At 47.2% G+C, this 288,358-nt stretch overlaps 4 protein-coding genes across 9 annotated transcripts; 2 read left to right on the plus strand and 2 right to left on the minus strand.

The window, feature by feature from the left end:
- The first annotated feature begins 19,786 nt into the window (after positions 1 to 19,786).
- Positions 19,787 to 29,989, plus strand: ERFL (ETS repressor factor like). The gene is made up of 5 exons (XM_029577559.1): positions 19,787 to 19,860; positions 24,273 to 24,507; positions 25,619 to 25,802; positions 28,031 to 28,163; positions 29,268 to 29,989. The coding sequence occupies exons 1-5, from the start codon at positions 19,797 to 19,799 to the stop codon at positions 29,804 to 29,806; spliced, it is 1,155 nt and encodes a 384-aa protein (XP_029433419.1). The 5' UTR covers positions 19,787 to 19,796; the 3' UTR covers positions 29,807 to 29,989.
- Positions 29,990 to 44,263: 14,274 nt separating this feature from the next.
- ARHGEF1 (Rho guanine nucleotide exchange factor 1) lies at positions 44,264 to 197,198 on the minus strand. Of its 6 annotated transcripts, none has more exons than XM_029577481.1 (33): positions 197,050 to 197,198; positions 121,518 to 121,617; positions 121,223 to 121,315; positions 120,512 to 120,625; positions 110,583 to 110,681; positions 86,570 to 86,612; positions 86,137 to 86,242; positions 84,430 to 84,570; positions 81,743 to 81,772; positions 80,982 to 81,084; positions 80,751 to 80,850; positions 79,545 to 79,580; positions 78,580 to 78,735; positions 78,379 to 78,490; positions 63,965 to 63,976; positions 62,931 to 63,116; positions 62,103 to 62,287; positions 61,865 to 62,008; positions 61,702 to 61,781; positions 61,097 to 61,222; positions 58,250 to 58,364; positions 57,846 to 57,946; positions 57,479 to 57,556; positions 56,996 to 57,071; positions 56,632 to 56,799; positions 56,251 to 56,338; positions 55,801 to 55,911; positions 55,415 to 55,482; positions 54,558 to 54,743; positions 47,068 to 47,304; positions 46,517 to 46,665; positions 46,347 to 46,427; positions 44,264 to 46,079 (listed from the first exon to the last, which is right to left on the minus strand). In XM_029577481.1, exons 2-32 carry the CDS (start codon positions 121,542 to 121,544, stop codon positions 46,353 to 46,355), a joined length of 3,345 nt encoding a protein of 1,114 aa, XP_029433341.1. In that variant the 5' UTR covers positions 121,545 to 121,617; positions 197,050 to 197,198; the 3' UTR covers positions 44,264 to 46,079; positions 46,347 to 46,352. The 6 variants fall into 6 exon arrangements, with proteins under 6 accessions (XP_029433341.1, XP_029433340.1, XP_029433345.1 ...); XM_029577480.1 differs by lacking the exon at positions 197,050 to 197,198 and adding an exon at positions 190,703 to 190,823; XM_029577485.1 differs by lacking the exons at positions 79,545 to 79,580; positions 197,050 to 197,198 and adding an exon at positions 190,703 to 190,823.
- A 55,884-nt stretch (positions 197,199 to 253,082) lies between these two features.
- CD79A (CD79a molecule) lies at positions 253,083 to 264,562 on the plus strand. The gene is made up of 5 exons (XM_029577246.1): positions 253,083 to 253,256; positions 255,722 to 256,051; positions 258,246 to 258,364; positions 259,030 to 259,098; positions 259,664 to 264,562. The coding sequence occupies exons 1-5, from the start codon at positions 253,190 to 253,192 to the stop codon at positions 259,775 to 259,777; spliced, it is 699 nt and encodes a 232-aa protein (XP_029433106.1). The 5' UTR covers positions 253,083 to 253,189; the 3' UTR covers positions 259,778 to 264,562.
- Positions 264,563 to 266,715: 2,153 nt separating this feature from the next.
- On the minus strand, positions 266,716 to 277,417 carry LOC115076263 (fish-egg lectin-like). Its single transcript, XM_029577518.1, has 4 exons — positions 277,345 to 277,417; positions 272,570 to 272,797; positions 272,027 to 272,366; positions 266,716 to 267,168 (listed from the first exon to the last, which is right to left on the minus strand). The coding sequence occupies exons 1-4, from the start codon at positions 277,412 to 277,414 to the stop codon at positions 267,021 to 267,023; spliced, it is 786 nt and encodes a 261-aa protein (XP_029433378.1). The 5' UTR covers positions 277,415 to 277,417; the 3' UTR covers positions 266,716 to 267,020.
- Positions 277,418 to 288,358: the final 10,941 nt, after the last annotated feature.

Below are 288,358 nucleotides of genomic sequence, written 5' to 3' on the forward strand. Positions count from 1 at the left end.
ATAAACGCTCCTGTGGATCTTGTAACGTGTCCCATCCTAAGGCCTGACCAAGTCTGTGAGCATCTGAAAGATGTTTGCATGCTGCTAATAGTTACATGTGCACAAGAGTAGGAAGCAGACAGGCGTGCACATCCAGTGTGGAAAGCATGAAAACCAGAGGCTTTGTGAATAGTTTGGGAAAAATATTCAATTCATATCTTTTGTTTTTTGACTCAGAATTCATGCTCTGGAGGATAGACTTTACTATAAAATATTATGACAAAAGAGTATGAGAGAAGATGAAAAATCGCATACTGTCCAAGAAAGAGCAAATTTAGTTTTCCAATATCTTTGGTAACAATAAAGCTGATATATATATATATATATAGAGAGAGAGAGAGAGTTATATCTCTATTTATATTTATATAGCTAAAGATATATAAACACACACACATAAGAACATAAGAAGATCCATGCTGGGCCAAACTAATGGTCCATCGAGCCCAGCATCCTGTCTCTGACAGTGCCCAATTTGAGTCACTTGGAAGAAGTACTAATGGGGAGATCAATTCACTGTTGTTCACTCCCAGCTCATGGCAGTGAGAGGTGGTGTTCTCCAAGCCTATCTGGCTAATAATTGTTAATGGACTTGTCCTCTAAAAACTTGTTGAAAGCTTTTTTAAACCCAGTTATACTACTGGCCTTGACTACATTCTCCCTCAACATAATCCACAGCTTAATTGTGCATTGACTGAAAAAAATACTTTGTTAATTTTTTTTAAATCTATTACCAGTAAGTTTCAATGGATATGTCCTAGTCTTAATATTATTTGAAAAGGTAAATAGCTGTTCTCTGTTTAGACATATGTGTATGTTTTATGAGCTATGAGTGAGTGTCACACAAGCTCTGAAGTTTCAAGTCACTGAATCAATTGTTGGCAATGAATGAAATAAACATTTGTCTGTGTTCTTGCTGTGAAAACATGGGTCACTAGAGTCAGAATCCAGAAATGATTTTCTCCAAGGCATAGAAAGGCTTAGATATTTCAGTTTGGGTATAGAGAGGATATACTCATTTTCTCTGGCGATTTAGAAAGATGGTATGTATTTTCTTTAAGGATATAGAAAGAATTTTACATTTTTTTCTGAGGGTTGTAAAAAGAATGTTTTTTCTTTGAGGTACAGGAAGGATGTAAATATTTTCTCCAGTATATAAAAGGGATGTATGTGTTTCCTCTGGTGATATAGAAGTTGTATATTTACTTTGGGTGTATAGAAGGATGTATGTATTTTCTCTAGAGGCATAGGAGAGATGTATGTATTTTATTTGGGAATATAAAAAAAACTTGAGTATTTACATTGGATGCTTGATAAGGTTGTGTGTCTTTTCTTCGGGGTATAGAAGAGGCTGTATATTTTTTTTTGGGGGGGGTATTCAGTAAGAATGTAGGTATTTTCTCTGGGGGTATAGAAGAGGTTATATATTTTCTTTTGTTGTGAGGTAAGGATGTAGGTATTTTCTCTGGGGATATAGAAGAGGCTGTATATTTTCTTTGGGGGTATAGAAGAGGTTATATATTTTCTTTGGGTGTGCAGTAAGGATGTAGGTATTTTCTCTGGGGATATAAAAGGGATACATATTTTCTCTTGGAGGATATAAAGAATTTATATATTTTTTGGGGGGGTGGAATGGATTTAAGTATTTTAAAAATATAATCTTCGTTTGAAAAATGCTTTCTTCATTGCTATTGAGTAAGAAGGGTTTATTTTGAAGTTGTGCATAAAGCACATCAGGAAACAAAGATATGAGGATCCTCTAGGGATGAGCATAAGAATGCAAAAATTGCCATACTGGCTCATCAAGTCCAGTATTCTGTTTCGAACAGTGATCAATCCAGGTCACACTTACCTGACAGGATCCCAAACAGTAGATATATCCCATGCAGCCAAGACCCAGGGATAAGTAGTGGCTTTTCCCAAGTCCATCTGGTTAATAACAGTTTATGGACTTCTCCAAGAACTTGTCCAAACCTTTTTTAACCACTTACACAAATAGCTTTCATCATATTCTCCAGAGAGAATTTCAGAGCTTAATTGTGCTTTGAGAGAAAAATAATTTGTCCCTTATTTGTTTTAAATGTGCTACTTGCTAATTCATGGAGTAACCCTTAATTTTTATATTATTTGAAAGAGCAAATAACTGATTCACATTTACCCATTCTATTCCACTCATGATTTTATAGACCTCTATCATATTCCCCCTCAGCCATCTCTTCTCCAAGCTGAACAGCCCTAACCTCTTCAGCCTTTCCTCATAAGGAAGCCATTCGATCTTCTTTATCATTTTGGTCACCCTTCTCTGTATCTCTTTCAGTCAGCTATATCTTTTTTGAGGGACATAAAAAATCCCACGTGATTAGGGGTGTGGGAAACCACTGGGGATTATGGGTTTAAGTTATCTGTAGATGTAAGGTACATGAGGATCCCCTAGGAACGAAGGATATGAGGAACTCCTGGTGATGAGGGATTTGAGAAATCCTCAAGAAGAATATAAGGAACCCCAGAGATGAGTGGTATGAGGAACCTCTGGGAATGATGGGTGTAAGAAATCCCTAGGGATAAGGAGCAAAAGGAACCCCCTGTAGATGTAGGTGTGAGGATCTACTGAGGATGAGGGGTATGAAAAGCCCCATGGGTTGAGAAGCATGGGATTCCTCTGGAGAATGGGTGGTGTGAGGTCCCTGAGAATGAAGAGACAAGAGGAACCTCAGAGATAAGGAATGTAAGGAATCCCTGGGAATGAGATACAGCAGGGCATGGATTATCTAAAAATAAAAAGCTTGTGCCATCCTGCAGGACATGGGTGGTTTCTTAACACAAACTTTAATCTTGTACTTTTCTCTCTGGTGGCAAATCACTCACCTGGAATTGGTTCAGACATGATTTTGGAGCCGAGGTGTGGAGTAAGGGTTCTCTCTCTTTCTAGCAGAAGATACTCTCCATCCATAAAACAATTTCATTTCCACATGCCCTATCATTATTACTGTTACAGCATTTGCACCACAAACAGGATTATGGGGAGGAGAGGAGCAGAGGGTTAGGGATAACAGAAATAGAACACACAGTTTAGGGAAGAATACACCCATAGAAGAGCAAGTGTGGATGGCAGAAAATTATCACAAATGGTTTTCAATGAAGGAATGCAAAGTAAGATATTGACAGATAAGATACATGAGAGAGAGAGAGAAAGAAAGAGAGAGACTAGACAGACAAATATAGATAGATAGATAGATAGATAGATTGATTGATTGATTGATTGATTATTTAATCACCCTCCTCACCCAGTTCCAGTGCAGTGACAGACTGCAGCACCATTGGCAATGCTAGACTTTCATCACTCCCAGGACTCTGTTAGGTGTGGGATTTCCAGCTCTTTGCTGTAAACTAAAGCTATAAAGAAATACTTTAAGCCTTGTCAAAAGGGATACTGACTCTGGCATGACTGTCCCTTGTTTCTAGCTCATGAAAAGGAAAAAGAATGAAATCATAGCAAAACAGGACTGGATGGGACTTCAATAGGTCATCTACAATCACCCAGTGATAAAGTTGGAAGGAACCTAAAACAGTCATCTAGAATCATGAAAATATAGGGCTGGAAGGGAACAGGAGAAATCATCTAGGATCATTTAAGGACAGATCTGAAAGGGTTCTCAAGAGTCCTCTAGAATCTAGAACTGATAAAATCTTCAAGAGGTGATCCAGAATCGTGGAATTACAGAACAATATGGCTGGAGGAGACTTCAAGAGGTCATTTAGAATCCCAGAGCTGGAAAAGACCTGAAGAGGTCATCTAGAATAGTCCACTCCTGTGTCTCCATCATTATCACAGTCCTAGTAAAAAAAATTATCTTTATGCATATAGTTCCTTTTCCCGATTCTGGTTACCCAGGACCGACTTAGTTTGCCCCCCGACCTGGAGCTATGTGGCCAAGAGACTGAATGATCCTGTTAATATCCAGTGGATACAGAATGAAGCACAGCCCTCTTTAAAGTGCAGCTTATTAACATCTGAACACCCCATTAATGCAGAAAAGAGAAATATCTCCCTTCCCTTAATTTCCTTTTCAAATGGAAAACTAATCATATAGAGTGGAAAAAAATTAGCTTTTGAATAATGGCTGTGTGTGCCTCTGCCCTGTGACTCCTCGCATGTGGTTGCTCAGTGTATTGGTTAAATATCAGGGATTTCTGTTTGTTTTGACATGCTCGGTTACTGCAGAGTGAGAATGCCACGCAAAGCTCAGGATGTGTTGTTTTGGGGGGGGTTTTTTGTACCTGTTGTGCAATGTATTTTGAGATATTACGCTGATAGCAGGTTGTTCTTTTGTCTGACCTGAGTAGCTCAGTCAGAGAGATCAGAAGAAGGCGGGAAGAGAAAAGAAGAGGACAAAGTGCTGCAGAAGAAAGAAGAGCTGGAGGGAGAGGAACAAGGAAAACGGCAGAAGCAGAGGAACAGAGCGCGATAGAAAAGGAAGAGGTAGAACCAGAACGAGAAACAGAAAAGGGGGAAGAAACAGGGAGGGCAGGATAAAAGGGAAGAGGCACAGTGGGGAGAAGTAGTGAAGGAGAGGAAGGGTTAGAGAGAGTTGGGGAAGAGCCGTTGGCTTGTACAGAAGCGAGCGGAGAGAAAATCAATACCTAGGATAGGAGCTGGCTGCGAAGGATTGCTTCTTGTCAAAATAATTTATTGCTCTCATCCCACCTGATCGATGCTTTGAATTAGCAGAGCTCCCCTGCTTTAATATTTACCGCCGCGCAGGGCTTCCAATCTAAATTTTAATTGATTTCGACACAGCCGAGGTGGGAGAGACAGGGCTGGTGTGAAGGGGGAGCTGGCCAGGCAGGGGCTGCAGGCCCAGGAAGAGCGAGAGCAAAAGGCAAGAAAGAGGCCCGGGAAGCCGGCAAAAAGGAACCAGCAAAGCCCTGCCCAGGCCTCCCTCTCTCCTGCCCGCACAGGCGCAGGCACCGCAGAGCAGAGGCAGGAAGAGCAGGCAAGGAGAGCTGCGCCCGCCTCGGAGGTGCTGAGGAGGCAAGAGTTTACCAACCAAGAGCTAAAGCAGATGAAAGGGGAGACGGACAGGAATATTCCGAGAGGTAAAAACGGAGAGACTGACAGAGATGGGAACCGTGGCTTTTTAGCTGAGACTGTAAATAAATACATCTAGTAAAAAAAAAAAAAAAACCCCAACCTGGTGAGGTGCTAGTTGCTTTATTTTGATGTTTTTAACCGGCAGTGGAGAGACAGAGAGAGGGGTGGAAAAACAGACAGAGAATGGGAGACTAGCGAGAACTCTTCCTACATACAAATTAAAGCAAAGCAACGCACCTTGAAAACATCAGAGCAATTAGTTAAGGCAAAACAACAAAAACCCCTCTTAATCGGAAATCTTCGAGCACACAACGAAAAAGACCATTGCAAAGACAGGCCCGGATCAAGAGAAAAGGCTACAAGTGTTTGTAGATGGTGATTAAAAAAAAAAAAAAAACCCAACCAGAAAAACCTTTCACAAGCTAATACTAAGATATTTTGTTTTGCTAGCAAACGGTTCTCACTCTCTGGGCTCTGCCTGTACTGAAGGCCCCAGTCTTGACCTTACCGTTTGTGTTTTCAGACCTATCCGTTCCATAGAAACATATAGAAATGTCGGCAGAAGAAGACCAAACGGCCCATCAAGTCTGCCCAGCAAGCTAGGCACTTTATCCATTTTTTCCCCTTTTTTCCCTCTCCCACCTGTTACTATTGGCTTCCAGTACCCTCCAGCCCTAATTCCCCTCCACTCCACCACCAATTTAGAGAGCAGCTCCGTATCTGCATCCAAGTGACATCTAGCTGGGGATAGCAACCGCTGTAACAAGCAGGCCACCCCCTTGCCCCATACTCTTACCCACCCCTGTTTTTATTTTTTTGTTTGTTTTATTTATTTATTTATTTATTTATTTTTGAGATAGCAGCCCTCTATCCTTCCGCTCCTTGAAGGTGGAACACTAACTACTGGCCACTGGCATCCCGCTCCGTGAATGCCTCTGTGGCTACTGCCGCTCCGTGCAGTGTTTGAATGCCTCTGTGGCTACTGCCGCTCCATGCAGTGTTTTGCTGCCTCCACTTTATTCACGCCCTCTAGACTTGATGGATCCACAGTGTTTATCCCACACCCCTTTGAAGTCGTTCACAGTTTTAGACTTCACCACTTCCTCCAGAAGGGCATTCCAGGCATCCACCACCCTTTCCGTGAAGAAATACTTCCTGACATTGGTTCTTAGTCTTCCTCCCTGGAGCCTCAGCTCGTGACCTCTTATTGTATAACAGGTATGTCAGGGTGCAGTGAAGGCCAAGCAGTCTCCTTTCCCACATTCACTTCATAGTGCTTGTGATTAGGTAGAAGCTGTCGGCAGGGCCCCTCAGAATCGGCGTTTGAAGGGAAAGCTGTTTGAAAAGTTCTGCCGTGGAAAATCTTTCACCAAGCATGAAAGATCACTTTGTAGCCAATATCTGTAGACAATATCTGAAAACAAAGTAACCCGTATACACTCAAAACAGAATAAGGAGGCATTCTGGAGACTGTGACATCACAAGCTAAATTATCTCATTTGCATAAAGGTGGGACCAGTAAACAGCAGCATAGTAGTTTTCACAGTTTATAAAATAACAAAGCAGCTAGCCAATAGCAGTAGAGCAGTATTCATAAGAAATGATATCACAAGCTTTGCTGGCCAATAACAGCACTGACATACAACTACACACAAATATAACAGAAAACCCCAACCTTTAGACCAATTCTTTAATAAACTGTTAAGGGAATGTTATTTATATTCTGTTACATTTTGTTCTGAGAACTGTAAGCCCTACTCTGGAACCGAGGCCCATAAGTGCAAAGAAGGGCTGCATATAAAACTTTTAAAATAAATGACTTGCAAGGACCATCAGCTGCAAGTGATGTCACAAAGGCACCAGGGTTTGATGACATTCGTCACAAAGATGTTGCTGACATCACAAAGGCTCTCTGCCAGGTGCATTCAAAGCCAAACGAGCCAGCTAGGCTGATGCCTTAGTGGCAGTGTTGTGCACTGTACTGTGGAGGATCTGAGACTGATGTGCAGGCCAGGAGTCTGCTTTCCATTTGGCTGGAGCTGGGGGTACTTTGAAGACATCATTCACAGTTCCTGGGAGAAGGCAGGTTGGGAAGAGTCTTGGCCATCACTCAGTAATGACACCCAGTGACCAGACTCAGACTCCACTTTACTGCATTCTGGCGGGAACTGCAGGACCATTGTTGCAATGGTTGTGTTCATTGAGAGGTGAAGGGATATAAAATAGGAGAAGAAACCCTGGGCAGTTGAGAATAAAGGATTATAGTGCCATAGCCCAAAAAGAAGTCAATAATGATTTATTTGAAACCCAGAGGAACAAGAGAAAATTGCAGATACCTACCATCAACACTGTCCCCCCCCACCACCACCACCACTGTCTCCCCCACCCCATTTCAAAAAAGAGCTCTCAGTATTAATGTGCACATCCAGAAGCGGGACCTGGGTTAGATTCTGCCCCCCCCCCCCCCAGCTGATTGGGGATGTGGATACTGCAGATGTGGAGTTCATAACATCTGAGGGAGAGAGAGTCCCAACCATCATACAATAGCAACACCTAGTGGCAAGACTCAGTGTGTATCTGTAGTATATTCTGGAAGATATTGCAATTGGTGGTCCTTGACCAAGATCTGTTGGTACAATAGCTGTGCTAGAGGGGCATTTATGAATCTGGGGCAATTCCCAGAATGGTGCAAATGAAGGTTCATGCCACAGCACCAAGTAGATGTCTATTCTGTTTGCCCTGGATGCCCAAAAGAGCAGAAAGAGAAAACCGGCCTGAAATAGCCACAGCTAATTTGACATCTTTAATTAATACAATATATAATCTTAAACTAGCAAAAGGGCCCATGAAAAATTATGTGAAAAAATTATATGTGTGCATAGTCACTCCCCCAGTCCCCAGAAAAAGCCCCTTTCCGTGCTGCAGAAAGTGGGAATTACCATTATGCAGTGCACATGCTCTGTCTAGGGTAAATGTACATCCAGTGTTACCCACCCAGAGGCCATGCAATTCTCAGAAACCCATTTTATACAGGTAAACACATACATACCCGCATGAAATGCGATCAAAACTCTGTCCTTAACATCTCCCATCAGAAAATCATTTTCATTTTATTTTGTGTTTAATTGACATTTTAAGGATATTTTATGGTGGGATACTGAACATAGACCCTAAGGAAATTAAATCAATTGTTAAATCTCTATTAAAAAAAGGCAGCACAAACATGTTTGGGTTTTTTTTAGGGAGTGTGACACACACCATGACCAACACACAAACATAGCAAATTATTTAGAGAGATAATACAAAAACTTGGATATTTAAGAATACATCTATACAGGTTTGCCCTGGAATCTGCCAACCTGCAGAAGGGACACTGAAATTTCGTGCTTCCCATCCCCACCAAGAAGTTTCTTATCTCAGGCTTTTTCTGCCACCCTTGAGCCCTGACTGCAGAGGCTCAGCCCCTCAGTGTGCCATCCTCTCCTGCCTTTCCCTTCAGTCCTTTTGATTGGGAAGGGTCCTGTGAAATTTCTCTGGTGAGGGTAGATTGCAAGAGAGCCAGCTACCTCAACAAGTTTTTGCAGGTACACCCCCCCCCCCCCCCGCTGCTTCCGAGCACTTCCTCAGGCTCTGACTCTTTACCTCAGCAATGGTCCTGCTTTTGAATTACTTTTTCTTTTCCCTTCCTGATATTAGCTGAAGCCACTTGAAAATTCACAGAAGCAAACTACAAAGTGAAAAGCCCCAAGTGGTGAGTGTGTGTGTGTACACAGAGAGAGAGGGACCCAGGCAGATGGTTAGGGCATGCAGCTTTCCTGATCTCAGCCTTGCCCCTTTTGCTCTCTGGTTTCTTTTGATATTAGAGAGCCCCAGAGCCTGACATAAACAAGGAAATGCAAACTCTACTTTTTCCTGGTTTCTGTGGCAAAATCTTTGAAATCTTCAACACCTGTTCAGATGCAACTTAATCGGGAACAAATCTAGAAGACTTTGGGGGTAATCTTCAAAGATGTATAAAGAGGGTTGTGTGCATAAAATCAACATACACATGCATAAGTAGGCTTTGTACCAGTAAGGACATTTTCAGAAGGGCACGGGTATGCATATATTGTTGCTTCCATGCAGAAAAGAGCATTTCAAGGGCTTTCCATAGTGGGGTTTCAAAGTATCCGCTCATTTATGTATTTTATAAATGGAGCATGTGCATACATCAAACATCTGCTCATCTGTTAATCACATTGCAGATATAAAATCTGACTTCTCTTTTGTCTGCAGTTTTTGGGTGGGGGGTCTGGAGCAAGTTGTGGAGGGTGTGTGTGAACGGGTGAATGTCTGGGTGATCTGGAGAAGGTCTTGGTGAACTGGTGCTTGGAAGTACACATACAAGTAAGTATTTTGATAAATAAGATATAAGCATACATCAGCCAATTTTATAAAATACTTTGCACATAAACTGAGGGTTATTACAAGGCATGTTACACTAATTTAATGCATAAAATATATATGCATACTTTTATAAAATAAACATTTAAATTATGTGGATCCCTGCATTAAAAAATGTGCATGGACTAAGATGTGTACTTTGGGGTGGTGATAATGGGGTATGTTATAAAAATCCAGGCATAACTTTAGGCACACCTATATATGCATGTATGCAATGAGTTATGTACACTATTTATTTTATTTAATAATTTAAAAATGTTTATATACCGCTTTTACAATATAAAAATTAATCAAAATGGTTTACATACAAAACATACATAATAACAACATAAAAACAGCAAAAACATACAAAAAAAATTGAAAATTACCTACATTATGTATTACCTTGGCAACACATGTACAAATTGTCATGCCAATAAAGTTATCTGAATCTGAGAAGAGAGAAATATAGGCACAAATACTTTTAAAGTCATATATAGAGAGAGATATCCAGGGACACATAAAGCCATGTGTGTGTGTGTGTGTGTGCACACACACATATATATACTATATATATATTATTTTTTTTTAATACATTTATAGACATTTGTTTCAAGTTTTTATTGTATGAATCCCTGGCATTTATCAGTGTTTATTATAATGAACAAAAAATGAGGGAACTTTAGTGAAAAAAAGTTTTTTTTTTCCCACTGATTTTCTTCCATTTTTGGTTCATTATAGTAAACACTGATAAATTCCTGGGAAAAAATAAAAACTAAAAATGAAGGTTCATATATATAATACACACACACATATATATACAAACTTGCTTATGTGGTGGCTGTTAGGACCAGTGTTCTGCACATGCATGCATGTGCCAGCTGATATCCTCCAGGGGCCATGTGGGCTGAAAGAAGGCTCAGGCATTGGCCTCCAGCCCACATGGTTAAAAGATGGTGGAAAATTGGTGCAGCAGATCAGCGCCACCCATGTGGGCTAGCAGATGCAGCAAATGACTGCAATGGGTAGATCAGCCTGTGAGGGTGAAAGGATAGAGATGGCACCAGCACTAGGATGAGGGGCATGGGAGCATACTGATACTCATCCCCTCACCAATGTTTTGTGGGTGTCTGCCAGTATATATATATATATATATATATATACATTTTTAAACAATCACTCAATAGAAACGGATCATTTTTTAATTCTACTTATCCTGAGCCACAATGTAATAACAAGAAAGTTTGTAGAAACAAAATTAGGATTATTAGAAATAAAAGAGGAAGTAAAAAGAACTGAAAAGCTCAGATTCAGAGAAAATATGATTTATGTCAGAAATGAAATATTACAAGAACAAACTCCCTGATAGTTGATTTCTCAGTTGCCTCCTAAAGAAAGAAAATCATATCACAGAAATGGGCAGGTGTATCTGCTCCACCCAGAAGAAGCAGGGGAAAAACAGTGGGCTCTTTCGTTTTTGTTTTGGGGTTTTGTTTTGTTTTTACATTTCTGCCTTTAGATTAAATAAAGAGGAGGAGTTAGCACAGCAATAGCAAATACTTTAGAAGTTATAAGAAGTAAGGGGGAGAAAGGAAGAAGGGAGGAGATACAGAGGAGTTAGAGTCAAACAAGAGAAACATATGAAGAAACAGAAAATGAAAGAGGAGCAGAATGTATAATAGAGAAAGAGAGAAATAAAAAAACGGGGCAAGAAAGATAACCGGGAACAGGGAAAGAGAAAATGAGAAAGCTGGAAACCAGAGAGCGTGAAGGAAACGATGAATAACAGAATATGGAAAGGAGACAGTACAGGTACAGGATACGGATGTGGGAACGTGGAGTGACAGGCTATGGAAGAGAGAGACAGCCCGTGGGAAGAACTAGAGAGTGTCAGAACGATAGAAAAGAGAGACTCGGGGAAGAGAGAGGGGGAGTGACAAGACTGGAAGGGGGGGGGGGGGAGAAACTGGAAAGGAGTGCGAGAGAGTGACAGAGCGTGTGGAGGAGAAAGGCTGAGTGACGGAGCGGTGGAAAGGAGAGAGGGTTAAGCATGGGGTAATGCTGAAAGTATCCTGACAGGACTGAACAAATTGTGTGTAGACTGAGGAGCTGAAAGTTCAATTAGTGAACACACTGAGTAAGTCGTCGGTGTAAGTGACCTTACAAGTTTAATTAACGGTCTATCGTTATGAATGATGCGAATCAAACTTCCGTCACTTTGATAAATTAACAAATTATCAAAGGGCTTCTGATCTCCAAGCCTGTGTCCAGAAATGCACTTCTGTTTCCTTTCTCCTCGCTATATTACTTCTTACATTTATCCCTCCGGATTGCCTTTTTTTCCTTAAAGAGGGCACGCGTTGGCTGCAGATTATATTTGAAAATGTAAACAATGATGCGATGAAAGGCTTAAAACTTCAAGTCGATCCGAAGATGAGACTTTCCGAGACTCTTCCTGGTTAGAAATGACCTGGGAATCTGACAGCAAATCTGCACCTCCTCCGTGAAACCCCTGTGAAATAACACCTGGCAGCCCCTCATTCAACACACCTTGGAGACTACAATAAAGCAGTCACTTTCGGGTTTTTTAATCTTTCATCTTCTTTACTCATTCAGTTTCTCCTCTCCCTTCTCTTTCTCGCTCTACACGCCTTCCTCTTTTCCTAGCCTTTCTCTCATTGTCTTCCATTTTATCTTTTCTTCCTTTTTTTTGGATCCTTTTTCGTTCCTTCCCCTCCCCCATGTCCCTTTCTTCTTCCCTGATATAACAGTATCATTCGGTTCTCAGACCTTGGGATAGGGATGACTGGATTCCTTGGGAAGCGGCTGTAAATAGTGCAGTTCCTTCCTCTGATTTAGTAACCTTTTAGAGAAAGTGGTCCTGTCCTTATTCTCCACCGGATAAGGGAGGTTGCCATTCAGTGATAGGCAGTGTCTGTTTATAGAAATTACTCAGAATCACAGAGAGTTTCCGTGTAAAACATTGGAGAGAAAACCTTTCTGCCTTGTCAGAAGTCTGTATTGACACTATAGAGACCAGGCTGATCTCCTTCACGAGGAAATGAGACACACCCGTTTAAGGAAGGTTAGCATATATTTACCTAATTGGGACTCGGGTTTCACCGTCTAAGACTTCCAAAAGGTTGCCTTCGGAAAGTTATAGCCCCACAGAGGTCTTGCCCTTTAATAGCATTTTTTTACAGTCTTATCCTATTAGGATGTGGGATGTGATGAAATTAAGGACTCCTGAGAGGCTACAGGTTACAAGACGATTTCGTCTGGTGTTGTTCGATGGCCTTTAATTGCGGAATAAAGATGTTGTGCTGTTAAGGACAGTAACGCTCTGGAAGGAAGGGGCCGAGAGCAGGTGGAAGGTATCCCACAAACATAACACACTTCTGGCAGAAGTTTCAGACCCTAGGACTTATCCCAGTTAGGGTCCAAAACAATAGGAAGAAAATGAATTAGATTAAAAAGCTTTCCACTTTATTTAGAGAAGCTATTTTACGCTTGATCTATTTCCTGTGCTTTGATAATTCGGACTCTTTGTTGGCTGTAAAAAAAAAACTTTTAGTATTTTACAGTCAGAGATCCTCACGCTGGAGGTAACAACATTAAATACTATTGGAATCTTTTTCTAATCAAGTTCCTATGACGTCAAGTCAGGGCTCCGTGACATCACAGGAGTTTAAAAAGAAACTTTCTTACCAAGGCAAGAATGAATACAAATGTAACTGAATCCTATACTTGCTTCAAACCAACCAATTTTTTTTTTTATTTAAAAAGGAGTGAATAAGAGGGGAAAAGAAGTGTATGTGTGTATATGGGGTCAGGAAGGGAGAAAAAGAGGAGTTTCATAGGAATCACGTAATTTCTTATTCGTGTTTGCCACAGTCCCCTGGCAATGCACTAGAAACTCCGCTAGCACAATGGGGATAATATCATCATCAGGGTTCAAAAATGTATGAAACCTTTTATGAAAATATAAAAATATGATATTTTGGGCGTATGAGATGCAGTGTATAGTAGGAATATGCTATACATGTGATATCACTGCTATTCTGCGAATTAAAACAGATCTATTAGGAATAAAACTGTTTGCTATTCAGATTCTAAAGAGGGAGAAAGGGTGTGGGGACTGAGGGCGTGCAGGGGTGTAATATTGATGCAATTTTTGGAGGAAGCTCTCTGTCTTTGCTCCCTGCAGCGTTCTCCTCTTGGCTGCCCTCTCGTCCTTTGATGTGCTCGGGGGCCCTGCGAGTGTCCTTGCTATAATCTTCTGCATATTACAGAAGCCTAATTAAAAATCGATAGCACGGGCCCGATGGGTATTTGCAAAGTGTTTGTGGATGTTAATAAAATTCCCAGCTCGATGCAAGCTGATCCTGCCTGGAGCCGCGGGACAGCAAAACCTCCTGTCTACAGAGAGCTGAACAATGCAGGGACGGCACAGCCTCCTGCCTAGAGAGAGCTAAGCAATGCAGAAGTCCAATTTCCTGAGCCGTACAGGGCTGGCACAGCCTCTTGTATATAGAACAGCATGCATTTTATTCTTTATAATATTTTTTTCAGAAAACTTTTCATTCATTTGAGAAGCTTATGTGAGCTTTTTTTGGTTGAGATTAACTTTGAAAAGCTTATGCTTTTGCTTAACCCTAAATGACAACATAACTTCTCCAGTAGTTCTTCAGTAAATCACAAACATTTCGTTTAGGAGATTTTTTTTCCACAGCATGCCAAATAGCAATGAGGCCATAATGAGCTGAAAAAAAAAAGTGATACAACTTACGTCCTGTGGATTTGGCGTCATATAATGGTTATAGCAAGGGTCACTATAATGATAGCTCAGGACTGTTGTTACAGATGTTTTCCTTGTACAGAAGGAAATTGGTTAAAGCTAGAGAGGAGGCACAGGTCCCGTTCTCTCTACCCAGCCCCAGTTATAAGCCAAGGTAAGGGTCTGGGAAGGGACTGACGTTACGACACGCAGCTTAGAGTGTGAGATTTCACTCACAAAGGACTGTGCCTCTCAGCAGATGCACACTTGGCAATGTGCATTCCAGTGCATGTGTACAGATAAACTGGTAGGCAAATAGATATATCCAAGTATTAAGTAAGTATACATATTGAAAGCATAGTGTAACAGAATATAATTGCACACTATATACAGAGAGAGAGAGAGAGGTGTCAGCAATATATTATCAAGTATCAGACTCTAACACCAAAATCATTGTATCCTGAAGACTCGGCATGTCCAGAAAATACTTCGCTGTTAGCCAGTGCCACATTTACTGATGATGACACGTATACAACGAAGAGAGTTTATAATCTCAGTACCTCACTGCGCTATGGGGAGAGCTCTACCTGTTTTTGTAAGGTGGGTTGCTGATGGGTGAAAGCTGCGGTTTCACCCATCAGCACAGGTACGACTTCAGACCACTAGCAAGTTCTTTCCCGCAGAGTGCAAGGCCCAGCTGTAATTAGCCAAGAAAGTGGACTCATGTCTGCAGAACGAGGAAAGCTTTCTAACAGCTCCCAGCCATCCTCAGCAGACGTGCGATTAGTGTAAAACATGGATTCCCCAGGGCCTATTGGATGCCGCTGCCCCACCCGCCACCCCTTTCTGTGTTCAAGCTAAAACGCAATTCCTCAGTTTAACGCAGTTTATAGGTCCCTTGCACAAGGCAGCTGGCACTAGCTAGTATGGGAAAGATCCATGCCACTAACCTCAGAAGCCCAGATTGTTCATCACTAGATCTCCATTTTTTTAAAATCAATTGTAATTCTGGTTTGGAAGATTATATAAGAGGGAATCTGAGAAATTAGTGGTTCACGCCGTTCCTAGACCAGGAAAGGTGGCTCTCTCCCGCTCTAGGAACATTAACTCTTCCTATACCTTTCTCTATCTATCTATCTATCTATCTATCTATCTATCTATCTATCTATCTATTCTCCCGTCCATCTCTGTCTCTTCCTAGGATCTTTCTATAAGGTTCCGTTTTTTTTTTTTGGGGGGGGGGGGGGGGGGGTTAGAGTTCTTTGTATGTTTCACTTTTTGAATGTCTCTCATTTTCTCTCTTAAGTCTGGCTGTGTTTGTTTCCCCTCTCTCTCTCTCTCTCTCTCTCTCGCTCCTTCATTGTCTTTCCCTATCGGATCCGCTCCCTTTATAGGAGCCTTGTCCTCTATCACTTCTACATAGCGAATGTTGAGGAAAGAAGGCTTATCTGTAGTTAAGAGTCTGGAACTGTCTGTGTGGATAGACATCTTTTTATCGGTACTTCTTTTCTAATGACCGAGCGGTTTATAGGTATTTCTTTTCAGCAAAGGAGAAGAAAAAAATAAATAAATCAGCATCCAGTATAACTTGGCAAATAGATTTCACAACTTTTTCAAATTCTCCTTAGACTAAAACGATCAGTCCAAGAGCACAGGGCTAACAAACTCATTACTGAGATTTGTAACTGGGGGAATAAACGTCGATTTGTTCGGTGTCATCCTTTATAATATTTCATTTCTCACTATCTGTTCCTCGCTGCATTTTGGATAAAATGAGAATCTTTCTAGGACATGATTCCTGATTTCAAGAAGGATTTGTTTTCAGGGGGAGGGGAGGGTGCGTGCTATAAAAGGGTGATTGGTGGTTGGGGAAAATGGGGGGGGGGGGGGGATGTGCTAGATATATATTACATAATGCAAAACCAAATATTTATTTTGAACTTGTAATGTTGAGAATGAATGACAATTTTCTACAAAATTCTGCACGGAGAAAGATGAAAATATGGAATTCATGCCCGTGTCATATCTTTGTATATGATTCTGTGTGCGTAAAAAATAGATTCCTAACTAGGACGATAGCTATTATGCTATATATATATATATATATATATATATATATATATATATATATATATATATATATATATATATATATATATATATATATATATATATATAGTTGAAACGTATTTCTCCTGAACTTTAGTCCCTCTCTCTCTAGACTATGTTATCATTTCTATTCTGACCGCTTTCTACTCCCCGGTATCAGGCATGTTAAATATTTGTCCTGGCATTTAATGTGGTCCCCCTCCCTGCTCCTCCTGCCTGTCTCTCTCTTCCTGAGTTGTTAGAATCAGGTATTTGAGGTCTGATCTCAGATTTCAGATCAAAGCTCTTTCTCTGGCTATTAGTTGAAGTTTGCTATTGATCCCCCATCGACTGAGCCAAGTTTGCCCTAACATGATCAGGGGGGCTGAGCTGAGAACCCCGGGGCTGCTTCTGCTCTGTAAGGCTCTTCAACCTGCCTTTTTTTGCCGGAGGATATAAAACAATGAGGTTACAAAAAGAAAAAAAATCTTCCTTTCAACTCTTCCCAAACGGTGCCGCCAGATATCCAAATCGATAATTAATGACAATGAATAATTTAAAAGATCGATTTTAGTTGCAACATATCCTTTTAGATTAAAAAAAATCTACAAACAGTATACCCCCCTTCCTTTAACGAAAGCTTCTCTAAACCCTTGCATTGGAGAGTGATGGAATTAACACGGAAAATCAGAGCTGGTGGCGAGTCGAGCTCCTGTCTTCTCATGCATGGATTTGGGAACATTTTTGTTTTGTTTGACTGGGGGTGGATACTATGAGGTAAGGGGGTGCTATGTGATTATTTTTATTTTTCAGGGGGTTGGATGAGATGCAAACTGTCCCACTTAAGAGCATGTAAAATGAAAAAGCTGAGATGGGGAAGGAGGAGAGGAGAAGGAGAGAGGAGGGAGGCTGAGAGGAGGTATGAAAAAAAATAAAAGAAAGAAAAAGTCCCTTAGCTACTTGTTATAACGTTTCTCCAGGAGATTGAGGGAAGTTGAAAGCCTTAGTAACCCAAATCAAAACTAACAAGGAAATGATTCCTGCTTCTCATCTGGGTCCTAGATCCTAGGGGCCCGCAGGGGAGATCGGGGGCTTCCTCTTTGATTTGTAAAAAATGCATTATCTCCGAAATCAAACGGAAAATTACTGTAAAGGAGAAGGAGAGAGGGAACCTGCTAACAACCCTCAGCAAAGCGGAGGAGGCGGGGGCGGCTGAGGGGGAGAGAGGTAGCTGCAGGGAAGAGGAGAGCGGAGCTGTCCGAGGTGCTGAAATCTTTCAAAGCCGGGAGACCATTGCTGGGAACCGAGCCAGAGTTGGCCTCGCCGCCCAAGACTCGGAATTAAGGGCTGGTGTCTTAGCCAGGTGAAGGGGCAAGCCAGGGTTACAGGAGGTGATCTGTCACTCTGGGGCTCCTTGGGAAGAAAGTAGTAACCAGAAAAGGTAAGGCAACTTGTCAAAGCTATCTGCCTTCGCCGAGGGTTACATGCAGTCCCCAGAGGAAGAGTTATGCCAGTTTTGCTTAATGCTCCTACTTTATTTTTACAATGTAAACTCCCTTCTGTCTGGTGCCTATTCTCTGATCTTCCAAGCTCCCCTGATTTCCATTCGGCTCCTTTTCAGTCCTTCCTTCTGCATGGATTTTATTCTCCCTTCTCAGTGTATATGTTAACCTCATCATCTTTTTCTTCTCATCTACCTGACTCTCACTCTCTCCCCTTTTCTCTCTCCCTCTCTCTCTCTCACTGGGTCTGAATTGGAGTTGAGAGGAGGATTTTAAAAAAAAAACAAAACCCTCTCAGCACCAGTTAATGAAGATAAACGCACTGCCTGGCCTTCATGCTTTCTCAGGTCCCTGCTCACACTCCAGGAGAATTAGTAAAGACTTTTCCCCTTCTTTCTCTAACTCTTTCAGATCGACTTGAGAAAGAGAGCTAGGGAGAGGGGAAGAGGGGGAGAGGTAGCATGGAAAAGGGAGGGAGGTGTTTTTTTTTTCCTCCGAGTCTGGAAGGTGAATAAATGAATAAGTCATGAATCGCCCTGACTGAGTGTCATGCAAGAGGCGCGAAAAAGCTGTGGCCTAGGGCTTAGATGGTGCTGCTGCCCCATCTGCTGCTCGCCGGTAATTATTTGGGTTTTGGCTGCTCTCTGAAGGCCGGGTGCTGGAGGGAGGGATAGAAGGGAGGAGGGAAAGAAAGAGCGAGAGAGAAAAAAGGATGAGAAGAGACTGGAAAGGGAAAGAACAGGAAGAAGAGAAAGGATGGAAAACAGGACAATTAGAAAGAGAGACCATAAGGAGAGGGAGAGAGAGAGAAAGAATTAGAAAGGAACAATTACATAAGCAAGACAGAGGGAAAGGAACAGAAGGGACAGACGGAAAGAGAAAGTCGAAGAAAGGAAGAAAGGGAAAGGGAAAGAGTGGAATAAAAGAAGTGAAGAAAAAGACGGAGGGGAAAGAGGCAGGAAAGAAAGACGAGGAGGGCTGAAAGAGACAAGGAGAAGAAAAGGACAAAAAGAAAGTGGAAGGGAAAAAGCAAGACGGGGAAGAAGCAAGAGAGAGAAGGAAAAAAAGGAAAGAGCGCGTTGCATGGGAAAAGAAAAACTGAATAAAGAGGGCTGCAATCCGGCTATATGAGCAGCCGAAAGAGCCGAAGAGAGCCCCCCTCATCTCTCATGGGGAAAAGAAGGCAAGAATACGCGGTACTTCCATATATGCGCCTTTTAAAACGGAAACTAGTTATAATTAAAAAAAAAAAACCCAGCATGAAGGTGTTTGGCACGGCCATTTAGGATAATAACTTGCGTACCCGAATGTGAAAAAAAGTTCCTTTGCTTTGCTAGTTTGGAAGGGTAGCTGAACTCCGGCAAGTTATGCAAATTAGACGCCTTTAATGCACAACCATTAATATTAATTGCTCTCTATTAGCCCGATTGCTATTTGCTGTCAGCGTTTAATATTAAGCAAAGAAATTGTGTTGACAGAAAGAATTGGGTGTTTTTTTTTCACGTGTGGAAGCAACTTGTATAATTTATAACTTTCCCTTTAGCGAGCCAAGAAACTCCTCAGCAAGAGCTGGGACGCCCGAGCTTCTGGGTGCTTTTAATTTTGGAGGAACTGAGTCCGGGAGCTCCTACAGCACAGGAATGAATAGACTAAAACAGAACCTGGTTCTATCTCTGGGAAGGTGTTGCCTAAAAGATTACATTCTATATCTGAAATATACTTTAGAACTTGGATAAACTAAGTGCAATCATTATGTGTCCTGTTTATTTTTTCTTAACGTTTTCAAGACTTTTTTTTTTATTTTACCAACTTCATTCTCTTCCTTCCTCCCCCGCTCCTTCCTTCTTTTCTCTCCCTATAGGCTTGACCTCTAACCACAATGGATTGTAGCTGTGTCTCTGATTTACTCCTCACTCCCTCGATGCCAGCTCTTTGGACACCAGGTAATTTTAAATTCATTTCTTTTTCCAAGAAAATTCTTCTTTTTTTCCCCATTTGTTTTCTCTCCTTCACCTTCCCCCAGCACAACATCGGTTTGTGCTTTCTTTCATCAAACACTTAAACAGTGACAGACCCTGGGAAGGCAATTTCGTTTACTTTCCTTCTTGAATTTGTTAGGCGCATCCTCTAGTAAAACAACTCTTTCTTTTAAAAATATTTATTGTCCAAAATAATAATATGAAATATATTTCTAGCTCCTGGCCAATAGTATTGACTAGATAAATACAAATAATTTGATCCTGCAACATTTCAAATTGGTGTCTAGAAGTACTTTTCAAAATACACTAGTTATTTCAAAATGAGTGAAAATACTGATCTTATTTTGCTAAAGCTCACAAGTCATTACTAAAAAGTGAAAAGAGAAAAATCCACAACGTGGGTGAAGGTAGATAAAACTTACTTTTTTACTTAAAATTTCTTTTTCAAATAATCAGTAAACAAATAAAGAGATCTAAGAGTTTCATCCATGTTGTTATTCATTCTCGGTTGTTTGACTATGTTGTTGATTTTTTAAGTAGCTACATTTTTTTTTTTACCAAAAAGTAATAATAGTGTTTTTAATACAAAAGAACTACAGTGATAGAAAAGGGGAGGTTTAAAATGCTTTTAGTCAGAATAACTTTCTTCCTTCTGCTGACATGCAGAGGGTCCTTTCTTCTTTTCATTGAAAAATAAAAATATTTCATTTGAAAACAAATAAGCAAAAATGTTTACAATAAAGACAAACTGGTGAACAAGTACTAAGGAATCAGTCACTCTCTATCCTCCAAAAGATGTATTTATTTTAGAAAATGTAAAAAAACAAAATGTATTAAGGACAGCTGAATTCATTTGACTGCATATTTTGCTACTGTCTCTAGTTATTAAATTGTTCTGTTTTGTTGTTCACAACCTCTTTCATTATGACACCATAAAGTGATGCACTAAAAGACAGTGATGTGATAGAATACATCATTCCACGTGTTAATTAGTTTGTTTACATTTAACTTAATTACATTTTGTAAATTAAAAATGAACGTATGTGATCAACAATCTTTAAGACGATATCAAATTGCATTTGTCTCTGAGATTCAGCTTGATAGGCATTTTGGCAATTTTCACTTGAAATTATTTTCTCAGGATGCTTTCTCTTCCTGAAATCATTTGCCCCATCTAACTATTAAAGCAGAGTTCTTGCAACCTATAGCATGTTAAAGAAGAAAACTATCCTTAGCATTATTTTATTGTTCAACTTTTGACGTTAAAAAGTGACGTTAAGAAAAGAGAGAGAGTACGTGAGAAAGTGAAAACTATCAACAGATGTTTTTTTTTATGAATTAAAATGTGATTGTCCAAGTGGTGCGATATCTCTCCTCTCCTAACAAAATCAGACTAGAAATCAGCAAAGCATAACATCTGGATAGTTTGCTTTTTGGAAAACAGAGTCAAGTTTATATGCAAAACTTCTCTTTCATTTTTTTTAACTATCATCCGATACACCTCAATGTATCATAAAAAAGTTATTGCTACAAGTGGTAGCAGTAAGAAAACGGCTTGCACCACTAGTGAATCTGAAACAAGTTGGACTGTAATTGATGATGTCATAGATTGCATTTTAGCATTTACTTCTCAGATAGGTGTATTCAAAATATGACGTAATCATCTGCTTATTCTTATTGGGAATAGGGTGGGAGTAGCTAACTCTTAGGTGAGGGGTGTATATCTTCAAAATTAAATCTGATTTTACAGTAATAAGGGAGATCATTGTTCAGAAGTCTATAGAGAAAATACAGAATTTTCGTCTTTAAACTGAGCTCTGGGACCAGAAAGATTTCGAGGACGAACAAGATCAGAAAGAATTAAATAAACAGTTTCCCTCCTTCTCTGGCCTCAGTCAATGTCTGCTTCACACCTGTCATCAAAATATGAGATTGCAGGACTGCCCTCTCAGATACAGGATGAGAAGTGGGTGGACCGTTGGTTGGCCCTTAACTTTCTGAACACTATTGCTTCTCTTAGCACCAGCAATTAAACAAATAGCTGACAGTTAAACACAATGGTTAAGATTTTCCTTTCTCCCGATTTACTGTTCATCAATATATAAAATATTAGTGCTTGTAAATATTTTGCCAGCTCTTCCTGCAGAGCTTCTGCTACTTATTGTGGGTGGTGGGGCCACGCTGATCCTCAACAGAACTCCATGCAGGGGTCAGCCCATGCACCTAAAGCAGGCATAGAGCACCCACAGCTGAAAATTCAATTTAGCTAGGAATTCTGACTTTAGGCTTTAACCAATAAACACTCATTTAAAACAAAACAAAACACTTCATGTGCAAAAAAATAAAATAAAAGTGGATAAAAAGTGTGTGTGGGGGGGGAGAGCCCAAAGCCCACCCTTTAATACTTTCTCACCCCCCCCCCCCCCCCCTTGCCTGCCTTGGATTCTCCACTCTGTTTTGTGGCCTTTCTGTGCTGAAGACTCCTCAGCTGCATTAATGTATGTATTTGATTCAACTGGAAAAGGTACCCAGCTATAGTACCTGCACCCTGAGAACATAGATCAATACTGAATTTTTGTACCTTCAAAGAAGGGCTAATTAGCTAGAAAATAAACACCTAAATTTACAATTTATAAACAACTTAAATAGAAGGTCTAAATATAGCACTGAAGAGCAGATCTTCATCAGACCCCCATGCAGCCCTCACAAATAGGTGTAAATTATGACTACAGCATGGACAGCTGTAGAACATCTGGGTTAAAATAGCAGGAGAGAGAAAAGGAACAGAAGAACAAGGAAGGGAGGTGAAGTCCTGCCAAGTCCTACACCCCCCTCCCTTTGCCCCCTGTCCACACTGCACATCATCCCTTCTCTATAGCCTCCTTTCCAGCATCTCTCAGCTCTTCTTTCTCTCCTTCACTCCCTGCTCAGCACACCAGCATGAACCCCATCTCTTTGCACCCCCTCCCTTTTTCAGTTCTCTCTACCTCTGCCTGGAATTTTCTCTCTCTCCACCCTACCCTCACCTGCCCAGCTACCTTTCCACCTACCTGGCACCCTTCCTCTGAAATTCCCCCACCCACCCAGTTTCCTCTCTGTCTCCACCTTCAACATCTACCCAGCATCCATCCATCCTGTGCCTTAAAAGTGGGTAGATGGCACTTCCTTGGCTTTTGCCATCCTCAAAAACACTTTTGGTGCCCTAGGTAACCACTAAATTCACTTAATAGAATAACCAGCCCTGACTATAAGGTAGACAGGGACAAAAGTGCCAGCTTACCTTGCCCCTGCTATTTCTGCAGACTAGGGGGGGGGGGGGGGGTACCATGAGTGTCTACTGAAATATTCAATATACACATATAGTTCTGTCCCCGATCAAGTTATGCCTCTGGGAACCCTACATTTAGGAATTTTTTTGCCATTCAGTGGCAGAGCAATGTTCAAACAGGAGATCTAGAACTCTTTGAAAACTGATAGCAAAATTTCCAAAAGCATTATTTAAAATGAGTGCAGATTTCCAAAATGTGTGTGAGACACAGGGAGACTGTGTTTGTGTGTGAAATGAGATTTTGGTTTGTGTGTGTGTATGGGGTGGGGAGGCAGGACAGAGAGGCAAGAACTGTGGGTCATGTTTTCTGCCAGAGGGAGGGTGTATGTGTGTGTGTGTGTGTTTCTGTGTGTATGTTGGGTGAAACAGAGGATGTCTGTGGGTGGGTGTATCAGAAAGAAAGTGTGTGTATGTCATTGATGATTTCTGTCTGTGGGCCTCTTCAACTTATCTCTGAAACTATCTGGTGCTAGTCAATGTACATGTATAAGTTCCACCGCATTGGAAAAATGCATGTTTAGCTGGACCCAGATGTGAGAATGGACATTATCTTGTTGCATCCAATACAGTCAACATGCCCGCCTATTTCTGATGCCACAAAACTTACACATGCAATTTTCCTGGCAGCCCGAAAGTTCCATGCATGAGTTGAAAAAACGCCACAGATGGAAATCGGCATTGACATATGGCATTCTCTGACACTTCCTCTAAAGAACATCTAAAAATGTAAAGATGTAAAGCAGAAATGAAATGAAAGAGAAAAAAGGAAAGAAAGTGACAAAAGGCACAACCTACAAGGTTAAAAAGAGAAATAGAGAGCAACCGAAATATAGAGCGAATTCAAATGTATAAATAACCAGAAAGTGAGAAGCCAACGAAGGCAGAGGGTTAACGTACAGAGAATGTAACTTTACAACGTAGATATTAGCAGAATAGGTAGCAACGAGAGGGATGTGTGCCCTTGGGAGGGAGGTGTGTCCCGGGGAGATGTACTTTTACTTATAGCATTATGTATAGATATTAGTTGAGCTCTGTTCTGTCTCTCCAGGCTTCGCCTTCCCTGACTGGGCGTACAAGCCCGAGTCCAGCCCTGGCTCTCGGCAGATCCAGCTCTGGCACTTCATCCTGGAACTGCTGCAGAAGGAGGAGTACCAAAATGTCATAGCTTGGCAGGGAGACTATGGAGAGTTTGTCATCAAGGACCCCGACGAGGTGGCCCGGCTGTGGGGCATCCGGAAATGCAAACCCCACATGAACTATGACAAGCTGAGTCGGGCCCTCAGGTGAGACCCCCCTGCGGTCCCAGAGGGCCACAATCTAACTCACTGCCAGGATAGACCCGTACATCACAGAGGCAAGGCAGGTGTTGGCTATCTGCCCCATTCCCCTTCTCAGGTCCTGAAAAAATCCTCAGATAGCAGGAGAAACCAGCCCATAGCCACAAGCACTGCTGACTTGGCTGAGTGTGTTATGGATGTACCTATGCATGGGTGGGATCTCAATGATAGAAATATGTGTTATAATAAACGTGTTTTTGTGTGTGCTGTAATAAACAGGTTTCTCTGTGGCCTGATCCACCTGAGAGTACGTGAGCTAGCCGGGCCACACGAGCCCCTTCTTTCCATGTGTCCAGATGTTCTTCTGATGTGACAGTCGCGTGAGAAGGGGGGACCCGAGTGGTCTCAACAGCTCACGTATCAGGTCCTCTTCCATTCTGAAGGTGGCCCTGCAGAGAAGATACCAGAATAATGTGTGCGTTATAATGAACGAATGTGTATCGCAGGAGGTGGGTAGGCATGGACCAGATTTAGCAGGAGTGGAAAGAAAGCCACAGCTGGAAGTCAATCCGTGGAAGCTTTCCGCCTTCTAATTACCATCAATCTCTGGGCGCGCAGTTGTACGCGCCTACAAAGCCTGCGCGCATCGCTTTAGGCGAACATCTTTCCCAGTCCTTAGCTGCTGCATTCCGGTCAGATCTGGCTTTGCGTCTTTACTAATTTCCGCCCCCTTCCTCGTTTTTTGCTGCGAGTCCCACAGGTTAAGGAGCCGGTGATTAGAGTTAATCTCCGCGGGGTGGAGGGGGCCGGATGCCCAAGCACCCCCCCCCCCCCGGCTCCTCATTGGGCCTGCGACCGCAGCTTCAGGCTTGGGCTCGCTCGCCGGTGGGGGCTTAAGCCAGTCACACACACGTCAATCCTCTCTTAGCAAATCCGTTTTGACATTTAATTTCAAAAACCCAGCTCCCCTAAACACAGCAGCTTAATTTGTTTGCCCTAGTAAAACAGCAGGGGGCATTTCGGCAAACAAGGATGGATTTTTTTTTCCAGTTATCCTTCTCTCTGACTGTTTTATAAAAAAAAAAAACAACACAACAAAAACCTCTCTCTGTCTCAGGTATTACTACAACAAGCGGATCCTCCACAAGACGAAAGGCAAACGTTTCACCTACAAATTCAACTTCAGCAAAGTAGTGCTGGTGAATTACCCTCTCCTGGATGTCGCCAATTCGTCCTTCCTACTAGCCCAGAGCCCCTTCAGCGGAACTCACGCCCCCGAATGCGGACCCCTTACTCCCGAGGTAAGAAGAGAGCGCACGTATGAGCCCCCCCCCCCCCCCCCCCCCAGGGGGAGGCAGCCTGCCCTGCTTTGGTGGCCCTTGTCGTGCGTGCACTTGCCCTTCGAGGGATCGGATGGACTGGTGCGCGCATGCAATGGAGACAAACCCAGGACTGGGTCAATCCGTTCTGAACAAGAGTGAACACAGTCTCCCAAAGCTATCCTGGGAACCCCACATATATCTGCAATGAATATGCACACACAATTTGCATATACTACTGACCGGGTCTTACTGCCGCCATCCTGAAAGCTTAGATTGTCTCTACGGGTGCCCCAGGACGGGTTTGGGAAGCCTTGCCTTAGATCCTGGAAGGAGGCTGAAAAGATTTTCACGAAAGCTCTGCAGCTGGGAGAGCTGTTCCCCACCTCATCCCAGGACACGTGGCTGATTTCTTTATTGTAACGTCTGGGACCTGTTACTGAACTTTCGGAAATATCCTGGGCTCCCCCTCCCCCACCCCGATTTCATGTTTACAATTAAAACCCAAATGACAGCTTCTAAGCCCCTTTCTACAGTCGGGTCAGTTGATGTTTCAGTGGTGACATCAGGCACTGTTGGAGCTGCCTGGCTATTGCGCAGCCCTTCTGGCGTTCATTTTACATTAAGAAATGTCAGTGCCTGATCACTTGAACACTGGCAAGTCGGTGCTTGATTCTTGCTCCCAGCTTATCATATCTGTTAAGAGTTGCCAATAAAGTCTCCTATGACATCTTGTAGATGCTATCAAGGACGTCTCTTATGGTGCAGCATAGAAGTTAGTAGGCATTGCCAGTGATGGGTTTTATGCTTTTTAATAGGAAAAGTGCTTGCTTGGCTGAAAGCACAAACATCCTACTAAAATTATTTATGGCCCTTTTATCCTCATCAGAAGGCAATGTCAGGGGGGGGGGGGGGAGGGGAAGGAGGAATCATGACAAGAAGAGTATTTCGGTGGATAGGTGGGTGAGCTAGGAGTTTAGCATTTCACATGCCTTGGGAAAGATGTAGAAGTGGTGGGAAGGGTCATTCTGCCCTTCCCTAAGCGTCCCGCACCACTCTAGACTTGTAACGCTGGCCGCGGGAAGGATGCCACAATCTCCTGGAACAGAGGTGCCACAAAATAGAGAGAAGGCAGAGGAAGATATTTCACTTTAACTCGAAGCCAGTGATTAATGGAAGGAATTTGATTTGAAGTCAAGAAGTCAATAGTATCGAGCTGGAGTCTCCTTCCGGATTAAGCCGTGGAGTTAATCAGGTGGAGTTGGGAACAGATAGCAGTATGCTAAACTTTAAAAGTAGCAAACCATACAAGTGAGATCCAAGGTACTTCTAACCCCCGTCTGCTGTCGAAGGGGTTAGGGCACTCCAGTACTTAAAACTGCTGCTTAAACTCCAGCTTGTTCTCTTACGCACTGCAGAGTTACCTAGACCAGCAGTACTGTGCGTTTAAAGGCATCGTCTGCAGCCCCTATTCTCAAAGGCTCCAGCTCACTAGGGATAAGTGCTGCCAGGACTTATTTTGCATCCATTTCATCCAGGGTCTGGTAGTTCCAGACTCTCTAAGAAAATTGGGGCTATAAGTCATAGATGCAATGGGGATAATGGGGGCGGATTTAAGATTTTGGTACCCAAAGGCAGGCCTGGAAAGCAAGGTTAGGGAGGGGGAGTGACCTCCTGAAGAACAGAGAGTGGAGAGGATGAAGTAAGGGGCCAGCACACGATCCTGAAGCAAGCAGGAGCAGGCTCTTCTGCAGCCTGGCTATTTGATGCCTTCCTTTGGCACCTTAGGCAGTTGCTATGCTTAAATCCAGGGCCTGGACTTGTCACAGTGGCCCAGCCTGGCTTATGACCAGGAGAAGGTTGGGAACACAGATCCCTGAAATACTTTCTCCATTCCAACTGAGTTCATCTACTTCCTGCCATACAGCATTCATGTCAGCAGTAAGATCTCTGGGGAAGGGACCTCCCTTCTACCTGCAGCCATAGTAGCCTAGCTTATTCCTCCCGCCCCCGCCCCCCCCCACCATGGTATGGAGGCTGATATCCTCAAACAGGGATTCAAAACTGTAAGTCCAAAAATGATTATGGGAACATTTAAAATGTAAAGAGACATACTAGAGCCAACTGCTTTCCCTGCTTTTAGCGGAGGGTGGATTAACTTGCCTTGGTGAAGTAATGCTTCCTTTCTCTCACCCCACCCACAACGGCAGGCTCTGCAGACTCTGTTTTCTACACCTCGCTTGGGTGACCCTGGGAGCCGAAGCCCACTGTTTGAGCGTCAGGTTTCAAGTTCTGAGGCAGAGAAGCTGCGGATGGAGGCAGCCTTCCCTTTTCTGGGCTCAGGTGAGAGACAGCAAAAGCAGAAAGGTGTCAGATTTTCGTTTGGGTGGTTGCCCAGGGCTTGGAACAGGGAAGAGAGAGAGTCCATGCCTTTCGGTGGTCAGATGAGACACAGCTGTGCTTGCAGCCAGGCCCTGGGAGCCCTGGAGTTGCAGAGAGGGGGGTCGGAGAGGGTTTCAAAGACATGCAGACAGATGGAGTGCAGGGAAAGCACATGTACAGTTGCAGTCATGGTGGAGGCCAGAGGGGGACACATTTTGAAGCCCCCCCACCGAACACAGCAAAATTAATCTTTACACAGGCCCTGCCTAACTGCACCGAAACTACACATTAGAAACCTCAGTCATAATCCAAAGCCCAGAGATGCTCACCAAATACAGAACAAATGACCACAAATCAGAAACTGAACTGCAGTTCCAAAGAAGACTGATTCTGTCTCCACTGTAATTCTAGAGAAAGAGAATCAGAAACGCATTTCCTATACAAAACATAGCAGAGATGCGCGTTTCCCAAAACTGAGAGAGAAAATCAAACGCTGAGCAGGAAAGACTCTGTCTAATCTTGGGGGCAAGAGGAGAAACCTCAGCTATAGCAGCAAAAGATATGGTGTCCTGCCCCCAGGCCAGAAACCTAATCTGAGCAGAGCTAGCAGGGAATGGCACCTCAACCTGCCAATCGTCATTATTATTTTTCATCTATACCGTGTAATTCTTTTCTTGTACCAGGTTATGCATTAAGAGTACAATGTGGCAGGTTAACCAAATTTCTGGAACTTTAATAGCCATACTTAATCCTAGAAGTGGGGCAATTAGAGCCACCAGAATAGAAAGGGGGCAGTTGGGAGGCAGGCAGAAAAGGGGGAGGGGATCTCCTCTTCCCTATCCCCTTGTCACTTTGATGGATATTGAGGAACAAGTAGAGATAGGGACCTGTCCTAAAACTCCCTCCTGCTAGTGATGGATGCCACTAAAAATGCATTTTGAGTTTTTGCTGAACAGAACTAAACCAAGTGGCCAAGTTTTAATGCAAATAGAAGAGGCAATGAGGGCGAGGGGTCACCCTCTCCCAGTGTCTTCGCTAATGTTCGTCCTGCCTTCCTTCCTCCAGGTGTCTCCAGTTACTCCAAGCCGCCCGGCTTACTGGCTCCCTACGGCCGCAACCTGCCCTTCGCCGACTACCCGTGGAGCTTCAACCCGTACCTCTCGGGTGCCTTTCCGCTGGCTGGCTCCAAGCTCCCCGGCTCTCTGTATCCTCCACACTTCTATCCCAACCCACTGGCTCAGGCGCCTGCCCCCATCGCCGTCCTGCCTGCCGAGAACAGCCTGGAGCGATCGGCCGCCAGCACCCGCCTCTGCCTCCCCCCACCCCAGGGCGCCCTGCCCCTGCGCGGAGAGCTGCCGCTCACCAGCACACAAGAGAGAGAAGCGGCAGGCGGGAGGGCGCGGAGCCCTGGCACCGGCTGCAGGGAGGAGCCAGCAGCCTCCGACTCTGAGCTGGAGATCACCGACGTGAGCGAGTGCAGCTCGGAGAACGACTTCAGCCCGGACAGCGTGGAGGAGCGGCTGGGGCTCCCTCGGCCCACCGTACGCAAGTACAAGGCCCTGGCCGGCAAGCCCAAGGAGGCCAAGTCTGGCCCGCTGAGCTGAGCAGCCCTGGCCTACGGGCCACCTTCTGGAGAAAGCAACAATCCCGCTCCCTCCAAAGTCCTGCTCCAGATTTTCTTGTTTTGTTTTTGTTTTGTTTTGTTTTTTTGTGATTGTTTTGGAAGTCAAAACGATCAGCTTTAAAAACAAAGATTTTGAAGGCAGGAGTTTGTATTTTTGGAGGTTAACCGCAATCAAAGTGAAGCCCTGCCCTGAACGGTAAAGGGAGGGGCTGAAATACAAAGCTGGGTAAATATATGGAGATCTAGATATATATCTACAGATAGATTTATGAAGTTTAAAAAGAGCAAGGCCTGTTACAAAAGCAAGACAGAAATAAGCAGAGGAGTCATTTCATTTGATATGTATATATTTTTTTAATAGAAAACAAAGTTTACGCATATGGTCGAAGATTCACGCAAAAGCCCAAGTTTGGGGTTTCCAAAACTTTTCACAAACAATTCACAAAAGGAGCAAATCCCATAAAACAAGGGAGAAGTGAATCCCATCCTGGTGTCAGCCAACGATCCCTGGCTGATTGCACAACCCAATGTTGTGCTCTCAGAAATAGCAATGCCACACCAGTCCTCTGGCCAGGGGCGCCATGACTGGGTTAATGTCAGCACAGTCGGGCTCCCTGGCCTGCTGCAGAAAGGCAGCCTTGAGAGGAGAAACAGCAGCCTCTAGGGGCAAGAAAAGGAAATTCACCCTAGTCCCTGTCTCCCACAGGTGAAAAGGCCCCATAAAGATGATCCCTAAGCTGACACCCCAGTGTGATAAGGGACAAGTGGAGTTGCTCCTGTTTTTACCCCCATTGCACTTCTGAAACACATAATGGGGGTAAAACCTGACCTGGTGAGCCTATCCCTTAAGACATGGAGCTAGCTGGTCATCTTAGATGCAGTAACTGGTGATGAATCGCCAGGCCCTCTCGCCTACAGATAAAGAGTATCTAGTGAGGTAGGCTCCAGGTTCTGCCTCCTGCCATGATGCGCTCCAGTTTCTTATTAAGATGAGGCTTTTACCACCTTTACTACATGCAGCAGCATAAAAACATCTCAGAGTAGTCACAGATCACAAAGCTTCGAATGGCTCGCTGGGAAGCTATGATGCCATCACAGAAGACCATGAATGTCTGAAGATGTCATGGCAGGAAACCATCCCCAGCCACTACTTCAGAAGCCATTTTCTCTCTGCGGTAACTGTGTTCATAATTAATATTGATTTAGCTTCCACCTTTACATTTGTAGCTCAAGGTGCGTTATGGCGATGCTCTGAGCTGTGAGTCATAGAGCCATTTTTGAGGCATTACCTGCAGGAATAATTTTGACTCACCGACGTTTGTCATTTAAAGTTTGAGTGAGCAGCAACAGCATACAGGGAGGGAGGCAGTGACTTGGGGAAAACCAGATGGCTGCTTCTGCTTTCCAGTATCCTAAATGCTTTCCTTTTAAAGTTCAGAAATTGGTGCTGCAGGACCACAAATGTGCCCCCCTCACTGCCCTCTGCACAAAGAATTGGCATCGGCACCTACCCAAATGCATTTTCTGTCCCTCCCTGTTGCCGAGCACTCTCTGCCACTGCTACAGGTTGTCGTTGTCCCGTAAAATGTGATTTTTTTTTTCCTGTGTTAAAAATCTAATGTACTTGTGGATGAACAAAATTAGAAAACAAAATCTACTCTTAAGGTTTGATTTTTGTAAATACAGATATATAAAAAAAAAAATTTAAATTCTAAAGTAAGATGTTGAAATGTCTGAACCACTTGTAAAAAAGGAATTTCTGGTTGCGAGCAGCAACTTGACCAAAAGCAATAAAAGTCAACAAAATGTTCTGTTTCCTATAGCGAAGTAAGAGGAGTTATGTTTGTAAGGGTGAGGACAGGAAGCTTCTTCCACTGCAGATCTGATCAAGTCTCAATGGACCACAGCGGGGCTGGAAGGGGGACCTTAGGAGGTCAGCAAAGCACAGGCCGATGCAATAAGATGCAAGTAAAATATACGCCCTAACTGGGCACTCTTTTTTTTTCTTTGTCTTCCAGATCTTACCATGACCTCAAATAGTTGCATGTAACTACTTCCATTTAACAATGGACTCTCTACCTGGGTAACATCAAGCTAGGTTAAGAGAACATTGCACAAATCTCATCTTTGGGTGAGTTTCTTCACTTCGAAGGTCATCAAATCTTCACAAGAGTGCACTGTTCTGTTCGTACGTCACACTCTGAATGTCAAAGTGGCCCCTAACCCCTACACTAATACCTAAACCTCACCTCACGTAGCTAGGTAGGCCTCATATAGAGGTATAAATGCCTACCTAGCATGAGGGCCTTATAGCTAGGTGTTCTCTCTCTCCCCCCCTCCCCCCACTGGTTGTAGGTAGGAAATACAATTCTGGCACTTATCACACTTTGCGATAAACAGCCTATTATACCATAAAACACGCCCCTTTTCCTATCACATGCGATATGTAGTGCATTTTGATAAATCCAGGCCTTAAATTGTTAGCTGGAAATGTTTATCTTTTATTGCCTTCCCCTGCTTGGAAAGTATTTATTTTATTTATTTAAAATAAATATGTAAACCGACATTCATTTGCATATGACATCGGTTTACATATAACGGGGATTAGTACAACAAATTGGAATGTGAAAAATAAGTCACATTAAACAGGGAGGTGAAGGAACAAGATGGGAATGTAGTAGAAGAATAAAAGGTCCAACGGGAGAGTTGGATAGGTTAATAAGATAAAGAACAACGCGTAAAATAAAATGAGAATGGAATAACTATTTGCAAGCTTCTGTGTTGAGGCTCTAGTTCAGGGTGTAAACTAAGAGTGACTATAGATAAGTAGGGATTATCTTCATTTTCAAAGGCTCAGATGGCTGCCTAGAGGAGCCTGACCGTGTTGAAATTAACTATTTATGGACATTTAATATTTCGCTTTTTGCCAAAGTTGGACTCAAGGTGGATTACAATACATTTATATGAACAGAGGCATTAGAGCAGCTTACACTCAAATCAGAATTTGCGGTTAGCATAGCACTGGGATCCAACATAGGAAAACCCATTTATGAATACTTTCAAGAGGCAGGTGTGGCTTTGATGTCTACAACAGTCCCTCAGCGGGGGTTCGAGAACTTGGGCTGACGAGGGGGGTCTTAGGGGAAGACCAGACTGGAAAGCCGTGCCTCAGCTTTTTTCCTGAATGTGAGGTAGCGTGGCTTCAGGAGCAGGGTGAGTGGTACTTTGTTCCAAAGTTTTGGTCAAAGCTGAAAGCAGGACAATCGAGCTGCGGTCAGTGGTGGAGAGGAAATAAGAGCCATTTGTGAGTAGCAGAGGACCCTTTAGAGCATGTAAGGGGAGAAAAGCTGAGAGACTGTTAAACTGTGGAATTGTCTTCACCCAAGAGAAGGCCTAATGCATCAACCAATATTTTGGGCCCTAATTAACCACTTTAAAAAAAATGCAAATAGTAATAAACAAACTGGAAGGGTGTCCAAATTTTGGACATGCCATATTCACTTTCTAATAATTTTCAATCTGTTAAAATCACATACTAATTGTGCATTCAAAATTACAAAAAGATGTCATGTTTAACTTTCCCTAAATCATACATAAATAAGAAAGAGGTGCAAAATGCAATTTAGCAATAACAAAACATTTTTTGAAACTGTGATCAGAGCACTGATATCATGTGCACAGCTAATACCTTTGTCTCTTGCCCCAATGGGCTTAGGCAACTCAAAGATCAAACTATTTACGATAATCAGAACAATTTTTATATAATTTTTGTGCAAAAAAAAAAAGTGAAACAATTCTCCATAATAGTAACTCATACTTAACTTGCAGTGTTATAGCGAAGATTTTCTGCTTTCAAATAATGTAAATTTCAGCCGCTGCCGTAAACATTTAGAAATTCATTTTTTTAATGGACCCATGAATGTTTCACTTTTTTTTTTGGGACAAAAATTATATAAAAATCGATCTGGTAAATTATCTTAAATTGTGCGATCTCTGCGTTGCCTGAAGCCCATTGCAAGGCAAGAGTCAAGGAGATTAGTTTTGCATGTGATATGAGTGCTGCTCTACCAGATTCAAAACATTTTTGTTATTGCATTTTGTACCTCTTTCTTATTTATGTGATTTATACATAGAGGAGTCCTACTTGTATTTATATTTTTTGTAATGATACAAGTTTTTCAAGATCTTCACCAAAAGTAGTTTCCCTTTAAAGGGTAACTTGCTTAGACAAAATAACCATCGACCAGTTTTGCAGTTAGAGTAAGTGATGAGCTGCCACAGAGGAAGCCATACTTCTAACCAAAGTCTACTAAGGTCATGAAGCGCATCAGCAACATAAGCAATGCCAGCATCTAATCTTTTCACTTCCTTCAAAGAAGGAACCTCCAAAGAATTATCCACAGGCACTCATTGCACCCAATGCAAATATGCCCTGGACATAAAAATACTGCATACTGCAGCTTGAAGAGCAAAGGCAGATACCTCAAAGGATTGCTTAAGAATTCCTTCAATCTTCTTATCCAATGCATCCTTTAACTTAGCATTACCTTCCACCAGAATGGTAGTCTTCTTTATGGCCACTGAAACAAGCACATCTAGGATACTTTAATAGGTCCAATGGCAATGAGTACAGCTTTGGCTCTGCCAACACGCAACCCTGTCTTCGGTGACTCCTATTCGGCTGACACGTGGTCTGCGCAAACCCTCTAAAACAGGAACGTCTCATTCTGTAGTTGGCTGAAAAGGAGCATCCTTGATGCCCAATTCCGCCATGGCTTGAGCCAGAATCAAAGGGAGTTCTTCCCTTCTAAATAACCAGACTACTTTTGAATCACCCTTCTTACTGGGGGAATTTCACCCTTTTCCATTGGTTCCTTCTTCAGGATCACTCACCAGATCTTATCCTGACTCAGCCCCTGAAACCAACAAAATATTATCCAAATCCTCTTCTGGGTCTCTTCCACAAATCATGACCTAAAATATCCTTTTTTCCTTAATCTACATTAAGGCCAGACCTCGCCTTAAGAATACCTCCCTTTAAACAGAAGGCCTCATGCATCAGAAGATCAAACTCTGAGAAAAGGGCGTGTAGGAGGATAGAGACAAAGCATTATCCTTTTTACCCTGTGATTTTCCTCCATGAGGCAAATGAATAGTGCCTTCAACAGGAAAAAGATTTGGTGGCTCAGCAAAGAATCCCTCCCTGAGCCACTGCATCCTGGAACTGATAAAATGACTGCCACCACCATTTTTGAAGTGGCTAGAACCCCAAGGGATCTGGATTCAAGGAAATCTCCATCTGTCCATTGCCCTCCTTAACTATGTTCCCTGAAGTAAAAGTGTCTGCCGCAGTTGAAGGAGCCATGAAAGAACTTCCCTGCAAGCAACTGCGGCAGGCCCTTGAAACTTCAGAGCTCCCTCAGCAACATCCACATAGGCTGTAGCAAACGCTATGATAGTTGCGTGGTGGATCACTGCCACAGTATTGGTGCAGTGCTTTGGCACTGCAGTGGTGGCACGGTGCTTTAGCTCCTCCATGTCAGCGCAGTGTGGCAGCAGGAGTCTTTGGTCCCGATACCTTGGTGACATAGCCCAGGAAAACGGTCACTTTCTGCATTGTAACTTGGCGCTGATGACGAACTGAGGCTTTGTTTTTGGCTATGCCAAGTGCGTTCCATCACTGCCCTTATTATTCAAGCTGTAGGACTTATGGCACTTGGTGCCTTGTCTGGAGAGAGACTGGGTGCTTCTGTTTAAACTTCTTAGATTTTGATTTCAGCAACTTGTGTTTGAGCTTGAGGTCCCAATAGCAGTGGGCCTGAGAGGACATGCTACTATACGCTCTGCAGGACGCAGAGCTTGGTCTGAACATAAGAACATAAGAAAATGCCATACTGGGTCAGACCAAGGGTCCATCAAGCCCAGCATCCTGTTTCCAACAGTGGCCAATCCAGGCCATAAGAACCTGGCAAGTACCCAAAAATTAAGCCTATTGCATGTTACCATTGCTAATGGCAGTGGCTATTCTCTAAGTGAACTTAATAGCAGGTAATGGACTTCTCCTCTAAGAACTTATCCAATCCTTTTTTAAACACAGCCATACTAACTGCACTAACCACATCCTCTGATGCATGAGGTCTGGATCTAGGCATGTGAAGCATAAAGAATGCTGGTTCCAGCTTATCTTCTTGTTGCAGTGTTTGCAGAGCTTAAAAATGCCATAAACCTTTACATGAGTGACCTTCTTCCTGCGACATGATGATGGAACAAATGAAATTTGTGATGTGGTGACTCTTGGAGGGAGCGTGAGTGATTCAACTGTTCGCAATGGTGGACAGAAGACGACAGAGGAGGATTGGGTGGTGGTGTTGTTGCCAAGATACCTCACATGCTCTGGAAATGTCTAGAAGTTCTGAGCTGGAAGACCAGTGCCTGACTTGCATTAGCAGAGGAAGTCACCCAATCATGTGGTTGTTGTCCCACTTGTCCATGGAAAAGCCTATTTCCTACCAGAGAAAAACTCCAGGGAAAGGAGGAAAGGCAGGCAGGCAGGAAGGAAAGAGGGAACCAGCAACAATGAGCAAGCTAGTAAGGAGCCACTGCCCCCCTTCCCCCTCCACCTCTGTTCATTCCTATTCTACAAGAAGAGACAAAACCTCCTGGGAGCAATTTCCCTAAGATTTTCAGGCTGCAGGATTTAGCATGTCTGCCATCTGCTACAGTGCTGCAGGCTTCACTATGCCCTATGGGGGGTGACATCAGCAACTCAGATTCCTCTGTCTCCATCTGCTGGCAGTGCTAAACCCACTTGTCTGGTCTGGGGGAACAATAAGGAACCTGCAATCACTGAAGCTCCCTTAACAAAAGTGTGCAGAGCAGAACTAGGCATTTCCCCTAACCACTCACTGTAGTAGAAAAATATTAAAATTCTGGCATCATCTCACTGTAACAGCAACACATTAGCATACCTCCATAACACTGTATAATAATTCAAAACCTAAAAAAAAGTACTCAACCTAGAGCAAACCTGCCAATTCATAACATACTACTGTCCAACTCAAACAGTAAATAAATAGATAAATAACAATCTTACCCATGAAGAGGCAACATTGCAAATATTACTCCAGTCCCTAAAACACCAATACACCTCCTATTAGAAAAACAGAACAAATCTTGCTGCTATAGATCCCTACACAAAAACTACAATTAGCAGAATATAAGAAAATTGATTCTTACCTGATTATTTTCGTTACTGTAGTACTACGGATCAGTCCAGACCATAGGTTATGCCTCACTTCCAGCAGGTGCAGAGAAAAACTTGAAAGGCACCCTCACTTAACTGGTGTGCCTCCTGCATCCCTTCAATATATAGAGTATCAAAGCAGAATAATACTAGCAATGAATCAAGCAAGAACAGAACTGCAAGAACATATAAACATGTAACTTTCTTTCTTAGTATGCTGCAACAACATAACCTGAATATGCGCGCACGGACTATTGAAATACAGATCTTCATGTTAACCAACTCCTAATCCTTGGGCGGGTGTCTGGACTGATCCGTGGTACTACAGGAACGAAAATTATCAGGTAAGAACCAATTTTCTTTTCCCTGTACGTGCCCGTATCAGTCCAGACCATGGAATGTACCAAAGCTTTCCTAAACTATGTGGGACTGTGAGAGTCCCGCGCACAGTACACCACTGCCAAAATCCCCGGGAGCCTGAAAGCCCAACTAGTAGTGGTGAGCAAATGTGTGGAGAGTCTTCCAAGTAGCCACTCTGCAAATCTCCTGAGGCGATACAACTGGCATTCGGCCCACGAAGCTGCCTGACAGCGGATAGAATGGGCCTTCAGGCCCTCAGTAACAGTTCTGCCTTTGCAAAAATATGCAGAGGAAATGGCTTATCTCAACCATCTTGCAATCATAGTTTTAGACACTTTATGACCCCTTCCTGGGGTCACTCCTTAGGACAAATAAATGATCTGAGAGTCTGAAAGAGTTTGTGATTTCCAAGTAACGTAACAAGGATCGCCGAACATCTAACCGACGAAGCTCTCGTGCGTGTGGCACATCGTTTGACAAATTAGGAAAAGCCGGAAGCTCAACTGATTAACTTAAATGAAAAGAGGATACCACTTTAGGCAAAAAAGATGGAACAGTTCGAAGAGCCACCCCCGAATCAGAGATCTTCAAAAAAGGTTCCCTACAAGAGAGAGCCTGCAATTCAGAAATTCTGAGAGCTGAGCATATGGCCACCAAAAACACAGTCTTCAAGGTAAGATCCTTCAACGGCACCGTTTTAAGGGGTTCAAACAGCGGATCACACAATATGCAAAGAACCATACCGGACATACAGGGAGCTTCAAATGTCTTACTCCTCTGAGGAAACGCACCACATCTGGATGAGACACCACAGAGCTACCAACCAAAGTGCCTAGGGCCGCCACCTGTACCCAAGCCCTTGGCTAAACCATTTTTCAAAAAGACTAACATCTGAGCAATCGTAGCGTGTCGGGGAAGAATATCTCGCTCACGACATCTCAAAAACTCTCCACACTCTAATATACAAGAGCGAGCTAGATGTTTTTCTGGCTTGAAGCAGTGTAGTGATAACTTCGTCAGAGTATCCTTTCTTCCTTAATCTCCTCCTTTCAAAAGCCAGGCCGCTAGACAAAAGCAATCTGCCTGGTCGAAATATATAGGCCCCTGATGAAGAAGATGTGGGAGATGGCTGAGTCGCAGAGGCCCGTCCACAGCCAGATTGATTAAGTCCACGAACCACGAGCGTCGGGGCCATTCGGGAGCCACTAGGATCATCACCGTCCCTGGGTAGATTTCTATCCTGTGAACCACCTTGCCCACCAGAGGCCAAGGAGGAAACATGTAAAGGAGAACAGATGTTGGCCAGGGTAGTACTAGCACATCGACCCCCTCTGCACTGTGATCCCTTCTGCGACTGAGAAATAAGAGCCATTGCTCTGTCCGAGAGCTCCCACTTTCCTGGATCTATGCGCCTGCGACTTAGAAAGTCCGCTTGTATGTTATACTTCCCGGCGATGTGAGATGCCGGGAAGGACATGAGCAGCTCCGCCTCGTCGGCTACGGCTTGACTTCTGGTGACTCCTTGATGGTTGATGTAGGTCACCGTCGTTGCATTGTCGGATAAGACGTGAACCACCTGATGGCGTAACTGGGGAAGAAAGTGTTGCATGGCCAAGTGACCCGCTCTGGTCTCCAGGTGATTGATCGACCATCCGGACTCCTCTGGAGACCAGCTGCCCTGCACTGAAAGATACTGGCAAATAGCTCCCCAGTCTGAGAGACTGGCATCCGTGGTCACCACTATCCAGTTCGGGACTTCCAAATCCACCCCTCGCGACAGATTGTGTGGGCAAAGCCACCATTCAAGACTGGACCGGGCATGATCGGTGAGCGGCAGTGGTAACTGAAAATTCTCCGACTTGTGATCCCATTGGGAAAGTAACGCTCGTTGCAATGGTCTCATATGAGCAAAAGCCCAGGGAACCACCTCTAGGGTAGATGCCATCGAGCTGAGAACTTGAAGGTAGTCCCAGGTCTTGGGTAGTGAAAGAGCCAACAAACGATGAACTTGCCCCATCAGCTTGTGCATTCGGTCCGTCGGGAGAAAAACTTTCCCGACCGTAGTGTCGAACCAAGCTCCCAGAAACTCCAATGTTTGAGAAGGAATCAAGTTGCTCTTGGCCTGATTGATTACCCATCCGAGGGATTCCATGTTGTTTGGATGTTGTTTGGATCGCTTCCAAACAACATTCCCTCGACTTTGCCCTGATGAGCCGATCGTTCAAGTAGGGATGAATGAGAAGGCCTTGTCTCCGGAGAGATGCCGCCACAACCACCATGACCCTTGGTGAACTACGGGGGGTGGTCGCGAGACTGAACAGCAGAGTGCAAAATTGATAATGCATTCCCAGGACCATAAAGCGAAGGAACTTCTGCTGATCCTCGCGAATGGGAATGTGTAAATATGCCTCCATCAGATCCAAAGAGGCCAGAAATTCTCCCTTGTACTGCCGCGATTACGGAACACAGAGTTTCCATGCCAAAATGCGGCACCTTGAGAGACTTGTTTACCTTCTTGAGATCCAAGATTGGTCGGAAGGATCCCTCCTTCTTTGGAACCAAGTAATGGAGTACCTCCCTGTCCTCCAGTGTGTCAGGGAGGAACAGGTTTTACAGCACCGAGAGCTAGGAGGCGTTCAAGAGTCTGACAATCTGCCGTTTGACCTGGGAACCGCATGGGGATATTAAGTAGAAATCTTGGAGAGGCCGAGCAAATTCGAAAGCGTAGCCTCGTTCTATTATGCTTAGCACCCACTGATCCACGGTAATCCTGGCCCATGCCTCATAAAACCGGGATAGGCGACCCCCAACCCGAGGAACCGAGGGATGGGCCAACTCCACCTCATTGCGTAGCCTTGGAGGCAAGAGATGAGGAAGAACCATGCTCTTGGGAGGCTCTGTTGCCTCAAAAGGACGAGGACCACGCTTGGTTTCTGGCCACTGGTTGCCGCTGTCCGGGCGCTTGCGGCCTGCTCTGCCGAAACAGACTTTGCCCCCAAAAACGAGAGCGGGATGATGGAAATCCTCTGGAGAGCTTCGGTCTGTCCTCTGACAACTTGTGAGCTTTGTTCTCTCCCAGGGACTTTATCAACTGCTCCAAATCCTCACCAATAAAAAACCACCTTTAAATGGAATAGCCCCAAGCTGAGCCTTTGAGGAAACATCGGCGGACCAGTTTCAGAGCTACAAAAACTGCCTTGCCGACACTGCCGACATTGTGTGAGAGAAAGTGCGAAGCAGGTCATACAGTGCCACAGGATTACTGTGGATCTCAATCCTGCCAGGACTGGGTCCACAGAGTCCTGTGGCAGAGCATGTGGAGGGAGCTCCACCCCAAGCTCAGAAAGAACTGCAGAAATGAGAGGTTCTAATTCCTCTCTCTGGAACAGCCGGACCACTTTAGGATCATCACAATCCAAGGGGTTCTGCTTCCCCTGCTCATCTTCCGATCCTGCCACAGCCAGGGAGAAAGGAGAGGTCACTGTAGCTGTAGCCGCACTGCCCGGTACCTCCGGAATGGCTGCTCCTCCTGAAGCCAAGGAGCCTTTTAACTTCGCGACTTGTAGCGACGTGGGCACATCCGTGTGCTTAGCTACTTTGGGGGCCAGTCCCTGTGCAGATCTCACTGGCAAGACACCACCCTGAGGAGACCTGGAAGCCAGAAAGGCTTTATGCATAAGGAGGACAAAATCTAAAGAAAAGGAATCAGAATCATCATCATCATCCCCACCCCTGTAACATCAGGGTCCTCCTGATCAAAAGGATCATCAGGACTGGCAGGAACCAGTGACAGTGCAGGGGGAAGCTCCCCATCCCCCATAGCCCTTGCCTAAGCTGCAGCAAATGTGTTTAAGATGGCTGCTGTCCCTGCACTGAGGGGAAACTGGTCAGCCCGAGGGTCCTGCGGAGCCGATCGCTTTTGATCCCCCTGGGGCTTAGCTGATGGTGCAGACCCAGAAAGGGAGCTGCCTTCCCCTCCCAGAAGCCAGCGGCAGCAAATACCAGCCGAGAAAGCCGTGCAGATGATTCTCTACATGCCACACACAAAGATGGCCGCGGCATCGTGGAGGGGGGAAAAACAGCCCAAAACTCGTAAAAAATGCGGTAAAATTCATCAAAAATGCAGCGATTCGAATGGGAGGGGTCCTGGATTGCAGCCCACCAAAAAAGAAAAATTTTCAAAAAATTTCACTTTTTTTTTTTTAAACACTGAAGCTTGGCATGAGTAAGAGAGGGACCGGACCACCGGTAATCTCTTCCCCAGCTCATCTGCCTGGAGCCCCGCGGGGTTACCAACCCCAGCTCCTTTAACCTGCCACCAGAGGGGATGACCCCGCAGGATCTAATAAACCCCTGGGAGGATTGGGAAACACTCCCTGCTGCAGAAGACTTCTTCTTTGGTTCTATTTATTTATTTTTTTACTTGTTTGATTCAAAACTTTATATAGCTAGGTTCACTCAATTAGTTCAAGGGATAGCCTACGCCCCAGAAACAGGGCAAGACTGCAGGGTTTGCACCACCTGCATCTGCTGGAGACAGAGAAACACTGAAGGGATGCAGGAGGTACACCAGGTTAACTGAGGGTGCCTTTCAAGTTTTTCTCTGTCTCCACCTGCTGGAAGGGAGACATAACCCATGGTCTGGACTGATCCGGGTACGTACAGGAAACTTACCTTGGTCACACATGCAGAACAGATAGACCCTCACCATTACAGAATAAAGAGACCATAAATTACAAAGAAAAACGTGTAGACAAAAACTGAAATGGAAACTGCAATAAGCCAGATTCTGTATGCAGTGTAACAATGGAAAAAAAGAAACATCACCATTTCTTGTTAAACATAAATACAATCAAGAAATATAAATCAAACTACAGCAATAAAAAGAATGTCAAATCAGCTGATGAATAGAACATCTAATAATTAAAACCACATACAAAAATGTTCAAAAAATTACCAAATACCAATAAAATATTTCAAAAACATACATTTCAAATAATTAAAAGGAGGATAAAAAAAAATCCTCCCACTCTTCATACCTGGGAACTTTAGATTTCCAGTCATTCTGACATTCTTGTAGATTGGAGGGGGGCGCACAAACTTTAGCCTCTCTCTCTCATTCACTCTCTAACACCCAAGCAACAGACTCTCTCACTCACACACATGTCCATAGGTTATTTCTCACACGTTCACAGGTTCTCTCTCGCAGACTCACTCACAATCTCACTCTCATCTATATAGGCTCTTTCACATATACACATACAGGCAGGCTCTCTCTTACATACAAACACATAGGATAAGGCTCTCACACACAAACACACACAGGTTCTCTCACTTTCACACAAACACACATAAGCACACAGGCTCTATCACTCACACATACACAGGCTCTCTCTCACACACCTTCACAGGTTCTCTCATATACTCTTTCACACAGACTCACTCACACATAGGTAGCCTCTCATGCACATAGGCTTTCATAGACAGGTTCTCTCTCTCATACACACACACACACACACACACAGGCTGTCTCTCACGCACACAGGCACACTCTGGACTTCTCCCTCTTCCTCAGCTACACCCCACAGGCCTCTGTCGACCACTGTCTACAGGGAAATTCCAGACTCTTCTGCTCCCACAGTGACTTGGAGCACAGGCCCCATGTACCCCAGCTTCTGCTCATTTAGAATAATTTAAACATACAATTTGATCCAGGGTGCCTAAAGATTTGCAAACAACTGTATTTGTGTGTGTGTATGCACATGTGTGTGTGTCAAGAAAGGCTTAAGCACCCTCCTTGTCCTTATGAATTTCTGATAGAAAGCATGACTCCTCCCCACCAGAGGATAAATTACATCAGCAATAGAAGAGCCTGTGGCACTCATATCCAATTCCACTGGCCTTGAAAAACACAGAAATATCCAGCTGAAACCAAATCTAGTTCTGCCACCACTGGAAAGTCTTAAGGTCACTGGTCTTCCCTCTAAGTAGAAAACCTGCAGATTCACACATGAGGGAGGAGTGATGGCCTTCCCTAAACTTTGTTCTGAATTCTCCTAAATTCAGGGATGAGAGTGAACGGTGGGGGATTCCATCCTTCTCACCTATGGCTGTGATATAGGAGAATCCGTGATCACTCAAGAATATCACAAAGGAATGAAAGTGGGCCCCTCAGTGCCACACAATCAGAATGCCAAGCACATTAACTTCAAAATTGTTCAGCCAATTAGTGCTCTGGGAGCACCCAGATGCAAAAGGTATAGCCAATGGGTGCACTGCAGGTGCCAAGATCTAAAGGTTGCGGCTTTAGATCTTGCTTAGTGCATCGTGTGTCCAGAATTCTAAAATCCTGTGGGGGCCTAGCCAAGGTTTGCTTCCAGGAGAGACACCCAATGCTCTCAACAGAATTACCCCCGGCTTGCAAATGAAGCAACACCATGTCCCTGGAGGCAATGCCTCCTGCTTTTCTGTCAGCCCTAGTAGCATCTTTTTGTCTTGCGGCTTCTGAGCAGATCCTGAAGCAGCACGGGGACTTGGGGAGGCTACAGATTGCCATCGGCGGAGCACCATCATACTTTGCGAGCAATCAGAACTGCTACTGGCATCAGGAATACAGCAGAGACAGTTTATAACCTCCCCAGGAGGAAATGAGGAACAGGCACACACAGACTGGACAATGTGTGGAGCACCCCCTTTTAAAATGTGTTTGGTTTATTTTAAAATCCTGTTCCAGTACCTATCCTCATCCCAGCTGGATCTCTCTCAGCTTTCAATGCTTTTAACCCACCCCTTCCCCCCCCCCACAAAGCACAAATATATAGACATATATATATATTCAGGAATACATGTTTAAATAACCACCGTTATTTAAGGCAAAAAAAAGCAGTTACATTAATCTAATAAAAGGCAAAACAAATCCCCACAGAATCTTTAACCTGGTCTTTCAGACAAAACAGGCAAATATTAAATTACATTTCATTAAAACACTTGCTTTGTTGTCTTTTTAAAAAGAAATTGGTCCCAATGGTGTTCTGAATAAAATATGGAAACAGAAAGAGGAGCTTGGAGACCAGGCGCACAACAGACCTCTATTACAAATGCAAGCAACAGTCCTTGGGAGGGAGGCTGGGGAAGCACTTAAAAAACGCAACTACATATTTAAAATAAGCAGCAAAGGCCAGGCTTGGGGTTGGGTGTGCTGGCTTGGCAGTAGCAACGTGGAATGGAACATGCTGCTTTGAAAAGCGGTCCCTCGAACTGGTCAAGTTGTGTGAAAGCAGCACAGGCAAAGCCCTGGGGGGGGGGGGGTGTGCTTCAGAACCAGTGTCGGGTTTTTATCACCCTTAGCTGCTGCACGGTAAACCTGCCTGGGGAAGCACCTCAGCCCTCGCCACCCTTTCAAACTCAGCTGGGTATTTGATGCAACGAGGAGGGAGAGCCCAGTCTGCGCTCATGCCGCTGCTGTAAGTACAATAGGTGAAAGGATTATTAAACCGGTAAACCTAAGGTAGCTGGGAAGCCCGCGACGCTGCCCGCAGGGATCGGTTTTCATCCAGCACAGCAACACTGTACGAGAGGTGTATCGCCAGGCTTCTGGGGGGGGGGGGGGGAGGGGGGCTACGTCACAACAGTATCTGCACCAGCACGCCAGGGGGGCTCGGCTGGGAGGCGGGTTCTCTCTGGCAGATGGCCCCTTGCCCGGTTCAACAGCAGCAAGTAATACAGCTGGAGCTCCCAGCCAGCTGCAGTATCCTGTGCTAGGAGGGAGAGGGCCAGAGACTCAGTAGAGCAGGAGTGATCTCTGCATAGGCTATGCCCGCCCCCCCCCACCCCAGGGAGTTGTAGAAGGAAACATTTCTAAAAAAATAATTGATCCAAGACAGTATCTGCCTCCCAAGTCCCCAACCCCATCTGCCTCAGGCCCCTGGCCTGCTAAGTAACCAGCTGGTGACTTTCTTACTTTATACATCTTTGGAGAGTAAGACATAATCAATCTACTACATAATAATCCAGAGCATTTCCAAAACATGATTTTCCTTACACTCTTCTATACAGCTACAATTCCAAAAATATATATATATATATATATATATATAATATGCATATATAAAAACATCTCCAGGAAAACACACACCCATATATATATATATGTATATACGCATGTGTGTCTTACATAACAAATTGCCACAAACAGTATAAAAAAGAAAAAAAAAGGCAATAAGGCACTTTGGCAACACTTCTGTTATATACTGGTCCGATTCTGACTGCATGATGCTGGCTGGTGCGGGGCAGGCCGTGACTCCTGCTTTACTGTGAAAGGACCAGTGTCCTGATCCACACCTCCCAAAAGATGGGCGCTTGGACCCACATAAACGCCCACTCCTAGGAAGTGTAAGACACGTACTCCCCCCTTCAACAGTCCTGAGGTTATTTTGTCACTGATTCTACCTCTTATAATACTATAAACATTCTCTCTCTACAAGTACAGAGCCATATGTGTGTGTTATCTACACAAGTCCAGGGCCTGGCACAATGCAAAGTCTTCAGAAGCAGAAGCGGGTGAGTGTCAGGGTGCCACATGGCACCCTTGGAAGCGCCTCTGACATCCTGGTGCAAGGACCTGTAGCTCTTCTCCTCCAACCGGATGGACCTGCAGAGAGCAGAGGGTGTGAGGAAACATCTAAAAACTGCAAACTCATCTAGATCAGGAGCTCCTCACTATCCCTCACATTCTGCTGTACACCCTTCTGTTTGCATTCCCTCTTCAGCCAGTTCCTGGCCTGCTTTCCTTCCTCCCTCCTCTCATTCATATCCCCGGGTCCCCCTCGCATCCTGATCATTCTGGGTCTCCCTCCCACTTTAGCTAGTCCTCGGGTACGCCCTCAGGTTTCCTTTCTCCTCCTCCTCCCTCGCTCACCTGTGCTCATGTAAAACTGTGCTGTGATGAGGTGAAGCTTGCTACCACTTTCTGCAGGTGGCAGTACTCTTCTTCTATCACCTGCAAGAGAGACCAGAAACAAAGCTCCGGTGACCCGAGTACAGATTTTATGGAGGTGGAGAAAGCAGAAGAGACCCAACAGAGCTCACCTTCAGCTGTTTGATGCTGCGCTCCAGCAGGAGGATCTTCCTCCTCACCTCCTCAGACTGCTCCTGAGACAGCACTATAGGGGTGCTGAGCAACTCTGCACTCTCCTCAGGGTGCTCGCGAAGGCCCGCCTCATTCTCTTCCCTAGGGTCTGTGTGTGCAGAACAGAGGACCCCCCAGTGCCATTAAACTACTGCGAGATAAACCTCTGCTATTGCCACAGCGTACTACCTTGATTCCTGATAATGCCACGGAATCCCCTGGCAAATCCCAAGGTCTGCTAATCCCACAGAGGACTCATCCAATCCCCTGATAACATGATGCACCTAATCAAATCATTTGCTAATCTCACTTAACACTCATCCAATCCACTGCTAATGCCATGAGACAAACTTCTGTTGCAGTCAGACACATGCCCCATCTTCATTATGCAATCTTATAACCTCCTGTCTCATTATCTTTCATCCAAAGCCTGCCAGTCTCCTTATCTATGCCCAGCTGGGATCACTGCCAACCATCAGTGCCAGGGGTGGCTTGGGGTCATGTGACTCACTGTCTCTCTCTTCACTTGCTGCATCCTTCCAATTCTCCTCTGGTCCTCCCTCTCCATCTGGCCCATTTTCCACTTTCTCTGCGCCCTCTGCTCCCATCCAGGCATCCAACTCTGTGTGTGGCGGCTCCCTTGATTGTCTGTGCTCCGGGGATTCCTGCCAGCACCTCAGCAGCATCTCCTGCTCCTCGTCCACAGATAAGCGAATGTTCCGAACAAGCAACCTCTTCAGCACGGAAACTGGAAGAGAGCAGGGAAGAAGGAGACAGTGAGATAACACTGATGTTTTTATTCAGCACCACTTAGATAAGTTCGGACTTAATCCAACTAAATGGCAGTGATTGAATATCTGGCTGTGTTCAGTAGCCACTACTTAGTCAAAGAACTATCCAGCTAAATAGTTGGTAGGTCGGGAGCGTAATGGGGAGGAGCTACTTTTTTGGCTAACTCAGCCTGGTAAGTGGCAATCTTCATCCTCATCCGGCTAAGTTACCGGATAAATTAGCCCTGCTATTGAGCAGGTCTAAAGTTAACTGGATAAACAAATCCGGCTATTTAAAAGTTATTTGGTTACATTCAGAGTTGCAGCCATGCCACTGACTATCCCAGCTAAGTTAGCTGTAGGTGTTTATCTGGCTCACTTTCCTAGCCGGCAAACGTCTGAATATCTATCTCACTGCGCACAAACTTCAAACAGCCCCGAGAAACCCAAATCTCTGCCACTGCTGGAAAGCATCTTCCCTCCCTCGCCTATTGGCCTCAGTTCACTTGAGAAACTGTCTGCACACTCCAACATTACATACATGTGGGTGCCTGACAGGTTGGTTTGCTGGGTGTTATAAGTTTGAATCTTCCTCTCTCCCCCCGCTATAATCCAGATTACAGGGAGTGGTTGTCTTACAGACTTTCCCCAGATGGGACCGTGGGAGGAAAAGCAAAAGGTGTTGGTGCCAGTTTTTAAAAAGGCTCCAAGGGTGGTCCAAGAAGCTACAGACTAGTGAGCCTGGCATAAGTGCCAGACAAAATGGTAGAAGCAAATGTAAAAAAAAAAAAAAAATAAGAATTGCATGTCACATGGATGCATGCGACTTAATGGGGAACAGCTAGATTCAGAAAAGGGAAGTCTTGGTTTACCAATCTCCTGGAAATTTGGTGAAGGTGTACACAACTGTGCCAGATAGTGAGATAAGTCTGTACTTGTCCATGAACATTTTAAAATGTTTAAAAACTGCTCCCTCCCTCCCTCCCTTTTTTTTTTTTTTTTTAGGGGTTTTAAAGTGCCAGCGCAGTAGTGCTGGAGACTTAACTCCAGTTCTGACCCAGGAGCTAAATTTCTAGCACTAAAAGAGACGTCTGATGCAGTCTCTCTGCATCGGGGAGTGCTGCTTAATTACCTCACCTGCATGGGATTTCCACGTGAGGGTGCTAGGCAGTGCTCCCATTTAGGGATGCACATTTTCTGCGCACAAAACTTCTTGCTGCGTTGGCAGTACATCTTGTGCACAGATAAGGTGTGTTCAGCTGAGCTCGCCTTTCTGCATTGCCTGTTAACGCACAGTCAAGCTGTGGAATCTGTTTCTGGAAGATGTGATCAAGATTGAATAGCATTGTGAGGATTAAGAGAGGTTTAGACAAATTCCTGGAGGAAAAGTCCATAATACATTATCAGCCAGGTGGACTAAAGAAAGCTATCGCCATCCCTGGGTGTGAATCAGAAAACAGATAGGAAAATTGGTTCTTATCTGCTAATTTTGGTTCCTGTAGTACCACAGATCAGTCCAGACTCCTAGGTTTTGCCTCCCTTCCAGCAGATGGAGACAGAGAAAGTTTTGCTGCCACACTCACTCAGTGTGCCACCTGCAGACCCTCAGTATTGACCTGTACGTAAGCCAAAATACCACTGAAACTAAACACATCCCCACGAATGAGCAATAGGGAGTGGAACCCTATAATGGAAACAATCTTTTCCAACCTTAACAATGGAAGAAACCAAACAAAATCTATGCCATTGTTCAGTCCACTTACAATAAAAGATTGAGCGGACTCTCCAATTCTCCCCATATCAACTGGGCAGGACTCTAGTCTAGACTGATCTGTGGTACTACAGAAATGAAAACTAGCAGGTAAGAACCAATTTTCCTTTCCCTGTACATACCCGGATCAGCCCAGACTCCTGGGATGTACCCAAGTTTTCCTAAACAGGGTGGGACTGCAAGACTCCTGCTCGAAGCACACTTTCACCAAAGCCCATGATATCTGGAGCCTGGACATCAAACAATAATATCTGGCAAAAGTGTGCAGCGACTTCCAAGTAGCCGCTCTACAAATCTCATGGAGCAATACTTGACATTCAGCCCACGATGATGTTTGCAACTGAGTAGAGTGAGCCTTTAATCCCCTAGGAATAGGACGACCCTGACAGATGTACACCAAACCTATTGCTTCTTTCAACCATCATGCTATGGTGGACTTTGAAGTCTTATGTCCCTATTTTGCGCCAAACAGATGACCTGATAGACGAAAGCCATTAGTGACTGGGGTACCCGTAACAAGGCTCATTTCACATCCAAGAGCCGAAATTCCCTTGCGTGAAGGGCTGCCACGTTCAGATTTGGGAGGGCTGGAAGCTCTACCAATTGATTCAAGTGAAAAGGCGATAACACTTTTGGAAGAAAGGAAGAACCGTATGCAAAGAGACTCCAGAAGCCGTAATCCTCAGAAAAGGATCCCTACATGACAGAGCCTATAGCTCCAAACTTCTCCTAGCGGAACAAATTGCCACCAAAAAAAATAAGGATCTTACCTTAAAGAGTTGCCCTTCTAAGTGGCTCAAACAGAGCTGCATACATCCCCTGAAGGGCCAAATTAAGACTCGCGGGGGGGGGGGGGGGGGGGGGGGGAAGCCTTCCACACCGGACGCCTGCTTCATCCCCGGAAAACAAGCCACAGACATTCAACTCCTTGCTCTGTGCACCAAGTCTCAAAAACTCTCCACACCCTCCCATAGGCTAAGGATGTCGAAGTCTTCCTAGCTTGCAGCAAAGTGGAAATAACATCCTTGGGATACCGTTTCCACCTTAGATGCTTCTTCTCTAAAGCCAAGCCGCGAGACAGAAGCGAGCCGCCTGATCTGAAAATATGGGACCTTGGTGCAGAAGGTTCATATGATGAGCGAGACGCAGTGGCCTGGCCACTGCTAGAGTGACCAAATCCGCAACCCATGGCCAGAGGCCACTCTGGCACCACTAAACTTACCCCTCTCAGATAGAGCTCTATTTGCCGTAACACCTTGCCCACCAGTAGCCATGGTGGAAATACGTACAGGAGAACCTCCTGCAGCCAGAGGAGTACTAAGACATCGACTCCTTCCACTCCACATTCTCCTCTGCGACTGACGAAGCGTGGAGGCTTGGCATTCCTTTGAGTTGCCATCAAGTCCATGCGGGGGATTTCCCACTTGGCGACAGATAAGTCGCATTGCTTCCTCCAACAACTCCCACTCCCTGTGATCCAGCTGTCAATGACTGAGAAAATCTGCTTGTACATTGTCTATCCCGGCTATGTGAGAAGCCGCCAATAATGCCAGATGTTGCTCTGCCCAGCATATTAACTCCTGGGCCTCCTGAGCCACCGCCCGACTCTTGGTACCGCCCTGTCAGTTGATGTAAGCCACCATTGTCGCATTGTCCAACAACATTCTTACTGGCCATCCGCGTAAGAGGTAGAAAGGCATACATTGCGAACCACAATGCTCATCCCTAAGCGATTGATAGATCACGATGCCTCTTCCGCCGACCACTGGCCCTGTGCCAACCGAGTTTGGCACACAGCTCCCCAGCTGGAGAGACTAGCATCAGTTGTGACTATTATCCAATTTGGAACCTCCAAGCCTACACCCCGACTTCAGTGGTCTCGACCAAGCCACCATGAGAAACTGGATCTGGCCATCTCCGTAAGAGGCAGCAGTAGATGAAATTGCTCAGACAACAGAACCCACCAGGAAAGCAATGCCCTTTGCAGAGGTCTCGTTTAAGCAAATGCCCATGGAACCAATTCCAATTTGAAGCCATGGAGCCGAGAACCTGCAGGTAATCCCACACCTTAGGAAACACACTGTCCCAACAAACTGCGAACCTGCCTCTGCAGACTGCCAATGCACTCCCTGGTGAGAAACACTTTCCCAATCCTGGTGTCGAAATGTGACCCCAAGAACTAACACCTGAGAAGGGGTTAGCTGACTGACAGATTCATAACCCAACCCAGGGACCTTAACCGCTGCAGTACCAACACCACTGCTTGTGTGCAAAGAACCTGAGACTTTGCCCAAATAAGCCAATTATCCAGATATGGGTGAACTAGAATGCCCTCCTTTCTGAGAGCTGCCACCGTGGTGAAAGTTCTAAGAGCTGTTACCAACTCGAATGAAAGGGCACAAAATTGAAAATGTGTCTCAAGAATCATGAACCTCAGGAATCTGATGATCCAGTCGGATCGGTATATGCAAGAACACTGGTCAAATGTAGAGAGGCCAAAAAACTCATCTTTGTGCACCACTGCAATTACCGAGTGCGGTGTCTCCATCCAAAAAAAAAAAAAAGGAACTTTGAGAGCTGAAGTCATGTTTTTTTAGATCCAAAATCGGGCGGAAGGTCTCTTCCTTCTTTGGGACCACAAAAATAAATGGAATACCTCCCCATCCCCCATTCCTCTATGGGGATGGGGACAATGGCTCCCAGCATCTGTAAGCGGTTGATGGTTTCCTGAACCGTCTTTTGTTTACGGAGGCGCAGGGAGACACCATGAACAAGTCCTTTAGTGGGCAAGCAAGTTCTAAAGCATAATCTTGTCTTATCACACTTAGGACCCATTGCTCTGATGTGTCCTTGGCCCACTCCTCATAGAAAAGAGTCAACTGATCCCCTATGACCGGCACCGAGGAGTGGACCGGCCTCGATTCATTGGATGGACTTGGATCCAGATGCCCCCTGGCCAGAGCCATCTCTGTTCTGAAACCAGGCCTTTCAAGGCTGAAAGCTGAACTGCTGCCTCCTAGTGCCTTGTCTCTGGGCTCCTCCCGAAGCCCTATTCTGCCGAAACCGCCAATTTACCCTAAAGCGAGGCCATGTAGAAAATGACCCCTTTCCGCCCTTCGGCTTATCCTCTGGCATCCCTGTGCTCTTTATTCTCTCCCAGATGCTTTACAAGCTCCTCTAAGTGCTCTCCAAAAAGCAGTTTCCCCTTAAAAGATAACACCCCTAACTGAGACAGACCAAACGTCTGCCGACCAGTTCCTTAACCAAAGGAGCCGCCCGGCCAAGACCGCTGACATCATAGTCCTGGAGTACGTTCTGATGAGGTCGTGTAACGCATCTGCTCCATAGGCCACCACAGTTTCCAGCCGCTTGACCTCTTACGATGATATTGCTTTGTCAGTCTGCAGCTGCTGAACCCAGCACGAAGCATAAAACTGCTGCACAACTGCAGCATGAATGCCCAGAGCAGACACCTCAAATATCTTTTTCAGATGGACTTCTTTCCTGTCTTGCATATCTTTAAGCGCTGCAGAACCGGCCACTGGAATGGTTGTTTTCTTTGTAACCGAACAACACTGAAGCATCCACCTTTGGCAGTCTCAATAATTCAAGCGTATTCTCCGGTAATGGATATAACTTATCCATTGCTGTAGCAACTTTCAAACTGGTCTCTGGAGTCTCCCACTCTTCATAAATCAGTGAAGAAGTTAGTGATTCAAAAGGGAAGGCCTTCGCTGGACCTCTTAAGTCATCCATGACTGGGTCCACCTCTTCCTGATCAGATTCCTCTCACAGAACCTTAATTCCCAGCTCCTTAAGGAAACAGGGAGTCAGGAGGCACAATTCTTTCCTATGGAAAAATCAAACCACCTTAGGATCATCCCCTTCCACAATTTGGGCTTGACCTTGCCCCTCATCTGGATCCCATCTCTATGGAGAAGAATCGCCTCAGGAGGGTCCTCTACAGGAGGCTCCCCATCCTCAGAGTCCCCCGAGGTCTCATCCGCAGTATCCGAATGCGCAGCCTTACTCAGGACTCACCGAACCCTGGTCACACCACTGGCCCGTGAAACTTTGGACTTCTTGGTAGGCCGCAGACCCTCCTGCCTGGAAAAGTGGCATCCCATGGCCTTCCTGGCAAGATATGCCTTAAGCAGCAGCAGAACAAAGTCAGGATTTAAAGACTGCTGGATCCTGAAGTTCCTCCCCAAGAGGCTCCTGGGCCCCCTAGTCCTCACAGGACTTCGATCGGCCGGGGACAGTGGTGGATGGAGATCCCCCTCCCCTCATTCAGTTTCAGATGCAGCCGCAAATGAAGCCAAATGGCTGCAGTTCCCGCACTAACCAGGAAGGGGTGTGCTGCTGCGCTGGCATCACCAGCGATCCCCGCGACCTTAAGATGCCTCCCTGACTCCTTGTCAAGCGTTCCTGAGCTGCCCTCTCCCCCGGAGAGGCAGTGGGAACAAACGCCAGCTCGGGACAGGTGCATGCGTGCCTGGCCGCACGCAGTGCACCAGCATAGCCCCTGCCGGCTCGGTCGCATGCGCCCCGACAGCCACTCTGATGACGCCGAAGAAAAGACCCTGACCCAGTCCTGCACCTGCCTGCGATCTGCCCCTCCGTTCAAGGGACAGCACAAGAAGTAAAGGAGAGACCCTCTTTTTTTTTTTTTTTTAACTTTAAAACTTCAAAGACTAAGACGCTTCCCTGAAGCAGGCTCCAGACGTCTTCCTGGGGGTGAGGAAACTGGCTCCATCAGTTAACTACCCTCGGTGGTGAAAAGGACCGAGCCAAACAAAGATCCCCAACCCCCTGCTCATCCACCTCAGGATCAGAAGGGATGACCCCACCAGCACCTGCCAACCTTCAGGGGAAGGAACTCTTCTTCATTCCTTTTCCTTTTTTTTTTTAAAAACTAAATTTCAGACCGCAAGTTTTGCACCTCTACCATCTGCTGGAGACAGAGAAATACTGAGGGACTGCAGGTGGCACACCAGGTTATGTGGCAGTGTCAGCAAAAAACTGTCTCCATCTGCTGGAAGGGAGGCAAAACCCAGGAGTCTGGACTGATCTGGGTACGTACAGGGAACTATTTTATGGAAACTGCCAGGTTCTTGTGACCCAGATTGGCCACTGTCAGAGATGGGATGTTAAGCTCGATGAACCTTGGTCTGACCCAGCATGACATTTCTAAATTAAATTAAAAAAAAATAAAATAAAGGTTTGGACAAGTTTCTGGATGACAGAACCATCAGCAGTCAGATATGAGCAATGTGAAATGAATTTTCCTAGTAGGATCTTTTGGGTTCTTCCAAGAGACTTGGAATAGACATTGTTGGAGACAAAACGCTAGGCTTGATGGACCATTGGTGAGACCACGGCACATTTTATGCTCTAAAAAAAAAAAGATAGGAAAGCCCGCGCAGCTTAGAGTGACTTCTGTCCTTTCCTAGTTCTCACCTTCATCCAGGGCTGTCTTGGCCACCTGCATCTCTGCTGGTTCACTCAGCCGATACACATCAATGCTGTTTGCAAGCAGGAAGTCTGCTAGGTCCTGCGATCTGTCCTCCTTCCCCATCTTCTCATCCACCTGGGAACGCCTCTCCTCGAAGTGTCCGCTCTCCAGAGCTGTGTCCTTCTCTTTCTCTGTGAAAGAAGAGGAGAAAGAAAGGGGCAAATCAGTGGCTAAGAAATCGAGCATGCCATGGGTGGTAGAACTGGATTATTGAAAGGAACAGCAGTGTGCTGTAAGGGTTTTTTTATTCTATTCCTGCTGTACAGAATGGTGTGATCTAAATTATTTGTGAATAGGCATGGGACATTTCAGCTCCTATATGGAACCTTTGCACCTCCATAGCTTGTGAATGTGGAGAAATGCAAATGGCTGCCCCATTGTCTTTTCTCAGCCAAATCATTAACTAGACTAGCTGAGATCTGTCACATTCAATAGCTGACTGCACATAAGAAATCTCTAACCATACGCAAGAAGTTTGTGTGTGTGGGCAAGAAGTTTGTGTGTGTGGGGGGGGAGAGATGAGGAGATGAGCTACAGACTGGGCTATAAGGGGCATTCTTTGATATTAGGAATGTACATTCATTGCTCCATTCGTTTCAGCAGTCCGCGCATATCTCACGAATGGTAGCAGGCACCAGAAACGGATGGTGTGTGCGTTATGTATGCATCCGTTTCGGCACACCTACTATTCAGATATAGGAGTGAGATAGGACTGCGTCCTGTGGACTGTCTTTGCATGGTTTCCAGTCCATGAAAGGTGGTTGGGGGGGGGGGGGGGGGGGGGAGACCGATGATTACTTACCGTCTATTTGCAGTGTATCCTTCACAGAACCTCCATTCACCGAGGAAGTTAGCAGACTCTTCTGAAAACTGTCAGAAAAAGTAGCATAATTCCAGAAATTCAGATCTAGTTTAGAAAAAAAAATCAAACATTTGTACTACAGAAAAGGCAGAGATGAAATCTCCTGCTGTACACTACTGAGGCATGGCAAACATATAGGTGATCAGGTTTGTCTGTTTGTATAATACTAAGACAGCACACACTCAGGCACTGAGGTCTATCCATGTGTGTGCTCTGCTCAGGTATTGCCCAGGCACTCAGGTGGTGCGGTATGGTCTGCTGAGGCACTGCACACACAACGGTGCTAAGGTTCCCCCGCATATGCACATTCTGAGGGATGTACTTACTAGCCAGGGCTACGTTGGGTGGTGCTACTGGTAAACTCCCAGGGGCGTTTGCGATGGTGGGCCAGCGGCAGCTTTATGGATCCTGCAGTCTCACTGATGAGTGTGCACCAGCTGGAGGGAGAGAGAAGAGAGAGAAACAGCGGTATTCAATCCTGATAACTTGTCACAGGGAGAAAACAAACTCAAGATGGCAGGAGACATTTGGCAGAGACTCTAGCACTAGAGGGTGTGTAGTGAGTCACTGGTGTTATTTCATCATGAGGAAAGGTCAGCAATGGTATGAGGAGGCTCACTCGGTCTCCAGCTCTTCTTCTTTTGTATATTACTGTGTGTATTTGAGCTAGGTTTCCAAGTTCCCTTCATGAGTAATACCGAGTTTTCTCTTCCTCTGTCTTAATGTCTCCTTCTTCATTCCCCTCCTATCTCCCCATCTACACTATCACATCTTACATCTTTCTCTCCGACATGGACTGTGCCACCAGTTCATAAATCTGGGCTCTGTCCTCCCAGCTGAAGATCACATAGAAAGCTTTGTTATCTGCAATAGAGAAAGAAAGTTGGAAGATGGGAGTCAGAGGATATGGAGGAAGTCAAGCACCTCAGGTTCAGTAACCGATTCAATGGCACCAAATAGCCTTTCAATCCAGCTCTGCTGTCACCCATGAGTTCTGGTCTTACCTGTGACCATGTCCATCCCCTGACTTGTGGTTTCACCACGAGTGACCTGATTCCTATAAACTCCAGTCTCATCTGTGACACCCCCCCCCCCCCCCATATTCTCTCATCTTTGGTCTCACCTGTGAGCCCCCAGCTCATGACATCTGGCCTCACCTGTGGCAACCTCCCTGGTCATGGCGGACTTGAGTCGAATGATGGGACTCAACATCTGTTTGCCGTCTGGGGTGGGGGTTGTGGTTCGACTGTGGCATTTCAGCACCATTTTGTCATCCTGTCTTTGAAGAAGCACCAATATATCATCCAGAAGGAGTACGTGGACATCTGGAAACAAAGTGACAGAGAAGGGTAAGATACAATCTTGGACAAACCTGGGAAGGAAATGAATGCCTCCACCTCCCCCTTGAACAGAAAGAAGCACACACTCTTCTAACTGTCAAGCATATCTTTCATAAATAAGGTGGGGGTGCTGTCTGGGGAAGAACTCTTGGGATCTTAGTAGTATTACAAGAGTCCTTACCAACAGCTTTGTCCCTGGAAACTCTCCAAGTCAGCTGTCCCTCATGGACCATGTTCTTAGTGGTGATGTCCAGGTTCTGCAAAAAGAGGACAGTCCTGAGGCTGAAGAAAACATTGGCATACAGAGAGCTGAAATACAGGACAGTGAAACACTGCTACGTTCTCCACCAGGCAGAACCCTTCCACCCTCCCTGTAGTTTCCCCCACAGCTATCGTTCCTCCATTACTCCATTCAGTCCCCCCATAGCCAGGGCTCCTCCACCATGCACTAGAACTCCGACCTTAGCCAGTGCTCTTGCACTCACCCCTACAAGTCTCTCATCTTTGCTTCTCTGCCATTCCTTATAGGTCCCCCACCCTACCTATGGCTTTCTCCAGAGCTACTGCACTCTTGCACTATTCCCTGAAACTTCTTACAGTCAGCCCTCCTATGGCAGAAGTAACAGTGTAGTGGGGTTGTAGGAGCAGTACATGCTTATCTTGCCTTGAACTCGTTCACAAGGGGATCATTGCTCTGCCTGAGGTTCGACAGATCCAGGCGTCGCTGGTAATCCTTCAGTCTCTGCCGGGAAAAAAAAGTAACATGCAAGTGAAGGCAGCTGGAAGTGCACTGGAGGCAGCAACACTGAAAGGCCTTTCTGTGCATCATTCAACTCTTTACATTAGCAGCTGACTGCTATCCCCAGCAGATATCTTACTGTACAAGTTAATGTTGGCTATAGATCGAAGCTGATTGACATGAACTGCGGGGTCCCAGCAGTGTCTCCGGTTCTCACATAAATACAGTACAGCCGTGTGCTACATGGGGGCTGTTCAGACAGAACTGCACTCCCACCTGCTCCATTTCTTACCAGCAAGTTCTCGGTTTCCTTCACTTGCTGGTTAACATGATTGAGGATCTGCCGGCAGCACTCAGCAGCTTTCTGCACCTTGTGCTTCTCATCCACCTCTTCTGAAAATGGAAAAAAAGGGGAGGAATCATCATCAGATGCGGCATTTTCACCTCCTTCATCCACCAGACAAAACCCATGTGTTTAAAGGTGGGGAGAGGGAGAGGTTAGGAGGGTCCCAGCAAAGCAAAGGACTCTTACCAGTAAACCATAAAAATACAAAATTAAGCACTGAAATGACGGATCTAAGATTCATGTAACAATGTAGCAGGGCAAGTGTATAGGGAGGTACAGCGCTGTGCACGTCTAGGAGCACTTTAGAAAGGATACAGAGCGGTAGCAGTCTCAGCATGCCCCTCACTCACCAGTACACTTGGCAATGTTCTGCAGCAGCAAAGGGTACTTGGTCAGTCTCTGCATCTCAATGGGAATAATGTCCTTCAGCTGCAGCCGCCGGCACTGAGGCCTACTCTCTGCTTCCTGTAGAGGATGTATAAGGTCAAGGATCTGCACAAAGGAGCACCATTTCCCCCACCACCCAACACAGGCTGGGAGGCTTCACGTGTCGGCAGCATGGAGGATTCTCTTTACATCAGCACCCAGCACAGACTGGAAGAGTCCCTTCTACCATCACATACTGGTGGGGGAGCCCTTCCTCCATCGCAGACATGGTAACAGTCGGCAGAAGACTAAATGGTCCATCCAGTCTGCTCAGCAAGTTCCTTGTGGTAGGAACTGCCATTCTGTGCAGATCAACCCGAAACCCTCTTTCAAAGGTAGCAACTGTCTCTCCCTACAGGTTTCCCCAAGCTTTATGTTACGGGTAGTAACTGCCTCTCCCTGCAGGTTTCCCCAAGCTTTATGTTACAGGTAGTAACTGCCTCTCCCTGCAGGTTCCCCCAAGCTTTATGTTACGGGTAGTAACTGCCTCTCCCTACAGGTTTCCCCAAGCTTTATGTTATGGGTAGTAACTGCCTCTCCCTGCAGGGTAGTAACTGCCTCTCCCTGCAGGTTTCGCCAAGCTTTATGTTCAGGTAGTAACTGCCTCTCCCTACAGGTTTCCCCAAGCTTTCTGTTACGGGTAGTAACTGCCTCTCCCTGCAGGGTAGTAACTGCCTCTCCCTGCAGGTTTCCCCAAGCTTTATGTTACGGGTAGTAACTGCCTCTCCCTACAGGGTAGGAACTGCCTCTCCCTACAGGGTAGTAACTGCCTCTCCCTGCAGGTTTCCCCAAGCTTTATGTTACAGGTAGTAACTGCCTCTCCCTGCAGGTTCCCCCAAGCTTTATGTTACGGGTAGTAACTGCCTCTCCCTACAGGTTTCCCCAAGCTTTATGTTATGGGTAGTAACTGCCTCTCCCTGCAGGGTAGTAACTGCCTCTCCCTGCAGGTTTCGCCAAGCTTTATGTTCAGGTAGTAACTGCCTCTCCCTGCAGGTTCCCCCAAGCTTTATGTTACTGGTCGTAACTGCCTCTCCCTGCAGGGTAGTAACTGCCTCTCCCTGCAGGTTCCCCTAAGCTTTATGTTATGGGTAGTAACTGCTTCTCCCTACAGGTTCCCCCAAGCTTTATGTTACGGGTAGTAACTGCCTCTCCCTGCAGGTTTCCCCAAGCTTTATGTTACGGGTAGTAACTGTCTCTCCCTGCAGGTTCTCTCAAGCTTTATGTTACGGGTAGTAACTGCCTCTCCCTGCAGGTTTCCCCAAGCTTTATGTTACGGGTAGTAACTGCCTCTCCCTGCAGGGTAGTAACTGCCTCTCCCTGCAGGTTCCCCTAAGCTTTATGATACGGGTAGTAACTGCCTCTCCCTGCAGGGTAGTAACTGCCTCTCCCTGCAGGTTTCCCCAAGCTTTATGTTACAGGTAGTAACTGCCTCTCCCTGCAGGTTCCCCCAAGCTTTATGTTACAGGTAGTAACTGCCTCTCCCTGCAGGTTCCCCCAAGCTTTATGTTATGGGTAGTAACTGCCTCTCCCTGCAGGGTAGTAACTGCCTCTCCCTACAGGTTTCCCCAAGCTTTATGTTACGGGTAGTAACTGCCTCTCCCTGCAGGGTAGTAACTGCCTCTCCCTACAGGTTTCCCCAAGCTTTATGTTACGGGTAGTAACTGCCTCTCCCTGCAGGGTAGTAACTGCCTCTCCCTGCAGGTTTCCCCAAGCTTTATGTTACGGGTAGTAACTGCCTCTCCCTGCAGGTTCACCCAAGCTTTATGTTACGGGTAATAACTGTCTCTCCCTGCAGGGTAGTAACTGCCTCTCCCTGCAGGTTTCCCCAAGCTTTATGTTATGGGTAGTAACTGCCTCTCCCTACAGGGTAGCAACTGCCTCTCCCTACAGGGTAGTAACTGCCTCTTCCTGCAGGTTCCCCCAAGCTTTATTTTACGGGTAGTAACTGCCTCTCCCTGCAGGTTCCCCCAAGCTTTATTTTACGGGTAGTAACTGCCTCTCCCTGCAGGTTCCCCCAAGCTTTATGTTATGGGTAGTAACTGCCTCTCCCTGCAGGTTCCCCCAAGCTTTATGTTACGGGTAGTAACTGCCTCTCCCTGCAGGTTCCCCCAAGCTTTATGTTACGTGTAGTAACTGTCTCTCCCTGCAGGTTCCCCCAAGCTTTATGTTACGGGTAGTAACTGCCTCTCCCTGCAGGTTCCCCCAAGCTTTATGTTACGGGTAGTAACTGCCTCTCCCTGCAGGTTCCCCCAAGCTTTATGTTACGGGTAGTAACTGTCTCTCCCTGCAGGTTCCCCCAAGCTTTATGTTACGGGTAGTAACTGCCTCTCCCTGCAGGTTCCCCCAAGCTTTATGTTACGGGTAGTAACTGCCTCTCCCTGCAGGTTCCCCCAAGCTTTATGTTACGGGTAGTAACTGCCTCTTCCTGCAGGTTCCCTCAAGCTTTATGTTACGGGTAGTAACTGCCTCTCCCTGCAGGTTCCCTCAAGCTTTATGTTACGGGTAGTAACTGCCTCTCCCTGCAGGTTTCCCCAAGCTTTATTTTACGGGTAGTAACTGTCTCTCCCTGCAGGTTCTCTCAAGCTTTATGTTACGGGTAGTAACTGTCTCTCCCTGCAGGTTCCCCCAAGCTTTATGTTACGGGTAAAAATATTTACCATGAAAAATAAGCGACTGTGGAACCCATAACATAATTGCTGCTAGCAAGACATGGGGAGTGGAATGCCTGAGGCCTCTCCTTCCCTCAGCACAGATGGAGGGGCTCCTTTTACCTGAATGAACTGGTTAAAACGAGGGTCTTTCTTCTGCTTCCCTTTCAGCTGCTCCAGGGCAAACGACTGGCGGCTGCAGAATCGGGAGGAAATCTTCTGAAACCAGCCCCCCTCTGGGCCATCGAACTAAGAAGGGGCAGGGAAGAAATGAGTGAGATGGCAGGAGAAAGGGGCAGAAAGCAAGAGCTTAACAGGCAAAAGGCAAAAAAACTTTCCTGCAGCAGGCTTTTTTTTTTTAATTCTCCAAAGCTCTCTCTTGGCTGCCATAGAGCCCCTTTAAACCCCTGCTAAGCCCTAGCAGGGAAGAGCGGGCTCTCTGATGGGCCTGGAGAGGGCTTACAGTGCTGCCACCCATCTGCACCCCCTAGATGCTGTACGGCATGAGAAGCAGCTCAGTTAGGGGGAGGCACAGGGGTTCATGATCCTACAGCAGGCTACATTAGAAGGGATGTCCCCGCCAGAGAGGAAAACAGGTGACATGGAGCAACAAACCCAAGAGGTGGATGGAAATTATAAAAAGGCAAAGGGAGCACCACAGGATCAAAAAGAATCCCATGTCTGCATGAATTTGGCACTACAAGGATTTTGCCAGCTAACAAGCTTACCCTAGCCAGGAGGGCGTCCCCTATCTCCGTCACGCAGCCATTCTCCTGCCGTAGATTCTTCAGGCTCTCCAGGAACAGAGCTAAGAGAAAAACAAAGTGAGAGAGGATCCTGCAGCCCACGGAAATGAGGAGGGGGGTGGTGGTCATGGCAAGATCTCCTTACCGTGCACCTCAATCAGATCCTCCAGGCTGGGGAAGATATTGTGCAGCTCGGTATCCGGGATCCAGGTGTTGAGCATAGGCTGGTAGAAAACTTCCTGCAGCACCTTCAGCATGCGCACGTGAGCGTGCTCGGTGATAAACAGCTCTGCAGGGAGGGAGCGAGAGGCCAGTCAGGGGCTCTGCGTTCCCTTCCGCGCAAGGGAAAGCAGCAGGGCGGGGGGACCGGGGGTGCCTCCTACCGTTGATGACTTCCTGCCGCCTGACTTCGCTTTTCTTCAGTCTGAGGAGAGTCTCGGGGCCGGCGAGGTCGCGCCAGTTGGGCGGGTCCAGTTCCAGCTCCGAAACACGCGGCTCAGTCTCCTCAGACTGGGGAGGCAGAAAGGACTGTGGGGAGTCCCCTCCCCCACCCCCTCCTGGCTCGGGGCTGCAGAGAGAAGAAATTAAAAACAAAGGGCACTCTGAGCTCTAGGGTCACAGGGCAGCCACAGAGGAGGAGCACACCCAGGAAGGATCTCGATCTCTCTCTCTCACACAGTGACCTTCTGCAGCCCAGGGACAAGTCACAGAACAGCCCGGTGGCTCTCTTCTGAGTCACAGGATGCAAGAACGTAAGATCTGTCATACTGAGTTAGACCAAGGATCCATCAAACCCAGTTTCCTTTTCTCAACAGTGGCCAATCCAAGTCACAAGTATGTGGCAGGATCCCAAACAGCGGACAGATCCCATGCTGCTATCATACAGAAGGGCAAGGCTGACACCTGTTGGTCACTGTCGGCACTGCGCTGCGCCTTTGCAGACATGGGGATTCTGCCTAACTTCCACCCACCTCAAAACATTTTGGGAATTGTAGTTTCCACTGCCTTCAAAGGAAAAGCAACATCAGCCCAGGAATGCCTTGCAGCGGGAGTAAAACTGTAATGCTAAGGCTGGGTTCCAAAGCCTGCAGGTGACCCTAGGGTCAGAGGGCAGGCAATAGTCAATTCCTGAACACTCTCTTCCACCTCCAATCAGTACCTCCACCTCCCACCTTAAGCAATCTTCCCTCTCCCGCCTACCAGACACCTACGTCAAGCTCTGATGCTTCTGCTGCTGTGGCTGCAGTGGCTTCTCTCCCAGGTCGGTGGCTCTGGCCGCAGCATCCAGGTCCACGTCACTCCGGGACCGCGGCTGCTTGCCCTTGGCAGAGCCACGCTGCGATCGCTTCCGTTCATGCACGCGCAGGCTCTCGGAGCGCCCCAGCCGGCCCGTCAGCCTGCTCCCCACAAGGGGTCATCACACCAGAGAAAGGATGGCCGGCAGGAGGAAGAGGGAGGGAGGGAGGGCAGGGTTCGAAACGAAGTCATGCAATCAGAAACGGGATATGAGGGAGGGGGAGAGAGAAAGAGGAGATGAATGACAGACAGCATCAAGAGAAGAAACAGCTACAAACCACCCCCCCCTTCTCTCAGAAGAGGATACGAGGGAGAGAGAGAGGGGAGCATGCATGCAGTGTTAATCTATGCATTTTAGGACAGGTCTCCTTCAGCGTGGAGAGATCCGCTGAGCCACAGCACATGCAGCTGGCTACAGTTTCTAGTTTATTTGGGATTAGAATATTTGTTGCTCTATCAGTCCCAGAAAGAGAAAGGACACTTTGGAGGCTGTGATATATTTTATTGGACTACCAAAAAGAAATCAAAAGAGAAATGTCACAGGAGGTAACCGAAAGAAGAGCCCCAAAAGCTCCCATCGCAGCCTCCAAAATGGGCAATTTCTGCCTCTCTGCCACAGGGGGACCCGGAAGTCACCGCAAAATACTTTTTCACAGCTCCGGCTGAGCACTGGCTATATGCGCCTGCAGGAAAGGTATCTTCATGATACTCAAAATTAAACAGCGTGGAGTTTATGGCACGTGGCCGACAGTTCTAGGAGAAAGTCTTCCAGGGAGCCCCGAGATGCTCTGAGCCAGTAAGAGAGTACTTAGCTGTGGGAAGGTATGCGGGGGAGGCTTCTGTCCCCTCTCCTGTCCTCTTTACTTACAGTCTGCCTTGGCCTTTCCTTCCTTCCCCACTCCACACTCAAAGCATGCAAAGAGGAGTGGGGTGTGTGAGAGTCACCAACCTTTTTCTCCTTCTGGAAACAAAGCAGGAATCGGAAGTTAATGACTAGACAGGGAAGGGTTTCAAGCCATGACTAAAGACCGCTCGGGGCAATGCTTCAGAATCTGCTCCCACCCTTGGGGGGGGGGGCGCGGCACAAAGCGGGCCGAGAACGTCACGCTGGGGCAGGAGCGGCACACAGGAACTTCCTGCACTGGGTGGCACATGACTGCCACACCACGGCGCTGCCACCAGCAGTAAAGCGACAAAGCTTCACCCCAAAAATCAGAGCTTCACTCATCCGACGCCACCGGCGGTTAAACCTACACATAACCATCCCATCCCAGAGCCGTGGGATGCCCGTGTAGGTATGGCAGCATAGACATGTGGCAAAAAAGGCAAAAATCCAAGCAGCAAGGCAGCAACAATCCAGAAAGGGATGGTCCATTCTGAAACTAGATCTTCCATGGACATCCTGCGACAATGTGGAATCAACATATACAACACCAAAGACGCACGATAAAATACAGGTAGAGCACACCGGATAGCCACAGTGAAGGGATAAACAGGTACCAAGCAGGGCGATGTACAGAGGGCAGCACTGACTGGGAACCAGGAGACCAGGGCTCGAATCCTGCTTCTGCCACCAACACATCTTGTGATTTGCTCAGATATGCACTTAGAAAGGAAAATTGGTTCTTACCTGCTAATTTTCGTTCCTGTAGTACCACGGATCAGTTCAGACAGTGGGTTGAGCCTCCTGTCCAGCAGATGGAGACAGAGAGAAACTGAAAGGGTATCCTATATCAGGACAGAGCCCATCCTGTGTCCCTTCAGTATAAACGTTATCAAAGCAGAGAAATATAAAGATAACTAGCATAAGATCAAGCAAGCAACCATTTAACTGGTAATTTGAACAATTCAAACAATGCAAAGAACCACTCTTACATATAAATCTATCTGGTAGATACTTCCGGTGCCTTCAAATTCTGTTAAGAAGTCAATATATTGAAAAAAAGAAAACTTCGAGTAGATGACAGAAAAAGCAAACACAGCCAGAGCGGGAGTCTGGACTGATCCGTGGTACTACAGGAACGAAAATTAGCAGGTAAGAACCAATTTTCTTTTCCCTGTACGTACCCGGATCAGTCCAGACAGTGGAATGTACCAAAGCTTCCCTAAGTAGGGTGGGACAGAGATAGTCCCGCTCGAAGCACCTGTCTACCGAAGGAGCCAAACACTGGCGCCTGGACATCGAGGCGATAATGGTGACTTCCAAGTAGTTGCTCTGCATATTTCCTGTGGGGAAACCAACTGATTCTCCGCCCAAGAGGTGGCCTGTCAACGCAAAGAATGGGCCTTTAAGCCCTCTGGGACCATCCGGCCCTGACAGATATACGCCGACGAAATCGCCTCGTTAAGCCATTTAGCAATAGTAGTTTTAGATGCCTTATTCCCCTTATTGGGTCCGCTCCATAAGACAGATGATCAGAGACATGGAACTCGTTTGTGACCTGTAAATATTGCAACAGGACTCTCTTCACATCCAGGCGCTGAAGTTCTCCGCCCGGCGTGCTGGCAATGTCCTTTGAAGAAAAGGCCGGGAGCTCCACGGACTAGTTTGTGTGAAACGAGGACACAACCTTAGGTAAGAAGGATGGGACTGTTTTAAGGGAAACCCCTGAATCAGAGAAGCGAAGAAAAGGTTCCTGACAAGACAAGGCCTGTAGCTCAGACACTCTTCTGGCCGAGCAAATGGAGACAAGGAATACAGTCTTAAGCGTCAGATCCTTAAGAGTGGCACGCTGGAGAGGTTCGAATGGCGCCTTGCAGAGAACTCTTAAGAACCAAGTTAAGACTCCAAGAAGGACAAGTAGCCCGGACAGGCGGATTCAAATGCTTGGCCCCTTTGAGGAACCGAACAACATCTGGATGGGTCACCACCACGTAACCATCAACCTGCCCTAGGAAAGAACCGAGAGCCGAAACCTGCACCCATAGGGAATTGAAGGACAAATCTTTGGAGAGGCCATTCTGGAGAAAAGAGAGGACCTGGGGCACCGGAGCCTTGCGGGCCGGTACACTGGACTCAGCACACATATTCTCGAACACACTCCATACCTGGATATAAGCAAGACAGGTAGAAGTTTTACGTGCCCGTAATAGCGTGAATATCACTTGGTCCTTATAACACTTCTTCCTCAGTCGCCACCGCTCAAAAGCCAGGCCGCTAGACAAAAGCGAGCCGCCTGATAGAAAAATATGGGACCTTGACGAAGAAGGTTCATGAGGTGACCGAGACAAAGAGGGCCGTCAGACATGAGGTTCACCAAGTCCTCGAACCTCGGCCTCCATGGCCACTCTGGCACCACGAGAATGACCGGCCCTTTGTGGAGTTCTATCCGTCTGAGTATCTTTTCCACCAGAGGCCATGGCAGGAACACAGAGTAGAACGTCACTGGGCCAGGGTAGGACTAGGGCATCTATGCCCTCCGAGCAGTGCTCCCTTCTGTGACTGAAGAATCTGGGAGCCTTTGCATTTTCCAGGGTGGCCATCAGATCCAAATGGGGAGGTCCCCACCTGTGCACGACCAGATCCATCGCCTCTTCGGACAACTCCCACTCTCCAGGATCTAGATGTTGACGACTGAGGAAGTCAGCTTGAACATTCTCTTTTCCCACAATGTGGGAGGTCTCCAGCCGATCCAGGTAGCGCTCCGCCCAAGAGACGAGCTTGCTGGCCTCCAAGGCCACCAGACGACTCCTGGTGCCGCCCTGGCGATTGATGTAAGCTACTGTGGTGGCGTTGTCGGAGAGGATTCGTACCGCTTTGCGACGGATCAAGGGTAGGAAGGACTTGAGAGCCAGACGAACCGCTCAGGCCTCCAGATGATTGATGTGCCACTGGGATTGAACTGAGGACCATAGGCCCTGGGCAGACTGATTCTGACACACCGCTCCCCAGCCGGAGAGGCTGGCATCAGTCGTAACAATAACCCATTGGGGAGTTTGCAGGGGCATCCCTTTCAGGAGGTGAGCGAGTGAAAGCCACCACTGCATGCTGGTGATGGTAGAGTCAGAGAGTGGTAGAGGCGTCCGAAACTGCTCAGACACCAGCTTCCAACGGGACAGCAAGGCTTTCTGTAAAAGATGCATATGTGCAAAAGCCTAAGGCACCTGATTGATAGTGGAGGCCATGAAGCCCAGAACCTGAAGGTAATCCCATGCCGTGTGTACAGAGAGGGATAGGAAATTGTGCACTTGATCCATGAACTTGAGCGCCCGAGGGAGGTGAGGAAGGCCAAGACTGTCAACCGCTGACTTGCAGAGAGCCTCAGACTTGGCCCAGATGAGCCAGTCGTCCAGGTAAGGATGGACTAGGACACCATCCCAGCAGCTGCCACCACCACCATGACCTTGGTAAATGTGCACGGTACAGTGGCGAGACCGAACGGGAGCGCCCGGAGCTGGAAGTGTTGCCCCAGAATGTTGAACCGGAGATACTTCTGATGGTCATGGCGTATCGGAATGTGCGGGTAAGCCTCCGTTAAATCGAGAGAGGCTAGATATTCGCCAGAGCGCACCACTGCTATCACTGCCCTCAGGGTCTCCATTCGAAAATGGGGAAACTTGAGGGCCCGGTTGACTCTTTTGAGGTCCAGGATTGGACAGGAGGAGCCATCCTTTTTGGGAATGACGAAGTAGATGGAATACTGGCCGGATACCTGCTCCTCCAACGGGACCAGGACTATGGCTCCGAGCTCTTGCAGCCTGACAAGTCTGGCATACCGCTGGACGCTTTTGACTCCCGCAGGGAGAGATAAGGTATCGGTCCGGGAGGTCCGAGCAAAATCTAATGCATAGCCTTTTTTGATCACCTCGAGGACCCACTGATCAGACATAATTTTGACCCATTCCTCGTAAAACAGGGACAGACGTCCACCTAAGTTGGGAACAGAGGAATGGGCCGGCCTTATTTCACTGGGAGGAGGACTTTGCAGCCGAGTTTTGCAGGTTACCATCTCGGAAGGGAAGTTGGCCACAAAAGGAATGAGACCACGACTGGGATCTGGTGGAGTTACCCCTTTGGAAGAATCCCCACATTCTGTTATACCGGCGCTGACCTCTGAAACGAGAACGCAAAGGAAAAAAGGACTTAGACTGTTTCGGACAGTCCTCCAGCAGCTTATGAATCTTGTTCTCTCCCAGAGATTTAATAAGCTGTTCCAGGTCCTCACCAAAAACCAACTGCGACTTAGAAGAGGGATCTGACAACCAATTATGCAACCAAAGAAGACGTCTGGCCGAGACAGCTGAAATCATAGCCCTGGCCTGCACCCGGAGAAAATCGTAGATGGCATCAGCCCCATATGGCACAGCCGCCTCCAGCCGTTCTGCCTGCTCTGCCTCTGCAGAGCAATTGTTGAGCAATTGTTGAACCCACCTGAGACTTGCCCGCTGCATGAGACTGCTGCAGACTGTCGCCCGAACTCCTAAAGCCAAGACTTCAAAAATTTGCTTGAGATGCAGTTCCAGTTTGCGATCCTGAATATCTTTCAACGCCGTGGCCCCCATCACCGGGATGGTGGTGTGTTTGGTGACAGTGGAGACGGCAGCGCCCACCCTTGGGAACTTTAAGCATCTTTAGACATTGGTCAGGTAGGGGATAGAGTTTGTCCATTGCCCTACCCACTCTGAGACCCGCTTCGGGGGACTCCCATTCCCGGAGCAGTTGCATAAGCATGGGATGGAACAGGAACGTACGTGTAGGAGCCCTAAGTCCCGCCAGGACCAGGTTCACGTTGCCTGGAATAGAGGCACTGGTGGGTTCCTCAGGTGGGACCTCAATTCCCAGCTCGTCCAAGATAAAAGGAATGAGCGGATCCAGCTCTTCCCTCTGGAACAATGTTAGCACCCGTGGATCGTTGCCCTCGAGTGGCGGATTTGGGAGCAGTAAATCAGTGTCCGGATCAGGATCAGGAATGGGGGAAGGTTGGGGGAGGGGGGGGGGGTGTCGGAACGCCCGGCATGGTCCAGACCCTGATGGAACCTTGCAAATCTGGAGCAGTAGAAGGCTGTGGGATGGACACCCGAGGGATTTTCGCTGGAGAGGGGTCCAGAGAGGGATCATCCTCTTCCTCCAGATAAGATTTGTGCATTATAAGCACAAATTCAGTAGAAAAACGAGGCTTAGATTTCCCAGGTAAAGGGGGAAGGGGAATTAAGAGAGAAGGGTCAGAAACCTCCTCCGGGGATTTTACAGGACTTACATCCAGTGGTGAATTTGTAAAATCAGATTCCCCTCTGTCCTCTAGCCCCGAATCCACTGCTAAACCTGAACCCATGATGGCCACCGTTCCCGTAATTTTACATGAGGGAACCAGCCTTGCCACGCGCTTGGGAGCCTGATCACGGACCGCCGACCTCGCCGCCGCCGCAGAGGGACCCTCCCCACTGGGTAAGCATTCGGAGCACAGCACTTCGCGGGAGAGCCGCGAAGCAGGCTCCCCGCAGGCTAGGCAGCAAGTGGAACGCAGCATGATCAAAGGGGGAAAGTGCAGCGGAGAAAAGAATCAGCTGAGCTTGGCTGCAAAAGCGAGCAGGAGCAGGCGAGTGAACTCTGCTATGCTGCTTCCCCCTGTTCTCAGAATATAAGAAATTGCCATGCTGGGTCAGACCAAGGGACCATCAAGCCCAGCATCCTGTTTCCAACACAGGCCAAACCAGGCCACAAGAATCTGGCATTTACCCAAACACTAAGAAGATCCCATGCTACTGATGCGATTAATAGCAGTGGCTATTCCCTAAGTAAACTTGATTAATAGCAGTTAATGGACTTCTCCTCCAAGAACTTACCAAACCTTTTTTGAACCCAGCTACACTAACTGCACTAACCACATCCTCTGGCAACAAAAAGAAAATTATTACTTACCTGCTAATTTTCGTTCCTGTAGTACCATGGATCAATCCAGACCGTGGGTTATGTCCCCAATCCAGCAGATGGAGTCAGCACAAACTTTGAGGGGGCGTCACCCTATATACCACTACCCCCTCTGCAGGAGTTCAGTATCGAGTATATCAAAGCCCGAGTGGAAAAACAGAACCCCTTATTGGATCAAGTTTCCAAATAATCGGCACCAAACGCCGTGCAACTATAATAACGAACGCAAAAACTGCAAGTCCCTACCAACGGGTAGGAAACATTGAACGCAGCTATACAACCTGTAGGGAACTGCGAAAAACAGTAGAATCTGAAAGAGCCATGAAGGACAGGCTCAGAGAAGATCCAGACTCAGAGAGGAGCCGAGCAGGCTGAGAAAACCCATACGCGGTGGGCGTCTGGACTGATCCTTGGTACTACAGGAACGAAAATTAGCAGGTAAGTAATAATTTTCTTTTCCCTGTACGTACCTGGATCAGTCCAGACCGTGGGATGTACCCAAGCTTCCCTAAATCGGGTGGGGTCCTGCGAGGCCTGCTCGGAGAACCTGCTCGCCAAAATGCCCAGAGACTGGAGAGGCGAGATGTAGGTGATAGTGCCTCGAGAACGTATGTAACGATTTCCAGGTGGCTGCTCTACAGATTTCCTGAGAAGAAACTGAGCGAGCCTCCGCCCAGGAGGCCGCCTGAGAACGTGTAGAGTGAGCGACAATTCCGGGTGGGGGAGTCCGCCCCATCCCAATATAGGAAGCTGCAATGCCAGCCTTCAGCCATCTGGCAATGGTCGTCTTCGAGGCCTGGGCCCCCTTCTTAGGGCCGGACCAAAGCACGAAGAGATGGTCAGACGTCCGGAAATCATTCGTAGCCTCCAGATAGAGACGCAGAGTGCGCTTGACGTCCAAGAGACGGAGAGACTTCGGCTCAGACGAAGAGAAGGACGGCAGTTCCACCGTTTGATTCACGTGAAACGCAGACACCACCTTCGGGAGAAATGATGGAACGGTTCGGATGGAAACTCCAGAGTCAGAGAAACGTAGATAAGGCTCTCTACACGAAAGAGCCTGTAGTTCCGATATGCGGCGAGCGGAACAGATCGCCACCAGAAACACTGCCTTAAGGGTGAGATCCTTAAGCGTTGCACTCCGCAGGGGCTCGAACGGAGGTCCCGACAGGGAGCGAAGGACGAGGTTGAGATTCCAGGATGGACAAGGATCTCGCAACGGAGGCCGCAAGTGTTTAACACCCTTGAGAAAACGCACAATGTCCGGGTGCTGTAGCAGAGAGCCTCCATCGCGCAAGAGCGAGCCAAGGGCGGCCACCTGAACCCGCAGGGAATTATAGGCGAGCCCCTTGTCCACCCCCGCTTGTAGAAACTGCAGGATCTGAGGAACAGAAGCCGCAGTGGGTCCCGTGTTCTGGCTGGAACACCAGGACTCGAACACCTTCCAGACTCGAACGTAGGCTACCGACGTCGACGTCTTCCGTGAGCGCAACAGCGTTGACACTACCGCCTCCTGGTAGCCCCGTCGTCGGAGGCGGCGCCTTTCAAAAGCCATGCCGCAAGACAAAAAAGAGTTCTGCCTGATTGAAAAATACCGGACCCTGGTGCAAGAGGTGGGGAAGATGTCCCAGCCGGATGGGTCCGTCGATAACCAGCTGTAGCAGGTCTGCAAACCAGGGACGCCTGGGCCATTCTGGCGCGACGAAGATCACAGTCCCCGGATGAGCCTCTATTCGGCGGAGTATTCTGCCCACCAGCGGCCACGGCGGGAATGCGTAGAGAAGAAGGTGGGACGGCCACGGAAGCACCAGGGCATCGACTCCTTCCGCGCCTCGCTCCCTGCGGCGACTGAAGAAGCGGGGAGCCTTGGTGTTTCGAGCGGACGCCATCAGATCCAGGTGGGGGGGCCCCCACCGATGGACGAGCAGCTGCATCGCCTCGTCGGATAGGGCCCATTCTCCGGGATCCAGTAGTTGACGACTGAGGAAATCCGCCTGGACGTTGTCTACTCCTGCGATGTGCGAGGCCGCTAGGCGGACCAGATGTCGCTCTGCCCACTGCATTAACATCGCTGCTTCGAGCGCGACCTGCGAGTGCTGCCTTGGCGGTTGATATAGGCCACGGTGGTCACGTTGTCGGACAAGACGCTGACCTCCCGATTCCGAAGAAGGGGCAGGAAGTGTCGCAGAGCTAGTCTGACCGCTCTGGTCTCCAGGCGATTGATGGACCACTTCGACTCCTCCTCGGACCACGTCCCCTGCGTGGCGCTGCGGTCGCACACTGCTTCCCAGCCGACGAGACTGGCCTCGGTGGTGACCACCACCCAATCCGGCAGATCGAGGGACACGCCGCGAGCCAGACTCGCTGGATCCATCCACCAGCTCAGGCTGTTCCTGGCCAACTGCGGCAACGGGAGAATCACCTGGTAGTCCTGCGAGAGCGGTTTCCAACGAGAGAGGAGAGCCCTCTGTAGGGGCCGGAGGTGCGCAAACGCCCAAGGGACCATGTCGATGGTGGAGCCCATCACCCCCAGGAGCTGCAGGTAGTCCCAGGAGGTGGGTTCTGGTAACGCAGAGAACCGCCGTATGTGATCCCGCAAGGAGTGCGCTTTGTCCGTCCGTAGAAAAACCTTGCCCAGACGGGTGTCGAAGGTCGCCCCCAAAAAATCCAAACGCTGCGAGGGCACGAGGGAGCTCTTGGAGAAATTCACCACCCATCCCAGGGACTGCAGGAACTGTACCACCCGGGCTACCGCAGCCTGCCCGTGGTGGAAAGATTTCGCTCGAACGAGCCAATCGTCCAGATAAGGATGAACTAGGACGCCCTCCTTCTGCAGGGCAGCCGCCACCACCACCATGATCTTGGTGAAAGTGCGCGGAGCCGTCGCTAACCCGAATGGGAGGGCTATGAATTGAAAATGCTGGTCCAGAATCTTGAACCGGAGAAGGCGATGATGCTCCTGGCGGATGGGGATATGCAGGTAGGCCTCCGTCAGGTCCAAGGAGGCGAGGAACTCCCCCCGATGCACCGCCGCGATCACAGACCGCAGCGTTTCCATGCGGAACCGGACCACCCGGAGGGACTTGTTGACCTCCTTGAGGTCCAGGATGGGTCGGTAGGAGCCGTCCTTCTTTGGCACCACGAAGTAGATGGAATAATGGCCCGAGCCCACCTTTCCTAAGGGCACGGGCGCAATAGCGCCGATCTCCTGAAGCCTGTCGAGCGTCAGCTGCACCGCCCTGCGCTTGGGTCCCGATCCGCAGGGGGAGAAGATGAACCTTCCCTGCGGAGCGCGGACAAACTCCAATGCGTAGCCGTGTTCTATGGTGTCCAAGACCCACTGGTCTGTTGTAATTTGCGCCCACTCCTGGTAGAACCACGCCAGCCGGCCCCCAATCCTGGGGACGGCGGAGTGGGCGAGCCTGACATCATTGCGAGGACTTGGGAGCAGGGTGTCCCGCCCCGAGGGCAGGGCGCGCGGGCCGGCGCCCGCGAAAGGAGTGCGACCAGGGCTGAGACCTGGGAGCGGAGGATCTGGAGCCCGTCGGTCTGTAGTTCCTGTAGCGGCGTTGTGCTCTGGCTCTGGTCTGAGATGACGAAAACGCCCTAGAAGACCGATATCTGTCCTCTGGGAGCCGATGCACCACATTTTCCCCCAGGGACTTGATGATCTGATCCAAATCCTCCCCGAAGAGGAACTTACCCCTGAAAGGCAGGGAACCTAGACTCGACTTGGAGGACGTATCCGCCGCCCAATTGTGAAGCCACAGCAAACGCCGAGCCGCCACAACCGAAGCCATGGATCGTGCCAGCACCCTGAACAGGTCATACGAGGCATCCGCCCCGTACGCCACCGCCGCCTCCAGTCTATCCGCCTGGGCGGCCTCCTCAGGAGGCAGGACCTGGGACGTGAGAAGTTGTTGTACCCAGAGGAGGCTTGCCCGCTGGGCAAGGGAACTGCACATCGCTGCTCGCATCCCCAGCGCGGAGACCTCAAAGACCCTTTTAAGGAACACTTCCAACTTGCGATCCTGCGTGTCCCGCAGGGCCGCTCCTCCCGTCACTGGGATCGTCGTCCTCTTCATGACTGCCGACACTGCGGAGTCCACCTTTGGCACCTTTATGAGATCTAGGAAATCTTCAGGCAGAGGATACAGCTTTTCCATGGTACGTCCGACCTTCAGGGAAGCCTCCGGGGTGTCCCACTCCCTAGTGAGAAGCTGGAGGAAAGATTCGTGGATGGGAAAAGCCCGGGCCCTTGGACGAAGAGCCGCCAGGACCGGATCCCCCTTCTTCGACGAGGTGACAACCGCGGGCGCTACCGGCGCGGGCGGTTCCGGTGGAGGGTCCAGGTCCAACTCCTGAATAATCAGCGGGATCAGGTCATCCAGTTCGTCCCTCTGGAAGAGACGCAGCGTGCGCGGATCTTCTCCGTCCGGCGTGGAGTCCGCTAGGCCCAAGTCCGTAACATCCGGGTCGGGATCCGCTGATCCGGTCGCCGCTCCCACCGGTCCTGGGGGAGGCCGAACCCGAATGGGGGGGTTGGGGGCCCCCACTCCCGTCAAGACGGGGGGGGCCGGCGCAGACGTCGACGTGCGAGGTACCTTAGCCGGGGGAGGTTCCGCCGGCGTGTCCAGCCCCTGCAGATATGCTGTATGCATAAGCAGAATAAATTCTGGAGAAAAACCCGGTCGGCCCGAGGGGGCTCCGGACGGAGGAGAGGCCATGGTACACTGTCCCTGCAGGCCCGGCTCCGGTACCAGGGTCGGGGGCGAAACCGCAACCGCCTCCCTATCCTCCAGCGGTCCCTGAGTCCCCTCAGGGCGCTGGGTGTGTAAAATGGCCGCTGTTCCCGCCAGGAATGGGGGAGGGGCCGGCCCACGCTGCCCGGGCAAACTGGGAAAGAAGGCAAAATCGGTGAGGGACTGCGAGGTGCCCTCCCCCCCGGGGAGGCACCGAGCGCAGATACCCTCCCGAGAGATGCGTGACCCCGGCTCCCCGCAGGCCGAACAGCGAGAAGGCCGCGGCATCGAGATCACGTGGCAGCGAAGAACGGCAGCGAAAACCGCGGTAACTAATTACCTGAGCCTCGGGGGGGGGCCGCGAGTGAAGGAAAACGGCGCCGCGGGGGGGCCCTGTCGGCCTGCACTGCCCGCCGGGTGAGGATCCAAGTGCCGTGGGGGGGCCCTCCTGGCCACACGACCCGCCGAAAACGTCCTCCCTGCCTGCCACAGCAGCCCCTGAGGAGCTGCAAAATGGCCGCCGGCAAGCAAAAATCAGCGCGGAGAGGCCGGCTCCACCGGCATCCGCTCGGCACAGAAGGTGAGAGAGCTGCAAAAAGAAAGGCAACAGACCCAAAACCAAACTTACCCCGTTCAAGCAGCACAGGCAAGAGAGAGAGACAGAGGGTAAGGAAAAAGCAGCTCCCTAAAAATTGAAACTTTCTTTTTTTTTTAAATACCAAAACTTGATCCAAAGAAATACAAAAAGGCAGAGGCCAAAGTGAAAAACAAGTAAGAAAATCACAGGGAAACCTATAGCAATGGGAGAATCCCAGGATACCCTACTCGCATCTGCTGGAGTCAGAAGATACTGAACTCCTGCAGAGGGGGTAGTGGTATATAGGGTGACGCCCCCTCAAAGTTTGTGCTGACTCCATCTGCTGGATTGGGGACATAACCCACGGTCTGGACTGATCCAGGTACGTACAGGGAATTTCAGAGATTAATTGTGCTTAATTCCAGAGCAGAGAAGAAAAAAAACCAAAAAACTGTGCTTGTCTTTTGCCTCTTTTTTTTTTTTTTTTTTTTTTTTTATAATCGCATAGAAATTAAGACTTCCGAGGCATTAATCATCTCAAGGGTCAGAGCAGCCAAAAAAGGGGGAGTGACTAGACCACTAGTATCACCCCAGACAAGCAGGTCACCGGGGAAGAGAATCCTAGGCTCAATATTCAAGGGGCAAGCCCCCCTAGGACCCTATAAGAGCAAGGAGACAGAGCTGTCTCCCTTAGAAAACAATTTTGAATTCTTGCAAAGTGAAAATTATTATTATTTTTTTTTTATTTAAACAATTATAGAGGTAATACTTGCTTGATCCTGAAAGATAGGAAGAAAAAAAACCTTACAGAGAGGAACAAATTGAGACAGAAAGGGAGCCGCAGGTTCAACAAAGAGGTTAGGACTTTTCAGCTTGGAGAAGAGACGGCTGAGGGGGGATATGATAGAGGTGTTTAAAATCATGAGAGGTCTAGAACGAGTAGATGTCAATCGGTTATTTATGCTTTCGGATAATAGAAAGACTAGGGGGCACTCCATGAAGTTAGCATGTGGCACATTTAAAACTAATCTGAGAAAGTTTTTTTTCACTCAACATACAATTAAACTCTGGAATTTGTTGCCAGAGGATGTGGTTAGTGCAGTTAGTATAGCTGTGTTTAAAAAAGGATTGGGTAAGTTCTTGGAGAAGTCCATTACCTGCTGTTAATTGTTGACTTAGAAATTAGCCACTGCTATTACTAGCAACGGTAACATGGAATAGACTTAGTTTTTGGGTACTTGCCAGGTCCTTATGGCCTGGATTGGCCACTGTTGGAAACAGGATGCTGGGCTTGATGGACCCTTGGTCTGACCCAGTATGGCATGTTCTTATGTTCTTAACTGCCTGCATCTGCTGGAGACAGAAATACTGAAGGGACGCAGGGTAGGCTCTGTCCTGATATAGGATACCCTTTCAGTTTTTTTCTGTCTCCATCTGCTGGACAGGAGGCTCAACCCACTGTCTGGACTGATCCGGGTACGTGCAGGGAATGTAAGTTTTTTTTGGAGCGTGGATTCATACCTGTATGTAATCTACTAAGAACCACACTAGGAGAGAGCGCTATATACAAGAGCTGAGACAAACATACACGGCAGAACGATACACGCACGACCCGGCATGGAGATATGAACACTGAGGCCAATATTCACAAAGGATTTTTCTGGCTACATTTGGAACTTAGCCAGACAAATCTCCCCTCTGCCGCCTGGATAAGTCATTACCTGGCTAAAACTTATTTGGATTAAAAAAAAAAAAAAAGAGAGACAACCCAGGGGGCAGGGCTTAAACTTAGCTGGACAGGGGTGAATGTCTGTGCTCTCCGGCTCAGGTACTCTGCTGAAAAACTCCAACTTACTTCAGCCAAAGCACCCAACCACTCGCCCTCCCCCTCATGCCGCCCAAAAGAGGTTAAATGTCACGGGCCTATCGCCCCAGCCAGCCTTTCCCACCAACCCCCTCGAATTCTGAATTTAATCAATGGTCTCTGGGCCCCCTCCCAAACTCCCCTGCTCCGCTGCAGACTTAATGCACTCGTAGTGCTCCCGGAGGCATCCAGTGTGGGGTGGGAGGGGGCTGTTCAGGCAATATTGCCCAAGGTATGGTGGGGTGGGGGGAGATCGGGCCTGCAGGCCCCCAAACATTTCATTTTCTTTACTTTCAGTCTGCCAACACTTGACCATTAAAACACGTCCCGGGATAACTTTAAACCTAACCAGCTATATTCAAACACAGCTGCTTAGGTTTGAAAGTTATCCAGATAAAAACGTATTCGAGTATATTCAGCGGGATGCTTATTCTGCTGAATATCCCAGACAACGTCTCTGTTCGCCACTTTTCTGAATACTGGCCTCACTGCAGCACTGCAAGAGAAGAGAGAGTCTACTGCACCTCACGAGATACCAGCACTGCAGCACGCCTGCATTGCAAGAGATACCCAAATTGTGGTATCGCTACTGCATGACAAGGCACAGCTGCATGGCAGCACCGCAGGGCAAGGGAGACACACGCTGCGGCACCGCCATCACACAGAAGCAATAGAGATTTCAGCAATCAACAAGAAATCCTATGACAAGAACCACCAGTGCAAAGGATGCATCAGGTCCAAGGTAAAGGGACGGCTGCATCCCAGCTCCAGGGCAGTTCTTAAGATCTAGCTAGGGCCTCCTCTTCCTGCTGAATCCCAGGCACTGACCCAGAATCATCTGCGGGGAGTGTCCTGCACACAGATGGACGACAGCCAGGTCATACACAAACCAGGGCCCAGCTGGAGTGTTCTCTCCCCGGCACACTTGGCTGTAAGAGCATTTAGTCCTGGAGCCTTGCGGATTGCCTCCTGCCTCAGGTGAGGAGGGAAGGGTGGGAAACAAAGACATGAAGATGACGACAGGTGGAAGCAGACATCAGAAAGAAAAGCAACGAAAGCGCCAAGAGGGCAAGCAAACTCTGGCAAACGCACAGCCACAACCGTAAAGGAACCAGCAGACGGGGGAGGAGCCTCAAGGACTGACAAGAGCAGAAGCGAGCACAGCGCAAGCAGACTGTCAGTCTCGTAATCTTTCCATGCACACCCTTAGTCACCCCTAGCCCGCTCCACTGTCTCTCACCTCTCATTCCCCTCCTCATCACCCCTGCCTCCCCACCTCACCGACACCCAAGTTAGCCTCTTCGTATCTCACCTCTCGTTCTCTCCTCCATCTTCTGCCGGATTCTCCCCTGGTCCGGCCAGCTCCGCAGAAGCAGCCCCTCCCCCAGCTTCGGCAGCTTCCAGCGACGGTGCCCCCTCCGATCCTGCAGGGGTGATGTCAGACTGTAGCCACGTTCCTGGCTCAGCGCTCATCCTTCGTTAACTCCCCACCCCCGTTTCCTCTTTTACTGACCTGCGTCGACATCGGTGGTTTCGCTTGAAGGATGCACAGCGGCGGCCCCGGCCTCCGTCTCGCCTCCCTCATTGCCGGCTGCACTCTTCCTAAGCTCCCCCCGGTCTGGGGGCTTCACGGTGCTGCCCTTCCTTTCTGCAACCCCTAACTTTTCACCTGAAACACGTGCAGACAATTTATTCAGCCTCCCCCCTACTGTACAAGCCAGACATTAAATACGGTGGCCATGGACCCATGCAGCCTCTCTCCACCCCACCAAGAAAACAGGCTGATCTCCCCCTCCCAGCATACGTCCCCAGCCAGTAAACCTGTAATCCACCTCCAAGAATATTTAGAATTCAATTTCAGACCTGGTTTAATCTGGAACCCCCTCCTCAGTTCAACCCCAGCAAAACAAAAACAAAAAACAAAAAAAAAATTACATCCAAAATTGAAAGCAACATGATCTCAAGTCACAGAAGGGGCAAATTTGATCCAAGGAGTGTCAAAATTAAAGCATGAGAAAGCCCCTCCAACGTGCTGTGCTTTTGCTGTTAAGCTGCTTGGATTCTGGATATTATCCCCCCCCCACCCCACCCCCACCAACTCTGAAGCAGAGGCTTGGGGGAAACCCTGAGGAAGGGGCCTCGGCAGATGTCACCAATCAGCTTGTTAACAGCAAGACGCAGCTTCCGTGCCATGGACATGAGAATCACTAACGAAGAACAGATGGAGGGGGAAGGAGGAGCCGTGTGTTGGCAGGAGAGGGAGGGGAGGTGAGGAGAGAAGGACTGCACATTCATGTTGGAGGGGGGGAAAAAAAAAAGCAATGAGGTTAATTACTGATGTTAACAGAGAAGGAACCACCCTACCCCAGTCCCCCGTCCCCCCACCAGGAGTGATTCTGGTACATGCCATCATGCTTTCAGGTGAAGGAGTGGGAGAACAGATGTTTGATTTGAGGAGGGGGAAAGGGGAGGGAATACCTTCAGAGTCACCCTTTGATGGCTTGTAGTCATAATCTGTAAAATAAAGGGAGATAAACGAGGTAAAGATGGCATGAACTGTGAATGGGAGGAGAGCCAGAAAGATGGATTCCTCCAACCCTGAACAAGGCTCGATCAGGCCGATACAGTAAGGTCACGCCCAGCCACCTCTCCTGGGCGCGCGATACCGTATTTAAATGAGGGGTCACGCTAGAAAGGAGGCGCTAGGGACAGTAACGCGCCCCTAGCACCTCCTTGGCATCAGGCGCCCAGGAGAGGTGGCTATCAGTGGGTTTGGAAAACAGAAGCTCAATTTTACGAGTTTCTGTTTTCCTAACCTGACTCGCCGGCACATTTTTTTTAAATTTTTTTTTTTTTAAACCTTTTGGTTCCTCCAACTATATATCGCCAAGATATTAAGTCTGAGGATGTACAGAAAAGCAGTTTTTTTCTGCTTCTCTGTACACTTTTTCGGGCTGCTCAGATATTAACACCTGCTCTTGGGCAGGCGTTAATTTATGAGCGTGAAATATGCGGATCGGGTGCGCATTTTTTTGCTTTGTATCCTGGGAGAATAGCGAATATCCTCATCACAATGCATTTGCATGTGATGAGCTCTATTAGTTTTTGTTTTTTTTTGGGGGGGGGGGGGGGGTTGGACGCTCTGAACCCATCCAAAACGCAAATCCAACCCGGGTTAAACAGTGCGCTCAGCTGAGTGCCCTTTACTGTATTGGCTTGAAAGACAGCAAGAGTCATAACAGGGCAGGCAGGGCTAAATGGGGCCGTGGTTTAATGGCCTTCACAGAGAGGAAGGGGTGGTTTTTACGGAAATAGGACGGAGCGGGTCCCTCTCCCATTCGATCACCAGAGGTTTAAAGAATCTCCTTCACTGAAGTCGGCAGGTCACAAGGGCAGTGGCCAAATAAAAGGCAACTGCGCAAGTGCATCTGTGACATCACGGCAGATTGTCCAATGAAACAGCAGGAGATGACATTTCATGCGTCACCAGGTGCTGGGAAAGACATCTTATCCTGTAAGAGATGCGGTCCATGTGGTATGGCTGAGGGAACACATCTTATGCCATAATATACCTCTTTCTTAGCAACATTTAGCTTTTTATAAATCACAAAACGTCGAGATCTGGATAACTTTAGTGCAAGAATTGGAGACATGCATATCACTGGCATAACGGGTGTCACATACTGTGCAACTCCTGCCCGGTCCGATTCCAGCGGGTGGGGTCCAGGATACTGAATCCTTTCTTTGCTTTCAAGGGCTCATCCCCTTTTTTGTTCCCTGAAATCTGATTGGAGAAAAAAGAAAACAATGGAAAAAAAAGTCATATTAATAAATTGAGTAGAAAACCTAATTAAAATCTTGAGTGCCTCTGCAACCCCTTCCCCTGACACCATGCTGCAAGGCCATGGCTCTCACCTTTTTCCGGAAAAAAATGCCCTTGGACTTCTTGTTGTCAGCCACCTTGGTCTTCACCCCCAGGTGCTTCATATAAGTCACAATGGCAGTGAATATGGCGGAGCTGTGGCAGGAGAGAAAGGAAAAAAAAGCAAGTGGTGCTTAAACCATGCGCACAGTCCCGTTCTCTAAGATGCTGGAATCCCCAAAGCTCCCCACATCGGAGTCCCACTGACAGGGGCACTGCTGGGAGAAGGGTCCCACTACCAGGACACTGTTGCAAGGAAGCTCACCACATCAGTCTCAATGACAGGGGACACTGCAAGGAGAAAGCTAATAAAACTCTGACACTAATGCACAACCGTGATTCTTGTGCAATATACAATGGACATATGACATTATGCAGTGAACAATGCTCGCTGTCATTACCTTGGCCCAGCCAGAGACAGGCTGAAAGCTCCCTTGCTCTCACCAATAAGCTTTGCTCCTCCCTCCTCCTCTTCACCCAGCAGTCCAGCCTCCTCCAACCCTGCAGCATCCACCCCACCCACACCATCATGGCCACACCCCATGCCCTGCTGGCATGGGAAAATGGGATCTTTTTTTCCTCTGTCTTCTCCCCAACTCTGCCACATTAGATAGAATACACTCCCACTGCAGACACCATCACAGCAAGGTCATTCCTGGCTAGGGTTCCAGTCCACTCCAGAGGACACGGGAAGAGCAACGTCGAATCCCCTCCTCCACCCAGATGCAAACCACGACAGCTGCTAAGACTTTACCTTTTCTCCTCGTCCGTGGAAATAGTTGGGCTATAAGAGTGGGAGAGAGAGAGAGAGAGAGAGAGACATACACATGAGGTGTAATCTAGCCATTTACTATGAAACAAACGGCTGTATACCCATTTCCGGAAGGACAGAAACCCTGCAGTCACAGGAAGGATGATAAAGACAGCGCGAGAAAGAGAGAGAAGAGAGGGGAGAAAGATGAAAAGACAGGCAGAAAAAGAGAGCAGGTCAGAGGGAGAGACCGAGAGGAGGAATAAACATAGAAAAGCACTCAATTGGATGCAAGATGTGGAGGACAGGACGCACTGCAGCTTTAGGGAGAACGAAGATTCTCCAGGAAGTCGAGTCTGAGTGTGCTTACTCCTAGTGAAAGTGTGCAGTGAACCACAATGCCTTCACAAAGCACCAATTACCGCCCCACACAGGTTCTCAGGAGGAGGGAGTCTCTGAAAACCCAGCAGCATGGCGGGCGGCTGGCCTCTTCGCTCACTCACCGGCAGAACATGGTGCAGGCTGTCAGGGAGTTTGGCTGTCGCTCCTGAGATGTGCATATCTGTGAGGAGAGGCTGGGAGATCGTTTGCTGTTGCGGTCACAAGCTGAACAAAAGCTGGAGGCAGCAAGAGCCGGGACTTTTATACCCCCCCCCCCCCCCCCGCTACGGATGATGCAACTCAGTGAAAGAGCACTGGGGGGGGGGGGGGTGCTGGTGCCAGACACTAAGGGCGGACAGCTGCTAATGATTACAGTTCTGGGCAGAACCAGATGAAAGGCTAAAAGCTAGTGTTTGCAACTGTGCTTTTCTATGTGCTCCCTCTCCCCCCCCCCCCTGGTTTAATGACATTTTCTGTTGCCAGATGTTTTCCCACACAAAGAGCACAGCTGTTTCCTGGGCTTCCTCACTGGAAGGAAAGGGGGGAGGAGGTCCACCCTTCTCTGGGAGTCCCCGGCACTGCTGACATGGCAGAGGGGAGGAGGGAGCACACTGGGTACAGGGGCGGACAGGAGATTGCAGAGCCTGGGGCAGGCTGCGCTGCACTCACAGGCCCTCCCCTTCCTAGTGCCACATCTTTCACTGGCACTGCACTGACTCCCAGTGTGCAGCTGTCTGTGCAGATGTTTTGCAGGCATGGATACCCATTTTTCTTTGTTCTTCTGACCTCTCAAAATAAAGCAAGTCCACTCCAACAAAACAGTAACAAGCCCCACCCACTCCAGCAGAGACAGCTTCCTACCTGACCTACCCACTCCAACAGCGACTATTACCAGGATAACCATTCATAGCTGTGGTGATGCAGGGAAGACGGGAAGCAGGAGTTAGAGGTGGCTGTAAAAGAAACCCCTAAGAGGCACTCTGATCTCTTAGCTCGGCTCAGCACAAGGTACTCACCATCAATCCCCACCAGGGCAGCTCTCTTAGCCAGCATTTGGTCAGCTAAATGTGCTGCCTCCCCTTGCTCCCACAGCCTGGCGTATGCACTGCCTCCCTCATCTTTGCAACTTGGGGAATACACCAGACTCCCCTCGCCCCTGCAGCCTGGGGTACGCACCCGACTCCCTTTGTCTACAGCTTGGGGTTCGCACCCGACTCCCCTCGCCCCTGCAGCCTGGGATACGCACCAGACTCCCCTCATCTACAGCTTGGGGTATGCACCCGACTCCCCTCGCCCCTGCAGCCTGGGATACGCACCCGACTCCCCACGCCCCTGCAGCCTGGGGTACGCACCAGACTCCCCACGCCCCTGCAGCCTGGGGTACGCACCGACTCCCCACGCCCCTGCAGCCTGGGGTACGCACCCGACTCCCCACGCCCCTGCAGCCTGGGGTACGCACCGACTCCCCACGCCCCTGCAGCCTGGGGTACGCACCCGACTCCCCACGCCCCTGCAGCCTGGGGTACGCACCCGACTCCCCACGTCCCTGCAGCCTGGGGTACGCACCCGACTCCCCACGCCCCTGCAGCCTGGGGTACGCACCCGACTCCCCACGCCCCTGCAGCCTGGGGTACGCACCCGACTCCCCACGCCCCTGCAGCCTGGCGTACGCACCCGACTCCCCACGCCCCAGCAGCCTGGGGTACGCACCCGACTCCCCACGCCCCTGCAGCCTGGGGTACGCACCCGACTCCCCACGCCCCTGCAGCCTGGGGTACGCACCCGACTCCCCACGCCCCTGCAGCCTGGGGTACGCACCGACTCCCCACGCCCCTGCAGCCTGGCGTACGCACCCGACTCCCCACGCCCCTGCAGCCTGGCGTACGCACCCGACTCCCCACGCCCCTGCAGCCTGGCGTACGCACCCGACTCCCCACGCCCCAGCAGCCTGGGGTACGCACCCGACTCCCCACGCCCCAGCAGCCTGGGATACGCACACCACACCTCTGCAGCCTAGGATACCACCTGACTCCCCTCATCTACAGCCTGGGGGACGCACCCGACTCCCCACGGCCCTGCAGCCTGGGGGACGCACCCGACTCCCCACGGCCCTGCAGCCTGGGGGACGCACCCGACTCCCCACGGCCCTGCAGCCTGGGGGACGCACCCGACTCCCCACGGCCCTGCAGCCTGGGGGACGCACCCGACTCCCCACGCCCCTGCAGCCTGGGGTATGCACCACACTCCCCTCATCTACAGCTTGGGGTACGCACCCAACTCCCCTCACCCCTGCAGCCTGTGGTACTCACTGCATCTCATCTAGCCGGATCAGAAGCTGCTCTGCCAGCTGCTTCTCCTTGGCCTCCAGAATGCTCTTGTCATTCGTCCGATATGATTCCAGCTCCATCAGCTCGGTCTCCCCTGGGGTCATTCCCAGGATTCGTTTTGTCCTGAGAGAGAAGACAGCTATAGTACTGAAGCGTGCTGATCCCACAGCATCCAAAGACCCTCCACCAGGAAGCAAGCCCAGGATCTCCTCACACCTCCACCGAGGAGGAGCAGATCCAAGACAACCTCACACCTCCACCCTACTCAGTCAAAGAGAGCAGATCCAAGGACCACCCCCCCTCACACCTTCCACCCACACCAGAGGGAGGCAGTATAGCCCAAGAGCCCCTCAAACGTGCTCCATCTCTGCCATTTATTTTGTAGCCCATGCTCCCATCTTAAGCAGACGTTAATGGGTTCCATGCAAACTATCACTAGCTTCTGCCAGATCTCTGCCAGTTTTTTGTTTTTTCTAAACAAACATCACAGGGTCAATTTTCAAATCCTGGCTAGTGAAGTAATTTAGTCAGATAACACTTACTTGTAACTTAGCCAAGGATAATAAAGCAGCACAGCTATGCTGCTGAATATCCGCATATATATTGCAACTTATCTGGATAAGTTATATCTGCCTAAGTTTAGACTGCTAATGTGCAGGTCTAACATAAGAAATTGCCATGCTGGGTCAGACCAAGGGTCCATCAAGCCCAGCATCCTGTTTCCAACAGAGGCCAAACCAGGCCACAAGAACCTGGCAATTACCCAAACACTAAGAAGATCCCAAGCTACCGATGCAATTAATAGCAGTGGCTATTCCCTAAGTAAACTTGATTAATAGCAGTTAACGGATTTCTCCTCCAAGAACTTATCCAAACCTTTTTTGAACCCAGCTACACTAACTGCACTAACCACATCCTCTGGCAACAAATTCCAGAGCTTTATTGTGCGTTGAGTGAAAAAGAATTTTCTCCGATTAGTCTTAAATGTGTTACTTGCTAACTTCATGGAATGCCCCCTAGTCTTTCTATTATTCGAAAGTGTAAATAAATGATTCACATCTACGCGTTCAAGACCTCTCATGATCTTAAAGACCTCTATCATATCTCCCCTCAGCCGTCTCTTCCCCAAGCTGAACAGCCCTAACCTCTTCAGCCTTTCCTCATAGGGGAGCTGTTCCATCCCCTTTATCATTTTGGTTGCCCTTCTCTGTACCTTCTCCATCGCAACTATATCTTTTTTGAGATGTGGCGACCAGAATTGTACACAGTATTCAACTTAGATAGACAACTTATCCAACTACATCAATAATTGCTTCTTAGCTGAATAAGTTATCTGGCTAAGTAGCGTTGCCCCAATCCGTCCACAAAGTTGTCCGCCTAATACATAGCTGGATAAGTGACTTATCCGGCTATCAGCGGCCACTGAATGCGAGTGGATATTGAGCAGCTGCTAGATAGCCACATACAGCCTACTTATCAATCTGTCATTTGAATATCAGGTTCCATATATCCTTAGAATTTATGGGGAACTTACTTCTAACTATATAAAAATACAACAGGAGAGTGACAGGCATCCCCTAATACCCAGTGAGGGCAGCATCTCTCAGGGCATCTGTATAAGAGGAGCACATGGGGAGCAAGGGAGTGGCTCACACGTGCACTCTGGTCCCACGAATTCCTTTAATGTACCTAAAATCCTCCAGCTGCCGGGCAATCTCCTGGAACTGATGGCTCTGAATTGACAGGACGTACTTCTTCTGGGTTTCTTCAGGGATTAGTTCCGGCCTTGTACGATCTATAAAGGAACAGATCAGAACGTGCAAGTCGCTTATTAGACAGAGCTGAGAGCTTCCATCCAGTAGTCCTCTTCCCCACCCCCAGCCAGCAGCATGAGCTTCCACAGAGCAGTGCCCCTGGTCAGTAAGTGGCATGTGATCCTTGAAATGATGAGCAGATTAATTCCAGCTTTGGCCACAGGATGTCTCACCAGCTCACATGGCAGAGCTCTGCAGAGCAGCACTGTCACTCCATTTGCTTTGCACTGACTTTATTAGTTTTACATTCTCTAGGTTTCTGAGGGAACAGTTAATTTGACAATATTATGAAATGCATAACTCCTTACCTAGATCAAAGGAAACATTCTGTGGCACTGGTACTCGGAGAATCTAGGAGAAGAGAGAGAGAGAAATATGCAGAGTCAGAGGGGAGCTTTCCATGCGAGCACAGAAACAGGACCGTTTTTAGGCTGGTGCAAATGGTGTTACTGCACTGGGGCCCACAGCCGGAGGGGCTCTGCGGCAATCACACCACACCAACTTAGCCAGGCTTGCTGCATCTGGACAAACAATACAGAAGGCTCCTATACAGGACTGAGGGAAGGGGAAGAGAGTGTAGGTGTCAGGTCTGCTTGAGTCTGGGAGGAAAAGGGGAACAGAAGGACCAGGGCTAAAGTGTGGGGTCCTAAGGAGCAACAGCCTAGGGCAGGAGAGGAAGCATGCAGGGAAGAAAGCAGGACAGTGGGGGACTGCGAGCGCATTCCTCCCTGCCAGTCCCCGTGCTGCATTGCCATGGTCAGGATGTGACACTGTCCCAGCTGGCTCAGGAGACCTGGGAGAGCAGACAGGAGGCGGCAGAATGTGGAGGGAGAGAGGGAATACAAGGGGGTGAGAGGCACAGCAGAGGGCAGATGGTTGAGGAAGTGAGAAGAGCATCAAGGAGGAGTGAGGGAAAAAAAGGGGGAGACCAGGTATGAGGGCTGAGAAGAGTGAGGGTCAGAGAGGGAAATGGGGGTCAGAGGGGGAGAGGTGAAATCTGGGTGGGAATGGAAGGAAGGAAAAACATGAAATATGATGGAGGAAAGCGACAGAGATGAAGACAAAGCCGAATGGTGAAGAAAAATGATAGGGCGAGCAGAGTCGCAGAAGGAAACAAATAGACACAAGATGATAGAGAGCCTATATTCAGCTGCTGTATGGCTGTGTTATACATAACCGACTACATGGTACCACTCAGTGGCAAGGTCACACCACTGAATATAGCCAGCTAACTTTAAGACAGTCCTATGGCCCAACCAGAGTTAGATGGTTAACTTAGACAGCTAACTCTGATCCTCCCCAGAATGCATCCTCTCCACCCCTGGAATGCCCTTGTCTTATCTGGCTAGAATTTAGCTGGATAAGGGCCAAATATAGCCAGGTAAGCCATTTAGATGGATAACTATTACGTTATCCATCTAACTGGCTTTTGAATATGGACCTCAATATTTTTTTTTAATTTTAACATCCGTTATCTATCTTTAGAAAGCTTTATATTTCATATGGGGGCGTGCTTAGGTCAGGGAAGGAAAAGATGCAGAGATCAGACTTTCAAATCTAAGTACATTATTTTGAAAAGAAAAAAGTAGCCACAGAAAGTGGGTATACACGCTGCATGGACTTTCTTGGGGCAATTTTTAAAGGGAAAAGGTGCTCATAGCTTCCCTTTGAGAACTGGTGCAAAGTCTACAAGTAAAAGCACCTGTGAACTTTGCGGCTATGTGGCAGATATTAAAACTGCCCAATGTTATTTCATGGTGAAATGTAAGCTTACCTGTTCATTTCCTTTCCTTGAGTCCTGCCAGAACAGAACTGACTTGGAGGTTATGTCCATACACCAGCATTTGAAGGTGGAAAACTCTTTCTACCAATGTCATCTTCACTACACAGTATGGTGTAGCAGGAGAGGTTGTCAGTAGCCTCTTGCCCAAAACTTCCAATATGTAAGGACTACCTCCCTTCGAAAAAATGGAGAAATTACTTACCTGATAATTTCATTTTCCTTAGTGTAGACAGAAGAACTCAGGACCAGTGGGTTATTTGCTCTTCTGCTAGCAGATGGGAGACGGAGTCAGATTTCAAAGCTGACGTCACTCTAGATATACCCCTGCAGTAACCTCAGCTCTTCAGTATTCTCTTCGAAACGTCATTGTGGATATATCTTGCTTAATTAACTTGATTAAAACTTGATTGAACTGGTTCAACTGATTTCAAACTGGAGACCGCCAGTGCACTCAACCAATTAATGCCGACACCGGACAAACTGTGGGTGACTTGAACTAGGGGTAGGCAATGGCTTACCTGTATTTCCTTAGTCTCGAGGTTCGCTTTCCGAGGTTCTCCTTCTCTGGGGCAGCCGTGGGCGGGATGCTGAGGCCATCTGTCTACACTAAGGAAAACAAAATTATCAGATAAGTAATTTTTCCATTTCCTAGCGTGTAGCCAGATGGACTCAGGACTAGTGTGATGTACAAAAGCTACTCCTGGACAGGGCGTGAGGCTGCCCATTGCCCACTTAGAACTGCCCTTGCGAAGGCTGAATCTTCTCGAGGCTGAACATCCAGGCGGTAGAACCTGGAAAAGGTGTGTATGGAGGGCCATGTTGCCGCCCGACAGATCTCAGCGGGCGAGAGCAGCTTGGTTTCTGCCCAAGAAACTGCCTGTGCCCTCATAGAATGAGCCTTAACTTGTAGTGGTAAGGTTTTTCCTGCCTCTATGTAGGTTGTCTTGATTACATCTTTGATCCAGTGAGCTATGGTCACCCGCGAGGATGCTTCTCCTTGCTTCTTCCCACTGTGAAGAATGAACAAACAATCCGTTTTGCGCACCGGTTCCGATCTTTCCAGGTATCGCACCAGGAGTCTGCCGACATTTAGGTGGCGAAGAAGGCATGAGTCTTCCGAGTCTTTATGTTCATCCGGAGATGGCAGGGAAATGGCCTGGTTCAAATGAAAATCGGAGACCACTTTTGGTAGGAAGGAGGAGACAGTGCACAGTTGTATGGTTCCAGGAGTGAACCTAAGGAATGGTTCCCGATAGGATAGTGCCTGTAGCTCGGAGATGCGATGAGCTGAAGATATTGCCACCAGGAATACAGTCTTCAATGTTAAGAGGTGTAGTGACAGACCACGCGTTGGTCTGAAGGAAGCCCCTGCTAGGAAGTCTAATACTAGATTGAGATTCCATAGGGGCACTGGCCACTTCCTTTTCAGGAAGCGGGACAAATCCAGATGGGTTGACAGCCAGATACCGTCCACTTCGGCTCTGAAGCAGGACAGTGCAGCTACTTGGACCTTGAGGGAGTTGAGTGACAACCCCTTCTTCATACCGTCCTGTAGGAACTCCAGAATCATGGGAGATCTTGGCTGTCCACGGGAGTATCCCGCAGTCCTCGCACCAGGCTTCGAATACTCTCCAGATCCGTATGTATGACAGGGATGTGGAGAACTTGCACGCGCGGAGTAGGGTGTCAATCAAGGCCTTTGAGTAACCGCGCTTCTTCAGGCGAGTCCTCTCAAGGGCCAGACCATAAGAGAGAATCGAGAAGGACCTTCGTGAAGAATCGGACCCTGCCACAGAGGGTTCCCCGCAAGGCATCTTTGCATGTCCACGTACCATGGTCATCTTGGCCAATCTGGGGCCACTAGTAGAACTAGTCCCCTGTGATGTTCTATCTTGTGGATGACCTTGCCCAGTAGCGGCCATGGGGGGAAGGTGTACAGTAAGTCTTCCTCTGGCCAAGTCTGGACGAGAGCGTCGATCCCTTGGAAGTGTGGCTCTCATCTGCAGCTAAAGAACCTAGGGACTTGGGCACTGAGACGGGTGGCCAGTAGGTCCATGGCTGGGAGGTCCCAGTGTTTTACTATCAGTTGGAAGGCTGTGGTTGACAGCGTCCATTCCCCCGGATCCAGGCTCTCTCGGCTGAGATGTCTTTTTCTGTGATGTGGGAGGCCGAGATCCCTTGTAGGTTTATCTCCACCCATGCCATGAGAGGATCTATCTCCACAGACACCTGCTGGCTCTTGGTTCCCCCCTGGCGGTTGATGTAAGCCACCGCTGTAGCATTGTCAGACATTACGCGAATCACTTTGCCTCGGAGTCTGTGACTGAATCGCAGGCACGCTAGTCTGACTGCTCGAGCTTCCAGGCGGTTTATGTTCCATTCCGCCTCTTCCTTGTTCCATTGTCCCTGACCCGTCAGCTCCTGACAGTGGGCTCCCCACCCTCGCAGGCTCGCATCCATGGTGAGCAAGATCCAGTTCGGTGGGGATAGGCTTACTCCTCTGATTAGGTGGTCTTCCTGTAGCCATCACTGGAGCTGAGAATGTACTTCTGCTGGTAGTTGGAGGTGAATTGAGTAGTCCTGGGACAGTAGGTTCCATCATGACAGTAAGGAGCGCTGGAGCGGTCGCACGTGGGCCCTTGCCCATGGGATGACCTCCAGGGTTGATACCATGAGGCTGAGGACTTGAAGATAGATAACCAATACACGCCTCAAAGTATGGGACTATCGTCGTAATTGTTCGATCAGTTTCCTTCTCCTCAGAGGAGGAAGGAAGACTTTGTTCTGTTTGGTGTCGAAACGGGCCCCCAGGTACTCTAGAGATTGAGAGGGCTGCAGACTGCTCTTGCCCGTGTTTACGTCCCAACCAGTAGGCTCTTGACTCTGCCGGTCACCTACCGGCTCTCTTCCGAAGACTTTGTCCTGATCAACCAGTCGTCCAGGTAAGGATGTACCAAGATCCCTTCCTTCTTCAGTGTTGCCGCCACGACCACCATAATTTTGGAGAATGTTCTGGGGGCCGTTGCTAGGCCGAAAGGAAGCGCTCGGAACTGGTAATGGTGACCCAGTTTCACAAAGCATAGAAAATGCTGGTGATCCTGATGGACTGGAATGTGAAGGTAGGCTTCAGAGAGGTCCAGGGAGGTTAGAAACTCTGCTGGCTGTACTGCCATTATGATGAAGCGAAGAATCTCCATGTGGAAGTGTAGTATCCGCAGATGACTGTTGACGTTCTTGAGATCCAAGATAGGTCGGAATGATCCTTCCTTCTTGGGAATATAAAATAGATGGAATAGCACCCAAATAGCGACCCATATTTTGTTGGGGCGTGGGAACCGGAGTTATTGCCTTCAGACAGAGTAGTCTTGTCAGGGTAGCTTCCACTGCTAGTCTCTTGGTGTCAGAGTGGCAAGGTGACATCATAAATGTGTCTTGAGGGATGCTGCGGAATTCCAGAGAGTAACCTTCTCGAATGATGTTTAGCACTCATTTGTCCGACGTGATCTCGACCCATCTTTGGTAGAAAAGGGCAAGTCGACCCCCTATCTCCTCTTCCTGTGGATGGGTAGGCCCATTCTCACTGTGGAGCACGGCTGGAGCCTGTCCCCGGGCCTGCTCCTCTCTTGTCGGTTCCGAAAGGGCTGGGACCTTCCGGAGGGGCGAGGTGCCTGGATCTGCGAGTTCCTGAAAGGTCTAAAGCACTGTGAGCCTCTGCCCTTGGTTCTTCTGGGGGAGGAACGCTGAGATTTTTTACCCCTATCTTCCGGTAGCTGAGGCACTGGGGATTCGCCCCATTTGCTGGCTAACTTCTCCAATTCACTTCCGAACAAGAGAGATCCTTTAAAGGGCATTCTTGTGAGATTTGCTTTAGATGTCGTGTCAGCAGACCAATTCCGTAGCCATAGTTGTCTTCTGGCTGCCAGTACAGAGGTTATGCCTCTGGCTGAGGTACACACCAGGTTTGAGCTAGCGCCGCCAGGAAGGCTGCTGCAGGTTCCATCGTCTCACTGGTATACATTTTGGAGTTATTCGCCTCTCTTGAGAGGAGCAAGCAGGAATGTGCCACCAGTGCGCAGCAGGAAGTAATCTGCAGTGTCATTGCTGTTGCATCGAAGGCCTGCTTAAGGATGGATTCCAATCTTCTACCCTGAGTATCCTTCAATGCAGCCCTTCCCTCAACGGAAATCGTTGTTCGCTTTGAGACGGCACAGACCACAGCATCCACTTTCGGGAAACGCAGGCGTTCCTTGGTCGCTGGTTCTAGAGGGTATAGGGCTTCCAAGGCCCGACCCCCTTTGAAGCTGGTTTCCAGGGCATCCCACTCCAGGTCAATCAGTTCCTGGATGGCTTCCATCATTGGGAAGTAGCATGAGGCTTTACGAAGGGACACCAGGATGGGATTCTTCTTTGGTTCCGCCATAGGATCTGTGCCTGGAATACCCAGCATCTTCAGAGTGTGGGAAACAAGGGCTGGTAATTCGTCCTTGTGGAAGAAGCGAAGCATGGTTCGGTATGGTTCCATTCCTGGAGGAATTTCTCCTTCTTCCAGGGAGTCACCCTCATCATCTAAGGTGTCTGGGTCCCTGTCAGGGAAGTTTTTGGTTAGGCGAAGCATGTCTCAAAGCATCCGAGCAGGGCCGGGAGGATCTTGTGCTTCCGGCAGGGGTTGAGCCCAGGGTGCAGCCAGGGCTGATTGCGCCTGAACGAAGGCTTGCAGCCCTTGGAAAAATTCCAACCAGGAGAAGGTCCCTGGGTCCATGTTAATCCCAGGGGGAGTCTGAGTAGGGGCCCCAGAGGTGCCCTCCTGTGGAGAAGCCATCTCGGAGATGCATAGATCCGGGGAGCTATCGTCGGTAGTAGTTCTGGACCCATCCCCATCAGTAGGGGACCAGGCTTTGGTTCCCCCTGGGCTTCTTTGCAATGCTGACATAGGCAGAACTCCAGTTCAAGCTGCGCGGCTCTTATGTGGCAGGCTGTGCAAAGAGAGTGTCTTCTGGCCTTCTTGGGCACCGATGCCATTGTCTCTATGTGTATGCGTGCATGTAGTTGTAAGCGCGGCTGTGCATGTAGTTATGTGCATGGATGCGCTCAGTTGTGTGTGTCAAGTGCGCTCAGTTGTGCTCGCATCTGCATTGGACGGCGCAAGTTAGGCGCATCAACCGCCCGGCCTGCCCCGCGTGTACCGCCGGTCGAGAAGGGAAGATGGCGGCGACGACCTCTGCGCGTAGATGGTGCCCCCAAAGGTCTCCACGTGTGTGGACCCTTGCACCGGATCAGGGCCTAGCCCAACGAAGGCTGCTCAACCCGATCAGTGCTCCCTTTTTAACCTCGCCGGAAGAAGGAATCAGTACAGCAATCCAAGCTCTGGAGACCGGAGACCTGAATTTAAAGATTTTTTGCTTACCTGGTCTCGGCGCTTACCGATCATGTGCCGGATGGTCTCCAGCTGGGGGGGGGGAGAGGGAATTACTTTCACCGCCGCGCTCGGTTCTGCACCCACTGCCTTTCAGCCTCTGGGGGCTAAGTCCATGCCGGGAACCAGCTACCGGGCCAAGGCACACCTCTGAGGGATATCGGAGATCACACCTCAAAAATTCTCAACTGGGGGAGGGACCCTTAGGTATCACCGCAGGAGAGCGGGGCTCAATCTTCTTTAAGGTAATTTTGTCTTCTTGCTGTAATTTTCCTAACACTGTATAGTGTGTGGAATAGTGTCGGTATCTGCTAGGAGACAGAGAGATACTGAAGAGCTGAGGTTACTGCAGGGGTATATCTAGAGTGACCTTAGCTTTGAAATCTGACTCAGTCTCCCATATGCTAGCAGAAGAGTACATAACCCACTGGTCCTGAGTCCATCTGGCTACATGCTAGGAAACAGTGTTTTTTGATTTCCCAGAGATAACCAAAGGTCTTTCTGCTCTCTCCTCTTTGGGATTCCCTTTGCTTAACCAGTAGGGAGCCCTTGTGGTCCTTTTGGAGTCCATTATCTACAGATATACATATACTGATATCTCCTAAAAATTACTAAAGCAAAAATTCTTCATTTGGTACATCGCCCTGCCTTCCAGGTGGGTTCTAGACTTGTCTGACACGATTGAAGGAAAGGAAATTAAAAGGTATGCTTAAATTTCACCTTCCTTACTGCCCTAACAGACCAATCCAGATGTGTGGAATATATCCAAGCAGTGTTTATCCTGTGCAGAGAGAAGCCAGAGGCCTCAGGGATGCTAGCCCCAAAGACCTTGTCCTCCTTGGTCTGCAAGGTTTCACAGAGTACATTGAAGTCTCTACAGAAACTAGTCTGCACTTTGCATGGGACAGGCCAGCACTCTAGTGGAATGGGCCCTCAATCTTTCTGGCACCTGCCTACCTTTCCCAATGTATGCAGACATTATTGCATTTTTGATCCAACAAGTAATGGAAGCTTGGGTGACGCTTCTCCATTTCTATGACCACCAAACAGAACAAACAAGGTACCTGATCCCCAGAACGAATTTGTAACCTTTACGTAATGTAAGAATATCCTACAGACATCTATTAAGTATAAATCTCTCTTCCGTCCAATGCACTCTGATGGTCTGAGTGAGGTGAAATTCTGACACCACCTTAAGCAAAAAGAATAGCACTGGGTGACTTTCTCCTTTAAAAACACCAAATAGGGATCCCTGCATGATGGTGCTTGCAGTTTCAAAATTCTCCTAGCTGAATAGATGGCTACAAGGAAAATCATTTTCAAAGTCAAATCCTTCAGACACTTTCTGCAGCAACTCAAAGGTTGCTGCCACCATGGTTATCAGTACTAAGTTCAGATCCCATGCTAGAACCAGCTGACGGATTAAAGGTCACACACAATTCATTCCCCTGAAAAAATAAATCACATCAGGATGTGAGGCCAATAAACACCCCTAATCTGACTCCTATAGAGGCCAGTGCTGCTACCTGAACTTCCAGAGAGTTTAAGGCCAGTCCCTTATCTAATCCTTCTTGCAGAAATTTCAATACATTCACATTCTTTGGGTTTTTTGTTTTGTATTTTTTTTTTTTTTACTAAATCCTTGTCCTTTTAAGATTCCCGAAGGAACGAATACCAACAAACTAAAAACCTAACACCAAACCTAGACTAAAGGTTTTGCACCTCCACCGTCTGCTGGAGACAGAGAAATACTGACAGACTCTAGGTGGCACCTCAGGGGTATAGGACAGAGTCCATTAAAACTTCTCTGTCTCCATCTGCTGGAGGGGAGGCAAAACCCAGGAGTCTGGATTGATCCAGGTACGTACAGGGAACTGTGCTTTAAAGGGAGAATAACCATTCTCCTTGCACCAGGAATGGAACTTTTTCCAAACCCTATTTTTAGCAGGCAAGATCACTGCTTCAGAGTAACCGCTCCTGCACAGTCTTGTCCTCTCAACAGCCTCCATCTCCCCTGGACCTTGATAAAGTAGGCCTCTGCCTGAATGGCTCTCCCTCTTTGGAGTCTGACCAGATCAGCAGCACATGTTCATCTGAGCCATTCCAGTATGACCAAGCTTTTGAAGCACCTACCCTATCAGGAGCTAGGGAGGAAACAGCTTGTCCCGGGGCCAAGGTTGGACCAATGCATTCCAATCTCTCGGATACTTGCTCTCTTTGCTGGCTGAAAAAATCTCTTGGCTTTGGCATTCTGACAAGTTGCTTTTAGGTCCTGCTAAGGGAGGTCACATGCTGACATTATTTGTGTAAATGCCTCTTGTGCCAATTCCCATTCCCCAGGGTCTGCTGGCTCAGAAAGTCTGCCTGCATATTATCCAGCCAGAGGTGTGCGGTGCCAAAAGGTCCTTGAGATGCTTTTTCTGCCTAGGATAGCATGAACTTCGCCTCTGTTGCTAGCTGTAGATTCTTGGTGCCTCCCTGCCAGTTCACATAAACTGCAGCTGTAGCATTATCCAACAAGACCTTGACCGCCTTCCTCTTCATTGATAGGAGGAAACTGATTAGAGCAGTCTGGTTTTCAGCCAATTTATCGGCCAGAATACTTCTTTTGGAGACCAGATGCTCTGCACCACTTGTGGCCCACAGTGTCCTCCCCAGCATGCTTGGCTTGCATCTGTAGTGACTGATCCATTCTAGGAACTCCAGAATGATTTGCTTAAGCCAATTGGTTTCAGTCAGCCACCACTGTATACTCTTCTTGGCCTCCCTTAGTACCATGAGAGTCCCTTTGTAACCTTGCCCCTGCGAGGACCAGGGGGATGCAAGCACTCTCTGGAGGGGATGCATACAGACTCACCCAGGGAACTAGGTCTATGGCTACTGCCATCTAGCCAAATACCTGAAGATCTATACACACCTGGGGGAGGGGGTACTTCCGGACTTTTATCTGTTCCTTTATCCCCAACTGATGCTTGCAGACCCTCTCTGGAGTCATAAAGACCTTTCCTACTCTGGTGCTGAACCATGCTCTCAGACTAGAGGGATCCAACTGGCTTTTGGAACAGTTCACCACCCATCCTAATGTTTCCACCACCTGTTAAATTCGTTGCATGGACTGGTGACTCTCTTGATTGGACTTTGCCCTGATCAGCCAATCATCCAAACAGGGGTGTACTAGGATTTCTCTCTTTCGAAGGAGTGCCACCACTACCACCATTATTATGGAGAGCATTTGGGGGGCTGTGGCAAGGCCAAATGGCATAGCCTTGAACTGGTAACACTACTCACCTCCTACCTCTCCCCAGAACTACAAATCTTAGGCACTTCAGGTATTCCTCCCTGATGGGAATATGGAGCTATGCCTCTGACAAATCCAAGGAGGTCAAAAACTCTCCTTTTCTCACCACCATCATTACCAATTTCAATGTCTCCATGTAACATTATGGTATCTGCAGGGCCTTGTTGAACTGCTTCAGTTGCAACACTGGGAAAAAGGTCCTTCCCTTCTTTGGGACAACGAACTACATGGAATATCGTCCTTTCCCCCTTTCTGTCTCTTCTGCTTCTAGCTGTTGCAAGCGATCTACTGTCTCCTGAACTGTGACCTTTTTCGCTGTTGATCTGCAGGGAGACAAGACAAATACATCTGAAATCAGAGTGGCCATTTTGAGAGCACGGCCTGAATGATCGATCTCTAGGACCCATCTGTCCCTGGTAAACTACGTCTACTCCTTGTAAAACAGCTTCAAGTGGCCCCCTTTAAGAAGCAGCAAGGAGTGGACCCCTGCATCTACAAGTTCCTAGATACTGCTGAAGTCTGGAAGTTGCCTTCCAAGCTCCCATAAAATGGCTGTAATTTTGCTGGCAGCCTGCTCTTCTGGCCACTAGGTGGCCTACCTGGTCTATACTGCTTAGATTCTCTGAACCAACTATTTGAAAAGAGAGACTGCTGCCTGCAAAGGCAGGCTGGACATCTCAAATACTCTCTTTAAAAGGACCTCAATCTTTCAGTCCTGAGCATCCTGTAACACCGAGCATCCTGCTACTGGAATAGTTGTCTTTTGCATATGAGAGAAGTTCCTCTTATGGCCACTCTGAACCTGTGATCTGGTAGTCTCTGGGACTTCAATTCTCCCAGATCTTTCACCAATCTCTCTTTCCAAATAGCAGCCACCCCTTGAAGGGCAACCTGCTCAAATGGACCTTGGATGCCGAATCAGCTCGCCAATTACTTAGCCATAGTAGTTTTACAGTTAGGACTGTCATTGTTGACTGATTAGCTGATGTCCTGATCAGGTTGTTTAGCACGTCCACCATGAAGGCCGCGCCCCTGACCCTAACTTTGCCACATCATACAATCAGGACTGCAAGTGCTCTTCCGGTTCAAGCTGCTCTTGCTGAATCACTGTTCTGGCCACATATCCTCTCCAGACTGCTGCCTGCAAAGACAGGCTGGACATCTCAAATACTCTCTTTAAAAGGACCTCAATCTTTCAGTCCTGAGCATCCTGTAACACCGAGCATCCTGCTACTGGAATAGTTGTCTTTTGCGTATCTGTGGCCACCAAGGTAGCCACCCTTGGCATCTGAAAGAAAATCGGTTCTTCTCTGGCTGCTGGATCAAGTAGAGAACACCCACTGTCTTCCTAATCTTTAAGGGTGTATCTGGAGTTTCTCCACTTTGCTCCAATCATCTTCTGAATGGCTGAGTATAATGGGAAGGCTTTCAAGTGTCTCATAATTCCTGTTAAAACTGGATCACCTTGTTTGTTTGGTTCTTTTAGCCGATCCTCCAACAGCTTCAATGACTGCAAAACTCTACAAATGAGGGTTCCCAGCTCTTCTTTTCCTAGGAGTCTTATCAATGAATCCTAGCCCATGGACAAGGTCAGCTTTCCCTCCTCCATCCCATCCACAGACTTCCAAGATTTTCTTAGCCTCTTCCCTAAAGCACTCTGCATGCTGTAAGAGGACAAGGACATTACTGGGGAAGATCCTGCTCCTAATTCTATGTGGGGCTTTTTGGGCTTGGATTCTGTACCATAGAGTGAGAAAAGGATTCTATGGCCACCGCAGACCCCAATTCCCCTGCTCATGTCTTGATTGCCCTGCTTTTCATCTTGCAATATGCTTTATGCATTAAACACAAAACTGGAAAAAAAAGCTCCTGCTCTCTCATGCTATGGGGTGCTGCTGAGGTAGGAGAATCCATGTGGGAAAGAAGAGATTGCAGAAAAATGGCAGGAGAAGACTGCGGTCCCCCCTACCTGTAAGGAACCCCCATTTCCCCCCATGGACCATAATTCCTGCATGGACTTCTGCCTGAATAGCTTGACACCCTGCTTGCTCCACCAGCCCACCCCAGGTCACCAGTGTCTCCCCCTATTCTGCTCTGTGGTCAAAAATGAGAATGCGATATGCTGTTCTGGTGCCAGTTGCCGCATCTGCTGCACTTTTGGTCTCGTTCTGTCATAACTGTGTGCCCTGTGGTGAAAGGGAGGAGGGAGGCAAGGGACTGAGTTTTGTGCCGCAGGCCTGAGGGAACCTGATCAAAGATGTGAAGGAATAGCTGTGAAGGAGTATTAAGAGGCCTAGAACCCTCCAGTATCTGGCCTGGTCCATCGTAAGGTGAAGCCTAGAAGGGAATCCTGGCTATGAGGCATTTCCCTAAAAAGGAAAATAAAAGAGCAGGCCCTGGAGGAAAGTAGGTCTTTTTCTGCATTTGTTTTGTGTAAATAATAAAATATTTTTGTGAAGAAAGGCTCTATCTTCCAGCACCCTCCCTGAGCCAAGGGCCACTTTCATGGTTATCACACATGGTGGCAGAATGGGATTTCTGGTCTAAGCACCATCACAGATCAGAGACCCATGCTAAAGAAAAAAACAATTGGGGGCCTGGCTGCAGCAGCAGGGGCTAGCCCTGCCCAGACAGACAGGGAAGTGGGATGAGTTAGAGACGGACAGGCCAAGGGTTTTTTTAAAATTTACTTTCCCCCAAGACAAAAGAGATTTTGTTTTTTGAACAGGTCAGTGGCACACTAGGAAAAAAGAAAAACATCTGCTGCACCACAGCATATTAAACCAACATGGAGCAATTACTTCAGGCCCTCATAGAAGGACAATAGTAACTACACAGACAGTTGTACAGACCCAGTATGTCCAAGCAGCAGGCACTACAAGAGCAGTTCAATAAGCAACAACTGTCACGGACCCAAAGGAGCACAAGCTGTGCAAGCTGCTAAAGCTCAGCCACCCCCACTATCTCCAGTAATTCTTAAAATGGCTTCAAGAGAATGCGCAGACTGTTTTCGATGAACTTTTTGAAAGATTCACCCAGCTGGCCAGAATCCACATGGACCACATACCTAGGCAATCTGCTGACCAGGCAGCAGCCAGGCTGCCTTCCAAGCTGCAAATCCAGATGGAAGAGAACTATAAGAAAATTATTTCTCACCTGCTAATTTTTGTTCCTGTAGTACCATGGATCAGTCAAGACGGTGGGTTATGTCCCCCATCCAGCAGATGGAGTCAGACAAGGCTTCGGAGGATGCTGACATATAAGCCTGTGCACCCTCTGCAGAACCTCAGTATAGAGAATATCAAAGCTAGTAGAACAAACGAGAAAGGATGGATCAAATGTAACAATCAAAGGAATCAATGACTAAAAGAACTGTCGCAACAACTTGAACTTGCAAGAAGAAACTGTAAAATAGCCTCAAAGGAACGGAGGCAGAACACAGAAATAGAGAAGGTAGAAATGAGATTGAGCAGGCAGGAAGCCCCCCAAACCCCAATAAACTTAGGGAGGGACGTCTGTACTGATTCATGGTACTACAGGAACAAAAATTAGCAGGTGAGAAATAATTTTCCTTTTCCCTGTACGTACCAGGATCAGTCCACACGGTGGGATGTACCAAAGCTTCCCTATATAGGGTGGGCCCCAGAAAGCCCTGCTCGAATAACCCTGTCGTCAAAAGACCCTGAAGTTGACGACTGAAGATGTAGCAGATAATGACTTGCAAAGGTTTGCAAAGATTTCCAGGTCGCCGCCCTGCAGATCTCCTGGGGGGGAGACTGATTGTCGTTCTGCCCAGGATACCGCCTTAGAACGGAGTGAATGAGCCTTGACACCCAGAGGAGGTGTGCGACCCACTCCAATGTATGTAGCCACGATGGCCTCTTTGATCCATCTGGCAATCGTAGTCTTGGAAGCCTTAGAGCCCTTCTTCGGTCCTGACCAAAGGACAAACAAGTGGTCCGAAACTCGAAAGTCGTTGGTCACCTCCAAACAGAGGATCAGGGTGCGCTTGACATCCAGATGACGGAGAACCCGCGACTCGTCCGCAGGGAAGGATGGGAGTTCTATCATCTGATTCAGGTGAAACGCTGAGACCACTTTGGGTAGAAATGAAGGGACTGTCCACAAGGAGACACCCGAATCTGTGAAACAGAGATAAGGTTCTCTGCATGATAGTGCTTGCAGCTCAGACACCCTGCGCGCAGAAGAGATGGCCACCAGGAAGACCGCCTTAAGAGTGAGGTCCTTGAGGGTGGCGCCCTGGATCGGTTTGAAGGAAGGCCCCGCCAGGATTTTGAGGACCAAGTTAAGGTTATTTATTTATTTATTTATTTAGCATTTTTATATACCGACTTTCCAATAACAGAGTTACTGATCAATTCGGTTTACATATTAACTGTAACATTGACAAGTAAATGTCTTACAATGAACAGGTCGATATAACTTGGATAAGTATATATGGGGTTAATAACATTTTAAAAGATACATTGCCTAATGTAGGCATAAGTAAGAGAAACAGTGCCTAATGTAGGTTAAATAAACAGTTGGTAATTATAAGAGTGGGTTATGATCTTTGACTGCCAAAGTTTACGTGAGCTCTATGGAGGATCTAAATAGCTCACAATAGCTCTCAAGTGGGTTTCCACCGAAAGGATCATTGGCAGGGATGTTCCGCTGGTTACTGTTATGGGAAGGCTTGGTTGAATAACCAAGTTTTGAGTCTCTTTTTAAATGTAGAGGAGCACTGCACTGATCTGAGTTCTGGCGGGAGAGTGTTCCAGATTTTGGGGCCAGCTGTGGAGAAAGCTCTTTTGCTTAATGCTGACTTCATCGGTGGGATATGAAGGTTGTTTCTATAGGCTTGTCTCACTGGTCTGGTAGAGGTGTGGAATTGGAGAGGGATTTTGAGCTCGAGTGGGGCAATGTTATGTAGTGCCTTGTGGGTAACTGAGAGCACTTTGAAAAGAATTCTGAATTTGACGGGAAGCCAGTGTAGGCTTTTTAAGATGGGCGAGATGTGGTCTCTTTTGTTGGACTTGGTTAATATCCTTGCTGCAGCGTTTTGCAGCATCTGTAGCGGTTTTATGGCGTTAGCAGGGAGGCCTAGTAAAAGTGAGTTGCAATAATCTATTTTCGTGAGAATGATTGCTTGTAGAACTAATCGGAAATCTTGAAAATGGAGGAGGGGTCTCAGCCTCTTCAAAACCTGTAATTTGAAGAATCCATCCTTTACGATATTATTTATGAGAGATCTGTAATTCATTTGGTTATCGAGGATAACCCCTAGATTTCTGACTTGTGTGGACAGTGTTAATTGAGTAGACAAGATGGAACTGGGATGTGTGTAGGTTCCGTCTTGGGAGATAAGGAGGTATTCTGTTTTGCTTTGATTTAGAATCAGATTGAGGCTAGTGAGCAGGTTGTTGATGGCTTGTTGGCAGGAGTTCCAGACGTCCAGAGTTTTTTGGAGAGATTCAGTAATAGGCATCAGTATCTGCACATCGTCTGCGTATAAGTAGTGTATGAGATTTAGGTTGATGAGGAGCTGGCAGAGTGGAAGAAGGTATATATTGAATAAGGTTGGAGAGAGTGACGATCCTTGTGGGACTCCCAAGTTGCAGGTGACTGGTTGGGATTCTTCCTTGTTGACCTTGACCTTATACTGTCTGTTCTGTAAGAATGACTTGAACCATTTGAGGGCCTCATCTCTAATGCCAATGTCTGACAGACGATCTATTAATGTGTTATGATTGACAGTGTCAAATGCCGCCGAGAGATCTAGTAGGATGAGAAGACAGGGGTGTCTGTTTTCCAGATTTATTAATATTGAATCCGTTAGTGAGATAAGGAGAGTTTCCGTGCTTCGAGATTGGCGGAACCCGAACTGTGCTGGAGAGGTTCCATGAAGCACAGGGATCCTGGACTGGGGGCCGAAGATGCTTCGCCCCTCTAAGGAAACGTGCAATGTCTGGATGAGATAAAAGTGAAGAATGTGCGGTCGACGGCACTAAGGAGCTCAGAGCAGAAACCTGTACATGCAAGGAGTTGTAGGCGAGCCCCTTTTCGAGACCGTCTTGAAGGAAGGCGAGAATCTGAGGAACCGAAGCCGTTCTGGGTCGAGTGTCATGAGAGGCGCACCAGCATTTGAACACTTTCCAGACTCTCACATAGGTGACTGAGGTTGAAGTCTTCCGCGCCTTGAGCAGAGTCATGACTACTGCATCAAGGTATCCTTTGCGTTGAAGCTGTCGCCTTTCAAAAGCCAGGCCGCAAGACAGAAGCATTCTACCTGGTCGAAAAATTCGGGTCCCTGGTGCAGGAGACACGGAAGGTGGCTGAGGCGTAGAGGACCGTCTAGAGCAAGGTTGACCAAGTCCGCGAACCAAGGGCGTCTCGGCCATTCGGGTGCTACCAAGATGACTAGACCCTGATGCAGTTGTATCCTCCAAAGTACCTTGCCCACTAGCGGCCACGGAGGGAAGACATATAGTAGGAGGTGCCACGGCCAGGGGAGCACCAGAGCGTCCACTCCTTCTGCGCCATGCTCCCTCCTGCGACTGAAGAAACGCGGAGCCTTGGTGTTGAGGAGAGTGGCCATGATGTCCATCCAAGGAGTCCCCAAGCGATGAGTGAGAAGCTGCAACGCCTCGTCGGAGAGTTCCCACTCCCCCGGATCGAGGCGCTGTCGACTCAAGAAGTCCGCCTGAATGTTGTCCACGCCCGCAATGTGAGAGGCTGCCAGGTATGATTTATTTATTTCTTCTTTATTTTTAATTTTTATATACCGGTGTTCCTGTATGAAATACAGATCACATTGGTTTACATTGAAACAGAGAACAAGAATTCGCCCGGAGACAGTACATGGAACAGGGGGTCCAAAAACTTGGATAGGGGGAACTATTCTAGCTTAAATAATGGATTGGATCATAAAACAAAACCAACAGATATCAGTATAGAGTAAATTGTAAATTAATAAAGGGGAGTAGATGAAAAATGCCGCTTGTGAAAGAAACAGAGACTCGCGTCAGTGTAATATTAGTTGGGTACATCGCGTCTAGAACGACCTTAATTAGTTCAGAAAGTGAGAATAAGCAGAGGAAATTGCTAGTTGGATGAGAACCAGGGGCTTATGATCCTGGAAAAGCTTGGCAGAAGAGCCAAGTTTTGAGCTTCTTTCTGAAAATCGAATGGCAGGGTTCTTGTCGGATGTCTGGAGGGAGCGCGTTCCATTGTGTGGGGCCTGCTGTAGATATGGTGTGTTTCCGAAGGGAGGATTTTGCTGTGGGGGGCATAGAGAGTGCCCTTGTATGCTCCTCTGATGGGTCTGGTTGATGTATGAAGGCGCAGTTGGGAGCTTAGATGGAGCGGGGAGATGTTGTGAATGGCTTTGTGTATAGTTGTGAGAACTCTGAAGAGGATCCTATGTTTAATGGGCAGCCAGTGGAGGATCTTAAGGATGGGGGTGATGTGTTCTCTTTTGGTATTAGTGAGAATTCTGGCTGCGGAGTTCTGAACCATCTGGAGAGGTTTGATAGTGCTGGCGGGGAGACCAAGCAGGAGTAAGTTGCAAAAGAGATGTCTTTCTGCCCACGACATCAGACAGGCTGTCTCCAACAAGACATGTCGGCTCTTCGTGCCGCCCTGGCGGTTGATGTACGCCACCGTGGTTGCGTTGTCTGAGGGGATCCTGACCGCCCAATTCCACACGAGTGGCAGAAAGTGTATGAGGGCCAGCCGAACTGCCCTGGTTTCCAGGCGATTGATTGGCCACGTTGCTTGGACCTTGGTCCATTGACCCTGCGCTGAACTCCTTTGACAGATGGCCCCCCAACCTGTCAAGCTGGCATCGGTGGTGACCACCACCCAGTCCGGAATTTCCAGCAACCTGCCCTGCGCTAGATGAAGTGGATCCAGCCACCAGCCCAGACTGGCTTTGGCTAGCCGAGGTAGATAAGAGTACCCGCTGATAGTCCCGCGAGACCGGTATCCATTGACAAAGTAGCGACCCTTGTAGCGGTCGAAAATGAGCAAAGGCCCACAGTACTAGGTTGATAGTAGAGGCCATGGATCCCAGGACTTGAAGGTAATCCCAGGCTGTGGGAGATGGGAGATCGGCAAATTGCTGAATCTGTTCCCGTAGAGACTGTGCCCGATCCAGTCGCAGGAAAACCTTACCCTGAGCTGTGTCGAAACGGGCTCCCAGAAAGTCCAGCGACTGTGAGGATCGGAGGCTGCTCTTGGAGAAGTTGACTACCCAGCCTAGGGACTGCAAGAGCTGAACTACCTGGGCGACCGCTGCTTGACCCTGAGATAGCATCCCGAATGAGACAATCGTCCAGATACGGATGAACAAAGATGCCGCCACTACCACCATGAACAAAGAGATGCCGCCACTACCACCATGACTTTGGTGAATGTCCGCGGGGAGGTCGCAAGGCCGAAGGGAAGGGCTTGAAATTGAAAATGCTGACCCAGGATTTTGAAGCGAAGAAACCGCTGATGCTCCTCGAGTATAGGAATGGGCAGGTAAGCCTCCGTGAGGTCGAGCGAGGCGAGGAATTCCCCCCGATGTACTGCCACAATCACCGAGCACAGAGTCTCCATTCGAAAATGCAAAACCTTGAGGGACTTGTTGACCTCCTTGAGATCCAGAATTGGGCGAAAGGATCCTTCCTTTTTGGGTACCATGAAGTAGATTGAATAGTGTCCCAAGCCCACCTCTCCGGAGGGGAAGGGAAGGATAGCCCCAGGCACAGGAGTCAGTCCAGCGTCTGGCGGACGATGATTTGTTTGGTTTCTGAACCGCAGGGGGAGAATAGAAATCTGTCCCTTGGAGGCCTTACAAATTCCAAAGCGTAACCGCGTCTTAGAAATTCTAGGACCCACTGATCGGACGTGATGCAAACCCACTCCTCGTAGACGAGAGATATCTGTCCCCCGATCCGGGGTGTTGAGGAGTGGGCAAGGTTGACATCATTGAGAGGATTTGGAGGGAGCCCCTCGGGTCGTTCCCTCCCGAGGTGGTCTGCGGCCACGTAAGGAGCGAGGCCACGACTGCGATCTGGAAGAAGGAGTCCTAGGCATCGCTTGTCTGGGAGTACGATAGCGGCGTTGGGTGCGGAACCGGCTCCTTGCGGGATTAAACGATCTGGAAGATCTCGGACGATCCTCTGGCAAACGATGTACCGCATTTTCTCCCAATGATTTGATGATCTTGTCCAGATCCTCCCCGAAGAGAAACTTGCCCTTGAAGGGGAGGGACCCCAGACTGGACTTGGAGGAAGAATCAGCCTACCAGTTGTGAAGCCAGAGGAGATGCCGAGCCGCAACCACCAAAACCATGGATCGAGCTAGGACCCGGAGCAGATCGTACTGAGCATCCGCCCTGTAGGCTATGACTGCCTCCAGGCAATCCGCTTGGCTTGCTTCCTCCGGGGGCAAATCTTGTGATGTGAGGAGCTGTTGAACCCAGAGGAGACCCGCTCTTTGAGCCAGGGAACTGCAGATTACAGTGCGTACCCACAAAGCCGAGCCCTCAAATATCCTTTTAAGGTAAACTTCCAGCTTCCTGTCCTGTAGATCGTGCAAGGCCGTGCCACCTGTGACCGGAATCGTCGTTCGCTTGGCCACCGCCGACACTGCGGAGTCCACCTTCGGCACCTTAAGAAGCTCAAGGAAATCCTCAGGGAGGGGATATAGCTTTTCCATCGCTCTGCCGACCTTGAGCGAGGCCTCGGGAGTATCCCATTCCCTGGCCAGTAGCTGTAGGAAGGTGGGATGGGTGGGAAAGGCCCTGGCAGAGGACACAGGCCCACGAGGTCAGGATCTCCCTTCTTGCTTGTGGACGAGGTGATGGGTGTGGGCGGTCCCGGAGGATCAGGAGGGGGCTCGATGTCCAGTTCATGCAAAATATGAGGTATCAGGGCGTCCAACTCGTCCCTCTGAAAAATCCGGAGTACCCTCGGGTCATCGCCGTTCACCTGAGCCGTGAGGGGGGGGGGGTGTCATCCTGACGGGGAGGGGAAGTGCCTCTCCCCCCTGCCCCCTGGTCCGGGGCTGAATCCGTCGCCGGAGTCCCCAATGGTGGAAGTAGAAAACGCACCCTGGAGGCCCCCCGAGGGGCCCCAGGTGCCCCCCCCACTGGGTCCTGGCTCCCCGCTGATGGGTCCACTGTCCTGGGGACCTTAGGAGGCGGAGATCCCCCCGTGGGCTCCTTAGGCTGCTCCAAGTGATGTAAATATGCATTATGCATGAGCAGAATAAATTCTGCTGAAAAGGCGGGGGGGGGGGGGGGGGGTGTCACCCGGTTGTCCCCGGAGGCTTAGCGGAGGTATTGAGTGAGGATCGGTGGGGGAAACTCCGAAAAATCCTCCCCTTCATCTCTGAGGGCTCCTGCCCAATCAGCTCAGATTCCAAAATGGTCGCCGTTCCCGCGTGAAGTGAGAACGGGGCCGGCCCATGCTCCCGAAGGCGCGCTGATTTGCGCCCAGAAGGACGGCCTGGCGGCAGAGAGGTGCCCTCCCCACCAGGGAGGCACCTCGTGCACACCCCTTCGCGGGAGAGCCGCGATCCCGGCTCCCCGCACGCCGAACACCGTGCCGATCGCGGTATGCCCGGCGGGGGTGGAGGCTGCGCCACTGATGATCTAAGCGTGATCGTGTCGTTGGGGGGGGGGGGCGGGCGGGCGGGAAGACGCGTCCGCTAGCCCTGCCCACCCAGGAGGTAACAGCAGAGGAATATAACCTCTCTGCTGAGGCGGGCCCATGGAATGCGCCTCACGGGACCGCGGGTCGTGCCGCAGCAAGTGGGGGGGAGAGGTTGAAACCTCCAACATCCACCCCCTAATCCAGGAATGTGAGAACAGAACGCTGCTGAAACCCCATGGAAATCTGAAAAACAAAACGCTGCTGAAATTGAAAGAACAAGGAATCACTTACCCTGTGAGAGAATACAGATAGAGAGGTAAGGAGACAAGACAGCACTGCCTGCAAGTGCATGTAACTCCCCAACCCCTTATCTTTTTTTTTTAAACTTGATCCAACCACAAGAGCCAAGAAATAGAAAGAGGAAAGAAAGGAGTCCTCTAACCAGGGGGGAGCAAGGCTCCCCTACTCTTATCTGCTGGAGTCAGGAAGATACTGAGGTTCTGCAGAGGGTGCACAGGCTTATATGTCAGCACCCTCTGAAGCCTTGTCTGACTCCATCTGCTGGACAGGGGACATAACCCACCGTCTGGACTAATCCTGGTACGTACAGGGAAAGAGAGATTAAAGCTGCAATCCTCAAAAAGGCTGAATGCACCCCAGAACTATATCAGCAAGTGTTCCGGTAGGGAATCCTCTAGCTGAAAATGGCTACAGGCACTGAAGCAGCCCAAAGGAAAATTGGTTCTTACCTGCTAGTTTTCATTCCTGTAGTACCACAGATCAGTCCAGACTCCTGGGTTTTGCCTCCCTGCTAGCAGATGGAGACAGAGAAAGTTTTACCGACACTGCTACTTAACCACACTTGCCACCTGCAGTTCCTCAGTATTTCTCGGTCTCCAGCAGATGGCACAGGGTGCTAAACCTGCAGTTCTGCAGTCTAGGCAATTTTTTTGCGCCTTCCTTCCAGAGGGTTCTTCCCTGTCTGATTGAGGTGGACGAGCTGGGAGTTGGTGACCCTTTAGTACGCTCAGTCCTTGCGCCCGTGGGGTGCAAATCTGGAGGTCCAGATCCCTCCCCTTCACAAGGCCGCTCAGGTAGCTGCAGGCTTGGGGGTACTGGCAATTTATTTTTTGTTCTTGAGCCTCTTTCCAAAGTTTAAAAAAAAAAAAAAAAAAAAAGGTAAAAACACAGGGGTAGATTTTAAAAGCCCTGTGCGCGTAAATCCTGCTGGATTTACGCGCGCAGGGCACTCGCGAGCCGGCGGGCCTATTTTGCAAAGGCCGCCGGTGCACGCAAAGCCCCGTGATGCGCGTAAGTCCTGGGGCGTGTCGGCAGGCCGGGGGTGTGTCTGGGGGTGTGTCCGGGGGCGTGTCCAGGGTAAGGGGCGGGTCGGGAGGGCAGTGCTGAGTGTGGCCTGTGCCGAGGGATACCGAGGCGGCGCTCACAAGTTACACCTGCCTCAAACAGGCGTAACTTGCACAACAAAGGTGGGGGGGGGGGGATTTAGGTAGGGCTGGGGGGTGGGGTAGATAGGGGAACGGAGGGGAAGGTGGGGGGACGCAGAAGGAAAGTTCCCTCCGAGGCCGCTCCGATTTCGGAGTGGCCTCGGAGGGAACGGAGGCAGGCTGCGCGGCTCAGCGCGCGCAGGCTGCCGATTTTGCACAGCCTTGCGCGCGCCGACCCCGGATTTTATAAGATACACGTGGCTACGCGCGTATCTTATAAAATCCGGCATACTTTTGTTTGCGCCGGTTGCGCGTACTTTTTTAAAGATCTACCTCACAGGGTCTAAAGCAGTGGCACAGCTCTACTGTGCGGGTGACTTCCTCCTCTTGCTCTGGCAGCTGGGGTGCTAGAGCGCGATTTTCTTGTTCTGAGGTAGGTTCCCCAGCGAGAGTGATGGGCCGCTGGTCAGCATGCCGTGCATGCGACTCAGCGTGTTCATGGCTTAACAAGCTTGACTTGTGTTTCGCCTGTTCGGCGGGTGAGGAGGGCTCGTCCTAAGGTGGGTATGTGCTAAAAAGCAATGGAGGGCCCCTGCTCCTGTTCCAGCATCGTTGCGGGGTTCGCGCCGGAGTGAAGATCCCTTTCCGCTCAGTGCGGGAATAGCAGCCATTTTTAATGCACTTTCGGCTGTTCACGCATCGGGGGGGGGGGGGGGGCGGATATCTTCCTGTGGTTGTCTGTAGCGTGTTCAGGCTCCGGTTGGATCAGGGAGGCTCGGAGGGGGGAAGAGGTTCCCACGCTGCCCATCCCTGGTTCCTCTAAGCCGTTTTTGGCTGACTTTGTGTTACTGCTGCATGAGACTTATCTGTCCAAGCAGCAGGCAGACTACTCTAGTTTGGATTCTCAGCCCCAAGAATGAGAGCTCTACTTCTAAACCTGCTGTCTGTCCACAGAACCTGGATTTACTGGGGAAAGAAGCAGTCAGACCTGACCATTATCCCTTGTTTCTCTAGACCCGGTCTTGCCCCTGAATAGGGAGAACAGCTCACAAGGAGCCGCGCCCTCAGGGCCTGTTTTCTGTGCCTGCTACACCAGTCCAGTCACCATTTATTGGAGGCTCAGAATTACCGACAACCTGTATTGCTACACCAGACTATATAGCGAAGTAGAAAGTTTTCTACCTCCATCTGCTGGTGTGTGGACATAACCATGTCTGGACTGGTCTGGCAAGGTAAGGAAAATAAATTTAAAAATTTTCATCAGTGACATGTGCTTTCCTGCCCTACTCTTGTTAGCTCTATAATCTTGGACTATTTAGTAAACACAATTTTTTTAAATGTTGTCTTTTTTTTTTTTAGGGGCTTAGGGAAGGTGTTACATATACACACATACACAAATGACAGCTCAAGTCTGAAATGCATATTTCATGGAAATCCATACACATACAAACCTGGTGTGATATATACAGATGTGGAAATGCCCATGTCAAGCCCCACTTCAGTCTAAAGACAGCACGGTCTCCAGCCACTGTGGAAAGTTGCCACAGTGCAGCCCTTAAACGTCCAGGATTTGTTCTGCACCTCCAATCAGTGAACAGCAATGTTTATTCCATTGCACAGACTATTCCTGTGAGGTGTGCATACCTCTGAGGTATGTCTGTTCTTTGTGGTGAGAAGACTTGGGTTACCCTTGAAAGCTAAGGCTTCGGAAGGCAGAGCCTCACCACAATACTCACCGCTCCCTTATCCAGGAACGTATGATAAAAATCCACAAACTGCTTCCTGCCTTCTTTGGCACTGAGGTTCTTCATTAGCTCCGCATGGAGGTAGCAGAGCTGGGGAAGAAAAGAAAAGAGGAATTAAACACACACACACATATTTACCCACAGGTGGAGTCAGTGGCGGTCATGACACCCCCCATCATGGAAATCCTCATCCCAGCTGTAGTACCAGCAAACGGCTGAGAGAGAAGCAAGCATTTGGAAGAAAAGCTCCAGGGAAATGGAGAGGTTACATGGGGAAGTCAACAAAGCAGAACCACAAGGAAGTCAAACTCACACCATGGCACAAGTGACATCACATCACTAAACAAATCTGCCAAACAGCAGGACTCTGTCTACAACTCTATACAGCACACTATTCAGAGCAGGCACCCATGTCACCAAACCTTATAGATGCTCTGGGGCATGATCCCCATCCACTTTGTTTATAATAAGAACTGTCTAGGGATCCTGCTTAGGGTTAATTACTGCAACTCTGTATAACCTCCCCCCCCCCCCCCCCTTCAAACCACAGCAATGCAAACCCAGGAGCTGTAAAAGCTCCCCACCAGCATGCAGCGTATACAGTAACAAGCAGGTTTCCCAGAAACTGGGCAAACTACATCAGCAGGATGGAAAGGCACTGGATTGTGCAGGTATTGAGGAAGAAAGGACATATAACCTCCACGGCTTGTATTCATAAAAAAAATAAAGAATGTGAGACAGTCTTGGATTCTCTCAATGCGGGTTTGTACCTCTCCGATAAACAGACACACACACACACACATATATATAATTCTGAAAAAAAAACCAGACAATTTACTATTTGTAAAGTGCCTCTCTATATCTAAAACAAACAAACCTTCCTGAAATACTAATGCAATTAATTTTAATCCGATAAAAACAAGTACCGTATTTTTCGCTCCGTAAGACGCACTTTTTTTCCCCCCAAAAGTGGGGGGAAAATGTATGTGCGTCTTATGAAGCGAATATAAAAAAAAAACAAAAACAAAACCCCCCACCCTCCTGACTCCCCCAAGACCTGCCAAAAGTCCCTGGTGGTACAGCGAGGGTCCAGGAACGGTCCGGGAGTGATCTCCTGGGCTTGGGCCGTCGGCTGCCAGTAATCAAAATGGCGCCGACGGCCCTTTGCCCTTACTATGTCATTGGGGCTGACCAATGGCAGCAGTAGTCCCTGTGACATAGTAAGGGCAAAGGGCCGTCGGCTGCCAGTAATCAAAATGGCGCTGACAGCCCTTTGCCCTTACTATGTCACTGGGGCCGACCGCTGCCATTGGTCGGCCTCAGTGACATAGTGAGGGCAAAGGGCCGTCGGCGCCATTTTGTTTACTGGCAGCCGACGGCCCAAGCCCAGGAGATCGCTCCCGGACCGTTCCTGGACCCCTGCTGGACCACCAGGGACTTTTGGCAGGTCTTGGGGGGTCAGGAGGGTGGGGGGTTGTTAATTAATTTAAAGGGTTGGGATGGGGGGGGTCCCAAAGAAAGAAAAGTTTTCTGATCTGGGGAGTGGACCGAAATGACCCACCCCAGACCCGAAAACAAAATGGGGAGAAAAAAAAAAAGCTATGCACTCCCCTAATTTGCTCCATAAGACGCACAGATGCCCAGGAACAGAGCCGGTTTAGCATAAAATTTTTTTTTTTTTTAAATTTTCCCCCTCTGAATCCTAGGTGCGTCTTATGGTCAGGTGCGTCATATGGAGCGAAAAATACGGTATATATTCTAAATTTAATACTTAATGAAAAATAGCAAACTTTATAATCAAAAACTAAAAGTGCTTGAATAGCGCAGCATATAATGACATTTTCATCACAATGAAGTTTGATCACAGAAAAATATTTGCCAAGTTGCTGTACATAGACATACTATGCTCAGTTCATTCCAAAGAAAATTGATAACAGTTCATATATTTAGCAGATTTGCTTCTTCCAGGTCCATTTCATTTCCTTCGTCTTTACTCAGATTCTCTTCCCAAACACAGGCCTCTGTTCCGCCATAAAAGGCTTCCTCAGGGGGAAGAAATCTACCCGGCCAAGCAAACGAGTGTCTATGAAATGAAAGAATACATACGGAAAAGCTAAAACTTATTCAGTCAAATGTTTATACTTATAGAATAAAATACATACATGAGACTTAATTTAAAATAGTGTAATTACCCTGATGCTGTATAAGAAAATGCACTTGTATTCAGTAGTAGTTCTGCTCCTGCTTACTTACCCCTAGATTTATCAAAATGTAATACATATAGCAGAAACAGCGCCCGTGATAAAAAAGGGGCATGGTTAGACTAATTTCTCTAATCCCGCATCGCATAGGAAATTTCCGCTATTTTTCGCTGATGAATACATGAGAGAGAGACTGTGTATAGAGTCAGTCTGATTATCTATATGGACCACTGTAGAGGGCCAATTTGAATCAGGGTGGTTTTGGAAGCTGTGGCGGGGGGTGGGGGGGGGGGAGAATTTAGGGGGATGGTGCTACAGAAATTTTCTGAGGAATTCATAGTAAAATTGACATCACTAATGGAAAATTACTTACCTGATAATTTCGTTTTCCTTAGTGTAAACAGATGGACTCAGGACCAATGGGTATAGTGTGCTTCTGATAGCAGTTGGAGACGGATCAGATTTCAATCTGACGTCAGCCCTAGTACATATACCCCTGTGAGATGCCATGCTCTTCAGTATTCTCTTCGAAAAGCAATTGTGGATATATGTGTGACTGAAAAACTTGATTAACTTGCATAACTTGTTAACTTGAACTGGTTGATGGGGTTATAGCTGGAGACTGCCAGTGTACTCAACCGAAAAACGCCAACAGCCAGTGGGTATGGGTGTCCTAATTAGAGGAAAGCTTGGCTTACCCGTATTTGTTTTGTTCTCGGGGATTGTCCCCCGAGGGTTCCGTGATTGTCGGCAGCCATGGGTGGGATGCTGAGTCCATCTGTCTACACTAAAGAAAAACGAAATTATCAGGTAAGTAATTTCCCCATTTCCTAACGTGTAGCAGATGGACTCAGGACCAATGGGATGTACAAAAGCTACTCCCGAACCGGGTGGGAGGCTGCCCGTGGTCCACTTAGTACTGCCCTTGCGAATGCTGTGTCCTCCCGGGCCTGAACATCCAGGCGATACAATCTAGAGAAGGTATGAATGGAGGACCATGTTGCCGCCCAACAGATCTCGGCAGGAGACAGCATCTAGTGGAATGGGCCTTGACTTGTAGAGGTGGAGGCTTGCCTGCCTCTACGTAGGCCGCCTTGATAGCTTCTTTGATCCAGCGGGCTAGGGTTGCCCCTGGGGCTGCTTCCCCTTATTTCTTCCCACTGTGAAGGACGAAGAGGTGGTCCGTCTTTCGCATGGATTCCGACTTTTCCAGGTATCTGATTAGGAATCTGCCAACGTTAAGATGGCGAAGGCGGTGAGATTCCTCCGAGTCCTTATGCTCGTCCGGTGATAGTAGCGAGATGGTTTGGTTTAGATGGAAATGAGAAACCACTTTTGGTAGGAAGGAGGGGACAGTACGTAGCTGTATGGATCCCGGTGTGAACCTGAGGAACGGTTCTCGAAAGGACAGTGCTTGGAGATGCGACGGGCTGAACAGACTGCCACTAGAAATGCAGTGTTCAAAGTTAGTAGTCGGAGGGACAGGCCGCGGGTGGGTCTGAAGGAGGCTCCTGCTAGGAAATCTAAGACTAGATTGAGATTCCATAAGGGTACCGGCCATTTTAGGGATGGTCGGATCTGCTTGACCCCTTTCAGGAAGCGGGAGACGTCCGGGTGAGAGGCTAGGCTTCCGCCCTCCATCTTGGCTCTGTAGCAGGCCAAAGCGGCCAACTGTACTTTGATGGAGTTGAGGGACAACCCTTTCTGTAAGCTGTTCTGCAAGAATTCCAGAATCGTGGGGATTTTGACTGTCTGCAGGAGGATGTTGCGGTCTTCACACCAGGCTTCGAATATTCTCCATATTCATATGTAGGTTAGAGATGTGGAAAACTTGCGTGCTCGGAGCAGAGTGTCAATCACCGCCCCTGAGTATCCGCTCTTCTTCAGGCGTGTCTTCTCAGTGGCCAGACTGTAAGAGAGAATAGAGTTGGGTCTTCGTGGAGGATCGGGCCTTGTTAGAGCACATCCCTGTGTGGAGGTAGAGGGAGAGGGTTACCTGTCAGTAGTCTTCACATGACTGCATACCACGGCCTTCTTGGCCAGTCCGGGGCCACTAGAAGTACTGGTCCCCTGTGGTGTTCTATCCTGCGGATGATCCCGCCCAGTAGCAGCCACGGAGGGAAGGCGTATAGCAGGACTTCCTGTGGCAAGATCTGGATGAGGCCATCGATCCCTTGGGATTATGGGTCCCATCTGCGGCTGAAGAAGTTGGGAACTTGGGTGTTGGACCAGGTTGCCAGGAGGTCCATGGCTGGTGTTCCCCAGAGGTTTACTATCAACTGGAAGGCTGTGGCCAACAGCCTCCATTCCCCTGGGTCTAGACTTTCTCTGCTGAGGTAGTCCGCAGTGATGTTATCTTTTCCCAAGATGTGGGTGGCTGAGATCTCTTGTAGGTTTGATTCCGCCCACTCCATTAGGGTTCTATTTCCAGGGACACCTGTGGCTTCTGGTTTCTCCCTGTCGGTTGATGTAGGCCACTGTTGTGGCATTGTTCGACATGACTCTGACCAATACGTCCCGTAGTCTGTGACTGAACAGCGGGCAGGCTAGCCTGACTGCCCATGCTTCCAGTTGGTTGATGTTCCATCCCGACTCTTCCTTGTCCCATTGCCCCTGGGCGGTCAGTTCTTGGCAGTGGCCTCCCCACCCTCGTAGACTCGCATCCGTGGTGAGCAGGATCCAGGTCGGTGTGGATAGCCTTATTCTCTTGCTCAGGTGGTCTTCTTGTAGCCACCATTGTAGCTGGGTTCGAACCTCCTCCACTTCGCGCGGAAGTGGAGGAGGTTCATCTTGCTTGACAAGCACTTCGCCTTGCTTGACATCTCGGCTGTGTTCGACACAGTCAATCACGATGTCCTACTCAACATCCTCAGAAATATTGGGATCACTGGCAAGGCATTTGCCTGGATTCAATCGTATCTCCAAAATCGCACTTTCACAGTCCTAATGGACAACAATGAATCTGATCCCATCAGTCTTCCCCAAGGTGTGCCCCAAGGTTCTTCACTCTCCTCTACGCTATTTAATATATACATGCTTCCCCTTACCACGCTTCTCACTAACCTGCACATCAAGCATTTTATTTATGCTGATGATGTGCAACTCATCTTCCCTTTCTCTGACTCTATCCTAACTGCTTTACAAAACTGGGAATCCTGTCTTTCCTCCATCAACCAACTCCTAAAGGACATGCACCTAGCTCTCAATTCCAACAAGACTGAGCTATTAATCATATCTAATAAGCAACCGCTCCCTGACATCCAACTTGCTTACTCATCCACCAATTTCCCATCGCACACTCGCAATTTAGGAGTTATTATTGATAATCACCTTTCATTTAAACCATTCATCAAATCCATCATAAAGGATTGCTATTTTAAGCTTCAAACAATAAAGAAACTTAGACCCCTACTACACTTCACTGATTTCCGTACAGTCCTCCAGTCTATTATTTTATCGAAGATTGACTATTGTAATGCACTCTTCCTTGGCATTCCTGCAACACACATTAAGCCACTACAACTCCTACAAAATGCCGCGGCTCGGATACTATCAAACACAAAGAAAAGAGATCACATCACCCCCACACTTATTGAACTACACTGGCTCCCTATACATTCACGAATTCTTTACAAAACACTATCTATCATACACAAGAGTCTAGTAAATTCCAACCTCAACTGGCTTAATCCCCCCCTCTTACCCCGTACCTCCAAGAGACCTACCCGCCCAGCCCTCCAAGGAGCACTCCGTGCCCAATCTATCAAATCTTTTAAACTCTCCTCTACTATAAACAGAGCCTTTTCCCTTGCCGGCCCCACCATATGGAATTCACTGCCCCATGATATTCGTATAGAGACATATACCCCCACTTTCAAAAAGAAACTTAAAACCTGGCTCTTTCAACAAGCCTACTCCATCTCACCCCCTATTACATAAAACCCCTCTGTGAAGTTTACGCTGATATTTTGTTATGAACGCCTTATGTCTGCTGATTTTGTACTGTGCACTATCTTGTATATAGTTATAGTTCTATTTCATTGCATCTTCCCATTGATGTTTGTTATATGTATGGGCTCCTCCCACAAGTTAATTATATTATTCCCAGTTCACTAAGTTTTCTGTTATATGTAAGGGCACCGCCCAAAAGTTTTTGTTCATTGTGAACCGATGCGATGTGCGAACGGATATCGGTATAAAAGAGATGTTAAATAAATAAATAAATAAGAGAGCACCTGCTCACATATGTGCGCATGGACATTAAAATTTGGCACGCATGTGCGCGTGGGAATCCTATTCTATAACATGCGCATGCCAACACTCGCATGTTATAAAATAGCTACATCCATGTGCGCACACCAGGAACCGTGCAAACATGGATGCACGCGTGGCCTTTTAAAAATCAACCTTAAATTGTTTACTTAAAAAAAAAAAAAATTCCCTTCAATTGTAGTTACGTCCCGCTGGAGCCAAGGTGTGCCATGTGTAGATATGCTGTTCCCGCCACCGAAGATATGTGACCACCTACGGGCGAGTCAAGTTTCTGAACAGCAAAAAAGCAGAGATCATCCACTGAGTGTGAGCGCTCTGTCCAGAGTTTCACGCCTGACGCTGTTTGAATGATTAGGAATTTTATCTGAGCCATGAGAAAAAGGTAAAGTGCATACTAGTCAGTCAATATTTGAACGCTGTTGTGGTCAAAGAAGGAGATTTCTATCAGCATACAGAGTTTGTAAGCATGTTTCACTGTTCTGAACGGATATCCTCCTACTATAAATTTCTGAGACATATGCTGTGTCTGAGATTTGTATTCACCAATAGATGAGCATAATCTTCTCAGCCTTAAAAACTGGCCTGCTGGAATATTAGTATTAGATGCAACTGTTGAAATGAAGTAAATTATTTATAGAAAGAGGACATCTGTTCAAGTATTCACAGACTCTACCTTGTTTTCATGGCTTCGACAAGATTCAGAAGATCATTTGCAATCATTGACAATGTTTTGGGTTTTAAATACTGAATTCCAACCAGCCCTGATTTTTGCTCGCACCAGAGGTCGCAATCTGCGAGACAGGCCGGTCTGCTCAGTTCCACTAGCATGAACGGACTCTTCTATGAAAGGACAATTTCAGTGCAGTTTCTGCTCGGCAATCAACTTTATCCATTCATCACTCATTACAGGGCTGATACGACTGCAACGCTTCGCAAGTGGTCTATGCGTCGTCGTGTCCGTGTGACAAGCTACATATAACTTTCAATAAAGACTCGCATTGTACAACATAAAAGTTGCGTATGGACCCAGAAATTAGAAGCGTCAGGCGTGAAACTCTGGACAGCGCACACACACTCAGTGGATGATCTCTGTTTTTTACTGATCAGAAACTGACTCGCCCGGAGGTGGTCACATATCGGAGGTCTTTGGCGGCGGGAACAGCATTATATCTACACCTTGGCTCTGGCGGGACTTAACTCTGCAATTGAAGGGAAAGCTTTAATTTTATAGTAAACAATTTTTGATTTGAAATATTCCCCTTTTTCTTCAAGAATAGATTTTTCACACATGAAGGACTTTAAATTTTGTAGATGCAATAAAAGTAAATTTAGTTTGGCGCAGTTACGTAGAGAGTAACGTCATGCATCAGCTGTCATCTAACAGTTGTCCTAGGATTAGAAGGTCGCCTGATGCTTACATCTCGAGAAGCTTCGTTCAGGTTCCTTTTTGGTTCAAATAAGAAGGAGAACATGAAATAGGCCATGCAGTAATAGCGTTGTGGTTTAAGCAGGTTTTTTTTTTTTATGATTGTGTAAAGTATGATATTAGAGTTTGAATCTACATCTAGCCGATAATTTTTTTTATATGTTTATTTCGTAGGTTGATCAATGCTGAATTAAAGTACATGAGAAAAAAAATCACCAACAGGCTGATACAGAAAAACGCGAGGGGGATCCACTCTCCTGGGCACACGATTCAGAAGGGTGGCCTATGCAAATTAGGGCCCGCGGTAAAAGGAGGCGCGCTAGGGACACTAGCGCGTCACTAGCGCCTTCTTTTTGACAGGAGCGGCAGCTGTCAGCGGGTTTGACAGCCGACGCTCAATTTTTCTGGCGTTGGTTCTCAAACCCACTGACAGCCACGGGTTCAGAAAATGGACGCTGGCAAAATTGAGCATCCGTCTTCCGACCCGCAGGCTGATTTTAAATTTTTTTTTTTTTAAATTTTTACTTTTTTTTTTACTTTTGGGGCCTCCGACTTAATATCGCTATGATATTAAGTCGGAGGGTGTACAGAAAAGCAGTTTTTTCTGCTTTTCTGTACACTTCCCCGCACCGGCCGAAATTAACGCCAGCCTTTGGGCAGGCGTTAATTTCTGAAGTAAAATGTGCGGCTTGGCTGCACATTTTACTTTCTGTATCGCGCGGGAATAACTAATAGGGCCAGCAACATGCATTTGCATGTTGCGGGCGCTAATAGTTTCAGGGGGGGTTGGACGCGCGATTGACACGCTAGCTTTACCCCTTATACAGTAAGGGGTAATAGCGCGAAGAAAACGCCTGTATTGCCTGTAAGTACTAGCAAATCTATTACTAAATACAAGTGCATTTTTTTATACAGCATCAGGGTAATTACACTATGTATTTTAAGTCTCATGTATTTATTTTATTCTATAAGTAATCCGCTTTGAAGCGATGAAAGTGTGAAAAGCGGAATATAAAAAATAAATAAACAAACATTTGACTGAATAGGTTTTAGCTTTTCCGTATGTATTCTTTCATTTCATAGACACTCGTTTGCTTGGCCGGGTAGCTTTCTTCCCCGAGGAAGCCTTTTATGGCGGAACAGAGACCCGTGTTTGGGGAGAAAATCTGAGAAATGACGGAGGAAATGAAATGGACCTGGAGGAAGCAGTATTACCGATCTGCTAAATATATGAACTTTTATCAATTTTCTTTGGAATAATCTGAGCATACTATGTCTATGTACAGCTCCTTGGCGAATATTTTTCTGTGATCAAACTTCACTGTGGTGAAAATGTCATTATATGCTGCACTATTCAAGCACTAAGTTTTTGATTATAAAGTTTGCTATTTTTCATTATGTGTTAAAAACAATTATATATTCTCAATTTAACAGATTACCTTTACTTGCATTAGTGCTTCAGGAAGGTACACACACACACACACACACACACACACCTGAGGTTCCCTGAAATGCAGCATCTGTAAGTCAGGGAGACAAGAGAAGAACAGATACCAATGAAGATTGCACACTGAGCAGTACAACCTGATGCCCCCTCAGAGCCAGCGTTTTACGAGACCCATTCCTGCCTCTGGTTCTGCTCCATGCAAAGGGTATTCTTCAGGACTGGCAGAGCCAAGTTGTTAATTACTATTTACATGTATGTGCGTTATGAACACGTTTTATGTATGAAGCTGTTTCACTGTAAACTGGAGTGAAGGCATTCTGCTATATATCGGTATAAAAAAAGAATCTAAATAAATAAATAAATAAAAAGGGAAAGAACAGGAGACAAGTGAAATGCAGAGCCTGATCTGTCTTCCATAAGTCTCCACACTCGCTCCCGCTGTCTTTCCCTCCCTCCCTCCCCATTGCCTGGAAAAGGCTGTCCCAGAAAGACAGTCAGACAGGCCGTGAAAGCTCAGAAGCAGCCCTCGGGCGACACCACACAAGGAGCGGGTTGGCTGGCTCTGCCCACTCACCACAGGGCTGCAGTCGAATTGCAGGACGACATGCTGCAGGAAGGCCATGATGTAGGCCGGGTGTTCTTTTACCAGGTCAATGCTCTGGAAGTAGCTACTCTGGTCATCCACAACCTGAAGAGAGGGAAGGAGGGAGAAGAAACTCGTCACCACCACACAAAAGGAGAGAGAGGACGTGAAAGGCAAAGAGATTCCCTCTCAGATCGCAGATGCTTCTTCTGGGAAGCGGATCATGCTTCCGGAGGAGGAGGGAACCTCCTCACACAGACACAGCGTGGATTAGCGTGAGTAAACCTCTGCTAAAATCAGAAGCCACTGGGGAAGACTGTCAAGACTGCTGCAATGTCTGGGGATGGAGAGCTATGAAAACCCGGCTCGTGCCTCCAGAGACAAAAAGACAGCGACAGGGAACACGGAGAGCTGGCAAACTCCCAGCAGCCAGGTCTCCTGGGAGCCTAAAATTCAGAAAATACATGGAGAGAGGCACAAAATATACATAAAATATAAACTAAAAAGAGAAGCAAAAGATGAAAAAATGTCAACAAAAGAAGCAAAATAGTAACAAAAAAAGCAAAAAAGTGAAGAAAAGGTGAGAAAAATATTTCCCTGACTCCTAACAACATTTGATTGGTACTTAAGTGTTCTAAATATATTTCCTCTTCTATGAACTCATCTCTGTAAACCTTCCCCCCCAAACAATGGATAACTTACTGGGTCTATGTCATTCTCAAAGTCCTCATCTTCCGCCCCGATGATAGCCATGGTTGGCCCTGTACCCTTTGAGTGGCCCCCAAACACGAGGCTCTGTGAGTAAGGAGAGAAAGAGCTTCAGTGAGGGAGTCAAACTCAACCCATTCCCAGGCCTCCACTTCAATTTCTGTGGCTCACAGAGGTGTTTCCCTCGTCCCATGACGACAGCAGACTGAAGGGGAAGGTCTTTGAATCCTTCATCTCACTGACAAAGATCAGCGTCCGATTACCCCCACCAGGGAGGAGCGTCACTTACTCCGTTGTAGGCATCCTCAGAGTCCATCCTCCCACTCCAAGGGTCAGCTAGCTACAGGTTCACCTGGAGCTCAGTCACCAGCCAAACATACACCTCAAACCTGTCAACAACAAAAACAGAAATAAGAGCCCACTCCAAGCATCGCTTCTCCAATGCGTAGCACCCACTCTATAATCAGGACGCAAACCGGATGGGGTGAAAGAATTGTACTTCTGCCAGTGAAGAAAGTACCAGTTTTACAACTTCTACCACACTGCACCCTGGGCTTTGTAGTTGGTTAAGAAAAGCAAAATCCCACAGTGCTTTGCAGCAGCAGCATGTTCAACAACCCAAACTCTTCGGGGCCCAAGCAGTAAGTCACACGTTGAAAATGGACACTTGTACTGAGCGCCCGTTTTCCTAGCTCACGCACAGCCACATCCCCTGGGCGCCCGATGCAGTATTTAAATGAGGGGTTGCGTAAAAAATAGGACGCGCTGGGGAGAATTGTGCATCCCTAGTGCTCAAATGCATCGGGTGCCCATTATTGCAATGGGCGCTCAATACGAGCGTGCGTTTTTATCCCGCTTCTTCTGGCCAATTTTGCTGAGGTTGCTGAAGACGCCCATAGCTAAGCGCCCCTTGCTATGACTGTCTAAATTGCGCGTCCAGAATTATTATTATTATTTTTTTTAATAAAGTCAATATACATTTATTTTTCAACACTGCAAGCAGTAAATGTGTCATAACGATACAAGAAAGAGGAACCACAGAGGACCATAGTTTCTGATTTCTCCTGAGCCTTTGACTCGCGGATTGACTTTACACCACCTCTGGGGATGCAGTTAAATTTGCCGCGTTAAGAAGTGTGCATTGGGTGCTCAGCGATTTACTGCATCGGGGGGGGGGGGGGGGGGGTAGTAGCTAATAGCCTCATCTACATGAAATTTACATGTGAATGGTGCTATCAGCTACACATTTGTTTGGGTGCACATTTTGGATGCACTAATCTCTTTATTGCATTGGGTGCTAGTCTAGCGCGTCCAAAATGTGCGTCCAACCACATGTAAAGGCTCGCTTTACTGCACTGGCCCCAGGGTTGTCTGCGATAGGACAGGAGGACCCGCACAATGCACCATCTAGAGCAGGGTTCTTAACCTGAGGTCCATGGATGGGCTCCATGGGGCTGGTGAACCAGGCACCAAACATCTGTGAGGAAGGGTCCATATTTTATCAGGAATCCAGCTTTTGGGTCCTGCTTTTAACCACAAAGGATGCAGTAAAGCTTGAAAGTTCATTACTTTCTGGTGCAGCAGCTGCCAACAGAGAGGACGGTTAAGGCACAGTGGAAATTGGCAGAGGGGCAGGAAAAGCAGAAGGCTTGGAGCAACCGAAGTGCCCTATTTTGATTCCAGTAAAAGGAGGAAAGCAGACAGGGTAGAGAGCATGAGAGGGAGAGAGAAAAATACAGAAAGGGTGTGAGGAATTGCTCACTGGCAACTCAACTTCAGCTTCTTTGGTGTAGCCAAGCCTAGTTTGAAAGGTTAAGAACATAAGAAATTGCCATGCTGGGACAGACCAAGGGTCCATCAAGCCCAGCATCCTGTTTCCAACAGAGGCCAAAAACCAGGCCACAAGAACCTGGCAATTACCCAAACACTAAGAAGAACCCATGCTACTGATGCAATTAATAGCAGTGGCTATTCCCTAAGTATAATTGATTAATAGCCATTAATGGACTTCTCCTCCAAGAACTTATCCAAACCTTTTTTGAACCCAGCTACACTAACTGCACTAACTACCTTCTCTGGCAACAAATTCCAGAGCTTTATTGTGCGTTGAGTGAAAAAGAATTTTCTCCGATTAGTCTTAAATGTGTTACTTGCTAACTTCATGGAATGCCCCCTAGTCCATCTATTATTCGAAAGTGTAAATAACCGAGTCACATCTACTCGTTCAAGACCTCTCATGATCTTAAAGACCTCTATCATATCCCCCCTCAGCCGTCTCTTCTCCAAGCTGAACAGCCCTAACCTCTTCAGCCTTTCCTCATAGGGGAGCTGTTCCATCCCCTTTATCATTTTGGTTGCCCTTCTCTGTACCTTCTCCATCGCAACTATATCTTTTCTGAGATGCGGCGACCAGAATTGTACACAGTATTCAAGGTATGGTCTCACCATGGAGCGATACAGAGGCATTATAACATTTTCCGTTCTATTAGCCATTCCCTTCCTAATAATTCCTAACATTCTATTTGCTTTTTTGACTGCTGCAGCACACTGAGCCGATGATTTTAAAGTATTATCCACGATGATGCCTAGATCTTTTTCCTGGGCTCCCCCCCATCCCCTGTTTCAACTCACTTCCTCTCCTCTCCAGACCACACCATGGCTGCTACAATTAGCAAAGCTCCCCCAGAGACCTGTCTGCCAAGGGGAGGGGAGAGTGAGCGAGCGCTCCTTCACCCCACTCAATGACAGGCCCCACCCAATATCACAAGGGCCCACGGATGTTTCACACAGCCACAAGCATCCCCCGCAGCTACAAGAGAAAGAGTTCGTCTTTCAGGCAGCAAGCTTCTCTGCTGGGACGCCACTGCCCTCTCCTCGTCTCCCGGAGGAAGCCAGCTCGGGTTTCAGCAGTCAGGCTGGCTCTACAGCGGCCGAGTTCTCACTCACACACTGGCGTACAGAAGCAGATACCCAGTCATGTGCACCAACGCCTGGGACCAGGGCTCATCAATGGATTCATTAATGATCTAGAAAGGAGAGTGGTGCGATCGAAATTTGCAAAAATATTCAGTGTACTTAACACACAGGCACATTGTGAGGAAGTACAGAAAGACCTTGCGAGACTGAAGAACTGGGCATCTAAATGGCAGATGAAATTTAATGTGGGCAAGTGCAAGGTGATGCTCATTGGAAAAAATAACCCTAATTTTAGAGACATGATAATAGGGTTCTGCATTAGGAGCAATCACCTAGGAAAAGGATCTAAGAGTCACTATAGACAGTGCATCAAAATCTTCAGCTGTGTGCATGGCGGCTGCGAAAACAGCAAACTGCATGCTAGGAATTATTAGGACAGGAATGGAGAGTAGAACAGAGAATATCATAATGCCTATGTATCGCTCCATGGTGCGACCGCATCTTGAGTATTGTGTGCAATACAGGTCACCACGTCTCTAAGAGGATAGAGCAGAGTTAGAAAAGGTAGAGAGAAGGGCGACCAAAATGATAAAGGAGACGGAACAATTCCCCTGTGAAGAAAGGCTAAAGAGGTTAGGGCTGTTGAGTTGGAGAAGAGACGATAGCGTGAGGATAGGACTGAGATCTACAAAATCACGAGTGGAGTACAACAAGTGAATAGGGAACTGTTATTTATCCTTTCAAAAACACTAGGACTAGGGGATACTCCTTTAAGCTAACAGACAGATTTAAAACCAATTGGAGAAAGCAGTTTTTCACTCAATGCACAATCAAGCTGTGAATTTGGTTGCCAGAGGATGAGGATGTGGCAAAGTTAGGTTTAAAGAGGGTCTGAGCAAGTTCATAGAAGAAATGAGCATAAACACTTATTAAGCAGGTGACTCGGGGCACCCATCACTTGACATGGGGACTGAGGAGCAACAAATTGATTCTTTTAGGGACTGGCCCCTGTCAGAGACAGGAGGCTGGCGTTGCTGAATCCTCCTTCTGTTTTATGTTCTTAGATACATACCACTGCGTACAGAAACCGAGGGCATGCAAGGTCTGATAAGCAGCAGGCACTGCATTTGACTAACAAACGTCTTCTTTGAACAGCTCCTGAAGGAAGATAAAGGCTTTGTAAAGCTGCAAATATTCAAAAGCTAAAAGGAGCTTTGCTACTGTGTGATAGAGGGACGCCGTCACAGGCGCAGGAAGAAGGCCCGTGCGAGCAAGAGGGACCCCGTCACAGGCGCAGGGAGAAGGCCCGTGCGAGCAAGAGGGACCCCGTCACAGGCGCAGGGAGAAGGCCCGTGCGAGACAAGAGGGACCCCGTCACAGGCGCAGGGAGAAGGCCCGTGCGAGACAAGAGGGACCCCGTCACAGGCGCAGGGAGAAGGCCCGTGCGAGCAAGAGGGACCCCGTCACAGGCGCAGGGAGAAGGCCCATGCGAGACAAGAGGGACCCAGTCACAGGCGCAGGGAGAAGGCCCGTGCGAGCAAGAGGGACCCCGTCACAGGCGCAGGGAGAAGGCCCGTGCGAGACAAGAGGGACCCCGTCACAGGCGCAGGGAGAAGGCCCGTGCGAGCAAGAGGGACGCCGTCACAGGCGCAGGGAGAAGGCCCGTGCGAGCAAGAGGGACGCCGTCACAGGCGCAGGGAGAAGGCCCGTGCGAGACAAGAGGGACGCCGTCACAGGCGCAGGGAGAAGGCCCGTGCAAGCAAGAGGGACGCCGTCACAGGCGCAGGGAGAAGGCCCGTGCGAGCAAGAGGGACGCCGTCACAGGTGCAGGGAGAAGGCCCGTGCGAGCAAGAGGGACGCCGTCACAGGCGCAGGGAGAAGGCCCGTGCGAACAAGAGGGACGCCGTCACAGGCGCAGGGAGAAGGCCCGTGCGAACAAGAGGGACGCCGTCACAGGCGCAGGGAGAAGGTCCGTGCGAGACAAGAGGGACGCCGTCACAGGCGCAGGGAGAAGGTCCGTGCGAGACAAGAGGGACGCCGTCACAGGCGCAGGGAGAAGGCCCGTGCGAGCAAGAGGGACGCCGTCACAGGCGCAGGGAGAGGACCCTCTTAAAAAATAAACAAAAGACATGTAGGAGAGGAGATGAGAACGTTGAGATTAGGGCAAAAGCACAAGGGAGAGAAACATGAACACACTTAAGTTCTACTGCTCAGAAATATCATCTGTAGCATTAGCCAAAGACGAGTCAGCTAAGCAAGAAAAATATACACATGTCCATTTACCCCATGTGCAAATATTTATCTCCCACTAACCAACGGCCAGGCCACCCCTTAAGTGATACAGAAAAGCAGCATAAAACAAGCCCCGCTGCACCACCCAGCAATAACAGGAGGGTGCCAGGGCCGAGGAGAAACCGGGGCCTACAGGCGGTGCCAAGAGATGAACACCACAGGGGACCTGCCGCAGTGGGGAAGCAAGAGGAACAACCCGTGCCCCTGTGGCACATTTTTCTGGATGCTGCAGCATTTATGAGGCAAATTTGTATTTTTATAAAGTAAAATAAAAATGAAGTCTTTTTCTGACCTGTGTCCAGTTAATTTATTTGGTTCTTGTTTTTTTGGGGAAGGTCTCTTTGTTATGGTATCGGGTGGTGGCCCCGCTGATGCTGGCACACTCACTCCCCACCCAGTGTGAGGCGCTCACCGGCTCCAGTAAGAACTCATAGACTTGTTTCATTCTTGATGGCAAAACAAACCAGTCTGCGAAGCTGCCATGCTTCCCATTCACCCTTCCAGAAGGAGGCACCGCCAAACATCAGTCTCCTCGCCATTGGGTTAAGAACCGCGCGGAAACTGCTGAGCAAGGCAAAGTCGCCCCAGCTATGCACTGCTCCAGCTTTCTGGTGACGAAGGGAGGAGGATTACGAGGCATGGAACCTCCCAGCCATGAATGGCATGAAGGTGGCAGTTACAAGGTCACCCACCACTTGAATGAGATAGGAGTGCAATCTGGCACGGAGCAGCCCTCTTCAGGATCCACTCGGCTCCCACCGCATGGGGTGGAGGACTAGAAAAGGTTCCCGAAACATTGTCTGTCTCTCACCTGTCCTGCCTGGATAACAACATCCAGTGGGACTGAACAAAGCCTGGGACAGGCCCGGAGGATCCTCAGAGGTGGGGGGGAAGCCCCAATATAAAACTTCTCGCTCTACCCCGCTCCAGTATTCCACCTGGCCCTCTTGTCCCCTATCCCCACTTCCTCCTCTCTCACTGTATTCCCCCAATCAGTGCCCTCTCTGTCTTCCTCTGCTCCCACGCTCCTCCTTTCCCCCTTCCAATTACCATCTCCGCCTCTCGTTCTCCCAACACCACTTCTGGCTCTTTCACCGTAATTATCCCGCTCTCTGTTCCCCTCCCTGCCCATGGCTATCTGACACCCAACTTCATCTTCCCCTTCACCAGCCATCCTCTGGCCCCCTCTCACACATCCCCTCACCACCACCTCTGTCCTACCCCCCAACCCTGACAATTTCTGGCTCTGTCACACACCCTCATCACCACCTCTGACTTTCTCACTACCTTGTCCCTAGTTCTTTAGAACCCCATCCCTAACTCATTCATGCCTTCACTCCCCCCCCCCCCCAACATGGCTCTCATGCAACCACCTATGCTGGCCCTCTCTCCCCCCACCAGAGCCATGACCCTCTCCCATCTGCTGCAGAGCACATGGCAAGGTGTATTGCTGACTTCAGGGAGATGGAGAGGGAGACAGTATTTATCCCTCACCATTCGGCTCCTGCTTGTGCTACTCCCAGCCTTCAACCTCTTTCTCCAGCACTGCACTCCTCCTCAGCTCTCCCAACATCCACCCCTTTTCACAACACTCCCCCCCCAGAAGCATTCACTCCTTTGCACTACTCCTCCTCCAAGCATGCACCCCCCCCCCCATTCACACCTCCCTCCTGCTCTCACTGCCTTTCAGCATTCACTCCTCTTCATTCACCACAAATAATTCTGGCCCGGCTGGACCTCTGGGAGATGCTCTTTGGGGAGCACAGGGATTTATTAGGGCTGGGGCAGCCCTTCTCCTCCAGACAATAGCACCGAGGAGCTCAGGGATGTGGAGAACTGACTGGCTCCTCTTTGTATCTTGGTTGCAGACAGAAAGGAAGGGTAGGGGCAGGGATGAGCAGAGAAAAGCCTCTGCTCCTTCCAGCCTCTCCTTTCTGACTCCCCAGCAGCCCTGTGAGAATAGCAGGAGAGGGGTTGGAAAAGGGAGCAGAATGGCTCTTCTCTGCTCTGTTCTGTGCCCTCCCTGCTCCAGCCCCTCCCTCCCTCTCCTCTCCGCTACAATGGGGACCAGAGAGCAAGAGCCACCCCAGCCTATGAGCTCTCTGTTGTGCAGAGGAGTTCTTTGAGGTAGGTCTGTGGGTGTGTTATGGCCTGCCTCCTCATGAAGGGGTGGAGTGGAATTCCCAGTACTTGCAATCAATAACTTTGGCTTACTATGCACAAAGCTTTGAGCCAACAACCCTGACTCAGAAACAGATAAATATGCACGAGGTAAGAACCAAAAACTCCAGCATGGAATAATTTGGGAGGGTCAGTTCTGGCATTCGGAGTTACAAACCCAGAACTGGATCAGAGTCCCTTAAGGAAATGGAGTTAGGACAGCAACAGAAAGAGAGAAGCAGACAGGGCAAGGAGGAGACTTCAGCCCTGTCTGGTCCACAACATGTTCTCAGAATTACTCAGACATTCCTGGCATAGGTGGAAGTGAGGGATTCTCAGTTGGAGGCAGCAGACAGCTGCACACTCGCACTCACATGCACTATATATATATATATACATACATACATACATACACACACACACACCTCAACGCCCCTGTATGCACGCAGACACGCACGCAGGCATGCAGGGACATACACAAGGGCATGTACAGACAGGATGCATGTGTGTCGTACATTACATGAGAGGTTGTATGATGTGAACAGTAAGACAATTCCAACGCACAGAAAGTGGGGCATGCAGATACCCCCCCCCCCCCCTTGTATTCAGTGGAGGCTGGGAGTGGTGAATAAATCACACACAGGCTTCAGGATTTTGCAGTGAAAGGTAAGAGCTCAGGTGGGGTCCTAACATAACTCCATAACAAAACAGCAAGCCACCAAATTCCTCTCCATCGCACCCCCAGGTGCCGGTCTACCACCTTCCATCCTAGCCAGGTCATTTCATCTCCCCTCCCTACCTAGATAAGCTCCTCCATTCCCTAGGCCTGGCTGCACATGGGGATCAGAGGTGAATAAAGACCCCACATTATCATAACTGGCAATTATTTTGCTCACTGACCAAAGAAAACGTCATGCTTTAACTTAAGAACATAAGAACATAAGAAATTGCCATGCTGGGTCAGACCAAGGGTCCATCAAGCCCAGCATCCTGTTTCCAACAGAGGCCAAAACCAGGCCACAAGAACCTGGCAATTACCCAAACACTAAGAAGATCCCATACTACTGATGCAATTAATAGCAGTGGCTATTCCCTAAGTAAAATTGATTACCGTATTTTTCGCTCCATAAGACGCACTTTTTTTCCCCCAAAGGTGGGGGGAAAATGTATGTGCGTCTTATGGAGCGAATATAAAAAAAAAACCAAACAAAAATCTAACAAACACCCCCCCCCCGACTCCCCCAAGACCTGCCGACTTAATTTCCTACAACCCCCCCCCCCAAAGACCTGACAAATTAATTTCCTGCAACCCCCCACCCTCCTGACCCCCCCAAGACCTGCCAAACGTCCCTGGTGGTCCAGCGGGGGTCCGGGAATGATCTCCTGGGCGTGGGCCGTCGGCTGCCAGTAAACAAAATGGCGCCGACGGCCCTATGCCCTCACTATGTCACTGAGACCGATCGCTGCTATTGGTCGGTCTCAGTGACATAGTGAGGGCATAGGGCCGTCGGCGCCATTTTGTTTACTGGCAGCCGACGGCCCTATGCCCTCACTATGTCACTGAGACCGATCGCTGCTATTGGTCGGTCTCAGTGACATAGTGAGGGCATAGGGCCGTCGGCTGCCAGTAAACAAAATGGCGCCGACAGCCCTATGCCCTTACTATGTCACTGAGACCGACCAATAGCAGCGGTCGGTCTCAGTGACATAGTGAGGGCATAGGGCCGTCGGCGCCATTTTGTTTACTGGCAGCCGACGGCTCACGCCCAGGAGATCGTTCCCGGACCGCTCCTGGACCCCCGCTGGACCACCAGGGACGTTTGGCAGGTCTTGGGGGGGGTCAGGAGGGTGGGGGGTTGCAGGAAATTAATTCGGCAGGTCTTGGGGGGGTCAGGAGGGTGGGGGGTTGCAGGAAATTAATTCGGCAGGTCTTGGGGGGGTCAGGGGGGTGGAGGTTGTTAATTTAAAGGGTTGGGATGGGAAGGGGGGTTTTGGGGGTTCCCACAGAAAGAAAAATTTTCTGATCTGGGGAGTGGACCGAAATGGCCCTCCCCAGACCCGAAAACAAAATGGGGAGAAAAAAAAAAACTATGCACTCCCCTAATTTGCTCCATAAGACGCCCAGACGCAGAGCCGGTTTAGCACAATTTATTTTTTTTTAATTTTCCCCCTCTGAATCCTAAGTGCGTCTTATGGTCAGGTGCGTCTTATGGAGCGAAAAATACGGTAATAGCCATTAATGGACTTCTCCTCCAAGAACTTATCCAAACCTTTTTTGAACCCAGCTACACTAACTGCACTAACCACATCTTCTGGCAACAAATTCCAGAGCTTTATTGTGCGTTGCGTGAAAAAGAACTTTCTCCGATTAGTCTTAAATGTGCTACTTGCTAACTTCATGGAATGCCCCCTAGTCCTTCTATTATTCGAAAGTGAAAATAACAGAGTCACATCTACTCGTTCAAGACCTCTCATGATCTTAAAGACCTCTATCATATCCCCCCTCAGCCTTCTCTTCTCCAAGCTGAACAGCCCTAATCTCTTCAGCCTATCCTCATAGGGAAGCTGTTCCATCCCCTTTATCATTTTGGTTGCCCTTCTCTGTACCTTCTCCATCGCAACTATATCTTTTTTGAGATGCGGCGACCAGAATTGTACACAGTATTCAAGGTGTGGTCTCACCATGGAGCGATATAGAGGCATTATGACATTTTCCGTTCTATTAACCATTCCCTTCCTAATAATTCCTAACATTCTATTTGCTTTTTTGACTGCTGCAGCACACTGAGCTGACGATTTTAAAGTATTATCCACTATGATGCCTAGATCTTTTTCCTGGGTGGTAGCTCCTAATATGGAACCTAACATCGTGTAACTACAGCAACGGTTATTTTTCCCTATATGCAACACCTTGCACTTGTCCACATTAAATTTCATCTGCCATTTGGATGCCCAATCTTCAAGTCTTGCAAGGTCCTCCTGCAAAGTATCACAGTCTGCTTGTGATTTAACTACTCTAAATAATTTTGTATCATCTGCAAATTTGATAACCTCACTCGTCGTATTCCTTTCCAGATCATTTATATATATATTGAAAAGCACCGGTCCAAGTACAGATCCCTGAGGCACTCCACTGTTTACCCTTTTCCACTGAGAAAATTGACCATTTAATCCTACTCTCTGTTTCCTGTCTTTTAACCAGCTTGTAATCCACGAAAGGACATTGCCTCCTATCCCATGACTTTTTGGTTTACGTAGAAGCCTCTCATGAGGGACTTTGTCAAACGCCTTCTGAAAATCCAAATACACTACATCTACCGGTTCACCTTTATCCACATGTTTATTAACCCCTTCAAAAAAATGAAGCAGATTTGTTAGGCAAGACTTCCCTTGGGTAAACCCATGTTGACTATGTTCCATTAAATCATGTCTTTCTATATGCTTTACAATTTTGTTCTTGAGAATAGTTTCCACTTCTGTCTAAGTATGGACATGGTTCACTTGAGGAAGACAACGTGACTCCATGTAACCAATAAAGTAATAAAGACAACAAAAATGAAGCTGTGAGCTCAGTGCTGCATAAGAGATACATGAGAATAGTGCACTGTGGATGCTGTGAGCTCAGTGCTGCGTAAGAGAGCCACGGCAGGATAGTGCACTGTGGGAGCTGTGAACTCAGTGCTGCGTAAGAGAGCAACGGCAGGATAGTGCATTGTGGATGCTGTGAGCTCAGTGCTGCATAAGAGAGCCACGGCAGGATAGTGCACTGTGAATGCTGTGAGCTCAGTGCTGCGTAAGAGAGCCACGGCAGGATAGTGCACTGTGGATGCTGTGAGCTCAGTGCTGTGTGAGACACATGAAAGGTTTACACAGCACTGAGCTCACAGCTCCCACACTGCACTAGAGAGCCACAGCAGGTTATTTCAATGCTGCTGTGTAAGAGAGCCATGGCAAGTTTGCTCAGTGTGGGAGCTGCTTCCTTTCCTCTTTGAAGCCACAGTCTTGTGCTGCCAAGCCCCACTGCACTGATCTCAGCAGCAGATTGGGCAGGAAGTGGAGGCCGGGCTTACTCCTGATATCAAGAAACTGTTGTGTTTAGTAAGAAATAATGCAGGAGCTGTAAGACAGCCTCACCCTGCTGGGGGTGGGCGGAAGAGGGGTAAACCACAGAGCTCTGGGAGGTGAAAACAGGGCATGGGGAGGGTAGGTAAAGGAGTATTCTAGTTACACAGAGCACCACTGTTTTTTTTACTCTCTTCCACTTCTGTTTATATCCCTCCAAGGCTGGGCTTTGAAAGCCTATGAGAGGAGCTGGGGAATAGATGAAAGTGGTCTCCTGTTCTGTACACCCAGCTGCTAGGGCACTGGACTCTGCTGTGATCTACAGCCAGTCATCAGAGAGTTATGACTGGTAAACAGGAGGGCAGAGGGTACAGATACTCTCTCTGACCCTCCCTCAGATTTCTGGAAAGTGCCTCAGGACAGCAATGCAGTGACAGGCTGCTAAAAACTTCCATATAGCAGCAAGATGCTCCGGCTGTACAGCACATGCTCACCCTGGCTCTTCTAAGCTCTCCGATTAGAATCTGCTCCTTCTCACCCCCCTGCCAGGGACAACAGCTTGCAAAGGTTCTGTTCTCACTCCTAACATCAACCATGATTTGCAAAAAAAAAAAAGCCATGAGCAGATACAGAGAAGATCTGGGAGTAAGGGAGCGCAGAACTGAAGGGATCTTTTTTTATCATCATATCCTCTCCTACCTGATCTGCCAGGTTCTGGCTTTTGGGTAGGGCAAGCAGGGCAGGGCTTCAGGCTCACCACCCAACACTGTGCCCCCCCCTTGGGCAGGGCTCCTTAAGGGGTCACTGCACACTGCACCTCAGGCCACGCGGACCCAGACCTGGCAGGAAAGCGGCTATGCCTCTGCCATCCCTGCGAGCATGGTCCGAACACGCGGGATGGCACTTCCTGTGCACTGAGCTCCTGCATCCTGAGAGAGGGGCCAGCACAGATGGGGAGGACCACAGCAGACGGGCTGCTAGAAAGGTGCATTACCAGAGCAGCAGATGTGATAGACGCAGAGGAGCAGGGTGGAATGGGCATAAGAGGCAAATGCTGTGGAGGTGGAGGGAGAGGGAAAGACAGAAGGCACATGGCTGGAGATTGGGGGGTTTAAGAGACAGAGGAGTGGTTGCTGGGAACAGAGAGGGCCATTAAGAGGAAGGGGATGAGAGTGGTTAAGAAGCAGGGGAGAGGATACTCGAGGAGGGAAGAGCCTGGAGGTGGATTCTGGGAGAGGAGCCCCCCTCCCCCGTCTGCTAATCCATGCCAAGAACCTGGGGGCAGTGAGGTGGGCACCATGAATGATGATGATTTTTGCACCGTGTATCATTTGCCCTAGAACAGGCATTCCAGTCCTAGGCTCTCCGCTGCCAAGGCAGTGGGCAGGAGAGGATTTCTCTGCCACAAAGTGAAGCCGGGAGGAGCTTCTCCACACCCCTTTGGCCTGGGATTACCATAGGAAGGGGAGAGACAGGCCAGCGCTATTTTAGTGGCCTGCTTTGAAATGTTCTGCGTGTTTGAAGGATTACATAAATAAACAGGGTGTTTGGATTTGTTGCTTTGAGGGATTCCAGCTGTTGCTGATGCTCAGCTGCTCACCCTCACCCTCTGTGTAGACAGAAGCAGCGGCCTTCCCCCACTGTCGGATCTCACGCTGCCTTGTAGCTGAGAGGGGTTTGGTCTCTGCAGCAGCCAGCTATAATTAAACTGGCAGTCGGCAGGTCAAAAAGACTCTGTGTCAGCCTTGAAACCCTGCTTGCAAAAGCTATCAAGTCCACAGAAACGACCTGGGCTGTTTCCCACCCCGTAGGCACAGAATTTTATACTTGCATCAGAGGCAGTTTTTAAAACTGGTTGCACTGAGACAAGGACTGGCAGACTTTTTGTTCACAAGCTTTGCCAAGGGGAAGCATGCGTGTACTTCTTCTTGGAAGATTGCATATGGGCGCTTGTCCCAGTTTTTGCGCGAGTAGAATTTCGCTGGGAAGGCACAGATCTGAAGACACCCATCCATGCATGCACTAAACATGCCTCCAAGGCTGCCTCCTCTCAACATGGTTAAAACGTACATATGGGAGCTTTTAGCTAAAAGCTGGATAAAAATGACTCGTGTAGAAGTGCTGAGAGTTCCCTGTTCCGTACCTGCGATAAAAGCAACAGAGTCTGCATGAAAGGACGCAGTGTTTCTGTAACATGCCCTGCCACGAGACAGCAGGGACTGTGCAGGAGGAGAGAGGGTTCCTGCAAAAAAAACACACCACACACACACACACACACACCAGGCAGGATCTTTCCTCTGCAGCTGTCAGGAACTCCTCCCTCACCTCAAACAGTAGGTGGAATTGTTTCCTGAAGGGCTGCAGACAGCACTCCCCTGACATCATGCGAGGGCTGCCCGGGCTCACAAAAGTAGGCCTTGTCAGCCGGGGCAGCTCCTGGCTGCAGAGCCAGGGTGGGAGGGCTCCCGCAAGCTGGGCTCTCACAACAGCCCTGCCGCCAGGGTATGGAAAATAAAAAAAACCTCTCTCATTGCAAACAGGAAAGTGCTAATATTATGGGAGACGGGCCAAGAGCTAGCCCTGCTGAGAAACAGAGCACAGTAGGAGCCAGCAGAGGGGCACCTACCCCATCCAGATACATATATACATACATTCTGCACACGCACACAGCCTGCTCTTTGCTTTTCCCATCGTTAAACATCCACATGTGATGATATCTACTGCATATTCTGCTTTCCATTAGGCCTGATTTGCTCACCGATTTTGGCGAAGGCGTTTTCTGCGGCACGGAATGATTCTTCATACCCACCGAAGTACTGGAGGGTCCACTTAATTACAGCTCTCTGATTCTGGCTGTGAGATCAGGACTGACCAGTCGGGGTGTGCTTTCAAATGAATACTCTTTTCCTCTTTGAATAAGAGAGTAGCGAACGCTCTACTTGGAAATTAAAAAAAAAGCAAAAAGGAGTTTAAAGACCGTGCAGAGTGCGAGAGGGGTTATTTATGTGGTATCTCCGTTTTGGATCCTTGCATGCTGCAGTGTCCCTTGATCAAGAGCGGAGGATAAAGGGCATTTGGACTGAATTCCTCCACAAGAGAGAAATTTCACTGTGTCCCAGGAGATCAGCCCCGTGATACCCAGGCCCTTAACTATGCTAAAGGCTGCAGTTTTTAAGCTGAACAGAGTAAGGGAAAGGCTGGGCAGATATCTCAAACTCAAGATGAGAGAGAGAGGGGACCCTCCCTTTGTAATAGCTTTGTTAAAATAGGAGGTGCTGGCAGATCTTTATATTGGGCACACACATAAAAGAGAGGCAGAGGAGAGCAGCGTGATTTTCAAACGAAGGCAAAAAGAATAGCACTCCAAAGGTGGAAGGGATATCTGGAAAAGCTGAGGGAAGCAGGGAAGGCAATCAGGCTGGCAAAGGTGTGAGAAGAAGAAAAGATAGCCAAGGCTGTAGAGCAAGGCCAGAAGACACTTTTCAGGTGTGGCCGAGAAAGGAGGGATTGTAAAACAGGGAGGAGGAGGAGTGGGATGAGGACAACCAAAAAAAGGCAGAAACACCAAACATATACTTTTGTTGCGTGTGCACAGAAACACAAAGGCAGAAAAAGACCGTATGGCCCATCCCGTCTGCCCATCACCGACGGAACTGGCGAAGAACCACTCCTGGCGGCGGAGTGGCTGCCGCACTATTTACAGAACTGAGGGTTTGCAGGGGACAGCGAAGCCTTAAAGAGACCAAGCCACAGGGTCAGATGGGGTGCCCCTGCTCTTCAACAGATCTTTGTAAAGGGCAGTGGGGTTCCATGGAACTGGAATAAGCCGCCTCCTTGTCATCAAGGGGTACCGTGGAGGAGGCGGGAAATCACGGGCCAGTCAGCCTCACTTTCATGGGGGGGGGGGGGGGGCAAATTAACACGGACTCTGCTACAGGAAAGGAGAGCGAAATAGCTTAAATCCAGCAAGGGAGACCGTAGCAGACAAATGGGATCAATTTCTTTGATTGAGTGACCGGAGAATTAGGTGAGGGGAGGGCACCGAGTGTGTTTTACTTGGAATTCAGTAAAGCTTTTGCTATCGTTTCACACGGGAGACTTATAAATCAAATGGGCAGCCTAGAGGTGGGCCCCAAGGTGGTGGGCTGGATTAGAAACTGGTTGAATAGTAGTAAACAGAGGCTAGTGGGGAAGGAGGAGAGAAAGGTGCTTCGCCGAGGGCCTCAGGGAATGCCTTTGTGAGCGATACTGCAGACAGATTAGAAGAGATAGTTTGCCTTTTTGCGGATCACACCGACTCGGAGTGGACACCTCTGAAGGAGCACAGCATAAGTCATGAGAAAGCTTGAGGAGTGGTTATGTGCTTGGTAGTTCAGATTCAATGTAAAAAAAAAAAAAAGTGCAGAATCATGCATTATGAGTGCTAAAATCCCAGTAAGCAGCACACAATGGAGGATGAGATACTGATGGGCACAACCAGGAGAGAGACCTTGGGGTGACAGCATGAGACGGCAGTGTACGCAGGGAGAGTTGGGGGGGGGGGGGGGAAAGGAGGTTATAATACTTCCGTACAAGTCACGGGTGAGACTCCACCTAGAGTACTGTATCCAGTTCTTCCAAAAGACCTCAGACCCGGCTAGAGACGGTCCAGAGAAAGGCTAGGAAATTGTGCAGAGCCTGCAGCAAAAACTCTACGATGTAAGACTTAAGGACCTAAATATATATATCCTACAAGAGAGAAGAGATAGGAAATACCACAAAGATATCAAGCAGGCACAAAAAGCAAACACTTTTTAAAGGAAAGGATGCTCTAGAAGAAGAGATCACAACATGAGGCCGAGGGGTAGACTCAGGCTTAGATTTGTCAATAGGCACATTAGACCTGTGCCTAGGGCGGCAAATCTCAGGGGAGAGGTACAGCAAAATATTTACTGCCTTGATGGAGAAAGAACCCCTACAGCTCCTTTGATGTGACATGGAGTGGAGACAATGTGGCCTGCAGCAGGGCCAAAGGAAAGCCACCATCCCTGCCCGTCCCTTGGACGGATGTCAGAAAAGTTACCGCCCGCTCCCCCATCCCCTTCCCAATGTGGTCTATAGCAGGGTCAGAGGGACATCACCACTCACCCCCTCCTGACATGGCCAGAGTGAAGTCACAGCCCGGCCCCCTTCCAATGCTGCCAGTAGCAGGGGCAGAAAAGAGACCCTGCATGCAGGGGACAGAGAAAGAAAACCACTTCCCCCCACGCTCAAGGAATGAGCCTTGCCCTGCTCAAACTCTGTCATCTACCCCTACCAAAACAATCCAGGCTGGCAGTTTAGCCCTTCTCACCTGTTACTCCTGTGCCGGCTCCTTTCCTCTTCCCCGTGGTTCAGGGGGAGCAGGTTAGAAGTGCTGAGCCCATTCCTTGCCGACCTACTGGACTGGGCCCATCAGAGAGGGGGGAGTGAGGCAGCCATGGAGCTCTGGGATGCTGGAGGAACCACTTTGAAGCTCTGGTAGGAGACTCCGGGCTAAAACTGGGGAGACTTGGGTATGGGTGGAGGGACAGTGGGGACCTGGCAATTGGGAGGGGATATCAGCAGGGAGAAACAGGACTGGGAATGTGAGATGGGGTAAGGTTGGGGGGGGGGGGGGGCGCTGAAGGGTGGAGAGGGATTGCGACATCCTGTGAAGGAACTGAAGGGCTAAAAAGGCAGTTACAGGCAGTGAAATGGGACAAGGCTGCGAAAGGGCAAGAGGATGGAAATGGGGAGCAGCTTAGGAATGGGTGAAAGAATTGGAAAACAAAGGCAGAGGAAGAGGTGAGTGACAGGTGAGGCTGGGGAGATGGTAATTACTGGGTAAAAATGGGAAACTAGGGAGCGAGTGAAAGAATAGATAGGCAAGAGGTGAAAAAGAGGGAAATAAGACAGGACTAGGAAGAACGATGGAGATAAGTGACAGAAGTGGAATGGGGAGACAGAGCAGAATCAAAGATGGGGAGGGATGAGAGAGGAACAGTGATGGCAAAGCAGGACTGAGATTGAAGGAAGAGCTTGGAAGGGGTGAGAGTGAAAGGAAATGGTTGAAGAGAGAAATGGGGATTTGGTGAGCAAGAGCTGAGAAAGTAAGAAAGAAAAGGGCTACTGGGGGGAGATCTGGAAGAAGAGAGAAGAAATCTAGCTATGAGTGAATAGAGAAGAATGGAGAAAAAAAAGATGAGAGGGGAAAGATCAATGTCAGAGACAGAAGTAGGAAAGGAGAGTAAACAGAAAATGGAAGAGACACCCTGGAAAAAAGTTTGAAGTCAGACAAGATTAAAGCAGAAAAGAAAGACTGGGACCAAAACGATTAGAAAAATTAAATGCCTGGATCAACAAAGGTAGAAAAAAAAATACATTTTGTTTTTGCTCAGCACAAGAGGAAGTGATTTTCTGCTTCTATTTCTCCAGCATTGCACTGCATATATACTGTAGTTTGACTTCTTTGGGTTTCCATTTCAGTTTCTGTCTGCACGTTTCTACTTTGTGCTCATTTATTCTCTCATGTTCTGCATGTGTGACCAAGGCAAAATATTCTGCTTGCATTTAGTTTCTGTGCAGAGATCTACAGCAGTCCGGCCTGTTTATTTCTCCAATAGAAGGTGCACTGGTGTCGCTTTTTTTTTTTTTTTTATAGATAGGGTTGTTGCTGTGAGTTAGTGCCGTTCTGATATGGCAAGTTTGCTCTATAGGTTCTGAGTGGCTTTGTGCAGGACCTTTGTTTTACTTCACAAAGTATGCATAGAAAGCCAAATGCCTCTAATCTAAAAAGACACCCTAAAAATACTATGTAAACACAAACCAACAAAAAGGGTGCAATTGGTTTTGTTCCTACATACAGCTCGATACTGTAACGTGCGGTTGGAGATTTCCCCGTCTGTAACCCGCTGTGGGCGCACAATTCGGACGCGTAAGGCGATCCTGCGATACAGTCTCCAGTTTCACGCGTCCTTAGCGCTTCTTGAAACCGACCCGTAACCCTTTCCGCACCCAGCATGTATATATGTAAATGAACGAATTAGCTATTCCCCTCTGATACTGTGACGCGCGCTCCGATTATCTCCTTTGTAACCCGCTATTTTGCCGCGTCCTTAACCTGTTAGTTTACCGCCTACCCTCTACCTGGTGTTAGTGTGGTGTTCGAACAGCTACGTACCGGACTGCACCATGGACGACCTCCATATATACTAACATTTGCAGCGTAAAGTTGTTATATATATATATATATATATATATACACATATACAAATACCTGTCACTTTCCGAATCCCCCATCTCCACAGAGGCGGGCGGGCGTGCGGTCATTGAGGCGGCGGCAGGAGCCGGCGGGCGGGTGGGCGCCCGTTCATCCAGGCGGCGGCGGGAGCCAGCGGGCGCACGTTCGATCCAGGCAGCGGCGGCGGCAGGAGCCGGCGGGCCGGTGGGTGCGCATTCGATCCAGGCGGCGGCAGGTGGGTGCCCATTCATCCAGACGGCGGGAGCCGGCAGGCGGGCGGGTGCGCGTTCGATCCAGGCCCCCGCGGGAGCCAGCGGGTGGGTGGGCGTGCATTCATCCAGGCCGCGGCGGGAGCCGGCGGCGAAAGTGGCCTCCGGCAGCCCCCGCCGGCAGTGAATGAATGCACACCTGTGTACGCCTTGAGCGCCGAAATCGCACGGGCGTACACAGGCGTGCATTCATTCACTGCCGGCGGGGGCTGCCGGAGGCCGCTTTCGCCGCCGGCTCCCGCCGCGGCCTGGATGAATGCACGCCCGCCGCGGCCTGGGTCGAACGCGCACCCACCCGCCCGCCGGCTCCCGCCGCCGCCGCCTGGATGAACGGGCGCCCACCCGCCCGCCGGCTCCCGCCGCCGCCGCCTGGATGAACGGGCGCCCACCCGCCCGCTGCCGCCTGGATCGAACGCACGCCCACCCGCCGGCTCCCGCCGCCACCTGGATGAACGCGCGCCCACCCGCCCGCCGGCTCCCGCCGCCGCCTGGATGAACGCGCGCCCACCCGCCCGCCGGCTCCCGCCGCCGCCTGGATGAACGCGCGCCCACCCGCCCGCCGGCTCCCGCCGCCGCCTGGATCGAACGCGCGCCCACCCGCTCGCCGGCTCCCGCCACCGCCTGGATGAACGTGCGCCCACCCGCCCGCCGGCTCCCGCCGCCGCCTGGATGAACGTGCGCCCACCCGCCCGCCGGCTCCCGCCTGGATCGAACGCGCGCCCACCCGCTCGCCGGCTCCCACCGCCGCCTGGATGAACGTGCGCCCACCCGCCCGCCGGCTCCCGCCGCCGCCTGGATCGAACGCGCGCCCGCCGGTTCCCACCAGTAAGTTTACTTTTTTTTTTTTTTTTTTTTTACACTTTATTCCCTTTTGTTTTAATTTTCACCCTGTGCCTTGCTTCGGGAGGGGGGGGGAACCATCCACTTCCTGGTACCTGTCATTTCAAATGTCAGTTGAAATGACATTAGAAATGACAGGTACCAGCGCACCCAGGATACTGTATAGGCGCTGTATTAAGCGCCTATACAATAAAATTGGTTGCGCGGGCCTAACGCTTCGCAGACGTGGCTTGCATTTGCAAGCAATTTACATAGAGTATCGAGCGGTATGTAAAGAGAACTGTGCGTGCGGGGAACGAGGGTGCGCCCGGCACTGCCGCACTCTTTCTAACGCGGCCTTACAGTATCGACCTGATAGTTTGTCCGGTATGTAATTAGTAAGACATGTGCCACCTATATGGCTATGTCTTAACTCAAGATGTATACCATTTTTAAATTTTTTTTTGTGATTTTTTGATGCAATTAAACATTTGCACCCTTTTTGTTGGTTTTGTGTTTACTCCACAAAGTGCCTGGTAATGAAGGGAGTTTGTGTCACTGTTACAGAAGTAACAGCAGAATTTGAAATTTTCTGTTGTATTACGAATTGTAAGGAAAAGCATCCTAGTTCTGATCTGCCCCCATTGTGGGGGGAATTTATTTAATTTATCCAATTTTCTATACCTAACCCTGACGAATCAGATTGCCCAATGTGATTGGATTTGGATGCAGACCTCATTTACAGATTGGGTTTATATTGAGGTTCTAGCCCATCCTGTATAGACCCCAGATTTCATTGGTTTTGTCCAACATGCCTTGGGATTTGGGGTGGAGGGGATGATGCTACCAATGATGCAGAGGGGTGGCAAAAGCTTAAATCCATCACTGGGTAGACTAAGGATCAACATCAGAAAATACTTCATAGACGGGGTGATGAATGCAAGGCGACACGCCTCACTTTGGAGACAAACGTCTGGGCTCCGCACAGAGGATCCCTAGTTGCAAAGTGGCAAATGCAAGAGTGGGCGCTGCGATCCCAGGCAGAGAGCTTGCTGCAGATTCCTTCTACCAAAGGCATGAGGCTAAGGCTGATTCATAGTCATTCTGCATGCGTCTCCATCACGATGGAATACGTTGGAAAGTCAATAGAAAGATGATGACACCACCTAAAATCATGGCTATTTGCCCCACTGTCCTGTGATGGCTAACCCCCACCTCCATTTCGGTAGCTTGTCAGCTTCCTGTTGGTGAGCAGGGATTGGTTTTACTTTGAGAGGTAGAGTTTGTTCTGGAGCATAGCAGTTTTCTAGTTCAGGGGCATTGAGTGATGCTTGGGGAGGGTACTGGAGTTATTTTATGTTTTAGATTTATTTATTCTGGATCAGTTCTTGATTCAGATTTTTGTCTGGCCTGTTTTTGCCATGAATTAAAGTGTCTATCAGATGCTGCTTATGTTCACTTTAGTGATTAACTGTACATTGTAACCGTTTTAAATCTATGCTGTAACCAATTCCGAGTGTGCAACAGAAGGAAAATTAGCGAATGAAATGAAGTAAGGGAAAGTCACAGACTGGCTGGATTCAGTCTGGACACACTAGATGGGCCTATTCCTTCTTATCTACCTTCCTATTTAAATGTTTCTTTGCAGGGGAGAGATAAGATGAGCAAGCCTCCACATTTAAATTCATGCAAAAAAACACCGAATAGCTGCAGGAGTCTGTGGGCAGCATTTAGACTACGTCACAGTGCTAACTAAAAGCAAATCTTTCCCTTTGGAGAGGACTTAAATGTACTTTGGTTGCTTTTTACGACTTTTCCTTTCACTACTTTCTTCCAGTTTTTAACATGCTTTCTTTATAAGCCCTCTTGATTTAAATAAGGTCTTTGTGGCATAAAACTAGCAGTAGAAGATCTTTCTGTTTTAGCTTTGAGATCCACATAACTGTCTCTCTTCCTTTTAATTTTATCATTACCTTCTGTGATCCATCCCCCGTTTCAGCGAGCCCATGAACAGGGTTAGTGTGGCCTGAAGAGGAGGCCAGGTGCTGTCTTCACCTGAAGTGTCTGCATTATCACTACCACCATCTTCCGCCCTGGTGCTGAAGCTAAGGGTGGGCACTTTTTTATGCTGGGTGATACGCACCTTATTTCTATCCCCCTCAATTGTTAATTACCAACCTCGAGGCAGACCCCCTGTTAGAGGGGGGGAAGCTATCCCAGCATTCTTCTTCTCAGATGATGCAAAATTTCTGCAAGGCAGTCTGCTGCGAGGTGCAAGAGGCGACATGGCAAATGCCTGTCAAGTGCCCAAGACCCTCTGCTCTGTAGCTCACTCTGCTCGAGGCTGCTTCTGGCAGGGAGGGGTTCTATTTTAGCAGGCTGGAAGAAATCGGTCACCCTCTACTTTCCCAGTCCTCTTCTAAAAGCCCAAAAGCTCTGGGGCGCTTTCATTGTGTCACAGCTGTGCTTCTCTATGAAAGGAGTATGCATAACCCAATGCAAACAATGATATAAGCGGCCAAAATTCAAGAAGAATAAACCTCCACGGACACAGGATAACCCATTCCTAAGAATAAAATGACACCTCTGTAGGTGAACATTTCTGAAGAGAAGGCTCCCTCCCTTAACCTCACAATCAGGGTGGGCAAAGAGAATTTCAGAACTACAGAAGAGCACCACATTTGAAATTACGATGAGCCAAATACTCTGGAACCAGAATAAAAAGGACTCAATAGAGATGGTGGCGTCCTCACCCGTTCTCAGACTTTGGACTCTTGCAACTGTCAGAACTCCCTGCTTTCCATATCCCATTCTTTTACCGAGCTGTAATTGTAATGCAATCTCCCGCTGACTGTGTACTATTTAAACCCAGTTAACCTCGCTGTCTGTCTCTTCACCAACCTGACGGGAGCGGAGTTCTCCAACACTAGTCACAAATGTATTAAGTCAGCTCAATAAAAAAGTCTCACCTGCAACTTGTCTATTGATCCTTTCTACATAACCAAGAGAATTAACACCGCAACCAGAACGGAAACATTTGAGGCAATTCTTCCTGTGAAATGCCCCAGAAGCTGGCTGGATATGGACGTTTCTCTGTGAGGTGGGATCCTGCTGGACATGGGTGGCTTAGCCCAGGCTGCTTTGTATGTACTATGAAATGTTAGTTATACGCACAACGTCTGATCAATGCATTCTGCGCCAGGAAGCACAGGCTTAAATCTAAACAAAACTCGCTGTTAGCAAGCACGTTCCTTTATTACACCGTACCCGAAAATTCAAGATTTAAAGTAAAATATGAAAAATTCAGGGGCCCAAACTTGCGCCTTATGCCCCCTCCAAAACAAATTTGGGGTATTCAGTTCATTACAGCCCTCAATTATATTCGTACTAGTTGAACCTGCAAAAACTGCCGGCAAATTAGTTTTTGTACAATACACTCCTCACTGGCCCTCTTCCATCTTCCCCACCTCCATCCATCACTTCCTCATCCATTTCAACCTTCCCTCCCCTCCTTCCTTCAACCCTTTCCCTCCTCAACCTCTCCCCATCTCTCCTCTCCTTCCCTTTCTCCCTTATCACAAAGGCAACTCATTTCCTCTGCCACCTCTGCCTCAGATTGTTTGCCCATGCCACATTTATGGCCACCAGCTTTGCCATCATTCTCACCGTGAGCATGGCCCCTGCTGCCAACGAAGCTTGTTGATCCAGTGCACGACGACCACACGTGTCTACCCCGTAGATTTCAATCACTGGCTACCATGGGTTCTGTGCTCTCACGCGATGGCTGAATTGCTGCCGGCACATGTACGGCTCTGTCTCTCCTCCATCTTCCCATTATAGCACCCAACTATCCTTGGCCTGGGGGGACTGGTGCAGCTCAAAATATCATGGCCCGATAGCATTCCTGGCACAACTGCAGTTCTGCGCCTCCAGAGCCCCACTGTGACCACAATGCTGATCTCAGTAGAGGCCTGCACTGCCACTGCTGCAGCTAAATCTAAAAAAACATGGGACAGCACTACAGCCTGGGCAATGTTGTGAGAATTAGGCTTTTTTAAGGCATACTTAATTCATGTGCTTTGTGCATTTGCCATAACAATAAACAATAATCAACCTCCATAGGCAAACATATTCAGGATGAATAAATTATGACAATACTCTTCTATCCAAGAAATGCTGTGGCTATTGCTACAGTACCAGGAACAGCCACAAGGTGTCAGTATTGTCTACTGTACTAAGATACTGCCACCTTAAGACCAAAGCTGGATGAAAATTTACAGAGATATGGATACCATGAGCCCACAAGCATATTATATAATGACACATATACGCATATAAATGGATATAAATATGTGGTAAAAATAATTCTGGGTGCCAGGTTACCTAGGCACCTAAAATTTGGCATCTGGTACCCCACAGCACTAGGGACACTATGAAGGCTTCTGCCCATGAGGATGCCTGGTCTTTCGTGGAGTGGGCATGGAACCCTTCCAACACTTCAGCAAGAATGCTGACATGATGGCCTCCTTGATCCAGCTTGCCAAAGTAGCCTTGAAAGCAGCCTCACCCTTTCAAACCTCACCCTTTCAAACAATTTATCTGTATTCCAGGATGAATTAGTCACCTTAAGGTACCTGAGAGGTATGTGACAGACATCTAACAAATGGAGACTGGTGTCTATATTTTGGCACTTGCTATGCCGAAAGGTAGGCGGTGAGACCCAACTGATTTAAACGGAAGGGTGAAATTACCTTTGGCAAAAAGAAAGGAACTGGTTGGAATCTTACCAAATCAGCAGAGAAAACAAAGATAGGGATCTCTGCAAGACAAGACTTGTAGTTCTGAGATACGTCTGGCAGCTACTACAAAGACCATTTTCAGGGAAAGATCTTTTAAAAGAGCCCTGGTTCACAGGTTCAAAGAGCAACATTAAAAACCAGGTTAACATCCCAAAGTAGAATCCATGGTTTAAAGAGGACGATGAATATGCTTAACCCCTCACAGAAAACGAACTACATATGGATGCACAGCTGCTAAGATCTCTTTAACAAGAGACAGGGGACTAAGTGCAAACCCCTTATCTAGGCCTTTTTGAAGAGAGGCCAGAAAAGACGCAATGTCTGCCCTTCTGAGAGAGATTGATTGCTCCTTGTATCTTTCAAAAAGGCGCTACACTGGGATATACACTAAAGATGTACAATTTTTACAGGTTCTTAACATGGTCGCAATGACCAGTGTGGAATATATTTTCTACAGAAGTGAGGCATTTCAAGGGCCAGGCCATGAAAGAGAATGGAGCTGGATGCCACATTGACACTGGACTCTGCCACAGCAACCCATGACCAGTGAGCAGTGCCCCGGTCAGCAGTCTTATCAGGCTCATGTATCATGGCCTCCCTGGCCAGTCTGGGGCTATCAAGATCACCATGGACGGAAGATCTTCTATCCTCTTCAGTGACCTGAGAGGGAAGACGCAAAGAAACCAGTCCTTTGACCATGGCCAGATCAACGTATCTATCTGGCTGTTTAATTCTTTCCTGCGGCTGAAGAAACCGGCGGATTTTGTGCTCTTGTGGCTCACTATTAGATCTATAAATGGGAGATTCCCACTGGTCTATTAGTTGTAAGTCCTCCCGGCTCAATTCCCACTCCCTGGGATTTAAACAGTTTCCGCTGAGGAAATCAGCCTGGAGATGCTCACTTCCTGCATTGTGGGCTATGGAAAGTTGAAGTAAAATTCTTCTCTGCCCACTAAAACAGAAAACTTGCCTCATGTGCCACTGTGAGGCTCCGAATACCCACTTGCTTGTTGATATATGCTGCTGATATAGCATTGTTAGAAAGTACCTGAACTAGGTACTTTCCAATTCCTCCTCTTAGGGAGAGGAATTGGAGCAAGGCTAACCTGATAGCTCGTGTCTCTAGCCTATTCACAGGCCATGACATTTCTTTTGACACCTGCCCATGGCACCTGACCATGGCAATGAGCCCCCTCAGTTTAGCATACTCGCATCTAAGGAAACTGATTCAATTTAGAGGTTCTAGAACCACTCTCTTTAAAAAACTCGGAGAAGAATGTCCATCATTCCAGGTTCCACAGTTGCACAGAGCCACAGTACAGAAAGCTGCTTCTCATCCCCTTTCCTTCTGCACTTACTCCCCAGTAGCACTGAAGGGAATTCCCACAAAGGGCCTCAGTGCCTTGTGCTGCCTTTTCACTTTTTTTTTTTTTTTTTTTGAGCAGGCGAGAATGAGAAAAGAGGTGGGAGGAGTATGGATGACATTTTTTCTCTGGCTTCTGCCATGACCACGGGCTCAACCAGATCAAGACCTGGGAGCTGCCTACTAAGGGCAATCCACATGGACCTTCAGGAAACCTAGGATCAGCCCCAATACCTTGCTCCACCAGGAGAAACCCCTGGAAGACTCGCTCAATGAGGGAAGTCAGACCCTAGATGGCCTATTGCCCAAGTAGCAGTCACTGAACTCAACCAGGCCTGGGCTGAACCTAGGCTCTGAAAGGAGTTCCTGCTGTACCAAGTGAGCATTCATCAAATGCTGAAGACAGAGGATATACTAGCAATTGCTCAGACTGCAACTCCTATTTGCTAATGAGGTATTGGAAAGGGGTGAAAGCTCTCATCTGGACTGGGATAGCAGAATAATAAGGAAATGACCATTGCTGGAGTCAGGAAGGACAGAGCAATGGTACAAGAAAGGTCAAATATACCATACACAGAAATATATCCAATGCTAAAGCCAGCACAGGACATTAATGCAGTGACTACAAGAAGTCAGAGACCCTATACTTCCTGCCCGCACTCCCCTAAAACCCTCAGAGAGCACACAGTATCCATGCTTCAGGTCAAGAGCATAGCAACTGAGGCCAGTCCACCATAAGCAAAGTGATACCTCTGGCTTCCACTTTTACATCACAAACCAAATTACTATTTAAAGCTCCTCACTCAGCTCCAGTTCTGTAGCTAGCATAAAACATGCCCTTTAACTGGGAAAGAGCTTAAAAAGTAAGCAGGGCTGGCTTTCCAGCAGTCAGCTCACCTGTAAGATTAAAGGAAGGAGTTCTGGTCACCACTGTACACTAAAAGATTGAAGTCAGGACATCATAAGGCTCTTTGCAAAACTGCTCTGGAATGTGGACTGCTATCTGCAAGGCATTATAAGTCTGGCATAGCTAAAATCCCTCAAGCTACTTGATTTGAGAACTGCCAATAGAATACAGTTGGTGCTTTGAGGTACCAGATGCTCCTCTACCCCTGGACTAACATTTTCCATCTTTCTTCAGTTACAGCTCCAAAAGTAGAGCAGACAGTGGCAGCAAAGCTTTCCAAACCCCCACACACCCAGCAGCAGCCCGCACCACAAAAACACAGAGGTATATAGAATCCCAGTGCAAACAACGAGCCCAGTGTCCTCACCAGAAATGTGCTAACCGTATTTCCCCAGCCGGTGCTAGCTCCTGGTTTCAGCTCTTACGTCAGCGTCAACGCTTATGCAGATTCCATCCTATAGCTGAGAAATAAGGTGCTGCTTTATTTAGAGGGATGAGCAGATTTGGAAGATGGGCTAGGTAAAGCAGAAAATTACACACTTTAAAAGGAAGGATCAGGAAACCAGGCATCCAGGTATGACAACAGGGGAAGGGATTTCTGGTGAGGAAGGCAAAAAAGAACACAAGAAGCTATCTGAAAAAAGCAACCAATAACCCAGAAACAAACTGATATCAGCAAGTACGGTATGAGTCCCTAGACATAGCTATATACAGATTTATACTGTATATCAACCAATAACCTATGGACAAACTGATACCATCAAGTACTGCACAGAGACCCTAGACCGAGCTAGATACAGATTTATACTGTATATAAACCAATAACCTATGGAAAAACTGATACCAGCAAGTACTGGACAGAGACCCTAAACAGAGCTAGATACACTGTACATAAACCAATAACCCAGAGCCAAATTGATACCAGAAAATACTGCACCAAAAATTGAATTCGGACAGCAATCAAAAAGGGCCCCGACTTTTATGATCTGGAGAACAAATAAGCTTGGGGGTAAGTTGCTGATACAGCTTTTACTACCCTTAACCAATATGCCTGATACTTTTGATGCAACAACATTGCTCTCTGCTTCCACAGCAAAGGGTAAAGGAGAATTAGATTCAGACAGCATCCAGCGACTGACATTACAGTCAGGGAAATTGATAAACAGGGGGTAACCTGCACAGCGTGGCAGATACTACCATAAGCTTGCTGGGCAGACTGGATGAACCATTTGGTTTTTTCTGCCGCCATTTCTATGGGACACTTGACAGAGCTATATACAGATTTATACTGTATATATACAGCAAGCACTGAGCTGCGCCCCTTAGATACAGTTGTGCTCATAAGTTTTTAAACCTGACAGCATTTGTAAGATGTGTAGCAGTTAAAAAAAAAACATGGGCAATCAGACAAGACAAGTCTGTTATTTTTAATGTGTTTCAAATTAAAACTATTATGCATCATTAAACAAACCATAGCATCTCAGGATGTGAGATGTTTGCTGAGACGCTGAGTCCTGGGTAAAACAGCAACAGCCTTTTATATAAGAAGTGGCAATTTCTAAACTTCTAAGTTTAACGTGCCTCTGAAGAAGCAAAATGATTGAGAAACATCGGCCGTGTTGGGCTGGTTTTTCAATTTCTTTCTACAGGCTGTTATGAGATATCTTTCTTTTGACTGTGGGATTATAAAATCAAGATAAAAAAAAATTTTTTTTAGACATTATGAAGATGAAAAAATAATAAAAAGTTTTGTATTTCGAAAAAATTAGATTAATTTATTTATTTTATTTAACAGTTTTTTATACCGACCTTCATAGTAAATAACCATATCGGATCGGTTTACATTTAACAGGGGGTATAACTGAAGGAAACAATTCGGTTAACAATAGATAACAATAGATATGAATAAGTCAAAGTTACAATCAACTGGAATCGAGAACTTGGAAGCTTAATATAAGCTGGAAGGAAGATAAAGGTAAGTAATAATAATAAATGAATACGATAGTGAAAAAACGGGTTAAAGCTTGAAGGTGCTTTAACCTGGAGGAGCCAGAGTCCATAGTTCATGGAGATAAGTGTCTAAAGGCCGGGAGCAAGAGGAAGGCCATTAGTGATTGTCTGGTGGATCGGAGAAGGCTTGGTGGAAGAGCCACGTCTTGAGTCTTTTTCTGAAAGTTAAGAGGCAGGGTTCCAATCTGAGGTTTGAAGGGATATTATTCCAAATTGATGTGCCTGCTATCGAAAAAGCTCTGTCTTTGGTCGTAGAGAGGCGAGTGGCTTTAGTAGGAGGAAATTGTAGCGTGCCTTTATGAATATCTCTCGTTGGTCTGTTAGAGGAGTGGAGTTTGAATGGGATTTCCAGGTCGAGTTGAAGTTGATGATGGATGGTTTTGTGTATTAGGGTGATTGATTTGTATAGGATTCTAAAATTTACTGGTAGCCAATGTAGGTTTCTGAGGATGGGTGAGATGTGTTCACCGCGGCTGGTGCTGGTCAGCAGTCTCGCTGCCGCATTTTGTATCATCTGCAGTGGTTTGGTAGTAGATTTGGGGAGGCCTAGGTAGAGAGCACTGCAGTAGTCTATTTTGGCGAACAGTAGCGCTTGGAGGACTGTCCTGAAATCATGGAAAAATAGAAGTGGTTTAAGTCGTTTTAGGACCTGTAGTCTGTAGAAGCAGTCTTTGGAGGTTGTGTTGACCATTTTTTTTAAGTTTAATCGATTGTCTAGTATTGCCCCAAGGTCTCTAACATGTTTGCAAGTAATGTGGGAATTGTGTGGTGATGGTGGCGGAAAATTGTTTTCGTTTGAGGAGATGAGGAGTAGCTCTGTCTTTGAGGCATTGAGAACCAGGTTTAAGCTGTTAAGTAGATTGGTGATGGAAAGGAGACAGTTATTCCAATGGATGAGAGCTTTTGAGATAGATTCTGTTATAGGGATTAGAATCTGCACGTCGTCTGCGTATAGATAATGAATTAGGTTGAGATCAGTTAACAGTTGGCAGAGGGGGAGGAGGTAAATGTTAAAGAGGGTTGGAGATAAGGAGGATCCTTGTGGTACACCCAGGGTTGAATTTGTTAGGGGAGACTCTTTATTATTGATTTTGACTTTGAAAGTTCTATTGCTGAGGAAGGCTTGAACCAGTTGTGGGCTGATCCAGAGATGCCGATATCTGCAAGGCGATCCAGAAGGATTGAGTGGTTGACGGTATCAAACGCCGCCGAGATGTCTAACAAGACTAATAGAAAGGAACGTCCTTTGTCTAACCCCATTATGATATGGTCTGTAAGTGAGATGAGGAGGGATTCCGTGTTGCGTGATTTGCGGAAACCATATTGCGAAGGATATAGGATATTGTGGTCCTCAAGATATTCAGAGAGTTGTGTGTTTACCAGTTTCTCCGTAAGTTTGGCAACGAATGGGAGATTAGAAATGGGTCTGAAATTCGTCAGAACATTGGGGTCTAAGTTATGTTTCTTGAGGAGGGGCTTGAGAGAAGCGTTTTTTAGACTATCTGGGTAGCTTCCTTGAGTTAGTAGGCCGTTTATGATACTTGTCAGAGGACCTGATATCGTGTTCGGGATGAGAAGCAGGAGTTTCGACGGGATATTATCAGCCGGATGGCTAGAAGGTTTCTGTTTTTTCAGGAGTGATTCGATCTCTTTGGTGGAGATAGATTCGAAACTGTTGAACTTGGGTCTAACTAAGGGAATTGGAATTCTCTCCTGACTTGAGAGGTGTAGTATTTGGTGGGAGGAGGGCGAGGGTGTTTAGAATCTTCTGTTGAAAGAATGAAGCGAGCTCATTAGCCTTGGAAAGAGCTTGTTCATCTGGAATAGATGGAGGGGTTGATTTCGTGATTTGTGTTACGAAAGCAAATAGGGCCTGTGCGTCGTACTGGAAGTGGTGTATTTTGTTGGCGTAGTATTCCTTTTTTTTTTGTAGAATAGCAGTCCTGTAGTGATGTAAGAATCCCTTGAATGTTGAAAGTGTGGATGTGTTGGGGGTTTTGCGCCATCTATTTTCTTTATGGCGTAATTCCTGTTTCATCTGTTTTAGTTCGGTGCTGAACCAGGGTTGATTTCCCTTTTTTGTTGGATTGATTGTTTTGGAGACTAATGGGCACCATTCGTTTGCCACTGCTTCTGTAATCTTGTGCCAGGAGGATAGGGCTGAGTCAGGATTAGAGTGGTCTAAGTTAGAGAGTTCTTTGGAGAGCTGCTCGCTAAGAATATTAATGAAGGTGAATGATAGAAAAGACTGGTTGGTTTCTTTGTAGACACAACGTCTGGCTTGCTGACACCTTCAGTTAGGCTTTACCGCTATTGAACATAGTGAGTTTTTTGGTTTCCCTCTTTTCTTTGTGGTTCTTACTCGTTTGGGTAACCGTCTTGACTATTTTTATTAGATTTCAATTACCCCAATATTGACTAGGTAAATGTAACACCAGGACATGCTAGAGACATAAAATTCCTGGATGGAATAAACGACTGCTTCACAAAGCAATTGGTTCAGGAACCAACAAGAGAGGGAGCGATTTTAGATTTAATTCTTAGTGGAATGCAGGATTTGGTGAGAGGTAACAGTGGTGGGGCCACTTTGCAATAGTGATCATAACATGATCAAATTTGAACTAAATGACTGGAAGGGGGACAATACGTAAATCTATAGCTCTAACACAATTTTTAAAAGGGAAACTGATAAAATGAGGAAAATAGTTGGAAAAAAACTTAAAGGTGCAGCTGCAAAGGTTAAAAGTGTACAACAGGCGTAGACATTGTTTAAAAATACAATCTTAGAAGCACAGTCCAGATGTATTCCATGCATTAAGAAAAGAGAGAGGAAGGCAAAACAATTACCAGCTTGGTTAAAAGTTGGTGAAAGAGGCTATTTTAGACAAAAAAAATCCTTCAAAAATTGGAAGAAGGATACATCTGAAGAAAATAGGAAAAAGCATAAGCATTGTCAAGTTAAGTGTAAAACACTGATAAGGCAGGCTAAGAGAGAATTTGAATGAAGTTGGCCTTAGAGGCAAAAACTCATAATAAAAACTTTTTAAATATATCCGAAGCAAGAAACTTGTGAGGGAGTTGGTTGGACCATTAGATGACTGAGGGGTTAAAGGAGCTCTTAAGGAAGATAATAGCATTGCAGAAAGACTCAATTAATTCTTTGCTTCTATGTTTACAAATGAGAATGTTGGAGAGATACCGGTTCTGGAGATGGTTTTCAAGGGTGAGTCTGATGAACCGAACCAAATCACTGTGAACCTGGAAGATATAGTAGACCAGATTAACAAACTAAAGAGTAGCAAATCACCTGGACCAAATGGTATCCCTCCCCCCCCCCCAGGGTTCTGATGGAACTAAAAAATGAAATTTCAGATCTATTAGTTAAAATTTGTAACCTATCATTAAAATCATCCATTGTACCTGAAGACTGAAGGGTAGCCCCAATATTTAAAAAGGGCTTCAGGAGCAATCCAGGAAACTATAGATCAGTGAGCCTGACTTCAGTGCTGGTAAAAAAATAGTTGAAACTATCCTAAAGATCAAAATCACAGAGCATATAGAAAGACATAGTTTTAATGGAACACAGTCAACATGGATTTACCCACAGCAAGTCTTGCCTCACAAACCTGCTTCATTTTTTAAGGTGTTAATAAACGTGGACAAAGGTGAACCAGTAGATGTAATGTATTTGTCAAAGACCTTCTGAAAATCCAGAGTCCCTCATGAGAGACTTATAAGAAAACTAAAAATTCATGGGATAGGAGGCAGTGTCCCTTCGTGAATTACAAACTGGTTAAAAGACAGGAAACAGAGAGTAGGATTAAATGGTAAATTTTCTCAGTGGAAAAGGGTAAACAGTAAAGTGCCTCAGGGATCTGTACTTGGACCGGTGCTTTTCAATATATTTATAAATGATCTGGAAAGGAATATGACGAGTTAGGTAATCAAAATTTGCAGATGATACAAAATTATTCAGAGTAGTTAAATCACAAGCAGATTGTGATAAATTTCAGGAGGACCTTGTGAGACTGGAAAATTGGGCATCCAGATAGCAGATGAAATTTAATGGGGAGAAGTGCAAGGTGATGCATATAGGGAAAAATAATCCATCCTATAGTTACATGATGTTAGATTCCATATTAGGAGCTACTACCCAGGAAAAAGATCTAGGCATCATAGTGGATAATACTTTGAAACAGTCTGCTCAGTGTGCTGCAGTCGTCAAAAAATCAAACAGAATGTTAGGAATTATTAGGAAGGAAATGGTGAATAAAACTGAAAACGTCATAATGCCTCTGTATCACGCCATGGTAAGACCGCACCTTTAGTACTGTGTACAATACTGGCTGCCACATCTAAAAATATATATAGTTGCACTGGAGAAAGTACAGAGAAGAGCGACCAAAATGATAAATGGGATGGAACAACTCCCCTATGAGGAAAGGCTAAAGAAGTTAGAGCTGTTCAGTCTGCAGAAAGATATGAGGCTGAGGGGGATAAGACAGAAGTCTTTAAAATCTGAGAGGTCTAGAACGGGTAAATGTGAATCCAATATTTACTCTTTTGGATAACAGAAGAACTAGGGGGCACTCCATGAAGTTAGCAAATAGCACATTTAAAACAATTAGGAGAACATTCTTTCACTCAATGCACAATTAAGCTCTGGGATTTGTTGCCAGAGGATGTGGTTAGTGCAGCTGGATTTAAGAAAAGTTTGGATAAGTTCTTGGATGAGAAGTCCGTTAACTGCTATTAATCAAGCTGATTTAGAGAATAGCCTCTGCTATTACTGGCATCAATTGCATGGGATCTACTTAGTGTTTGGGTACTTGCCAGGTACTTGAAGCCTGGATTGGCCACTATTGGAAACAGGATGCTGGGCTTGATGGACCCTTGGTCTGACCCAGTATGACAATTTTTTTTATTTTTATGTTCAGTGTCCCCAGCAGCCCTTGATCTCATTTATTTATTATTTTATTTATTTATAGGTTTTTATATACCGCAGTATGGGCAGAGGACTGACCATCAAAGCGGTTTACAATGTAAACATACATAATAAAACAAAGTACATCACAATCAATACATTAAAATGGAGAAATTACTTACCTGATAATTTCGTTTTCCTTAGTGTAGGCAGATGGACTCAGGACCAATGGGTATAGTGTACTCCTGCTAGCAGTTGGAGACGGATCAGATTTCAATCTGACGTCAGCCCCTAGTACATATACCCCTGCAGGAAGTGCAGCTCTTCAGTATTCTCCTCGAAAAGCATTGTGGATGTGTGTGTGACTAACTGATTGATTAACTTAATAATTTGGTTAACTTGGATAACTTCATAACTTGGTTAAACGTTAAAACTTGATTAACTTGAACTGGTTGACTATAGCTGGAGACCGCCAGTGTACTCAACCGGAAAGCGTCGACACCCGGCAGGGTGAATGCCCTAGGTAAATGAAAACATGGCTTACCCTTGAATCATTTGAAAGACCATGCGTAACGGCAGCCAAGGGTGGGATGCAGAGTCCATCTGTCTACACTAAGGAAAACGAAATTATCAGGTAAGTAATTTCTCCATTTCCTAGCATGTAGCAGATGGACTCAGGATCAATGGGATGTATAAAAGCTACTCCCGAACCGGGTGGGAGGCTGCCCGTGACCCACTTAGTATTGCCCATGCAAATGCCGTGTCCTCCCGAGCCTGAACATCTAGACGGTAGAATCTGGAGAAGGTATGGATGGAGGACCATGTAGCCGCCCTGCAGATCTCGGCAGGTGACAGCATTCTAGTTTCTGCCCAGGATACTGCCTGGGTTCTGGTAGAATGGGCCTTGACCTGTAGAGGTGGTGGCTTGCCAGCTTCTACGTAGACCGCCTTGATGACTTCCTTGATCCAGCGGGCGATGGTTGCCCGCAAGGCCGCTTCCCCTTGTCTCTTTCCGCTGTGAAGGACGAAAAGGTGGTCTGTTTTTTGTACGGGTTTGGGCATTTCCAGGTATCTGGATAGGAGTCTGCCGATGTTGAGGTGGTGTAGACTACGGACTTCTTCCGAATTCTTCAAGCCATCCGTCGTTGGTAGCAAGATGGTCTGGTTAAGATGGAAGTGTGAGACCACTTTGGGGAGGAAGGAGGGAACCATGCGTAGTTCGATGGACCCCGGGGTGTGCCTGAGGAATGGCTCACGGCAGGACAGTGCTTGTAGTTCCGATATGCAGTGGGCTGAACACACTGCTAGCAAAAACACAGTCTTTAAGGTTAACAGGCGGAGGGACAGGCCTCGGAGGGGTCTGAAGACTGTTCCCACTAGGAAGTCCAAAACGAGATTGAGATTCCACAGAGGTACCAGCCACTTTAGTGGTGGGCGAATGTGTTTGACTCCTTTCAGGAAGCGTGACACGTCCAGGTGAGAAGCTATGCTGTCGCCCTCGCTCTTGGAGCCGTAGCATGACAATGCAGCCACCTGTACTTTGATGGAGTTGAGGGACAGACCCTTCTGTAGTCCGTTCTGTAAGAATTCCAGGATCATGGGAACTGTAAATGAGTGTGGCTTGATGTTGTGGTCTTCGCACCAGGCTTCAAATACTCTCCAGATCCTTATGTACATTAGCGATGTGGAGAACTTGCATGCTCGGAGGAGAGTGTCGATTACCGCCCCCGAGTATCCGCTCTCTCTCAGGCGAGCCCTCTCAATAGCCAGACCGTAAGAGAGAATTGACCTGGGTCCTCGTGGAGGATCGGACCTTGTTGTAGCAGGTCCCTGTGTGGGGGCAGGGGTAGGGGGTTCCCTGCCAGCAGTCTTCTCATGTCTGCATACCAGGGTCTTCTTGGCCAGTCCGGAGCCACCAGAAGAACTAGTCCCTTGTGTAGGTGTACCTTGTGAATGATTGTGCCCAGTAGGGGCCACGGCGGGAAGGCATATAAGAGTCCCCGGGGGCCAGGGCTGTACCAAGGCATTGATCCCTTGGGACTGCGGTTCCCGCCTGCAGCTGAAGTATCTGGATACTTGGGCATTGGATCTGTTTGCCAGAAGGTCCATGTCCGGTGTCCCCCACTGATTCACTATCATCTTGAAGGCTGCGGACGACAGCCTCCATTCTCCTGGGTCTAGACTTTCCCTGTTGAGGAAGTCTGCCGTGATGTTGTCTTTCCCGGTGATGTGGACGGCGGAGATCTCCTGGAGGTTTGCTTCTGCCCACACTATCAGGGGGTCTATTTCTAGGGACACCTGTTGGCTTCTGGTTCCCCCCTGCCAGTTGATGTAGGCCACTGTTGTGGCGTTGTCCGACCTTACTCTGACTGCTTTGTTTCGAAGTCTGTGAGCGAACTGCAGGCAGGCTAGTCTGACTGCCCGCGCTTCTAGGCGGTTGATGTTCCATCCCGCCTATTCTGCGTTCCACTGCCATTGGGCGGTTAGCTCCTCGCAGAGTGCTCCCCATCCTCGTAGACTAGCATCTGTGGTGAGTAGGGTCCAGGTTGGGGAGAATAGTCTTGATCCCTGGCTCATATGGTTGGCCTGCAGCCACCACCGTAGCTGGGTCTGAACTCTGCCCGGGAGTGATAGACGTACAGTGTAGGTCTGGGACCGTGAGCTCCACCGTGATAGGCGTGAGCGCTGTAGGGGCCTCATGTGGGCTCGCGCCCATGGCACAACGAGGACTTGCAGGTAATCCCATGCTGTGGGACAAGGATCATTCAAGCAAGGTTTGCAGCCGGTTCCACAATTTTGATCTCCTTGTGGGGGTCAGGCTGACCTTGTCCTCTTTGGTGTCAAATCGCACGCCTAGGTATTCCAGTGACTCTGAGGGCTGTAAGGAACTTTTGTTTGTGTTGACTACCCATCCTAGGCTTTCCAGTAGAGTTATGACTCTGCTGGTTGCTTGGCAGCTTTCCTCCAGTGACTTTGCTCTGATCAGCCAATTCTCCAGGTAAGGGTGAACGAGGATTCCTTCCTTCCACAGTGTTGCCGCCACCATCACTATTACCTTGATGAATGTCTGGGGTGCTGTGGCTAACCCGAAAGGTAGTGCCTGGAACTGGTAGTGACGGTCCAGGACTTTGAAGCGTAGGTAACGCTGATGTTCCTGATGAATTGGGATGTGCAGGTAGGCCTCCGAAAATATCCAGGGATGTGAGAAACTTTCCTGATTGTATCGCCCATATAACGGATCGTTGGGTTTCCATGCGAAAGCGAGGAATCCTGAGGTGGCGGTTGACCAACTTGAGGTCCAGGATGGGCCTGAATGTTCCCTCTTTCTTGGGAACGATAAAATAAATGGAATCATGGCCAGTATTTATTTCCTGTGGAGGCACTGGGGTTATGGCCTCGAGGGCCAGTAGTCTGGACAGTGTAGCTTCCACTGCCACCCTCTTGGAGGGGTCGTGGCAGGTGGACTCCACGAACTTGTCTGGAAGGGTTCATAGGAAATCCAGGTAGTACCCCTCCCGAATGATGGCTAGGACCCACTTGTCCGAGGTTATCTCTACCCATCTGCAGTAGAATAGGGCTAGTCTGCACCCTATGGCTTCTTCCCTTGGATGGGTCGGCAGACTCTCATTGTGGGGTGCGGCTGGGGCCCATACCCAAGGTGGCTCCCCTCTTGTTGTGCTTGGTCCAAAAGGACTGGTTCCTGCCCATAGGGCGGGGTGTTTGATAGTTGCTCCTGTAAGGATTGAAGCGCTGTGTACTTCTGCCCCTGGAGGACCTGGGGAAGGATCGCTGGTTTCTCTTCGTCTTATCCTCCGGTAGGCGCGGCAATGGGGATTCGTCCCATTTGTCGGCCAGTTTCTCTAGTTCGCTGCCGAACAGGAGGGATCCTTTGAAGAGCATCCTTGTGAGGCGCGTTTTGGAAGATGATTCGGCCGACCAGCTTCGGAGCCAGAGTTGCCTTCTGGCCACCACCGCAGAGGACACTCCTCTGGCCGCGGTGCGCACTAGGTCGGAAGCAGCGTCCGCGAGGAATGATACTGCTGGTTCCATGTATTCTCCCGGGTGTTGTTCCTGGTTTGTGATAAGCAGGCACGTGTCACCACGGTGCAGCAGGCCGCAATTTGTAGAGATATAGCGGCTATGTCAAATGACTGTTTGAGGATGGACTCCAGGCACCGGTCATGTGCATCCTTGAGCGCAGCTCCTCCCTCCACTGGTATAGTGGTGCGTTTAGAGACCGCGCAGACCATGGCATCCACTCTTGGGCATGCGAGAAGATCTTTGGTTGCCGGATACAGGGCTGCCAAGGCTCGTCCTCCTTTGAATGTGGACTCCGGAGCACTCCATTCCAGGTCAATCAGTTGTTGTGCTGCTTGCAACAGAGGGAAATGGCGAGAAGTCTGTTGGAGACCCTCCAGCAGGGGGTTCGGTTTAGGGTCCCCCGAAGTCCCTGAGCCCGGGATAGCGAGCTCCGTCAGGCATTGGTTGACCAGGTCCGGGAGCTCGTCCTTTGTGAAGAAGCATCTCATGGTTCAGTGAGGCTCTGTCCCCGGGGAGAGCTCCCCCTCCTCTAGGGGTTCGGCTTCCTCCTCAGAGATGTCAGAGTCCCCATAGGTGGGGCTTCTGGGTAGTGGAAGCCTGTGCCTAGGTCTTGAAGGGCCTGGGGCATGAGGGTCCTCTGGTGGAGCATGTGGCTAGACAGCCAGAGGTTCAGTTTGCATTTGAACAAAGGTGTGGATCCCCTTGAAGAACTCCACCCATGAGATCGATGCTGGGTCAAAGCTGAGGGGCGCTAGTTCCTTGGGGGTCCCCGTCTGTGGGGAGTTCCCCCTGGCTAGGTCCGGGGTACCCCCTGAGGAGCTAGAACTCGGCCCTGGGTGGGACTGGCCCTGAGCTGGATCTCCCAGGGCCTCCTCACACTGGGTGCACAGGGCGTCGGCTCCTCGCTTTGTGCGGCTCTGATGTGGCCTGCTGGGCAGAGGCCTTATTTATTTATTTATTCATTTATTTATAATTTTTCTATACCGAAATTCCTGTATGAGATACAAATCAATCCGGTTTACAGAGAATGGGAACTCGCCCGGGGCTTGTCTGGCCAGGGCTTTTTACATTAAAACATTAAAATTTACATAACATTGCATTAAAACTTTAAAACTTTTTACATTGAAAATGTTAAACATGGCTTATTTACAGTAACAGATAAACATAGAATACCGTTAAATAAACAGCTCAGAGTAAGTAGCTCCGATCAACATGAGTGGGAGGCAGATCGGCCATGAGATCCCTACTGTACAATAAAAGCTTTTATCTCTGTTTCTGGAGGTGCCATGGATGTTGGCGCGTAAACTCTTATGCGCGCCGGTGCGCTTAAGGTAAGTCGTAGATATGCGCCCGGCTCTGCGCGTGTAACTTATGCGCGCAAGACCTGATGTGCGTGTAAGACTATGCACATGCGCCTAGGTCAGAGTTGTACGCTCGGGGCGAACAGCGTGGCAAATAAGGCCAAGATGGCAACGGCGAGCACACGGGCAATATGGCGACCCCCTCGGAGAGTCTCCACGTGGGTAGACCCTTGGAAATAACAGGGGCCTGGCCCTGCTAGGGCGGATCAACCCGGTGGCACTGGTCTCGGCCGGTGACCTGTGCTCCTCCTCGATCCTCGGAGACCGAATTCAAGCAGAAGATTTCTACCTTACCTGGTCTTCGGCGTTTCCTGGTTTCGTCCCGGGCGGTCGGGCAAATACCTTCACCGCCGCACTCAAGGGTGCACCCGCTGCCTCTCAGCCGCGCCCGAGGATCAGAGGCTAGGTCCTCGCCGCGATTAGGCCGCTGGACAGAGGCTCACCTCCGAGGGACCACGGAAATCACCTCGGGAATCTCAACTGGGGGAGTGACCCGAGGGTATCACCGCAAGAGAGCGGGGCTCGTCTTCAGGTAGGTTTTTTCTTTAAAATTTGGATTTTCTCCTTTGAATTTGTTTGAACGCTGTGAGAGCGTGCAGATAGTCCCTAACTGCTATGGAGACGGAAAATACTGAAGAGCTGCACTTCCTGCAGGGGTATATTTACTAGGGGCTGACATCAGATTGAAATCTGATCCGTCTCCAACTGCTAGCAGAAGTACACTATACCCATTGGTCCTGAGTCCATCTGCTACACACTAGGAAAACATCAGTTTAAATTATCACATAAAAACATGTTAGATTAAAATGCTATTTTTAAGAATGTGTATATTGGTCTGTTAACTGATTTTGTATGCTAAGGTAAAAAGGTATGTTTTGAGAAGTTTTTAAAATTCTTTTGTGTTGGATGTTAAGCGGATTTCTTCAGGGATGGAGTTCCAAAGAGTTGGGCCTGCTACTGAAAATGCTCTTCTACGAGTTAGATCTAGGTGTGCAGATTTCTCTTAAGGTACTTCGAGAATACACTTGTCCATTGAACACAGCTGGCGAGTAGGTTTGTAAATCCGTAGTACGGTGCAAAGCCATATTGTGCTTGGGTTGTAAAGTAGGTTATGTATCATTGTAAGAATCTTATATGTGATCTCATTAAGATTACAGCCAAGCAGGCCACTACAGACGTGATGGCCAGACTCCTCCTGTGGCTAAAAAGCTGGGAAGTGGACTCTGCGTCAAACGCTAGGTTGTGTATGCTCCCCTTCAAGGGGAAGTTGCTATTGGGGAGGACTTAGAGTCCCTCATGAAAAACCTGAAGTCCAAACCTCTGAGACTCCCAGAGAATAAGAGCAGGAAATCGTAGAGAGGGGGCACCAGATACCCCAGATGGTGAAGGTTGCAGCCCAGCTGAGAAGGTAGGTTGCATAGGCAGTCCTTTCGGGGAGCTAGGTACAGCTCCAGAGATATGAGCAATAGGGGTCAGCCCCCCCAAGGGAGGCACAATGACGTTTGGAAGGGCCACTCGAAACTTCCAAAGGTCAGAGGCAGACTAAGGAAGTTCTCTCACGAGTGGACCTTAGAGACTACAGTTCTGTAGGTACTCGAGATCACAAAGGAAGGGTACTACCCAGAACTAAAAGGTGTCATAAAGGAACAGTTCATTCTCTCACCTTGCAGCAGAGCAAAGAAACAAGCATATCAAAATGAGGTGGCCAGGCTGCTAGACCTCAAAGCCATTACCTCAGTCCCTAGCCAGGAAAGAGGAAAAGGCACCTACTCCATATTTTTCACAGTGCCAAAAAAGACCGGGTCTCACTGCCCAGTACTGGATCTCAAGAAGGTGAACCAGGCGCTAAGGATCCCACATTTCAGAATGGAGTCCTTAGGGATGGTCAAGGCAGTGGTAAAACGGGTGAATCTCTCTCCTCCTTGAATCTAATGGAAGCCTATCTGCACATAACTATGCAAGAATGCTTCCAGAAGCTTTTATGTTTCACAGTCTTAGGTCATTACTACCAGTTGCCTTTTGGGCTGGCGATGGCACCACGTACATTCACAAAGGTCTTGGTGGTAGCAGCCTTCATGTGCAAGGAAGGAATCAGAGTCCATCCTTACCTAGACAACGGGCTGATAAGAGTGGACACAAGGCAAGAAGGAATTGAGGCAACAGCTAGAAGGCTTGGGTTGGATAGTAAACAGATTAAAGAGCCATCTATACCTATCACAGAAGTTGCAGTATCTGGGAGCCCTCTTTGATATAAGTAGGGGGATGCGGTTCCTTCCAGAAGAGAGGACGGACAAGTTGCAACAGCAATTGGAAAGGCTGATATCCACCAAAAAGCCCAAGGCAAGAGCTTAGGTACAGGTACTGGGGTCAATGGCGGCATCCATTGAAACAGTGCCCTGGGAAAAAGCACACGAGAGCACTGCAGGAGTACCTCTTAGCAAGTGGGGCACTGCAAAAGTTGGATTTCAATCGGAAGCTTTCACTATTGCCACACGTAAAGCAAAGCCTCCAATGGTGGCAAGAGAAATGCATCCTGGTCAAAGGCTGAAGTTTAGAACCCCTTCGGTAGGCCCTATTTATGACAGAGGCCAGCAACAAGGGCTGGGGGGCGCACTATGATGGACAAGTGGCACAAGGGCCGCAGCAGGAGAGAAAAATTATCCATACAAAGGCCGGAGACCAGAGCAGCGGGCCTAGCCTTAATCAGGTTCAGACCAAGGGTAGAAAGATACCTAGTCGGGATCCTATCAGACAACGCAATGACAGTAGCCTACATGAACAGGTAGGGAAGAACCAGGAGCCAACAAATGGCAATAGAAATTTCCTGTCTAATGACGTGGGCAAAATGCCACCTCCAAGATATCTCGGCAGCCCACATAGCAGGGGTAAAGCAGATTTCCTATGCCGACAAAGACTGGACCCAGGAGAGTAGAAACTGTCAGAAGAGGCCTTTCAACAACTAGTAATCCGATAGGGGCAGCCCCAGTGGGACCTGATGGCCAAGAGAAGCAATGCCAAGGCAGATAACTTTTTTCAGCAGAAGAGAATGGGGGGTCCAAACTTATCAATGTGTTAGCCCAGGAATGGCCCACTGAAGCCCTTCTCTATGTCTTCCCCCCCAGCCTATGATAGGGAGGATTCTGAATGGAGTGGCGAGTCAACAGGGAAGAGAAATCCTAGCAGCACAAGACTGGCTGAGATGGCCTTGGTATTCGGTCCTACGCAGGCTAAGGATAGAGGAGCCAATCAGGTTCGGCCCAGTACCAGGCCTCCTAAATCAGGGACCAGTCAAAATGGAAAATCCAATACAATTCTCTCTTACAGCATGGCTATTGAGAGGGATAGGTTAAAAAAAAAAAAAAAAGAAGAAGGTTATTCCACAGGGCTAATTGCCACACTTCTGACGGCGCAAAAAAGATAAACCTCATTATCCTATACAAGGACCTGGAGACTGTGCGTTGATGCTCCCAAAGAAACCTTTTACCAGGGAAGGTGTACACAGCTGCAATACTGCAGCTCCTACAGGACAGCCTAGATAAAGAGTTGGCAGTGAGCTCCCTGAGGGTCAAAGTGTTGCCTGCTACAGGGGGCAGATCAAAGGCTCTTCGATGGCATTGCTTCCAGACGTCGTCCAGTTCTTACGGGTGTCAAAACACAGACACCATGCTAACCAGTAATTTCTGCATGGGACCTTAACTTGGTGTTGCGATCACTAGCTAAAGCCTCCTATGAACCCCCTCAATAGCATCCAGGTAAAGGACCTTAACTTGAAAGACAGCCTTCCTGGTAGCAATATGCTTGGCAAGAATATCGGAGATCCAAGCCCTGTCGTGCTGGAAACCGTATCACTCTTTTTCAAGAGAAAAAGTGACACTAAGGTCAGTTCCATCCTTCCTCCCCAAGGTGGTGTCTAAATTCCACCTCAGCCAACTGATCACTCTGCCTGGATTCAGGAAGGCAGATTGTACAGAGAAGAGGAAGGACTTGCATTTTTTGGATGTTAGAATATAAGAAATTGCCATGCTGGGTCAGACCAAGGGTCCATCAAGCCCAGCATCCTGTTTCCAACAGAGGCCCAAAACCAGGCCACAAGAACCTGGCAATTACCCAAACACTAAGAAGTACCCTGCTGAAGTATTTGATGCTTACAAACAAGTTCAGGAAGTCAGATAAGCTATTTGTGCTATACTCGGGACTCCGCAGTGGGGATGGCAGCCTCCAAAACCTCAGTTGTGAGATGGATCAGGGAAGCCATTGCCTTGTCATATATAGTGAGCAGCAAGGAGGTACAGCAAGGCCTGAGGGCACAGAACAAGGGTGCAAGCCTCCTCCTGGGCAAAAAACAGGTCCATGACTCCCATGGACATCTGCAGGGCAGCCATGTGTGCCTCTGTGCATTACAGGCTGCGCCTGCATGATGTGAACCTCATATCTTTCCTAACAGGAGTCCTAGGACTTTCCCACCTGTGATGACTATAACTTAGGTACAGCCTCACTGTGAAGACTGGTCTGGCAGGATGAAGAGGAAGGTATAATTAGATCTTACTTTGCTAATTTTCTTTCCTCAAGTCCTGACACACCAGACCAAAATCCCTCCCTAAAGGGTAAAAAAAAAGGAACGAAATAGAAAAAAGAATATCTCCTTAAGGCAACCAAAGAAGAATTCAGAGGAGGCTGCACCTCCACTTCTTAGGCAGCTCTCTCGGAGTGAGGGACAAAGGCCGACCCAGGTCATCCCAGCCACTGTTTATTTTTCTTTTGTTCTTCAACCATGGGACAGGCCATACTTTAATTTGCAATTTGAGTTCAAGCTACTCTAGGTAGAGGAGAGCCGAATAAACCATTTTATAATGATAAATTTCGGGGGGGGGGGGGGGGGGGGGGACTGAAGGCAGGAGGTTTTGCATTCCCAGGTGGGACACCCCCCCCCCCCAATTAATAGCACCCAGCACATCATTCTTGATTTAATTTCACGATTTTGGGGTGACATGGGAAGTAGCAAGGATAAAGATAATTGCGGTAGATAATTGCAGCAGCTTGGGCAAGAACCTACTGACTCCTTCCCTGCTGAGCCGGCCTATATAGGAGAAGGCTTCGGCGAAGAGGTCTGGAACTCTGCCTCCATCTGCGGGTAGGGGGACAAGACCCACTGTGGTCTGTCAGGACTTGAGGAAAGACAATTATCAAGGTAAGATCTAAGTGTACCTTCAACTTTATAAATCAGGCAAAGGATATAAAAAGATATCTAAAGATTTGAAAATACCAGTCAGTACTTTGAAAACTCTGATCAAGAACTGGGAAATTATGGGTTCTGTTGATACCAAGGTAGACCCAGAAAGATTTCAGACAATTGCCAGGAAAATTTGTTGGAATTCAAAGAAAGTCCCACAAGCAGCTTCTGCTGAAATACAGGCTTCTCTGAAACAAAGTGGTGTGGGTGTTTTAGCATGCACAATAAGGAAATACTTGAAGAAAAATGGGCTGCATGGTAAAGTTGCCAGAGAAAAAAAAAGCCATTGCTGCACCAACATCACAAAACAGGCCACGTACAATGCACCAAATGACGCCTAGAGAAGCCTCAAAACGTCTGGAACAAAATAATGTGAAGTGATGAAACCAAACGGAGCATTATGGTCACAACCATAAACGCTATGAAGAGAAGCACGTCATCCGCACCGTGAAACACGGAGGTGGATCTCTGCTGTTTTTGGGGAATGTGAGCTACAGAGGCACAGGAGATTTAGTCAAAAATCGATGGCAAGATGAATGCAGCATCTTATCAAAAAATATTGGAGGAGAATTTGCATTCTTCAGCCAGGAAGCTACACATGGGGTGCACCTGAACTTTCCACCATGACAAGGATCTGAAACATAAGGCTAAGTTGACCCTTCAGTGGCTGCAGCAGAAGAAAGTGAAGGTTATGAAGAGGCCATCACAGTCTCCTGACTTCAACATCATTCAGCCACATTGGGGAGAACCCAAACATGCAGTTCATGGAAGACAACCAAAGAATTTATAGGATCTGAAAGCTTTTTGCCAAGAGGAATGGGCAGCTTTCCCACATGAGAAAATAGAGGGCCTCATTCACAACTCTCACAGAAGACTAAGTCATCACGGATGACAAAGTGGGCAATACACAATATTAAGAACTTAGGGTATGCAAACCTTTGAACAAGACCATTTTATTTCCTCCTTTATTGCTATGGTTTGTTTAATGATCGTGCTATTCTGAGATACATAATAGTTTGGGTTGAAACACATAATAAATAACAGATGTGTTTTGTCTGATCACTCATGTTATCTTAAAATGCTTCACATACAATATGCCCAAATGAATCTTATTCCAGATCCTTAAAAGTGTACACACACATCAAACCAACTAAGGTACCTGGTATTCTCATTATCACCAATAATACTATAGAACCACACGCAATTTTAATTGTGATTAATTTTGTGTTTGTAGGACCTCTGTACTACGTGAGTCTGTAACATATACAACTCATTAGTAGTTTACAGGTCCAAAATTACTTTATTAATCCTGAAAATACTCTTTTTTTGAGTTTTGTTTACGTTTTTTAGAAAACACTTTTTTAAAGTTTTTTTCTTTTATGTAAAATATTTCTAGACCCCGATTATTGATTTTTTGCATCACCATGCCACAATTTTAAACAAAGAAAACAACTCTCACGTTTGTATGGTCAATCATTCATGATACTCTTGCTCATTCATGCATAGTACTCATCTATTGTGAAGTTCCCAACGCTCTCTGCGTCATGGCATCGTCCCGACACGATCGTGTTTCGGACCGTCCTGGTCTTCAATAATCGCTATTCTTGCGGTTCCATTTGTAGTGTTTAATCTTATCTCCGGATGTCGACCGGAGATAAGATTAAACACTACAAATGGAACCGCAAGAATAGCGATTATTGAAGACCCGTTTGTTCTGGATTTAAACGCTGCCCCTGAAGCAGGACCAGGACGGTCCGAAACACGATCGTGTCGGGACGATGCCATGACGCAGAGAGCATTGGGAACTTCACAATAGATGAGTACTATGCATGAATGAGCAAGAGTATCATGAATGATTGACCATACAAACGTGAGAGTTGTTTTCTCTGTTTAAAATTGTGGCATGTTGATGCAAAAAATCAATAATCGTGGTCTAGAAATATTTTACATAAAAGAAAAAAAAACTTTTAAAAAAAGTGTTTTCTAAAAAACGTAAACAAAACTCAAAAAAAAGAGTATTTTCAGGATTAATAAAGTAATTTTGGACCTGTAAACTACTAATGGGTTGTATATGTTACAGACTCACGTAGTACAGAGGTCCTACAAACACAAAATTAATCACAATTAAAATTGCGTGTGGTTCTATAGTATTATTGGTGATAATGAGAATACCAGGTACCTTAGTTGGTTTGATGTGTGTGTACATCTTAAAATGCTTCACATCTTACAAATTCTGCCGGGGTATGTAAACTTATGAGCACAATTGTATATACAGATTTATATTGTATCTAAACCAATAACCCAGAGACAAACTGATACCAGCATGCACAGCGCTGTGCCCCTCGTCAGAGCTGTATACAGATTTATACTATATCTACACCAATACAACCCCAGTAAAGAAGGTAGCCATTCAGGCAACAGTGAATCAACTGCTCAGCCTGGAAGCAATAATCCCAATTCCCGAGACCGAAATAGGAAGAGGGTATTATTCCATTTGTTTTATAGTCCTAAAGTAAGAAGAGACATTTTGCCCAGTTCTAGATTTTAAAGGGTAAACATGGCCTTTCGTGTTCCTCATTTCAGGACAGAGATGTTGAAGTCAGAGATGTTGGGTAAGAAAGTGAGAGTTTCTCACCTCTCTAGATTTTGCAGAGACGTATCTTCATATCCCCATCAGAGCAGGACAGAATTAGTTTTAAGAACATAAGAAATTGCCATGCCGAGTCAGACCAAGGGTCCATCAAGCCCAGCATCCTGTTTCCAACAGAGGCCAAACCAGGCCACAAGATCCTGGCAATTACCCAAACACTAAGAAGATCCCATGCCACTGATGCAATTAATAGCAGTGGCTATTCCCTAACTAAACTTGATTAAGAGCCGTTAATGAACTTCTCCTCCATGAACCCAGCTACACTAACTGCACTAACCATATCCTCTGGCAACAAATTCCAGAGCTTTATTGTGCATTGAGTGAAAAAGAATTTTCTCTGATTAGTCTTAAATGTGCTACTTGCTAACTTTTGCGGTATTGGAGAACCACTATAAATTCAAAGCCATGCCCTTCAGGCTGGCTACAGCACCAGGAATGTTCAAAGTGATGATTATGGTGGCAGGCTGGCTAATCAGAGCCAAGTCAACCTTGGAGAGCATGCAAGCCACACTAAGAGTCCAGGAGGTCTTAGCATCTCTAGTATGATAAGAGCTATCTATGACCCTCCCTGGGGTCATTTCAATATAAGACGGAGGAAGATGTTTGACACAGAAAAGGACTGCCAAGCTACAGGCTCAAATGAGGAAACTGTTAAACAGACTCCCAGGGCAAGTGCCTACCTGAAAGTTTTAGGATTAATGGCAACAACATTAAACTTTGTACCCTGGGTAAAAGATGACAAGCACAATTGTCACAGTGGTCTCCATATCAAAACTTTGAAGAGAAACTCTCCCTACCAAGGAGAGCCAGGGGTAGCCTGGTGGTGGCTAAATTGCACCAGGCAGAAGGAGAAGGATATTCCAGAGACTGAAGATCCCAGGATCCTATTTGTTTTATATGGATGAGTATATGAAACTACTTTTTAATAAATGTTTGTTGTTTCAACTTCATGCTTGGTTAATTTAGAGGTGTAGATTACATTTGACAGAGATTAGGAGCTATACTTCCTATCTTGCTATACTAGTATATATAGGCATACATAATGCCAGAAAAGGAAGTTGTTCTCTGCCTCTATTGCTGGTAAGCAGGCATAATCCACTTGTCTGGACTAGTCTGTCAGGACTCAAGAAAATGAAATTAATAGGTTTGTTTAAATTTCACCACTAAATGACCTTCAAACTGTCTACAAAGATGTTTTCTGAGGGTCAATAGTGCATCTAGGGTTAAGGCTAAATTCATAGCTCCAGGTCTTAACAAGAGTGCACAATGAATTTAGTACCAAAGAATCTCCCTGAAATATTCCTTGCTGGATATGACCAATTGTCCATCTTCATACTTAAGATTGAGTGTAGTCTGCTAAGTTTTCATGGTGAACATTATGCACTCGATCAGAGTGTACAGGGTTTCAAGGCAATGTATTACCCAAGACATGGGATGCTATTGAAAGCTTTCCTATAATTAGTCCATGCTATACTGAGGTTTTAATTTTTCTTACAGCTGTTAGTGACAACTTTAGTCAGCATCAACTGGTTTTTGGTTTAAATATGCTCCTCTTTGTTGCCCTTCTGTTCTGTCACTATTATTAGAGTCCGTTCACTGCATTAATTGTAGTGAACAGCTTGCAGTTTGTAAATAAGTAAGTTATCGGTCTGTAGTTTGGGGGACATTGGCAGGAGATGTGTTCTTCCTGTTACTGGCCATTAAGGTGCTAGTTCTGGCTATCTTCTCGACTGTTACAGTTTACCAGGTCTTGGTGGAGAGATGTTAAACTTTTGAGCCAAAAGGTTGGGAGCTCCATCAGGGCCAGGGCTCCTTCAGTGTGGGCCCCTACCTAACCTGCTTTCCAGCTCTGTTATTACGTCAGCCCATGCCATAGTTTTGATGTTTGCCGGCTGGCCATTCTGCTCTGTGGGATCCTTCTATACATTTCTCCAGAACTTTTCTGTTTCAGCTTTGGTAGGTGGTATTTAAACAGCACTCATTTTCTTCCCCAGTTCTTAGGGTGTCTCATTATTTTGATGTCTCTCATTTCTGTTTTCTTTGTATCTTTGCAGCTTTTGGGCTTGTTTTAAATTTATTGGTAGAGTATATGAATTTAAAGTCTTCTGATTTTTCTCATTATTTTTGGACTCAGTCCTTCAAGGTAGGTCATCGATCAATGACATCTGCATGCAGTGATTTTATTTTTTCCAAGAAGTTGTCTTTTTTCCTTTTCTTCTGGCCTTGTGACTCGTTGGTAGAGCTCTTTCAGTAATTATTTTTACTGTGCAATATGGCATCCATTTTATTTTTGTGATATCAATAGATGGTCCCTTTATGCAGGTCGTGGCCTTGTTGCTCTCACATCATGCTTTTTCCTTTGGCAGTCTTTCCCTCTCCTAGACCCCATTATGCACATCCATCTCCACATATGCCAGGAGCTCAACTGCCAGCAACTCCATCTCTTGGTCTCTTCCTGCCCTGTCTTCCATTGCTCTGGTCCTCCTGTGTTTCACCCTTCCAGTCGCTCTGGCTGCTCAGACATCTCTTCTGGCGCTATGAGGGTTCTTTACACCTCCTCTGGTCTCCTCTCTGGATCTCCTCTTTGCATCATCACATAGTCAATTTTACGATTTGCCCAACTGAAGATTACATTTCCTCAATTGTCTTTTGCAGCTTTTCCTTTGATATTTTTGCTCTTCCATTTTTTGGCACATTCTCTTTGCATACCCTTCAGATTTAAATGCAGGGTTTTTGGCAGAAAAATGCCAATACATTATCTCCTTTTATCTTCATGGGTCACCAAACTGTAATTAGTGCTCTTGGTTCTTTTCCTTAGCTCTTGTAGTACATCTCCTACTGCAGTGGCTCCATGAACAAGTTCACCATGGCTTAGAGGTACACCAAGTGTCTTCAATTAAAGATTTGGCACAGTCATTAGCCATAGTGCTGAGGCTAAGGGTGGGAACTTTTTATCCATGCGTGCAGCCAGTATGAATTTTTCTTTTTGCTTCTTTTCATACAGTACTAGAGGTTGCTTTGTTGAAATATAGTCTAGATCAGTGGTTCTCAACAGGTGTGTTTGGACACACTGGTATGTCGCGAGATATGTCGCAGGGCCAGCAGATGGCTGCCTCCTTATCACTCCAGGTGGGAGTTGGTTGACTTTTCTTACATTGGGCCTCATGAGAGGCTACTGTCACGTCCTCCTCTTCTTTCTGGCCCAGTGAAAGGCTGTTTCCTCCTTCACCCAGATCAAAGTGAGACATTGCCAGCTCCTGCTGTGCTGGGCCTGATGAGACTCAAACTTTATCTTCCCCTATTGAGTCTGGGAGTGATGCTGCTGCTGAGCTCTTCACCCTGTGGAGGGTGGGGGAAAGGAGGTTTGGGATGCTGAAGGTGGAATGGAGAGGGAATGTGGGGGCTGCTGAGCAGGAAGGAGTGGGAAACGGGGGGGGGGGGGGGGTAGGTAGGGAGAGTCAAGCAGGGGAGAGAGGGAGTACAGGGAAGAGGATGTGGGGGGGGGGGTCAGGAATGCCGGGCAGGGATGTGAGTGTGAGCAGATGACTGAAAGGGAGTAATTGGGAAAAGTGAAGGATGATGGAGGCATGGAAGGGGAGTGACAAGGGGTGCAAGAGCCATGTGTCAGTTTTGGGAATGTGCATTTCTTCTATCTTTGTAGTTTACTTAGTGTAGGAGGAAATGTATTTCTGTTTCTAGCTCTCCAGTTTTGCGCTGCATGCAGAAAGGTTTTTTGAGGTTTCCATTCCAGATTTTGTCTCCACATTTGTAATTTGTGGTCTCTTATTCTGTATTTGGTAAGGGTAGGAACTGTATGTGTGACTGAGGTGAGGTATTTTACCAGTAGGTAGGGGATTGTATCAATCTTCTTTGTTGTGCTTTCTCATTCTCAATAGGACATGCATTGATGCTGCACTGCTGCTACTGCTGTCTGAGTTCTTGGAATTAGTGTTGCAATGGTATGGAAGGTTTCCTACAAGTGCTGAGTGGGTTTATTTTTTTCAGGTTTTGTATTTTAAAATGCACCTGGTATAAAGGGAGTTTGTGTTTCTGTTACTGAGATAGCACCAGAATCAGAATATCTTTTTTATATAGCGAGTTGCATTTGAAATATCCTAGTTCTGCTCTGCATCCATTATTTTAGGATTGGGGGGGGTCCTCTGTATGTATATGTTTACATTTAGCCCCGTGACAGTAGTGTTCAGTGTGTCAAGCCTGTAAGCATTATCTGCCAGGTGTCTCCCAATACAAAAAAAGGTTGAGAACCACTGGTCTAGATGTTACATGCAAGGTCACCACATGAAGGTACTCTCTCAGCAAGTCTTGGCAAAGCAAAATGTACTCTTCAATTATTCTCTCCCCTTCTCTGTAGGGTGTCTGTTGCAGGCCCTTCTCTGAACTGCTTACATTTGTCCCAAGGTCCAGATGTACTAAAAGATTTACCCTACATAATATTGCTTTTGTTCATGGCACTAGAAAAACCTCCATCTTAAGTACCATGCTTAGCTCCAGAGGCCGTATCTTAGTAACAGCAGAAAAACACTATTTTTTGGGTGATGGAGAACGTCGCAGTAGATGGAACAGAAACCCAGAAATTAACCAGAGTCTATTCTCATGTGTATCAACCATAGTACTCACTCCTCCCCCGAAGTCCAGGGTAATTCACAGATTTCCACTTCTGGATCCTGGATCCCCTCTGCAACTCTACAGCGATCCACAGCTTTTTGCACTGCACTACAAAGACTTAGCAGTTTTTATGGAGCTCTCACACACTGTCTGGTCCCCGCTCTGCTGCCTAGAGGATCAGTAACGACTTCTAGCCACATGCTGTCTGTTCTCGTGTTTATCTGCTCAACCTAGTGGAGTAGCAGCCTAGAGGTTAGAACAGCGGGCTGCGAACCAGGAAAACCAAGGATTCAAGTCCTGCTGCCACTCCTTGTGTCCTTGGGCAAGTCCGTTCACCCTCCACTGCCTCTGGTACAAGCTTAGATTGTGAGCCCCCTGCAGACAAGGAAATAAGTACCTCGCTTTGAAGTGCCTGAAAAGCAGAAGATAAATAAATAAATGCAAGACAACAGGGCCCATGTACTAAGGGAACAATTATGTACTGGGGCAGAAAAACCGGGAAGTACCTAAATGGATGAGCTGAAATGTAATCAAGTAGCAGGAAAAGTTAACAGTGTGCTCATCTGTGTGATCAGAAATAGCACCAGCAGAGAAAGGCCATTTGGGAGTCTAAAATGGGAAACACCTTTCACAGATCTGGCCCTTGGTTTGTGTCTGGGGAAAAAATGCTTCTTTTGCATTAAGTTCATCATTCTTTCTAGTTCAACTTCCCTTTCATTTTCTCCACCCATCCTTGTGTGGTTACTCAGTAAGAGGTGTTTCTACCCTCTGTAAAATGAGCATACTTTCCCCTCAAGTCCCTCTGCAATGTTGCTAATAAAGATATTAACAGCACGGAGTAAGATGCAAGCGCTCTCATACAGCTTTGAAAGCGGAGACGGACCACATAAAGATCTGAAAAATTAGACATAAGAACAAGAAAACTCCTCCAAGTAGTCTAGAAGAACCAGTGTATGCAAAAGCTGTCATCCCAGGAGTATAAGGCAGGTAACTGTTTAGAGTTTGTGCGTGCCTGAAATAAATAGCTAACAAAAGGTAGGTAATTCTAGAGTCTGTCCTTTCCTCCCATCCTAAGCTCATTCTTTGATTTACAGGCAAGAGACACTTTCACAGTAAAAATTAATCAAGGTTTTAGTTAAAATACAAAATTGCCCCAGCCCTTATCAAGAGTTAAAATTACACCCTTGCAGGTCACTACCAGACTAATAGTGAATACATCGCACAAATTTAAAAGGACTCAAATTTATGCATCCCTACTCCTTTAGCAACCCTTAAGTAAGAACTCAGCAATATTAAGATGAAGGCAGTAGTCCAGCAGTGACATGGGGACCTTCCAATCTTTTGCATCGTGTGTCACATGTATGATTACCTACCAGATGGTGAGAGGTTGTATATGTGCACCCAGTGCAAAGAGCTCCTGGCTCTCAGAGAACGAGTCCAATCTCTCTGAAAGCTAGCGTGGCAGACAAAGGTATATAGAGGAGATTGTCAGGGACATAGTAGCCAAGTTCCAACTATAGTCTAGCAGCCCCCGTGCTGCTTTGGAGGAGGAAAATCACCTAGTCGGAGAGCATCACCCTGGAGTAGCAGGGAGTGATCCTCTAGCAAGGACCTGCTCTCTAGGTGACACATTTTCCGACAACGAATCTCCCAGGGCTACTGCCCAGGAGGAAGGTAGTCTGTCAGTTAGTGATTTGATTATTAGAACTGTAGATAGCTGGGTGACTGGTGGACTTGAGGATCGCTTGGTAACTTGCCTGCCTGGTGTGAAGGTGACAGACCACATAGATCACCCAGATAGGATTTTAGACAGTGTAGGGAGGAACTGGTACATGTGGACACCAATGACATAGGACGGTATGGGAAGAAGGTTCTGAAAGTCAAATTTAGGCTCATATCTTATATCCAGAACCTCCAGGGTAGCATTCTCTGAAATGCTCCCTGTTGCACGCGCAGGTCACCAGAGGCAGGCAAAGCTCCGGAGTCTCAATGCGTGGATGAAACTATGGTGCAAGGAAGAGGGATTCAGTTTTGCAAGGAACCTTTTCTACAAGAATGGGCTCCATCTTAATCAGGGTGGAACTAGACAGCTGACACTTAACTTTAAAAGGAGGGGAGAGTGCATGAGAAGACCAGATGCCAGCTCATTGTGTGTGGAAGTTCCCTGTTGAAGTGCTGCCCCCTTGACTGAGCTGTTGAGGCCAGAGAGCATAAAACTGTGGCGTGCAGCAGCATATCCCCTTTGTCCTTTCATCATCTTGCTTCTTTCTGGATTTTGGCTACAATTCAATGGGTAAGAGATGGCAAGGGGCCCCAAAACCGTTACCTGGAATTTATTGCCAGAGGATGTGGTTAGTGCAGTTAGTGTAGCTGGGTTCAAAAAAGGTTTGGATAAGCTCTTGGAGGAGAAGTCCATTAATGGCTATTAATCAATTTTACTTAGGGAATAGCTACTGCTATTAATTGCATCAGTAGCATGGGATCTTCTTAGTGTTTGGGTAATTGCCAGGTTCTTGTGGCCTGGTTTGGCCTCTGTTGGAAACAGGATGCTGGGCTTGACCCAGCATGGCAATTTCTTATGTACCTTCTGTCTCAGGAAACTTCCTTTCTCTCTGCTCGATTGACTTTAGATGCTTTTCAAGCCAAGTTGCAGGCTCAGAGGAACTTGGCGCAGTCCGCTCTGTTCCGCAGGAGGCCCCAATCTCCCTGAGCCCAGAAAGTCCTATACTACCTTTGGCATTGAGTGTTATGTCGGGGCCCAGAAGACCCATCTTCTTCCCTGGAGGGTAGGTCCCGGGAAGAGAGTTCTATGTTATTTTCTATCCCAAGGAACGTTATACCATCTAATCTGCCTATTATCACCTTAGATACCCTGTGGATTGCAATTACCAATTTAGAGTCCGTATTGTCCACGAGGATAGCCTCTGTTTTGGGAACTGTTGTAATACCTCTGCTCAGGTTAATGAACACTCTATTCTACACTCAGAGCTCAGAAACCAGAGAGAATCTCAATGCGCTGCTATTTCTTATATTGTTTCTTTAATTTAAGAGAAAAAGATTTAATTTGCGCTTGCTGAACTTTCCAAATTGTTCCCTAATGCCTTCTCTGGACATACTGAGGGTCTCCAGGGAGGCTATTGATGTCCCAGCGCTTGCAAGTGATGTTCAAGATCGTTTGGATTTGACTGCTTTTCTTGAAAATTCTGATCTGTCCATTTCAAGCTTATGAAAGTGATATACAGCTGACTCCGAGGTTATTTTTTCGAGTAAGAGAGTCTTCTTTTCTGGAGCAGAGGATTTCTGTCTTCCTTGAAGTTGTCAGGGAAGCTCAAGTAGGAAGGACAAAACTTCCTGTCCCTGAAACAGAACACATTGGCCTCTGGGGCGACTTTCCAGTTGAGGTTTCCCTGCAAGTGTTTTGTGAAGTGACAAAGGTCTAATTTTTAATTTCTATGATCCTGCTAATTGGAGAGATTCTTGAATGATAAATCTGCAGATGGTTAGATGCAAATATATAATGTAAGTCTTAAGAAAGGCTGTTTATTTCTGTTAGCGCTTCTTTTCGTAACTCTTGACAAAGCTGTGCTTACCCAATTAAGAGTCTCAATTTAGAAGACAATAAAAACCTATAGCCTAACCAATTTGGATTTCAAACAAATTGCTCAACAGAAACTCTTCTACGATCCCTAAATGACCCCATACTACGAGTCTTTGACACTAATGAATCAGACTGCCTTGTGCTGATTGACTTAACTGCAGCTTTCGACACTGTTGACCATAACCTTCTTTGCCAAAAAATGAGAAACACAGGGATCAAAGGAAATGTTGTTAAATGGTTCACCTCTTTCTTTACAAAGAAATCTTTCCTAGTAAAACTCAACTATCACCTATCAGACACATTCAAATGCTCAACAGGTGTTCCGCAAGGTTCAGCGCTATCTGCAACTCTATTTAATATCTACATGCTGCCCTTATGCAAATTTCTAACAGACGTAGGAATAAAATTCTTTCTATATGCTGACGATCTGCAATTTTATATCCCACTATCAAAATCATTTGAATACATAATCACAATAAAAGAAAAACCTGCACAAATGAAACTATCAATGAACCCTCAAAAAAAGAATTAAATTTGGCTGAGCCAAAGCCCACCAAAATCTATGCCTCCAAGTACTAACCTAGGAAATTACCAGCTAATCCCAGCAAATCAAGTGAGCGATCTTGGAGTTCAAATTGATGAAAACTCACATCAGCAAGCTAATCAAATCCGGTTTATACACCTTGCAAATCCAGAGTAAACTGAAACCTCTACTAACCAGTACAGATTTCAGAATGGTATTACAATCTCTAATATTCTCCAACCTTGACTACTGTAATTCCCTTCTGCTGGATCTTCCAACTAGTCATTTAAAACCTCTGCAACTACTGCAAAATGCTGCGGCTAGACTATTGTCTGGAACAAAGAAATACGACCACATCACCTCTACTCTGATCGCCCTGCATTGGCTCCCTGTGCAATCAAGAATAATTTACAAAGTACTTACAATAATATTAATCAGAACAACAATCTAATGGGAATATTATTTAAACCACATATTCTCCCACGAATGCTCAGATCGCAAAACAAAGGCCTCCTAGAAATCCCGAACATAAGAAACTCATTTAACAGAAAGAAGAGAAAGAGCGATATCAGTCGCTGGCCTGAAATGGCCAAAGGACCCAAGAACATTAATAGACATTAAAAAATTTAAGAGCGAGTTGAAAACCTGGCTATTCAAAAATGCCTAATGTTTGACAGAAACCTCCAATTCATCATGAGCCAGTTATCCAAAATATGTCCTGAACCATCCATAATCCTAACCCTATATTGTATCTGCCTTGACAGACACCCTTGGAAAAGCACGCTTGCCTCTAAATTACTACCTAGTTTACTACCTGTATGCATGCATGCCTCCCACTGTATTTCACCATTTATTTACGAGTGTCAACCCTGTACACCGTTATGAACCAGTGATTCTCACATGCAATGACTGTATATAAAAAACATAAATAAATTCTCCCCATATATGGTACTTGTACAGTGTGGTAATTACTGTTTAGGTTGGACAATATTTTATTTTTTATTTATATTCAGTCACTGAGATATGTTTTCTCAAGTTTTTCTTGGAATGTTAAATTGAAATGGAGAAATTATTTACCTGATAATTTCATTTTCCTTAGTGTAGACAGATGGACTCAGGACCAATGAGTATAGTGTGCTCCTGATAGCAGTTGGAGACGGAGTCAGATTTCAATCTGACGTCAGCACTACATATACCTGTGCACGAGGCTCTGTTCCTCAGTTTTCTCCTCGAATAGCAATCATGGATATATGTGTGTTTGGATAATATTGATTAATTTGGTTAACTTGATTACTCAGATTGGATGACGAGGTTTCTAGCTGGAGACCACTAGGGCATTCAACCGAGAAGCGCCGACACCTGGTAATATGGGTGTCTGAACTAGAAATAAGTGTTGGCTTACCCGTGCTTGTGTTGCACTCGGGGGGAGGGTGCTGAGTCCATCTGTCTACACTAAAGAAAATGAAATTATCAGGTAAGTAATTTCTCCATTTCCTAGCGTGTAGCAGATGGACTCAGGACCAACGAGATGTACGAAAGCTACTCCCGAACTGGGCAGGAGGCTGCCAGTGGCCCATTTAGTACTGCCTTTGCGAATGCTGTGTCCTCCTTGGCCTGAACATCCAGGCGATAGAATCTCGAGAAGGTGTGGATGGAGGACCAAGTTGCCGCCCGACAGATCTCTGCGAGTGACAGCATCTTGGTTTCTGCCCAGGACACTGCCTGGGCCCTTGAGGAATGGGTCTTGACTTGTAGAGGTGAGAGCTTTCCTGCCTCTACGTAGCCCACCTTGATTACTTCTTTTATCCAGCGGGCAATGGTTGCCCATGCGGCCACTTCCCCTTGCTTCTTCCCGCTGTGAAGAACGAACAGATGGCACGTCTTTCATACAGGTTCCAATCTTTCCAGGTATCGGACTAGGAGTCTGCCGACGTTCAGGTGGCGAGGAAGACGTGATTCTTCTGAGTCCTTATGCTCGTCTGGAGATGGCAGCGAGATGGTTTGGTTTAGATGGAAGTGAGAAACCACCTTTGGCAGGAAGGAGGGTACAGTGCGCAGCTATATGGATCCCGGCATGAATATGAGGAACGGCTCCCAGCACGATAGTGCTTGAAGTTCGGAGATTCGACGGGCTGAGCAGATTGCCACAAGGAACACAGTCTTCAAGGTTAGGAGCCATAGGGACAGACTGCGAGTTGGTCTGAACGAGGCTCCCGCTAGGAAGTCTAACACTAGATTGAGATTCCACAGTGGTATTGGCCACTTTAGAGGTGGTCGAATGTGCTTGACCCCTTTTAAGAAGCTGGATACGTCTGGGTGGGCTGCTAGGCTGCTGCCGTCCACCCTGGGTCTGAAACTGGCCAGGGCGGCCAGTTGTACCTTGATGGAGTTGAGAGACAACCCTTTGCTCATGCCGTCCTGCAGAAATTCCAGGATCATGGGGATTTTGACTGTCCATGGGAGGATGTCGCGGGCCTCGCACCAGGCTTCAAATATTCTCCATACTCGTATATATGTTAAGGAGGTGGAGAACTTGCACGCTCGGATCAGTTTGTATCACTGGTCCTGAGTATCCACTCTTTGTCAGGCGAGACCTCTCAATGGCCAGACCATAAGCGAGAATCTCGTTGGGTCTTCGTGGAGTATCGGTGCTTGCTGGAGTAGATCCCTGTGTGGAGGTAGGTGTAGAGGGTTTCCCGCCAGAAGTCGTCACATGTCTGCGTACCACGGCCTTCTTGGCCAGTCCAGGGCCACTAGAAGTACCAGCCCTCTGTAGTCTATCTTGCGGATGATTTCACCCACTAGTGGCCATGGAGGGAAGGCGTACAGATTCCCTGGGACAGCGGTTCCCGTCTTCGGCTGAAGAACTTGGGAACTCTGGTGTTGGACCCGGTTGCCAGAAGATTCAAGGCTGGTGTTCCCCAGTGGTTTACTATCCGCTGGAAGGTTGTTGTCGATAGTGTCCATTCCCCTGGATCCAGACTCTCTCTGCTGAGGTAGTCTGCAGTGATGTTGTCTTTTCCCATGTTGAGGGCAGCTGATATCCCTTGTAGGTTTGATTCTGCCCTCGTCATTAGGGGTTCTATTTCCAGGGACACCTGCTGGCTCCTGGCTCCCCCCTGGTGGATGATGTAGGCCACGGTTGTGGCGTTGTCCGACATAACTCTGACTGATTTGCCCCGGAGTCTGTGGCTGAACCATAAGCAGGCTAGTCTGACTGCTCGGGCTTCCAGTCAGTTTATGTTCCATGCCGACTCTTCTTCACCTCATTGCCCTTGAGCCGTTAGTTCCTGGCAGTGGGCTCCCCATCCTCGCAGGCTTGCATCCGTGGTGAGCAAGTCCATTCCGGTGGGGATAGGCTTGTTCCCTCGCTCAAGTGGTCTTCTTGTAGCCATCATTGTAGTTGGTTCTGAACCTTCGCCAGTAGCCGGAGGGGGGCGGAGTAATTTTGAGACAGCTGGTTCCATTGAGACAGTAGGGAATGTTGTAGGGGCCATATGTGGGCCCTTGCCCACAGGACGACTTCTATGGTTGATGCCATGAGTCCGAGGACTTGGAGAGATAGTCCCATGCCGTGGGGAGAGTGGAATGCTCATAGTTGTTCCAATCTCCTTCTCCTTGTAGGGGGAAGGGTGACTTTGTTCCCTTTGGTGTCGAACCGGACTCCCAGGTATTCCAGGCATTGGGAGGGCTGCAGGTGGCTCTTGGGTGTGTTGACGACCCACCCGAGGTTCTGCAGTAGTTCCTTGACTCTGGTGGTTGCTTGCTGGCTTTCCTCTGATCAGCCAATCATCCAAGTATGGATGCACGAGGATTCCCTCTTTCCTCAGTGCTGCCGCTACTACCACCATGATCTTGGTGAACGTTCGGGGAGCCATAGCCAGCCCGAACGGTAGGGACTGGAACTGGTAGTGATGGCCCAATATCGTGAAGCGTAGGAAACGCTGGTGGATGCGATGGATCGGTATGTGGAGATAGGCTTCTGACAGATCCAGGGAGGTCAGGAATTCTCCCAGTTGTATCGCACTTATGACCGCACGCAGGGTTTCCATGCGGAAACGAGGCAACTTCAGGTAGCGACTGACGGTCTTGAGGTCCAGTATGGGCCAGAATGCTCCTTCTTTCTTGGGCACGATGAAGTAGATGGAATAGTGCCCTGAATTTTGTTGGTGCGGGGGCACCAGTGTTATTGCCTTTAGGGCGAGTAGTTTTAATAGCATGGTTTCCACTGCCTTTCTCTTGGAGGGGTCGTGGCACGGAGAAATCACAAACTTGTCCGGAGGGATACTGTGGAAGTCCAGGTAGTATCCCTCTAGGATGATGGATAGGACCCAATTGTCTGACGTTATCTCAACCCATCTTTGGTAGAATAGGGCAAGCCTGCCCCCTATGATCTCTTCCTGTAGATGGATCTGCTGATTCTCATTGCGTATTGCAGCTGGGGCCTGGTCCTGGTCTTTTTTGTTGTGTCTGTTCCGAAAGGACTGCCCCTTGCGGCGGGGGGCTTGGTAAGTGTTTTTGTATGGTCTATAATGCTGGGATCCTCTGCCCTTGGGTGCCCGGGGAGAGGGGCGTTGGTTCCTCTTGCTCCTGTCCTCTGGTAGACGGGGTACTGGGGACTCACCCCATTTGTCAGCTAGTTTGTCCAGGTCGCTTCCGAAGAGGAGCGATTCTCTAAAGGGCATTCTCGTGAGCCTCATCTTAGAGGATGCATCGGCTGACCAGCTTTGGAGCTAGAGCTGTCTTCTGGCTGCCACTATGGACGAGAGGCTCCTGGCTGAGGTGCGTACCAGGTCTGAGGTCGCATCCGTGAGGAATGATATTGCCGGGTCTAATGCCTCGATTGGCGTAGTTGCGTCCCTGGCCATCGCCAGGCAGGCGCGTGATAGCACGGCACAACAAGCAGTGATCTGTAGGGTCATAGCTGATACATCGTAAGACTGCCTGAGGATGGATTCCTGCCATCTGTCATTGGCATCCTTGAGGGAAGCTCCACCCTCGACTGGTATGTTGGTGCGCTTTGGAGTGGCGCAGACCAAGGCGTCGACCTTGGGATACCTCAGGAGTTCCTTCGTCGCGGGGTCCAAGGGGTAGAGAGCTTCAAGGGCTCTCCCCCCCTTGAAGGTGACCTCTGGGGTGTCCCATTCCAGGTCGATCAGTTGTTGTATGGCCTGTAGCGTAGGGAAATGACGTGAGGTTTGGCAGAGCCCGGCCAGGTAGGGACTCGCCTTGGACTCTGCTGTGTTGCATGTGTCCGGGATGGCCAATGCCTTTAGATTCGTGGCTACGAGATCTGATAATTCGTCTTTTGGGAAGAAGCGCAACATGGTGCGATGCGGTTCCGTTCCTGAAGGGAGTTCCCCTTCTTCCAGGGGTTCTGGTTCCTCCTCTGAATCATCTGTGTCCCCTAAGGGAAGGTATTTGTCCAGGGGCAGCTCATCTGGTGGAGGCCGGGAGGTTCTGGACCACTGGCGGGGATTGAGGTTGTGCCGCTGGTGGTCCTGTCTGTGCGTGGATGTAGGATTGCAGTTCCGCGAAGAATCCCGCCCAGGTGAAGTTGCCTGGGACCACATTGGGTCTGGCGGCACTCCCTGAGGGCCCCCACTGTGGAAGGGCTGAGTCGGGAATAGAGAGGTCCAGAGTAGTCTCGCTGGTAGATCCAGAGTCCTCTACAGGTTGAGGGGGACCTTGTCTCGGCTCCCCCAAGCTTCTTCGCACAACAGGCACAGGGCAGAGGTCACCTCGGGCTGTGCCACTCTCAGGTGGCATGCCGGGCAGAGGACTAGGCCTTTAGCAGACGGTGGTGCCATGATTTGTGCGTGTATCCTGTACAAATGTGCATGCTGGGAGGCCTAGTTATGCGTTCCGGGTGCGCTTACTTGTGCGCCTAGAAACGGAAGATGCACGCGTGGCTATACGCACGGGCCTAGTTGCACGCTCGACACCCTTTGTGCGCATTGCTGAGCGCGGTGGTGTGCGCACAAGTATTTTATGTGCCTGGCTCGCTGCTGTGCGCACGGCTCAGTTGTGCAGACAAAGCGGCGACCAAGGGGGGGGGGGGAATGGTGCCGGCGACCACGCGGACAAGATGGTGCCCCCCCCCCCCGGAGGGTCTCCAAGTGGGAGGACCCTCAAGCCAGATCGGGGTCTAGCTCAGACGGGGCTGCTCCACCCAATTAGGCAGATGCCGGAGGGACGATCTGTGCGGTTATCCGAGCCTCAGAGACCAGAGACTTAGAGAAATGTTTTCTATCTTACCTTGTCTCAGCGCTTCCCGGTCTCTTGCCGGGTGGTCTCTAGCTGCGGGGGGAGAGGGAAATACCTTCACCGCCGCGCTCGGTCTTGTACCCGCTGCCTCTCAGCCACTCCCTTTTCAGGAGGCTAAGTCCACGCCGGGTTGGCGACAAGACCAAGGCTGCCTCTCAGCTGCTCCCTTCACAGGGGGCTAAGTTTCTTTCTTTCTTTTTTGAATTTGGAGTTTGGTTTTCTAACGCTGTGCAAGCGTGTGTGAAGTCCCGAACTGCTATGGAGACGGAAAAAACTGAGGAACAGAGCCTCGTGCACAGGTATATGTAGTGCTGACGTCAGACTGAAATCTGACTCCGTCTCCAACTGCTATCAGGAGCACACTATCCCCATTGGTCCTGAGTCTGTCTGCTGCATGCTAGGAAATGTCATAATTAAAGAGTTAAAAAAAATAATAATAAAAACGAGATAGAGCAGCTTTTAAACTAAAACAAGGGGGAAAGTTGACAGTCACTCAGCAGTTCATGATTCGGAGGGAGGTATCTTTGAAGGATACTAATGAAACAGGAGAGTTAGGGCATCCCAACAGAGAGTTTCTAATAAAAAAAAAAGCAAAAGCAGTCCATGTGCCTGTAAGTAAAGAATCACCTGACTCAGAGCCATACAGTGGCCACGGTCATAGGTGCTGATACCAAAATGTGCCATAGCGCCGCCACCCCTTGGGGCCTCAGTAAGTGGAAAAGCAGCACAGCCCGCCAGCCATGCTGATGATTCTGGCAGAGCCATGCTGCTTTTCCACTCATAGGCGTCTCAACAGGGGCCACCAACAACTGGTGGCAGTGGGACGGCGCATGATTTCATGAACGCTATCGCGATCCCTTCACTCACCCTCCCTGCTCCTGAAGAATGGAAGGATCTGGCCTTGCAACGCAGGCTGCTTTCTCCCTCCTGGCTGCCGGTGCCTGAATGACATCATCAGGTGCCGACAACCGAGGAGGAAGAAGCACTCCACGCTGCAAGGCCTGATCCTTCCATTCTTCAGGAGCAGGGAGGGTGAGTGAAGGGACTGCAGTAGCACCGTGGAGGTGAGCAGCATTAAGGAAATCTTCCTGCCACCTGCGGTGAGTGAGGGAATTGTGGGTGAGGAGGTCTGACAGGGATAACAAGACTTCTGGGGAGTAGGGGGGTCAGAGAGGAGAGGGGAGGGAAGAAAAATTATGTAGGAGAATAAGAGGCAGAGAGCGCAAGCGTAGGGGGTGGGGGGAGAGGCAGAGAACGCGAGCGTGGGGGGTGAGGGGGGGGGGGGGGGGGAGAGACAAACCCCACTTCCTCTGCCTGCTAATCCATGACAATTTTAGGACTTCTGGAAAACCAAAGTTCTAGATATGGATAACAGGGGATTTTTTTTTTTTTTTTAAATCCTTAGTTTTAATTATTGGGTGTTATTTGATGTGTTATTTGAAATATTTTATTGATGTCTGGAAAATTTGTGAGTTTTTAATTTTTAAATGCTATTCTAATTTTGTTTTATGAGGAATGGTAATGCTTCTGTTTTCCATTGTTGCAGTTCATATAGAATTTGGCTTATTGAGGTTTTATATTTTATGGTCTCTCTATTCTGTATTTCAGGGTCTATCTGTGTTTGCATGTGTGACTGAAGTGAGATATTCCAATAGCAATTAGTTTGGCTTGTTCTGTTTTCCTAATAGGGGGTGTATTGGTGTTTTAGGCCTGGTGTAATATTTGCAGAGTTGTTGCTGTTTGAGTGCTTTCAGTTAGTGTTGTTTTGATTATACAAAATGTATTGCATTGTAATTCTGTTTTCTTGTGACACTCTGAGGGTCATGCCCATGCCCAAGACACATAACAGTAGGCCTAACCATATGCATTCCAAGTGTCTCTTGCTTTTTTGCAAGGTTTTCTGGTTGGCACCACAGCAGTGCATGTAAATATAATATTCATACTGTAAGTGATATTTTTACCTCAGAAGACTGTGCTTTGAACCTCCTTTTTCATGTAAAATGTTGTTATATATGCATAAATTTTAATTGTGCACGAGGAAGGTGTGATGGGGTGAAGGGCGCCTAATACCCTTCCACTGGCTGAGGGCATTGCTATACAAACATTTAACAAAGTCTCCCAACACATGGTGTCATGTGTTGTGTAATGGGTGAGAGCGCAGTTTTTCACTTCTCCATAAGTGCCACGTTGCCTGGCTACAGCTCTGACCTGAGTTAAAAGATTCCAAATTATCTCTGTCAACTGAAAAGCAGGTTGTTAATACAAACAAAAACCACACTTTGAAATATCTGAAAATGCCAATGGCAGAAATCTAAGATGAGAGAGTTAAGAGTGTATGGCAGTGAATCATGAGATCGACAACTGGCATCTCAGAGAACTGGTGGAAGGAGGAAAACCAATGGGACAAATTATATTCCAATGATAGGGAGGATCAACTTGGTGGGGGGGTGTGGCACTTTTTGTCAGGTATGGTATACAGTCCAACAGGATAAAGATCATACAAGAGACTAAATGTTCAGTAGAAATCCCATGTGTGTTGGGCAAGAGTATAGTGATAGGAGTATACTACCATCCACCTGGCCAAAACGATGAGACAGACAATGAAATGCTAAGAGAAATCAGGGAAACTAACCAATTTAGCAGCACAGTAATAATGGGAGATTTCAATTACCCCAATATTGACTGGGAAAATGTACCATCAGTACATGCTAGGAAGGTAAAGTTCCTTGATGGAATAAATGAGTGCTTCATGGAGCAATTGGTTCAGGAACCAATGAAAGATGGAATCATTTTAGTTTTAATTCTTAGTGGAACACAGGATCTAGTACAAGAGATATTGGTGGTGGGGCCACTCAACAATAGTAATCATAACATGAGCAAATTTGAGTTAATGACCGGAAGGGAGACATTTATTTATTTATTTAAAATTTTTATAAATCGACGTTCATCAGGGATATCACATCGGTTTACAGTGTAACTGAAACAGGCGCCTGGGAAGGCGTTTTACATCGAACAGATAACACGAATTAACATATGAACAAATGAGGAGGCGTTTTACATCGAACAGATATAACGAATTAACATATGAACAAATGAGGAGGGGAGATAAGGGCGGGAAATAATCAAGCAAAACGTTATGAGCAAAATTTACAAATATATATAGACATTAAGTAAAATCTACAGCTCTAGCACTAACCTTTCAAAAGGGAGACTTTGATAAAATGAAGAAAATTAGAAAAAAAAAATGAAAGGTGCATCTACAAAGGTTAAAAGTGCACAATAGGAGAGGACATTGTTTAAAAATACCATCATAGAAGTCCAGTCCAGTTGTATTCCACACATTAAAAATGGTGGAAAGAAGACTAAATGACTGCAAGCATGGTTAAAAAGCAAGGGACAAAAGGCTATTTTAGCCAAAAGAACTTTTCAAAAACTGGAAGAATAAGTCTGCAGAAAACAGGAAAAAGCACAAACATTGGCAAGTTAAATATAAAACATTGACAAGATAGGCTAAGAGAGAATTTGAAAAGAAACTGGGCCTATAGAGGCAAAAACTCATAATAAAAACCTTTTAAAATATTTCCGAAGCAGGAAACCTGCGAGGGAGTCAGTTGAACCATTAAATGATCGAGGGATTAAAAGGGGCTTTTAAGAAAGATAAGGTCTCATAGAAAAATTGTTTTCTTTGGTATTTACTAATGGGGATGTTGGGAAGAAATCTGTTCCTGAAAATGGTTTTCAGGTGATGATTTCAGAAGGCATTTGACAAAGTCCCCCATGACAGACTCCTAAGAATGGGATATAAGGCAATGTCCTTTTGTGGATTGGAAATTTGTTAGAAAATAGAGAGTAGGATTAAATGGTCTGTTTTCTCAATGGAGAATGGTAAACAGTGGAGTGTCTCAGGGATCTGTACTTGGGTTGGTGCTTTTTAATATATTTATAAATGATATGGAATGGGACACCACGAGTGAGGTGATCAAATTTGCAGATGACAATTATTCAGAGCTGTTAAAATTATACGCGAATTGTAATAAACTGTAGGAAAACCTTGTGAGATTGGAAGTTTGGGCATCCAAATGGCAGATGAAATTTGTATTTAAATATGTTTATTAATTTCAAACAAAACGTACATGGAACAAGTGACTATAAACAACCATAATACAATAGAAAAAGAGTACAAGTATACATGCCCTACAGCAATAATCCCCATATTCAGATGGCAGATGAAATGTAATATGGACAAGTGCAAAGTGATGCACATAGGGAAAAGCAATTCACATTATAGTTACAAGATATTAGGTTCCATATTAGAAGTTACCATTCAGGAAAACATCTAGGCAACATACTGGACAATGCAGTGTGTTACAGTGGTCAAAAAAAGCAAACAGAATGTTAGGAATCATTACAAAAGGAAAGATGAATATAACAGAGAATGTCATAATACCTTTTATATCACTCCATGGTGAGAATATTCTTATGCATCTTGGAGAAGAGATGGCTGAGGGGGATATGATAGAGGCCTATGAAATCTTTAGAGAACTAGAACAGGTAAGTGAGGATCAGTTATTTACTCTCTCAGATAATACAAGAACTAGGGGACACCATGAAGTTAGCAAGTAGCACATTTAAAACAGATCATACAAAAATATTTTTCTCTCAACACACAATTAAGCTCTGGAATTCACTGCCAGAGGATGTGATTAAGGCTGTTAGATTAATTGGGTTTAGAAAAGGTTTGTACAAGTTCCTTGAGGAGAAGTCAAACTGCTACTAATCAAATTGTTTATTACTGGTATTAGTAGCTTGGGATTTATTTGCTGTTTGGGTACTTGCCAGGTTCTTGTAATCTGGATTGGCCCTGTTGGCAACAGGCTGCTGGGCTTGATGGACTGTCGGTCTGAACCAGTTCTTATGTTCTTAAGGTGGCATGGGGGTATTGAACTAGACTACACATACAGAGGCATTCAGGCATACCTAACATCAGTAGACCCAAATACTCAAAAAGTGCTGAAATGAAAGGTCACAGTTGGTTTCCATACTTAAAAACTTGGACAAGCTGTCCACTGACCGGAAGGAATGTGCAAGAAACCACTAACACACTTGTTGTAAAGCAACAGAATTTGCAAGACAAGAGAAAATATACTCTTTAAAGAGCTAAACCAGAAAACAATAAAAAACAAAATTGGCAAAACCACAAATATAATGGCAAATACAAAAAGTTCCTTCAGCAATCACATATGAATCAAAATCTGACGCAGGAATGGCTAAGGAGAGACAAACTTACATCTAAAAATGAGCAATGGATAAGTGCAGTTCAGGACATTGGACTATGGACAACATGGATCAGAGCCAGCATAGAAAAAAAATGGTAAAAACAGACAAATGCCAATTCTGTAAAACAGAACTGGAAATGATTACACATCTCGCTAGGTGCAACATGCTGATGTCAGAAGGCCTGTATACACAGGCACAAGGTGGCATGGTTCATCCCTGGAAACTATGTAAACATAACATCGCTATGCCAGGAAGACACAGATCACTTCAACAAAACTGCAGGAAATTAAGCAGTTGTGATTACCTGGGACATTCCAACAGATAAAAAGTTCGATGCAATCAGGATATCCACAAGGAATATGCATCAGATAGATTTGTAGATGATGGAATAATGTAATGATTTTATTTATGTTCAGAAATACTTTTATATATGTGGATCTTGCCAGCCGCCCAGAGCGTGAGATGGTGTGGCATAAAAATATTTTAAATAAATAAGAAAACCAACACAGTGGTAACTGAGAAAACCACAAGAGCGGCATTGCTAACAGAAGAGTCGGTACCAAGTGACTAGTCTGGAAAAAGGGAAGATCCTCAAGTTCCAAAATATGCAATCAGAAAATGTGGCAAAAAAAAATACAGAAATAGTCCCAACTCTATTGAGCCCACGGGCCTGATTAAAAAACCTCCAGACACACCTTGATCTGCTTCCTATACCTATTACATCCTATAAACTCTTCAAGAAGGCGTTCTTTGGCACAATGCAAGTATTAAGGCAAGCACTCCCAGTAAATCTGAGAGACTGAGATTGTACCAAATACACCCCCAATTAAGAGCAAGGTTCATTCCAGTCTTGGTATGTGCAAAAGAAAGCCATTTGGAGACATCCCCACACCCCCAAGAGGCATAAGAACCTAAAATACAGTGACTAGATGAGGAAAGAGGAAAGGGGAAAGGAGGCCATAACAGAAATATTTAAATAATTAGCAGGCTTCAAAGAAAGTGCAATAGAGTGCCATTTTCCACAGAAAAACACTCAAATTTCATTTCATTTTACCCAGAATACCCAGGTTCAAAGACAACCAATTAGGAGACACAATGAAGTTGGAGGGAAGACGGCTCAGAGGAAAAAGCCCTTTACTGAGAGAATGGTGGATACCTCCAACCACCTATCAGCTGAGTTGTGGTACTCAAACCTATGACAGAATTGAAGCATGACTGGGACACAGGCAGCAGTGCTAGGGGAAGACAAGGAGAAGAAGTAGTGTGTAAACAAGGGACCTAAGTTTTGGTTTAATTATGGAAATGCATATGCCCATCTACCAGAAAGAGCAGAAAGGAGGGGGGGGCTAACAGAAAGACTTGCACAGAGCAGCAGTATGGTTATATCAAGATCCTAGCAAAGCGTGGCAAAGTGAATCACCATGGATTGGCAATAGGGCTTTGGTACGATCTGCGGTACGACTGAAGGAATTTGGCAGAGGTGGCAGGTTTCCTGGCACTGGAGTTTGGATGAGTTAACTTTCCAGCTAATGCAAAGGTGAATTCATTTTAAACATTTAAACCCTGCTAAATCCAAAATCCTAAGCGGCTTAGAGAGGAACATCTATAATATAAATCATGCAATACAAAGTAACAAGCTCAGGATGAAAGATAAAAGCATAAAATAACAATTAAAAAAAATCTTTAAACAAATAGTCAAATTATAGAGCTGTGAGGATAAAAACTGGGAAGGGAAACAATCAGAAGTAGACTAAGGCAGACAGAGACAACTGGGCAGGCCAAATAGGCTTTATGTGAACATCTGTATGTTATAGCTATATAAATACAATACCTCGTCAGCACCAACAATCCTGTATAAATGTTGATAGCACCTCCCGTGCCATCCCCAGTATATACCGCCACCTCACATCGCATGTACATATATCCTCATCCCACCCCGTGCAGAATACCCCATACACAGTGCACCATAGATTGCCCCCAGCATACAACCACCACCCATATGGGGCCATGGCCAAATTCCGTGCTATATAATAATGCCCTGGCCATAGTGTCTGTAAAAACATCCGATCCGCGCCCGTTCACCAGGCTGCAAGTCACTGTACAGATCATTGTTAGATAAATAACGAGCAAAACCCCATACCGTGTACTGTCAGCTCCCCGGGGCGGTGACGCCGTTGTTTCCCCCCTCACCCAACACCGTCCTTCCTTTTCCGGCCTGCAAACAGGGTCTGCCGCAGTTCCAGCCGCCACCGCGCGCGGCCCCACCCGACGCTCCGCCCACTCCCGCGGCCCCGCCCCCACCCGGCGCGTTCGAGAACGCGCTTCGGCAGGCGGGGAAGATGGCCGATGTTTTTCAGCGCTAATGTAGGTGGAAATCCCACGCCCAGCTTTCGCTGGTACCACAGAAGGTCTGAGCGCGTGTGAAGGATCCCGGTCACGCAAGGGTGACGGGCTGAGCCGGTTCAGCGTGCACTTCCCAGTGCATATTGGGACTATTTTTACACCAGTACAGGTTACTACGAATCCCGGCATGCATGGAGTTTGGGGAGGAGAGAGGAAGAGAGTGAGCGCGCGTAAGACTGACTAAGCCTCTGTCTTCCTGGTGATGCTGAATATTCAACAAAACTTATTTAAGTACAGATTGCAGCAATACAGAATGAAAAGTGGTAGCTCAGTGGCAGAGTTGTGCACTGCAATGCAGTGGATTTTGGTTCCGTTTCCCCAAAGCTCTTTTGTTTCCCGCCTTGGCCAGGGGCTGGGGATGATTTAGTGCAGAGGCAGCCCTCAACCCGTGGGAGAAGAAATCTTAGCCATGGCATACGGGTCGCACTTAGTGGCCAGGCAGAATCCTGGTGAGCTGGATTCTGGACAGACTCAAGATTTGTGGCTTTTGGCATAGGACCGTGTGATGGCTGAACTGAGTATAGAAAGGGGTTATAAAAATAGGGGGAAAACCAAACTAGTTGCAAATGAAAATTCATAGTACTATAACGCAAAAAAAGGCTGAGTCCAAAGAAGAAGGAAACTGCCATAATAATGATCCAAAAGAAAAAAAATGTAATGTGATGGTGTGGCGGTTTAGTAGCAACTCCATCACTGCCCTCTGCTTCGACAGGGGGAAAAGGGGAATTGGATTCAGACAGCAACCAATGAGGGTCCTGACTTTTATGGGATGGGGAACAAATAAGCATGGGGGTAATTTGCTAATGCAGCGGTTACTACCCTTAAGCCCGCTCTCCCGGCGCACATGCCGGCCCTTCGCCAGTGCGCGCAATTCTCTATATAAATTAGGTGACGCGGAAGATCCGGGTAAAAGGAGGCACTAGGGACACTAGTGCGTCCCTAGTGCCTCCTTTTTGACAGGAGCGGCGGCTGTCAGCGGGTTTGACAGCCGACGCTCAATTTTGCCAGCGTCGGTTCTCGAGCCCGCTGACAGCCATGGGCTCGGAAACTGGACGCCGGCAAAATTGAGCGTCCGGTTTTCGGCCCGACAGCCGTGGGCCGAATTCAAAAACTTTTTTTTTTTTTTTTTACTTTTCGGGACCTCCGACTTAATATCGCTATGATATTAAGTCGGAGGGTGCACAGAAAAGGAGTTTTTACTGCTTTTCTGTGCACTTTCCCGGCGCTGGAAGAAATTAGCGCCGACCTCTGGGTGGGCGCTAATTTCTGAAAGTAAAATGTGCGGCTTGGCTGCACATTTTACTTTCTGTATCCCGCGCGCATACCTAATATTAGGTGCCACGGGTTGGACGCGCGTTTTCCTCCCCTTACTGAATAAGGGGTAAGGGAAAACGCGCGTCCCAGAGCAGGCTAACAGTGCGCTCCATCAGAGCGCACTGTACTGTATCGGCCTGAATGAGGGCCCAGACTTTTAAAGTGTATGAAACTGATAAGCACAGGGGTAATGGGGAATTGGATTCAAACAGCAACCAAAGGGGCCGATGCAATAAAAAGCACAGAAAGCGGGTGCTGAAAAATCAGCACCCATTTTCTTAACATGCGCATGGCGCCCGCAAGGGGGGGGGGAGTGGGGGCGCCATGCTATATCCAAATTAGAGGGTCACATTACTGCCAGTAATGAAAACAGATGCCGATAAGCTGGCAGACGGCCGGTTATGAAAACCGATGCTGAGTGGTGTCAGTCTTCATAACTCTGTGGTCTTTTTTTTTTAAGTAAAAAAAAAAAAAAAGTACAGAAAAACAATTTTTTCTGCTTTTCTGTACTTCTTTTACATGTGCTCAGCTATTAATGCCTGCTCCAGGCAGGCGTTAATATCTGAGAACTAAATGTGCGTCTGAGATGCACACTTTTTTTTAATGTGGAGTGAATGAATAATAGCCCTCATTCACATGCATTTGCATGTGATGAGGGCTATTGCATTCACTCCGCGTGGGACACACGTTAAATAGGCACTAATCCCCCTATTGCATTAGGGGGTGGATTAGCGCCTATTTAACCTACGTCCGAGTCGGGGTTATACAGTGTGCTCGGCCTCAAAGAGGGCCCCGACTTTTATAAGCATAGGGTAATCTACACAGCACAGCAGATACTACTGTAAGCTTACTGGGCAGACTGGATGGACCATTTGGTCCTTTTCTGCCATCGTTTCTATGTTAATCCACCCCAGCTATAAATAGATGATTCTCATTAATTCTTAGTTAATAATAATACAACCTACACAATAATAAAATGAATAAAGAGCATGATCTTTCAGTTATAACATCAATATAAATAAAAATTGCCAAACTAAAAAAAAAAAAAACCCTGTCAAATGCTCCCAGTTTCTGGCAGGTGGCACCACTTTCTGTGCATTCTAGGATTTCTAGTGCCGCTGTAGAAAGGCAGAAGCCGGGACTACACATCTTATAATAGATATTAATATAAAAAGAAACAGGAGAGAGCTAAAAATCTCCCTGCAGAAATTGGATCATTTGGCAGCTACGAAATAATGTACTTGAAGACTGGAAGGTGGCCAATGTAACCCCGATATATAAAAAGGGCTGCAGAGGTGATGCGGGAAACTGTAGACTGGTGAGCCTGATTTCAGTGCTGAGAAAATTTGTGGATAATATTATAAAGAATAAAATCACAAAACATTTAGATAGACATGGTTTAATGGGGCACAGCCAGCATGGATTTACCCAATGGAAGTCTTGCCTCACAAATTTACATTTTTTATGAAGGGGTGAATAAACATGTGAACAAAGGTGAACTGGTAGATGTAGTGTATTTGGATTTTCAGAAGGTGTTTGACAAAGTACCGCATGAGAGGCTTCTAAGAAAACTAAAAAGTCATGGGATAGGAGGCAATGTCCTTTTGTGGATTACAGACTGGTTAAAAGACAGGAAACAGAGAGTAGGATTAAATGGTCTGTTTCACAGTGGGAAAAAGGTAAACAGTGGAGTGCCTCAGGGATCTGTACTTGGATAGGTGCTTTTTAATATATTTATAAATGATCTGGAAAGGGGTACAACGAGTGAGCTGATCACATTTGCAGATGACACAAAATTCAGAATAGTTAAGTCACAAGCGCATTGTGATAAATTGGAGGAGGAAGTTGCAAGACTGGAAGACTGGGCATTCAAATGGCAGATGAAATATAACGTGGTCAAGTGCAAGGTGATGCATATAGGGAAAAATAACCCATGCTGTAGTTACACAATGTTAGGTTTCCATATTAGGAATTACAGACCAGGAAAAAGATCTGGGTATCATAGTTGATATTTGAAATTGTCGGCTCAGTGTGCTGTGGCAGGCAAAAAAGCAAACAGAATGTTAAGAATTATTAGGAAGGGAACGGTGAATACAATGGAAAATGTTATAATGCCTCTGTATTGCTCCATGGTGAGACCGCACCTTGAATATTGTGCAGTGCTGGTCGTCGCATCTAAAAAAAGATATAGTTGAGATGGAGAAGGTACAGAGAAGGGCGACCAAAATGGTAAAGGGCATGGAACAGCTCCCCTATGAGGAAAGGCTGAAGAGGTTAGGGCTGTTCAGCTTGGAGAAGAGACGGCTGAGGTGGGGGGAAATATAATTAAGGTTTACGAAATATTGAAAGGACTTGAACGAGTAAATGGGAAACGGTTATTTACTCTTTCGGATAATAGAAGGACTAGGGGGCACTCCATGAAGTTAGCAAGTAGCACATTTAAACTGGAGAAAATTATTTTTCATCAATGCACAATTAAGCTGTGGAATTTGTTGCCAGGGGATATGGTTGGTGTAGTTGGATTTAAAAAGGTTTAGGTAAGTTTCTGGAGAAGTCCATTAACTGCTATTAATCAATAGGGAACAGCCACTGCTTGTTGCCTGCATTAGTGGCATGGATTCTGTTTAATGTTTGGGTACTTGCCAGATACTTGTGACTTGGATTGGCCACTGTTAGAGACAGGATACTGGGCTTGATAGACCCTTGATCTGAATCAGTATGGCATATCTTATGTTCTTATAATGCACAGGGTATTACCAACTTTTAAAATCATTACCTTTCTCTTAAATTAATAAATATAACAATGCATCAGTAATGTATTATTAATAGGATAGCATACAGTGTAATCAGTCACATTGTAGCCAACTTTGTAGCTAAATTTCACTGTAAGACACAGAACTCGAATTACTGTGCTCATCCACAATTGGCTGAGGGGTATTCAGGGTTTCAAGGCTTTTCTTTCAGTAAGCTACTGTCACCAATCTCTCCTAACTTGACTTGGGGAGACACTGCCGAGTATTTATTACTATTCCCACTAGTAGGAATCTGTAGCTCTGGGCTGGGGTGAGGAGACCTCTCAGGTATGCAGCAGCTGATACAGATGTAACTGTCACTGGCTGGGCTTCTAAGAGAATTACTGTTAACAGTAATGCTCTGAAGATACAGGCTCTGGTCTGATGGGGACCCCATGGTCCCTGCTTCATAAGTCATACCCTAAACTGCTTTCAGGATGTGTTCAGGGAGCAGCAGAACCAACCCTAGAAATAACATGTGCAACATGTTATCCTGAGCTTTGACGTGTATATAGTGCTATATTATGGAACTATGGCCCTTTACCCACTGCTCTCACATTGCCAGCTAGCTTCATTGTTAGGAATTCTTTCTGCAGGAAAATGTTTGTCCATCTGTCTGTGACCCCCTGTATTGCAGTACTCTGGAACAAGTCAAATGGGGGTGCTATGGCAGGGCACAGTGTATGGGCTTGTGGACTTAACAGTCGGATGCAGGCACCTGGAAGCTTACGGTGGCAGCATCCGCTGCTTTGGAGCCCATTTTCAGAAGCATGTCGGCCAATTTGGGGAGACCAACCATCAGAGAGGTCTGTGCCAGGAGAAACTGAGTGCTGGAGTCAGCGGTCAGTCACACAGTACAAGAGAGGGAGGGGACACTGCCATATGTGCTATCAAGGTCTCTTGAGCAAAATAATTCCTATTTCCTTTGTATACCCTCTGGGTCTTATAGTCTTTCCAACTTGGTTCAGGACCCAGGCATGCATTGTAGGACATGAAGTCTTGTTCTTAAGGAAATCAATACAAGGCCATGCACGTGGTGAAGTAAAACGGATTGGTTCAACTTCTCTTGAAAAAGTGAACCTAGTCAACAGCCCTGCACCATTTGGCTAAGTATGCAGCATGTGTATATGCATGTAAAGTGTATGTAGTATACGTTGATCACATAACATACATAGTGCAAGCAATGCACCTGTGCATTTCAGCAGGAGAAAATATCCATCCACAGTGAGGGAAAATGACATCTAGTGATAGAAGCTAGAAGTTCTGCACTGCAGTTCCCACCTGATGCGACTAGAGGCATCCAGAACCCTGACAGCAAAACCTAGAGCCCTCTGCCCTGTTACCCAGGCCCTCATAGTGCCCATATCTGACCATCTTTGGATAGGGAAGAGGAGTGATTCAGAGAAACATGAGGCAAGGGGTTACCAGAATAGTCCATATTGCCTGGGACAAGTTTTATGCTGTATTTGGAAATATAGTTCCTGCTTAGCAAAACCAAAATTACAAGCCATACATGCATTGGGGAAAAAAACAGGACTGGCTCAGCCTGTCCTGTCCTTTCCTATGCTAGATGACATGAAATCATCAGAAAGCCCTGCACCTTCTAGTGGTCCTCTTTAGTAGGGAAAGGGCAGTAACGGGGGACTTTGCATCCTTACCCCATGTGACTAATCGGAACCATGAATTGACAGGCTCAGGCACCATTTCCCCAAAAAAGCACCATCATCTACCCCCATCCACTAGGAGATTCCATCCATGAGAAGCCACTGGACTGCAGATACCCTGCACCCATATATGAGGGTACCTTTCCAGACAGTTCCCAGATGAGGGGCTGCCTTAGCAGCTCACTGTCATTCTCTGGATACCATAGACTCCCCTTCACCCCCTCTGCAGCTATAGCAACCCATCAATCCTTTTCTTCCCTGCCAGCGGCTGCAGGATCCAGGGGTCTCGAGGGCAGCTGGGGCTGGAATGTTACCTGCTTTCTCTGTCCCAGTTGCAGGTGAACGTTAGGCAGGAAGCAGCTGAGGCCTTCTTGTCTCCTGTATCCCTTTGTCTCTGCCGCCGCTGGTGCAGGCTTAGGGCTGGTTTCATGGCAGGAAGCAGGCGCCGAGTCTCTTTTCCGGACCTTGGGCTCCCCTCTCAGCTTCCTGCACTGACTGCATGCCACCGCCGGGTCACGTGACAGGAGCAAACCTGCTGCCTCCCTGCTTTCGGACACAGTATGGAGGATAAAGAAATCCAAGGCAGGGAAGCTGCACTGACTGCATGGCACCAAGGACAGACAGCCATTCCTGGTTTTCTCCTAGTGCAGTTTTGAATACATGCATATATTAAAGGCACGGTAATACAAACAGAAATTCACAAAAAAAAAAAAAAAAGAAATTTCTGAGCAGTACAACCAACCATTACAGCAGTCCATTCACCTGTATTCACTCACTTCATGCTTAAAGCAGGCTTGGCTAAGAAGTCAGGGAATACTAGCTTGGGGCTTTTAAAGAGTGCAATTTAAATATTGAAGGGAAAGAGTTTGCAGGACAGATTTCCAGTAATTAGGAAACCAACATAGGAAGAGGGGGTTGAAAGATACATATATAAAAATAATCGTACAGCGCCACCAATTCAGCCATAAGCTCCTTTCTAAAACTGCCTAATTCCGTTTAGGCCTTTGCATTGCCCAATGAATGCATTTCCGAAAAGTCTCCCAGCCCAGGTTACACCACAAAGGGCCTTTTGGTGAGCAGTTTTCTGAAACAGGTTTTGAACTAAATTGGACAATCTAAAAACTTAAACTGAATTAGAAAACCTGGAAGAAATCACAGCCCAGGTTCATCACCTCCATCATCCCATTCCCCTCCGGTTCCCATCCTCCTACCCCCATTCCCCTCTCAATTTCTTCCCCCTCCCCCAACTAAGTCCTTCACTTTCCCACTCCCTCTCTCTCTCCCCCGATTTAACTCCTGCCCATTTCCTTTCCTGTCCCCAATTCTCCTGATTTCCTTCCACCCTCGTTCTCTTCCTTCTTTATACCTCTCCTGTCCCCTCCCTCTTCCCCCCACTGCAGACTGCACGAGAGCAGTGCTGATTTCTGGGACACCAGCCTGAGGGTTTACAGCAAGTGCATCCACCCCGTACCTCCACCCCCCAACCAAAAAAAATTGCATCTGGTGTATTTAAATAGCAAATATTAAGCCGAGGGAATAGCACTAACAGGAGGAGAGCAGGGGCACTGGCAATTTCTATGAGTATAATTTTTCATAGAAATGCAGATCAACAATATCATGCTGGCCATATGAGTGCATTTAGAAATGTGTAATGCCACTGCAACTTGGTTCTCTGTAGATCCTCAGAAGGAGGCCAAGTAGGACCATCATTGGGGAGCACAGTGATCTAGGCAAGCTTTGCAATCGACTTCCCTCTCCCTGCCCCTGTGGACCTGGCTCCCATGACCTACCCTCATGTTAGTGTGGGCTGGATTGCTATTGGCCAGCTCAGGGAGCATGTGCGCACATCTGGGGGTAAGGGGAAGGATGTGGAAGGGTGCCAAGCAGTGTGCAGCTCACCCTTCTCATCTCTGTCCTCCCGTGCGCACCCCTGGTTTGGCCCCCTTGGTAGAAGCCCAGCTTAGCCTCCCGAAGGATGGCCATGCTCCTGACTCAGGTCACTCCTGATAGGCTAAATTAGCCACAGGGGCAGCAGAAATCCTTCCCAAAGTTCCCCAGTTGCTGATGCTGTGCAGAGCATAAAGTTGATAGAGCCATGACCCCATTCCACTGTTTATTATCTGCAACAACATGTGACTCCAGAGTTTGTGGAATGTTTGACTAAGCGCAGAAAAATAGGGAATCATCTCTCAGCTATTCAACAAGAACAAAATATTCCTATCAGTGCAACACATTGCAGACCTAATGCAAAAGAATATGCCCTGCTATCAAGATTTATGACTCAGAGTCCTCTTAACAAACAAATCTAACCAAACCCTGATCTTCAGGAAGCCAAATAAACTGGAAGCAACACTCTTCCAGTGCCCACGTACAAAGGTCTTCTATCCAGGTTACAGAGAGGCCAATAAATGGAAGATCTGATTCATCACCTCACTACATGCAGCCCTAATGGAGGTAAATACCCACCCCTGACTCACAAATGCTCCTTTGCTACAAAGTGAAGAAACAATACTGAATCCTCCTCCTGACACCATTATTTACACAAAGCCTTCTCCCCCCACTGCTGACTGTGGCAGGAAAGGAGGGTCTTTTCCCATATGTGCTGGGAATGCCCACCAGGCCTGGATTTCAGATTTCAATGCCCATCGGCAGGGCCGTAGAGCGAGGGCACCACTGAAAATTGCACAGCAGGAGAGGGTTGTTTGGCCAGGGTGCCACTGCAGTGCCTCTTTGACGTGGCAGTGGTGCATGGCTGTAAAGAAGTGGGAGAAGACTCCTCTTAGGCTTTTCGTTGCCAGAGGATGTGGTTAGGGTAATTAGTGTAGCTGGCTTTAAAAAAGGTTTTGATAAGTCCATAAACTTTTAATAATCAAGTTGACTAAAGCCTGAATTTTAAAAGGGCTACGAGCACTGAAATGGGCAGATACGCAAGTGGATGGGATGCATGCGTGCCGCGGGGATTTTAAAATGCCCGCAGCCACGCCTGTATCTGCCCATATGCGCACAAGAAAAACTCTCGGGGAAAAGGGGTGTGCTGGGGGAGGGGCGTGGGCAGGCCAGGACAGTGCCATTAGGCACTGTCCTGCTGAAGCGTACCCTAGCAGCGACCAGGCCGCGCAACCTGCTACTGCTCCAGAGAGCACCTAAGTTATAAAAGAAATATTAGCGGGGTTTTAGGGGTCAGGGTTAGTAGGGGAAAAGGAAGGCAGGTTAGGTAGGGAGTTTAGGAAGTTCCCTCCCAGTCTTCTTCTTTACTGGAGTGGACTGTGAGGGAACTGGGATTAGGGCCTATTGCGTTGCCGCGCACATGTAAAATTTCCCCCCCTTACAGGCGTGAGTTGGCATTCGCGCACACAAGAGCATGCCAATATAAAATTGGGTGCATGTGTGCGCTCAGGTAGTGGATTTTATCACATGCATTAGTCTGTGCATGCATGTTATAAAATCGGTGCGTCCTTGTGCACGCGCTGGGATCCGTCCGCACATGGATGCCCACGCGCGGGTCTTAAAATTTCCCTTTTAGGGAATAGCCACTGCTAATACTGACATCAGTAGCATGGGATATATTTAGTATTTGGGTATTTGTAGCCTGGATTGGCCACTGTTGGAAACAGGATGCTGGGCTTGATGGACCCTCGGTCTGACCCAGTATGGCAACTTACTATTTTCTTATACTCTTAAGAGAACTGAGTCTAGCACTGACCTTGGTGGCAACCCCTGCTGGTTACTTTTCATTCACCAGATTGGATCCCATCCACTACCACTCTGAGTTTTCAGGAGCAGATTTACCAATAGGCAGAGTAGGCAAATACCTATGAGCAGGTGCTCTGCTGTGCCATCTTGTGTGGGGGTAGGGGAAAATGGCTGTTCGCAAGCTTAAGGTCAGTCAGGGGGAGAAATCTATTGCTGCATGTAGTTGCTCAACCAACTTCTCACCCATTTCAGCATTTTTCTTCCAGCTGCCAGATTGGCTCACTTTCTCGCCAGTCTTCTATAGGCACAGTGTCAAAGGCTTTATTCATATTCAGAAACTCCAGCTGACCGCACCCTCTGAATTACTCTGCTCACCTCATCAAAGAAATGAAATAAGTTTGTTTGGCAAAGTATCCTGCTTGGGAAATCCTGGTGCTTCAGATCCTGTAAATTGCTTGCTTCAATGCGTTACAGGCAGTGTAAAATTACCAAGGGGCGCATGTAGAGTTAAGTTCTTACCAATACTGTTCTGATCCACCCCTGGCCCTGCCCCCTGGATGGGACAATTCCCTTTTAACACACCACCCTTCACTGTCTTTCCATAAGCAAGCATTTGTCATTTACATAGTGCCTGTCATTCAAATGGGATCACTTAGGATTATTCTTAGCAGATCTAGTTACAGCAAACATAAGAACGTGAAAACCTAAGAAGTGCCATGCTGCTGGGTCAGACCAAGGCCCATGGAGCCCAACAGCCTGACTCCCACAGCATCCAGTCTGGGTCACAAGTACCCATCAGATCCCCAGCAGCTGATCTATTTTACTCGGGGATAAGCGATGGCTTTCCCATCTGCCGGTCTGACACAGTCCGGATAGCAAAGTTGGCCAGATAAACTTAAATGGCTAACTTTGAAGGAATATTCAACAGTGCAGCCACACTATTGAATATAGCCAGCTATTGTAATTAGTTATCCGGCTACCTATAGCTGGCTAACTTTAGGTCAGCTCTTTGACTTGACCAGACGTAGCCGGCTAACTCAGTTCCTCCCAGTTACGCCCCTGAACCGCCCCTAACTTATCTGGCTAAATGCCAGCCCCCTAACTTATTAGCTGGCTAGAATTTAGCCGGATAAAGGCTGAATGTAGCTGGGTAAGTGACTTAGACAGATAACTATTACGTTATACATCTGAATGGCTTTTGAATTTGGACCTCCCTATCTATTTTCCAAGCTAAAGAGCCGTAATCTGTTTCGCCTTTTTCCATAAGGAAGCTTTCCCACCCACTTTATCATTTTTTTTGTTCTTCTCTGCACTTTTTCTAGTTCCATTATGTCTTTTATGAGATGGAGCGACCAGAACTGCACACAATACTCCAGGTGCGGTCGCACCATGGACCTATAAAAGGACATTGCGGCATTCTCAGTTTTGTCCTAAATGAAGGGAGCAAGATAGAAACATAGAAGTGTCGGCAGAAAAGGACCTTATGGCCCATCCAGTCTGCCCAGCAAGCTCTCATAGTTACCAGTTATCATTCATACTTATCAGTTACTCAGTCCGCCAAGGTCAGGGATCTTGGTTACTGTTTGAGTCCAATTTCCTTCCGCCCTCCCGCCGTTGAAGCAGAGAGCAATGTTGGAGTTGCATCAGAAGCGTAGTATCAGGCTTTATGGTTAAGGGTAGTAATCGCCGCAAGAAGCAAGTTACCTCCATGCTCTTGTAGGTTAGTGTTTGGGTTCAATTACCTTACCCCCCCCCACCCCTGCAGTTGAAGCAGAGAGCACTGATGGAGTTGCTTATTTGTTATGGGTAGTATCCGCCACACCAGCAAGTTACCCCCAAGCCTCCTACTTCATTCCTCTCCCCTTTGCCTTTAGAGATCCACAATGTTTATCCCATGCCCTTTTGAAATCTTGCACAGTGTTTGCCTTCATTAGTTCAAGTGGAACTCTGAACCCAAAAAATGAAGGAATTGGATGAATTGTGACCATATCCTTAGTAAACACCAAATAGGGATTTATTTATTTTAAATATTCATAGCTCACGCCATCTGCAGCTCTGGGTGAGTAACAAAAGCGTATAAATAAAAATAGAGAATGAAGCAAATGGAGCAAATAAATAGACCTTAATGATAACTCCTGTATATGTAATAGCTGGTTAACAAAACGAGGTTTGAAGCCAGTGGTTATTATCTGCTCACTACTTAGATGGTAATGAACTAGTGCCAGGAGAGTTTGCTAATAGGGTTAGATATAAAGTCCAAACATCTGCTGTGCGCTGAGTGGCTTCAAAGCAGTCGTTAATTACTGAATGCCTTGCTGAATAAATATGCTTCAACTGTTTCCTAAAGCGAGACAATGATCTTTCAAGTTTTAACTCATTTAACTAGAAATCTGCGCAATCAGGTTACCTTTAATCAGCTTTCTCCCAATATTAAGAAATCAAGCGGTAAGAATCCTGTCAGACAATGCCGCAGCGGTGGCTTATGTGAACAGGGCTGATGCAAGAATATTTGATGTCCTAGGCCAACCTTTGGTCATTCAAACACACACTCCCCAACTTAGCTATTGGCGACAGCTCCACCACAGTGCTCCATCCTACTGGTGGCAGCGGCTCCAGCACAGTGTTCTCTCCCTTCTTGGATTCGAGAGGCTTAGGATTGTAGGTAGAGTTGGAAAGGAACAAAATGGGCCATCTTGGAGACTTGATTGACAACTAACCAGATAACAGTGTGCCCAGAAGGCCTGACTACTCTTCAGCTTCTCTCCAGCCCCGGACCTCCACTACGCCTGACCACGCCTGCTTTCTCCATGCCCTGACCACTACCTTGATTGACTTCGCCTGCCTTCTCCATGTCCTGACCACTGCCTTGATTGACTACGCCTGCCTTCTCCGTTCCCTGACCCTTGCTTTGAATGACTACGCTACAGATTTTCCTGTGTCCAGAGTTCCACGTCCACTCGCCACCGGCTCTGATCCTAGTCTGTCAGTGACAGCTCCTCTCACTATCCTCTGGACGTGGACTTACAAGGCTTAGGCCTTCCTTTGCTTAAGCACCTCCAGTTCCTCATAGTTCCTTTGGCGCCTGAGTTCCAGTACCGAATCCAGTCCAGGATAGGATTACGCCATCTACCAGCTGCTGTCTCTGGGCTGAATCACCTTTCATCTCAAGCTAACCTCGAGGCCCACCTAAGTCCTGCCGGCCCCGGCACCCAAAAGCTGAACCCGAGGGGAACAAGGGCTGGTATAGGTGAAGCTCCAGTGGCCTCTAGCTTTAGCCCACTCCATCTGCTGATGGTGGGATCCCGACGCAACATGAAATCCATGTTGCATCGGAGGTGGACCCTTGGGCTAAGGTGGGGTTGACGCAACCTGCAGGCAAGGGCCTACGGGACCCCACCATTAGCAGTCCACATCCAGAGGATAGTGAGAGGAGCCGTCACTGACAGGCTAGGATCAGAGCCGGTGGCGAGTGGACGTGAAACTCTGGACACAGGAAAGTCTGTAGCGTAGTCATTCAAAGCAAGGGTCAGGGAATGGAGAAGGCAGGTGAAGTCAATCAAAGTAGTGGTCAGGGCACGGAGAAGGCAGGCGTGGTTAGGCGTAGCAGAGGTCCGGGGCTGGAGAGAAGCTGAAGAGTAGTCAGGTGTAGCGGTAGTCAAATCCAAAGAGTCAGTCCAATACATGGACGAAACAGGAACAAGGAGAACAGGAACCGGGAACCACAAGATAACAGGAACACAACGAAGAGACGATTCTAGGATCAGCAACAAATACTCTGAGTACGTGGAGACCTGTTGCAAAGGCAACGCTATGGAGCGAGGCCTGAGCTTTATAAACTGAAGAGTATGATGTCAGCATCCGGGTCTGTGGCCAGGTTCCTGCCACGGGCCCTTTAAAAGAATCAATGATTCACATGCACACGCCTAGGAAGGGGCACGGCACTGATGGCGGCGTCTTTCCGCAGGCCACGCAGAGAGGCCCGACGAACAGGGATATCTTGGCTGTCAACACTGGGTAGTGAGGCAGGTCCAGAGGCACTGGAGGTAACCTGAGGTCGGAGCTGGCGGCCCACCACCGCCAGAGGAGCTGGAGTCCATCTGAAAAGGTGAGAAGGCCGCGCCGAATGGCTGCCGTGGTCAGCACACGTAACAATACAAAGATGAGTCCAGGGTTTCCGGGTTACCAGGGTACCAATAAAGGTTGGAGTAGGCCCAGCAGTCATTGATAAGATATCTTATTTTGCGCACAGTGCAGTAGGATACATAGTCACATACATCTTTGGCTAAACTGGGGCACCAGTAGTTGTGGGAGATGAAGTCTAAGGTTTTGCGGGTGCCCTTTTGACCGGCCAGTTTAGAATCATAGGCCCATTTCAAGACTTTCCATCAATGAGGAAGTCTTTCCTGGAGGGGTACCCCAGGGGTGACTGCGATAATATTGGCTAGGTTGAGGAGATTCTGAGGATCCTTGGAAATATCAACAAGATCAAAAGATCTAGAAAGGGCATCAGCCAGGGGCAGTTCTATAATGAGGAAGGGTGAGGCAGCCGCTTCAGGCGGCAAACTTTGGAGATGGCAAAAACTGCTCCCCCCCCCCCCCCCCCGCAAACTCCTCTAGCAGCTGCCTCAGCCTGCCGCCAAAACAACAAAGGACCCGCGCAGAATTCACACCCCGTGCAGCTGTGAGCAGAGCCACGTCCCGCTTGCGGCGAAGATGAAGGTGGTGCTGGTTCCCGGGTCAGTGAGTGTGAGGGGTGTGTGTCATGTTGGTTCCTGAGTCAGTGAGTGTGAGGGTGTGTGGTGCTGGCTCCTCCTTCGGGGCTTTGCAGGAGCAGACAGCATTGGTCAGGAGAAGTCGCCGAGCTGCTGCCTCGCCCGCCTTGGGGAGAGCTGAGGAATCTTTGGTGACCTTTCTAGTGGAGCACGCACAGACGGGCTCTGGATTGGGGTTAGTGTGTATGTGTCATGCCCCTCATACAGCCGGAGTGAGGAGCCAGTGGGGGTAACTCTGCCCAGTAGGCAGATTTGCTTTTTTCTGCGGGACCAGGCAAAGAACAAGGATTATTTGGCTGGTCGCAGATTAAATTTTCTGGCATTTTGGAGGTGTACCAGATTCTTATGATCAGCAAAGATGGTGAAGGGATGCAAGGTGCCCTCCAATAGGTGATGACATTTTGCCAGAGCTAGTTTAATACTGAGAAGCTCTCAATCACTAATGCTGTACTTTCTTTCTGCTGAGGAGAACCTTTTAGAATAGAAGGTACAAGGTAACAATTTGTCACTATGGGCGGAGTGTGAGAGAACAGCACCTACACCACAGAGGAGATTTCAACTTCTAAGATAAAAGGTCATGTGGTGTCAGGTCTTTGCAGCACTGGTGCAGAAACGAAGGCAGATATCAGGAGGGCAAAAGCTTGGGTTGCTTTGGGTGGCCAGTCCTTGCTATTACCCCTGTTTTAGTAAGGGCAGAGATAGGAGCAATAAGAGTAGATCAACTGTCTGTAATAATTAGCGAATCCAAGAAAGTGCTAGATCATCTTGAGACCCATTGGCTGGGGCCAATCCATAATTTCTGATAGCTTGCGGCGGGGGGGGGGGGGGGGGGAGGAGGGGGCTCCATTTGAAGGCCTTGTGCAGAGATAACATAACCCAAGACTGTTCAAAATACACTTTTCCAACTTGGCATATAGAGAATGACTTCTTAGCTGCTGGAGCATGATCTTAACATGAGAATGGAGTGACTGAAGGTTGGACAAGAAGATCAGAATGTTGTCTAGATATACTATGAAACAGGTATATAAAAAGTCTCTGAATATGTCATTGACAATATTCTGGAATACTGTCAAAAGGCATCACTAAATACTCATAGTGGCCATCTTGAATATTAAAGGTGGTTTTCCATTAATTGCCTTCTTGTATGCATATAAGAATGTGTGCCCTTCCGGAGATCCAACTTAGTGAAGATTAAAGTTCCTTGAAGGCGATCAAACAATTCAGATATTAATGGCAAGGAGTATTTGTAACAGTGATGGCATTCAAACCCTGGTAATCAATACATGGGTGCATCTTTCTTGACAACGAAGAAGAATTCTGCTCCCATAGGAGAAGTGGATGACCTGTGAAAACTCTCTTGAGATTCTCCTGGATGTACTCAGACATTATTTTAGTCTTGGGGTTGGATAGTTGGATACATTATCCTGAGGGGGTATTTTGCCAGGCATTAACTCTATGGTGCAATCGAATGGATGAGGTGGAAAAGTCTCAGCATGTTTTTTGCTAAAGATGTCTGCAAACAAGGTTGCCCAATTTGGTGGGGGTGTCACAGCCAGCAAGTTCATCTTTGACACTGTCCGATAGACCCTGCTACAATATGGCTATCTGTGTCTCTTCATTCCAAGAGAGTTCAGAAGCCAAGGTTTAGAATTGTACAACATACTACCCAGCGGTCATGGAGCCCTATCTCAGGCACAGTTATTCAGAGGTTGAAGATGATACTCGAGCAGGCTCGTCAAAGAGCTTCCTGAAGCAGGTCAGGAATTCTTGGAGAAACTGGGGTCATCTCTCTCCCATAAGGGAGAAGACCATGCCAGATCCTGACCAGACAGCAGAAATATTATAAAGGCCACTTTTGCTCATTCAGATGCAAATTTGGCCAGCTGGAGCTCAAAGTCAATCAGACACTGATTGATGAAGCCTCTGCAGGTCTTGGGATTACCAAGGTGGCAGAAGTAGGTGAAGTGAAGGAGTAGAGATAAGATAGGGACACTGACCGGTTGTGGCGACATTGGGGATAGCGTAGCCATTGCTAGGGATGATTGCAAATTATTTAGCCACAAAGAAAGCTGCAGGACCCCAATAATGTAATTTTGATTTTTGTTGTTTCTGTTGGACTGTCAGTGAGAGGTCCCACAGAAATTCTGGCAGGGGAATGTCAGCCAGGTCCATGGCCTGAGTAAACTATCACATCCTTGATTAGAATGGATCCTCGTACTGCTTACAGACAGGGCCAAGACATGGTATAGAATCGTGAGGCAGAGACATAGGCAGGCAGGCAAGGTCGAACAGAAGCAGAAGACAAAGAAGGATCAGGGCTGGTGGCAGACGGAAGCAAAGCCAGAAACCAGGCCGGGTCTCAATGGGAGGTCGAGAACAGGAACAGCTAGACGCGGGGGAACGGAGAAATAGAACCTGTTGCTCGGGCACCTGCACAGAGGAGTGAGTGTTACGACTGTCGCTGCCCGATGTCTTCACTCCGCCCTCCTTACCTCTCTGGTGACTCCTCCCACGGTTGATGGACGTTTGGCTGCCGCGGCGTCTGCCTGCCTGCCGTCCTCTCCAGCGTCCCCGGACCGGCTTGGGCGCTGCCTCCCTTCATGCTGTCCAGTTGCCTTGGGGCGCGCGCGCCGCGCGGCCCTGCTTCAAATACTTTCTTTGGCGCAAACCTCAGGGATGTCCCCCTGTGATGACATCACGCATCCCGGATATAAAAGCCTACTCTACTGCTAGCTAATCGAGTTAGCAAGGTTGGGTAAAGGTATTCGTACTGGAACTCCTTACAGATGGGAATCGCTCTCTGTACCTAGCTACTCTTCCTCTCCATTATTGGACTTACTCTATTTGGGGTACCCGCTCCTCGGGGGCCTCTCTCTTCTCTTTCAGGTCGCTGTCTGGAACCGGAACTCGCTCCTCGAGGGCCCATGTTCCCGGACTCGCTGCCTGGACTTCACTTCTGCCTGGAAGATACGCTGCCTACACCATCAGTGAGTTACCATCTAGTTCTCTCAGAGCTGTTCCCTGGAACCAGGTACTCGCTCCTCGAGGGCCTGCCTCTACTCCAGCTCCTGTGTTTCCTACCGAGAGAAACTGCTGTGTGAGTTCTCAACCAACGAGGCTCTATTCCAGAACCCAGCATTCTTCATTGTACTCACTATCTCAGTTTCTCTTCACTACAGCATAGCCATTGAGGGATTGCTGTTCCAGAGCCCTGAGGGGCTACAAGCCCAGCCAAACTTCATCTCTGCTCACTACTGCCACCTCTGGTGGCTCCTCAATACTGTTAATAAAAGATCTATCTGTCAGGTCTATCCAGTAAAGTGCGGCCGCGTTTACCCCGCTCCTAACCTGAGTTCTACTCACTTTCCAGCCGCGTTAGCCCTTCCTGCGATCCACAACCCCCTTTAACCTACCCTTACCACGTCCTAAAATCCCCGGGCAACCCCTTCCGCACGTGGCATGTATATTGCATGCAAACGAGCGAATTAGCTATTCCCTAGCATCCAGTAACCCGCGCCCCGACTATCGCTATTTTACCCTGCCGTTTTGCCGCACGTTTAACCTGCTAACTTACTGCCTACTCTTATCCCTGCGTTAGAAGCAGGGGTAAGGGTAGGCGGCAAGCTTTCCCCCAGCCCCCGCTCACCTGCCCTGGCCGCGTCCATGGATACTCGTCTCCGGGGCAGCCCCAGTCCTCTCCCCTCCTCCCGAAGCAAAAAAAAAGCAAAAAAAAAAGTTGCAAGAGAGAGAGGGGAGAGGACGGGCAATCCTACGCTCGGCGACAGTGTAAAGTGACGAAGCGGCGAAGCGACTTACTTTTTGCAGCCCCCTCCGGACATCGTGGCTTCCCTCGTGCCAGTCCCCCTCTCCCCTCCTCCCGAAGCAGGGTGCGAAAAGCAGCCTTGCTTCGGGAGGAGGGAAGAAGGGACTAGCAGTGTAAAGCGGCGAAGCGACTTACTTTTTGCAGCCCCTCCGGACATCGGACGACCTCTCCTGACTCCAGCTGCTCGTGAAGATGGACGCCTGCACGGCCGCTGAAGACGTGACATCACATGCCGTGACGCCAGTAAGTCGCTTCGCCGCTTTACACTGCCAGTCCCTTCTTCCCTCCTCCCGGAGCAAGGCTGCTTTTCGCGCCCTGCTTCGGGAGGAGGGAAGAAGGGACTGGCAGTGTAAAGCGACCTCTCCTGCCTCCAGCTGCTCGCGAAGATGGACGCGGCATGTGACGCCACGTCTTCAGCGGCCGTGCAGGCGTCCATCTTCGCGAGCAGCTGGAGGCAGGAGAGGTCGTCCGATGTCCGGAGGGGGCTGCAAAAAGTAAGTCGCTTCGCCGCTTCATACTGCCAGTCCCTTCTTCCCTCCTCCCGGAGCAAGGCTGCTTTTCGCGCCCTGCTTCGGGAGGAGGGGAGAGGGGACTGGCACGGGGGAAGCCACGATGTCCGGAGGGGAGCTGGCAATCCCGACTTCCTGGTATCTGTCAATTCAAATGATATTTGAAATGACAGATACCAGCGTGGCCGTGAAGAGTTAGGCCCGCGCACCCAGGATACTGTATAGGCGCTCTATACAGTAAAATGGGTTGCGCGGGCCTAACGCTTCACGGTCGCTTCTTAGACGCAGCTTGCATTTGCAAGCTATTTACATACAGGATCGAGTGGTAGGTGAGCTGCACTGTGCGTGCGGCAACCGCGGGTGCGCCGGGCACTAACACAGCTCTTCCTACCGCTCGTTACTGGATAGACCTGTGTGTTGTGTGTCCTAAAGCTGAGCCTGACCTGTGACCCCTCGTGGGACTTCCCCCCCCCCCCCGTGGGCGTGGTCAGCAGCCACAGTGTCCAAGGGTCCACCCAAAACCTTACAAACAATAACAGCGAGCTTCCTTTACATTAGAGGATGTCTTCAGTGCACACCACAGGAAATGCTGGGCACTGGCTCTATAAAGCTGGTGAGTTGCTACGTACCCTTACTAAGAGCAGCTGGATGCAGTAGAGGATCAGGATGCCGTGAATCATGCTGGGCAGCCCCAATGGTCACAGGATACAGCACTGGGCCCGGGAACATGAGGTACAGGATGCCGACCACGGTACAGCACCCTGTTGTCGGCAGCATGTTACAATTACCTTGGTGTAAAGGTCTGCAGGGCTGTGGCCAGGACAAATGGCATGACCCTCAATTGTTAGTGCTTCTCAAATACTGCAAATCTTAACAATTTCTGATGTCCTTCTCTGATGGGAATATGCAAATTCTCTTTGGATAATCTAGGGACGTAAGAAATTCTCCCTTGTGTACCATCAATCATCACTAATCTCAACGTTTCCATCCAAAAAATAGGGCACCCGTAGGGTCCTGTGACATACTTTTAGCACTAGGAGAAACATGATGGAGTAACACCCTTTTCCAATTTCTGCCTTGGTACTGGAATGTTGCTTCCAACTAGTGCAGTCTCTCTATTGTGGCTTGAAAGGGGTGCCCTTCTTTGTGACCATCCTGCACCAGAACAGGACATAGGGGCCGCCAATTCAGGGGCATAACCCTGTCAAATTATCTCTAGGATCCATCTGTCCTTGCTAATATGGGTCCACTCCTCTTAAAACATTGTCAAATGGCCATTGCCATAGGATGCGAGGAGTAGACCTTGCAGTCTTATTTTGTGCCTCTGTCCCTTCTCAGTCCCCTCTCCAGCTCCCCTTAAATGGCTGCACTCCTGCCTGCCCTGTCTGTAATCTGGTCCTCTGAATATTAAATAGCTTACTTGATCTATGCTGCCTAAAATATCTGTACCAAATACAGGAAACTCTGTATTTATCTTCTGGCAGTCTCTGAGGCTTGGACTCTCCCAAGTCCTTCTCTAGCTTCTCTGACTCGTCCCTGCACAACAAACGTTCCTTACAGGGTAATCTACTCAGATGGGCTTTGGAAGCTGAGACTACTGCCCAGTTCCTCAGCACAGCAGCCTCCTGCTCAACACTGATAGGTTGCTACCTGTTTGGCAGATTCTTGCTCATTTGCATCAGACATTAAACTGATTGTTAATGCATTTATGCTCTTCCACTTATTACTCCAGATCCTTGATCTTATTGCAAGTACTACCTACTCCTTGAAGATGACTCAGTCCTCCTAAAACCTCCTCCTTTTTTCTTTTTCTTTGCCCTTCCTTCCTGCCGTTTGTTCCAGGAAGAATGAAAATCTTCCACTGATATCATAACTGTCACAATATTCTGCATTGTTTGATTTAAACAGATTCACCAAGAGGCCATTCTTTGTAAAAGGCGGAATATCAAATGTTTATAAATAAATGACTTTCCTTATAGTTTCTGCTATCTTAACTTTGTATGCATGCATGCATGAAATAAACAAATCCAGCCAGCTCTTATAGATCTCTAAGTTACTTAATCAATGTTATGTTTTGAAACAAAGTCTGTTTCATCACTGGCTATCTCTGGGGAGGAAACCAGGCGGGGTAAGTTTCAAGGTTTTTAACATAACTCACCCCAAACATTGGAGGGCATGAGTAACAAGTTCTTCTAAATAAATAGATCATGCAGTGCATCTGCCAAAAAGGCTGCCATGATTCAAACTTGGCTGCCTGTCTGCCCAAGGAGTCCTGATCTTACCACTGCTGGGCCCACTGAACCAAAGTTCTGGTTACATACTCTCTGCAGATCGCTGCCTGCAGGGACAAACTACCTAACTCAAAGGATCTCTTTAAAAGGGATTCGATCTTCCAGCCTTGTGGGTCCTTCAGGGCCTGAACCTCCTTCCACCGGGATTGTGGTCTTCCAAATAACTGTGGCTACAGGGGCATCTACCTTGTGCATTTAGAACAAGTGGTCTGTCGCCACCCACTGGATCAAGTTATATAGGGGCATGGCTTTCCTGATCTTTAAGGATGAGTCCGGGTTCTTCCATTCCACCTTGATCATCTGTTGTATGGCTGAATGCCATGTAAAGGCTTCAGGAGGTGTTCTAATCTCTGTTAAAATGGGATTCCCCTTGGGGCTATCTCACTTTCTTGATAGTCTGACAGCTTCAAGGATTGCATTACTTTAGAAATGAGAACTCCCAGCAAATCCTTTCTAAAAAGCCTTAGAGCCACATGCTCCCCAAACACTGAGGCTAACTCCCCGTCTTCAGACTCGTCCACTGACTCCCAAGTCTCCCTACCTTCTTCAGGAAGGCCTCTATGGAAACTTGGGAGATGCAGATCAGGTTAGACCTCCTCTCAGATTCCATTCGGGACCTCTTTGAAATCGGATTCTGCTCATCTAATGGGTCAAGGAGCTACCATAACCATGATGGACACCTTGCCCCTCCTGCTCTTCATTTTACAATAAGCCCCATGCATAATAAGGACAAAACTCTGTGGGGAAAACCCTATTCTGTTATGCTCCCTTGCTTTCCTAACAACAAGGGTTCCGGCATGGACAAGCTAGAGCCTGCAGTTGTATGGCTGGGGCATGCTGCAGTCAAGTTGATGGGGTCCAACATAACATTTTCCTGTATGCTGATGATGTTTTGGTATATCTGACGTAACTGGATAGTTCTGGCCCTGCTCTAATGAATGGTTCAATCCAGAGGCATCTAGTGGGTGGTTGCAATTGGAAAAGGCTCAAATGGAGGGAATAGAGCTGCGTCTGCTTCTGACACTACCCGCTCTTTCTGTTCCTTCCAGGAGGATATTTAGAAACAATCCCTTCATTGCACATACGGCACAAGTCTGCTGGAGGGAATGTAAATATGTGGGGATCTCCCGAACAGACTGCTGTCCAGTGATGCCTTTGGCTAAGAATCTTATTTTTCATATTGCTCTCTTTTTCCTGAAACGACCAATTGGCAAAAATGTGGCTTATGCAACTTTTGGCAGTTGTGGAAAGATAACAATATGGTAGCTTTCAACGATCTGGTCATTCAGTACTGGACTGCAGAAAACACTCATCATCTCTACTTACAGATGAGAGATGCTTTGGAAAGATTGAAGGGCAGGGGATGGATCTCCCAGGTACATGTTTCCTAGAGAGATTTTTAAGTGACCATTCTTCTGAGGGAAGCGCTATTTTTTTGTATTCATCTTTCTATAACTGACACTGATGATATCCCAAATAGAACTACTTCTGTGATAACAGCAGCAGAATGACAACCTGTAATTTACATTGGATGATATGGATTGGGATGGAATATGGGAGGAAGCAAATTCCATATCAATATGTGCTAAAAGAACATACCCAATGGTTAAAAAGTGTTCCAGGGGCAATCCGGGAAACTACAGACCAGTTAGCCTGACTTCAGTGCCAGGAAAAGTAGTGGAAAGTGTTCTAAATATCAAAATCACAGAACATATAGAAAAACATGGTTTAATGGAACAAAGTCAGCATGGCTTTACCCAAGGCAAGTCTTGCCTCACAAATCTGCTTCACTTTTTTGAAGGAGTTAATAAACATGTAGATAGATAAAGGTGAACCGGTAGATGTAGTATTCTTGGATTTTCAGAAGGCGTTTGACAAAGTTCCTCATGAGAGAGGCTTCTAGGAAAAGTAAAAAGTCATGGGATAGGTGGTGATGTCCTTTCGTGGATTACAAACTGGCTAAAAGACAGGAAACAGAGAGTAGAATTAAATGGACAATTTTCTCAGTGGAAGGGAGTGGGCAGTGGAGTGCCTCAGGGATTTGTATTGGGACCCGTACTTTTCAATATATATATAAATGATCAGGAAAGAAATACAACAAGTGAGGTAATCAAATCTGCAGATGGTACAAAATTATTCAGAGTAGTTAAATCACAAGCAGATTGTGATAAATTGCAGGAAGACCTTGTGAGACTGGAAAATTGGGCATCCAAATGGCAGATGAAATTTAATGTGGATAAGTGCAAGGTGATGCATATAGGGAAAAATAACCCATTCTATAGTTACACAATGTTAGGTTCCATATTAGGAGCTACCAGCCAAGAAAGAGATCTAGGCGTCATAGTGGATAACACATTGAAATTGTCAGCTCAGTGTCCTGCAGCAGTCAAAAAAGCAAACAGAATTTTGGGAATTATTAGAAAGGGGATGGTGAATAAAACAGAAAATGTCATAATGCCTCTGTATTGCTCCATGTTGAGACCGCACCTTGAATACTGTGTACAATTCTGGTCGCCGCATCTCAATAAAAGATATAGTTGCGACAGAGAAGGTACAGAGAAGGGCGACCAAAATGATAAAGGGGATGCAGCACCTCCCCTATGAGGAAAGACTGAAGAGGTTAGGACTTTTCAGCTTGGAGAAGAGACAGCTGAGGGGGGATATTAGAGATATGAATCGTGTCCTCGATCGTCTTAACGATCGATTTCGGCTGGGAGGGGGAGGGAATCGTATTGTTGCCGTTTGGGTGTTTAAAATATCGTGAAAATCGTTAAAATCGTGAGCCGGCACACTAAAACCCCCTAAAACCCACCCCCAACCCTTTAAATTAAATCCCCCACCCCAAATGCCTTAATACTTCATCGACTTTGGGAGGGAAGTACTTACTTGCCCTAAACCAATGGCAGGAAAACCGGCACACTAAAACCCCCTAAAACCCACCCCGACCCTTTAAATTAAATCCCCCACCCTCCCGAACCCCCCCCCCCCCAAATGCCTTAAATTACCTGGGGGTCCAGCGGCGGTCCGGAACGGGCTCCTGCAATTGAATTCTGTTGTCTTCAGCCGGCGCCATTTTGCAAAATGGCGGCCACAAAATGGCGGCGGCCATAGACCAACACGATTCGACTGCAGGAGGTTGTTCCGGACCCCCGCTGGACTTTTGGCAAGACTTGTGGGGGTCAGGAGGCCCCCCCAAGCTGGCCAAAAGTCCCTGGGGGTCCAGCGGGGGTCCGGGAGCGATCTCCTGCCATGAATCGTTTTCCGTACGGAAAATGGCGCCGGCAGGAGATCGACTGCAGGAGGTCGTTCAGCGGCGGTCCGGAACCCCCGCTGAACGACCTCCTGCAGTCGATCTCCTGCCGGCGCCATTTTCCGTACGGAAAACGATTCACGGCAGGAGATCGCTCCCGGACCCCCGCTGGACCCCCAGGGACTTTTGGCCAGCTTGGGGGGGCCTCCTGACCCCCACAAGACTTGCCAAAAGTCCAGCGGGGTCCGGAACGACCTCCTGCAGTCGAATCGTGTTGGTCTATGGCCGCCGCCATTTTGTGGCCGCCATTTTGCAAAATGGCGCCGGCTGAAGACAACACAATTCAATTGCAGGAGCCCGTTCCGGACCGCCGCTGGACCCCCAGGTACTTTAAGGCATTTGGGGGGGTTCGGGAGGGTGGGGGATTTAATTTAAAGGGTCGGGGGTGGGTTTTAGGGGGTTTTAGTGTGCCGGTTTTCCTGACATTGGTTTAGGGCAAGTAAGTAAGTTCCTGCCCTCCCCCTTCCCCGATTTACGATTTTTTAACGATAAATCGGGGGAATTGGTATTGTATCGTGGCCCTAACGATTTTTGACGATTTAAAATATATCGGACGATATTTTAAATCGTCAAAAAACGATTCACATCCCTAGGGGATATGATAGAGGTGTTTAAAATCATGAGAAGACTATAATGGGTAAATGTGAATTGGTTATTTACTCTTTCAGATAATAGAAGGACTAGGGGGCACTCCATGAAGTTAGCATGTGGCACATTTAAAACTAATCGGGGAAAGTTCTTTTTCACTCAAAACACAATTAAACTCTGGAATTTGTTGCCATGGGATGTGGTTAGTGCAGTTAGTATAGCTGGGTTTAAAAATAGATTGGATAAGTTCTTGGAGAAGTAGTATTACCTGCTATTAATTAAGTTGACTTAAGAAATAGCACTGCTATTACCAGCAACAATAACATGGGATAGACTTAGTTTTTGGAAACTTGCCAGGTTCTTATGCCCTGGATTGGCCACTGTTGGAGACAGGATGCTGGGCTTGATGGACCCTTGGTCTGACCCAGTATGGCATGTTCTTAGGTTATTATATCGAGTATACAGATACCCTATGTTTTTTACTGCATTTTTTACTGGTGTTGTTGCGGACTAAGTGGCACATACTTGCATGTATGGTGGTCATGTCCATTGGTGGTGACTTTTTGGGGGGATATTGAATGGTAAAAAAAAAGCCAATGTTTAATAATTATTTTTCTTTAACTCCCTGCATGGGGTTGTTGGGATATTGGAAAAATACCACTGAAACAGTTCTTGACACAGATAAAATTCTTATCAACCATTGTATTCATGCTACCAGGCACACCATAGCATTGATGTAGAAGAGTGCTTCTAGCATAACACAGTGGCATTTGCAGATGGTTGAAATTGCGATTATTGAAGAAATCACTTATTCATTACGTGAAGAACTGGATAAATACGATCGTATTTGGGGGAAGTTCTGGGATTATTTACAAAAATAAATCTGGTGTGTTTTATGTAGGCGATCGTGGATCCTGGGGGATGTTTGCCTGTTTTTGACTAATTTGTACAGGTCTGGTAAAGATTGATAAGGATCTGATCTTTATATTTTGTAACTGTGTGAACGAACATATTACTCTCATGCTGTGCTAATACTTGTTTTTTCAATGTATTCCGACTGTTAAATAAAAAGTAATTAAAAAAAGCATGCAGTAATTCTAGTACTCAGCAGCAATAACACTCAGATAACAATACACAAAGTTGCAAGCACAAGTACATTTCAGTGAAACAACATATCAAAACAGTATAAATGTTAGACACATGCATCAGCAATGACCATTTCTACACAATATAAATTATAAAGAGAACTGTTTGGAAAGATTAATTTAAGCATGTAACCGTCAAGTGTGAAAGGGCTCAGTTTGTTCAGTTCAGTGTGAATTATGCAAACAGCCCCTTCCGGAGTTTCGCCCTACTACCTTCATATTGTAAGTGGCTGCTTCCTGGAAAGCTGAATTCCCCACTGGTCAATCAGTCCTTATCCTGCAGCTTGCTTTCCTTCCCAATACATCCAGGAGTATTTGTGACAGCTCTTTAAACACTGAGGGCTATGAGAACCTGAGGGGAGGGGATGAGACAGAGAACAATTGATCTGTTCCTTCACCAGGCCCCTCCTCTCCTGTTCTCTGCAGCCTGCCTGGAGGAAAGTGGCTGAACTCCCTACCTGACTGTACCAGCTTGCTTGTAGTATTATTTCATTATTCCATTTTCAGCAGTATTGTCTTTATCTTGCCCATCTTTGAGGTCAAATTATCAGATGTGAGGTTATCTACTTCCTCTTTGTTCCTGCTCTTGGGGAGTGACACGGCATCCGTTCTTCTCCAGGCTCTTGGAGCCTCTCCTGTGTCAAGTGATATGTTGCAAGGAACTGTGTGGGGTACGGTCAGTACTTCTTTGAGCTTCTTCAGTATTCTGTGATGATTCTCATCAGGGCTCACAGACTTGTCTACTTTTATATCTGGACTCACCACATACCAGGGAGGGGAGGAGGTGAGCTATGAAGGACACATGTTATACCAGGAGTCGCCACACATTAGGGAGAGGAGGAGGTGGTGAGATACGAAGAGCATAAGTATACCAGGAGTCTGCACACTTTACAGGGTTTCGATCTGAGAAGTTTATTTCCACAGGAAGGAAACAAACGTTCACATTAAGGGCAGCTGCAGAGTTCTGCTGACACCTGCTGGCCAAGGGGAGCACTACACCTGCCTGGCAATTTTACCATCTGACATTTTGCAAAACTGAAAATGCTCTTACTGCCCCTCCCATGGGAAGAAGGGTAGAAAACCCCATTGAAAACCACAGGAATTATTATAATGACAGAACCACTCTGTATTTTACACCATTTGTATTCTAAACCAACTTTAAATCGTATCTGGAGGCCAGTCAGATGTCTAGGGCCAAATTTACTGATGTACCATCTAGGTCAGGGCTTCCCAAACCTGTCCTGGTGATCCCCCAGTCAGTCAGGTTTTCAGGATATCTACAATGATTATGCATGAGATAAATTTGCTATCATGGAGCTTCAGTATATGCAAATTTATCTCATGCATATTCATTGTGGATATCCTGAAAACCCGACTGTGGGGGTCCCCAGGACAGGTTTGGGAAGGGAAAGGGATCCTCCAAACCTTTGGCAGAGCACAGGATAGGGGTCTTTCAGCATCACTTCTAGTCAGTGAAGGTCAATGTGCCCAGGTGATCAGCACCATTTTGCCTAATTGGAAATCTGGGCCTGCAGGCAGCAGTGGATTTATAACCTTTGCTGACATTAGACATGTGGACAGCCAGCTGCCCTCCACCCTCATCCCCACCAAGATAAGAACATAAGAATATAAGATTTGCTATACTGGGTCAGACCAAAGGTCAATCAAACCCAGTATCCTGTTTCCTACAGTGGCCAATCCTGGTCACAAGTACTTGGAGGTAATTTTCCTATTTGTTTTAAATTTGCTACTTAGCAACTTCATGGCATGTCCCGGAAGCCTTGGTATTTTTTGAAAGAGTTAAAAAAAATTCACATTTACCTGTTCCACTCCACTCATTATTTTGTAGACCTCTATCATATCTCTCCTTAGCCGTCTCTTTTCCAAGCAGAAGAGTCTTAACCTCTAGCTTTTCCTCGTTTGGGTATCATTCCATCCCCTTTAACATTTTGGTTGCCCTTCTCTGTACCTTTTCTAATTCTACTATATCCTTTTTGAGATGCGGTGACCAGAACTGCACACAATATTCAAGATGAGGTTGCACTATGGAGCAATACAGAGGCATTATGATATTCTCTGTTTTATTCTCCATTCCTTTCCTAACAATCCCGAGCATTCTATTTGCTTTCTTGGCTGCTGCAGCACACCGAGCAGACAATTTCAACTTATTTTCAACAAAGACGCCTAGATCCTTTTCCTGAGTGGTGACTCCTAATGTGGAACCTTGCATTGTGTATCCATAATTTGGGTTTCTCTTCCCTAAGTGCATCACTTTGCACTTGTCCACATTAAAATTAATTTGCCATTTGCTTGCCCAGTCTCCCAGTTTTGCAATTTCTCATCATCCTTTTGTGCTTTAATAAAATTGAATAATTTTGTGTCATCTACGAATTTGATCACCTCTCTCATTGTTCCCATTTCCAGGTCATTTATTAATACTGAAAATGAGAACAGATACCTGGGGCACTCCACTATTCACCTTTTTCCACTGAGAAAATTGAATATTTAGCCCTACTCTCTTTTTTCTATCTCTTAATCAGTTCCCAATCCACAACAAGACATTGCCCCCTATCCCATGACTTTTTAATTACCTCAGAAGTCTCTCATGAAGAACTTTGTCAAACACTTTCTGGAAATCCAATATACTGTATCAATTGGCTCACCTTAATGTAGAAGACTGGCGAGGCAAGGCTTCTCTTGGCTAAATCCATATTGGCTTTGTCCCATTAAACTATAAGTATCTATATGCTCAGAAATGTTGTTCTGTTTGCCTGGCACTTCCCTTGGGTAAACCCATGCTAGCTGTGTCCCATTAAACCATGTCTATCTGTATGTTCTGTGATTTTGTTCTTTAGAATGGGTTCCACAATTTTTCCCAGCACTGAAGTCAGACTCACCGGTCTGGAAGAACATAAGACATTGCCATGCTGGGTCAGACCAAGGGTCCATCAAGCCCAGCATCCTGTTTCCAACAGAAACCAAAACCAGGCCACAAGATCCTGGCAACCTGAATCACTCTTGGAACCCTTTTAAAAAATTCGCATTATGTTGGTAACCTCCAATCTTCAGGTACCATAGACAATTTTAATGATAGTTTGTTTTTTTTTTTAACATATTTCTTTATTAAGTTTTAAACAGTCAGAACAAAGCCATCGCAACTAGATAGAACATAGCAACATTATCGAACTCTCATGGCAATGCTCATCCCCCCTTCCCCCCACCCTTCCCCCCAGCTACTGGTGAAGAACCCCTTCTCCTACTCCTCCTACACACCCAGATACCCCCCTCCGACCATGTGGACTAGCAGGAACTCAGCCTCCGCTGGTTGCAGAGATTATAGAGTACTGTCCAAGCAGGTAGTTGCATCAGTCGCTCCAGAATGCTGATATTTGTACTTGGTCACCTGAAGTATTAAATCTCTCTTAGCTGTCGGTAGAGACTGCCAGAATTTCCGCCATATAGTGTCACAGAAGTCCTGCTTCGCCTTAGATTGCGTCTTAGCTGACCACAGTTCATGCTGTAGCAATGCCTCCAATCTCAGGTGCCATTGGCCACCGGTTGGTCTGTCCAGTGATATCCATTGAGACAGAATCGTTTGAAGAGCAACGAGTAAGGCCTTTTCCAGAAATCGTAAATCGCCATCCGATATCTCTGATAGTGCCCCCTTGGGTAGGCGGAAGATACAGAGCTTCAGATCTTTTGGGATTGGGATATGTAAGATTCGCTCCAGACTGGAGACAACCTCCGACCAAAAAATGTCCACCTTAGAGCAGTCCCAAATGCAGTGAATAAAGGTCCCTTTATCGGCTTGACATTTTAAACACATTGCGGAGTCGCACAATTGTGCCGCAAACCTCTGAGCCTGAGAAATATACAAACAGTGAAGAATCTTATACCCCACTTCCTGCATCAATACATTTTCAGAAACATGAGTACAAGCATCCAATACAGTTTCAACATCTGACAATGCAAGATACACATTAGCATTGCGAACCCATTTATTCTGGATATCTATGTGCACTGAAACATCTGGAATGTCCTTTAAAGCCCGGGACAAAGTGGCACAAGAATGCCCCTTCTTTGCCCCATGCTGAAAGAAAGATCGTAGCGGGTCCCATACCACCCCCAGGATGTAAACTCCTAGCATGGCATGTACATAATGTCGCGCTTGCAGATAAGCAAAGAAATCCTGCCTTCTAACGCCATATACTCGCTGCAGATCCTGGAAAGACCATAAAGTTCCCGGGCCAAGTTCGAACAGCTGAAAAACGTGTCTTATCCCCCTAGCTTCCCAAGACCGAAAAGTATTACCCACTAGGGATGTGAATCGTGTCCTCGATCATCTTAACGATCGATTTCGGCTGGGAGGGGGAGGGAATCGTATTGTTGCCGTTTGGGGGGGTAAAATATCGTGAAAAATTGTGAAAAATCGTGAAAAATCTAAAAATCGAAAAATCGCAAAACCGGCACATTAAAACCCCCTAAAACCCACCCCCGACCCTTTAAATTAAATCCCCCACCCTCCCGAACCCCCCCAAATGACTTAAATAACCTGCGGGTCCAGCGGCGGTCCGGAACGGCAGCGGTCCGGAACGGGCTCCTGCTCCTCAATCTTGTTGTCTTCAGCCAGCGCCATTTTCCAAAATGGCGGCGAAAAATGGCGGCGGCCATAGACGAACACGATTGGACGGCAGGAGGTCCTTCCGGACCCCCGCTGGACTTTTGGCAAGTCTCGTGGGGGTCAGGAGGCCCCCCACAAGCTGGCCAAAAGTTCCTGGAGGTCCAGCGGGGGTCAGGGAGCGATTTCCCGCCGCGAATCGTTTTCGTACGGAAAATGGCGCCGGCAGGAGATCGACTGCAGGAGGTCGTTCAGCGAGGCGCCGGAACCCTCGCTGAATGACCTCCTGCAGTCGATCTCCTGCCGGCGCCATTTTCCGTACGAAAACGATTCGCGGCGGGAAATCGCTCCCTGACCCCCGCTGGACCTCCAGGAACTTTTGGCCAGCTTGTGGGGGGCCTCCTGACCCCCACGAGACTTGCCAAAAGTCCAGCGGGGGTCCGGAAGGACCTCCTGCCGTCCAATCGTGTTCGTCTATGGCCGCCGCCATTTTTCGCCGCCATTTTGGAAAATGGCGCCGGCTGAAGACAACAAGATTGAGGAGCAGGAGCCCGTTCCGGACCGCTGCCGTTCCGGACCGCTGCTGGACCCGCAGGTTATTTAACTCATTTGGGGGGGGTTCGGGAGGGTGGGGGATTTAATTTAAAGGGTCGGGGGTGGGTTTTAGGGGGTTTTAGTGTGCCGGCTCACGATTCTAACGATTTATAACGATAAATCGTTAGAATCTCTATTGTATTGTGTTCCATAACGGTTTAAGACGATATTAAAATTATCGGACGATAATTTTAATCGTCCTAAAACGATTCACATCCCTATTACCCACAACACCACTGGGAAACATAGGGTTACCGCATAAGGGCATATACGGCGTATTACAGCTTGGCAAGTGTAGTTTAGATAAACAAAGATATCGCCAGGCCTTTCGCCCTGATGAGAGGAGCATGTGGCGTTTATATGTAATAGGGACACACGAACTCGGAACTTGTAATAAGGCCTCCGGTCTATAGGGATGCAGCCATTCCAGTAGAAAAGCTCGAGGTGTGAATTTTTCGGTGCCCTCTAGCCAGTCTTGGACCTGGCGCAAAATACATGCTAAATTGTAAGTCCTCCAGTTAGGACAAGCTAACCCCCCCTGTCGGACAGTATGCTGCAATATGTGAAGTGCGAGCCGAGGCTTACGGCCCCCCCAAATAAAGGATCTTAACATACTGTTCACCTTCCCTAAATCTGCCTTAGTCAGCCATATGGGCACTTGCTGCATAACATACAGCCACCGAGGAAGCTCTAGCATTTTGAGTAGTGCAATTCGGCCTTTTATCGATAACGGGAGAGCGCGCCAGATATGTAATTTTTTGCACATATTGTGCAATAACGGCTTGATATTGACCTCATGAAGCTTTGTCACATCCCTAGTTAAGAGAATGCCCAAATATCTCATAGTCGTATTGGCCCACCGCAGCAGAAAATCTCCTTTCCACGTCTGGCGAATCGAATCCCCCAAGTCCATCGCCTCGGATTTGTCCACATTAATTTTTAGCCCCGCAAAAGACCCAAATAATATTTGATGTGCCAGCACTCGGTCTAAGGATTTTTGAGGATTCGTTAAGAAAACCAAAACGTCGTCTGCAAACGCAGAGACTTTGAACTCCTGCCTGCCCCACTTAAAGCCCGTGATCCCTGGATCTCCTTCAAGCTTCCGTAAGAGGGGGTCAATGGAAAGTATATACAATAAAGGCGAAAGTGGGCATTCTTGCCTTGTGCCCCTATGTAGTGGAAAGGCCTCCGAGAGGTGGCCATTAGCTCGGATGGACGAGGTAGGGTTTTGATACAGCATACGGATATTATGCACTATGTCTCCTTGAAAGCCATAGCGGCCCAATACCGAGAACAGATAGTCCCAGGCCACCCTGTCAAAGGCCTTCTCGGCATCAAATCCCACCACCAGAGCAGCAGTCCCTTGTTTATGGCATTCTTCCATGGCTATGATCAATTTGGTTAAATTAGAACTAATGGCTCGACCCTTAACAAATCCCACCTGATTAGCTGTGATGATATCCGGGAAAACTCCACCCATGCGCTCCGCCATAATTTTGGCAAATAATTTAGCCTCAAAATTCAAGAGAGAGATGGGCCTATATGCCGCCGGGGAGGACAGATCCTTACCCGGTTTCTCTAATACCGTGATATAGGCGTGAGTCAAGTCCTCCGGGAATTTACCTCTCCGCTGTGCCTCCTGAAAAAACAATAACAAATCCTCCACCACCCTAGAGATTAACATTTTATAATATTCTGCACTAAACCCATCCGGGCCCGGCGCCTTATGGGCCTTGCTGGACATAATTGCACTCCTCAGTTCTTCTTGTGTAATTGGAGAATTCAGGTATTCTAACTGTTGGGCTGTGATCTGCGGGATGTGCAACCCCTTAAAAAACTCCTCCTCTTGCAGCTGTCCCCCCACCCTATCTTCCATGTAAAGGCGCTCATAGAACTGACGAAATTCTGCACAGATCTCCCCCCCTGTAACAAGGGGCGTCCCGTCCGCCCTCCGCAATTTATCGATCACGGTATTCCCTTTTGCTAGCCGTACCATGTTTGCCAGGACCCTCCCCGATTTATTGCCATAGCGGAAAAATTTGTGAGCCCCAGCCTGAATCCCCTTACGTGCTCTCTCATGGAGAACTCCATTCAAGGTACGTAAGATATCATTGTAAGCGGCTTGCGCCTGTATTGAGTGGTGGGCTGTTAAATCCTGCTTAGCAGCCTTCAATTTCTGTTCTAGCTGCACTATAGTTTGCGCCATGGCCTTTGATCGCGCAATGAGGTAGGACGTAATTTCACCCCTCATCACAGCTTTACTGGTAGCCCAATAAAGCCACGGGTCCACTTTATGCTCCCTATTGTGTGTAGCAAAGTCATCCCATTTAGTTAGAAGGAAGTCTCTAAACTGAGTATCTCCAGCTAAGTGCCCAGGAAACCGCCAAAGCTGTGAGGGCGGGCGTCCCAGGCCATCACCTATCTCCACCCAGATGAGTGCGTGATCCGAGATCTCTATAGGGCCGATAACTGCTTGCCCAATTTTAGGTAACAAGCCCTGTGACACTAACACATAATCAATCCTGGAGAGGGTTGCATGAGCCTTCGAGACATGAGTATAGTCTCTTTCTGTCGGGTGTAGGGTCCGCCAGACATCCAGAAGTTGTAATTCCTCACATAGGTAAGCGATCCCTTTCCCTCTCATACTAGGCCCTGCAGAGGAGGAATGTGACCGATCCATACTCGGATCATGAACACAATTGTAATCCCCAAGTAACACCAGAGGCCCCTGGCCTACGACCAGTAGTTTACTGACTAAGTCCTGAAAAAATGAGTGCATATATGCATTTGGCGCATATAGACTGCAAAGGGTAGTCTCCCTTCCAGAGAGTTTGCCTACTACTATTAAAAACCGACCCATAGGATCCGCCACTTGTTGGGATACCTCGAATTTAACATTTTTGTGGACCAAAATGGCCACTCCCGCCTTCCTCCCAATTGCCGGGGCTTGAAAGCATTGTCCCACCCAGTGACTCTTTAACTTCCGACCCTCAGCCTCCGAGAGATGGGTTTCCTGGAGAGCCGCTATCCCCACCTTGTGGCGTTGAAGTGCTGTCAAAATTTTTTTCCGTTTAATTGGAGTACTAATGCCCCCTACATTCCAAGAGATATACCTGTTATAACCTATCCTGTATCTAAGGCTGTTTCATAAAAACAGAACCTGGCAGCGTGTAACACGGAAGGTGGCCCCCCAGCCTGAACCCCCCTCCGTCCACCTGTGTAGACTCCTGTTATCCACCTACTGTCTCCTACCTGCCCGGGTGTGGCGGTCTCCTGTGGTCCCTTCACCAGCCCTAGGTCCCCCCTCCCCACCCACCCCCCAACCCTCCCCCCTAAACAGAACAGCATAACCATGACTGCCCACATAATTATGGGCTCGAGGTCCGTTAATAATGCGACCCAGGTGCCGAGCCACCATTGGAGTCTCCTCCCACCATGACCAGAGTGTAATAGTCAAATGCAAGGGCGTCTTAAACCAGCCAGTCCCGCTGACATATTAAATATTGTCTAACTGCAGGAAATGACTGCGTGCCAGCTTCCCAATGATGTATCACCATAATAGCCACAGGTCTCCCAGCAGTAAGATGTTGAGCACCGCTATATTTAGTCCCCACTGAGATGCACGCGTCTCTTGCGTTGTCACAGTCATTATGCCGGCCACCCAAGTCTCCAGCGGCCTTGTTCCCCGTGGCACTCCCGTTCAGCATGTTGGACTCGCAGATGGCCCTCCGCAACTGGATAACAGGGATAACACGCCCGTGGCAACCCAGGGTTCGGCATTCAGGAAACAAACAAAATACAAAGAAGAAGAATAGCGAAAACCCCCTGCGAGGCTCCATACCGGGCATCTCTTCTGCGGGGAACCTTCTCAGCCGAGAATCACTCCAAAAAGGAGGGTCAAGTCACTGGTGAGTGAGCGGACCAACTTTTGCAACATTTTCAGCCGGTCACCGACCCAATGCCTGGCCTAAGGGCTGCCGGTTCCCGCCAGCCATGTCTTAGCTTTCTCGGGGCTTTCAAAGGTCCGAACTGTGCCATCCCTCCAGACCTTTAGAACCGCTGGGTATTGGAGGGTGAAGCGGATGTTTTTATTGTATAGATCATTACAGGTCGCCGAGAATAAACGACGTTAAGCCGCTACAGCCGTAGAGAAGTCTTGGAACAAAATGATTTTATGGCCTTTGTATTTTAAGTCTCGTAATTTCCGATATGCTGTCAGGATAGAGGCCCTCTGCGCCCAGTTCATGAACCTGGCAATTACCAAACGTGGCCGCGTCTCCAAGGCCCGGCGGGGTCCTAGTCTGTGGGCCCGTTCGATAGTAAGCTTCCCCACCAGAGCCTCTAAATTCAGGGCCTCCGGCAACCAGGTCTCTAATAAAGATTGTAACTCTCCCTCTGTAATCTCTTCCGGCAGCCCCATAAACTTTAGATTGTTCCTGCGTGCTCTGTTCTCCAAGTCTTCTAACTTGGAGTCAGCAGCACTTACCGCCGACTCCAGCGCTGTAACCCTGGTCGCGAGGGTTTGGTGATCCTCCTCCATGGCTGCTATCCGTCCCTCCGCTATCTCGATCCATAAGCGATTCCTTCAGTGTGGAGAAATTCGCCGCAATGCCAGCAAAATTGGGCTCCAGAGCCTCCACCACAGCTGCAGTCATGCGAGCGATCGCTGCGTCATCGAAGCCGGCCATGTCTTGCTGCTTCCCTCCGTCGGCCATTTTGGATTCAGCCCCTCCGCTTTTAGTTTTTTCTTTCTCCTTGCGCGGCGTTTTTGTCGCCATTGCTGCACCCGAACGATCCGCTGCCCTCAGTTCCCAGTAAGTTCCCCCACCGCCTGCTGCTCTTTCGCGGTGCGTTTAGGCGGTTTGACACTGTCAATTGTTAGTTTACTGCAGCCCGGCACCCGGAGCTATGGGGAGCACGTCTCTCCACGCTATCGCATCACGTCCCACCTCTCATGATAGTTTTTTTTACAAATTACTAATAGTAAGTCCACAATTTAATTTTTCTGTTCTTTCAGCACTCTGGAACATATACCATCTGGTCCAGGTGATTTGTTACTCTTTAGTTTGTAAATTTGCTCTATTACATCTTCCAGGTTCACTAAGATTTGTTTCAGTTTCTCTGAATTATCACCTTTAAATATACAGTAATTTCTGGCACAGGTATATCCCTTACAATTTTCTCACTAAAGGCTGAAACAAAGAATTAATTTAGTCTCTCTGCTATGGACTTGTCTTCCTAGCAGTGCAGTATCACAGCGACTCACCAGGAGGCTATTCATAAGCACTTGCCTTCTCGGCCTATTGGGAAATTCACCCTTATCTACCGGTGGTGCAGTGGCTGTATTATATTTTGCCATGCAGAGGAGGCTAAGTGCATTCCAGGATGTTCAACTAATAGAAATGCAAACCAAGTGGTCAATGCAATTATAGAAGACAGTAAGAACACTGATATCAATGTTATCATTTATGTGGGAACCAATGACCTCTCTACAAACAGTGTCCACAAGGTACAGGAAGAGTTCTAAAATCTAGGGGAGAAGATTAGACACATGCCAAAGACTATTGCCTTATCTGAAGTATTACCTATTCATGGAAAGGGAAAGGAAAGGTTATGCCATATACATAATTTCAATGTCTGGCTCAAAACCTGGTGTAAGGAAAATGGTTTTGGATACATTGGAGGCTGGGGCCATGAATGGAGCAATAAAAGATTATATGGTAAGGATGGCTTATATTTGTCTGTGGCAGGAAAGAGGATACTAAGTGAAAAATTCAGATCATACATTAACAGGCATTTGAACTAGGGAGGTAGGGATGGCAAGAAGTGGCCAGTGAGATTGGCATGCCACCCCCAGCAATTCAGGAAGTGGGAAAAGAAAGTAACAAAATTAGTTCAAAAAATAGAAAAGGTGAATAGGAAGAGCAGCTGGAAAGCTATGACCACAAATACCTGTAGTCTGAACAATAAAATCCCAGATCTGCAGGCCCTAATGGTAGAATTGGAATTGGACATTATTGCTGTTTCGGAGACATGGTTCACTGAGTCTCATGATTGGGATACAGCCATCTTGGGATATAATTTGTTAAGGAAGGACAAACAGGACAGAAAAGGGGGAGGAGTAGCTCTTTATGTCAAAACAATATCCAAGCAACTGAATTGCAAGGGTCATGGAGTAAAGAAGAATGCTAAAAGAGAAGATGGTGCTGCTATTTTTACTGGTGTTATATACAGGCCTCCAACCCAAACAGATGAACTGGACAGAGACCTGATCAAGGACATCCAAAAGGTGGGAAAGAAGGGAGAAGTATTGCTTGTTGGATATTTTAATCTTCCAGATGTGGATTGGAACATCCTTTCTGCAGAATCTACAAGAAGCAGAGTGATAGTGGATGCTCTTCAAGGAGCTCTGGTCAAACAAATGGTAATGGAACCCATGAGGGAAGGTGTGATACTCAATCTAGTGCTCATTAATGGGGATAATGTCTCTGCTGTTCGGCTAGAAACTCACCTGAGCACTAGTAATCATCAGACGGTAGGTTTCAATATCTCAAATAGGATACAGAGAAGTTACACAAAGACCAGAGTTTTGAATTTCACAAATACGGACTTTGTCAAAATGAGGAGGTACTGGAGGAAGAACTGGAAGACTGGGAGAAAATGGGTGAGGTAGAACAAAGTGGACAAAATTAAAAGAAGCTATTACAAAGGCAACAAACCTATATGTTAGGAAAGTAAAGAAGAATAAGAGGAAAAAGAAGCTGATCTGGTTCTCTAAGGAGGTGGCTGAAAAAATGAAGGCAAAAAGAACAGCATTCAAGAAGTATAAAGGATCAAAAAAAAAAGAAACACAGGGAAGAATATTTGTTAAAACTAAGGGAGATAAAGAAAGAAATCAGGAAAGCAAAAGTCAAGTGAAAGAAAGGATGGCCAAAAGAGGTAAAGAGAGGCGACAAAACATTTTGCAGATATATCGGAGAAAGAAAGGAGGCCAGAAGTGGTAGAGTGAAACTGAAAGGTGACGAGGAGCAATGTGTGGAAAGAGACAAAGAAATGGCAGAAATATTAAATACTTCAGTTTGGTGTTCACTAAAGAAGACCCTGGAGAAGGACTGTTGCTGGTTGACAAGACCGTAGATGGAGATGAAAAAGATGAAACTCTGTTTACAGAAGAGAATGTATGGGAAAAGCCAGGAAAACTGAAAGTGGACAAGGCCATGGGACCTGATGAGGTTTATCCCAGGATAATGAGAGAGCTCAGAGATGTGCTGGCGGGTTCGCTGTGTGACCTGCTCAATAGATCCCTGGAAACAGGAGTGGTGCCGAGTGATTGGAGAAGAGCGGTGGTGGTCCCGCTTCACAAGAGTGGGAGCAGAGAGGAGGTTGGAAACTACAGGCTGGTTAGCCTCACCTCGGTGGTGGGAAAATTAATGGAGATCCTGCTGAAGAAAAGGATAGTGAACTATCTACAGTCAGGAGGATTGCTGGACCTGAGGCAGCATGGATTCACCAGACAAATTTGATTGATTTTTTTTTTTATTGGGTGATTAAGGAATTGGATTGAGGAAGAGCGCTCGATGTCATCTACTTGGATTTCAGCAAAGCTTTTGATATAGTCCCGCATAGGAGGTTTATGAATAAAATGAGAAGCTTGGGAATGAGTGCCAAGGTGGTGGAGTGGATTACAAACTGGCTGACGGATAGAAGACAGCATGTGATCATAAATGGAATCTACTCTGAAGAAAGAATAGTGTTAAGTGGAGTGCCACAAGAATTAGTGTTGGGATCGGTTCTGTTCAATATCTTTGTCAGCAACATTGCAGAAGGGATAGAAGGCAAAGTTTGTCTATTTGCAGATGATACTAAGGTCTGCAACAGAATGGGCACACTGGAAGGAGTAGAGAGAATGAGACATGATTTAAGGAAGTTTGAACAATGGTTGAAGATATGGTAGCAGGGATTCAATGCCAAGAAGTGCAGAGTCATATATCTGGGGTGCAGTAAATCAAAAGAGCTGTATATGATGGGGGAGTGAAAGACTGTTGTGCACGGACCAAGAGAGAGACCTTCAAGTGATAATGCCTAGCAATCTGAAGTTGGTGAAACAATGTGACAAGTTGATAGCTAAAGTCAGAAGAATGCTGGGTTGCATAGAGAGAGGAATATCCAGTAAGAAAAAAAAGGTGATAATCCCCTTGTACAGGCCCTTGATTAGACCTCACCTGGAGTACTGTGTTCAGTTCTGGAGACCGTATCTCAAAGAGGATAGAGACAGAATAGAGGTGGTCCAGAAAAGGGCGACCAAAATGGTGTAGGGACTTCATCAAATGACTTATAAGTTGAAGGACCTAAATATGTATACCCTAGAGGAGAGGAGATGCAGGGGAGATACCTGAAAGATTTTAATGATGCACAATCGATAAAACTTTTCCATTGGAAAGAAATCAGTAGAACTAGGGGTCACGAAATGAAACTCCAAAGAGGATGACTCAGAACCATCAGGAAATATTTCTTCATGGAGATGGTGGTGGATGCTTGGAATGCCCTTCTAGAGGAGGTGGTGAAGACAAAAACAGTGAAAGAATTCAAAGGGGCATGGGATAAACACTGTAGATCCCTAAAGGCTAGAGGATGGAAATGAAGAAAGGAATGCATGGGAGTAACTTGCTGGTGTGGCGGTTACTACACTTAACCAATAAGCCTTCATTCTGTTGATGCAACTCCAACATTACTCTCTGCTTCAACAGCAAGAGACAATGGGGAATTGGACTCAGACAGCAATAAACAAAGGTTCTGACTTTTATGGTCTGGGAAACTGATGGGGGGGTGACCTGCACGGTGCAGCAGATATTACCATAAGCTTGCTGGGCAGATTGGATGGACCATTTGGTCCTTTTCTGCCAACTTTTCAATGTTTCTATGTTTCAATGCCCTGGCTTCTGCTCCTCAAGCTGTCCCTTGCTGGATAGGCTGCAGGGGCAATGTTCAAAACTCCTAGGTTGGGGGAGTGATTCTCAGCCATTGCTGATCAGCAAAACCTAGTGGCCCGAAAGGCTGCATGCATACCAGGGTACTGAAGGAACTCAAAAATGAAAATTCTGATCTATTAGTTAAAATTTGTAACCTAATCATTAAAATCATCTATTGTACCTGAAGACTGGAGAGTTGCCAATGTAACCCCAATATTTAAAAAGGGCTCCAGGGGCGATCTGGGAAACTATAGACCAGTGAGCCTGATTTCAATGCCAGGAAAAATAGTGGAAACTATTCTAAAGATCAAAATCGCAGAGCATATAGAAAGACATGGTTTAATGGAACACAGTCAACATGAATTTACTCGTGGGAAGTCTTGCCTCACAAATCTGCTTAATTTTTTTGAAGGGGTTAATAAACATGTGGATAAAGGTGAACTAGTAGATGTAGTGTATTTGGATTTTCAGAAGGCGTTTGACAAAGTCCCTCATGAGAGGCTTCTAAGAAAACTAAAAAGTCATGGGATAGGATGCGATGTCCTTTTGTGTATTACAAACTGGTTAAAAGACAGGAAACAGAAAGTAGGATTAAATGGTCAATTTTCTCAGTGGAAAAGGGTAAACAGTGGAGTCCCTCGGGTATCTATACTTGGACCGGTGCTTTTCAATATATTTATAAATGATCTGGAAAGGAATACGATGAGTGAGGTTATCAAATTTGCGGATGATACAAAATTATTCAGAGTAGTTAAATCACAAGAGGATTGTGATACATTACAGGAGGACCTTACAAGACTGGAAGATTGGGCATTCAAATGGCAGATGAAATTTAAGGTGGACAAGTGCAAGGTGTTGCATATAGAGAAAAATAACCCATGCTTCGAGTTACACGATGTTAGGTTCCATATTAGGAGCTACCACCCAGGAAAAAGATCTTGGCATCATAATGGATAATACTTTGAAATCATCGGCTCAGTGTGCTGCAGCATTCAAAAAAGCAAACAGAATGTTAGGAAGTATTAGGAAGAGAATGGTTAATAAAACGGAAAATGTCATAATGCCTCTGTGTAGCTCCATGGTGAGACAAGCAAGTGCAAGGTGTTGCAAATAGGGAGACAAGTGCAAGTGTTGCATATAGGGTAAAATAATCCTTGCTGTAGTTACACGATCTTAGGTTCCATATTAGGAGCTACCACCCAGGAAAAAGATCTAGGCATCATAGTGGATAATATTTTAAAATCGTCGGCTCAGTGTGCTGCAGCAGTCAAAAAAGCAAACAGAATGTTAGGAATTATTAGGAAGGGAATGGTTAATAAAACGGAAAATGTCATAATGCCTCTATATTGCTCCATGATGAGACCACACCTTGAATACTGTGTACAATTCAGGTCGCCGCATTTCAAAAAAGATATAGTTGCGATGGAGAAGGTACAGAGAAGGGCAACCAAAATGATAAAGGGGATGGAACAGCTCCCCTATGAGGAAAGGCTGAAGAGGTTAGGGCTGTTCAGCTTGGATAAGAGACGGCTGAGGGGGGATATGATAGAAGTCTTTAAGATCATGAGAGGTCTTGAATGAGTAGATGTGACTCGGTTATTTACACTTTCGAATAATAGAAGGACTAGGGGGCATTCCATGAAGTTAGCAAGTAGCACATTTAAGACTAATCGGAGAAAATTCTTTTTCACTCAACGCACAATAAAGCTCTGAAATTTCTTGCCAGTTAGTGCAGTTAGTGTAGCTGGGTTCAAAAAAATTTTGGATAAGTTCTTGGAGGAGAAGTCCATTAACGGCTATTAATCAAGTTTACTTAGGGAATAGCCACTGCTATTAATTGCATCAGTAGCATGGGATCTTCGTAGTGTTTGGATAATTGCCAGGTTCTTGTGGCCTGGTTTGGCCTCTGTTGGAAACAGGATGCTGGGCTTGATGGACCCTTGGTCTGACCCAGCAGGGCAGCCAATCAGCGCGCTCGACTGGACAGCCTATCATCGCGGCTCGAGAGGGTTTAAATCCCCGAGCCACACCGGCACTCTTCCTCTTCCTCGCCGATCGTCCCAAGGGAAGGCCTGCGCGGTCGGTGCCCAGACCCGCCGGGGTAAGGCTCTTGAAATCTCCCTTGCCCCCGACGGAGCTAAGCGCCAACCACGAGTCTCACTTACCTGCGCCGCCCATCCAATAGCAGGCCTCTACAAGTGTCTTCACTGCCCCAGAGGGCAGCCAATCAGCGCGCTCGACCGGACAGCCTATCATCGCGGCTCAAGAGGGTTTAAATCCCCGAGCCACGCCAGCGCCGCACGCCGAAGGAGCACGACAAAGGGGCCCGCCCCTTTGTGCGCCCCTTCGTGCAGCCCCTCAGTGAAGCCCAGCATATCCAGCATATTAACACTAGATCAACTCTCCCAGACCGAAGCGGCAGACATCCAACAACCGCTGGGGTAAGACTATAATTTTATTCTCCTTACCCATTCCTCTGATAACGCCGCTCACGTATCTACCTTCTCTCCCCTTCTCTGGTGACCGCCTTCAAATCCGGCCCTACTGGACCGGCAGCCTAGCCAAATCAACGGAACCTCAAAACAACACTAATAGTCCATCTCAATCCTTCGACGACGGCAACCAAAATCAATGCAATAGGCTCTCGCCTCAGACCCCCCTGCTATCCGCCACAGATATGCTAAGGACTAAAGATTACCACACCTAACAACTCCAGACCACGCCAACGCTCTAAACTCCAAAGGATGCAAGGATACGCAATACCCTGCTTACCCCATAGCCCATACATTAGGATGAAAGCTCCAATGCAACAGCAACACAGACCTTACAGAAATCTCATTCCAGTCATGATATCCCCCCTTACCCAATTCCTGGGCTCGCTTTATTCACTATAACTCTATTTAACGCTCAATCGATCACCAAAAAAACCCACATCCTACATGACCTCCTGCTTGACTCTAAACCAGACATCTGTGCAATCACAGAGACCTGGCTAAAGCCGACAGACACAGTCCTAATAAACCAACTTCCCACACAGATATATGACATCTTTTCAATTCCTCGACTAAAGAAAAGAGGGGGAGGTATTCTCCTGGCGACCAAAAAAGGTCTTAACCTCACTCTACAACCTATCAACGCAATTCCCAAACTAGAGGTAGGCCTGTTCAAATCCAAATCCCTCCAAATTCTCCTCATATACGCCCCCCCTGGATTGCTAGACTCGGACACCTCACCTTTAGTAGAAATCATAGCTAAATACCTTACCCTGGACTCACCAGCCATCGTTCTTGGGGACTTTAATATACACATCGACGCTAACCCTTTATCTTCTAACTGCAAAGCACTACTATCTAGAGATGTGAATCGTGTCCTCGATCGTCTTAATGATCGATTTCGGCTGGGAGGGGGAGGGAATCGTATTGTTGCCGTTTGGGTGTTTAAAGTATTGTGAAAATCGTGAGCCGGCACACTAAAACCCCCTAAAACCCACCCCGACCCTTTAAATTAAATCCCCCCCCCTCCCGAACCCCCCCAAATGCGGAAAATGGCGCCGGCAGGAGATCGACTGCAGGAGGTCGTTCAGCGGCGGTCCGGAACCCCCGCTGAACGACCTCCTGCAGTCGATCTGCCAGCGCCATTTTCCGTACGGAAAACGATTCGCGGCAGGAGATCATTTTCCGGACCCCCGCTGGACCCCCAGGGACTTTTGGCCAGCTTGGGGGGGCCTCATGACCCCCACAAGACTTGCCAAAAGTCCAGTGGGGGTCCGGAACGACCTCCTGCAGTCGAATCGTGTTGGTCTATGGCCGCCGCCATTTTTCGCCGCCATTTTGAAAAATGACGCCGGCTGAAGACAACACGATTCGCGGCAGGAGGCCGTTCCGGACCTCTGCTGTTCCGGACCGCTGCTGGACCCCCAGGTAATTTAAGGCATTTGGGGGGGGGGGGGGTTCGGGAGGGTGGGGGATTTAATTTAAAGGGTCGGGGTGGGTTTTAGGGGGTTTTAGTGTGCCGGTTTTCCTGCCCTCCCCCTTCCCCCGATTTACGATTTTTTGACGATAAATCGGGGGAATTGGTATTGTATCGTGGCCCTAACGATTTTTGACGATTTAAAATATATCGGACGATATTTTAAATCGTCAAAAAACGATTCACATCCCTACACTATCTTCCCTCACGGACATGGGCTTCACTCAACTCATCAACCATCCCACTCATAAGGCAGGTCATACCCTTGACCTCATCTTCACAAATGCCAGCCTCATACAACTCTCACCACCGTTATGCCTTCCAGTACCATGGTCAGACCATTTTATGATTACATCCACTCTCAAAACGACAACGAGACCTCCTGCACCCACTCCACTCACCACTCTGCACTATAGGAAATCCTGCCCATCAGAAGCCCTCAGCAATTCTCTGATCAAAGAACTTCCCAATCTGGATCTTTCAAATCCCAATACAGCCATACTCTCCTGGCAAAATATCACGGAAAATATAGCTAATAAATTATGCCCAATTTCTACAAAGAATATCAACCCTACTCAGAAAAACAAACAACCATGGTTCACAAAGGATCTCCGCTTGTTAAAACAAAGCCTGAGACAAAAAGAAAAGTTGTGGCGGATCTCCCCCAACCCCCATTCACTAGACATATACAAAACCACGCTCCACTACTACAGAACTGCGACTCTACGATCGAAGGGAGACTTCTACGCCCACCTTATCCATGATATGATTTTTGATGCCAAAGCGCTCTTCTCCTACATCTAGGATCTCACTAAATCTACAAACTCATCAATCCCGGATGATCTAGCCCAATCAAAAGCCAATGATTTAGCTATCTTCTTCCAGAACAAAATCTCCAATATGCTGGCTAGATTACCCTCTAAACCTAACACTCCATCTTCAGTACCTGCCCACCACCACAATTCGGATGTAGTGTTGGATTCCTTTGAGCCCACTTACACCACAGAGGTTGAAACCCTGCTAAAAAGAATGAAACCCTCCACTCACCCGCTAGACCAAATTCCATCCAAACTACTGCTTCAAGTACCAGAGTCCATTTCCAAACATCTAGCAGATATCATCAACTGTTCTCTCTCACAGGGAATCTTCCCAGACGCTTTCAAATTGGCCACCCTTAAACCCATACTTAAAAAACCAAACCTGGACCCGGACGACCCCAATAATTATCGACCTATATCCAATCTGCCATTCTTAGCCAAGATCATGGAGAAAGTGGTAAATAATCAATTAACAAATTACTTGGAAGAACACAAAATTCTCCACCCATCACAATATGGATTCCGGAAAGAACACAGCACTGAATCCCTCCTCATCTCACTTTTAGATCAGGCATACCTGGGCCTTGACAAAGGATGCTCCTTCTTGTTAGCTCTGCTCGATATCTCCGCAGCGTTCGACACCGTAAACCATGCCTGTCTATTAAACCGTCTTTCAGATATAGGAATCACAGGAGCCGCCCTCAGTTGGTTTAACTCATTCCTAAGTAATAGAGGCTATAAGGTTAAAATCAATAACAAGGAATCTCCCCACACCAATTCTCCATTCGGAGTCCCCCAGGGCTCCTCACTATCTCCCACTCTGTTTAACATCTACCTCCTCCCCCTCTGCCATCTACTCACAACATTAAAACTGAAATTCTATATCTACGCAGACGACGTTCAAATTTTGATTCCCATTACTGGCTCTTTGGATTCTGCAATCAAGTTATGGGATTCCCACTTACAAACAATCAACCATCACCTTACAGATCTCAACCTAGTGATTAATACCACCAAGACAGAACTCCTGTTTATCACTCCAGAAGTCAGTCAACCCCAACAACAGCTGTGCGCTAACATCCAAACCTCTCACACTAGAGACCTCGGAGTCATCATTGACAGCCATCTGAGCTTAAAGAAATTTGTAAACCATACCACCAAGGAGTGCTTTTATAAATTACAGGTGCTCAAAAAACTTAAACCTCTACTATACCACCACGACTTTAGAACTGTTCTCCAAGCCATCCTTTTCTCCAAGGTCGACTATTGCAATTCTATACTGCAAGGTCTGCCTGCTGCTACTACAAAACCCCTCCAATTGCTTCAAAACGCGGCAGCAAGAATACTAACTAACACCAATCGGAGAGAGCACATCACACCTATTTTAAAAGATCTACACTGGCTCCCAGTCAACTTTAGAATACTCCACAAATCACTCACAATTATTCACAAATGCATATACCATCATACCCCTCTTGACCTGATACAACCGCTCAAACTACACACTTCGGCCAGACCGATAAGGGACGTTTATAAGGGATCACTTTACGTTCCCCCAAATAAAATGGTACACAGATTAAACTTCAGAGAGCGGGCATTTTCAACAGCAGGTCCCTCCATCTGGAATGCCCTGCCCTCTAACCTCCGACAGGAAACCTGCCTTCTGACCTTTAAAAAGAAACTCAAAACATGGTTGTTCGGCCGAGCCTTTCCGTGCGCCTAGATCATATTTGCATCATTGAACTTTAATGTATTATTTCGTTACGCTTCACATTAACTCACATAGATGTCATAATTTTCAGAAGTTGCCTTAGTGATTGGCTATACTAGCCACCCTCACTCTCTGTATAAAGTATCCTATTGTTTATATACTTTTGTTTTCCCCCTTTTCTTTTCTCTATCCCCAGTTGTTCGCCCTTGTTATAATGTAACTTTTGACTCTGCCACTATCTGCCTCGTATTTATATGTTTATTGGCTAAGTCATTGTTTAAAACTTTGTTCGATGTAAACCGAGTTGATTTGATCTGTATCAAGAAATTCGGTATAGAAAAGCCTTAAATAAATAAAATAAAATTTCTTATGTTCTTATGACCGCACCTTGAATACTGTGTACAATTCTGGTTGCCGCATTTCAAAAAAGATATAGTTGTGATGGAGAAAGTACAGAGAAGGGCAACCAAAATGATAAAGGGAATGGAACAGCTCCCCTATGAGGAAAGGCTGAAGAAGTTGGGGCTGTTCAGTTAATAGAAGGACCAGGGGGCATTCCATGAAGTTAGCAAGTAGCACATTTAAGACTAATCAGAGAAAATTCTTTTTCACTCAACGCACAATAACGCTCTAGAATTTGTTGCCAGAGGACCTGGTTAGTGCAGTTAGTGTAGCTGGGTTCAAAAAAGGTTTGGATACGTTCTTGCAGGAGAAGTCCATTAACTGCTATTAATTCTATCAGTATCATGGGATTCCCTTGGTGTTTTGGTACTTGCCAGATTCTTGAGACCTGGTTTGGACACTGTTGGAAGCAGGATGCTAGGCTTGATGGACCCTTGGTCTGACCCAGCATGGCAATTTCTTATGTTCTCATGCAAATTTTCTCTCATGCATATTCATTGTGGATATGCTGAAAATTTGACTGGCTGGGGCTCTCCCAGGACAGGCATGGGACCCTCTGCAATATAATATTATTATAAAACACGTATGTATTGGCACTTGGAAGCTGATTTACTGTGCTATTAAAAACTCTTTGGAAATGTAACCTCTTGCTTGTTACCCTTTATTTTTGTATTAATTAGTAATCATTTCCATAGTAGAAACATTTTTATATAGTTTGAAAGGGAGTAGGTACATAGATGTAATTCATTTATATGTAAAAAAAAAAAACACTTATTCTCCCCTCCCCCCTTTCTTCTGGTATGTCCACAAAAACTGGGTCCAAGGGTACATATCTTATCAGAAATATACTATACATTTTTTCAGAAATATCATGGACCAGACAAACCCCTTTTTGTATTCAAGAATCAGGAATTGTTTGAGGTACTGTGATACCCAGGAAATCCAGCTTCCGATTCCACCACTGCTACCAAATTTCACCATGTGACCTTCAGCACAGAGTCACTCAACCTTGACACCCGCAGTCCAGCCTCCAGTCCCACCTTCACCAGCTGTCATTGTGCGACCTTCAGCATCAAAACATTCAGAGCCATGACATCTACAGACCAGCTTCCAATCCCACGATTGCCACCAACGCTTACTGTGTGACCTTCAGCATTGAGTCACTCAGGAGCCAATGTACAGTAACAAGCTGTGCAATTAGCTTGCGTGCTGAAAGTCACATGCTAAAAAAGAATAAACTCCCACTGCAGTAAGCAAATGGTATGCTAATGCATCAGGAAATAAAGACTGGACAAACAAACAAATGTGTGCACAAACTTGAGTTAAAATGTGCATCCAACCTTTTGCATAGGCTGAGTAGACATTTTAACTTGGGAGAAGGATGGGAAGGAGTCTCTCACATGTCTGAAAAAAAAAAATCCTTCAAATGCTTTCATTCATGCTCACTTAGAAATAAAAATTCTTCTGCAAGGTAGCAGGGATTTCTGTGACATTTAAAAAAACAGCTGCAGCAGCTCCAAACCACCACCTGCTCTCCTTTGCTGATGCCCCTACAGAGTTCCTGGCAGTGAGAAAAAGCAGCTGCAGCAGCACCCCAAGCCGCCTTCTGCCCCGCTGTCTATGGGTTCCAGGCAGAGTTTTTGGGCGGTGTTGATGGGGCAGGAAGGGAAACAGAAGAAAAACTGGAGGGGGAAGGAGCTCGGGGCCCAGTCTGGTTCTGGTGAGAGGAGGAGGAGGGAGCACAGGAGGACCAGGGGTGGAACGAGTGGCAAGTCCCGAGCAGGGGTGATATGTGTATAAAATACATTTCTGCTCATAAAATATCTTTTCTAAGCATACATGATTAATTAATTGGTTTGGAAATGTAATGCCTAGTTAGTAAGCGAGCTAATTTTAGTCCACCTCTGACTAAGAGTTAAATTTCCAGCATTAAGGTAACAGGTGTTAATCCTGCACACCTCCCTGCATTGGGGGGCTGGGGGTGGGGGGCGTAATATCTAATGCCTTCATTGGCATGAGATTTTCATGTGAGGGCACCAAGGATTGTGCACAGGTTTACTCTTTTTTTTTTTTTGTGCATAAAGCTCCTTGCTGCATTGGCAGTAAGGTTTGTGCACTAAAAAATTATCATAGAACTGCAGGATAACCTGTATGTGCTGCTGAGTGCACCTTATTACATTGGCCCCTCCGAGCTATGGCATCTGCAAACCCCATTTCCATTCTCACTGCTCCCAGAACTTCAGTGTGTCATGAAACCTTTCTACCCTCAGCCTGAAATTGTACCTATTTATGTGCTAGAGAAGGTGGGGGTCTGTTGTGAATCCCTGCCGCGGGAGTCCATGGCCAGATCCCACCTCACCTGCTGCTCTGTTCTGCTCTGTCGCGGTGTTCTCCGCGTGGCTCTGGGCCACGGCTGGGCCTTCCTGTGGCGCTCTCCCCACGAGGGAGACGCCGCTAAGTTCCTCCTCAAAACTCTGCCCCTTAGGTGCGCACAATGGGCCGGGATTTAAAGGGACCGTGTCGGGAAACCTCAGCCAGGCCCCTAAGATGACGTCAGATGCCATGGGGTATTTAAACTCAGCCAGAATCACAGTTCCCTGCCTTGGCAACAGGTCGACTCGCTGAGTGTCTAGTTGCTGTTCCTGATCCTACGTTCTTCAGTTCTAGTGTTCCTGATCCTTTGTTCTTCAGTTCCTGTGTTCCTGCTCCTGCCTTCTTCAGTTCCAGTGTCCCTGATCCTGTGTTCTCCTCCTGTCCTGCTGTGCTCCCGAGTTCTTGCTCCTGCTCCTACTCCCTCTTCGGCTTGCTTCTCTGGTTTGACTTTGGCTTGGCTTCTGGTTCTTCTTCGTCTGCTGCCTGTCCTGACCCTCGGCTCGTCCTTCCACTCTGCTTGTCTTCAGCCTGCCCCGACCTCTGGCCTGGATCTCCGTCTTGCACTGCTGCCACCTGCCATGATCTCTGGACTTCCTCTGTTTCTCCTATACTGCTACCTACCTCAACTCGGACTGTACTTGGTATTCCCTGTGCCAGGAGACCCTCATACAAGTCCTGCCGGCCCCGGCACCCAAGGGCTCAACCTGTGGGGAACCAGGGCTGGTATAGGTGAAAGTCCTGCCCTGTCTCCTGGTTCTAAGCCGCCTGCCAGCTACAAGTCCCCGCTGCAGGTCTTCCTCCAGCGGATCCCTCCAAGACTCTAGCTGGTCAAAGGGTCCACATCCATAACAGTTTGCCAAGGCCATGGACCCGGCGGACATGTCTGGTCTCCAAGTTGCAACAGCAACAACACTGCCTGGACGTCTTGGCAGCTACTGTGGAGAGATTATCTAATCGCCTGGTCACTACCCCTCCTGTAGCAACCGCCTCCGGCTCCAAGTCCTGTTCCTGGACCTGCCGCATCACTACACTACCAGCACCACCACGGTACGCCGGAGATCCAAAGCAGTGTCGAGGGTTTTTAAACCACTGCTTTATATGGTTTGCTCTACAGCCTGCACAGTTCCCTTCAGACCAGATAAGACAACTTACATATTGTCTCTCCTGGATGGTTGAGCCCTAGCCTGGGCATTGCCACTATGGGAACGAGGCAATTCCTTGCTTGGAGATATGCAGCAGTTTGTCCATGCTTTCAAAATGGTCTTTGACGAACCGGTCCGGCAGTCCACTGCTGCCACAGAACTTTTGCATCTTCAACAGGGGCTCCATCCTCTAGTTGACTACATGGTTGAGTTCCACACCCTAGCGTCGGAGCTGGGTTGGCGGGAGGACAGTTTGAGGAGCATTTTCCTGGAAGGGTTGTCTCTTCGAATAAAGGACGAACTCACTGCTTGGGACCTTCTGGAGGATCTTGAGGCTCTAATAGACCTCACAGGCCTGATTGACCGCTGGCTTCAGCAACAAGCTCGAGAGGTCAAGCCTGCTAGAAGACCGGTTCCCCTGGCTCCTTCCTTCCTGGCTTCTTCAGAATCTCCAACCGATCATGGAGAAGAGCCTATGCAACTGGGATGCAGTCCTCTTACTCCAGAGGAAAGGAAGCGCTGGCATTCTCTAGGCCTCTGTCTCTACTGTGGAGGCAAGGGTCACCTGCTGGCCCAATGCAATGAACGGCCGGAAAACTCCAGGGCCTAGGTGTTATCGGGGAGCTGATCCTAGGCTGCGTAAACCCTGCTCCTCACTGTACTATTCCAGTTACTCTAGAATATCCTGGGGGAGTGTTCTCCACCCTGGTCTTTGTTGACTGCGGGGCAGGAGGAAACTTTATCCTTGCAGACCTTGTACAAAAATTGCAGCTAGTCATACTGCCTGGCACACCCCCACTACGGATCTCTTCCATCCATGGTACATCACTTCCAGATTATGTTTCCACCACCACAGTTCCGATGACCCTCCGCACTGGAGACATTTCTTTTCTTGTCCTGGAGAGGGCCATCCATCCTAATGTCTTAGGCTTGCCGTGACTTCAGAAACATTCACCAATCATCCAATGGGACACTCTTCAGATAGCTGCCTGGAGTCCGTCTTGCTTCTCTTCTTGTTTACCCGCGTTTCCTCGACCTTGCATTCCTCTGCTAGCCACTTCCCTGTCACTGCCAGTACAATACTCTGAATACATGGATGTCTTCTCTAAAGAAATAGCAGAACTCCTTCCGGAACATCGCCCCTTTGATTGTGCCATAGACTTGCTACCGGGCACTATGCCTTCCAGAGGGCGTGTGTACCCGTTGTCCCTTCCTGAAACACAAGCCATGTCCCAGTATATTCAGGAGAATTTGGATCGTGGCTTTATTCGACCCTCAACTTCACCAGCGGGAGCTGGCTTCTTTTTTGTTGCAAAGAAAGATGGCTCTCTCAGACCTTGCATAGATTACCATGGCCTCAACGCCATCACCTAACGAGACAGATATCCGCTACCGCTCATCCCGGAACTCCTAGACCGTCTACAGGGAACCAAGGCCTTCACCAAGCTCGATCTCCATGGTGCCTACAACTTGGTACGAATCCGCCCAGGTGATGAGGTTTTACATGATATGCTCCACTCAGTGGGAGTACTGAAAGGAGAGAATCACCTTGCTGGTGGCTGAAAGGAATCAGTAAGATTTTGCTTGGGCCATTGTCTTTTTTAAAAGTATTGGGGCAAAGTTAACTATTTGGGAATATTATTTAGTGTGTTTGTGTGTTTCTGCTTTTAATAGTCAGTAAGGCAATGAATAAACAATTAGACTGTTTTGTATTTTTAAATAGTCAATAAGGCAGCTAGTAAGCAGTAGGTAGTGTGTTTATTTTTAAAAGTCTGTAAGGCAGCTAATAAGTTTGTATTTAAAAAAAAACCAAAACAACCCACAAAAAGTAGCCAGAAGCTAGAAATAAGCTAGGAGCAGTGTATACCTAAGTAAAAAGGTTGAAAAGTTCAGTTCAGTTACTCACCTTGGAAAGGTGTTGAAGTTCAGTTCAGTTACTCACCTTGGAAAGGTGTTGAGGTAGTGAGTCACTCTGGCTGACTAACTGAAGTTAGACTGTTTGTATTTCCCAACCCTCCCACCCCTTGCCCACCCACCCCTAGCTCATCCTTTAATTTATAGGTAGGTGCCACTTTCACAAACAGAAAACAACAACAACAACAAAATCTTTATTGAGAGTTTGATCAGACCCGTGTAGGCCACTACCAGACATATAGTGAATTCACTAATACATTTAAAGGATATTAATTAGACACATTCCTACTCCCATAGCAACCTAAAATTTAACTAGGAACTGATCAAAATTGAGATGAAGGCAGCAGTCCAGCAGCTAGAGGGGGGCTTCCCAGTCTTTTGCATCAAGTGTCACATGAATGATTTTTTACCCACCGGTGAGAAGTTGTACATGTGCATGCGATGCAAAGAGCTCCTGGCTCTCAGAGAATGAGTCCGATCTCTGGAGGCTAGAGTGGCAGACCTGGAGGAGCTGAGGCAGACAGAGAGGCATATAGATGAGACCTTCAGGGACATAGTAGCCAAGTCCCAACTTCAGACTGTCAGCCCTGGTGCGGCCTTGGAGGAAGAAGGTCTCATGATTGGAGATCATCAACCTGGTGTAGCTGAAAAGGATCCTGTAGTAAGGACCTGCTCTCCAGGTGATGCACTGTCCTTTCGTACCGAGGATATCTCACCAAGGCCTACTGCCCAGGAGGGAAGGGTTAGGTCGGCCATCATAGTTGGTGATTCGATTAATAGGAATGTAGACAGCTGGGTGGCTGGTGGGCGTGAGGATCGCTTGGTAACATGCCTACCTGGTGCAAAGGTGGTGGACCTCACACATCACCTAGATAGGATTTTAGACAGTGCTGCGGAGGAGTCGGCTGTCGTGGTACATGTAGGCACCAACGACATGGGAAAATGTGGGAGGGAGGTTCTGGAAGCCAAATTTAGGCTCTTAGATAGAAAACTTAAATCCAGAACCTCCAGGGTAGCATTCTCTGAAATGCTCCCTGTTCCACCCGCAGGTCACCAGAGGCAGGCAGAGCTCCGGAGTCTCAATGCGTGGATGAGACGATGGTGCAAGGAAGAGGGATTCAGTTTTGTTAGGAACTGGGGAACCTTTTGGGGAAGGGGGAGTCTCTTCTGAAGGGATGGGCTCCACCTTAACCAGGGTGGAACCAGACTGCTGGCGCTAACCTTTTAAAAAGGAGATAGAGCAGCTTTTAAACTAGGACAAACGGGAAAGCCGACAGTCGCTCAGCAGCGCATGGTTCGGAGAGAGGTATCTTTAAATGATACTAATGATGCATTAGAATTAGGGCATCCCAACATTGAGGTTCCAATAATTAGAAAAGTAGTCCAAGTGCCTGTAACTAAAAACTCACCTGAGCTAAAAAATTCTAACCTATCCCTATCAATTAAAAAGCAGAATGAAAATACAAACAAAAAACAAACTTTGAAATGCTTGTATGCTAATGCCAGAAGTCTAAGAAGTAAGATGGGAGAATTAGAATGTATAGCAGTAAATGATGACATAGACTTAATTGGCATCTCAGAGACATGGTGGAAAGAGGATAACCAATGGGACAGTGCTATACCGGGGTACAAATTATATCGCAATGACAGAGAGGTGCACTCGGGAGGAGGTGTGGCACTTTATGTCCGGGATGGCATAGAGACCAGCAGGATAAACATCCTGCATGAGACTAAATACAAAATTGAATCTTTATGGGTAGAAATCCCTTGTGTGTCTGGGAAGACTATAGTGATAGGGGTATACTACCGTCCACCTGGTCAAGATGGTGAGACGGACAGTGAAATGCTAAGAGAAATTAGGAAAGCTAACCAAATTGGTAGTGCAGTAATAATGGGAGACTTCAATTACCCCAATATAGACTGGGTAAATGTATCAATGGGTCACGCTAGAGAGATAACGTTCCTGGATGGAATAAATGATAGCTTTACGGAGCAATTGGTTCAGGAACCGACGAGAGAGGGAGCAATTTTAGATCTAATTCTCAGTGGAGCACAGGACTTGGTGAGAGAGGTAACGGTGGTGGGGCCGCTTGGCAATAGTGATCATAATATGATCACATTTGATTTAATGACTGGAAAAGGAACAGTGTGCAAATGCAAGGCTCTCGTCCTAAACTTTCAAAAGGGAAACTTTGATAAAATGAGAAAAATTGTTAGAAAAAAACTGAAAGGAGCAGCTACAAAGGTAAAAAATGTCCAAGAGGCGTGGTCATTGTTAAAAAATACCATTCTAGAAGCACAGTCCAGATGTATTCCACACATTAAGAAAGGTGGAAAGAAGGCAAAACGATTACCGGCATGGTTAAAAGGGGAGGTGAAAGAAGCTATTTTAGCCAAAAGATCTTCATTCAAAAATTGGAAGAAGGATCCAACAGAAGAAAATAGGATAAAGCATAAACATTAGCAAGTTAAATGTCAGACATTGATAAGACAGGCTAAGAGAGAATTTGAAAAGAAGTTGGCTGTAGAGGCAAAAACTCACAGTAAAAACTTTTTAAAATATATCTGAAGCAGAAAGCCTGTGAGGGAGTCAGTTGGACCGTTAGATGATCGAGGGGTTAAAGGGGCACTTAGAGAAGATAAGGCCATCACGAAAGATTAAATGATTTCTTTGCTTCTGTGTTTACTGAAGAGGATGTTGGGGAGGTACCCGTAATGGGGAAGGTTTTCATGGGTAATGATTCAGATGGACTGAATCAAATCACGGTGAACCTAGAAGATGTGGTAGGCCTGATTGACAAACTGAAGAGTAGTAAATCACCTGGACCGGATGGTATACACCCCAGAATTCTGAAGGAACTAAAAAATGAAATTTCAGACCTATTAGTAAAAATTTGTAACTTATCATTAAAATCATCCATTGAACCTGAAGACTGGAGGATAGCAAATGTAACCCCAATATTTAAAAAGGGCTCCAGGGGCGATCTGGGAAACTACAGACCGGTTAGCCTGATTCAGTGTCAGGAAAAATAGTGGAAAGTGTTCTAAACATCAAAATCACAGAACATATAGAAAGACATGGTTTAATGGAACAAAGTCAGCATGGCTTTACCCAGGGCAAGTCTTGCCTCACAAATCTGCTTCACTTTTTTGAAGGAGTTAATAAACATGTGGATAAAGGTGAACCGGTAGATATAGTATATTTGGATTTTCAGAAGGCGTTTGACAAAGTTTCTCATGAGAGGCTTCTAGGAAAAGTAAAAAGTCATGGGATAGGTGGCGATGTCCTTTCGTGGATTGCAAACTGGCTAAAAGACAGGAAACAGAAAGTAGGATTAAATGGGCAATTTTCTCAGTGGAAGGGAGTGGACAGTGGAGTGCCTCAGGGATCTGTATTGGGACCCTTACTTTTCAATATATTTATAAATGATCTGGAAAGAAATACGATGAGTGAGATAATGAAATTTGCAGATGACTTAAAATTGTTCAGAGTAGTTAAATCACAAGCAGATTGTGATAAATTGCAGGAAGACCTTGTGAGACTGGAAAATTGGACATCCAAATGGCAGATGAAATTTAATGTGGATAAGTGCAAGGTGATGCATATAGGGAAAAATAACCCATGCTATAATTACACAATGTTGGGTTCCATATTAGGTGCTACAACCCAAGAAAGAGATCTAGGTGTCATAGTGGATAACAAATCGAAATCGTCGGTACAGTGTGCTGCGGCAGTCAAAAAAGCAAACAGAATGTTGGGAATTATTAGAAAGGGAATGGTGAATAAAACAGAAAATGTCATAATGCCTCTGTATTGCTCCATGGTGAGACCGCACCTTGAATACTGTGTACAATTCTGGTCGCCGCATCTCAAAAAAGATATAATTGCGATGGAGAAGGTACAGAGAAGGGCTACCAAAATGATAAGGGGAATGGAACAACTCCCCTATGAGGAAAGACTAAAGAGGTTAGGACTTTTCAGCTTGGAGAAGAGACGACTGAGGTGGGATATGATAGAGGTGTTTAAAATCATAAGAGGTCTAGAACGGGTAGATGTGAATCGGTTATTTACGCCTTCGGATAGTAGAAAGACTAGGGGGCACTCCATGAAGTTAGCATGAGGCACATTTAAAACTAATCGGAGAAAGTTCTTTTTTACTCAACGCACAATTAAACTCTGGAATTTGTTGCCAGAGGATGTGGTTAGTGCAGTTAGTATAGCTGTGTTTAAAAAAGGATTGGATAAGTTCTTGGAGGAGAAGTCCATTACCTGCTATTAATTTCACTTAGAGAATAGCCACTGCCATTAGCAATTGGTAACATGGAATAGACTTAGTTTTTGGGTACTTGCCAGGTTCTTATGGCCTGGATTGGCCACTGTTGGAAACAGGATGCTGGGCTTGATGGACCCTTGGTCTGACCCAGTATGGCATTTTCTTATGTTCTTATGTTCTTATCTGAAGCAGAAAGCCTGTGAGGGAGTCGGTTGGACCGTTAGATGATCGAGGGGTTAAAGGGGCACTTAGAGAAGATAAGGCCATCATGAAAAGATTACATGATTTCTTTTCTTCGGTGTTTACTGAAGAGGATGATGGGGAGGTACCCGCACTGGAGAAAGTTTTCATGGGTAATGATTCAGATGGACTGAACCAAATCACGGTGAACCTAGAAGATGTGGTAGACCTGATTGACAAACTGAAGAGTAGTAAATCACCTGGACCAGATGGTATACACCCCAGAGTTCTGAAGGAACTAAAAAATGAAATTTCAGACCTATTAGTAAAAATTTGTAACCTATCATTAAAATCATCCATTGTACCTGAAGACTGGAGGATAGCTAATGTAACCCCCATATTTAAAAAGGGCTCCAAGGGCAATCTGGGAAACTACAGACTGGTTAGCCTGACTTCAGTGCCAGGAAAAATAGTGGAAAGCGTTCTAAACATCAAAATCACAGAACATATAGAAAGACATGGTTTAATGGAACAAAGTCTTGGCTCACAAATCTGCTTCACTTTTTTGAAGGAGTTAATAAACATGTGGATAAAGGTGAACCGGTAGATGTAGTGTACCTGGATTTTCAGAAGGCATTTGACAAAGTTCCTCATGAGAGGCTTATAGGAAAAATAAAAAGTCATGGGATAGGTGGCAATGTCCTTTCATGGATTACAAACTGGCTAAAAGACAGGAAACAGAGAGAAGGATTAAATGGACAATTTTCTCAGTGGAAGGGGGTGGGCAGTGGAGTGCCTCAGGGATCTGTATTGGGATCCTTACTTTTCAATATATTTATAAATGATCTGGAAAGAAATACTACAAGTGAGGTAATCAAATTTGCAGATGATACAAAATTGTTCAGAGTAGTTAAATCACAAGCAGATTGTGATAAATTGCAGGAAGACCTTGTGAGGCTGGAAAATTGGGCATCAAAATGGCAGATGAAATTTAATGTGGATAAGTGCAAGGTGATGCATATAGGGAAAAATAACCCTTGCTATAGTTACACAATGTTAGGTTTCATATTAGGTGCTACTACCCAAGAAAGAGATCTAGGCATCATAGTGGATAACACATTGAAATCGTCGGTTCAGTGTGCTGCGGCAGTCAAAAAAGCAAATAGAATGTTGGGAATTATTAGAAAGGGAATGGTGAATAAAACGGAAAATGTCATAATGCCTCTGTATCACTCCATGGTGAGACTGCACCTTGAATACTGTGTACAATTCTGGTCACCAAATCTCAAAAAATTTATAATTGTGATGGAGAAGGTACAGAGAAGGGCTACCAAAATGATAAGGGGAATGGAACAGCTCCCCTATGAAGAAAGACTAAAGAAATGAAGAAAGACTAAAGAGGTTAGGACTTTTCAGCTTGGAGAAGAGACGGCTGAGGGGGGATATGATAGAGGTGTTTAAAATCATGAGAGGTCTAGAACGGGTAGATGTGATTTGGTTTTTTACTCTTTCGGATAATAGAAAGACTAGGGGGCATTCCATGAAGTTAGCATATGGCATATTTTAAACTATTTGGAGAAAGTTCTTTTTCACTCAACGCACAATTAAACTCTGGAATTAGTTGCCGGAAGATGTGGTTAGTGCAGTTAGTATAGCTGTGTTTAAAAAAGGATTGGATAAGTTCTTGGAAGAGAAGTCCATTACCTGCTATTAATTAAGTTGACTTAGATAATAACCACCGCTATTACTAGCAACGATAACATGGAATAGATTTAGTTTTTGGGTACTCGCCAGGTTCTTATGGCCTGGATTGGCCACTGTTGGAAACAGGATGCTGGGCTTGATGGACCCTTGGTCTGACCCAGTATGGCATGTTCTTATGTCTATCTAGATGACGTATTAATATATTCCAAGGACCTTACCTCTCATGGACGGCAGGTAAAGCAAGTGTTACAAAGACTTCGAGATAACCGCTTGTTCGCCAAATTGGAAAAATGCCTATTCGAACAAGAATCTCTGCCATTTTTGGGGTAGATAGTATCTTCTACAGGATTTCATGTGGACCCTGAGAAAGATTCAGCCATCAAAGATTGGCCCCAACCAGTGGAGATCAAAGCTCTCCAGCATTTCCTAGGATTCGCAAATTTCTACCAGCAATTCATACCCCATTATTCACAAAGGGTGGCTCCATTTACTGCCCTCACAAGGAAGGGAGTGAACGCCAAAGTTTGGTCACCAGTGGCACATCATACTTTTGAGGATCTGAAAAGAGCTTTTCTCTTAGACACCTGTTTATATCACCCGGATCCCCAATGACCTTTCATTGTGGAAGTGGATGCATCAGATCAAGCTGTGGGAGCTGTCCTCGGCCAAGTATCCAGTAATAGCAAGTTGCTCCCTTGCTCGTATTTCTCTCGGAAGTTTTCGGCTGCCGAGAAAAATTACGGCATAGGTGATGAAGAACTATTGGCCATAAAACTAGCGTTTGAAGAGTGGCGTCAGTGGCTGGAGGGGGCCCAGCATCCAATAATAGTATATACAGATCACAAGAATTTAAAATTCCTAAGCAGAGCCCAACGCTTGAACCCCAGAGAAGCTCGCTGGTCCTTATTTTTTAGCCGCTTTAATTTCTCTCTATGCTACAGGCCAGGGTCTAAGAATCTTCATCTGGACGCTCTCTACCACACTACCGAGACAGAAGACACGCTTACCTCTCCTTAGTACATCTTAGATCCAGCTAAGGTCATCGTAGCCGCTGCTGATGCAGTCCCCATTGGCAAGACGGTTGTTCCTGTCCGTCTATGAAGGGAAGTCCTCTCTTGGGCTCAAGACTCTCTAACGGCGGGGCATCCAGGTAGGGCACGAACCTTGGAGCTGTTAACTCAGTATTATTGGTTGCTGCACGTCAAGCAGGACATCCAAGCATACGTCAGCTCATGCCCCACCTGCGCCAGACAGAAACCCGTCTCATACCTGCAGAACCATGGACACACCTCTCTACAGACTTTGTAGTAGATCTGCCTCTGTCCGAGGGGAAGACTGTCATTTGGGTCACTGTGGACAGGTTTCTAAGATGGCTCACTTTGGCCACTCGCTAAACTTCCTACTACCCCTGAGCTGGCACAGCTCTTTACCCAGCATATTTTCTGCACACATGGACTTCCACTACACATTACCTCACATCGTGGTTCACAATTTACAACCAAATACTGGAGGGCCCTTTGTAAGAAGTTTGGGGTTCGCTTGGACTTTACGTCTGCTTTCCATCCACAAGGCAATGGACAAGCGGCGCGAACTAATCGTTCATTAAAGGCCTTCCTCCGTTCCTTCGAGGGGGATAAACAGAATGATTGGGTGTCCCTACTACCATGGGCAGAGTTCTTGTACAACCACCACGTTCACTCTGCAACTGGGGCTTCCCCCTTCCAGCTTGTTTATGATAAGCAACTCAAGTTTCCTTTGCCGCTTCCACTGGCAGTACCCTCACCTGCAGCCCAACTCACTGCTCAGCAGCTTCGCTCTCTCTGGGAATCCTCGCAAACTAAACTGCAGCAAACGGCTGCCACCGCCAAGCAAAACACCTTCAAACATCGTCGTCCTGCTCCTGTTTTCAATCCTGGAGAAAGAGTTTGGGTTAGCACCAGGCATATCCGTCTACGAATTCCTTCCATGTGCTTGGCACCTAGATACATTGGTCCTTTTGTGGTCACGGAACGAGTGGGTACTGTTGCTTACCACTTGCGCCTTCCGCCCACTTTGAAGATTTACAATGTATTCCATGTTTCTGTACTTAAACCATTGATACTTTCAGCTTTCCACCACAAACCACCTGAACAAGCTGGTAGCGGAGGAAGAAACCATTTACCAAGTACTTGATGTGTTAGATGTATGCTTCTACCATCGAAGATGGGAATACCTAATTTCATGGGAGGGTTGTGGTCCAGAGGAGAACACATGGGAGCCTGGACAAATCCCTTCTTCATCAATTCCATCGGGATCATCCAAGTAAACCAAGACCCTTAGGGAGGGGGCATAAGGGGGGGGGGGGTACTGTTGTGAACCCCAGCCACAGGAGTTCACGGCCAGGTCCCCACCTCACCTGCTGCTCTGCTCCGCTCTGTCATGGCATTCTCCGTGCGGCTCCAGGCCATGGCTGGGCCTTCCTGCGGTGATCTACCCATGAGGGAGACGCTGCCGAGTTCCTCAAAACCCTGCCCCTTAGGCACGCGCACGTGCAATGGGCCGGGATTTAAAGGGGCCATGGCGGGAAACCTCGGCCCGGCCCCTATGATGACATCAGACGCCCAGGGGTATTTAAACTCAGCCAGAATCACAGTTCCCTGCCTTGGCAACAGATCAACTCGCTGAGTGTCTAGTTGCTGTTCCTGATCCTGCATTCTTCAGTTCCAATGCCCCTGATCCTGCGTTCTCCAGTTCCTGTTCCTGCCCTGCTCCACTCTCCGAGTTCCTGCTCCTGCTCCCTCTTCGGCTTGCTTCTCTGGTTTGACTTCAGCTTGGCTTCTGGTTCTTCTTCATCTGCTGCCTGTCCTGACCCTCGGCTCGTCCTTCCACTCTGCTTGTCTTCAGCCTGCCCCGACCTCTGGTCTGGATCTCCGTCTTGAACCGCTGCCGCCTGCCACGATCTCTGGACTGCCTCTGTTTCTCCTATACTGCTGCCTACCTCCACCTGGACTGTACTTGGTATTCTCTATGCCAGGAGACCCTCACCCAAGTCCTGCCGGCCCCCACACCCAAGGGCTCAACCTGCGGGGAACGAGGTCTGGTATAGATGAAGGTCCTGCCTGGTCTCCTGGTCCTGAGCTGCCTGCCAGCTAGGAGTCCCCGCTGTAGGTCTTCCTCCAGCGGATCCCTCCAAGACTCTAGCCGGTCCAAGGGTCCACATCCATAAGAGGGCCGCCACAGGCAGCCCTGCTAGTCTGAGATTGTAGATCTTCGGGGAAGGGGCTTGCCTCTGTATATAATTTTGCTATAAAGTGCATTGGTTTAGGGGACTTTATAAATGCCTAAATACATAAATAACATTGATTTGGTGTTATATAGAAGAGAGAACACATTTGAGGTTGCTGGGTGCAGAGCTGGGGACCAGATGCCTTGCCTCTTTCTGGAAGGGAAGTCAGGCCGGACTGCTTCAGGTGCAGCCATGCGTACCTCCTGCTCACAGATTGTGGAATTTAAAAATAGGGCTGAAAAGAGAGAAGTTGTCAGGCGGGGTGGATCTCCAGCTGCAGGGTCTCTGCACAAACAGAGACAGACACCAGAATCTCCAGCAGCTCCGACAGCCAAGCCCCTTGTGCCTTCTTTCCGCATCTGAGCCAAGGATCTCTGTTGAAGAAAGGACATGGAGAGGCACCTGGCAGACTGCCGCTTGCTGATGTGTCCTGTGTTCCTTCTTCTGCACTTTACAGGTAAGCTCCCAGAAACAAATCGCCAAGCACAGCCTCCGTACAGAAGCTCAGCCCTGGGGGTGAATTAGCTGCTCTGGTACCTGAAAACTAGCAAGAGATCCTGCTGTCATAGTCTCTGATCTGAGGTTACCATGCTTTGGAGAGGGAAGTGGAAGGGAGGGGAGGCCCCACCACCCCTCACACAATGAAAGACCCCGCAGCAGGCCTCAAAACATGGAGCAGGTCAGCTCCCAGCACTGTGCACCCCACCAGCCAGGGCAGGATTTAGGATCTGGGCTCCCATAAACAGGATTTGAGAAGGAGGGAGGGGGAGTGGAAGACCCTGGAGATCAATTAGTGGATTGCTAGAGCAGGCTCCTCCTTGACACAGCTGTGCTCCTCTATGGCTAAGTTATTTGGCATCTTCAAAATTTGGCACCCTAGGCAGTTGCCTATGTCTAAATCCGGGCCTGTCTACAGTCCTTTCATGTCCTTAAAAGAGAGGAACAAGGTGGTTGTAAGAGTACAGAGGAATCTGCCTTTTCTGCTGTGTTTACCCAATAACCTATGAATCAGGTGCAGGGAGATTCTGGTCGAGAGTCGTAGGGCTTCCACCTCACTGATTCAGAGCTGGATTTGCCCCATTGCATCTCTGAATTTGTAGTTCCAGTTCCTCTAGGAAAGGCAAGTCCATTGGTGCAACCAGAACTGGATCTTTCTATCAGGGTTGACCTGGGTCACATGGCGAGCCTACATGTGATAAAAGTAAATGTAAACCCTTTGGGGCAGAGAAATACCAGCATAACTGCATTAAACTCGGCTTTGGAAATTAAATCCAAAATCCAAATCTCCCATTTTAAGTATGCTACATCATTGCAGTTTATTGGTGTCACTGTGCCTATCCGTAAATATGTATCAGGGGCCCTCTCCGTGGTCAGATCTGGCTGACATTTTGTAAGAGAGTTCTCTTACTGCAGTGTTATAACAACTGCTAAATCCATCCAGGGTAGGGCAGGGCCGGGCCAGGGGCAGGTAGACACCAGAGTGTGAAACACTAGAAGGTTAGAATCTAAGCCTTTCTTGTGTGTAGCCTTCGGAGTGTTCACATGTGAGTTTTGGACAGGGCATTGCAATACACAATGGGATGAATTGTCAGAAGCATTTTTATGCAGGTAAATGGGCTTTTGGAGAATGACCCTAGGGGTTGTATGCCTTAAAGTATGCACGTAAATGTTCATGTGAACATTTATATCTACCCCCTGGCAGGCATAAATCTGCCTGCCGGTGCCGCGCTAGGCTACGCCCAGTCCTGCTAATTCTCAAAGCAAACTTATGCATGCCAGTCTGCTCTGAAAAATAGAGCTGAAGTCCACAAGTGCTTTATACACAGGGACTGCAGCCCTCCATGGGCTCACAGTTTTCAGAATAGTCACAGGGATATATGTGTGTCACACCAAGAAAAAAACCAAAGCTCCGTTGTTGCACAACCCTGTCTGTATCCTGTGAAAATGTCCGTGTGTCCATCTCATAACTCTGCCCAGTCTCTTGTGACCTTCAGTGGGGATCTGAAAATCTCCTAACTGGCTCCACATATTCGCGGAAGTGATCCTGTCCTGGTTTTATATCCCTGTTGCATGCTTTTTTTAAATGAAGTTGAGTAAAACCAGCCGAGCCTGCTTGGATGGATGGAGGGCCTGTAAGCGTAGGAATTAGGGCATTCTCTTCCGGGTTCCGCTCACGCTGGTCTCCATCTCCCTTCCTGCCTTTGGAAAGGGGAAGTGCAACTGCCTGCCCCAGTCTGAAGCCACCCACCGTGTCGGGAGGGGCTCCAGAAGCATGATGGGGGAGGCAGTGTTGGTCGGTCGGTCGGTCGGTCTGTCTATGCTTCTGCCTGTACAGAAGACAGTGAGCCCTGCCCATGAGTTACTAAAACATACAGACACATCTACCAATCACGCACTGCACGACATTCCCAAAAATATGGCCTGGACTAATTAAACATTTTCCTTTTGTTCAGGATTGTATTCCTGCCAGTTACCCAGCGCTGTGAGAGCTGCCACAGTGTCACAGAGTTTTGGTACCTGGTTGGTGCATGCAGTGTGACTGTGTTTATGATGTCACTTCTGATATGGCAGCCAGCAAGACCAGTATGGACTAATCAGCAGCAATGTGTGTGTGTGTGAGGTAGTTCAGGTCACTGTACATGCGATGAGGCAAAACCAGGAGCAGTTCAGTCTGCATTAACTTGGGTCAGTCAGAAACCCTACATAGCACTGAAGTGTGGCGGAGGCCCTGAAAGGCAGGCCATATTTTCCATTATAGGAGCTATGGTTTAGGGAAGGCAGACTGGACGTGGGCCCCTCTGACTCCGAAACTTGTCCATGAGATAGCAGGATAGTTGTCCCTCCACAGTTTGTTTGGTTTCCGGGAGGGAGGGGCACTGAGTATAGGGATGTTGTCGTGATCTCTGGACTCTTCTCCCACAGGCCGTCTGAGTTGTAACGTGACGGTGCACTGGGTGCCCACCTCTGTGACATACAGAGCAGGGGAGGATGCAACCCTGCAATGTCGCTTTAATGCCAGCGACAAGGTGAATGTTACATGGAAGAGGATCCAAAGCCAGGGCAACGAGAGCAGGACCATCAACATTACGGCTGGAGAAGACCTGGGAGTCAGGATAACATTGACCCAGACTGACAGATCTGCCATGGTCCTTATCAGAAACGTGGACAGAAATGACTCCGGGGTGTATGTATGCAGGGTGTCAGGGAAGAAGCAGTCTCAGAGCTCCTGTGGGACCTACCTCCGAATCCTCAGTGAGTCAAACTCTGAGCACCCTCCTTGTATTTCACTACACTTTCACATCATCACTGTACCACTAGAGTCCCGATGTCATTACTATCAGGCCGATACAGTACTGTTAGCCCGCGTTTGGCCATGCGTTTTCGAATCACTATTACCCCTTATACAGTAAGGGATAATAGTGATTCGAAAACACATGGCCAATCCCCCAGAAACTAATAGCGCCCGCAACATGCAAATGCATGTTGATGGGCCTATTAATTATTCCCGTGCGATTCGGCACCGGGGAAGTGTACAGAGAAGCAGAAAAATCTGCTTTTCTGTACACCCTCCGACTTAATATGATAGCGATATTAAGTCGGATGCCCCCCCCAAAAAAAAAAAAAAATTAAAAATCTTCCCGCGGCCTGCGGGTTGGAAGATGGACGCTCAATTATGCCAGCATCCGTTTTCCGAACCCGTGGCTGTCAGTGGGTTTGAGAACTGACGCTGGTAAAATTGAGCGTCTGCTGTCAAACCCGCTGACAGCCGCCGCTCCTGTCAAAAAGGAGGTGCTAAGGACGCACTAGTGTCCCTAGCGCCTCCTTTTACCGCGGGCCCTCATTTGCATGGGGGCCGATACTAAATCGTGCGCACAGGAGAGTGGCCTGTGCGCGCGTCGGGAGAGCGGGCGCTCGCCTGCTCTCCCACACTTTTTTTTGTATCGGCCCATATGTGAGCGTGGCATGCAGATATCATCCTCCTGCAACCAAAGTCACAGTATCATCACTTTGTAACACAACAGAGTTCCTGTCATTACTATGCGACCAAAGAGATTTAGTCATCACTCTTAGCAAGCAAAGTTCAAGGTTTATGATGTCACAACATGACCCTGATCCACATAAACCCTACCTGTTTCCATAGGCTGTACCCTGAGATCTCCATTGTAAGGCAATCATGCTATCTTAGTGACGTTACTCTCTCCAGTCTCAGACAGGTGCCTGCTCTCACTTCGGGGGTACTTCTCACCTTTCTCTGCATTTCCCATCCATTACCTGCTCTCACTACAAGCACTCTCTTCAGCCCCCTCTCCATCACTCATTCAGTGCTTGTCTCACCCCACGGATACCTTTTGCTCATGTCTCTACTTCCCCCGCCCAGTGCCAGCTCTCAACCCTCTCTCCATCAGTCACCCTCCTCACCCAGAGTCAGCTCTCATGTCAGGTGTACCCTCTCTCCCTACATAACCAATCTGGTGCCTGCTCTCACCCTTCTCTCAACACGTCATTTCCCTCCTCCCCCAGAGTCAGGCAAACCCCACCTGCTTTCTGTATCACTCAGAAAATCCTGCACACACTCCAAGGCTCAGAAGTCCACGTAGCAGCCAGTACTTCTGACAGCGACTGATCTTTCAGCAACCCCTGCCTCAGGGGAGACTGAGAAACAGTGAAGTGCTCAGCCACATTCAACAAGGCCATATCAGTCCCAAGAATCTCTGGGGATGCCGCCTGCTATAGCAGCAGGGTGACCTTTGGGCCATTCAGTGTCACCCTCTTCCCAGTTCCTGAGTTTATACTGTGAACATCTTTTGGGGGAAACATTCAACACATTCTAAAAGCTATATTAACATGAAACATGGCATGTCTGTTGTATTGATTAAGGGGGAAGTGATTGATACTGGATTTTACGGCCTACTGTGTCTGAAACCCCTTTAATTGCCGTGCAGCTCTTTTATACGAAAGCCTAATTTCCTCCTCCTCATGTGGAAGCTCCCAGGCATTAGTGCCCACCCCTTTAAGTTATTCTCATGCCAGTGCTGCCTCTTTGTACATGTCTCCGTATCACACACACCCACCCCCAGCGCCAGCTCTCACCTCGGAAAAGCTCCCTCTCCATAATTGCAGCTCCCACCCTGAGACATGCCCCTTCCTTCCAGTGCTGGCTGTCACCCTAGAGACCCCCCCCCCTCTCTGCATTACCTGCCCTGTCCCCCATGTCCAGCTCTTACCCTAGCGATGCCCCCCCCCCTCTGCATTACCTGCCCTGTCCCCCATGTCCAGCTCTTACCCTAGCGATGCCCCCCCTCTCTCTCTGCATTACCTGACCTGTCCCCCATGTCCAGCTCTTACCCTAGCGATGCCCCCCTCTCTCTGCATTACCTGTCCTGTCCCCCATGACCAGCTCTTACCCCAGGGATGCCTCTTAGTGTTTTCTCTCTTTGCATTACAGCACAAACCCCTGAAGCTTTCCTGAAACTGGAGGAGTCCACGAAGAATAAGATCATCACTGCTGAGGGTATTTTGCTACTCATCTGTGCCGTGGTCCCTGGCACCATCCTACTCTTCAGAGTGAGTGTCTCTTGCATAGATTCCACACTTAGGGACTTCCTCTGCAGCATTCAGGGTCTCTATCCAGCAACATGCTAACACTCTCCCTAACGAGACACCCCTATGATCTTCACATTCTCCTTGTAGCACTCATTATCCTCAATGGATAAGTACTGACTTATCTGGCTAAGTCACAGCACTCATTATTGCACTCAATGCTCTAGTGAGACACCCCTGCGGTACTCATGCTCTTCCCAGTGAGACACTTTCTGTAACACTCACTCTCCCCAGTGAGACACTCCCTGTAGCACTCACTCTCCCCAGTCAGACATTTCCTGCAGCACTCACTCTTCCCAGTGAGACACTTCCTGCAGCACTCACTCTTCCCAGTGAGACACTTCTTGTAGCAATCATTCTCCCCAGTGAGATACTCCCTGTAGTCCTCACTCTCCCCCAGTGAGACACTCCCTGTAGCACTCACTCTTCTCAGTGAGATAACCCCCTGCAGCACTCACTCTCCCCAGAGAGACACTCCTTGTAGCACTCACTCTTCTCAGTGAGATAATTCCCTACAGCACTGGCCAATAACACTGTTCATGTAGCTCATTCTCCTTTAGCTTCAGGAGTCCGTAATGCTCTGTCTATGACTCTGTCCCTGAACTGCCTTGCTCTGTTGCTTCCTGCAGAAGCGGGCAGAGAATGAGAAGATGCAGGAGCTGAAGAAACACTTGGATGAAGGGGAGAATCTATATGAGGTGAGTCAGAAATTGCAGAGTGCTGCTCCTTCTGCAATCCAGGACCCCTGACATCCCCCCCCCCCCCCCCCCCCACACACACACACACAGGGACCATGAGCACTGACTCTGCAGCTTCTCCTGCACCAGGAGCTGGACTCCTGAAGTGAGAGTTAAGTGATTAGCTCCAGGTGCTGACACTCATCCCCTGATGTCATGGGTGAGTTCTGCAAGCAGTTCACACATCGTGGGTGCCAATCCCTGGGGCTGTCCCTACAGTGATACTATTCACTGTAAGTACCACAAAAGATGATTGTAATGTGCAGGAGAGGAGGGGGCTTGGATCTGTGGACCTGCAGAACATTCTCTGTCTAGGGGGCCTGTGAGCTGTGCTCCTAAAGGGCATGTCCTATCTGTTTGAGGACAGCAGAGGGATGGAGGGGGCCAGTTGGGCTGCCCCTGGACACACCCTGTCTGGGGTAGCAGAGGGAGGGAGGGAGGAATTGGGAGCTCTGCACTTCTAGGGACAGCAGAGGGAGGGGATCAAACTTTCGCTGGCCTGAGACCTGTGCTCTCAACTCCACAGGGGCTGAACCTGGACGAGTGCTCCATGTATGAGGACATATCCAGGGGACTGCAGTCCACATACCAGGATGTGGCCAACCTAAAACTGACTGATCCAGAACTGGAGAAGCCATGAAAGAGGCAGAAGATCTGACACAGATACTCCCTTAACCGTATAAAGTGTTCATGACTTTCTTTCCACTGATCACTTGTATAAAGTGTTTGTGCCTTTCTCTCTTACATAGATCCTGACAACCGATCAAGACCATGCGTCCTATCCAGTCTATCCTCTCAGCTCTACAGTCCCTTCCTCTCCTTCAGAGATCCTCTGTGTGCATCCAGTGCTTTCCTGAATTCCAGTACTGTCCTTGTCTCCACCACTTTCACTGTGAGGTGGTTGCATGCATCCAGCCCACTCTCTACAAAGAAATATTTCCTTAAATAACTCCTGAGTCTACCTGCTTTCACCCTCATCACACAACCCCATATTCTAGAGCTTCCTTTCCTTTAAAAGAGACCCACCTCCTGTGCATTTATACCTGTGCAGTATTTAAATGCCTCTATCATATCTCCCTTTTATATACATAGTACCCTCTGGCTAGTTTGTCCCAGATACTGGTTCCAGAGGCCACAACTCAAATCACAATTTCAGGTGGTTCACGCCCCTTGATATTAAATTACTTTATTCTCCAGGATTCCCTGAGCAGGGGAGAAAGATTACTTTCAAGGCCCTTAGCATGGCAAATGCTGAAGTCCCAGTTCAAAGTGATTGTATACAGCAGTGACGATTAGCATTGATGAGCATTCATATCACTGAGTAGCAAAAAGCGTACTGGAAGCTGACTTGGTTTCCAATATTACTTTTACTGAGTTGATGCACATTAATTAAATGATTTTTACAGCTGGTTGATTTACTTAAAGATGGTGCAAGTGATGGGTCATAATAAATATGTGACTTCCCAAAGTCTTGTATAAAGTTTAAAGGCGATTAAGTCAGTCTTTCATCTGATGTTTCCCGGTCTCGCTGGGGTAGGACAAATTTAGTGCTTCCCTTCCAATGTAGGCAAAATATCGGAGATGAAATCCAGTTTTAGATATTTATTTGAATACACAATCATTTGATCTCCTACCTCTCCCTGCTGTTTTCGCACACTCCTTGGTCTCCTCGTAGTACTGCACCATTTATTCTCTTCTTCTCCATCCCAACTTCTTTCTCCCCTCTCTCCTCCTTCTCAGGATAGCGAAAAGTCATCCTTCTCCACATATCCCAATGATCTCAGATTCCTCTTCGGTGAAGGGAACCTCTCCCTCTTCCATTATAGTTAGAGCAGAAAAACAGAAAGTAACTGAGTCCCTAGTTAATGGGTACTCAGAACTTAATGAAATCAGCATCAAAATTACAAAATGGATAGGAAGAGTGGAAAAACCTCTTTTATTCAAAGTGAAAGCCTCCATGAAGGCATTAAGACAAATAACAGTAACATCAGAGTACAACCTTGACATGCTGCCCCTGAAGAAGGAAACAGAAAATCCACAACATAAAATGGTGGTCTTTCTAGCAGAGGAGCTTATCATGTACACTCTCCCACATGGAGGAGCTACCTCCCCACATTATTACTCTTTTCCTCCCCACACAAATGGAATATTCTGGATGGTTCCACTTCCTGGTAGAAATTTAGCAGGATCTCTATAACATAGTAGATTAAGTCTGTCCCCATATCTTTATGATAAAGATTGTTGACCATTTTAGTAGTTGTCTTTTGACCGACTCCATGGTTTATATATGTTTAAAGGTGTGGTCTTCAGAATTGTTCATAAATGAGGTCTCACCAGATACGGGGCAACATCGCCTTCTTTTTTTATGTTGATCATTCCTCTCCCTATGCACTCTAGCATATTTCTACCTTTTGTCATCATCTTCTGCACCTGTTTAGCCACCTTGAGATAATCAGATCCTGATCTTGTTTTTTTGCACCCCCCTACACTGCTGCTTCCTTGGGGTTTTGCAACCCAAATGCATTACCTTGATTTATTTAGGATTAAATTTTAGCTGCCAGACTCTAGCACATTCCTCCAGTTTTAGTAGATCCCTCCTCATGTTTTCTACACCTTACAGGGTATCTACCCTGTTGGCACATTTTGGTATCATCTGCAAAATGGCAAATGTTTCCTGATAGCCCCTCCACAATATTAACAAAAAAGTGGGAAAAAACTGGAGCAAGGTCCGATTCCCCATGGCACATCACTGATAGCCCCTCTTTCCTCTGTCTGAACTCCATTTACCAATTACCATTACTCTCTGTCACCTCCCACACCACCAATTTATAAGCCAGTCAATCACTTTAGGGTTCATACCAAGGGCGCTCAGTTCATTTATAAATCTCCTATGCAGAACCGTGTCAAAGGCCTATCTTGTCCCCTAATTTTACTGTATTTGCTATTGTTTTCTTCCATTTGTAACTTCGCTGTCCTGACTACTTTCCTAGCTTCTTTTAGCTTTTCCAGACATCAGGGCTGGTGGAAGGCATTAGGCAAACTAGGCAGGGGCCTAGGGTGCCAGGGTCCCAGGGGCAGCAGCCGCGGCAGCAAAAGAGAAGAGACAGCCGCTGCCACGGCATCAGTGGTGACAGCTCAGCAGCTGCCGGCAGGATATTTCACCGACGAGCAACCCATCCGTTGCGCCTCCCCCTACCAGCTTGAGTCAAACTAGTTTCTGTGTCTTCTGTCTTGCTGCCGACTGATGAGCAACCTGCCTGTCCTTACCTGACCCAACTACCGGCTCTAGTCAAACTAGTTTGACTCGAGCTGGTAGGGGGTGGCATGACGCTGGTGGGGTGGAGGGCTGGACGCAAGGCAGAAGGTTCGTCTAGGGCGCCTAATACCCTTGCATTGGCCCTGCCAGACAACATAGCCTGTCTTCCTCTTTCTGCTATCTCTTGTAGCTTATGGACGTTAGCCTTTTTGTTCTTACACTTTCTTTAGAAAACCACAATGGCCTCTTTTATTCTTTCCTTTATTTACTTTCCTGACAAATAGGTTTGTTGTCCTTATATCGCCTATTAGTTTTGTCCATTGCTCCAGTTAATGCCTCCTTGAGGTACCCTCTCCCCATCTTAATATTTAGTATTTCTACAGTGCAGGATCCTCACCTTTGAATGCAAACCACCCAGTGATTGCTGGCTCCCAGGTGAATTCAGAAACACTCTCCCTATTTATAAGCACCAAATCCAGTATCACCCTCTCTTGTGTCTATTCTGTTACCAGAACAGTTCTTCCTGCAAACAATCCAGGACTTCCCTGCTTCTAAACGACACCGCAGCCGGGATGTCCCAATAAACATCCAGCAGATGGAAATCATCTAGCAGTAGCACCTCCCCTCTCATGGCAATTTTGTGAATATCTCACTCTCCCAATCACCGGCATAACATTTGTGTGCCCCCTGATCACATTTATAAAGTACCTGTGCCTTTCTCTCTCTTACTATCCCATCACTTGTGTGCCTGTGTCTTCCTCTTCTCATCACCTGCTCTATAAAGCTTCTTGATTAGAAAGGAGGTGGAGGTGATATCTTGACCCATTGTATCTTTGTAGAGGGGATAGATTTACACCTTTGCTTAGGGGCCGATGCAATAAGATTCGTGCTAAAAACGGGTGTTCATATTGAGTGTCCGTTTTCCTAACACGCATGCAGCCACATCGCTATGCGCCCCGATGCAATATGTGAATGAGAGGCAGTGTACAAAAGGGCGCGCTATGGGAGAATGTGAGTCTCTGGCACTCAAAAGAGGTTATTGCATCAGGTGCCCATAATTGCAACAGGCGCTCAATACAAGCGTCCATTTTGATTGCACTTCTTTTGGTTATTTTACTGACATGCAGATTTTGCATGTTGCAGTTTATTATGTTGCATGTTTAATTGTGCAGTCATAAGCAACGCCCAATTCTTTTTGAGCAAATCAATATACATTTGTTTTTTGCCACCACAAGCAGTGAATTCAAGAGCTGGGATACTACTAAGGAAGATGACATATTTATCGCAATATGAGGACCATATTTTGTAATGTTTCTCATGAGCCCTTGACTGCAAGTTGACTTTACCTCTGGGGCTGGAGATAAATTTCACACATTACAAAGTGTGCGTTGAGTGCCCAGTGCTTTCCTGCATTGGGCAATAATAGGTAATGTCCTCATCTACATGGAATTTGCATGAGATGGGCGCTAACAGGTTCATGTTTGTTAGGGCACGTTTCAGACGCGCTAATCTCCTTACTGCATTGGGTGCTAGTCTTGCGCACCCAAAGCATGCGCCCAATCATGCATAAACCCAAGAGATAGGCTGGGTGCACTTTATTGCATTGGTCTCTTAGCGTTTTTCCCTCTGTAGGGTGGGAGACTGCCCTAATGTTGATGACCCTACACAGTCACATGGGAGACCCTGCCAGAATCTGTAAAGGAGGTCCATCTTATCCAGAAGAGGTAGTGACGCAAATCCTCAACTGTGAGTTAATAAAACCAAAACTGGACTCCCACAATCCTGCAGCAGAGGAAGCAGGGCAGCATAAGATGGGGAAAGGGGCAGCATGAGGGCAGTTTGCTATAATCCAAGACCCAGCCTTACACACCTCCTCCCTCAGCATCAATTTCCAGTGTAATGTATTAACTGTTTTATATTTATGTATTTTACAAATGTATTAGATGAATGATATATGTTTATTATTGTAGCATTTTTTCTTTGCAAACAGCTTTGGGTTGTGCTTTGGGACAAGGAAGATGGTCTAGAGATGTAAATTAACTTTTCTTTCGCCTGCAATATGATGTTTTTCAGATCGGCAATATAATGGCTACTCAGACCTATCAGTTTGCACTCACTTGTATATTTTTTGTATGTTTTAAGAAAACAATAAAATCTTACATTGGACAAGCTGCGATGATGGGAAATGACAACGGGAAGCAGGTGCAGTACCACTCTCCGATTAGAATAAACTCATGCAGGGGGCTTCCTGTTGTGCTCAACACTGGGGACAGGGCATTTACTAATATATCCCATTCAAATCCACCTCCACTGACAGATTAGAGAGTGTACTGTCTGCGCCATAGCGTGTTAATGTACTAGAGATGGAGAATGCGCTGCCCTTCTAGCAGGGGTGATTATACTGAACTCAGTTCTGCTCTATAAGAAACTCTGAAATTCCCCAGGAATCTGATGACCAAGAATGGGTCGAGCGATGAGACCGTGTCAAAGGGTGAGAAGGAAGCAAAGATTAGACTATGATGTGATTAAAAATTGTATACACTGAAAGTCACCAGTGACCTAGAGGATATTAAGCGAGCCAATATTAAGAGTGGGCCAAGTTTGCTAAATGTGAGATTAAAGAACCGACGATTTGAGAAAATTGCCCATTTAATCCTAAACAGAGAGTAGGATTAAATGGGCAATTTTCTCAGTGGAAGGGAGTGGACAGTGGAGTGCCTCAGGGATCTGTATTGGGACCCTTACTGTTCAATATATTTATAAATGATCTGGAAAGAAATACGACGAGTGAGATAATCAAATTTGCAGATGACACAAAATTGTGCAGAGTAGTTAAATCACAAGCAGATTGTGATAAATTGCAGGAAGACCTTGTGAGACTGGAAAATTGGGCATCCAAATGGCAGATGAAATTTAATGTGGAAAAGTGCAAGGTGATGCATATAGGGAAAAATAACCCATGCTATAATTACACGATGTTGGGTTCCATATTAGGTGCTACAACCCAAGAAAGAGATCTAGGTGTCATAGTGGATAACACATTGAAATCGTCGGTTCAGTGTGCTGCGGCAGTCAAAAAAGCAAACAGAATGTTGGGAATTATTAGAAAAGGAATGATGAATAAAACGGAAAATGTCATAATGCCTCTGTATCGCTCCATGGTGAGACCGCACCTTGAATACTGTGTACAATTCTGGTCGCCGCATCTCAAAAAAGATATAATTGTGATGGAGAAGGTACAGAGAAGGGCTACCAAAATGATAAGGGGAATGGAACAACTCCCCTATGAGGAAAGACTAAAGAGATTAGGACTTTTCAGCTTGGAGAAGAGACGACTGAGGGGGGATATGATAGAGGTGTTTAAAATCATGAGAGGTCTAGAACGGGTAGATGTGAATCGGTTATTTACTCTTTCAGATAGTAGAAGGACTAGGGGACACTCCATGAAGTTAGCATGGGGCACATTTAAAACTAATCGGAGAAAGTTCTTTTTTACTCAACGCACAATTAAACTCTGGAATTTGTTGCCAGAGAATGTGGTTCGTGCAGGTAGTATAGCTGTGTTTAAAAAAGGATTGGATAAGTTCTTGGAGGAGAAGTCCATTACCTGCTATTAGGTTCACTTAGAGAATAGCCACTGCCATTAGCAATGGTTACATGGAATAGACTTAGTTTTTGGGTACTTGCCAGGTTCTTATGGCCTGGATTGGCCACTGTTGGAAACAGGATGCTGGGCTTGATGGACCCTTGGTCTGACCCAGTATGGCATTTTCTTATGTTCTTATGTTCTTAAGAAACAGGTGTGCTGAATATGGGCCAGAGGGACAGGTGTGGTGGATGTGGGGCAGGTGTGCTGCATGTGGTGGGTCTGGGGGGGCAGGCGTGTGGAATCTGAGCTCTAGACAACAGTAATTAGATACAAAGACACCAGGAGATGAGGAAACTTTTATTCAAATTAACAATCAAGGAATAGAAATAGAGAGAGAGAGAGAGAGAAGATAGGAAGACACTGCCCTCTGCTGGCACCTTCCAGAACTGCAGAGAAAGCAGATTGCAAACCTATTCCTTACACTCTGTCACAGGAAAAATTACAAATGAAATCCCCTTTTGTGCAAGTACTGAGTTATCTCCAATTAACAATTTTAATCCTAGTACCATGGGACAGCACTGCTGCGGAAGACAGGGCCATGATGCCTGTGAGGTTGATGGAAAGACTGAGGCTCTATAAAGGTAACTTTGGCCTGTCCACAGCAGCCCACACAGCTGCATCTCCATACAGATGTGCTTGTTAAAACCAGGGAGGACAGAGAGGTGTAACAATACCATGGAAATAAAAAGGGCAAGTTGCTGTAAAAATGCAGCTGGATGTGAATCCATGAAGAAAGCTTTTTATCTTAGGCACATGGAAATACAGGCAGAGGATACTACTGAACGTTGTTACTTCTTTGGGAACGGGGAAGGGGATAGAACGGGGTTGCAGCTTCAGAAGAGGTCACTCTTAGCAGGGCGGCAGGCTCACAGGTTCAGGAGAGGTCACTCAGCAGGGCAAAGGTCACAGGTTCAGGAAAGGTCTCTCTCAGTAGGGGAGGAAGAGGGGTATGGGTTACAGGTTTGGAAGAGATAGCTCTCAGCAGGTACTGCATGTTAGGATCCTGTCATCAGTGGTCACCATCCACAGCTTTCCCAGGTCGAAAGACACATGTTTGATGTTGTTGCCACAGGAATCCACCTGGCTCCAGGAGGTCCCAATAGGGTTGTTGTCACTGATGCCTTCTCTGGAAGGAGAAGAGTACAGGATTAAAGTAGCTGAAGATGGAGAGTTGTAATTTTCACCCTCTCCTTGGCTTTCCTCCTTTTGTAGGAGGGGAGGCTGGACCCCACTGCTGACCAGGGCAAGATTAACTTCTTCAGCACCCCTAGGTGTGGAGGTCCCCCTCTTACCACCCTTACCCCCCAGAAGGGGGGTAAGGGTGGTAAGAGTGGCCAGAGAAAGAGTAACAAATCATGAAATATACAATAGAATTCCACCAGATTCTACTAATTGCACTGTGTCATTAAGAGCTTGTGTTTGGTGCAGGACAGTGGGGGTTGGGTCCTGGCTTCAGTGTTACAGAGAGTGGAGAGAGGAAGCTTCCACTGCAAGCAGATGACGAGGGGCAACTATCAAACAGGCCGATACAGTAAAGCGCGGCCGAAGTTACCCCGTTTCTAACCCGCTGTGTACTCACAATTTGGCCACGTAAGTCTAACCCGCGATTCACTATCTGTTTTTACCGATCCTTACCGCTTCTTTAACTCGACGTGTATCCCCTTCCGCCCGCAGCATGTATATGTATGTAAATGATCCGATTAGCTATTCCCTCCCATACAGTAAAGTGCGCCCCAACTATCGCCTTTTTAACCTGCTATCTTGCTGCGTCTTTAACCTGCTAATTTACCGCCTACCCTGACCCTGGCGTTAGTGTGGTGAACTTAGCCGCCCAGTCCCAAACCAACCCAATCCACAGAAAAAAAATGCTTCTTGCACTTAGCCGCCCAGTCCCAAACCAACCCAATCCACAGAAAAAAAATGCTTCTCGCACTTAGCCGCCCAGTCCCAAACCAACCTAATCCACAGAAAAAAAAATGCTTCTCGCACTTAGCCGCCTAGTCCCAAACCAAACCAACCCAATCCAAGCGTCAGGCAAGCCCCAGCAGAGAGAGAAGAAATTTCACAGTCCCAAACTTTCCCCCAGCCCCTGCTCACCTGCCCTGGCCACGGCCATGCAAGCCCCCAGCAGCAGCAGTAGAAGTAGAAGGGCGTCGAGAGAGAGAGCGGCTTCAGCAGCCCCACCGACGAAGGTAATTACGCGCACGCCTGTAGGTCCAATATGGGTGCTCAAGGCAGCGAAGGCGCATGCGCACACGCCGTGACCTCCGACGTCCAGCTGGTACACCAAAACAACCCCTAAACCCACGCCGACCCTTTAAAACTAATCCCTTACCTTCCCCCACCCTCCCAAACCCCCCAAAAACTTTTTACATGTACCTGGTGGTCCAGTGGAAGCCCCGGGACCGATCTCCCGCTCTCGGGCCATCGGTTGCCACTAATAAAAATGGTGCCAATGGCCCAATAAAAAAAAAACCCACCCCGACCCTTTAAAACTTACCCCTTAGCTTCCTCCACCCTCCCGAACCCCCCCAAAACCTTTTACAAATACCTGGTGATCTAGCGGAAGTCCCGGGAGCGATCTCTCGCTCTTGGGCCGTCGGCTGTGCTAATAAAAATGGTGCCGATGGCCCTTTGCCTTTACCATGTGATAGGGTATCCGTGCCATTGGCCAACCCCTGTCAAATGGTAGGAGCACTGGATGGCCGGCGCCATCTTTAAAAATGGTCGATTCCGGTTCCGATTCACATCTCTAGATTGGAGGGGGAAGAGATGGCACTTGGGGAGGGGTGAGGCGAGCAGAGACTGATGTAGGAAGTAGGTGGACTCAGTGATTGGGTCGGGAGTGGTAGATTGGCTGAGAATATGAGTGGTTGGTGGGAGATGGGGGACAGGGAGGTCAATCTAGGAAAAAAATAAAAGGGGAGCCATGCACAAAAGATTCTCTTAAGAACATAAGATTTGCCATCCTGGTTCAGACCAAAGTTCCATCAAGCCCAGTATCCTGTTTCCAACAGTGGCCAATCCAGGTCACAAGTACGTGGCAGGATCCCAAGGGGTAGATAGATTCCAAGATGCTTATCCCAAGGATAAGCAACAGATTTCTGCAACTCCACCTTAATAATAGTTTATGGACTTCTCCTCCAGGAACTTGTCCAAACCTTTTTTAAACGCAGCTATACTAACATCTTTTACCACAACCTCTGGCAATGAATTCCATATTTTAATTATGCATTTATTTTAAAATATGTTATCTTATTAGTTTTAAATGTATTACCTATTAACTTCATTTTGTATCCCCTAGTCATTGTACTCTTTGAAAGAGTAAGCAACCGATTAACTCACTGCACTCCACTCATTATTTTATAGACCTCTATCATATTTGCCGTCAGCCACCTCTTCTCCAAACTGAAGAGTCTTAACATCTTTAGCCTTTCCTCATAGGGGAATCGCTCCTTTCCTTGTATCATTTTGGTTGCCCTTCTCTGTACTCAGAGTCCTATAGTGGGGAAGCCGGCCACAAGTGAGGAGGATTAGGACAGTCAGGACTCGGCAGGCAGGATGGAAAGGGAAAGAATCCCTGGAGGGTGGCAAGAAAGGGGAAGGAAGATGATAATGTTTTGGAGAGGGGGAAAAGTGTAAGAGAATGGAAGGAAGGAGGGAAAATGCTGGGAGGAAGGAGAGACAGAATGCCTGGAGGAAGTGGGAGAAGGGGGAAGAATGCAGGGAGGGAAAGAGGTAAGAAAATGGGCGTAGGAAGAAGGGGATAATTCTGGGAGAGGGATGGAGGGAGACAAGGAGAAGAGAATATCAGAAGGGCTGCCATCAACAATTTCACCTGGGGTGCCATTTGCCACAAAGCTGGCCCTGTTGAGAAACAGAAACGTGCAGACAAAAAGTGAACTGGAAACTCCAAGAAGCCAGACACTGCCTGCAGTGCAGCACTGGAGAAACAGAATCTGAAAAGCATTTCCTCCTGCTCTATGCAAATACACATTTCCCAAAGCTGGCAGAGAAAATCAAGGACTTCGCACCAAAAAATGAGCAGGAAAGGCTTTGTGTAATCCTGGAGAAAGAGGAGAAACACGACAGAGCAGCAGGCCAGAAATGTAATGGGTGGATATTCATGCTGAGCTCGCTAGGGCTGCCTGGGTTCAGACCTCTGTTGGAAAGCTTGAATCTGGGTACCAAATACCAAAGTCAGGCACCTATTGCTGTCAACCAGTGCTAGGCACCTAAATTACCCCCTGGACCAATCCTGCCCCTGAAAGTGCCCAGATTTTCAGTAGCTAAATTTAGCCACTGAGGTGGGGCTGGGGGGCTGTGGAATTCACTTCCCTCTGCCCCACAGGATATAGCCACCTCTCTCCCTGGTTAGGTGTCTCCATCCCAGTGTGAGCAGAGGGAATCCTGATCACCACCAGTACCCGGGACTTGCCTTTGTTATTGATATTTCCGTTCTTTGTAATTTTATTTTATGTAGAGGAAACCTTTAGAGTAATTTCTGCGGGTAAAACAGAGCTTTTCCTGCCGTTACAAAATTGCCCACACGGCAAGCATACGGCAAAATTGGCAAATTCACTTTATCTGGATATTCAGCATGAATGGGCATTGGCTGAATATCTTGCCTAAAGTTACCTGAATAAAGCAATGTGTCCGGCCAGTTACCCAAAGTAAAATGTAACCCTGGGTATGACCCCAGCACCTTCTCTTTTTGTGCAGATACATTTTCTCCAGGCAATAACTCGCCTTGGCAAGATTTAACCAGTGAGCGGAGGATGGGGAAGGGGGTGGGAATTTAAACATCAGGGTATGTCTGGTTAACAACCAACAAAAGTGATCCAGACAAAGCCTTTGACCATGGACCTCTCTGTAAGCTGCAGAATTTAGCAAATGCTGTTTTATGATTTTTGCCAATTTGGATATGATGGGACATCATCTAAATTATAACTTTTGTTTATCCCCCAGCCCTGCACTTCTGCACCCATCTCTGCCCTGCCCTGCCCTGATCATCTCCTTGAACTCCACAATCCATACTTGGGCTTTCTGAGTACCATCTGCAGGCTTCAGCTGCTTTGCAGTTGATGTATTGTATCTGGCACACTCCTGAGATATCACCAAGAATCTGACATCACTCAGGATCAGTGTGAGAGCAAAGGAGGCCTATACTTTTTAGGGGTGTGAATCGTGTGATCGATCGTCTTAACGAGCCTCCCTCCACCCCTCCATTACAAGCCTGCAGATGGTACTCAGAAAGCCTCCATCCCTCCATTACATTTCTTAACGATCGATTTTGGCTGGGGGGGGAGGGAAATCTGATCGTCGTGTTTTTTTAAAAAAAAAAATCGTTAAAAATCGTAAATCGGGGGAGGGCGGGAAAGCCAGCACACCAAAAAAACCCTAAAACCCACCCCGAACCTTTAAAACAAATCCACCACCCTCCCGAACCCCCCCAAAATGTTTTAAATTACCTGGGGTCCAGTGGGGGGGGGGGGTCCCGACGCGATCTCCAGCTCTCTGGCCACGGCTGCGTTGAGAAATGGCGCCGGTGGCCCTTTGCCCTTATCATGTGACAGGGCAAAGGTAGCGCCGGCGCCATTTTGGTTCCTAGCTCCTGACGTCACACGAGCAGGAGATCGCTCCCGGACCCCCGCTGGACCCCCAGGGACGTTTGGCCAGCTTGGGGGGGGGCCCTCCTGACTCCCACAAGACTTGCCAAAAGTCCAGCGGGGTCCGGGAGCGACCTCCTGCACGCGGGCCGTATTGCCAATCTTCAAAATGGCGCCGGCGCTACCTTTGCCCTCACTATGTCATACTTTTTGTTCTTCAGTGCATGAGAATACAGGAGACCTGCCCCTCCTGCATTCATTTGCCCACTAGCAGAGCATTCACGGTGCTGTACTTGGGGAAAGGAGTTCAGGGTACACCTCTACTTCCACACAGCCGCCCAGGATCTCCCCAAAAAGGGCAGCCTTCCTTCTTACCTACGAAAAACACTGCCCTGGGCGTTCACCCCGTAGACGGTGCCTTCTGTCCCAACCTCAATCATTGACAGCTTTCCTTCCACCTGCTGCCAGCTGGAGCCCTGGCACCAGTCCGGTGTGGAGTCCCAGCGGTAAAATATGTCATCGTTGGAGTTGACACCCCAGCAGCTTCGCGGGCCACAAGTGTGGTACTTCAGCTTCCCTTCCATGTTCTCCCAGGGTGGTGTCGTCTGGTATTTTGCAGGAATGGTCCCAGACTTGCTGAGGCAGAAAATATCATCTTGTGCATTCACACCAGAGATGAACTGATCCCCGCCTGCATCTATTTGCATGAGAGCCCCTGGGAAAGGAAAGGGAAGATGAGAACCTCGTGTTAGAAAGACCTTTATCTTTGCTACACTGACAGTCAAGGGAAAACCATAGATCAGTTGGGGTCTACGGTATTGCAACAGGAAACAAACTAGGCAGATTAGATGGGCTTTACAGTCCTAATCTGCCATCATGGTTTATGTTTCTCCAGACTCTTTCCTGGTGAGGATTTACCTGCCATCTGGACCCAGTTGCCTGCCACCAGTCGGTAGATGTTGTCACCACTGTTCACACCCCAGATGCCAGCAGGGCCCACTGAGATATGCTTCAGAGAACCTTTAATCTGTGTCCAGCTGTTCTCGTACAACGTGAATATTTGGTCAGCACTGTTCACACCAAAGACCTGGCCATTGCTAACATCAATCTGCTTCAGACTCCCAGGAATCTCAGTACAGGGATCAGCTGGAATAGGGAGACAGGAGGAAAGAAGATTAGCCAGGCATTGACTCATGGGCTCTCCCACCCCATCAAAAGTGAGCTGAATATCTGCCACGATCCATCAGGCACTTCCACAGTGAGATGAGGAGCCCAATTCAAAAGTCAGGAATAAAAAAACAAGAGTACCAAGCCTGCAAGCCAGCAACCATTATGAAACAGCCTAACATTCGCCTAAGAGTTATTTATTTATTTAATTGCAAGCATTTGATATTCTGCATAAACCAGGCTGGTCTCAAGGCAGATTACAATCAATTTCTAATAAAATTCTTGTACATTGGCAAATATTAAGTATAAGGGAAAATTCAAGGAGGGTAAGATGAGAGGAGGAAGATTGACGGGGATTGACTGAAATAATGCAGTAACAAGGTGTCCCTTAGGAGACAGGACTACGAGTATTCCAGGGAGTAAGGGGTGGAGGATGCTGTATGTTAAGCTTATTAATAAAGGTACTCCCTCGGTGCAGGGGAAGAAGGGTTAAAGAGGGGAGAGAGTTCCATTTCCTGCGACTTCCTCCAAATAAAAACAAATTATGCACATGAAAAGCCTGAGCAGAAAGTGCCAGGGGACTTTAAGAACATAAGAAATTGCCATGCTGGGTCAGACCAAGGGTCCATAAGGCCCAGCATCCTGTTTCCAACAGAGGCCAAACCAGGCCACAAGAACCTGGAATTTACCCAAACACTAAGAAGATCCCATGCTACTGATGCAATTAATAGCAGTGGCTATTCCCTAAGTAAATTTGATTAATAGCCATTAATGGACTTCTCCTCCAAGAACGTATCCAAACCTTTTTATGAACCCAGCTACACTAACTGCACTAACCACATCCTCTGGCAACAAATTCCAGAGCTTTATTGTGCGTCGAGTGAAAAAGAATTTTCTCCGATTAGTCTTAAATGTGCTACTTGCTAACTTCATGGAATGCCCCCTAGTCCTTCTATTATTCAAAAGTGTAAATAACCGGTTCACATCTACTCGTTCAAGAACTCTCATGATCTTAAAGACCTCTATCATATCCCCCCTCAGCCGTCTCTTCTCCAAGCTGAACAGCCCTAACCTCTTCAGCCTTTCCTCATAGGGGAACTGTTCCATCCCCTTAATCATTTTGGCTGCCTTTCTCTGTACCTTCTCCATCGCAACTATATCTTTTTTGAGATGCGGCGACCAGAATTATACACAGTATTCAAGGTGCAGTCTCACTATGGAGCGATATAGAGGCATTATGACATTTTCCGTTTTATTAACTATTCCCTTCCTAATAATTCCTAACATTCTGTTTGCTTTTTTGACTGCTGCAGCATTTCAGTTTCCAGGATTGCCCCTGGAGCCCTTTTTAAATATTGGGGTTACATTTGCTATCCTCCAGTCTTCAGGTACAATGGATGATTTTAATGATAGGTTACAAATTTTTACTAATAGGTCTGAAATTTCTTTTTTTTTAGTTCCTTCAGAACTCTGGGGTGTATACCATCCGGCCCAGGTGATTTACTACTCTTCAGTTTGTCAATCAGGTCTACCACATCTTCTAGGTTCACCGTGATTTGATTCAGTCCATCTGAATCATTACCCATGAAAACCTTCTCCAGTACGGGTACCTCCCCAACATCCTCTTCAGTAAACACCGAAGCAAAGAAATCATTTAATCTTTCCGTAATGGCCTTATCTTCTCTAAGTGCCCCTTTAACCCCTCGATCATCTAACGGTCCAACTGACTCCCTCACAGGCTTTCTCCTTCGGATATATTTAAAAAAAGTTTTTACTGTGAGTTTTTGCCTCTATGGCCCACTTCTTTTCAAATTCTCTCTTAGCCTGTCTTATCAATGTCTTACATTTAGCTTGCCAACATTTATGCATTATCCTGTTGGATCCTTCTTCCAATTTTTGAATGAAGATCTTTTGGCTAAAATAGCTTCTTCCACCTCCCCTTTTAACCATGCTGGTAATCGTTTTGCCTTCTTTCCACCTTTCTTAATGTGTGGAATACATCTGGACTGTGCTTCTAGAATGATATTTTTTAACAATGACCACGCCTCTTGCACATTTTTTACTTTTGTAGCTGCTCCTTTCAGTTTTTTTCTAACAATTGTTCTCATTTTATCAAAGTTTCCCTTTTGAAAGTTTAGCACGAGAGCCATGGATTTGCATACTGTTCCTCTTCCAGTCATTAATTCAAATTTGATAATATTATGATCACTATTGCCAAGCGTCCCTACCACCGTTACCTCTCTCACCAAGTCCTGTGGTCCACTGAGAATTAGATCTAAAATTGCTCCCTCTCTCGTCGGTTCCTGAACCAATTGCTCCATAAAGCTATCATTTATTCCATCCAGTAACGTTACCTCTCTAGCGTGTCCCGATGATACATTTACCCAGTCAATATTGGGGTAATTGAAGTCTCCCATTATTACCGCACTACCAATTTGGTTAGCTTCCCTAATTTCTCTTAGCATTTCACTGTCAGTCTCACCATCTTGACCAGGTGGACGATAGTATACTCCTATCACTATAGCCTTCCCCGATACACAAGGGATTTCTACCCATAAAGATTCAATTTTGCATTTAGTCTCATGCAGGATGTTTATCCTGTTGGACTCTTTGCCATCCCGGACATAAAGCGCCACACCGCCTCCCGGGTGCTCCTCTCTGTCATTGAGATATAATTTGTACCCCGGTATAGCACTGTCCCATTGGTTATCCTTCTTCCACCATATCTCTGAGATGCCAATTAAGTCTATGTCATCATTCACTGCTATACATTCTAATTCTCCCATCTTACTTCTTAGACTTCTGGCATTAGCATACAGACATTTCAAAGTTTGTTTTTTGTTTGTATTTTCATTCTGCTTTTTAATTGATAGGGATAAGTTAGAATTTTTTAGCTCAGGTGAGTTTTTAGTTACAGGCACTTGGACTACTTTTCTTATTATTGGAACCTCACTGTCGGGATGACCTAATTCTAATGCATCATTAGTATCCTTTGAAGATACCTCTCTCTGAACCATGCGCTGCTGAGTGACGGTCGGCTTTCCCCTTTGTTCTAGTTTAAAAGCTGCTCTATCTCCTTTTTAAAGGTTAGTGCCAGCAGTCTGGTTCCATCCTGGTTAAGGTGGAGCCCATCCCTTTGGAAGAGACTCCCCCTTCACCAAAAGGTTCCCCAGTTCCTAGCAAAACTGAATCCCTCTTCCTTGCACCATTGTCTCATCCACGCATTGAGACTCCAGAGCTCTGCGTGCCTCTGGTGACCTGCGCTTGGAACAGGGAGCATTTCAGAGAATGCTATCCTGGAGGTTCTGGATTTAAGCTTTCTACCTAAGAGCCTAAATTTGGCTTCCAGAACCTCCCTCCCACATTTTCCTATGTCGTCGGTGCCCACATGTACCACGACAGCCGGCTCCTCCCCAGCACTGTCTAAAATCCTATCTAAAATCCTGTCTAAAATCCTACCAGGTAGGCCTGGTAACATGCCTACCTTCGCACCTGGTAGGCATGTTACCAGGCGATCCTCACGCCCACCAGCCACCCAGCTATCTACATTCCTAATAATCAAATCACCAACTATGACGGCTGACCTAACCCTTCCCTCCTGGGCAGTAGGCCTTGGGGAGATATCCTCAGTGCGAAAGGACAATGCATCACCTGGAGAGCAGGTCCTTGCTACAGGATCCGTTCCTGCTGCACCCAGTTGATGCTCTCCAATCATGAGACCTTCTTCCTCCAAGGCAGCACTAGGGCTGCCAATCTGAAGTTGGGACTTGGCTACTATGTCCCTGACGGTCTCATCTATATACCTCTCTGTCTGCCTCAGCTCCTCCAGGTCTGCCACTCAAGCCTCCAGAGATCGGACTCATTCTCTGAGAGCCAGGAGCTCTTTGCATCACATGCACATGTACAACTTCTCACCGGTGGGTAAAAAAATCATACATGTGACACTCGATACAAAAGACTGGGAAGCCCCCCTCTTGCTCCTTCTATCTCACACCAACCCTCATGGTTTTATCAACTGTGCTCCCTCAAGATTCATGTGGTACAGCTTTATCAAGCTTTCTCTCTCCAAATTTATCACCATGTTTGGAAACAATTATGTAAATAACTGGTGAAAGTTTCTGACGGTCATCAGCTGGCTCAGATTTCATTCCCAAATTATCCCAATCACAGATTATAAATAATTGCATTTCAGAAAGCTGCCTCTGGTGTAGGTGGCTTTTTAAATCACTCTCGCTAATTTGCAGTTTGAACTACAGGAGTGGTAGGGTAAAAGTAGAAAGCTATAATTAATTCCTAATTAATAAGGGGGAGAGGTACAGTATTAAACTAAAATACCAGGAGATAATGGAACTCACCTGGCGTCACACAGAAGCAGTGACAGAGCCGAGATTAGAACTGAGGCTCAGGCAGATAAAGTGACTTTCCTGGGGCCACACAAAGTGCAACTGGGATTAGTTCTCAGATATTCCTTAGTCAGGGCACCTTTCCTCTGTAACAGGATTTCCCCCTTCTTCCCTTTTGCTTACCTGAGCTCAGTCCTGTAAGAAGCAGCTGCACCAGCAGGGACACCTGGAGTCTCTTCATCCTCATCATCATCGCTCTAACTCATGCCTTCAAAAGCTGGGGCAGGGCTTTATATACACTCCCTGAACCCAAGCTCCACCCAGAAAGGGCTGATACCGTGACTGCAAACACTGAAAGAATGAAAGGATTTTCCTCTAAAAAACCCCCCAATAAGGCTTTGCCCTCCTCCTCCCCAAGGGATTTCTGAAATGCTGTCATAGATTTTTGTAAGTATTGTTGAGACAGTAGGCTCCACTCAGAAGTGACTAAAGCAAGACATTAGAACTCCACTCTTCCTGAAAGCACACACACACAAACCTTCTTGAACAACAGTGTTGCCAGATCTGAAATATGAAATTCTGACATGGGAAATTCTAAATTATCAAAAGGAGTCAGAAACACATCCCTTCCCCTCCATGATACTGCCTAACCTTGCTAGAGTAAACCACTGCCTTCTAATTGCATTGAACTGAGGACAAGCTGATAAGTTACATATCAGAGCTCTTATATTCTCCAAAAAGTGAGTTTTGTGGGTTAATAAAGGACTTCCAGGAGACAACCAAGAATGCACAAATCAGAAGTGCAGCCTTCAGATAGGAAAAAGAGACTGAAGTTTGCGAGGAGCAAATGACGTCGGCGTCACGTCGGAGTGACGCGGCGTCACGTGATTCCCCGCGCGTTCGCTCCGGGACCCTCGTTGCACCCAAAAGGAACTTTTGGCCAGCTTGGGGGGGTCAGGAGGCCCCCCCAAGCTGGCCAAAACTTTTGGCCAGCTTGGGGGGGGCTTCCTGACCCCCCCCAAGCTGGCCAAAAGTTCCTTTTGGGTGCAACGAGGGTCCCGGAGCGAACGCGCATGAGTGTCCCCAGTCTACAACAATCTTAGGATGTCAGTTGGAGAGTGGGGGATTTTTAAAATCCGTATTAGTTTTAATTATTGGGTGTTATTTGATGTGTCTGCTGATCAATGTTTAGGAAATTTCAAAATTATATATTTGGGGGGGGGGGGGGGGGTGACAAGAAGTATCCAGTATCCACCCCAGGTGCCAAATACTTTAGGTACGCCTCTGGATGGGGGAATGATTCTTTGGCAGGCACAGCACAAAATGGCCACTGCTACATCTACTGGGGGAGATATAGCCTCACCAGCCCCCTCCTCCCCTCTACATTCCCAACAAACCCCTCAGCCTCATAAGTCCAGGTATTGAACTCTCAGCCAAAGGGGGTTTGTGTAAATACTAGATGGTCACCTGGGACAAAAAAAAATGGGAAAAGCAATCGAGGATCATGCCAGCTTCTTAATGCATGGCTCCCAAAACACCATCCTGGATCATCTATTTTTCTTTCTAATCCTACCCTCTTATTATCTTACCTTGAATGTCATTGCTAGCAAAGCTCTTCTTTGTTTTTTTTTTTTTTAAAACAAATTCTGTAAATAGCAAGACATTTACTCCATATAAAGTGTATCAAAATCCAAAAGCAAATATTACTGCCCTCTCTATTTAGACATGGATTAAAATGCCTCCCTGTTTACATTTATTTATAGGCAAATAATCTCCATCTTCATAATCCAGAGAAATTAATGCAGAGATTATGCATTTGACAAAGACTGTTTTATGCAAAATATGTAAAATACATAAGAATGGTTCAGAAAAGCCACTGCAGATCACTGAAGTCTGTGGAGCAATTCCAAGGAACATCTCACCTTAAGGATGCTTTAAGTATCTTTAGGGAAGAATAAACAATGGATTAAATTTACAAATCTGCTTTCTCTTCTACTTTATTTTGGGATTTCCTGTTGTTTATTTAATTTTTTGCCTTTTGTTTTGACCTATTGGTACATTTTCAAAGGCTTAGGTTCCTTTTAAGTAGGCAAATATAGACCTAACCCTCCTAAATCAGCCAGATCTGGGAAAGTGGATATTTAGCCTTCAGAAAATATTTGCATATGTTTATAATGCTCAGCCAAATAGAAAACTGCCCTTCTGAGGGGTGTTTCGGAGTTGTGTTTGCAAACTATGCAGTCACATTTAATTTCTCAAACGTACGTGCATAGTAGGCAGGGTCTTTGTAAGGGGTGGGCAAGATATCGCGTTTGCTTTTTTGGCCGAGCATGGCTCATTCTCTGGCCTTGTCTCTGATCATTTTGTTTTCTCTTTCTGTCTGGTGTCCTTTCTTCTGTTTTAGTTCTCTCTCCTTCTTTTGCCTCTTTCCTTCAGAGTGGATACTTTAATCCTTCTCTCCCTTCCTTCTCGCTTTCTGCTCTCTTCTCCTGTTTCTCTCCTTTACTCTCGTCTCTTCTTTGCGCATGCCTTTCTCCAGGGGTGGCTGAAGGCAATCTACTGCCTGAGGCAAGGTAGGCAATGATGGCCCTTCCCTGAGGCATGCCACAGGTCAAATCACTGAGGATGCCATGGTACAACTTAGAGTTAGGCCCTTTTGGCAATTTGAAATGCTGGAAGGGGGAATTTGGAGGTCAGGGTTTACCAGAGAAGTGACAGATAAAGCACCAGTGATAATATTGCTAGGAAGCTGCTAACCCTGTCACACTCCTAGGAACCCTACCACCTGCCTCCCACCCTTCCCCATATATAATATTTAACAGTCCTGAACAGGTAAAACCAAATGGGCAGAAATGTTAGACGATCCACCTTCTTAAATGTTTGAGATAAACTCACAAACCTTCAACATTGTACTAATCACCATGACCATCATATACACTCATAAACAGAGTAGATGAAGTCTTTAAAAAGATTGCATCATGAATATAATTGTCTGTTCAGTTAAGAATTTTTTTTGAAAATGTTTAAGTACTATATGCAAATAAAATCACAAGGAAGGTAACTTTTAAACCGGTGAATGGGCACACATATTCACACATTTGTTGGCTCGTGCCAATGGACACAGTATTTCATAATGTACATGTGTATATGCGTGCATGTTATAAAATGGCCTGACCGTTCGCATATGTGTGTTGTGCCTGTTGGTCGCAGAAGGCTGCGACCTCTCATGCTCACCTCTTTTTTCCCTGCACCGGCTTTCCTCGGATGAATGGCGGCCTCTGCCTGCAAATGCCGCCTTTCCCAGCATCCCCGGGATGGCGTGGGCACTGCCGACCACCATCTTGGAACTGGTATTACATAGGCGCGCACGCACATGAGCCTTTTGTACAAGTCATGGTAGGAACCTCGGGGGCGTCCCCTCCACATCACGTAATCCTGCTGGTGTACTTAAGCACCCTGGACTTTTTATGCTACAAGTTAGCAAGGATTCGTAAGGACTTCGCTTGGACTTCCTTCCTGCTATTCCACTTCCACTCGTTGTGCTCGTTCCTGTATCGGACGCTCTAGGTACCTGCTTCTCGGGGGCCTCCCTGTATTCTGGCTATCCGCTCCTCGGAGGGCCTTTCTGACTGGAGCTTCTATCTGGGCTCTCTCCTAGAGACTCAACTGACTTCCACCTGTAAGTACTACTACATCTGCCTTGCTGGGATTCCTGTGGGGTACCCCATGCCACAAGCCACTAACGTATTCTCCCTAGAGGTTGCCACCCAGTACTACGCTACCATCATCTGGTTCCTCCAGACTTCTGCACCTCAACTACCAGCTATAGCGCAGTCTCCTCGGTGTACCCCACTCTGTGGGCCACTACCGGACCTGCATCCCTGAGATGTTCATCTTCACGGTGAACCTAGAAGATGTAGTAGGCCTGATTGACAAACTAAAGAGTAGTAAATCATCTGGACTGGATGGTATACACCCCAGGGTTCTGAAGGAACTAAAAAATGAAATTTCAGATCTATTAGTAAAAATTTGAAACCTATCATTAAATCATCCATTGTACCTGAAGACTGGAGGGTGGCTAATGTAACCCCAATATTTAAAAAGGGCTCCAGGGACGATCCGGGAAACTACAGACCGGTTAGCCTGACTTCAGTGCCAGGAATGTTATGGTTTTGAGGTGTTTGAGTGGATTCTTGGGTACTGTGGTGATGGCCACTCCCACGGGGAGGAGCCCCATGAGGAACCACAGTACTAGGCTACACTCGAGACACGCAAACACAGAGATTTGTCTTTTATTAGACAGCTGAGAGATACCACCAGAGGTGGCAGTAGTGAGGTGATCCAGAGGTAGCAGGTCAGGGATCCTTGGCAGAGGACATTCGTCTCACAGATAGTATAGGGAGTTCCGGATGCAGGTTCCCAATGCAGCAGAACTGTAGATGAGACAGACTGACAATGTTAGATTACTCACTAAGTTGATAGCTGTAAAGGTGGAGATCCCAGCAGGCAGGAGTAGTTGAATACAGGCACCGAGCTGGGAGAGCAAGCCCTCGAGGAGCGAGTACCTGATCCCAGATAGGCACCTGAAAGAAAGCAAAGGGCCTCCGAGGAGCGAGTACCCAGGTGGTCTTCTTCAAGCTGTATAATAAAGAGCTAACTGTGTTTGTGCATTCTGAGTCTAGCCTAGTACTGTGGCTCCTCACGGGACTCCTCCCCGTGGGCGGGGTCATCTGCCTAAGTACCCAAGGATCCACCCAAACACCGCTCAACCATAACAGCATCTGCAGCCACAGTAGTCCCAGTACTAAAGGGTGCATGGCCTTCTCTAGCACAAAGAAGGAAATAGTCTCTGTATGAAGAGCATCGGTACATAAGTTCACTGGTTCAGTGAGCAGGGTTACTTTGCCCGGTAAGGGATACCCATGAATAGATGAGAGGAGTAGTGGAGATGTCATGGTAGTGGTGGGGATTCGCAAGTGTTCCACTAGACGCTTCAAAATGAAATTTCCTCCTGCCCCAGAGTCCACTAAGGCAAGAGTCTGGTATTCTAGAGGTCCGCAGATTAAGGATACAGGAAGAGAGAGTGGAGGAGAGGGTGCAGTTAGACCTAAGAAGAGTCCTCCCACAGGACTTAGGTCTGCCAGTTTCCCGGACATATAGGGCATGTTTGTACAGCATGACCAGCTTGTCCACAATACATGCATAGTCCCAACCTCTTTCGCGTTCTTCTCTCTTTTGAAGTCAAGTGACTGCGGCCTAATTGCATTGGTTCTTCTTTGCCAGCAACTGGAACTGAAGGAATAGGCCTGGGTGTGGACTTAACTCGAGTTTCTCCCTGAAGTGGTCTTCTGGGAGTCTTGGCCTCTTGAACCTTGTTACAAACTCGGTGATCAATCCTTGTTGCCTCCTAATCTTTAGAAAAAGACTCAAGACTTTGCTGTTTATGCAAGCTTTCCCGGACTTAAATTAATGCACCTCGCCATCAACATATCCAACACAGCAGCTGTACTTCATCTCCTTGTATATAATTCAGTCTCTACTAAACTAACTTTATTTCCTCTGCTCCTAGTTCAATAGCCCTTGTTAATTGTAACTGCTTTTCTTCTACACGTTATTTCTGTTTTTGATGTATTTACTGCACCCCTGTTTATATGTAAACCAGCATGATCTGATCGTTTCATGAATGCCGGTATATAAAAACCTTAAATAAATAAATAAATAAATAAACTTCATTAGTTCAGCCAAGGTCTCAGGCATCTCACGAACCGCCAGCTCATTTTTCAACCGGGAGTTCAGTCCTTCAAAGAAGAGGGTCTTCAGGCATTTAGGGTCCCAATGCAATTCTGACGCCAACGTCTTGAATTCTATGGCGAAGTCTGGTAAAGGTTTATTATCTTGCTTCAGGTGAACCAACGTAGATCCTGCAGTCGTCTACCGGGCAGGATCATCGAATACTGATCTGAACAGTTCAAGGAACCTGGCAAGATCATGCAGGATAGGGTCATCGTGCTCCCACAGCGGAGAGGCCCAAGCCAATGCTCTTCCGTCTAGATAAGACAAAATGTAGGTGGTCTTGGCATAGGCTGTAGGAAAATGATTAGGTTGCAGAGAAAAGTGCATGCATTGATTGATAAACCCTCTACATTTCAAAACTTCCCCTGAGAAGCGTGTTGGAGCAGATAGAGGTACAATTGTCTTGACCGTCACTTCTGGCGGTGTAACTTCTTTACCTGTGGTGGTCGGTGTATTCATCTGTGCGTGCAACTAGTTAAATGCAGTAGTCAAGTTATCCAGCGAGTTCTGTTGTTCGGAGATTCACTGGGCCAGGCCTGGAATGGCCTGCAATGCGGTGAGTTGAGCCGAATCCATGGAGTTAGCAATCTGTTATGGTTTTGAGGTGTTTAAGTGGATTCTTGGGTACTGTGGTGATGGCCACTCCCATGGGGAGGAGCCCAGTGAGGAACCACAGTACTAGGATAGACTCGAGACACGCAAACACAGAGATTTGTCCTTTATTATTCAGCTGAGAGATACCACCAGAGGTGGCAGTAGTGAGGTGATCCAGAGGTAGCAGTCCAGGGTGCCTCGGCAGAGGAGACCCGTCTCACAAATAGTATAGGGAGTTCCGGATGCAGGTTCCCAATGCAGCAGAGCTGTATATAAAACAGACTGACAATGGTAGATTACTCACCACATATAGGTGGAGATCCCAGCAGGCAGATGTAGTTGAATACAGGCACCAAGCCAAGGAGAGCAGGCCCTCGAGGAGCGAGTACCTGATCCCAGATAGGCACCTGAAAGAGAGCAAAGGGCCCCCCGAGGAGCGGGTACCCAGGTTAGAGAAATACCCTGAAGGGCAGAGAGAGCTTCCAGCGGCAGCAAAGAAGCGGCAGAGTAGGTCAGACCAGAGGCTTTCCATCCATTCCCAATCCTTGCTAACTTGATCAGCTAGCAAACAAAGGGCAGGCTAAATACCCGGATGTTGTGATGTCACTCAAGGGGGATACCCCGGAGGTTCCCGCCATGACTTGGATAAAGACGTGGGTAGCGTGCGCGCGCGCACCCTAGGTGGCCCTTAGGAGGCAAGGGATAACAGTCTTTGATCGTGATTTCATTTCTCTAAGTAATGTAGAGACATCACAGCCCGGCTGACCACAGTACATGCACAGACCACCTTTTTCCCCCGAGTCTTCTCTCTTTAGAGATCAAGTGACTATGACCAAGTTGCATCGGTTGATTTTTATCTACAGCAGGAATTACTAGACCCATCTGAAACACGGGGGTACTAACCTGTTTCAACCCAGGTAATACCTTAGGTGGGAGTTCCTTCACTTTATCTCGAAGCCGCCAGTCAATCCGAGTAGCTAAGGCTATTAATTCTTCCAGCGAGTCAGGTGTCTGGCGAGCAGCCAGCTTGTCCTTTACGCTGGTGTCCAGGCCTCTGCAAAAGAGTGTCTTCAGACATCTAGGGTCCCAGTGAAGTTCGGCTGCCAGAGTTTTAAATTATATGGCAAATTCAGCCAGAGATCTGTTGCCTTGCTTCAAGTCCACCAAAGCAAACCCAGCAACAGACATACGAGCAGGGTCATCAAAAACGGATTTAAACAAGTCCATAAATCCTTCTATGTCCTGCAAGATAGGGTCCTTGCGTTCCCACAAGGTAGATGCCCATGATAAGGCTCTCCCATCCAAATAAGACAGAATGTAGCTGGTCTTAGAGAGGCCTGTTGGAAACAATGAAGGTTATAAGGTAAAATGTAAGCTGCACTGGTTCAAGAAGCCCCGAGTCTTCTGGAGTTCGGAGAATCGAATAGGTGCCGCCAGTGGAACAGCTGTCTTTAAAGTTACCTCTTGTAACTGACCTTCTTGTGTAGAAGCTATGGCCTGAATCTTCTGTGTAGGAAGCTGATGAAATGCTGCAGTAAGTTTCTCCAAGGTTTCTTGCTGTTCTGAGATGCGTTGAGCTAAGCCCAGAATAGCCTGCAAGGCAGAAAGGTGAGCCGGGTCCATGGCTACAGACATCAAATACCTTTAGTTGGATTCCCAGGAGTACTGCTTCTCCAAATACTTTTAGCCGGATTCACTGGAGTTAGCAATCTGTTCAATGCTGCTCCCCCAAGAGGAGGAGCTAGCAATTTGTAATACTCTGTAGCGGAGTTAGAAATCTGTAGTGGGTTGGCTCCCCACAAAGTGACAATCTTATGATACAGATCTTGTAATGTGAGGAAGAGCACTTAATGTAGGTTGGTGAATCCTTGGGCCGATGGCAGATGACAGCGCCCTCAGGAGGACATCCTTAGAGGGACCACCGGCTAGGCTGTATGGAGTATGGAGACAGACACAGACAGTTCTTTATTAGACAGGTAGTAAAACCACCAGAGGTGGCAGTAGTGAGCTGATGTGCCCAGCAGGGCTGAAGTCCCTCAGATACTGGAACTGCGATCTCTGGGTTGCTGAGCTGTAGAGAGAGACTATAGGTAGTAGGGATGTGAATCGTTTTAGAACGATTAAAATTATCGTCCGATAATTTTAATATCGTCTTAAACCGTTATGGAACACAATACAATAGAGATTCTAACGATTTATCGTTATAAATCGTTAGAATCGTGAGCCGGCACATTAAAACCCCCAAAAACCCACCCCCGACCCTTTAAATTAAATCCCCCACCCTCCCGAACCCCCCCCCAAATGACTTAAATAACCTGGGGGTCCAGCGGCGGTCCGGAACGGCAGCGGTCCGGAACGGGCTCCTGCTATTGAATCTTGTTGTCTTCAGCCGGCGCCATTTTCAAAATGGCGCTGAAAAATGGCGGCGGCCATAGACCAACACGATTCGACGGCAGGAGGTCCTTCTGGACCCCCGCTGGACTTTTGGCAAGTCTTGTGGGGGTCAGGAGGCCCCCCCAAGCTGGCCAAAAGTTCCTGGAGGTCCAGCGGGGGTCAGGGAGCGATTTCCCGCCGCGAATCGTTTTCCGTACGGAAAATGGCGCCGGCAGGAGATCGACTGCAGGAGGTCGTTCAGCGAGGCGCCAGAACCCTCGAAACGGCAACAATACGATTCCCTCCCCCTCCCAGCCGAAATCGATCATTAAGACGATCGAGGACACGATTCACATCTCTAATAGGTAGTGAGTAGACAGGGTATGCTGGATACATAACCAGTAGAAGATGATACACTCACAATTGAATATATTTGTAATGGCTTCTGTGCAATGGAGAGTCTTCAGTATATTCAGGAACAAGAGACCTCGTGGAGCGAGTACCGGTTCCTATCTGCAATCTGGAATAATAACTCACAATCTCCGTACCTGCGATAGCATCTTAGACAAAAGAGAGTCTTCAGAGATTGGGAACATAGGCCCTCGTGGAGCGAGTACCGGTTCCTATCTGTAATAGAACTCACAGTGTTCACGTCTGCCATCGCCTCCAAGCAGTAGGGAGTCTTCTGTAGGGATGTGAATCGTTTTTCAATGATTAAAATTATCGTCCGATAATTTTAATATCATCTTAAATCGTTATAGAACACAAAACAATAGAAATTCTAACGATTTATCGTTAAAAATCGTTAAATCGTGTTAGTGCGCACTAACGGGAGTTAGTGCGCACTAACTCCCAGTTAGTGCGCACTAACTCGAGTTAGTGCGCACTAACTGAAAATGATACAAATTGACACTTTCCAGGTCAGTAAAGGTCAGTTAGGAATGAATATGTGTTCCTATTGGCTGGCTGCCCTCTTATCTATTGATGTTAACCAGGTTCCCACTGAGGTGATGGTTGGGGGGGATGGGAAATGGAATGGAAACTCAGGAACACTAACAGAAAATGATACAAATTATTGACACTATCCAGGTCAGTAAAGGTCAGTTAGGAATGAATATGTATTGCTATTGGCTGGCTGCCCTCTTATCTATTGATGTTACCAAGGTTCCAACTGAGGTGATGGTTGGGGGGGATGGGAAATGAAAACTGTTGGTAGTTGACAAAAAAAGTAATGTGATCAGTCAATATGACTAGAACCTGTGCCCTATTCCTGATACCAGGGGTGTTGTGATCTTCCTGCACTCAGTGCCCTATCCCTGATACCAGTCTGAGACAGCTCCCTCCCTGCATTACTAGTGAGAGGCTGGCTTCACAGACAGGGGGGAGCTGCCTGACCCTCACTCCGGACTTCCCCCATGTCCCAGCTAGTGAATGGTGTGTGGGTGAGGGGGGGGGGGGGGGAGGATGGTGAAGTCTGAGACAGCTCCCTCCCTGCATTACTAGTGAGAGGCTGGCTTCACAGACAGGGGGGAGCTGCCTGACCCTCACTCCTGACCTCCCCCATGTCCCAGCTAGTGAATGGTGTGTGGGTGAGGGGGGGGGGGGGGAGGATGGTGAAGTCTGAGACAGCTCCCTTCCTGCATTACTAGTGAGAGGCTGGCTTCACAGACAGGGGGGAGCTGCCTGACCCTCACTCCTGACTTCCCCCATGTCCCAGCTAGTGAATGGTGTGTGGGTGAGGGGGGGGGGGGGAGGATGGTGAAGTCTAAGACAGCTCCTTCCCTGCATTACTAGTGAGAGGCTGGCTTCACAGACAGGGGGGAGCTGCCTGACCCTCACTCCTGACTTCCCCCATGTCCCAGGTAGTGAATGGTGTGTGGGTGAGGGGGGGGGGGGGGGAGGATGGTGAAGTCTGAGACAGCTCCCTCCCTGCATTACTAGTGAGAGGCTGGCTTCACAGACAGGGGGGAGCTGCCTGACCCTCACTCCTGACTTCCCCCATGTCCCAGCTAGTGAATGGTGTGTGGGTGAGGGGGGGGGGGGTGGATGGTGAAGTCTGAGACAGCTCCCTCCCTGCATTACTAGTGAGAGGCTGGCTTCACAGACAGGGGGGAGCTGCCTGACCCTCACTCCTGACTTCCCCCATGTCCCAGCTAGTGAATGGTGTGTGGGTGAGGGGGGGGGGGGGAGGATGGTGAAGTCTGAGACAGCTCCCTCCCTGCATTACTAGTGAGAGGCTGGCTTCACGGACAGGGGGGAGCTGCCTGACCCTCACTCCTCCAGGGTATTGTGATCTTCCTGCACACAGTGCCCTATCCCTGATACCAGGGGTGTTGTGATCTTCCTGCACGCAGTGCCCTATCCCTATTAATACCAGGAGTGTTGTGATCTTCCTGCATGCAGTGCCCTATCCCTGATATCGGGATGTGTGCAAGAA

Source organism: Rhinatrema bivittatum, chromosome 14 (genome assembly GCF_901001135.1).
Source record: "Rhinatrema bivittatum chromosome 14, aRhiBiv1.1, whole genome shotgun sequence".
In the NCBI taxonomy this organism is placed as follows: Eukaryota; Metazoa; Chordata; class Amphibia; order Gymnophiona; family Rhinatrematidae; genus Rhinatrema; species Rhinatrema bivittatum.

What these genes read in the sequence shown, in the direction of transcription:
- ERFL (XM_029577559.1), top strand. Translation starts at nt 19,797, where the DNA reads ATGGATTGTAGCTGTGTCTCTGATTTACTCCTCACTCCCTCGATGCCA. An exon ending in GCCAGCTCTTTGGACACCAG is followed by an intron (nt 19,861 to 24,272) that starts GTAATTTTAAAT and finishes CTGTCTCTCCAG; the next exon opens with GCTTCGCCTTCCCTGACTGG. An exon ending in CTTCCCTTTTCTGGGCTCAG is followed by an intron (nt 28,164 to 29,267) that starts GTGAGAGACAGC and finishes TCCTTCCTCCAG; the next exon opens with GTGTCTCCAGTTACTCCAAG.
- ARHGEF1 (XM_029577481.1), bottom strand. Translation starts at nt 121,544, where the DNA reads ATGGACTCTGAGGATGCCTACAACGGA. An exon ending in GAACATTGCCAAGTGTACTG is followed by an intron (nt 57,947 to 58,249) that starts GTGAGTGAGGGG and finishes TTCCATTTTCAG; the next exon opens with AAGAGGTGGATGAGAAGCAC. An exon ending in ACCCAACGTAGCCCTGGCTA is followed by an intron (nt 55,483 to 55,800) that starts GTAAGTACATCC and finishes TTTTTCTGACAG; the next exon opens with TTTTCAGAAGAGTCTGCTAA.
- CD79A (XM_029577246.1), top strand. Translation starts at nt 253,190, where the DNA reads ATGGAGAGGCACCTGGCAGACTGCCGCTTGCTGATGTGTCCTGTGTTC. An exon ending in GACCTACCTCCGAATCCTCA is followed by an intron (nt 256,052 to 258,245) that starts GTGAGTCAAACT and finishes TTTGCATTACAG; the next exon opens with CACAAACCCCTGAAGCTTTC. An exon ending in GCACCATCCTACTCTTCAGA is followed by an intron (nt 258,365 to 259,029) that starts GTGAGTGTCTCT and finishes TGCTTCCTGCAG; the next exon opens with AAGCGGGCAGAGAATGAGAA.
- LOC115076263 (XM_029577518.1), bottom strand. Translation starts at nt 277,414, where the DNA reads ATGATGATGAGGATGAAGAGACTCCAGGTGTCCCTGCTGGTGCAGCTG. An exon ending in CAACTGGGTCCAGATGGCAG is followed by an intron (nt 272,367 to 272,569) that starts GTAAATCCTCAC and finishes TTCCTTTCCCAG; the next exon opens with GGGCTCTCATGCAAATAGAT. An exon ending in CAGGGCAGTGTTTTTCGTAG is followed by an intron (nt 267,169 to 272,026) that starts GTAAGAAGGAAG and finishes TTCTCCTTCCAG; the next exon opens with AGAAGGCATCAGTGACAACA.